Genomic DNA, 242,942 nt, shown 5'->3' with positions numbered 1-242,942 from the left:
AAAGCAGGAAACACCATCAAAGCATTCTTGACATATGCCTGTCAAGCCTCCGCTTAAAGACCTCCAAAGAAGGAGACTCCACCACACTCCTTGACAGCAAATTCCACTGCCAAACAGCTCTTGCTGTCAGGAAGTTCTTCCTAATGTTTAGGTGGAATCTTCTTTCTTGTAGTTTGAATCCGTTGCTCCGTGTCCGCTTCTCTGGAGCAGCAGAAAACAACCTTTCTTCCTCCTCTATATGACATCCTTTTATATATTTGAACCTGGCTATCATATCACCCCTTAACCTTCTCTTCTCCAGGCTAAACATACCCAGCTCCCTAAGCCGTTCCTAAGGCATCGTTTCCAGGCCTTTGACCATTATGGTTGCCCTCTTCTGGACACGTTCCAGCTTGTCAGTATCCTTCTTGAACTGTGGTGCCCAGAACTGGACACAGTACTCCAGGTGAGGTCTGACCAGAGCAGAATACAGTGCTACTATTACTTCCCTTGATCTAGATGCTATACTCCTATTGATGCAGCCCAGAATATGACAAGAGAAACCTGGGAACTCAACAAATCCTTACTCTTTCCACAGTAAATAGAATTCCAGTGTTAGAAACTGGCTGTGGTTATCTCCTCATGGTATGCTAGCTTGGGCTTTTGTCTATCCAAAAGAGCAGAAGACACAAGGCATCCTTCTTTTCCAAATTCTCTGTCGGACCCTTGGCACTGAAGTTCACAAACATGAATCACTGACCAGCAAATTTAGATGTGAACAATGAAAGCTGGAGTCTAACATGCAATGAGAACAATAAGCTCATCTGAAAGAGCTCTGCAGGAACGATGGATTCCTCAGGATTGCTGGGGGCACCAGGGTTTGCTGGGGCAGTTCCTTAAGATTATGGTTTGGCCACAGCTGAGTTGTGACGATACTGGCACATGGGCCGACCAGGGGCCCAACTAATGAATCAACACTTTTGTGCCCCGTTTACAGCAACTCCTCCTTTCATGGACACAGTTAGATGTGGCTACATGTCATTCTAGCTATACAGTACCTCCAGGATCAGAGAAGCTGGCCTCCAAATGCCCGTTGCTAGGGAACAACAGTTGGATGCATGAATGTCAAGTGCATCTGGTTGGCTACTATAGGACAAAGGATGCTGGACCAGACAGGTCACCGGGGGGGGGGGGAGAGGGATTCTTCTTAGGTTCCCCAAATCACCAAATCTCCCCTTTCGAAGCTGATTGATATTTTCATGTGAACTTTCTGATTTAGAGTGTCCAGCTACATTATGGAGAAAGCCCCCTACACAATTGAACAGCATCAACACAGATTCTTGGGACCCAGGTGGCGCTGTGGGTTAAACCACAGAGCCTAGGGCTTGCTGATCAGAAGGTCGGCGGTTCGAATCCCTGTGACGGGGTGAGCTCCCGTTGCTCGGTCCCAGCTGCTGCCAACCTATCAGTTCGAAAGCAGGTCAAAAATGCAAGTAGATCAATAGGAAACGCTACAGCGGGAAGGTAAATGGCGTTTCCATGTGCTGCTCTGGTTTGCCAGAAGCGGCTTTTGTCATGCTGGCCACATGACCTGGAAGCTGTACGTCGGCTCCCTCGGCCAATAATGCGAGATGAGCGCACAACCCCAGAGTCGGTCACGACTGGACCTAATGGTCAGGGGTCCCTTTACCTTTTAACACAGATTCTTACTCCTTCCCAGTGTCCCTGCCTCCCAAAAATTTGCAGCCATCTTACTTTCAGGAGCCCCTGACAACTAGAGTCTCTCTCTCTCTCTTTTTAAGGGTATGATAGTGCCAGCTAGAGAGCGCTCATAATAACCTCTCTCAAAATGTATTTCCACTATCTCATGAAGCTCAAAACACTTTCTGACTTCACAGGCTATCATGGGATACCCTCTTATCTGGGTCAGTGGAGCTCAAAGGCCTGCTGGGCAGATTAAGGGGGGAGGGATGTGATAAATGTCTGCCTCTTGCAGATGGATTTTTTTCTCTTTTTTAAAAAAAAGCATTGGTTGGAAGCTCATCTGCTTACGGAACAGGATTGATCTGGAGCAGAGGCAACTCATAACTCAAGAGCCATCTCATTCCAAAGGGAAGGAACAGAAATTGTGGCTTTTGGAAAAAGAGGGCATGAGGATCAGCGGTGCAAATAGTCCAGACATCTGTTTTGCTAAAGCAAACAAGCAAAGGATCAGACGGAGGACTAGCAAAGGGGAAGCAAGTTACACAAAAAAGCGCTGACTCCAAATAAACAAGGCAGAACGCCACACACAAGCGCCTTCAGCATTTCACTGGGTAGGATCAATAGGATTCGCTCCACCCTAGTCATCTTTTTACTGCTCACACGCAGGTTTTTTATGGTGAAAGTATTGATCTCTTTCATTTCTATAAACTTTTTTTTTAAAGGGGCCAGTCATTTAATTTGGGGACGGTTGATGCCAAACAGCTGGCTTCACTTCAAGGTGCTTAAAACGATTGAAATGGACGCTTTCATAGCAATGAGACAATTTTGTCATAATAGGTACATAGAGAGACGTACTATTAACCACAAAAGGAACAGAAAAGAGATTTTCCTCTTCAAGTTCATCCCAGATGACACCTAATAATATTTCAGTTTGGTATTGCTGGAGGAATTGAGCATTGCAAAGTTGGCGGCAGCAGCAGCAGCAGCAGCCGCCTCCTTCTTTGTCCAGAATGGGATCTGAAAAGGAGAGTTAAGATTCCACAGGAGAAGAATACCACAATTAGTTCCTGAACTAGCAGGAATATAAACTGATTGCTGGCATCCGTCTGTCTCTGGAGACGATGGAGGAATGCGCCTTTGGGAGTGAAGTCAAACTGTTCGAAAGTTGCAGCACTTACTGTGCAGGAGAGACATGTTTTGTTGCAGCTGGTTTGCGAGTCGATGCAGGTTGTGAGTCTGGTGGAACGTGGTTGATCTAAGAGGTGAGACCTCTTGTTCTGAAATTTTCTGCGTAAAAACAAAAGTAACCTCCCCATAATCTCATATCATAAGCAATACTCCTCTTACCAACACCCTTCCCTTAGCAAATCATTTATTTGTTTTTCATTCTCTTATGTATATATATAAAAAATGCTACGCAGTTAACTCTGGTCTGTTTCCCATGGAATTCCATAGAGTTGGTTCCAAAGCTATCTTCAGACACCTTGCTGTCAGGGCTAGGGCAGAGGAGGAATGTTGGAGACCGCCTCCCCATCCTGACCCTTCCAGGGAGGAGGAAGAGGAAGGCAGTATAAATTTACAACAGTGGTTTGTGGGAGGTCACAACTCACGAGGCAGATGAGGGGGAGAGTTGGGAAATAATGGGAGAGGAGGAGGAGGGGGCAGAAGTAGAGCGGCAGCTGGCTGACATGGTGTTATTAGAAAGTATTCCAGATCCTCCATCTCCCAGAACTCAGCAAGCCTTAAAAGTAGGAGAGCAAAGAGCTCAGAGACAGAGGGCATGAAGCAGCAGCCGCAGAAGTGACGAATGAGGAAGTGGGAGTGTGTGTGTGTGTGTGTGTGTGTGTGTGTGTGTAGATTCACTTGGGATAACACCATTATCCAAGAGGCTGGGTCCTATAGCCTCTCTCTGTAAATACTGAAATAAAAGAGGACAGTAAGAAACTTTTTCTTTTCTTTATACAGTGGGACCTCGACTTACAAATTTAATCTGTTCCGAATGCACACTCGTAGGTCGAAAACTTAGTAAGTCGAGTTTCCCACAGGAAAAGCGGTTTCCCATAGGAATGCACTGGAAACGGAAAAATTCATAAGTCGAGGAAACTGCATCTAAAAACTCGTAAGTCGAGGAAACCGCATCTAGCCGCGAACGGGCTTTCCGTTCGGATGTCGAAAAAATCGTAAGCGTGCGGCCACTTTTTCCGCTCGTAAGTAGAAAACGTCGGATGTTGAGGAGCTCGTAAGTCGAGGTCCCACTGTACTTTCCTGGGCAACTAGCTGGGAGCTGCTGACAGCATCCTGAAACTTGCTTACCTCCCCACCCCCAAGTTAAAGCACCACAAAATAATGACAATTATGCCAGGGATAAGCATGTATACATTGTAGTTGATCAGACCTTTATTTGGATCTCATGGTAAGTTTGCAAATAAGGGCTTTTCTGCCCAGCCCAAATCTCAGAATGAATTCCACCTTGCCCAAGACCTTGGAGGAGACATGAGCAACAGAAACATACTTTCCAATTGTCATTTTAGAGGACTGGAATGAGAACAGTTGATTGAAACTCGAAGGGCCCAGATGAGGAGAAGAATTTGAAGGTTCTTTTGGCTGGTCTGTGCCCCAAGGTGTCACTACGGACAGTGAGGCCAACAATGGTGACTGTGGAATGGAAGCAAATATGGCAAAGACTTGTGGGTATACCCCTCAAACGCAAACAAAATGGCAGCCGTTATATTGGTTACCCAGTACCTGAGAACACATTTAGTTTCTAGGCTTATATAACAACACATAACAGCTCACGTATTTTTTCGTTACAGGAAATCATCCTGGAATATTTTTTTTTTTAAAATCACCACAAAACAGAAGAGGAAGCTTATGAGGAAGATGTAACTTCAAACTGTGCTTTTAAGTTCCCCTGGTGTTCCTCAGGAGGTTAATGAGTTGGGTCAACAACGGCAGGTACAATTTCCTGAAAAACAGCTTAGCTGCTGCCACCACTCGGCTTTCCCTATTGGGTGTGCTTCCTCAAATCACAAGGGCCCATGATGAGACCCAACAGGCCCAGCCAGTGCCCCACATGGACTGAGAACATGCACCATCGTTGCAACACACAAGGATTTAATGGTAGGTGTCTTCAGCACGCAAGTCAACATGTAAAGAGTTCCTCAAGATACAAAATAGGAAAATCACTGCAGGGAGATAGCAGCTAGAGAACCATGGGTGGTATTCGATTAAATTTGGTCCATTAATTTAAATGGGACTACTCTGTGCAAAACTCAGCTAAATATCACCCGAAGTTCAGCGAGGGGCATGGCAGATGTTGACATGTTGGAAAGGGTCCAGAGAGGAGCTTCACTAAGGATGTCCTCTACACGTTGGCCCTGCACATTGCTTTTCTCTCATTTTTGTATTTAACGCAATTCTTTCGTACAGGATTCAGAAACCAACCCAGCTAACCCTAAGGGAAAAGGACGACAGATCAGGGTGGTCGATTAATTGAATTCCTGATGCTGGAGACAAACAATGAAGGAGGTCTTCACACCCTGAGCTTCTAGAGTCGACTGGCTGATGGTCAGAGTTAGAAACCAAATGCAGGACCAAAGATGGGTCTTTGGGTCTGACCTAGCAGGACTCCTCTTCTTCCTTCTGTTTTGTTTTTTAAACAAAAACACTTCATTGGGAGTCCACACATGGATTACCAAGGGAGTCTGTTAATGCTTGAAGGCTGTACATGCAACGAACAGCTGCTGGTGTAAGAGGAAAGTGCTGAGAGAATGTGCAAGGAAACCAGTTAGTTCCCCTAGGCACACACAGAAGTTGGTTCATCACTAGTCAATAATAATCTGAGGCACTGGTTGTAGACATGGTCCCATACAGGAGTTACCGGTAGTATCAGTGACTGTATTGTATAATACAAAGGGCAATTGATTATTATTTTTATTGAAGATCCAAGTTCAACCACATTGTCCTGGGGTGGTAGTCAACTGCCTTTTACTCAGAGTAGACTCACTGAACTTAATGGACCCAATGTAGTCACGTTCATTCGTTTCAGTGGGTTGACCCTGAGTAAAACTTAGTTGAAGACCACCCGTGGCCTTCAACTAACTTCCCCAAAACACGCCTGTCCCCTTCCTAGGGAACTTCCATGTCACGTTTTTACACCTCTAAACCAGCAGCCGCTGTCAAGCTCAGCAGACAGGAACAATGCCATGGCACCAGAAAAGCAGTCGGAATTGGCTTGCAATGCCAGCTTGTGAACTTCCTGCATGGACATCACAAAGCATTGCAACCCGCCCCCCCCCCCAAAGAATGCAAATGCTTGGGACATGATTTTTATTCAGAAAGACTCTTTCCTCCGGGTAGCAGAACACACTAAATCATTTGTGTGGAAAATCACAAATGAAGAAGCCTAACAACAGAAATATGGTCAAGCTTCAAGGGCCAGATTGAGAAAACATTGGCAATTTGATACAAGTGCTTGACCAGGACAAAGCGAGATGGTTACTAAATCCATATGGGTTTTGATTTCTTCCTCAAAGCAGGTAGCAATTTCACACAACCACCATCTATGCTGAGATGGCCAGTCTTGGTTTAGCAAATGCGTAGGCGCCGAGTTTCTTGGGTTCTTTTGTGAAGGCTGCCCAGTCCACAAGTCATGGTTGCATCTGGGCTGCCAATGGCAAGGGATTACAAGTGTAAATTGCAAGTGATCACAAGAAGGAAAAGAGGTGAGGAGTTCAAGATCCATGTGTGCTCATAGAACAGCTGGTTTCTTAAGGTACAGTACAACCTGTAGGATTGACAAGGTTCAACATATGAATTACATGGAAGTTCATATATATTCAAAGTCACTCAGTAAGTGTAACAGTCTATCAGGTGGGAGAAAGAGAGGTCAATTGCAGAGTTCCTATCTCTTGATTTAGGGTCTAGAAGGATCTAGACCCTCGGGTTTCCTATGGATGCTACCATTATCTTTCACTACTGAAAGTTTTGTTTCCAAGGGAAACTGGGTGGAAAGCACTTTTATGGATGGAAATTAAGCCATAGCCTGCTCTGCTTTGGCAACCTAGAAAATGAATTGTGCTGAGCTAAGTTCAGTACATTACAGATGCAACAGTCTTAAGCCAGCTACAGTTATGTTGAAAGTAAACAGTATTTTATGACAGCAAAAGGCTTAAGCTGAAAAAGGGACAGCTCTGATTCAAAACACAACATAGTTCAATAGATGGCTCCTTGACACTCTATTGAAGACTTCCAAAATATCTGTGGCCTTTGGGATTTTGGCTTACTCCACCGCCAGTGAGTTATCAGGCTAACCCAAGAGAGATCTGAGGACAATATGGCGCATATGATGGAAGGAAGATGTGAAGCCCAGGGACTGAGCTGGTCAAAGGAAGAAAATGGCATTGGACCAACCTGCTCAGTAACACATTTGGGAAAGCTCTGCTTTACTGAAAGCTTCAGTCCTCCAAAGAGACTTGGAAGTGATTGGTGGTTAATTTTACCATCCTATAAATTACTGCAGTCTTCATTCCTAAACTTGCTACATCATAATCTGCAAAATTTCTCCATGTACCTAAAAACAAAAAGGGCAAGGTAGTCATTTCCCACCCACCCCTGCCCCAAGTATTCTTACTCTCGACCATCGGCACAAATTGCTTCTAATGGTGAAGACAGACATAACGTTTAAACAGTGGTCGCAAGAACTTCCTCGCCAGAAGTCAAACCCTGGATCAAGCAATTAGTCCTGTTTCCAAATAGTTTTTTTTGGGGGGGGATATATTTTATTTAAAATAGCATATGTAAGTGTATCCATCTCTAGGTTCACCTTTTCCCATTTTTCCCCTGTTAAAAACTGGTGAGCATCCCTGTTCCAGGGAGATAAAGCGGGTGGTCAGGTGGTGTTCATGGCGTTACATGCGCTAGCCAATCAGTACTCTGCACAGCTGGCTTTTGCTACAGATGAGGGCAGGTTTTTCAGAGGTCACCCTGGGAAACAATGCATATATTTTGAAATAAAAGCCCCATAAGGATAAAGAGAAAGGAAAAGATGCTTTCACCAAGTGTGATGAGGATGCTACAGGAATTGCCTCACTGTTTTTACAAAGTCACAGCTGTCTTCATCATCAAAAACAAGGGGTTCTTGCAACAAGAGAGTAATCTTTTTTATCTGAGATTATTTTCTTTCCCTCTATTATTGAACATGCATCAAAACAACAGTCTTACTCGTCTTTTTTTGGGGGGGGGGAGGAATTAGTGCAACAAAGAAACGTACGTGCTCTCATTCTACTACTTCTATAAGTAAAGTGTCAAAATAGCCTAACAACATCCAGACAAGTTACCAGACCAACCTCGCAGGAATCGGTGAAGGGATGCAAATCATGAGCTAGACTTATGGTAAAATCCTAGCAAAAGGGAGATCCATGAAACTCATTTTTAACAGATGTGTTCTCAGAAAGTTTCCCCACAGCACGACCAAATCCGTGAGAACGTCTGTGTGGAACGCCGACACCGTAGGATGGAATTGACCATTCAGCTGCATCACTAACACATACAGGATATGCCTACATTCCTATCAGGGAGCAAGGATAATTGTGAACATTTCCAGTGAGTTCGCAGAGATGGAACTTCCCGCCCAACCCATCCCATAAACATCATGCTGTCTGCATACATAATATAATCCAGTATTGTCATGCTAAAGAACACCCCCCCAAAAAAAACCACACCCTAAAATGGAATCCCCAAACCCAGAACTTTTAGTGAAGGTCAGAGAGTTCCCTGATGGGAACACGAAGTTTATGCACAGTGATGAGTATCAGAAGCAGGCTTTCCAGCCTAAAGCGTCCACCAATGACAAGCCATTATTTCAATTCCCCAAGCAAACCAAGATTCGTCATGTTTTATCCCGCTGACGAGACGGGTTGGGCTTTGGCTATTCCTCCAGTTCTCGAGAGCGGTCTTCTTTTGGCAGTGCCATCGCTTCATGCTGTAATTTTTGTTTGAGTTCTCGTGGAGAAAAAGTTCATTTCGGAATCATCTGGCAGGGCAGCAGCTTCAGAGGCTGGCAATGTTTATGAAGAGCTCTCTGCCGAGGCTGTTAAAAACAACAACAACAGACAGGCAGTAAGTAGATGCTTAGCTCAAAGGGAGGCAATTACAACACATCGAGGCTGAAACAAAAGGTCAAGGCTACATTACACAAATCACGCAACTGCTAAAGCAAAGCATGCCCAGGCATATATTTGCTTTATTTTATTTTCCTGCATTTGCATTCCACTTGCCTGGAATCCAAGGCAGTACACACGAGGCACCCAGGAGGTCTCCCATCCAGTCACGGACCAGATGCAGACCTGCTTAGCACCAGCAAGTTGGTACCCTCTCATGCACCTTCAGATAACCACCTGGGACCATTTCCCCCCTGCATCCCACCCTTCCTTCCATAGCACTGTACCCCAAAGTTGGTTGATGGCCACATTTGGCTGGGAAGGAGCCACAACTCGGCCATGGGTCATCTGCCTTGCATGCAGAAGGTCAATCACTGGCATCCCCAGGCGAGGCATTTAGCCAGTTCAACAGAAACCTTTTGACCTAAAAGTCAAAGAGGGAACCCAACTTTGATCAAGTCAAAAGTCAAAGTGCACTTAAAAGTCAAAAAAGTGCACCAGGCAAAAGCAAGCACTTTAAAAAAGACCGTGCCTAGAACCTGGGGAGAAAGCTATTTAACCCTAATTCCTAAACAGGGAACAGATCTATCTTTGCCGTCAAACTACAGACCAATTTCGTTACTGAATAACGATTATAAGCTATTTGCTACCATTTTGGCTGATAGATTAAAGAACATATTGGTAACAATTATTCACGAAGATCAGGTGGGCTTTCTCCCTAAGAGACTAATGCAGAGTAACTTCAGAAATATTATAAACATCTTAGAGTATTTAGACATGAGAATAGACAAGCCAGGAATTTTAATAGCGGTCGACGCGGAAAAAGCGTTCGACAAAATCTCATGGAAATTTATAAGGGCCACCATGGAGCAAATGGATCTGGGGAAGTTCTTTTGTAACGCAATCCAAGCAATATATACTAAACAAAGGACAAGACTATTAGTGAATAATAATATTACAGATCAGTGTGAAATAAATAAAGGAACCAGACAGGGTTGCCCCCTGTCCCCTTTAATTTTTATTTTAGTGATGGAAATCTTAAATAACCACCTCTCTCAGGAATGTCCCACCACCAAAGCAACTGCTTTAGTAATGTGCTAAGTATGCATATTTGGTCTACTAATTAGCAGATTAAAACTTACATGAGTCATCAACTGATCATTGCTTCAATAGGGTGCTAGCCCAATCTTTCTTTGTTTTGTTTTAGTTTTTATTAACTCTGTAGCCATTATGCTTCTTCCCCAAAGAAGATCTGCTCAAGGCCTGTTGCCAGCACAACCTCTGCTTTCAAAGAGATTTGCTGTCCCTGCTGGGTTGGATAAGGACCTGCCGTTCTCCAGCCAGAAGGGAAATACAGGATTGTTTGTGTGAGAGAATGAGTGTGTGAGTGAGAAGGTCAGTAGCAGAGCTTCTGCTCTGTGTACAGAAGTTCCCAAGTTCAACCCCCGCCATCTCCACTTACAGATTGCCTGAAACCCTGGAGAGCTGCTGCCAGTTAGTGTAGGCAATATTGAGCTAGATGGATTGTTGCTGTATGAGAACGTGGGCGTACGAAAGTGTGAACGTGTCCAGCCACATCTATTGGCAGCAGGCCCTTCAGGGGCAAAATGGTTGCCCACCCCTGCCTTATGGTGCAGGCATGAAAGCTGAGGTAAGGACAAAATGTTCAAAAGGTAAAATAAACACCACAAACACATACTAATAAAGCGCTCCTATCCATAGCTCCCTTTTGAGCATTTTATTGCTAACTCTGTTTTCTCCGTGGTTCCTTTTTTTTGTGAAGGACAGCCCCACTTTACCCCCTTGTGTTTATATGGAAGCTTAAAAAGCTCAACTCACGAGTTGTGTACACTTGGATAAGAAGTGAAACTGCGAATTCACAGGATGAATTTTTGCAGGGTTGATCTTTAAGGAAGGCCTAACTCTACCACAGCAAAATCTGGTGATAAATCCCTGATCAAGACAGGATGGAGCGTGGACTACCCCATTTCTTAATGAGACACTGCCCAGGAAAAACTGATTTGGCCAAAGAATATCAAGCATCCCCTTCAATATCCAGATTTTTCATGTCTTATGGAAGGAGTTCTGTCTTAGAATAATCTGCAAAATGTGTGTACAATTTTCAACAGCATATAACAGGCATCCCTAAACTCGGCCCTCCAGATTTTTGGGACTACAACTCCCATCATCCCTAGCTAACAGGACCAGTGGTCAGTGATGATGGGAACTGTAGTCCCAAAACAACTGGAAGGCAGAGTTTGGGGATGCCTGGCATATAAGGATCCCAACTGATGATGAACAAGCAAGTTTAATGCTCCTCCAGAGTGTTCCTGGGATGCCAATATTCTGAGTATTTGGCTTGTTACATCTTGACGCACATTATTATTATTTTACAAAGATCAACAAAGAGGTAAGCTATCAGTGAAGAGGCATGCTATTAATTGGCAGGCATTTTAGATGATGGCCGAAGAGAGGGAAGCTGCCGATTCGTAGCAGCACCTTAAACAGGGACCCTTCACTTTAATCCTGCAAATGTCCCCATGGCCTGCCAAAAATAGAGAGAGAAAAGCCCCCAAACATCTTGTAATTAGACACCTTGCATATAGGTGTTCTACATGTACTCGACTCCTGATAAAAGATCGCTTATAAATAAAATAGATACCCGAAGAGCCACGGCTTGCAGCCAGCAAACAGAGGCTCCACAAGAGAATTACTGTTGCAAGCTAGCGTATTCTTGCCAAGAGGCTACGGATGAGACAGGGCAAGGCAAGGATGGCTCCGGGTTCCAGTAATTTCCCGTGGGTCACATTAAGGTTAAGGCAGCATTTGATTCTGATTTTCACTGAACAGTGGAATGTCAGGGGGAGTTTACTGCTCTAAGCTTCCTGTATTGAGGTCACATTGCCGGCAAATAGAATTTCCAAGCCTGGCCCCCTGTGTACAAATCCGGACATTGCCGCATGTATTTTTTTTTTTATTGCACAGCGTTCTAACAAAGGAATCCACTGATAAGTGGCATCAGCGATGCACCAGTTCAAAGGTGGTTTTGAACAGCTCAACAACTTGATGGGAAAAGCAGTATGAAAACGAAACAACAAAGAGCCTCTGGTTCATTCTGTCCTCCAGGCCAGATCAAGGATGGAGGGGTTTCCGGGGCAGCAATAATCAGGTACAGCGCATATGCAATGCTTTAAATTTCACACGTCAAAATCTCTGCCAAACTAACTGGGAGTTCAATTTAAAAAATCCAAATTCGGCGAACGTATAAATCATGCAAATGGATGAACTTTGCATATGCCTGCTTATTTTCTGTAATTTGATCTGCTCCCAGCCGCCATGGAACTGGGCAAAGAGCAATGCCAGGCCTTGCCCCCTGACCTGCGGAGATCTTATCCAGCCTCCCTTCCGGATTCTGAAATTTCTTCAAGCGCTGGCCACGCACTTTCAAGCATATCTCCACAATAATAAGGGCCATGAAGCTGCTCTACATTAGTTTTAAAAGAAAGTTGAGGTCCTTAGGAACCTGAAATCGATGGCTAATGTCGCATTTGAAGGGCTTTTCTGCACTTCCAAAGAACTGCAACATTTACACAGCCAGGCCTATAGCCAGGAAGTTTTGTATGAGAAGTGACATGGCTCAGTGTTGGAGCATCTGCTTTGCATGCAGAAGGTTCCAGGTTCGATCCTTGGCATCTCTAGGAAGGACTGGGAATGTCCCCTGCCTGAAACCCTGGACAAAAGAGCCAATCACCTGAAATTATGCCTAACCTTTGGTTTTGTCCAGATTTGAAAATGTCGCCTGTTTTCAAACCAAAGCGAGGGAGGGGTAGGGTGGGGTGAGGCTTCTATTATTTTATATAGGGACATGGGGGGGGTAGAGCCTCTTGGAAGGTTTTCCTAATAAGCTTGGCGGGTCGAATCCACTCTACAGTGGTGAGTCCCAGCTCCTGCCAACCTAGCAGTTCAAAAGCACGCCAGTGCAAGTAGATAAATAGGTACCGCTGCGGCGGGAAGGTAAACACTATTTCCATGCGCTCTGGCACTCGTCACGGTCTTCCGTATGCTACTAGCAGTTTAGTCATGCTGGCCACATGACCTGGAAAGCCGTCTGTGGACAAACGCCGGCTCCCTCGGCCTGAAAGCGAGATGAGCACCACAACCCCAGAGTCATCTGTGACTGGACTTCACCGTCCAGGGGTCCTTTACCTTTACCTTATTTTATATAGTGTACATGTGGGGTTTTGTGTCAGCACCAACTGTGTAAGTTCTCTTTCTATTTGTTTATGCTTTGATGGTGTTTCCTGCTTGGCAGGGGGTTGGACTGGATGGCCCTTGTGGTCTCTTCCGACTCTATGATTCTATGATTCTATTACATTTCCTTGGTAGTGAGAGGTATTGAGGAGCAGGGTGTGGTTGGTTGTCTGTGGTTGGCTGCAGTGGGGCTTGTTGGGTCAAGTAAGCCAGATTGATTCGTACGCTGTCGGTGGATTCTTGTTGTTGTCTTGTTGGGCTGTGTATGCAATAAAGGGGAGCCATGCTGGGGTGAAGGCGTCCTCTTCTATTTGTCCCCATGTCAGTTTCAGATTATTGCTTAGCTTTTCTAGTAAGGCTGCTTCCCACACAACTTGATACCATTGGTCCATGTTTACTCCTGACAGGTCTCCCCAGTGTCTGGCTACGAGGCTTCTGGCTGTTGAGAGTAGGTGGGTTTTAAGCTCTGTATAATATGAGTGGTCATTAGGATCTTGGGAGGGGTCTCTGTGGATAGCAAGGGGGGGAGGAAAGGGAAAAAGGGGAGGGAAAGGGGTGGTGGTTTGAGGTGGTTTCTGGGTGCTTCATTTGGCAGTTGTTTTCAATTTGTGGTGTGTAGGTTTAGGTGAGGTTGGTTTGTAGTCTTGTGTTGTGTATTTGGCAGGGCTGTTCTGTGAGCTCCTTTTTGTTTTCTGTTCGGCTCCGGAGGCCTCCGGGCCTCGGAGCTCTGCTGGGATGTTCATGGGGTGCTCCTGGTCCTGGCGGGGTTGAGGCCACGGGGGGGGGGGGTGACTGGGAGCTCTGCGCAACCTCCCTGGTTGTCACCCCTGGTTCCCCCCCCCAACATCATGGCAGTATTGGCAGCACGGGGACCAGCCAGGCAGCGCTGTTCGTGCTGGCAGTCCTCAGGGGCTCTACACAGCTATTTTGCCTTGCCGGAAGGCCGACACTTTTTTTTTTTTTTTGAATGAGTACAATGTCAATTCTTCTTCTTCTTCTTCTTCTTCTTCTTCTTCTTCTTCTTCTTCTTCTTCTTCTTCTTCTTCTTCTTCTTCTTCTTTTAAAAAAAGAGATATCAATATGGATTTTTTTGTTTGTTTGTGAGGCCAGATGATCAAAACATACAGCATGCAATTCTGAAATGAAGCGTTTTGGGGAGAATGGAAGTCCTGGCAGATGCTCTCAGCAGGTAGCCTTGGGTAAAGCCAATTAGTCAGAGGCTATTGCAGCTGCTCTATGAGACTCAACTGGATTGCAGAAAAAACCATTAAAAAATGTACTAATCCAAAATATATTCTAGTAAACGGCACGCACACGTCCTCAGGTAATTAAAGCAACACTCAAAATTCTCATCATCCCTGCTTTAAAACAACAACAACAAACAAACAAACAAACAAACAAACAAACAAACAAACAAACCCCATACAGTGGTATCTCGGTTTATGAACACAATTTGTTCCGGAAGTCTGTTCATAAACTGAAGCGTTCATAAACTGAAGCAAACTTTCCCATTGAAAGTAATGGAAAGTGGATTAATCCGTTCCAGACGGTCCGCGGAGTACTTAAACTGAAGCGTTCATAAACTGAAGCAAACTTTCCCATTGAAACTAATGGAAAGTGGATTAATCCGTTCCTGACGGGTCCGCGGAGTACTCAACCTGAAGCGTACTTAACCTGAAGCATGGGTGTAATTGGTTCTGGAAGTCTGTTCATAAAGTGAAGCGTTCATAAACTGAAGCGAACTTTCCCATTGAAAGTAATGGAAAGTGAATTAATCCCTTCCAGATGGGTCTGTGGCGTTCGTAAACCGAAAATTCGTAAACCGAGGTGTTCATAAACTGAGGTTCCACTGTAACTACAACCTTTTTCTGAGGTGCGTGTGTATGTTTTACAGAGGGACAAACCTTTGGCAGTTTTACACAGATTAGGCAGAAAAGAGTGACAGAAGGAGAGCACACCTCAACCTTTTGTGGAGCTCTGTATTTCTTTGTGAGCTGCTATCCTATTTTCCACAGGGACGCAGGTGGCGCTGTGGGTTAAACTCATCCGGACGCCCAAGTCTCAGAGACCGGCTACCCCTGGGTTAGCATCTAAACCTTGGTCTGTGGGAAAGCAGGCTTTGTGGAGGAGGCGAGCATCTTGAGGGGAGATTGAGAGCAAGCAGGAATTAAGCTTACAGCTAAAGTATAAGAAAGGGATGCAGGTGGCGCAGTGGGTTAAACCACAGAGCCTAGGGTTTGCTGATCAGAAGGTCAGCGGTTCAAATCCCTGCAACAGGGTGAGCTCCCGTTGCTCAGTCCCAGCTCCTGCCAACCTAGCAGTTCGAAAGTACGTCAAAGTGCAAGTAGATAAATAGGGACCGCTCTGGCGGGAAGGTAAACGGCGTTTCCGTGTGCTGCTCTGGTTCGCCAGAAGCGGCTTTGTCATGCTGGCCACACAACCTGGAAGCTGTACACCGGCTCCCTCGGCCAATAATGCGAAATGAGCACGCAATCCTAGAGTCGGTCACGACTGGACCTAATGGTCAGGGGTCCCTTTACCTTTTTATCCTCTTTTACAAACTCCTGGTTTAAGGGCAGAAATCAGTGGAATCACAGATTCAAAATCAGAGGGAGGAATTCATTGTAGCGCTAAGGAGATTGCTCTGTTAGCAGAAACATTTCTGCATACCTGGTGGATAGATCTCCCCTTTCCTCCTGATGCATGCTGTTCTGTGGGTTCACCCGGTCCTCCCCCCTCCAGGGGATGCACAGGGGGAAGAAGCAGGAGATTGTCCATGATTCAAAAGGGGAGGTCTGCAGCTGACAGTTGTCCCCCCCCCCGCTTCATGTATCTTCATTTCCCCACCTAGGAAAACCTCCCCACAGGGACTGTCTGTAGCGCAGACCCTCCAAGTCTCCCTATTTTCCAGGATTTGCAGTACCAGATTTACAAAAGCTGTTCTGGTTTCTGATTTTATCCTGGAATGTCCTGCTTTTCCTTAGGATGTCCCTATTTTCATTGGAGAAATGTTGGAGGGTATAGAGTTATGTGACCACCCACCCACCCCAAACCAAGGAGAAAAGTAACTATATGACCTTTAGAAGACGTATGAAGGCAGCCCTGGATAGGGAAGTTTTTTTAAAAAAAGTTTATGTTTTTTATATACCCCGTTTCCCCTTTTTAAATACGTAGTCATAAAGTAAGCCATGGCAGGGTTTTTAAGCATTTGAGAAATATAAGACATACCCCGAATATAAGCCATCCTTCCACGCCGCGGAAACCAACCCCCACAGGCACCTCCACTCACAGAGTCACTCCATGCGGCCGGCACTGCAGGAGCGCGATCAGCTGTGAAGCGGCGCTCCAAGAGCCTTGCTTAACAGCTGATCGCGCTTCCGCCTTGCTGGCTGCACCCCCACGCTCCGCCTTCTCGTCCACCGTCGTCCCTGCTGCTTCCGTGCTTGCCGCTCATTGCTTCTTCCTTGCCTGGCCCGGCCAAGGAGCTTGGAGCGCCCTGCAGCGGCGGGCTGAGCGCCTGAGCCAGCAGCCTCCGCCTGGCCCAGCCAAGGACGCCTGCTGCCCCGCCACCCGGAACCGCTGGCTGCTGCAGCGCCGAGCACTCAAGAGAGCCCAGCAGTGCCCTGAGCCGTAAAAACCATACCGGTAATTAAAAAAAAAATAAGACATCCCACCGAAAGTAAGCCACCCTGTGTTTTTTGGAGGGAAAAATGTTATAAGACGGTGTCTTAAAAAAGGGGAAACACAGTATGTTGGAAGCTGCCCAGAGTGGCTGGGGCAACCCAGTTAGGTGGACAAGGTATTATTATTATTATTATTATTATTATTATTATTATTATTAAGTAAGATGTCCCTATTTTTATCGAAGAAATATTGGAGGGTATGGTATCAGGTAGTGTGAGAGCAGCTCTGTGTATTCCTGGCCCTACACAGTTCCCATTAAAACAAAGTCTTCCCCCTTTCCTCCAGGAGGAGTAGGAATTCCTCGCACAGATCCCCACTGCAAAGGAATATGGAAGTCTAACTTGCTGGGAGGTCTGCAGAGGCATCAAAGCAACTCTGGAGATCAAAGAGCGTAACTTTCAAGTAAACTGTACATTTGAATATGCACTAACATGGTGGTTCAAGAACTTTGCTGAAGTCAAGGTTTGCTGCAGAGACGACTTGGTTCCTGCCTTCAGATTCTGGAAGTGGAAAAGATCTCAGGGGTACCTGTCAAAAGGCTCAGCGGCAAACCTCTGAAGTCGCAAGGTACACAACACAACCCCCGTGCCGAAACATTTGCCAACATTTTTTAAAAAGGTGACACTGAGTGACAGTGTCTCTTTGAGAGGCTGAACATTAAATTCAGCTCTCAGTTCATTTGCCTTTTGGTGCTTATGAGCCACCAGGAAAGCGGGAGACAGGCTTGCCTTGGTGGTTTATATCGAGGGAGAAGGCCGAGTCTTCTGGGTGAGGTGTTTTAATTCCTCTGCAGCCTTTGGAAAAATTGCTGACTTCGCCTCCACGTGTGTTAAAAGTCCTTTTCTGCACAGCAAATACATTACAGCAAATAGCATTTTCTGGCAGGGAGAATGGGCTGTGCAATCTTTAAGGCAGAACATTACTTTATTACACATGTTAAGGCTTTCACTCAGTTTTAACTTTTATGAGCACGACAAAGAAGGGAGAAGCGGTGTTTAAATGAAGGCTCTCTGCTAGCTTTCCTTTTATTCCCAGTCAACTTGACACCACTCGCAAAATGTCACTGAGATATTTACTTCCAATGTGCCCAATCCCTTTAAGCTGTTCTGGGACTATTACATTGGGGGGGGGGGTGGAATTGTGGAGGGAGGACCCCTGTGGTAGCCCAATACCACTGACATTTCTTAACATATTAGTGGCTTGCTTGGGGCATGAGAGCTTTCTGAAGCCAAACAAAACGTGATGGAAGAAGCCCCTTTCATTTAAAGCTGGGTTTACACAGAACCTTAGAATTGTAGAGTTGGAAGGGACCACAGGAGTCATCTAGTCCAACCCCCTGCAATGCAGGAATCTTTTTTTTGCCAGTGTTCTGTATGTGGTGCTTCTCTTGCACTTAACCTGAAAGCTGCAGTGTGGATGCACACGAAAGCTCATACCAATGACAAACTTAGTTGGTCTCTAAGGTGCTACTGGAAAGAATTTTTAAAATTTGTTTTGACTATGGCAGAACAACACGGCTACCTACCTGTAACTGGAAGCTGCAGTTTAATCAATCAATCAATCAATCAATCAATCAAGCTTTATTACGGTCGTATACCAGCTATTAAAATAAAAATGATTTACAGGGCTATGGGGGTTGTCATTCGGGGTGGATATAAGAGTCTATAAGTTTGAAGGGGCTATGTTTCCAGAGGGCGGGTCCAGCTGGCCTTTCCCCTGGTGCTGCTCAAAGTTCTCAGTTTCGTACCCGAGCGAAGGAACTACTTCCCACAGTCCAAGAAGCTGCAGTTAGTGTAGAATGCTGCAGCCTGATTGCTGACAGGAGTGAGGCCTTGTCACCATAGAACACCTGCGTGCAGAGATCTACACAGGCTGCTGATTTGCTACTGGTCAGGCTTTGAGGTGCTACTATTAGTACAGTGGAACTACAGTGGAACTCACGACCACAATCCGCTCGGAGGCCCGTCCGGAAGTCGAAAGGGGTCGCTGGGAGAGGCGCCGTTGTGTGCAGGCGTGGGTGGCGATCGCCCACTCCTGCACATGCACGGACGGCGATCGCTGCTCCTGCGCAGGCGCGAACGGGAACAAAACCCGGCAGTTACAAAGAGGTTTGACTGTACAGTCGTACCCAGTGGCGTTCCTACCCCAGCTGGTACCGGGGGCGGCACCTGCGTGGCCCTGCGGAATGTGCACATGCGGCATCCTATGCGTACACAGTCTGCACGGGGCGGCTCGCAAGAGGCGTCTTGCTTTGCCCATCTCGGAGGGAGGGAGGGGAGAGCGAGGCAGTGGCCCGTCACCTCCCCGGCCCAGTGAGCTTCGCCCGCGTGCGGAGCTTGCTACGCTGGGGAGAGCGAGGCAGCGGCCCGTCACCTCCCCAGCCCAGCGAGCTCCACCTCTGCGCATGGCCCCGCCCCGCCCCACTGGCCACTGTTGAGTGGCAGATGACAGCCAGCAGTATCGGGGCGGCCTCTCCGTGATGGCGGCCGTGATGGCCATCATTGGTGGAGGTGCGGAGGGGCCAGGGGGCGCTGCCCCCTGCTGAGTGGAGTGCAGGACGGCTCGCCTCCCCGCCCCCCTGTTGCGACACCCCTGGTCGTACCTTGGAAGTCAAACAGAATCCATTCTGGAAGTCCGTTTGAGTTCCAAAACGTTCGGAAACCAAAGCGTGGCTTCTGATTGGTGTTCGAGATCCAAGGTACAACTGTATCGTTATGAGTTTGGGGCAGGGTAGGCTGCATGCTCGAGCCCCCTTCTAATTCCTGGAATAGCCAGGCTAGCTTCCTGGTGAGCTAATGGCCCTCTAAGTATGGCCCATTAAGCTAACAAAGGAAGTGGCTCTGTGCCAGATGGAAAATGCAGACAGCAAAAAGGCACCATAGCCTCCACTGTCCTTCATTCCAAAGGAAGCATGAACCCTCCATAAGCCGGCATGGTTGAGAGATTGGGGTAGCGTGGAACAGCCCTGAACAACTTGGGACCAGTTTACCTATGAGATCGCTATACCCCACATGTGCTCACTTGACTGATTCAGTTGGTGGATTTGGCATTACTACATGTGCCACATATTACAGACCCTCCGAGTGTCCCTATTTCCCAGGGAAAGGCCTTGATTTAGGGAAGCCGTCCCAGTTTCTGATTTGATCCCGGAATGTCCCGCTTTTCCTTAGGATGTCCCTGTTTTCATGGGAGAAATGCTGGAGGCTATGGAGTTGTGCAACTTGCGAGCCAAGGAGAAAAGTAACAATACAACCTTTAGAAGACATCTGAAGGCAGCCCTGTATAGGGAAGGTTTTTAAAAAATAAAAATAAAAATGTTTAATTATGTTTTTATATATGTTAGAAGCTGCCCAGAGTGGCTGGAGCAACCCAGTAAGATGTGTGGGGTATAAATAGTAAAATTATCATTGTGGAATGGGACGTCACTATTTTTCATCAGAGAAATGTTGGGAGGGTATGATATTACTCATTCCACCTTTGTAAGAATTTGATCGTTTAGTGTGACAGCACTTTTGGAACACCAAAAAATCTGTTTTCTTCGATTTAACTTTTGTAAGTTTTAAAGCAGGGTTGTACATATTTCTTGATTTTATGGTTTTATCATTTTGTAAACCGCTTTGAGGTTTGTTTATTTGTTTGTATAAAAAAAGTCGGTGTGGTTCGGGATACCCCAAGAAGGCGAGGAGAGTCAAATTCTCATTTGCCCAATGATAGAACAGCCCACACTAATTGCTACAGCCCTACAGCCTTCACCCCCTGGGTGCTTTCCTTCTTGCTGAGCTCGTTCCCAGTATCAGAGCTCAGCTACAATTAAAAGCATCTGGACGGGAGACTCTGCAGGGAGGTAAACCATAAGCAACGAGTTATGGTTTGGTTACTGTACTGAGATACCTCCGTTGGGGATCCCTAGCCTCACTTTCGGAAGTGTAAGGCACCAGGCAGCTGATGGGGGGGGGAGTCCGAGAAGCCGCCCACCGTGTTAAATTTACCATACTTCCCACAAGCAGGGCTTTTTTTCCGTGTGTGTGTGTGTGTGTGTGTGTGTGAGGGACTCAGTTCCAGCACCTCTCAGGTGGGCGCCATTGCCATTCTAAGGGAACGAGGGAGGTGTTCGTGATGAGCTCCAGCACCACTTCTTCTAGAAAAAATAGGACTACCCCCAAGTGACGCTGCATTGAGGCCTTATTAGGGGAAATTGGGTGGCTAGCAGAAACCTGCTGCTAATTGTGACATGCTGCAGTCTGTTGCCCCACCGTTGGCCAACCAGGCTATAACCCTGCTACCCCTGGGAAGTGGAAACAGAGAGAATGTTAAATCAATGTGTACCACAGAAATCCCTTCAGACTCTCGCCTTTGCATCAGTTGTGACTGTAAGACTTTGGGTAGGAACTAAGAGCTTCCCAGGTGACTTAGAAAAAAACTCTTGGCTGGTTCATGCAACTGTGTAAACTCAGTTTTTACGGCCCTTCTTATCAGACCAATAGGTTCCTGGGCCAATTTGTTGACCTCGCCTTAAGCGGTTGCTTATATGCACATTATACCCACATCCGCATGCTCTGCTTTCTTAATCACAGGGTACGTGGATTTCCTTTCAAGCAAAGCATCTATATAAGCAGATGTGCTTCCTGAACTACATGCATACCATAATAGGCGGATGATACTCTTAAGTATCAATTTGCTATACCACAGAGAGGAGTGGCCCAGAGGTGTCTGTGGCCCAGCCAGCAATGGCCTCTTGCTGGTTGCTGCCCAGCTATGCCAGGCTTCCTCCCCATCATTTTGCATGGTATTCTGAGACATCTGACATCTGTCTGTCAGTTACATTTTGTTCCGTGCTTCTGAGGTGCAAAAAACAAAAACAGCCTGTGCAGGTATTGGCTTACAAATTGCTGCATTGAGATTTGTTCCAACGAAATTTCGTCTCGTTATTTTCTGAGGAGCTTTTTATGTTGCAAAATTGCTTCCCTGCTAATAGAACTTTTTCACAGGAACTTACTATTATACAAAACTTGCTTCTCCAATAAATAATGCAGATTTCTGTTATTTATCTGTTTCACATCCTTTGCTTCTGCAAAAACAAAAAACAAAAAACAAAACAAAACCCACAACCTAATAGCCCCCATCAATTATCAATTTTCCTCATTCATAAACCCAAAGACCCTAGCCTTGTAGCTGACCCAATGAGGTACACTAAAAATGCATGTAGTACTCATACATGAAGCATCTGCCTCTGAGGTGTACAATTGTACAAAATGAGTCGCCCAAAGGTGAAATAAAAGTAGGAAATGCAGGGGTGGATATTTTTGCAGCCAGACTCCCTCAACATTCATCTCTCGCGATTTTTATCTCATCGTCGGAGGCAGACCTTTTACTGGGGAAAATCAACGGGGGACCTGGCGTAAGTCACCCCGACCTCAGGGGGGAATCCTGAGGGCAAAAGCCCACGGCAGAGCAAAGAAGGGGTTTCCTCTGAACACTTCTTAACCTCTGCGGAGGCAAAGGAGAAGCGGAGAACCCCGGCGCTAAAGGGCAGACAGCATTCCCCAGTAGCGACGCCCCAGAAACCCGTCGAGAGAGCGTCGCGCTCTCCAGAAAACAACTGCTAAAAATAGGGCGTCTTTCCCCCGAAAGACCGGACTAATTTGAAATAAAAACCCCGGTTAGAAGCGCAGAGGGGACAAGGGGAAAGACGGGAGCAAACGCAAACGCGGCTTGCAAAACGGAGCAAAAAAAAGCAGAAAGGAAAAGGGGACCGCGCTAAGGCACAGCTACAGCCTGTTTACAAACCTACAAGGGACTTTAATGCCAAAAAGACTCAAAAGGAACGCGTATAAATTAATTAAAGTAGAAAAGAGACCAGATACCTTTAAGGGCTGATTGTAACATCGTCACTCCGCCGGAAATTGTGAAAGACAAAGGCAGGAAGAGGCAGTGAAAAGGAAACTGGAAACAACACGTGGGAGAGGAGCCCAGACAAAGAGGTGCAGCACAACCAAACAGCGACACATGTGGCCAAGAGAAGAATAACAACTCTACAAAGGAAAATAAATAGAGGACAGAGAAACAGAGACCCCTGGCGCCACCTGCAGGATAAGAGAATAACTGCAGGGGAGACCTAAAAACCCACAATAAGGCTTTGAAAAGGTTTTTAAATTGTAATCTAAGTGAATGGACATTTAGACAACCAATTTAAGGGAATTCCCGTGAGAAGCAACAACGTCATACTATACAGTGAAGAAAGCGGAAAATTAAGAACAGATAAATGGGCTCCAGGAAAAATAATACTGCAAGTGGTTCAAACTCAACGCAAAGCCAACTTCGCAGAACATCGATAATAGAAGGAGAAAACAACACAGAAATGAAGGATTTAATAACGATAATGGAAAGAATGGAAAAGAATCTAGGTGACAAGATAACGAACCTGGATGGAAACATAAAAACAATTGATGGGAAGTTGGAAAGTATGGGCGCAAAAATTGAAAAAAATTCCAATTTGATCGTTGAGCTTGCCAGCCAAATGAACCAACAAATGGCTAAACATAAAGAACTAGAAACAACAATGCAAGAAATCCAAACGCAAACTCAGAGACAAGAGGAAGTAACAAAAAAAACCCAACAAGACCAAAGAGAGTTGAAAAGATTTCAAGAGAAAAATAAAGAGGAGATTGACAAATTAAGAAGGATTCAAGAGGAGACATATGATGCCCTGGCGATGCTGGAAATGAAACAAAAGGAGATGACTCTCCGCATAAAAGGGGTGAAGGAGACGCCAAACGAGGAGTTAACAACTAAATTGACGAAGGACATCGCAGCATGGCTGGGGGTCGAGGAAGAAGACCTGGCTCTGGACATTGATAAAGTATATAGACTAAGATCTAATAAACAGAAAACCAAGAGAGGGCCGGGTGATTGTTTAATCTTTTTAAATTCGAGATTGTTAAGGGACAAACTACTACAGAAAGACAGGACTGACCCATTGATAATAGAAGGAGCTTGCGTAGAGATAATGAAAGAGATCCCGACCCGCTTCCTGAAAAAAAGGGACAATTACAAGTTTATGACGTCGGCGTTGAATAAAAGTAATATTAGGTATAAATGGGAATTCCCTGAAGGACTGACATTTACCTACAGAGACAGAAGGCGCACCTTCAGATCGGTGGAGGACACAAAGAGCCTTTGGAGGAAATACTGGGAGGAATTAGGCGGAGATAAACTAACAGACTGAAATAGTTCATAGACCATAGAAAAAGGACCTTTTCTTTTCCTTCTTTCTTCTATCCCCAACCGTTATATGATTTTTGAGAGTTAGCATTCCTGTCTAATTTTTCTTGTTTTGTGTGTATATTTTAATTTTACAGGTCCTTACAGTAAAGGAACAGTAGAGAGTAGTGTGAGAGCTAATTCTAGATAGAAGGGTTGTCCAAATTGAATAAAGTAATGGAGATTAAATGTATCTCATGGAATGTAAATGGAATGAATGGAAAGTATAAAAGGAACAAGATAGAGGGGGTTTTGAAGAAGAGTAAATGGGATGTAATATGCTTACAGGAAACCCATATAGTAAAAAACCATGTAAGAGTCCTAAAGAATAGAAGATTGGGAGTAGACTTCGTTGCGGCCGGGGCTGAAAAAAAGAGAGGTATAGTTTTGTATATTAACCCCACATTGAACCCTCAAGAGCTTTTCCAAGATGAGGAGGGAAGGATACTAGGTGTGGAAATCCAAACGAAAGTGGGAAGAATAATTATAATAGGGATTTATGCCCCCAATAATAGGAAAGATGAATTTTTTAGAAGAGTAGAAGAAAGAATGTGGGATTATATAGGAGAAAATTTGATATTAATGGGAGATATGAACGGGGTAATATCAATAGAGAAGGATAGAACACAAAGAGATAGAAAAGGAGACTCAGGCAAACTACCTTTGTCCTTCTTCCAATTAACTGAGAATTTTGACCTTTACGATACCTGGAGAACTAAAAACCCTACAGTGAAGGATATTACCCATTATTCCGAAGCAAAAAAATCTGGAGGGAGAATAGACTCCATATGGGCAACTAAAGGACTAATGTTACATTTAGAGAAGGCGGAAATACAGAATAGGTCAATATCAGACCATAATCCGGTGACAATTAAAATGAAGTTCCAAAATAAAACAAAAGGAAGGTGGAGATTTAATGATGAAATATGGAGAGATGAACAGAGAGTAATAAGAGCAAAAGAGACCCTGAAAGAGTTTTTTGAAATAAATGAAAAACAGACGAAAGATCAGAAAATGGTATGGGAAGCAAGTAAAGCCTTCATGAGGGGATATGGGATTCAACAAATGGGGAGAATAAAAAGGGAAAAGGGGAAGGACATAATGGGAATAAATAAACAAATAAGAGAGAAGGAGAAAGAGTTGATAGAAAGCCCCAAAAATGAAGATCTGCTGCAACAGATAAAGAGGTTACAAACACACCTATCAGACTTATTGAATACTGAGGTACAAAACAAAATTAAATGGACAAAACAAAGATACTTTGAACATGCAAATAAACCCGGCAGAATGCTAGCCTGGTTGAATAAAGAACAACAAACCAGTAGGATAATAAACAAAATTGTGGATGGAAATAGAGAAATTACGGAATCAAACCAAATTAAAAATTGTTTTATAAACTATTATAAAAAGTTATATAAAGAGGGAGTGAAGGTTGAGAAAGAAATACAAAAATTCCTAGGAAAAAATAAACTACCTGAAATTAGGGAAGCAGAATACCAGCACCTAAATGGAGAAATTCAAGAAGAAGAAATAAGGATAGCGATAAAGAAACTGAAGGAAGGTAAATCACCAGGGCCAGACGGGATTTCGGCTAATTACTATAAAAATTTGGAGGAAGTTATAGTACCAAAACTAAAAATAATCATGAATGAAGCCTTAGAAAAAGGGGAAATACCCGATTCATGGCAAGAGGCGCTGATAACTCTAATACCAAAAAAAGGTGCAGATATGAGCCTAGTAAAGAACTACAGGCCGATATCTTTATTAAATATAGATTACAAGATTTTCACTGGTATTCTGGCAAAGAGGCTGAAAAAACTACTGGAGAGGATAATAGGAAGAGAACAGGCTGGTTTTCTGCCAGGGAGACAAATCAAGGATAATATTAGAACAATTATTGATCTAATGGAGTATTTGGAAATGAATCCTAGTAAAAGAACTGCAATGTTGCTGGTCGACGCAGAAAAAGCGTTCGACAGCGTTTCATGGAGTTTTCTCCATGGAACGTGTGAAAGTTTACAACTAGGTTCAAAGTTCATGAACGGAATTAAAGCAATATATAAAAAACAGAAAGCAAAGTTATTGATAAATAATGAAGTTACGGAAGAATTTAGCATAGAAAGAGGGACCAGGCAGGGGTGTCCCCTTTCACCCCTCCTGTTTATTATGACATTGGAAACTCTACTAAAAATGCTGAAAGAAGATAAGGAAATTGAGGGAATAAAAATGGGAAAATACTCTTATAAAGTTAGAGCTTTCGCCGACGACCTAATTGTAATGACAGAAACACCAGAAAAAGGTATATTAAAAGCATTGGATGACATGAAAAAATTTGGGGAGGTGTCCGGTTTCAAATTAAATAAAGATAAATCAAAAATGATAACTAAAAATATGATTGAAAAAGAAAAGGAAGAATTGGCAAAACTCACAGGAATTAAAATAGAAAGCAAAGTGAACTACTTAGGGATATGGATCACAAATAAGAATTCAAATTTGTTCAAAGACAACTACGTAAAGAAATGGAGAGAAATTAAAAATAGTTTTGAGAAATGGAAATATATGAATCTTTCCATTTGGGGGAAAGTCTCCATGATAAAAATGATAGCTCTACCAAAGATCCTTTTTTTGTTTCAAAATATACCGATAATAATTGGAACTAAATATTTGAAGGATTGGCAGAAAGATCTTGCGGATTTTATATGGCAGGGCAAGAAGGCGAGGATGAAAATGGAGACGCTAACCAGTCCGAAAGAAGCTGGGGGTTTTGCATTACCGGACCTGAAAAGGTACTTCGAAGCGGCTTGTTGGACCTGGTTGAGGGAGTGGTGTATTCTAAAGACAACTGACACTCTGGAGTTGGAAGGGTACAACAAAATTTATGGATGGCATGGCTATATGATGTATGACAAGAGTAAAAACCACAAAGGATTTAAAAATCATACGATCAGGAGAGCATTATTAGAGGTTTGGGAAAGAACAAGAGAAAGAATAATAGGGAGAACACCCTGGTGGCTGTCGCCGCTGGAAGCGAATGCGACACTAAATTGTTATAAAAAAGAAAATTGGCTGACATATAGGGAAATAACTGAAAATGATAATGGAAATATTATACTGAAAAGTTATGGAGAATTGAAAGATAAAGGTGTATCTTGGTTGGAATACTTCCAAATTAAGGCAACATTTGAAAAGGATAAAAGAACTAGGGGATTTGAAAATAAGTCAACACGATTTGAAAAAGAAATCCTGAACAGTAATGAAAAACTACTTTCCAAAATGTATAGGTTATTAGAAGAATCAGAAACAAAATTCGAAGAGAAAAATCAAAATATGCGAAAATGGGAACAAGATATCGGACATGAAATAGATATAGATGATTGGAAGAAATTCTGGAGGAACAATATAAAGTTTACAGCCTGTTACTCTTTAAGAGAGAACTTTATGAAACTCCACCACAGATGGTACTTGGGACCGGACAGGCTAGCAAAGATGAATAAAAATATGAGCAACAAATGTTGGAGGTGCCAAAGCGCAGTCGGTTCCCTGTTCCATATGTGGTGGGCATGTCCGAATGTGCAAAAATATTGGGATATGATTCATACGGAAATTCAAAAGTTAATAAAAACATCTTTTCCAAAAAAAGTAGAATCCTACCTTTTGGGCATCCTGGGTAGTGATGTACCACAAGATAGAACCAATATTTTTCTATATGCGACAACAGCCGCCAGAGTGTTGATTGCTAAATATTGGAAAGGTACCCTTGTACCAACAAAAGGAGAATGGGTAAATAAACTGTGTGAGTATTTGGAGTTGGCGAAACTCACAGATATAATACGACAAAAACCAAAGAACAGGATAAAAAAACAATGGGAATGTCTAAATGATTATTTAAAAAAAACAGACAAGGGGACAAAAACATGGCTATGTTTGGAATAACCCTGTAAGGACAAATATTGTATATAAACTATAACTGTTAGATAAGTACAAAGGTAAGATGTTTATTAAAATATGTTCGACAGGAGAACGAAAATGTAACAAGAAATACTGTGCCGAAAGCGGTGGAAGTATTATGCCCTTGAGATGATTTCTCTCAAGTGGACCTTTAAATAAATCTTTTCTTTCCTTCTTTCTTTTCTTCCTTTTCCTTTGCTCTTACTTTCTTTGCCCACTATCTTTCCCTCTTCTACCTTTACCCTGTCCCGTCCCTGCTTTCTCGGTCTTTTTTCTTTTCTCCATCCTTTGTTCATATGTCTATTTCCTCCTCCCCCCTTGGTCCTATGCCCTTCTCCTCACCCACACCCCACTCCCTTCTCTTTCTCTTTTACCCTTTCTTTCCCTTTTCGATACCTTATAATTTTGATACGTGTAAAATATAACTGAATGTTCTTGGATTGGTTCGAAGATGTTGTGTAATGTTTTAACAAATTCTCAAATAAAATCTTTAAAAAAAAAAAAAAAAAAAGAAGGCTGATCGTCGAAGAATTGATGCTTTTGAATTATGGTGCTGGAGGAGACTCTTGAGAGTCCCATGGACTGCTAGAAGATCAAACCTATCCATTCTTAAGGAAATCAGCCCTGAGTGCTCCCTGGAAGGACAGATCGTGAAGCTGAGGCTCCAATACTTTGGCCACCTCATGAGAAGAGAAGAATCCTTGGAAAAGACCCTGATGTTGGGAAAGATTGAGGGCACTAGGAGAAGGGGACGACAGAGGACAAGATGGTTGGACAGTGTTCTCGAAGCTAGGAACATGAGTTTGACCAAACTGCGGGAGGCAGTGCAAGACAGGAGTGCCTGGCGTGCTATGGTCCATGGGGTCACGAAGAGTCGGACACGACTAAACGACTAAACAACAACAACAATTTATTTAAAATATTTGTAACCCATTTTTCATTACAATGCACTCCGGGGGGCAGCATACAATAATATGAATGGAAAGCCATTCAACACGATCATAAACATTAAAACCGCAAGCAGAGAGCAGCAGTAACAGGAATAATCAAAACCTGGCCAGGCAATCAACCTGCCGTAAAGATCGGATGGGAGAGACGGATTTTCCATGGGTGCCGAAAACTAATCAGCATCAATGCCAATCATATTTCAAGGCGGAGGGTATTTGGGCATCGCTTACAGGGTAAACCCTTTCACTGGAGGCTGCATAACAGATGCCTCTTGAATGCAGAACAACCCCGAGGGCATCAGCTGCAGAGCTCAGCAGGTTGACCGGGAGGTATGGGAACAGAGGATCCATCAAAGGTCCCAAGTTGGGAGAACTACCTGAAAATGATTCACAGGTGGTATTTAACTCCAAGTAGGCTTGCTAAGATATGCAAGACTGAATCAGATAAGTGTTGGAGATGCAAAGAGGTGGAGGGAACGTTCTTTCATATGTGGTGGACTTGTAAAAGGGTTAAAGAGTATTGGGAAATGATCCATAATGAATTGAAAAAAATGTTTAAAAGTATCCCCCCCCACAAACCCAGAGTCCTTTCTGCTGGGGATAATTCAGACTGAAATTCCCTGGTGTCAAAAAAGGTTATTTGTGTATGCTACTACTGCAGCCTGTGTTTAAAGTGATGTCCCAACCAGCTGATGGAATATGCACAACTCACAGACTTAACACATAGAATAAGAGAACAAGAAGAACATACATTTAAACAAGACTGGAAAATGTTTATTGAATATATGGGGGGAAATTGTGTACAGCTGAAAACGATGTCAGCATTAATATGAATTCAACAGTGCAAGCCAGTTTTGATGGATGCAATAATGGAATAATGAATGGTATAGTTTTTGTAAAATATGCAGGGATTTCTGATATGTAAAATGAACCATGGAAAGAGAAGAAGGGAAGTCTTTGATATCTTAAGGATGTAAAATGAGTACCATATTTTAAATTGTAAAACAGAAAACTTAATAAAATTACAGTATATACAAAGGTCCCAAGTTGTACATGAGCTCCACATGATGGCTCTAGATGGCCCTGCGTGTTGCTGATAGTCCCGCAACAGCTTTTTGCCAAGTGGTGCCCTCAATATGCTTTGGACCACAACTTCCACCAGCCCCCGCTGTAGTTGTAGTCCAAAGCATCTCGAGGGCACCAGGTTGGTGAAGGCTGTTCTCCAACAACACAGAAAAGACTAGACTACCACACCTCCTGTGCCTTCACTTTGTCGCTGATGTGTGACCCTGTATAGAAAGCTCATGACTCAAGGCTCTTTTATGCAGCGTGCCAGAATCATAAGCTATTTCATCTTTTCACATTTTGATTAATGTCAATAGGGATTCTTTGCTAGTTTTCTGGGTGAGAGTGAAGTTGACAAATACTGATGCTTACCCAAGGAACTCAGATCCTGACAGGTCTATATATATTTAAAGCTAACACCAGAAATTCAATCAATAAAGAGAGGAAAGTAGATTTAGGTATTAGATCTAGTTGCTTGTACTCTTGTAGATTTGTGGGATTATTAGTTCTTGGCTTCTTGGTCTTAAAACACACATATGTTTATCAACATGTGTATTTTGTCATATGCAGTTTAATGCCGCAAATGAGAATTACTTCAAGGGAAGTAATAGTACCACTGTATTCCGCTCTGGTCAGACCTCCCCTGGAATACTGTGTCCAGTTCTGGGCACGACAGTTCAAGAAGGATACTGACAAGCTGGAACGTGTCCAGAGGAGGGCAACCAAAATGGTCAAAGGCCTGGAAACGATGCCTTATGAGGAACGGCTTAGGGAGCTGGGTATGTTTAGCCTGGAGAAGAGAAGGTTAAGGGGTGATATGATAGCCATGTTCAAATATATAAAAGGATGTCATGTAGAGGAGGGAGAAAGGTTGTTTTCTGCTGCTCCAGAGAAGCGGACACGGAGCAATGGATTCAAACTACCAGAAAGAAGATTCCACCTAAACATTAGGAAGAACTTCCTGACAGTAAGAGCTGTTTGACAGTGGAACTTGCTGCCAAGGAGTGTGGTGGACCTTCTTTGGTACCATATTTTAAAGCGGAGGCTTGACATCCATCTGTCAGGAATGTTTTGATGGTGTTTCCTGCTTGGCAGGGGGTTGGACTGGATGGCCCTTGTGGTCTCTTCCAACTCTATGATTCTGTGATTCTATGAGTGGAACAGCAGCTTAATTTTCAGATGATCTGAACATCTGCAGGAACCCCAGGCCTTTCAGGTTCAGTTGCCTGCAAATGAGTGGCAAACCACCACATTGGTGCATCAGTTGCGCAGCCTTGCCACATTATGCTCCTCTACATGTTATGGGAAGGGGCATAGCTCAGCAGCATCTGCCTTGCATACACGTTTCCATATTCAATCCCCAGCATCTCTCGATAGGGCTGGGTGAGACCCCTGTCTGAAACCGAGCAAGATACAGCAATTCAGTATAATTCAGTATGTTCCTATGTTATGGCAGCCCCTCTGCAGGCAAGGGGTGACATAACTGGGCTCCTGAGCCCCACAGAAAGAATGTAGTCGGGTCAAGGGAGCCGTGGACTCAGAAAAGGTTGAAAACCTCTGTCCTATGCTGAAAAGGTCTCCCTCCCATTTGGCTCAGAAGGTGAGCTTCCAGCTGGGAGGGGGTTCCTTCTCACAGGAATGAGGAGCTGGTAAATTGGGATGTGTGTTAATCTTGTTGGGGTCCATGGAAATGGAGGGCCACTTTTAATTCTGGTTGCTCCTCCCCAGTGTTGTGTATGTGTTTACAGGTAGGTAGCCGTGTTGGTCTGGGTCGAAGTAAAATGAAAAAAATTCCTTCAGTAGCACCTTAAAGACCAACTAAGTTTTTATTTTGGTATGAGCTTTCGTGTGCATGCACACTTCTTCAGATGTGTGTTTGAGAGAGAGAGAGAGAGAGACAGACAGACAGACAGACAGACAGACAGACAGACAGACCCTTGCTTTTTCATGCAAAACCATTTGCAGTCGTTTTCGGTCATCAACAGCTATCAGTCAGTCAATCACCCACTTCCACCACCCTTCTGAGTGATCCCCCCTCCCCTCCCCCTCCCCTCCCCCTCCCCACCCCCTCCCCACCCCTTCTCTACATAAGTGCCTGGGGACTCCTATTTCACTGTATCTGAAGAAGTGTGCATGCACACGAAAGCTCATACCAAAATAAAAACTTAGTTGGTCTTTAAGGTGCTACTGAAGGAATTTTTTCATTTTAGACAGACAGACAGACAGACAGACAAATTCCCACCTTCTGACCCACATATTACCCCATTTATGGATTTCACGTACCGCCAATGCCAGGCCCATTTTCTGGTGATGTGTAAAGGTGTTTTTAATCCTAAACATGGGAGGATTTAAATTTACATTTTAACTTCAACTCGGGAGTTCCTATTTTGGCTAATCACCTTTCTGTGCAAAATAAATGAACCATTCTTATTTATTCCTTCAGATTGAAGGCCACCCCCCTTTAAACCGAGAGTTTAGACATATCATTTGGAAGCGCCATTAATTAATGGGCGATGATGAGTGAGGAAGCATTTCCGAAACACTACTAAATAATTCTTTTCCAGGAAAGAAAGACAGGAAAAAATACAGTTGTGGGTGGCTCATACAGTAGAACCTGGCTAATTTATACTAATGACTGGAATGCTCGTTATTAATTATTGAACTCTGAATGAGTAACAGCAAACAAAGCAAGGGAAACACACCACAAAAGACACTTTGTTCATGTATTTTGACAGCTGCCGTCTGAATTACAATGCAGGATCTACTAATAAGTGTCCTGTAGTCTACTTTGCAGTAGCGGCAATTGAGCGAGATCAAAGCCACGCTACAATTGATATTCGCTCTTTGCTCAAAGGCAGGTAGGCGAGAGTCACTGCTGTGGGAACAAGATGGTCTTATCCAATTTGGATCCTTGATCCACTGCTAAAGAGTTCCACTGGTGTCACATCCTTTGAGCCTTGAAAGATGACACCTCAGTGGGCCTTAAAGGTTCCCCATGGCTCCCCGACTCCCCAAATAGGCCAGGAACTCACACCAGATCTACAGGGTAAGTTATCTTTCTTATATTTAATCCATTTCCCTCTGTGAAAGAAGTCAGCATATATTAAAAGAGGGGTGCAGTCATTATTGCTATAGGACATTAGAAATTACTGAACGGTAGGGTTTGGGTTATTTGGGATAGGAAGGGGAAACATAAGGAATTCCTGGGCTAGCCTATGCCAAAGGACCTGGCCAAGCTAGGGCCATATACAGGGCCATTGAGGGCCATTGGCGAGGCAAGAAAACTGTCCTCCCACCTTGCCCTGACCTGTGCAGAGACAGGAGATTTGGAAGGTTGCCAGGGAAACTGGACTATGATGTCCCAGGAAGAGTTTGGGGCATGTTTCAAGAGGCTTGGAATAACTGAATAAAGGGCAGAATGAAGGGTTTTGGCTGGCTGGCTGAATGCAGGCTGGGAGAGGTGCCTTGGACTCCAGAGCTACACTGCTGATGATGGGAACAAGCCCCTCTTGAGACGAGCATGCTGTAAGATCTGGACTCCCTCCATCTAAATTCAGGCATAAATATGCGAATAAACCACATTTCTTAAAGCCACAACAGCCACCACTGTGTCTTCAATTCTCCAAAGGAGCACAGACCCTGGTTGAGGGCCAGAACCCCTGGAACCCCATGCATGGCTTGGCAGAGGTCAGAGCAGCCTGTAACATTATCTTCCAGTGATGGACCGAACGAGGGGCTATGGGAAGAGTGGCAAGCCTGTTGTCCTTCATTATGTTGTTGGACTCCAACTCCAGTGATCCTCAACCGACGGCCAAGGGACAGAGATAATGGAAGTTGTAGTCTGACAAAACCTAGAGGAGAGCTTTCCAAACCTTCCATGACATACTTTTTTTGCTCATCTTCTAACATTGTGTATGCCATCAAATGCCAACAGTGCCCTTCAGCTCTCTATATTGGACAAACAGGCCAAACCCTACGCCAAAGGATAAATGGACATAAATCTGACATCAGGAATTACAAGACAGAGAAACCAGTAGGAGAACACTTCAATCTCCCAGGACATTCTATACAAGATCTCAAAGTAGCTGTCTTACTACAAAAGAATTTCAGAAATAGACTGGAAAGAGAAGTTGCTGAATTGCAACTAATCACCAAGCTTAAAACCACGGAGAGACCTGGTTTGAACAGAGACGTTGGATTCTTATCTCATTATACACGATAAAGCGATCCTCAGCCACCTCACCCCTTGCTTTTCCATGCAAGTCCATTTGCAGTCATTTGCAGTCGTCAACAGCTATCAGTCTATCACCCATTTCCACCACCCCTCCCCACCCTTTCTCTACATATAAGCGTCTGGGGACTTCTAATTCAGTGTATCTGAAGAAGTGTGCATGCACACGAAAGCTCATACCAAAATAAAAACTTAGTTGGTCTTTAAGGTGCTGCTGGAAGGAATTTTTTTTTATTTTGTTTAGAAAAACAAAGGTTAAACGAACCCCATTCCAGCCCCAGGAGGAGAGCAGGGAGAGTTTGAGCGACATACCTACAACACTGCAGCCAGCACACTGTTGTGTTGCGATACACACAATTTGGAAAGGCCTGATCTAGAAGGCCACGGGTTCCCCATCCCTGAGGACTGGATTACAGTAGCCATGCAACCAGCTTGACAGTGGAGAACTGACCCATGTCCTTGTCCTCTGCAGCATATGATACTGATGCAAGAAGAATGCAACTCGTGTTGGTATAGAGAGCAGAGGAACACATTCAGACAGAGTGACTTGCCATTAATTCCGGCCGCATCATTTCCCCACCTCCCTGCCTTGTTCTCATTTCATAGTCAACAACAGCTGGAGTATTTGGTGGCATGTTTATTTCAGTTTGCTTGTGCCTGATGATAATTTTGTTACTAAGCTTGTGATCTTCTCTTTCAATTATTCTCTCTCTCTCCCCCTCCTTCATATTCTTTCTGATGGTGAGCCCTGCAGGCGCAGCCTTGTTAATTTCATGTTCGTAGAGTGCCTAGGCATCCAAGGTGCTTTATAAAAAGCCTAATGCGAAGCTGGTGCCGTGCCAGTCGGCCTGAAGGGTGCCTGAAGCTCTCCAATCAACGCAGAACAGCTGAGCTGCGTGATCAGAAGAATCGTGTGGTGAAGTTCTTGCTGGACTGGACCTTCCCTAAATCAGTGCCCCCCCTTTTAATGAAAGCAACCCCCTCCCCACAGCATCATGAATGCACCAGCGGGACGGATCAGCAGGCTTTGGGGAACCTCAAAGTTTGCAGGTATGCATTTTTAAATTATTATTATTTTTTACAAAGAACACTCATGGGACGCCTGCCTCCTCCGCTGCAAAAAAAACACCCAGTCCATTGAAGACAAAACATGATCAGTGGTCACATAATGCTAGCTGGCTGAAGGGTGGGTAGGTAGGGAGACAACCATTGGGGAGGAATGTTTTCCTGAAAGAAGGAGCACTCCACTCTGCAACATTTTGTTGCAGACTCAGTGTGTATTAAAGTCAAATCTAAAACTACAGTGATACCTCGGGTCACAAACGCTTCGGGTTACGCGTTTTCAGGTTACGGACCGTGGGAAACCTGGAAGTACCAGAAAGGGTTACTTCCGGGTTTCACTGTTCGCGCATGCGCAGAAGCACTGAAATCGCACTTTGCGCATATGCAGAAGCACCAAATCGCGTCACACACAGTGCTGCAGGTTACGAATGCTGTGGGTTGTGGGCGTGCCTCCGTCCCAGATTACGTCCACAACCCAAGGTTCCACTGTACTTGATTTTGCTTAATGGTGGCTACCGAGTCTGTTATACGTTTTATGTGTCTGATAAGTCTGGATTACCAATGTTTTATGGATTTTTCTCCTCTTTTATGATTTTTATTGTCTAAATTATGTCAATAAAGGCCAAATGAGTATATTAAAACATTTCCCCGCATCCTCTGTCCGTTTTTTTTTTAAAAAATGCTCCTCCTTTATCTGGAAAGTAAAATTATTTGTCATTCATTCTATATTATCTGCATCAGGTAATCTTTTCACTTAATGTTAATCCCCATATTTACAAATGCTAAAAAAACTTCCTCAAACTGTTTGGGATGTTTTGGGGATTTCTAAATAAGAAAGCGTTAAGATTTTTTCTTTCATTTCCCCAAAAGATGGAGATTCAAAAGCAGTAAAAAGACTCCTCCCTGAAGGAGGGAAGCGAGATTTAGCATAGGTGACCAGATATCATCTTTTAGAAACCGGTTTGGACCATGCATTCTTTATTTAACCCCTCCACTCCCAATTCTGGGCACAAGTACTAACAGAAGTTAGGTCAGTTCATAGCTCTAATCCTCTAATTGCTTTGCCTGGGTAAACCTCAGAGACACAGAAGCCATTCCCTTTTCTGAGAAGCTTCTCTCTTTTCCTTCGTGCCTCTGCCAAAACTAAGAAAAAAGGCACGCCTTGCCTCCAAGCATTGTGGAACCTAACCCTTCCTTCCTTCCCATCCCAGAATCATCTCCGAAAAGCCAAAACGAACAAAGCTCAAAGTGCCATGAGGGGGAGAAAAGGAAAAGGGGTGGGAAAACAAAGCAAAATTGGGTTTAAGTAATTCCTGGAGCAGAACCACTTCTAGAATATTAAACACACACACAAAATGTTGGCTCATTTTACAGCACATACGACCGACACTGGATTGAACATTATGTACCCGAAAGCTTAAATAGTTGGTCCTCTCATGATGTTAAGCACTGCAGACTTGCCAGCGCATGTGGTTGCGACCTATTGCACTGTTTTGTGAAACTACAACCTGGAAAAGGAAGGAACGTTTTGGAAAATGTGCTTAGGAACATAGGAAGCTGTGTTATAGGTCAATCAGGCCATTGGTCCAACTAGCTCAATGCTGTCTACACTGACCAGCAGCAACTGTCCAGGATTTCAGAGAAGGGACATTTCCTGCCAGATATTGCACCTGGGAGTTCCTGCATGGCCCTGCCACTGAACTATGGCCCTCTCCCATTGACTAATAGTCTTCCCTTACTCCTTAGAAACATCAGCATTCTTCCAAAGAAGAAGAAGAGTTTGGAGTGCCTGGCGTGCTCTGGTCCATGGGGTCACGAAGAGTCGGACACAACTAAATGACTAAACAACAACAAAGGAGTCTCAAAGTGGCTAACAATCTCCTTTTCCCTTCCTCTCCCACAACAAACACTCTGTGAGGTGAGTGAGGCTGAGAAACTGCAGAGAAGTATGACGAGCCCAAGGTCACCCAGCAGCTGCAGGGAAGCGAACCCGGTTCACCAGATTACGAGTCCACCGCTCTTAACCATTACACCACACTGAATGCCAGCAGCGTTTGTGCAGAGCAAAAGGGTGTGATTTGTGCGATGCATGTATATTTCGATTTCTCTGCAGCTCGGGAGAAGGCGGTGAGATCAGAGCCAGCCCTGGTGGCACGCAGGATGCCTTCCCAGAAGTTCTGAAAATACAATTGCACACAGGTCTAGCCCAAGATGACTTGTTTGCCGAGATGGGAACCGCAAATGATGCCCTCTTACCAAATCAAGTTCATAGTTCCAAAATAGGGTGAAATTATTTTGGCGTGTGAGGCAGAAAAATCCCTTGAGCCCCTCCCTCCTCAGCAGTAAAAATGAGTGCCCAGACACTGAGGTCCAACGCCCGAAGGCCTTCTGGCGGTTCCCTTGCTGCAAGAAGCCAAGTTACAGGGAACCAGGCAGAGGGCCTTCTTGGTAGTGGCACCCGCCCTGTGGAACGCCCTCCCACCAGATGTCAAAGAGGAAAAACATCTACCAGACTTTTAGAAGACATCTGAAGGCAGCCCTGTTCAGGGAAGCTTTTAATGTTTAATAGACTATTGTATTTTAATATTTTGTTGGAAGCCGCCCAGAGTGGCTGGGGAAACCCAGCCAGGTGGCCGGGGTATAAATAATAAATTATTATTATTATACTATTATACATATTATACTATTATACATTGGTCAACCCAGCTCAGCATTGTCTAGATTGGCAGAAGCACTCCAGAGTTCCAGACTTTCCAGGAACCCAGAATGTGCTCTACAGTTGACCGATGTTCCTTCAGCCAAAGAACTGGGATCTGATTCACTGACTGGCCCAAGGACATTGTGATTTCCTGAGTAAACTATGGTTTGGCTTGTCTGTCTCATTAATAAAAGGCAAAGGGACCCCTGACCATTAGGTCCAGTCGTGACTGACTCTGGGGTTGCAGTGCTCATCTCGCGATATTGGCCGAGGGAGCCGGCATACAGCTTCCAGGTCATGTGGCCAGCATGACTAAGCCGCTTCTGGCAAACCAGAGCAGCACACGGAAACACCGTTTACCTTCCCGCTGTAGCGGTTCCTATTTATCTACTTGCACTTTGACGTGCTTTCGAACCGCTAGGTTGGCAGGAGGTTGGGATTGAGCAATGGGAGCTCACCCCGTCGCGGGGATTCAAACCACCGACCTTCTGATCGGCAAGCCCTAGGCTCTGTGGTTTAACCCACAGCGCCGCCCGCGTCCTCATTAATAAACCATAGTTAAAAGCAAACCAGGCTGAATGCAATACTACGTGAGTAGAATTCTACCCACACAACAAGACTTCTCCCTTCTTCTCCTGGTGCGTCTCCAAAATTCAATCTGGAAGGTCACCCAACCCTCTGAAACAGGGTTTGGGTATGTGCGCGTGAGGGGGGGGGGCAGGAGTTCCATCCTGCAAGCAGAAGCTTGCTGCATGAGATGAATATTGGATGCAACGATGGGGGCGGAGATGCTCCTTCAGGTATACTGGACCGAGGCCGGTCAGCCTTGTGCTCAGACACGTACTGGGAGACAATGTAGATCTTTAAAATCCGGTGTTATGTGGTCTCGGTGACCACTCCCAATCACACAGGATCGACCTGCGCCTTCATGGACAGCTGTGAGTCCAAAAGGCCCATCTTGTTCAGCATTTTGTTCTCACAGTGGCCAACCAGATGGCCATGGGAAGCCCACAGCAGCGTTCTCCCCACTTGTGGCTCCCGGGTTACTTCCTCTGACAAGTGGAAGTAGAACTTTCTATGTGAGATGAGCATGTGCAGTTCCAAAGTGCAGAGTTTGTCTGTGTTTTGGCAATTACAGAAAGCAAGAACATACGAAGGTTCTGCTGCCCATGAAAAAGTATCCTAGTTCACACAGTGACCAATCAGATGCCTATTGGTTTATCAAATGCTTTTTCTCCTTTTAAAAAAAAATTCAGTAAAGGATGAACTTCTGCCTCCACCTCTAATTTTATTCTATGAATCCTGAAAGTCCATACTGGTTAGAGCAGGGGTCGGCATATATTTTTTAGCTGTGGGCTGGTCCACTGTCCCTCAGACTTGTGGCAGACCGGGGGGTGGGGGAGCTGGAAGAAGAGGCAGGGGGGGGCAAGTACGATAGTAAGTCCTCCTCCCCACCCCCCAGCCCCAGCGCTCACCTTCCCAGAGGCTGCCGCCACCACTACCACCGCTGCTGCTGCTTCTCCTCATGGGTAGGCAGAGCAAGCTTGTCCGCTCCGCTCTCTGGCCCAGAGGAGCCCCAGGGAAGCGGCGGTGGAGGGAAGATGAGCAGCGCAAAAGGGCTGGCTCTGGAGAGGGGCTGTTTAAAATGGTGCTCAGCCAACTCAGCCCAGCCCCCTTCCTCCTCTAGGCAGGGCGGGGAGAAGCCAGGAGGAGGGAGGGAGGGAGGGAGGGAGGAGGCGCCGCCACGGTGTGTGTGTGTGTGGGGGGGAATGGTATGGTGCGGGGGGGGGGGGATGGCGCAACCCGAACGAACAGAATCCCCACACTGATCCACAGATAGTCCGCGGGCCAGATCCTGAAGGCAATTGGGCCTGATCCGGCTCGCGGGCCTTAGTTTGCCAACCCCTGGGTTAGAGTATGGATTGCAACCTATGGGGTGCTCACAAGCAGCACACATAGTATTCTTAGTTCTCAGCCCACTATTTCTTCATATCCCTGTAGGAGAACCTGGAATTGTGAGGTGCTTGGGCAAGATGGTTATTACAGTGCCAAGGAGCTGGGAAGCAAGTGACTGGCTGAATTTGGGAACAAGGATGTTCTCAGCCCCAGTCCCAATCTCACATTCCTTCAGTCAAGAGTGAATTCAATCTCCCACCTGCAGGGTAGCATAAATGGTAAACTGCTAAGCTTAGGGGAAGAAAAAGTTCCCTGTTCAAAACATGGTTTTCAAACTGTGGGTCATCAAAAGTGTGTGATTTGTTCCAGGGGGAGAGAAAACGTTTGCAATGTTCCTGAGAATTAGCTTCCTGTGGTCGCTTTTCTGTGTAGATTTAACTGGCTTAAACTTCGACCAACTTTGGTCCTGACTGCATGCTCCAAAAAGTTGGAATATGTAAATACATGAACTGGGATACGTAAACCCCAAGAATTCCCATACTGCCATTCCACCCTCCTTCCCCAACTTCGTCCCACTAGTGGAGTCAGAAGTATTTAAACAGAAAGCCTAACTGAACCTTATGTGTTCGGCAACCCTCTGACTGGGCAAGAGCAACGGAAACATCCTGCTAGTCTATTCCATGCTGTGTACCATGGGGTGCTGGTGAAATAACTGCTGATGTGGTGTGGAAAAATAAAGGAAATCAATTTAAAGACTCTTGGATTCTCAAGCCACCCACCCCCAAAGGAGGCTGCCTGTTGAATCTCATTGGCTACAAAGGGCTGGCTCTGTTTATTTATTTATTGCATTAATATCCCACCTTCTCCTCCAAGGAGCTCAAGGTGGCATATATCTCCTCCTGCCATGGGCAGTGGAGTGGTGGAAGGCACCTGCTGGGGAACCCCCACAGGAAGAAGGTTTAGAGCCTGAGGAATGGTGGTGGAGAGAGCATACTGGGAGGAGGAGGAGGTATCAGAAGCAGAAGAGGCAACAGGATTTAGTGAGCGGGAAGAGGTTGTGGCAGAGAGCAGTCCAGACTCAAGAGGCAGGAGAGGAACGGGGCCAGAATACAAAGATAAGGGAGGATCAATGAAAGACAAGACAACAGAGCCTTAGGCTGCTGGGGAAAGAACAGGGAGGAGCCTTAGAGAATGGTAGGAAGGCGGGGAGCTTCAATCCTCGCAACTGCTTAATTGAGAAAAGACCTACTGGGAAGGCTTGTTGTGCCCCCTAGGACTGAGCTGTTTTTGTTTCTTGAATGAAGAGTTGACTTCACTGCAGACCTACGCTTGACCAGTTCCTGATGCCTCCTCCCCATTTTATCCTCACACCAAGCGCACGAGGTAGGTTAGGCTGAGAATAAGTGATTGTCTCAAGATCACCCACTGAGCTTCATGGTTGAGTGGGGATTTGGGCCGTGGTCTCCCAGCACTCTAACCACTACGCCACGCTGTTTGCACCATGGTCTTGCCACCTGCTACCAGCAGCATCCCAAAAGAAGCTCTCCTACAGCAAGGATGGGGAACATGTGGCACTCCAGCTGTTGCTGGCCTACAACTCCCATCAGCGCCAGTCAGCATAGCCAGTGATCAAGAATTCTGGGAGTTGGAGTCCAACAACACCTGTATTGTCCCAAGTTTCCCACCACCCCTGCTATTCAGCCGCGAAGTTCACAGCAATCCTGGGGCAATTGCTCTTTATCTTTTTCTAACCTGGTTCACCAGGTTATGAGAATAAAACGAGAGGGATTATTTATGCCTCCACAAGCTCCTTGCAATTAAAACGTTCTGAAGGACTGCTGACTTCACAGCCCAGCCAGGCTAACAAGAAAAGAAAAGAAAATCTCCAGAGCAACAGGATTTTAGGCAGTGAAATAAAAGTGTAAGATGCACTGTATTCCACCACTTTGTGCCATCAAACTTGGCATGCAGACCCAAATATGTTAGCAGGCTAGGCGATTAAGTCAGCTTTATAGACATGATGTCAAGTTGAATTTGGCTGCATTTAGAAGTACAGCCTCACACCTGGCACACTCCTTTAACCAGCCATATTTGAAAGTGGCTGTAAATCCCCAGTACGGCTATGATTTAAGACTAACGTCTCGTTAGCCTAAATGTTGATGTGACTCTTCCCTTTCGTTCCTTTTACGCTTTCAACTCAGATTATGGTGAATTCTTGCAGACTAGGGTGGGTGGCTGTGACAGATGGGACATTCTCCGGAAAAGCTATCACAATTCTAAAATGTTAGGAGTGTTTCTAAAGAGATTTGCTATAACCCTGAAGTTGTGATCAACTTCCCAGCATAGGTAAGCAGAGATGCTTTGTACCAGCCAGGAGAAAACTTCCTGTTTCCTCCTGAGCTGGGACAAACTTCCTCTGCATGTGACTAGATGTGGGCATGGTCTAATCTGGGCAAGGGGAGCACATCTCCTTCTTTTGTTCCTCTTCTCTATTTTCTTTTCTACGTGTGAGCAGAAGTGACTTACCTGTCTGCAGTCACTTAGGACTAACTCCCTTATGGGATAGTTCCATATGTATATATACTTTTGTAACCTGTCTGCCTTCAGGGATCTAACTGTGAACTGAATGAATATGAGTAAACTACTTTTATATTGACTTTAATAAGATTGTCGTGTCTATTCTTTTAAAGGGGGAATGTTTAAACGCTGCTAAGACATAGAATTTGCTAACAAAAGAAATGGAGGCAGTGAGAGATTTTACTTTCTTGGGTTCCATGATCACTGCAGATGGTGACAGCAGTCACGAAATTAAAAGACGCCTGCTTCATGGGAGAAAAGCAATGACAAACCTAGACAGCATCTTATAAAGCAGAGACACCACCTTGCCAGCAAAGGTCCGTATAGTTAAAGCTATGGTTTTCCCAGTAGTGATGTATGGAAGTGAGAGCTGGACCATAAAGAAGGCTGATCACCGAAGAATTGATGCTTTTGAATTATGGTGCTGGAGGAGACTCTTGAGAGTCCCATGGACTGCAAGAAGATCAAACCTATCCATTCTGAAGGAAATCAGCCCTGAGTGCTCACTGGAAGGACAGATCCTGAAGCTGAGGCTCCAATACTTTGGTCACCTCATGAGAAGAGAAGACTCCCTGGAAAAGACCCTGATGTTGGGAAAGATTGAGGGCACTAGGAGAAGGGGACGGCAGAGGACAAGATGGTTGGACAGTGTTCTTGAAGCTACCAACATGAGTCTGACCAAACTGCGGGAGGCGTGCTCTGGTCCATGGGGTCACAAAGAGTCAGACATGACTAAACTACTAAACAACAACAACAACAACAACAACAACACAAGTTAGGAAGAATACCATTAAACAATATACCCTCTCCTGCCTCCCTGGACATTCCCACAAACTCTTGTTGGCATAGGCAGTGGTGGGGGGCAATGTGAACTGCAGTCCAGCAACATCTGGTTCTCCCTACTATATAGCAGAGGTTTCTCTGAGCTGCCCCCCTGCCCCAAAGAGAGGTTCCTCCTCACAATGCCCCACAGGGGCCTGGGAAACATTCACCTGGGGAGCATTCACCTGGGGAGCTCGTAGCCAGGGCTGCTGCAACAAACAGCTGTGCAAGCCTTTGGGAGGCAGAGATGCAAGAGGGCATTAGAGGAGGGCGGGCAGGAAAGAGGGACAGAGCCCAGTGTTGCCCATGGCACCTCTGACCATCCTTCAAGGCTATTTGGTATGCATTTTGGATGGTTCCGTCTTCACCTGGGTCAGACATAGGGCTCATTTGCCCCCCAGGTGGTGGCTGTCTGCTGGAACTCCATCCTCCTCCAGGCGTTGCACGTGCATAAAAATTGGGAGATTTTCTGCTCCCCTAGATAATCACGAGTTTCCCTTCTTAAAACGCTGTAAAAAAAAGTGAAATCCTCCAATGATGCAATGCTCTAGTTAAAATTACAAAGCACTAACTCTAAAATTAACTTGCTCTGGGATATCTTAAAATAGTAGATTGCTAGTTCTGAGCTTACGGGTGTTCTCAGTTAGCTGCCGCTGATGAAATATAAAAGTGGTTTATTACACATATAATTATATATAAAATCCCTGCCCAGTACTTTTCCTTTCTAGTTCTATGGTAAAAGTCTAAATGCATCCTGGTTGGCATAGACTACTATCAAAGGGCTATTGCATCATAAAACCTGCGCTAAGGAGCAGATTCCCAAAGCCACACAACTCCATTTCCCTCTTCTTGCCTCTCTCCTTCTAGTCCTGACTCTGCTTTGCCCTTTTAAAGCAATTTGCTTCCTGCAAGTACCTGCACATTCTTTGCATGCAAAAGGTCCCCCTGCTTCAATCACTGATGTCTCCATGTAGGGCTGGGGAAGACTTTGGCCAGAAATCCAGGGCAGCTGCAGCCAGTCAGTGTTGACGATGCTGAGCAAGACCGACGAATGGTTTAATTGGATACAGTCATACCTTGGGTTGCGAACGTGATCCGTGCAGGAGGCACGTTCGCAACCCGCAGCGTTCACAACCCACAGCGCCGCGTCTGTGCACGTGCGTGACGCAATTCGTGGGCTTCTGTGCATGACGTCATTTTGCGCTTCTGCGCACGTGCGAGCACCAAAACCCAGAAGTAACCCGAAAACATGCAACCCGCAGTGTTCGCAACCCAAGGTATGACTGTATAAGGCAGCCTTCCTATGTATGTTTCCAGTCTATACGTACTTATTTTGGAAATATATTCATTGAACTCAACCATTTTACATGGGCTTTTTACCTTCACCCAATGGAAGGGGAAATAACCATGCCAATCCCAGGGCTGGCATAATCTCTCTCTCCCCCCCCCCCCCCCCGCTCAGGAGAAATGTCTGGGGGACAAGAGGGTTTGGAAACAGCAGATCAAAAACCTTCTCCTATCTGCCCCAGACATGCCCCCCAGAACAGTTGCTGCACTGGAAAGGCCTCTGACTTCTCAGCCTAGATAGCTCAGTTGGTTAGAGTGTGGTGCTGATGATGCCAAGATTGCAGGTTCAATCCCATACGGGATAGCTGCATATTTCTCAATTGGTGTGAGGGTTGGATTATGAGACAATCCACAGGGTCCCATCCAAGATACAAAGAGTTCCAATAGAAATCTGTTGCACTGTGAAGACACACCTCCTGCCCTGCGTGAAATTGTTGTTGTTGTTGTTTAGCCGTTCAGTCATGTCCAACTTTTTGTGACTCTATGGACCAGAGCACGCCAGGCACTCCTGTCTTCCACTGCCTCCCGCAGTTTGGTCAGACTCATGTTGGTAGCTTCAAGAACACTGTCCAACCACCTCGTCCTCTGTCATCCCCTTCTCCTTGTGCCCCCAATCTTTCCCAATATCAGGGACTTTTCCAGGGAGTCTTCTCTTCTCATGAGGTGGCCAAAGTATTGGAGCCTCAGCTTCAGGATCTGTCCTTCCAGTGAGCACTCAGGGCTGATTTCCTTCAGGATAGATAGGTTTGATCTTCTTCCAACTCTACAATTCTATTATTGTCCCTTTCTTTGAAAGAGGAGAGGAAAACCAGCAGCGTCCAACAGACTGCCTGCCTGCCCTTCCTGGAAGTTTAGGACCACTCCCTTAACCATCCTTTCATAAGCTTTTTTAATTGGCAGAAAGCATTTTTTAAAATTTACTGGGCAATTATTTTTGTAATAGATAGGTTTTTTTTTAATATAAGTACTTAGCAACAACCGCAGGAGGCATCTTAGAAGGGGCATTTCCTCCTCTTCCCTATTCTCACAATGGAGAGAATGGCTGTTCTAATTCGGCACCAGCTATGACACACAATGTACCAGAGGGCGAGGCATTTGAGTCATGGGGGAGGGGGGAAAGTTCAAATGTTGCAAAATCAGTAATTTTTAAAGCATTAACTTGCAATTAAAAATACTTCAACAATCAACAGCCTGCAGCAGCATCATGGGGAAGATTTTTCCAGCCACCCAACACCTTCCTTTGGAAGATTTGCAAGTTGCTGCAGGAGCGATTCTATGAGCAATAGCACGGGAGGGGTAGTTTCTAGGACCAAGGTGAACCGGTCAAAATCCCTTGCTATTTTTGCTATTGCCAGGAGATGTGATGCTTTTAATGTGAATGTTGTTTTATTTATAGCACTGAAATGTTCTTTGCATGTTGTTACATTTGCTATTATGTTATTGGGTTGTTGTTTTTTAAAATCTTATCTTGAAATTGTTCTTGTGGTGGATGATTTTGAGATGTATTTCATTTTTCTTTGTTGTAAGCTGCTTTGAGCGTGATTATTTTTGTGCAAAAGCAACATACAAATCTAAGTATGAATTATTATATGATTTTTTGCTAATCACAAAACAAAACAAAACAGATTAGGTAGCTTTTGGAGACAACATAAACTTTTAAATCCCCTCCCATAAATTATTATAACTTTTAAGAATGTTAGGTAAGGTTTCTATAAATATGAATGATTCACTGAGCAATTCTTCTCCCTGGCTTTTATCCTAGAACACCAGTGCCAGCCTACATGTTATTTTAAAAAAGGAAATTAAAACAGAAATAAAGCAAAGGAACAGCAACTAATTTAAAAAAGTAGTACGTAGTTTTAAAAGGCACTTCTGCTAAGGAACAGCAGGCTAATCAGCACCATGACTTTATGAAACGTTTGATAAGATTTGACAGCCATCAAATACATGGCCATTTGATTGGTCAGTTGACAAATATTTGTCCAGTAAATTGAAAGACGTGCCACCATCTAAAATCAAAGTTAGCATGCTTCTTTTAGTCATATACAAGTTTATGCTGCTTTAAGTAATTAAGGCTGCAGTTCTAGACCCACTTACCTGTAAGTAAGCCTCATTAGACTCAATGAGACCTACTTCTGTGCTTACATGTAGACACATTCTTAGCAGGCATGTATAGGACTGAGACGGCTCTTTCCTGGGCGTCAGCCCTACTGAGCTCTGAGTAACCTATTCTTAAGTGACTTAGTCCAAAAAAGGCATAGGACTGCATTGCAAAACTCATTTGATCCATCACTAAGAGTTCTTTAACTGGATGACCAGAGCCCTAGTCTGGAACTTGTGGATAATGAGTGATGACACACTGGGCAAGTCTTGGTGGGTAGTAGGAAAATCAGGGTGCGAGGTCCTCTGCCCAAGACTACCTTCAGAACTAAGGGGTGTGGAGCCCTTCTTCAGTTGTATTTCCTCCTCATCTTCCCACATCCTGGAGAACCTGTTACAAAACACACCCCACCTAGTACCGTTTTGTAGATATGTCTTCACACGAGCCAGGGGGTGCACAGAGACCACTTGAGAGCATCTCCATTAGGACGGCCAACTTTGGATTTCAAAAAGGCTGGTCTCTCGGTGGGCAGAAATAGCCTGGCAGACTCTTAAAGGGGGGGGGGGACCTACAGCCTCAGAGTTATTGCCAGCGCAGCCTATGCTTGCATCCTAGTGCATGGTGAAGAAGTTATAGAGAGAAGGCAGTTTGAGAGCAACCCCTATACAGTGGTACCTCAGTTTACAAACACCTCGGGTTAAAAACACTTTAGGTTACAGACTCCGCTAACCTGGAAGGAGTACCTCGGGTTAAGAACTTTACCTCAGGGTGAGAACAGAAATCGTGCGGCGGCGGCACGGCGGCCGCAGGAGGCCCCATTAGCTAAAGTAGTACCTCAGGTTAGGAACGGTTTCAGGTTAAGAACGGACCTCCGTGACGAATTATGTTCATAACCAGAGGTACCACTGTACGCAGATGCTGTGGGCAGGGATTTCTTAGGACACCTCTGTCTCCCTTGGCTTTGAGTTGGGGCTGAGATCAGGTACCTTGGCTTCTTAGCACGCGTTCTTGAACTCTGTAACCCATACAAGCGCACTAAGTGGAAAGGCTGTTCCAAATGGCGAACGGCTGCACATGACTGATTCACTGCATGGAAGCTGAGAGTTCCCGGGAACTCGTGCAGTGAGTCACGGCCACCAAGTGTCATGTTCCTTGCCTCGGGGTCCCAGCTTCTGCCTGGTGACTCACCAGTCACCCTTCCTGGTCTGAGGATGTGGTTCTCCCAATGTCCCCAGACCATAGCTGCCAAGTTTTCCCTTTTCTTGCGAGGAAGCCTATTCAGCATAAGGGAAGAACTTGGCAGCTATGCCCCAGACTCTAAGGATGGCTTACAGCTTCTCCTCTCCGCAGCCACGCAGGAAAATAAGACTAGGGATGGGAAAACCTGTCCATTTCAGTTCTTAGAGTTCCCCATTTTCCTAGTCTTAAATTCAGTTCTCCACATTCCCTCAACAATTCACATTAAGTTAAAATAAAAATCCTCATGAAAATTCATTAGCCTTTTAGTGCAAATTTCTCCTAATAAACATGCATTTGTATGCAGTTTTAACTAATATACCCAATTTACCCTAATATAATGCATTTGTGTGTGTTATTTTTGGCAATATATGCATTTTGATGCACTCTTAAATAGGCATTGTTGTACACATTGCCTGCATTGCAAAATCTGGAAAAGTGCGAATTTTGAAGGTTGGCTGTGCTTCAGTTTGCCTTTAAATGCAAAATGAACCGATTTCCTCCCCCATGGGACTGCAGAATCAGTTGTGGGCCCTTTAAGGAGACCCTACAGCTCTCCTAAGGGAGAGATGGCCCTGGTAGCTAAGCAATAAGAAGGCAGTGAAGGGAACAACATTTTGGGGCCCACATCAGGTCCCAAAATGCTTTGGGCTGATACTGTACAGTGGTACCTTCGGTTGCAGACCGGATCCATTCCGGAGCTCCGGTCGGATCCTGAGGTTTCCGTAACCGGAGGTCCTGTTCTGCACATGTGTGTGGCATGATAGAGTGCTTCTGTGCATGCGCACGCAGGGTGAAACCTGGAAAAACACTTCCGGGTTTGTCGCATGCGTATCCCGAAGGATACGTAACCACTGTACTACATTTTTTCTTCCACTACTTGTTCTCTTCTGTTGCACACTCCCTCCCAGCTGATGCCCCCCACTCCCTCTTCATTTCTTATACTTTAAAGGTAAAGGGACCCCTGACCATTAGGTCCAGTCGTGACCAACTCTGGGGTTCTGGCGCTCATCTCGCGTTATTGGCCGAGGGAGCCGGTGTACAGCTTCCAGGTCATGTGGCCAGCATGACAAAGCCGCTTCTGGCAAACCAGAGCAGCACATGGAAACGCCGTTTATCCTTCTCGCTTGGAGCAGTACCTATTTATCTACTTGCACTTTGACATGCTTTTGAACTGCTAGGTTGGCAGGAGCTGGGACCGAGCAACGGGAGCTCACCCCGTCACAAGGATTCCAACCGCTGACCTTCTGATCAGCAAGCCCTAGGCTCAGTGGTTTAACCCACAGCGCCACCTGCGCCCCTTTCTTATACTTTAGCTGTAAGCTTAATTCCTGCTTGCTCTTAATCTCCCCTCAAGATGCTTGTCTCCTCCACAAAGCCTGCTTTCCCACAGACCAAGGTTTAGCTGCTAACCCAGGGGTAGCCGGTCTCTGAGACTTGGGCGTCCGGATGAGTTAAGACCTCAAGTGGTCAAGGGGGATGGTTTCTGCTCAGGCTTTCAGCTGAACGTGCGAGAGCACAAACTGTGCAGGGGCTGCAAATGGCGTCCCTGCGCTTATTTCGTTTCATTTGCCGCCTCGTGTGAAAGCCTCTAGGTGACGATGTACAATAAACCATAAAACAATTAAAATACCCAATTACGTTCAAAATGCAGTACATAATAGGGCCTTGAAAACAAAACAAAAACCCTTAACGAAAATGCATCTTTGCAAACCTCTAAGAACAGGGACCACCGTGCAAGTAATACTAATCACCGTCAGAATTCCTGAGGAACTAAAATAACATGTCTAAAATATTAGAAAAATGGTAAGAAGACAGAGGGAATAAAGTCTTTGCCTGGGGCTTAAAAGACTTCAGGGTAGGTGAAAGGTGAGAGTTGTGTGTGTGTGTGTTTGTTTGTTTAAGAGGAGGGCCATCTCCTATCAGCTCCAGCCCAGTGTGGTGAATGGCAAAAGATGATGGGAGTTATGGTCCAAAGGATTCAGAAGGTTATGAGGTCGAGGAAGACTGATTTAGAGGACTGGTTTTCAACTGATGGGAGATGCAGCTGACCAGAGACTGCAATGAAGCTGCCATATAAATATAGGTTCATATGGTGGGTCAGTCCCACCTTTGAAACTGTTAAATACTATTGGTTTAAAGCAAGGATATGGCCTTGTCCGTCCTAGTCAACAGGATCAATGGTAAGGGACGATGGCAGCTATAGCCCATGTTTTATAGCCCTGCTTTAAGGAAAGCATTCACCAAACAGGACACCCCACACAGAACAGGCTCTCTCTCTTGGTGCCGCCTGCTGTATTTGGAGTGAGGGGCAGGCACTTGGGAGCAGGCCTTCTGAGGTGGGCTTTCACTGGCTTATTATATGTGCCCTTGAACTGTTATAACAGCGGCTCTTGTTTACCTGGAGGGCGAAAGGTGTGAGCCTGGCCACAACCGCCATTACTGGAACCCAGTTGGTTGTGAGGGAAGGTAGGCCTCGGGTTCCAAAAGGTCTCCCCTCCCACCTGCTCTAGAGTGAGATCTCACTTTATACAGGAAACAGTAGGATCCAGCTTTGGCCCACAGACTCCTAGGCTGCATTCCCCCAAGGAATTCTGTGAATTCTGTTACAGATTCTGACAGGAGTCCCCTACTCCCCTCATAGAACTATTTAACTACGAACCCCATACTTCTCCATTGCCCTGATTTAATTGGGACATCCTGTTTTGGGGGCCCGTATTCTTGCATGAGTCACCTGGCCCCTGAGAGATTGCAGCTCCGAAAGATACACATTTTTTTGGGGGGGGGCATGCTCTCGCAAGGGTCATGTGACTCATGCAGGAGCAAGGTCCCAGAAAACGTCCACCCTAGTTTTCCTCTGCGACATGTCAGAGGGCACACAATCCCTTTTCACACAGACTTCAGAAATTGTAGCTCTGTAAGGTGAATAACCCTCAGTACCTTTAACAGAATTTAGTTTTCAGAATTATTTGTTTTCATATCGAAGCATATCATAGGGTTTAAATGAATGGTGGGTATGTGGGCCCAATTGACCATCACCATGGCAACTCTCAAAGTGGATGCAAAAGCCTGTTGGGTATGTGTGTACATGAGGAACTTGCCACCCAGCTCTTCCTGAGGTTCGGGCTTTAATTTCAGAATTCAAAGACTCCACCTCGCAATGAAAAAGAGGCCACTGTATAGAAAACACATCTTAGTATTCTGTACATCTTCTCTCCACTTTTCAAGGGTGGAAGAAACTTTCCCAACAAGTCCTTACCATTATTAGTTATTAGCTGTTTCAATGTCAACTGTTCTTTTCTGCAACGCCAATTAATTTAAGGTCCCTTCTCTTACACTTATTCTCAACGGCCTCTACATTTTTTTCCAGTGTAATCCTTTCTCGCTAAACTAGAAACATACTTAGCGCTGTATAATTCAACTCTTTAAAGTGTCACATTGTACGTCCGCGGTTGACACATTTCCTCCTGGCTCCTGTATTCCGTCTCTCGGTGTCACAAGTCCACAGTGAAACAGTATCCAATTTAGCACCCAATTGAGGCCTGATAGTTATTTAATATTGTTCTTAAAAGAGATTTCAGCCGCTGAATTGTTACATGTACCGGTATATACTGAAGAGCTCCGAGCGCTTTCAAACCCTTCTGATAAGTGATCACGAATTCTATGGGCATGCTTATGTAAGGCTGTGTTTATGCTGCAATTCCACAGCAGCACAGGAAAACACACAAACCATCCTACAGTCGTACCTCGGAAGTCGAACGGAATCTGTTCCGGAAGTCCGTTCGACTTCCAAAACGTTCAGAAACCAAAGTGCGGCTTCTGTTGGGCTGCAGGAAGCTCCTGCAGCCAATCGGAAGCCGTGGAAACCCCGTCAGACATTCAGCTTCCAAAAATAGTTCGCAAACTGGAACACTCACTTCTGGGTTTGCAGCATTCGGGAGCCAAAACATTCAAGAACTAAGCTGTTTGTAAACCAAGGTATGACTGTTTTGGGTTTAGGATTCAGCTGCCTGGAAATCAAAGCTTTCATTTCAGAATTTTTAGAAAGCACCCCCTCCTCTCCCCACAAGACACACTTGAATGTTTGTGGCCACATCTGCTAAAATTCCGGAAGCAGCAGAGGTGGCTCAAGAGAATTTTCAGCGGCTGCAGTTGGGATTCAGCGGCATTCCAACAACTAGAATAAAATTGTTTGAACTGATCTTTAAAACCCTGTAGCATGAATTATGCAAATGCTCTCTACTGGCATAAACATGTACAGGTCACTGAATCCAGGCTTTCTAGATATATTTCTTTTTAATAAACTATGGTGAATATGCAAGGCCCTAGATATATGGAATTGTCCATGCTTTGACTGATTTGATTATGCTACTTTCCACCACATCTTAAAAATCCCTAAAGCAGGGATGGGGAGCCTGGTGTTATTTGGACTCCATCTCCCAACAGACCCAGCCAGCCCTGGCCAATGGTCAGGGCTCATATGAGTTGGAGTCAAACACACATTTTTTTGGGGGGGGTATGGGTTCCCCATATCTGGACTAAAGTATTTGAGGCATCTTAAGTTTAGGGGAAAAGATGGGTGGAGGTTACAGCGCTACGCCCAATTTCATGGGTGCAAACCATACTGAACTGAAGTAAAATTGTGAAGGAATCGCCCTGTTACGGAACCGCCTTATAAAATGATGCACAATGTGAGAACAGCAGATAGAGATACTTTGCTTTTTTTGTGTTAGAACTCGGGGTCACCCAACAACAGATTCAGGGCAGTGAAAATAAGGTACTTAGCAAAGAGTTAATTTATGGTCTCCATTGCCTGAAGATGTGGTGATGGCTGCTCACTTAGATTAGATATGGGGATGAGACAAATTCATGGAGGTCTATTAGGCAGTTACTATGTAAATGCACAGGTATCCAGCCTAGACCCACCCACCCCACTCCACCAGGTGTTGTTGAAATGCAGTTCCCATCAACTCTGTCTATTGGCTGCGCTGGGTCAAGTTGATGGGAGTTGGAGTCCAACAACATCTGAAGGGCACTCTGTTCCATACCCTAGGCTATCTCCAGGTCTGGAAGCAGTGTGCTGCTGTATAACAGTAACAAAGCAAGACCTTTGTGGTCTTCCCAGAAGTATATTGTTGGCCACAGAGGGAAACAGGGTGTTGGACTAGACAGATCAGGGATGGGGAACCTGTGGTTCTCCAGGTATTGCGGGACTCCGACTTGCATCCACCTGAACCAAGCACGGCCAATAGTCAGAGATGATGGGAACTGCAGTCCACTATATTTGAACCACAGGTGGCGCTGTGGGTTAAACCACTGAGCCTAGGGCTTGCTGATCAGAAGGTCGGCGGTTCGAATCCCTGTGACGGGGTGAGCTCCCGTTGCTCGGTCCCAGTTCCTGCCAACCTAGCAGTTCGAAAGCACGTCAAAATGCAAGTAGATAAATAGGAACCGCTACAGCGGGAAGGTAAACGGCGTTTCCATGTGCTGCTCTGGTTTGCCAGAAGCGGCTTTGCCATGCTGGCCACATGACCTGGAAGCTATACGCCGGCTCCCTCGGCCAATAACGCAAGATGAGTGTGCAACTCCAGAGTCGGTCACGACTGGACCTAATGGTCAGGGGTCCCTTTACCTTAATATTTGATCCACAGAGACCTTTTTTGTGATGAAACAGAGGCTTACCGCATATGTGTCCCACGCCTAACAACAGGAACCCTTCCCCATGTGCATAGCCAAATAATGGCAATTAATCAATGCCTGCAGTAGGCCAGGCAAGGGCGTGGCTGCCTTGTTCTTCTATGGCAACATCATTGGGCCCAGCAGGCAGATCTCATTCATGCCAGCTCTCTCTTGCTCCCCTCTCTTGTTTGCTGTGGCAACTGCTGTGGCAAATGCACGCCTGCGGTGATTGATGATTCTCTGCATCTTAGCGGGTAAGATTGCATCAGCAGTACTTGGAAAGTAAATGGCACTGTCAGACTCCATTCCAGGGAAGCGGGAGTACTTGGGCCAAGCGCATTAATGAAAGCAGGCAGAAACATACAAGTACAGAGTACCAGCACAATACCTCACTCACAGCCGCCACTAAGCTCAGCGTGCCCGTACAACGCAGTAGGAGTCATTTCACTGTTAGTGATCGGCTTCCAAGGCTGGCTGTCAACAAGCTAGACCATGGGAACTAACTGGAACAAGACATGACTATGGGAATCACAGAAACACAGAATTTTAGGGTTGAAAGTTACCCACTAGTCCAACTCCCTGCAATGCAGGAATCACAACCATGACAGATGGCCATCCAACCTCTGCTTAAAAACCTCCAAGGAAGAAGAGTCCACAACCTCCTAAGGGAGGCAGTTTCACTGTCAAATAACTCTTACATCAGAAAGATCTTCCTGATGTTTAGTCGGAATCTCTTTTCTTGTAACCAGAAACCACTGTAAGCAGCATGGTGCAGTGGTTAAGAGCGGTAGACTCGTAATCTGGGGAACCGGGTTCGCGTCTCTGCTCCTCCACATGCAGCTGCTGGGTGACCTTGGGCTAGTCACACTTCTCTGAAGTCTCTCAGCCCCACTCACCTCACAGAGTGTTTGTTGTGGGGGAGGAAGGGAAAGGAGAATGTTAGCCGCTTTGAGACTCCTTTGGGTAGTGATAAAGCGGGATATCAAATCGAAACTACTATTCTTCTTCTCCTTCTTCTTCTTCTTCTTCTTCTTCTCCTCCTCCTCCTCCTCCTCCTCCTCCTCCTCCTCCTCCTCCTCCTCCTCCTCCTCCTTGTAACTTGAAGCCATTGGTTTGAGACCTGAATTCCAATAAGGAACCTGGAAAAAAGGAAACTGAGAGGAGATACGTCAGCCATCTTCAAATATCTCAAGGGCTGTCACATGGAAGATGGAGCAAGCTTCTTTTCTCCTGCTCTAAAGGGGTTGGGACCCGAACCAATGGCTTCAAGTTATAAGTAAAGGGGTTCTGACTGAACACCAGGAAGGACTTTCTGACATAAGAGCTGTTCAACAGTGGAACGATCTTCCTCAGGAGGTTGTGGACTCTCCTTCCTTGGAGGTTTTCAAGCAAAGGTTTTGTCATGGATGCTTCCCTGAGATTCTTGCATTGCAGAGGGTTGGACGAGATGACATTGAGGTCCCTTCCAACTCTAAGATTCTATGATTCTATGAAAACTCCAATAAGGTTCTGTTAAGGAGTGTTTGCTTCTTTGTAAAGGTAAGAAGGCCATTTCCACTATATTCTAGCTCAACAGAACACAGATCAATGTGTGATCCCAGTTATTAAAAAGCTAGTCTAAATGTTACAGAATACCAACCGGCAAGTCACTGCCTAGTACAGACCTGTTCTTATCTAAAGCTTCCCCTGTCACCTAATAAAACTGGCAATGGAATTGTTTCATAAAAATATTAGATTGTTGCTTTAAAAAAGAAATCTTCAATGTGATTGAAAACTGGCACAGGCGGGCAGTGGACCCAAAATGGGAAATTAATCTCCAAACCCCGAGGCTATCCAGAATGGAGTTATTGTAAGAACATAATAAGAGGCCGGCTGGATCAGGCCAAAGGCCCATCTAGTCCAACATCTTGTTCTCACAGTAGACAATTAGATGGCTTGTGGGAAGCCTGCAAGCAGGACATGAGTGCTAGAGGGTCCAAAAATGTTGAGGTATCTGTCCAAAAGCAGAAGGATCTAGGGAAGAAACAGACAGGTTGGATATGTGCTCAGCCTGTTCTGGAGAGGGCTGCACTTCCCATAAAGGATCTTCTGGAGTCAGATCCAAAGTTTTGGGGCAATCCATCTTTGTCACCTGAGACATAAGTGGCCTCTCTGGCTTAGATTGCTTTTTACCAGCTAAGGTTGGTGTGCAAGTTTCAGCCTCCCCCCCCCCCAAAAGCACCTTTTGGCACCTGCTTTAATATCTTTCTGATGCTGAGCAAAACCCTTTTTATCTGGCCAGACCTTTACAATTTTACACAGAGCTGTGATTTATAGCATGATTGCTGGGCTTGTTTTCCAACGCCCTGTTCCAAGGATGGGGAACCTTCAGCTCACTCAATGTTGCTGGCCAAGTCGCATCCACCCTTGTCTTTGGCCATGCTGAGGGAGCCATGCAAGGACCAAGGGAATAATAGAATCATAGAATTGTAGACCTGGAAGGGACCCTAAGGATCATCTAGTCCAACCCCCTGCAATGGAGGAATATGCTGTTGTCCTGTATGGGGATCGATTCTATGACCTTGACATTGTCAGCACTACGCTCTAACCAACTGAACTGTCCCATCACAGGTTATCCATCCATGCTGTGCTCTAATGCATCACAGCTTCATTTTTTAAAAATATATATTGATCACTTGATCAAGTGATCTGCTTTCAAGTTCTAACTTCTTTATCTGATGCTTCTTAATTTGTAACTGTACTGTATTTGTGATTTATTTTTATTTTGCACACTGCCCAGAGAACTCTTGTTACTGGAAGGCTGAGACACAGAATAAATAAGCAAAGGATGGGAAATCTCTTAAGCACAGAAGGAAACAGGAAACACCTACTGGAATAGATATTAGCTGGAATTTACACATCGTGCTGTAAAGACGGAAATATTGAAGTTTGTAACTGGACAGTCAGATGATCAGTTACAGCAACAGAGTTGATAGCAAATTAAAAATAAATGAAAAAAGCCAGACATTATCATATATATATTTAAAAAAACTCTATTGGTCATTTAGCATGAATAATAGCTTGCATATGGTTGCTAAAAGTAATGGTACAGTTGCCAAGTCGAGTGGAACAGGGGGAGAGAAAAGTCAGTAATTGAATAAGAAGAGTCGAGTGAGAAGTAATCTGCACCCTGGTTCGTTCTAAAATAGAGTTCATCCTACAGAACAGAAACTCTACACATCATAAATAACAAATGGGAAAGTTTCCTTGGGCTAGCTAAATATCCAGCAGAGTGAATTTTCATTAAAGAGACACAAAAAATAAATGAAACCATCAGTTGTGACACGATCCCCTGGGGGAGAATGTACTTCAGTCATAACCATCCATGTTTTATATCTCATTCTCTACTTATATCTTCTCAATAAAGCCAAGGATTCCAAGCCACGCTGGTGCAAACTGTAGCTACAAGTGGTGGGAATTGACCCACCGTCTGCAAAAATGACTGCATGGATCGTTTACCTAACCTGCACAGTGAAATGAGGCTTATTTACAAGTTTAGCTAACCTTTGGATGTACTGCAATCTGTCATGCACTCCTGACACAATCCATTGGATAAAACCAAAAAAGGTGCTTCAATGGCTAGTAGCTGTTGTTCTGCTTCAGGTGGTGGTGCTGGTAGACAGGTGAGGCATTTGGGATGGGCAAGTCTACGTGAGACTCAAGACTGGCATAGGTTTAGGATGTTGCTTAAGCAACAATTAACTCTAGGTTGAGCCTGTGTGGTTAGTGCCATCCTCAAAGTAGAATCATAGAATTGCAGAGTTGGAAAGGACCGCAAAGGGCATATAGTTCAACCCCCTGCAATGCAGGACTCTTTTCCCCGGCATGGGGCTTGAACCTGCAACCCTGAGGTTAACAGTCTCATGCTGTACCGACTGAGCTCTTATTTTTAAAGGGGCCTTGCTTGTTTCAACAGCTGCAGGCTCCTACTGCTTGGGGGAGATGATGGTTGCAACGGTCGCTTGTGCAAGTAGGAAGGCCAGACACATAGATTTTTCAGCAGGACTGCAATATTATTCTCTTAATTTGTTAGGACAATCCATTGACAAATGTTTAACCGACTAAAAATATACCTGTGATAGAAGGGAATGTCTTTTTCTAAGTCGATGGCTGCTGTTAACACATGGATGCAAGATCTAAAAACAAAGAAAACAACACGCATTGCTTCAGAACATTTAGTTTTACTCAGATGCAAATGTAACTGATGGACAAATAGACGAAAAACATATACATGAAGCCGATTTGTGATTGCTTTTAACCGGGTGGCTGCCAGTGCTATTTTTTAGTTGTGCATCTAGAATCTGAAGATGTAGTGTTTTGGACTGGTGGGTACAATTGCCTGCATTTGACAAAGCAACCAGTTCCCCCCCCCCCAATGCTTCCATTCCTTTCTGCACTTCTTCAAATTTAGCAAAGCCGTTCAACTACCCAACATGCATTTATTACGAGGGACATCTGCAGTCAGATGAATGTATTCATAACAATAACATACAAAAAGGGATATTAGGGGGAACCGCTTGCAAAATTGTGAACAGTGGTGCCTCGCTAGACGAATTTAATTCGTTCCACGGGTCTTTTCTTATAACGAAAAATTCGTCTAGCGAATCCCATAGGAATGCATTGGAATATTTTTGGATTTTTTTTTTGCCCATAGGAACGCATTAATTGAATTTCAATGCATTCCTATGGGAAACTGCGATTCGCTAGACGAATTTTTCATAAAACGAATTCGTCTAGCGAGGCAACCTCCGCTCGAAAAATCCTTTCATTAAGCAAAAATTTCGTTAAGCAGGGCATTCGTTAAGTGAGGCACCACTGTACTGTATATTAATCAAAATGGCATACAAAAAGGTGTCTATTTGGAGAAGTTTGTACTAAAATGCTGACGAGTTTTCATAAAGATTCTATTTATTATTATTATTATTATTATTATTATTATTATTATTATTATTATTATTACAAATGAATGAATGTAGGGGGACTGAATTCCAGAATCAGGAACATGAGAAACTGAAAGAACCAAAATTGGCAGATCTGCCTAGCCCTAATAATTCTTTTTAACCTCACCATCACTGTTACAATCTCAAAATACTAAACAGATCTTTGGCTCCTGATTTCATCCCAGCACTTCAACTGTTTCCTCATAGGTACTCCAACATCATTCTGTAGCATTTCATTTCTGTGATGGTGGATGCAAGTCATGTCTTCTACCCCTCAGACCCTCCCATGCGTTCACTTCCCAAGTATGGAAGGGTTGGCTTTGTTTACTCACTGTCATGGGCAAGACGAGGTGCAAATGCTCAATGGCACCCTCCACTGTGCCCTCACGCCATGGGTCTAGGGCAGGGATCGGCAACCTAAGCCCGGGGGTTGTTTAACCAGCCCATGGACCCCTGCTACCTGCTCAGTTGGCTCCCGTGCGCGGAGCAGAGCGGGGACCGCCTTCTGTGATGCTGGCCGGGCTCCCATTGGCTGCAGGAAGCTCCAGCAGCCAATGGAAAGCTGCGCACACCTCCTCCGCGCTGGAAGAGCACCAGAAACAGTGTTTGCGCTTGCGTTGCGTGTGGACACACACACACTAGGGCCCACCGCGGCGTTTGCGGGACCATGAACCGGCCCAAGCCACAAAAACTTTGCTGACCCCTGTTCTAGGGCCAAGTCATGAAGCTAAGTGACTGGACACTGGATTATAGCTCACACAAGTCAGAATTGTGATGCATTTCACTTTAATTTTTCAAGTAGGTGTTTAAGTAGGAAAGGTTTGTTAAGGAGACATATGTTTGTAAGAGAAGGCAGGAAGATGGATTGGACATAATTTTGTTTTACATTTTAAAGTCTGGAATAATTTATATGCTGTATGGATGGATTTTTTATTAACCTTTCCTACCTGTGCTAAAAGCTTCAGATGAGACTATTTTAAATATCAAATGCTCCATGCTTTCCATTTTTGTGATTCTATTATGCAAATTTCACTCATCTCTTCACTTTGAAACATCACATAAGCTTCAACCAGATTCCCCCCACCCTTAAAAGTCTTAAATAATAATAGAAAATGCAAGCATCTAAGCTTGTGGGAATGAGTTCTGTCCCACTGGATCGCAAGAAGTAAATAAGAGCGAGTAACTCGGTATTTACTTATTTGGGTTTATTTTTAATGTGCATTTATATGCACATCTGTCTCCAGAGCTTTGCAGACCACCTTGAATCCTACTTGATTCCTCCCCCACCCCCAGCTGTTTCAATTATCCCAGCACTACCTGAAGCACAAAACACCAACTGCAGCATTCAAAAGCAATTAATAAGAACATTCGGGCTCTGCTCACGTGTTATTTTATTGGAGGGAAAACTCCGCTTAGTAGGACACATACTTTGTATTGCATGGGGTGGGCTGGGGTGGGCTGGGGTGGGGAAAAGGAATGCAGAAAGCAAACACCCCAAATCTCAGGCCTGGTTTACGGTATATGGGATGCAAGCAGTGGAGAAAGTGTTTACCTGCATAAGTGCTCAGTGCCCCACTGTCACATTCAAACACTTAAGAATGTAAGATGAGCCTATTGGATCTGGCCATTGGCCTATCTGGTCTCACAACCTGTTCTGGTTGGGGTGATCGGATGCCTACGGGAAGCCTGCAAGCTAGACATGAGCACAACAGCACTCTGCCCATGTCAGGAATGAGCCAGCACCAAGTGAAGGTTTGCAGCCAGCTGCAGAAAGCAGCCAGGAACAAAGAGGCTTAGATGATAGTCAGGCAGGGGAGAGCAGACAGCTGAAGACTTCGGCTCTTCCTGACCCTGATGGACAGGCTGATAAAGCAGTAGCTGAGAGCAGGCTAGAACACAGTCAAAGCTCACAGGAGGCACAATTAGGCATGAACAAATTCAGAGACAGCCTCTCAGAATAGGAAGAGGTTGGAGCTGATCCACTAAGTCTGAAGAGTCGGCGAATGGGAGGGCTGCTAGATAGGAAGCAAAACAAGAGACGTAAGGGTCGTAAGTTCAATATCTTCTGTCGACGCCAGAAGGAGTCTTCAGAAGGGTCATCTTGAGTAATGATGCCGGAGGCTTTGTTAGAGCCGTCTGGAGCTATCTGTTTGTTTTCGCAATAAATCCTCCTTTTTAATTACCTATGCTTACTGTGTTATCAAGCGGGGAACCTGGACTCCTGACAGCCCACCAGCAGTTCCCAGAGACCGGTATTCAGAGGCATAATGCATCTGAGAGTAGAAGTAGAATATGGCCATCGTGACTGGTAGCCACTGATAGCCTTGACCACATTGAATTCGTCGAATGCTTTTTTAAAGCCATCTGAGTTAGTAGCTATCACTGCCACCATCACATTCCATGTGCACCATCCCATATATGTGTAGCATTAGTACACCAATAATTAGCTGCCCAGGTAGAGATGCTATTGGCATGTATATGCACATGGTGAAATGCATTCAACCTAGACCCCAGTGGGCAGGAGGGGCAGTGATGGAATCTGTTTTAGGTGCCATTCAGTAGCTGATTAATGTGTGCTGTCCCAATAGCAGTAAACTATGTATTCCAATAGAGAAACAGTGTGGAGTTCTGGAGTTTAGAATAACTACATCTGTCTTTCTGGGCAGGAATAGTTGGGTAATATACTCTTTTTTATATTAAAAAAACTGTTTTAAAGAAAGTATGTATACACTACACTGCAATACGATTAAGCTTTTGATGTATCTCATTCTGCAAACCACCCCACCTTTCAGGAACACATTGTAAGGTATAGTTAAGTGTTTGCCAGCAGAATGGAGCAGATATCCATTCTTTGACCCCGAAATGTATTCTGGAGGTTTGGAGTTTATTTGGGATGAAACAAGGAAATGCAGGAGAAGGGAGGAAAAGGAAGTCCCATCAGGCAACTTGGCTGACAATGGACAACACCCATTGCTTTTAAAGGTGTTTTAAATCTTCTGTTGACTTCTACCACAACATTGTCCAGTGCAATGAACAGAGTCTTGCACTTTCCCACCTCTCATTCTCCTTGATTTGGCAAAAAAAAAAAAAAAACAGCAGAAATTCTAAGCAACTTATTCCCTCTCATCTCATCCTATAACTTATTATGTTATTTAATGAGACCCAGTGTCACCGTTGTATTATGCAAGGGTTTTCTTTGTGGTTTTGCATCAACTAGTAGCGAATTTGCAAACAACCAGTTTAATGATGGAATCCAACTGATCCAAGAATTTCAAAGGGAATTGCTGGCAATTATCAGCTGTGTTCAAAGCATACTTATTTGATCCGCTCATTTTGATTATCAATTAAGAAGATAGTGCCAAGTAGGCAGTCCCTGAGTTTTAATTACTTTGAAATCTGCACAGACTTTTGGCAAATGACTTTTATTCAAGCTTGCACAATACACCTTCTAGCTCTATGATTCATTTAAGTTTGAAACAAAACAAAGCAAGTAAAACCCAATCAAAGCATTTAACTTCCAGTGCTTGCTTCGCCAAGGAACATTGACATTTGGTGTCCTATGATCACAGATCTAGGCATACATCCGCTGTGATTAGGGAGCTGCTTATTAACGCTGCCTTCCTTCCTCCTCCTCCTGTTTTTTAAGAAGGTGTTTTCATCTCTCAGAGTTTATAACTTTCCAAGAGACAACATGATTACGAGGCAGGAAAATGGCTCCAAGCAACTTCCAGAGGAGAGACAGCATGGCGCAACAGTGCGCGGCTTAGCATGGGAAGGATTAAAATGAAGAGAGAGGATTTAGCTTTAATTATTTTAACTCAAAAATAAGATGATTAATTAGGATCAGAAAACAAACAAAATACCATACGGCCAGGACGGTAATTGTTAATGGAGTGGTGAAGGCATTGCCAATTTGGTCTAGTATCTTCATTCTCTCTTCGTCTCACCCCATTAAAAAAATGTTGAAAGAATAATCCTTATTGCCTTGCCTTGCTGCTTCGTGTAAGGAATGCAAGGTAACAAAGGGTATCCTTTTTTGCAACCCCAATAACCCAGTAGAATGGCACTGGAAGGAACAGTCTGAAAGGAGGCTGCCACAGAAAGAGAGCAGATCAAAGTGAATAACCATCCTGGGGTGTCACTCTACTGCTTGCCCAAGGACTTGGAGATAGCTTCCCATGTTGTTATTGAGATATGAAGCTGCCTTAGAGCAGGCATTCCCAAACTTCGGCCCTCCAGATGTTTTGGACTACAATTCCCAGCATCCCCAACCACTGGTCCTGTTAGCTAGGGATCATGGGAGTTGTAGGCCAGAACATCTGGAGGGCCGCAGTTTGGGGAGGCCTGCCTTAGAGCATTGGTCCATCTAGCATAGTACAGTGCACGTTTGACTGGCAGCTGCTTCCCAGGGTCCCTGGAGGAGGATCTTCCATAACCTGCTCTTTGGCCATCAATCTGGAAATGCCTGGAACTTGGGGCTTCTTGCCTGCAAAGGTGAGCTATGGTCCTTTTCCTGCTGTGGCACACAGCTAGGAAAGTGACCTGGGAAGACAGCCACGCAAAATTCATAGCTTACAGTGCTCCTAGCCTGGTCCCTTTGGGATCTGTGGTCCAAAGGAGACTGGATTAGGAAAACCAAGATAGGCTGCAGGATTCATAGTGTGGAGAGGACCGGAAGGTCATCTGTTACTGAAATGATTTGTTGTCTTCAAAAAAGGAAATAACACACCTTAAACAAGCTTACCTGCCTTACAATGAGCTAGATCAGCCTTCCACAACCTGTTGCCTCTTCTAGATATTGCTTCAACTCCCATCATCTGCAGCCAGCCTGGCCAGTGGTCAGGGATGATGAGAGCTGTAGTCCAAAAAACCTGGAGGGCATCAGGTTGGAGAAGTTAGACTCAGGGCAGTATCCAGGAATTTTCATTTTCAGAAATTCTGCTGGGGTGCTATAATTCATGTGCACAGCTCATGCACCACTATAAACACATTGCAATTTACTGCGATAAAATGTGTGTGTGTGTGTGTGTGTGTGTGTGTGTGTGTGTGTACATTTTCTTTTGGTGTTCGTGTGTGATTTGTTGCTTAGAGGCACAACCAACACAGTGTGGCAGAAAATCCCCAGACCAAGGCATTTGACAGCACAAATACAGAAGAGTGTTTTATTCCAGCTTCACACTTTCTGTTTATCAACATGAAGTTCAGTCTATGCAACCCACTGTTTTGGTGATATAGTGCCTATCTGCTCGGTAGCCAGTCAAGGCCAGTCAAGCCATTTTGGCACCTGACCTGAGCCAGGAAAACCAACAAGCACCTCTCTCCCCCCCCTCCCCGGCCATAAAAATACAACAATAAATCAAATAACTCACCATTAGCCCTATGCTGAAAGTTACAAATCAGAGGCATTCACTTCACTCTGTCTGTCATATGGGCCCATGCAGCCAAATTGCATCATATGCCCTTCAACTGTTCTTCCTCATTGCAGGCCGCCCCACAACAACCCCAGCATCCGAGTGGTCAGAGAAAATAATTATAGAGAAGGGAATATAATCCTGAGAAATGCTATGAAGATGGGGGCTGCTGTTCTCCTTAGGGCTGCAATTCTAGACACACTAATTTTGGAGCAAGGTTGCTGCCACAGGTGCGACTGATGTTTACCAACTTGGATGCCTTCAAAAGAGGATTAGATGAATAGGAAAAGGCTTTCTGTGGCTACTAGCCATGATGGCAATGCTCTGCCTCTAGGGCTGTGGGAGGGATTACTGGAGGGATATTGTTTGCTTGTTTGCTTGCTTTTTAATATAGTTTTATTGACTTCCAATAGCATGCACACGAAAGTTCATACCAAAATTAAAACTTAGTTGGTCTTTAAGGTGCTACTGAAGGAATTTTTTTAATTACAAAGAGAGAGAGAGAAAGGGATGCAAAAAACAAAATCCCAGCTCGCCCCCTCCCTGCTACAGGACAGATCAATCTAGCGAAATTTGCCGAAGTCCAACCTAAGATTTGGGCACTTGCCAATATTCAGATTTGGGCACTTGGCAATAGTAGGGACCCAGGTGGTGCTGTGGGTTAAACCACAGAGTCCAGGGCTTGCTGATCAGAAGGTCGGCGGTTTGAATCCCTGGAACGGGGTGAGCTCCCGTTGTTCGGTCCCAGCTCCTGCCCACCTAGCAGTTCGAAAGCACATCAAAGTGCAAGTAGATAAATAGGGACCGCTCCGGCGGGAAGGTAAACGGCGTTTCCGTGTGCTGCTCTGGTTCGCCAGAAGCAGCTTTGTCATGCTGGCCACATGACCCGGAAGCTGTCTGCAGACAAACGCTGGCTCCCTTGGCCTATAGAGCGAGATGAGCGCCGCAACCCCAGAGTCGGACACGACTGGACCTGATGGTCAGGGGCCCCTTTACCTTTACTTTACCAATATTCAGGATCATCAGTAAAGTGTTTTATACAAGGATGCCATATTTCAACAAAATTGTCTACATCACTTGTATTATTTAATGCATTTGTTAATTTTTCTGATACAGTCTGTTTACAACGAGAGTGTGGCGAGATAAACCGGCAAAGGGCCCCCGGACGTTTCACGGTCTATTGACCCAGAGCCTCCCATGCCTTTATACTCATTTGCTGCCACCAACCAGTAACTGTACTGGTACACATATATTGGATCCCAGTCAGGTGAAAGGTAAACCAAACAATTAAGTTTATTTAAGATGATCTCACAAGCAAATAAATTCTTCACAGCTTCTCAGGTACATTTGCTTAAACTTATCCTTTCCTACTGTGACCCAGGTGGCGCTGTGGGTTAAACCACAGAGCCTAGGGCTTGCTGATCAGAAGGTCGGCGGTTTGAATCCCCGCGACGGGGTGAGCTCCCGTTGCTTGGTCCCAGCTCCTGCCAACCTAGCAGTTCGAAAGCACGTCAAAATGCAAGTAAATAGGAACCGCTACAGCGGGAAGGTAAACGGCGTTTCCATGTGCTGCTCTGGTTTGCCAGAAGCGGCTTTGTCATGCTGGCCACATGACCTGGAAGCTGTACGCTGGCTCCCTCGGCCAATAATGCGAGATGAGTGCGCAACCCCAGAGTCAGTCACGACTGGACCTAATGGTCAGGGGTCCCTTTACCTTTACCTATCCTTTCCTACTAGTTCCCCCAACGTCCTCCTGATTCTGAAATTCCCTTCTTAATTCTCTCTCAGACTCAGCACAATATATCCTCCCTGCTTCTGCCTACTGAGCTCCTATTGGATTCTGCCTACTGAGCTCCTATTGGCTCTTCACTCTCCCTTACTAATTAACCCTTGCTGGTCCCCTAGAGGTAAAACGCCACAGAGAGATACACAGATGTTCCAATCCTTTCTAGTTCTGTTCCACTCACTAGTAGGCACGTTGCTACTAAAAGAAAAGTAATTAGTTCTTTATAACAAAGGTCAGATTGCCCTTCTTTAAAAATAGTTAACAATCCCAAACTTGGCGTACATTCCACATGTTGACCCGTGATATAGCTTATTTCTGTAAAAAAACCCTCTATCCGAAGGGCTTTATATGTTCAGATGTCCATGTACTACCCTGTTTCTCATATTTTAAGACATACCCATAAAATAAGCCATAGCAGGATTTTTAAGCATTCAAGGAATATAAGCCATACCCCGAAAATAAGACATAGTGATAGGCGCAGCAGCAATGCCGGCCGCGGCAGGAGGAAAAAAAATAAGACATCCCTTGAAAATAAGCCATAGTGTGTTTTTTTGAGGAAAAAATAAATATAAGACATGTCTTATAATATGAGAAACACGGTACATGTGAAATGTTGTACCTATACTATTGTAGCCGCTGCTGGAGGGATGTGTTGACTAGATTCAGATCCCACCTTGCTCTGGTACCTGATGAATTGTACTTCAGAAAGTGTATGGGTCGAGGGGAACCCTATTCCTGACTTGTGGCTTTGAAGTGCTACCTGACCATCAAAAGAAGCTACTAGTGACATCCCTTTTTTATTATTTTTGCAAGGAGTAGCATTCAGAAACGGAAGCCTCCACCTGCATCTCAAAGTGCAAAGCCTCAACACAGATTTGCCACCTCGGTGAGAAGCAGGAATAAACCAGACTACAGAGCCAAGATATTCCCACGTTAAGGCCACTTCACACTCGGAGACAGAAAACGCTACCATCTCTACCTTGACAAAAAGGCTTTATTGTCTGCCTGAACCACTTAGAAGAATATTGCCTTTTTATCTTGACACTGGGTCCTTGACATTTTATGAAGACTGACAACCCACTCCTTTTGCGTCACCATGCAAATGATGTATCGCCAAGGACAGGTAACAGGCAGGATGGGTGTCGGAAACAAACATTAAATCTAAACCCTGGAGATTAGCGTCAAGGAAGAGAGCAAAAAGGTGTTCTATCTGCATCAAATACAGGAGACGACCTGTGCTGACTGAACTGCACCAAATGCAAGCATTCAACAGCGGTATTTTAGAACATTCAGTTCTGTTTAGATAGTGGAATGCTCTTTCTTCAATCACCAAATAAGAAATACACAAAGACCGTGAAGAAGTATGAAAAAATATGAAATATATTATAACAAAAATATAGCTAACAATAATCACTTAAATGGCTATAGCCTATGGCATACATTCCAAGTATAGTCAACTCTAAAGTGCAAAAGTTCACTTTGAAATCCTATGTAGTGTTTAGGTGATTGTACAATGAACACTCATAGGATATGATGTTTAAAGCAAAGTTCCTCAGTAGTCCCAAAGAGCAGCTTCTGCCCCCTCCTTTCTCATAACATGAAAGCACAACAAAAGACCAGGCAATTCTTGCAATGGGAGGGGTGAAAATGCCAGCGCACCTGACTGGCATTTATTTTATTTATTTATTTCATCAAAACACCGATTGATGGGGGACGGACAAAAAACTCAAAATGGTTTATGAAAGATAAAACCGGGGGGGGGGAGGAATCGAGAAAAATCTACAACCCTCCTTTAAAACACACAGAAGACAAAATACTAAAACAAATTAAATTTACTTGACCCTTACTTCAACACTGATGACAGGGCAACCTCCTTCTTTGTACCTGAGGGAAGCAGGCTAGTTAGGGGACTTGTGAGAACAGTGGCTTATATGCCTATGGTTTCACCTCATTTTGCCTCATGGTAGGCATAAGTAAAGAAGGGAAGAAATTTACATGTTGACGGTCTGGATGCAGGGTGAGAGTTGCAAAACAGAGGATACCAGTTTTGGCAGCAGCCCCAGAGTTGTTGTTTTTCTATTAAGTAGTTCTTGCCGAAAGGTCCTGTTTCCTTTTGTGTTGATGGCTTTTAAAGTAATCAGAAACAAAACTGCGGAACGTAGTCTAGGGTTTCTGGCAGTAACCAGTGTCTGGTTCAGCACCTGAACCCAGCCCTCAGGCTTCAAGTCAAAAGCCACCATTAGCAGCAGCAGAGAAATATGTGTACGAGCACATTGGTGGAGCATGATCTGCCAACACAATGTGAACTGCGTGTCTGTTTGGGGTCCTAAGATCTGGTCCACTGAGGTATGAAATGAAAAATATAAAACAGCACCAAAATAAAGGTTGAGATAGGGGTCAAAGAATAGATTGAATTAATGGAAGTTGTACAGGACAAAGTCAACGTTGGCTCGAGCCAATATGAGCAAATCTTCCATAAGGCTACACGGAGTTGAAGTGCTAAGAAAAACACCTGTGGCTGAGATTACTATTTCTAACCATTCTCACCTGGTTAAAGTCAGCTGACGTGTGCCTAAAAAAGAGGATTTCAGAAACCATTAAGTCCTCAGTGTCACGAAGTGGGGCGGTTTCACTAAGCGGGCATGGATTTCTGTATTCATTAGCCACGAGCCATGGAAAAACAACAATAAAAAAGAAATACTTAACATGAACATATGAACGTCTCAGAAGAGTAATAGAAAGCATGGAAAAGGCGTTTCTGGAGCATTTTCCAGCATCCCAACTTTCTCTACAAACTGATTGTCTGAGTAGTTAAGCATAGGCTGAGATTCTTCAAAGAGAATTCAATCACTATCTTTGCAACATGCACTGCAGTCAGTCAGAGGAGTCTTGGCATCAGTTGCTGCCAGGTAGAGAATTAGTCTAGCCTTGGGAGTAACAGGAGCAATTATTTATTGCTTGCTTCCCATCCAGATCCTATCAATTCTGAACATTCTGAACAACACCGGTGTCTTATTGCTGGTGTCTTATGACCAAACCCTGGTGTTGAAAATGCAGGTTGTGTGAATCCACGCAAAGTTCACCATACACACATCAAATTCACTGTTCAACCCGCTTTCGGCAGATGTGCACCAATGCAGGCTGAGTTGCAAGTCGGGGAGGTGGAGCAACAGGCATGTGCATGATCAGCACATGCAATTTCCTGTTCAAATCAATTCAGCCCACACTCTTGTTACAGAGGATGGCCTGCAGCTCAGTGGCAGAAGATCTGCTTGGCATGCAGAAGGTGCCAAGTTCAATTCCCAGCTTCTCCAAATAGGGCTGGGAGAGACTCCTGGCCTGAAATTCCGGAGAGCCGCTGCCAGTCTGTATAAGGCAGCCTCCTATTTGGTTATAAGAACCAGCCTAAATAGGAGATTAACTCCCAAGGGAAAATCACGTCTGAAATTGTTAGCCATGATTAGAACTCCCTTCCATGCCAAGCGAGAATGTCCAAGCAGGTGTTTCATTCTTCTTTGTTCATGCTATATGCATGGCCTGCTGGGGGTGGGTGGAATGCAAGAATAGGGGAGACACTGGTATTTGTTAAGTGGCCGATGCTTCTCCTCTCCAGAGGAGCAGTGTCTGCTATTCTATAACCTGCCAAGGTCATCACTCAGAGGTGGACTCAAACTGGGAGGCCTTCTGGGAGTTTGACCAGACCATTGCTCTAGTTTCCATGACTGCTGATTGGAAAAGCAATAAATGATTTTTTTATCACAAGCCCAACTTGCTTGTGAGGGACTCTGCCTTGCTCTATCCAGTTCCAACGTGATTGGTTCCTGGATGTTCCTGTCTCCTACAAAAATCCTTCCAGTGAGCTGACTTTCTGTCTGTGCCATGGAGTATAGTAGCTTCACCTACAATGCATTCACCCTTATTTCTTTCCCCTGTGTAGTCATGCAACCATTTCTGCCCCTGCAGAAGTCTTCTGCCATGCTGGCACCAGGTTTTGAGGGGCCCTGTGTCAAGATATCCTGCATGGGTCCCTCTGTCTTATATCTAGCACCAACACCCCCCCTCTGGGCTCAGTCCCTACTGTTGCCTTGAAGCACATGTGAGTGAAGAGGCAGCAGCAGTTATTGCTCCTTCTTCTGGTTCCTGCTATCCACTTGCCCTCTCCTATTTCGCCAGAGGGAGAGACAGCAGGCAGCCAATGGCAAGAAAAGTGCCAACAGGCCAGGGGGCTCTGGTAGACAGCTGCAACTCCCCTACTAAGACATGAACCTCAGCAGGTGCCCGGTAATGCCTACTACTGATGCCAGCCGCACACTCTCGATTTCCTGGGCAACCCTTCTCCACACCCACCTCCACCTGTCTAAGATGCATCCTGGGAATCTACCTTGGCTTCAGTTCTCTGCCTGACAATTTCCCTTTGACCTTCACTCATGTGTCTGACCCTAGAAGCTGGAGATGTTACCTTCTATCCTCTGTGACATGGCTCTGCAAAAGCAGCGCGTAAGGATCTCAGTGGGTTTGGAAACGCCCATTGTTTGCAGCTGAAATAACCCATCATAAAGAATGCTTACACAAAAGCTGTAACTATTTCTGCAACTTATGCAGAGAGTTATGCAAGTTATCCAGCCAGTTATTTAAGCCCGAGACCCGAACCCTAAATTAGATTCAGAGATAGTAAATCTGGAGATGCTTGTGATGGCTACATAATTTGCTGAGAGACAAACAAGTGCTCAAGCTGTGACTTTCTGTGTCCTCTCGTGTCACCATCCCCAGAACAGACTTTCGACTGTGCAAACATAATTCTTTTGGTGTTAGCTGGCCGGGTGAGGGAAAGGAGGCAAGTTCCCAGCCCTCTAATACAAGACACAAATTAATACAAGACCTCTCCAGAGGGTTCGATCTGTGCTAGCAATGAAGACAAAGTTCTTCCTACCATACCACCTGCAGAAAATACACACAACTATTCACAATTAACTTTCCGGCTCACAAAGAAGCCAGCTCCAGAAAACAGTCTCACGTGTTCTTAAATGGGATTACACAATCTGTAATAGGGGCAGACAATGTGGTGACCTCCATTTGTTATTGGAGCACAACTCCTTTCAACTCCAGCTAGCATGGCCAATGGTCTGGGATGATGGGAGTTGTAGTCCATCAACATTTGGAAGATACCATGTTGGCTTTCCCTGCTCTATAACAAAAACTAATATCCTGTATTGACAGCTTAGATTCAACAGCCGTGGTGTTCAAACTGTGTTCCAGGGAACCCCCTCGAAAGTTATCGAAGTCCCTAAGTCAGAAGATCAGTAGTGATGAATGAGTTTCACTGAAGGACAGCTTATCCATACATGACTCGTCTTTCCCCACAACATGCAGACACAAGAAAGTGTTGGGTATGTCCTATGGCACAACTCTCTCCTCAAATGGTGAGGCCAGACAAACCTAAAATTAACAAGGCGTGTGGTAGAACATGTCCCAGAATCCTTTGCAGCATTCCCTCTCTAGACAGAATTCCTTAAGTGGTGAGAGCCACCGCTCTCTAGAAAACTCTCCACAACATCCATAGCTCAGTTATGAGTGAGCCTGCTGTATCCTTGAGATCACAACATACTTGGATATAAATAACTGGTTTATACAGAGAGTTAGACAATTGGTCTATCTTGCCTAACACCTGTAACTCCAAGGCCTCTGGTGCAGATCCTTTAAAAAAAAAGCATGCCCTATACCATTGAATGTTGACCTGTTTAGGACCCTCAAGTGTTATGCTGCTTGCACATGTACTATTGAAGCAAGAGACCCTGCACATAGCAGAGGGGTCTGTGCAATACAGACTGGCATCATATGGGCAAAGTGGCAAAGTGTATGGGTAGCTGAGGAAACTCAAGTTACTTTTGCTAAAAAAAAAAACACCACAGGCTTTGCCGACAAAAAACATACACCCATTTTCAGCCAGAAAGCTATAAACTCTTGAATTTACATTCCAATTGTCTCTGAGGACCAATTCAAATCTTCAGCGTGGTAGGAAATTGGAGCGAATGACTGGAAAATGAGTCCACCTTGACATGTTCCCCTAACATCTCTCATCACACCAGGAGTGTTCAAACACCATAATCCACACTGGAAATTGATGTCATAAAAATCACTTTGTGAGGATTATGCTGTTTCGGTGTATCTCACAATATGCAGTGTGTCAAGGTGAACTCGAGTTTTCACTAGTTCCTCCTTGATGTGTTAAGCTATCCTGGTTAAGCAAGGATGCAATTCCATTCAAGAAGCAGGTGGAAAGCATGGAATCTGTACTTAGAGCATGCAGACATCATTTGCCAGTACACAATGGACTTGTAGGAAGGAAAGGTACTTCCCAGGAGTCAAAAAAATCATGGCCAGGCTTGGTAGCCAACAATTGCTTCTATCAGGTAGTTGGAATGTAGTCAAAATGTGCCTTAGTACATATACAATATGCCTGTCCCTTTCCACCGAGCAACCACAACCTGCTCTGCCCCTTTGCATTGCATTGAGGAGTCTCTTTAGCCTATATGGTCTAAGTCTGAGTCTCTGCACCTCTCTCTCTAGAAATTAAAACATGCCATCTATTTCTAGCAAACGTTTCGTATGTTGGGGGCAGGGGGTTAGATCTCAAGCCTGAGTGATCTATGCTGTGCTCTTACTAGAACTGGGAGATCTGCTAAGCAAAGCAGGGTCCAGATTTTACCATTAAAAAAAGCGGGGGAATACAAGTGAGGAACACAGATGTAAGTTCAAGGCCAGGAAGGAGTATGGGGTGCAGTGGGGGGATGAGTGTTCACAGCCTTGCCCTTTTGCTTTCTACTAGGGATAGTCAGAGCTGCCAACTTTGGTTTCTTGTTTTTCCAATCTTGGTTTCAGCTCTCTACATTTCCTCATCAGTTTATTAAAAAAACCAAGAGTGTGGATTTCTCCTAGTGTACACATTTTCCTATGCAATTTCCCCTAATATTGTGCATTTTCATAGAATCACAGAATTGTAGAGTTGGAAGGGACCACAAGGATCATCTAGTCCAACCCTCTGCAATACAGGAATCTTTTTGCCCACCACCGGACTCGAACCCACAACCCCGAGATTAAAAGTATTGTACTCTAACAACTGAGCTATTTTTTATTTTTTTTTCCACTAACATGTGCATTCTAATGTGTACTGTCCTCTAGTATATGAATTTGTGGAGAACTACACTGCAAAATTTGGAAAAGTGAAAATTTCGATCAACAGCTGTGTGTCAGGAAATGAGAATTAGGAAATTCGCCTCTAAATGTCAACTGAATAGAACTCAAATGCATATGTGGTGGAAATGTCCTGAAATATGTAAGTTCTGGAATAACATTTATGAAGAACTTAAGAAAATGTTAAAATGTACAATCAAAAAAAGACCGGAAATGCTTTTACTAAATATAATACCAGAAGACATTAAAACCCCAAATAGAATACTGTTGATTGGCAAGTTTGAATGAAAGAATATTCGCAGCTAGAAAATTTACTGGAAGAATTAGAGGACAAACGAAACAAAAAATAAAAAAGGAATGGAGGATATTTGATGAGTATATAAAGAATAATGGTATATCCAAAATCCTAAAGGCAGACTAAGGTTGAAACTAAATTGAATTTAAGGGAGGATTATATGTACCGGTAAATGGAATATAAGAATTGTGTGATACAATAAGGTGAACATGCATGGATTATAGAGAGAATAATTGGAAGTCAGTTAAAAGAAGACATAAATGAATGGTTTTCATTCTTCTTAATCCCCCTTTTTCTTGTTTTTGTTTTTTGTGACTATATTTTGGTTGTATGAATAGATCTTCAGAATGTGCTGTTTTTTTGTCTGTAATAGTGTATGTGTATGTTGAGTGTTTATGCTTTTAAAGAGAGAAATTAATAAAATTTATATTAAAAAATAAATAAATGTGAACTGAATAGAATCCTGCCCCCCATTCTTACTTCTCACAATTATCACACTTTCGTGAATGCCTGAAGGAGGCTTATGCATGTATAGTATATACAGATCTCTGCTTGCCTATTTCCAGACATGGTTTCAAGATGTCCTCCGTCAGTTAGCTGATTAAGAATTGGCTAGGAAGCTCCAGGTGGTTAATTGATAAAATATATATACCTCAAAAGACAATTCCTTTAATTACATGCATCTGACATCTCTCTATATATGTTTTATGAGATAATAAATACATTTTCACTAGGTATCCACCGGAGCCATATGGCAGCACACAAGAGAGTTGAACAAATTAGGTATAATGAGGCTCATTAAAATAAGCAAGATCTGCTATTAAAAGGACTTTGGGAACTTGAAAGATAAAGGTTCAGAAGTCTGTGTCATGGAAAGATATGCCCCACATCTCTTTTTCATTCTACTAATGCTCTGCCAAAGCTGTTGACGACCTTGAGCAGCGAGAAAAACAACTCTTAAAACAAACTGGCATCTACAAAAAGCCTTGTATGAATGAACAACTCTAGTCTAGAAACTCTAGTCTAGAAGGCAGGGCAGGAAAGGAAATGCTAACAGGAAAATAGTAGGATGCAGGTCAACATTCTGTCAATTAGTTGTCTCTAATTCCCTCCAATATGTCAATGGACTCATAGGGAGCTGCCCACTTCTGAAGATAGACCAGTGATTGATCTAACTGCAAGGAAGTGCTGCGTACACATTCAGAAATCAATGACTTATGCGCATCTTCAGCCAACAACGCTACAAGATGAAGCACCTCCTTTGATCGCAAAGGAGAAGGAGCCAAGATTGTGCCTTCCAGATGTTGTTGGATTCCAACTCCCATCACCACCAATCAACATGGCCAATGGTGAGGGATGATGGGGGTTGTGGTCTACAGCCTGTGGAGTCCTCCACATTGGCTACCCCTGCAATAAAGGGATTGCCTCCACCTACCCAGCCAGGCTGGCCATTGGCTCTCCTCAACAGGAAGCATTAGAAAAGCCTAGTGTTAAGGCTAGGACTTTTGCTTTGTCAATGATAACCTTTACAGGCTCTTTTTAGCTGCTTAGCTCTGGCTTGACGGCTGCCTATGGAACAGCTTTGACACTAACACAAAAACTGTCAACTTTAGTTGCTCTCAGGCCGACAGCTTACCCAGTTTCATTGCCTGAAGTTTTGTAATGTCAATGACTGATATATCCCAGCTAGACGCTTTACAGCTGGGCCAGTGGACCTTCCTTTTGAAGCACATAGCAAACTAAAATTCACTCTGAAGCTGAAAAAACCCTCTAAATTATTTTGCTTTAGTAAAGCCAAGAAGAAGAAGAAGAAGAAGAAGAAGAAGAAGAAGAAGAAGAAGAAGAAGAAGAAGAAGGAGGAGTTGTTGTAGTTTGGATTTGATATCCCACTTTATCACTACCCGAAGGAGTCTCAAAGCGGCTAACATTCTCCTTTCCCTTCCTCCCCCACAACAAACACTCTGTGAGGTGAGTGGGGCTGAGAGACTTCAGAGAAGTGTGACTAGCCCAAGGTCACCCAGCAGCTGCATGTGGAGGAGCGGAGACGCGAACCCGGTTCCCCAGTTTATGAGTCTACCGCTCTTAACCACTACACCCCACTGGTTAGCCACATTAAATCTGTTACAGCAGAGCCGCAAACAAGGAGCAAACGTGTACCATGGAGTAGGCCTCTGTGGTTTAGCAAAGGGCCACAGCATCTGTTCTGAATACAGGTGGTCCCAGGTTCAATCCCAGGAGAGAAATCTTGGGAGTGCCTCTTTCATTCAGTGCGGACAAATACTGATCTAGATGAACCAATGGTCTGGCATGGTATAAACGCAGCTTCCTGTGATTCTAGGGCCTGTTTCCTCAGACGTGAGCGAGCTCTACTCCATAAACATTTATGCTGCAATGAATCTGCTGGTCTTTAACAAAGCAAACAGAGTCTTGTGGTACCTTCAAAGTCAAATAGATGGGCGATTAAAAAAAAACAAACCCACACTGGATTCTGTGGAGGCAGGCAATGAGGAAGCTCGAAGCGATTTGGTGGCATGACCAAGGTCGTACAGCGCCATTATCCAAACTCATGTTTGCCAGGGGACAGTTCGCTGGGAGTCTCCTCCTCCTCTAGCCTTCTGTGCTTGCTCTGGTGGCTTCCTTCTTAAGAAGATTCGACAGAAGGTAAAATGCTCCCAGGGTGCCTATTCTTTGAAAAGACTTCTCTCTCTCTCTCTTTCTTGCAAAATAAATAAATAAACTGAAACCCAATGGATGCCTCGGAGCTGCAAACAAATGAGGCATGGAGAATTTTGCTAGATTTAAATGTTTGCAGTTCTAAAAGTCTTCCCGGTGCCCTTCTGCTTCTCTTGTGTTACCTGAAGGCTCCTTGCACAGCTATTCTCCCAAGATTTTACACAGCTACATCCACTGAAGACCAATCCCTGGGGAAGCAGTGATGGGGAGTATAAATTGGTCGGTCTCAAAGCAGCAGCGCATTAAATGAATGTAACTAAGCAGCATTTTATTTTGACGCACTTCTTTTCCAAAACTCCCACTTTGCTCCTCTGGTCTTTCCCAAAACCTTGAAGATTTACCCTTGCCCGCACTTTGTTCGCTGCTCGCTGTCACGTTCCACATTCGGCACTTAGCTTCCCCTCTTCACCTTAGGCGCTCTCAACATCCATATTCTTGACTGTTCCAACCCTGCTTGCACTCACATCCACACTCTCTGGGCTGGCCCACACACTTGACAACTCCCGCAGGGATTACTGGCAAGCCGACAGCCCAGATGTTATGAAATGTTGCCTCTCCTCTGGGGCCACAGCATCCAGCTGCAGCAATTTCTGCTGCCGCCGAAGCTGTAAATGAGATTCCACTACGATGCCAACTGCAGTAGCCAAACATACAACCCTTGCGTAGATCCAGAAGTTCGTATAATATTTCTTAGCCTGCAACTGCATGCCCATTTAGAACTAAGTCCCATGGGAAAAAGAGCTTAATTGTGAGCAGACATCCTTCGGGTTGAACTGTTAAGTGCTCTTAATAGGATTGGTATCCAGAATGAAGACAAAGGTCACCCTGCCAGCCATTCCACATCTGTATGGACCCACTGGAGATGGGGGACCTGTGGCCCTCCAGATGTTGTCAATTTCCACCAGCAGTGCCAATGGTCAGGGCTGATGAGAGTTGGAATCCAACTTCTAGAGGACCACAGGTTTGCCATGCCTTCTTGGCTCTCCCATCTTCGCAATCTCTGTTAGGAGGTGACCGTGAACTTCCTGCCTCCTGTTCCGTGATCTGCTACCGAACTCTCAAGTGCTAACGAACCTTGAAAAGTGGAAGCAGAGGCTTCAGAAAGCAACTACCGTGGAAAGAAGACAATATACAAGAGGACTGAGATAATTTAGTTCTGGTCTACTTCTTTTTCAAATAGACCCTTGCCAACACTTGGCTTCTTCAGAAACTGCAACCTCCGTCCTCCTGAAGGCTAGAAGTGAATATAACTTTGGTCAGGTGCAACTTGACTTTTCCAGCTATTGTACCTAGTCATTCAACTGAACAGCCGTGCAATTTTGAACAGGATCTTCCATGCTAGGAAAGGAATAGCAAGAGAAGCAGAAAACCCACTAAGAACAAAGCATTAGGACCAGGAGTTTGATGCTGGAAAGATTACATATCTGCACCGTCCTAGCCTTTTGAGTACAAGTTTGTGTGTGTGTGTGTGTGAGATGTGTGTGTGTGTGTGTGTGTGTGTGTGTGTTAAGGAAGACATTTCTTAACTTTAGAGAGTAGGTGGGATTTTATTTTATTTTAATTTAATTTGTATACCACCCTATACCCATAGATCTCAGGGCGGTTCACAACATAACATCACAATATGAAAAACACGAAATGCATATGGTTGGTTTAGAATAGATAACAGGTCCAGATAGCAGGTCAACTGGTCCAGGCCTGAGAACCACCTCAAACACCCAACCTGCAACATGGAACCCACTTCTGCTTTTGATGGGTACTTAAAAGTACTTATAAAACACACTGCAAATCCTAAAATGGCAACAAAGCTGAATATACATAATGTTACTTTGGGCACCACTGCTACCAATGCTGTTTTGTCCCTGCCTAGTGTCACCGTGCCTGAAATAAATCAGCTCCCCAATTAGGAACATTCTGATTAGAATTTTGAAAAATTGTGAACGGACATATTTAACTACTTGCCTATCATATTTAATGCTTGGTGTACAGTTCAGAGGACAAACAGTTACACTGCAATAATTTCACCCAGGATTTTCAAAGGTTTAAAATGGAGAGAAGCAGGTTCTTAAAACAGGTGTGCATATCTTTTTCTTATCAAGTGCAACAGGTCTGCGTGAACCCCTTCCAGTCAGACTCCTGGGCAGATCCATGGCTTCTCAAAAGCCCTCCCACCCCAAAATATGAGATTGATAGTTAATAGTTGTTTTAATACGATTAAGTGATGGTTTCTTCAGAAGTGGGTCTCTCACTGCAGTCTCATTGGGGCAGGGAGGGAGCAGTAGTGCTGCGATCTGTATGGTGCTACATTTGTTTAGATCAGGAATGGTGAAACCCATTCCAGACGGAAGGCCACATTCCCACATGGCCAGCTTTCAAGGGGCCATGGCATGGCCCACTGCAAAAATACGCAGAGCAGTGGAAGTGCCTTTTACCCGTGCACAGTAAGTAGGTCACATTCCAGTTGTGAAAACACCAGAGGTTTCCACATCGCTACAACACGCATTTCTTCACCCAGGGAAGCCAAAGGCATGACCACAGTTCAAGCACACAGTACAGCACTCAAGAAGAGGGTGGGAGGAGTTGTGGTCAAGCAACCTTCAAATATCTCAAGGGCCGTCACATGGAAGACGGAGCAAGCCAAGGGCTTTGAGTTACAAGAAATGAGATTCCAACTAAACACCAGGAAGAGCTTTCTGATGGTAAGAGCTGTTCCAACAGTGGAAGAGACTCCCTCAGGAGGTTGTGGACTCTCCTTCCTTGCAGGTTTTTAAGTAGAGTTTGGATGGTCATCTGTCATGAATGCTCATCTGAGATTCCTGCCTTGCAGGGGGTTGGACTAGATGAACCTCAGGGTCCCTTCCAACTCTACGATGATTCTATGATTCCTGGGGGCCAAAGAGAGAAGGCTGGGGGGCTGTGTTTTCCCCCTGGGCTGAGATTTCCTACCCCTGCCTTAGATGGAGGTAGATGGATGAGCTGGTTGTAAATTATGTGCTATGCTATCATGGATCCTTTGCAGATGGGACATTTGCTCCATGAGAAAAAGTTGTCTGGGGATTAACTATGTTACTGCTCTGGTTGGTGGAAGATGGCTGAGGGTAAAATGATTACATGGGAAAATGCGAAGGTTGGTTTTTCCTCCCGAGACGTTGATGCACAGCTTCTGATTCAGTGATTTTGTAAACCTGCTAGTGATATTTCAACTGACATGTGGAGTTTTTATTGCATTTTTTTGGATGTGATGAGAGAGATTCGGGGTATTTTGCTCTGCTGCTAATTTACGGTGCTTTACAAGGGAATCTCAACTGCCTTTTTTTGTATCTGCTTTCCATTTTGAATGCTCTGTCCTAAAATTAGCTTCTCCTTTCCAAGAACCCTGTCCACATCCTCAGGTTGCAGAAACCAAACAATATCCACAAAAGTCTGACTAGACAGAGCCCTTCTGACCACCAGTATGGATTCAGTTACAGCTATGGCATCTAGGTTGGAGCAGATGCAAGCAGTTTGTTTTCCTGAAAAAGTACTATGACAGACGATGCCTGTCTTTACAGCAACATAACCTCCACCCCAATGAAAAATGATATCCTCAGAGTCCTTCTCCCTCTAGCTTACTACAAAATCTCATTCTTCCATCTCCTTTGCAGGCTGCATTTGAAATTTCTGACTGTTTCCCCAGCCAGACAGCCATGATGTGTCATAGCTAGTAGCCACCAGCCATAAAAAGCCATTTTTAATATAAAAAAGAGAGGTCTCCCAGCCATTAATGTGCATTGAGGAAACATTTCTAGCTATTAGGTAATCCAAAGACTAGACAAAAGGTCATCCCCTTAATTGATAGCCATTAAACATTATTCGAAGTCCAGGCTAAAAGGATCATTAGTCTGACACAGTATTTGGCATCTTCTTATAACCTTAACTGCATGAGCTGTTGAGTTTAATATACGGTAGTACAGCTATAACAAAGATGATCTAATGGCCAGGAAACTAAAATGACAAGGCGCTACTTTAGGCGCTAGTGAGCAGTTTCCTGAATTGATTGAACTTGTCAGGAATCTGGCAACTGAACCTTACAAGCCTGGAGCCAGGTCAGGTTCATGGAAACGGCAGTAAAAAAATTAAATGGCAGTAAAACTTTGTTTAAAGAAAGGCCAAGGCAATTTGTATTTACACCTTTCCAGAATGCCCACAGCACCTCCCACCAAATGGCAGAAAGTCAATTACCACAATTATCAAGTCTTTTGAAAATCCACTCCCTTATGAGAGCAGAAATGCTTGTCTGAGTTGCAAAGCTGGAGAAGCCACAGCTGATTGTCAGAGTCAGGCCCTGCAAATCAGCTGTTAGCCCTTCACCGCACGACTCACACTCCAAAGTGTGCACTAAGGCATCTTCTGGCCTGTGCACCAGTGCTCCATCTGTGCCTGGCTGTTAACCAGAAGGCTGGTGGTTTGAGCCCACCCACGGCAGTGGGGAGGATTCCTGCATTGCAGGGGGTTGGACTAGATGACCCTTGGTGTCCCTTCCAACTCTACACTTCTGTGATTCTATGACTCTAGAAGCTCTCCAGATGCAGCTTGAGTACATGTCCCATAGCTTTGTTGTAAGGGTGGTTTATTGCTTGCAACTGATGTTGGTAAGCCAAAGAAAGGCCTGACGCCTTTAAGTTTAGACTTAAAAGTTTTATGGTTTTATGACAGAAGACACAATCATATTAGTTTAAGTTAAGGAACGGGGGAGCAAGAGGTCGGAATGCAAACCTGCTCTCCATCACTTGTCATGACAATGAGGGCATCACAAAGGCAGAAGACAAGAGACACCTTCTATTCCCAATGCAATAGGTTTAGTTGCACTAGATTCAGTTGAGGGAAATTATTTATGTGAGTTTCAGCTAGGGGGCCAGTTTCTCTGCCTACCACTGCTCTGTCTCTCTTTCTGTGCCCTGTGCAGCTGCAAACTTCAGGTCACCTATTCCTTCTACATGCAAGGTATCCTGATAGCAGGTAGAGCGCCCGGATCCTCCTGCCAGAGTCCTTAGTGCGAGAACTTCATATGAAACCTCCTTGACATCTTCTACGCATCTCTCTCTGGGAACCTGCACATTACCCACTGCATGGCTGGGAATTCAAGATCTACGAACTCTGTTTTTTACCAGAATCAACCAGGACCAGGTGCAAAGTAGCAGCTGCAGGGGTGCAGAAAGACACAGAGAGTTTAAGAGCAGCACATGCTCAGCCTGGGCATTTTTCAGAATCGGAACCGATAATGCAGTCTTAGCACCCGGAAAGCTGCTCAGTGTCACACAGCCTTGTTGACACGGCAAATCTTATCCCAACTTAGCAGGCAGTAAGCCCTGCTGAACGCAGTGGGGGTTACTTCTGAGTAAACGTGCATAGGATTGCACTATTGGTAGAGGCAGCAGGAGGGAGGCCTTTAGCTGCTCCTATTGTTAAAAAGCAGTGTGACCCTAGTCTACATGCTGCCAGGCTGCTCGCTTTCATTGGCTTGGTTTGGACAGAATGATAAGCCAAACCATTGTTGTTTAGTCGTTTAGTCATGTCCGACTCTTCGTGACCCCATGGACCAGAGCACGCCAGGCACTCCTGTCTTGCACTGCCTCCCGCAGTTTGGTCAGACTCATATTCGTAGCTTCGAGAACACTGTCCAACCATCTCGTCCTCTGTCGTCTCATTCTCCTTGTGCCCTCCATCTTTCCCAACATCAGGGTCTTTTCCAGGGAGTCTTCTCTTCTCATGAGGTGGCCAAAGTATTGGAGCCTCAGCTTCAGGATCTGTCCTTCCAGTGAGCACTCAGGGCTGATTTCCTTCAGAATGGATAAGTTTGATCTTCTTGCAGTCCATGGGACTCTCAAGAGTCTCCTCCAGCACCATAATTCAAAAGCATCAATTCTTCGGCGATCAGCCTTCTTTATGGTCCAGCTCTCACTTCCATACATCACTACTGGGAAAACCATAGCTTTAACTATACGGACTTTTGTAGGCAAGGTGTAGCCAAACCATAGCTTAGTGCAAAATGTGGGTGTTCCTGATCTTGAATAGGAGCCTGCAGCTGCTGCAATCCTTCCCCAGTTCTGCTGCTGCCCTGATGTTCAGGACTAAGCTGAGGTTTCTATTAGTATGTCATTCAAACTCATGTTTGTGGTCTGTCTCACCAGAGATAAACCAAGTGCAGTAACCAACCTTGGTTTGTAGCTGTTGGTCTGCCTAGAGGATGCAAACCAAGAGCCTGGGCTCAGGTGACAGTTTGGGATGCTCATGGATTCACGGAGTTACATGCCAACTATACCACTGTCAGTTTCTCAGCCTTTCTGCTCAATGGGCTTCTCTGCCCAGCTCCTAGCCTGCACCAGACTCAGAATGATTTGAGCTCCCAATATGGTTACCCGCCACCCCTATCTCCACGAGTGGCGCAAGATTCCAAAGGTTCAGGCACTTGTGTTTCCTTTTGGACAATGAGGCACACAGGGACTGCGGTGTCTTTATGATATATGGTTTATTTACAGATATATACAATCTGAAGGGATTACACAGCATTCACACCCCCAAGCAGCCTCCTCTTCCTCCTCTTTGGATTCAAAGAACAGCAAAAAGCTGGCTGTAAGAGAGAGGCAGCCCACACCCTGTTCTGCCTCCCCTGGCTTGCAGCCCCGGGTACCTGAAAGGCTAGCTACGTCACTGATTAAGCCTTGACTTATTCTAACTCTGACTAATTTTAAAAAAATATGGGTGACTCGCACCCACAAGTCCTAGCACACACAACCTATAACAATACATTTCTAGTCAATGCTTAAGTTTCCTTCCAAGTCTGGCTTCTTATACCCCATGCACATTCTAATGGTGCCAAATCTGGGGAAGCGATAATCCGTGAACGAAAAAGGTGGGTGGGTGGGAAAGACCCCTTCAGCTCCTATGCATAGGAACATCCACAGGCTGGAGTACCTCTGCCTTGACGCAGGTGTCTTCTCTGGAAGAGTCAAAACCCGCACACTAAACGAATAAAGATATGTTAAAACAAATAGATGGGTAGAGAACGACACCTGTACTTTCAGGCGGTTATTCCTAAGCGTTGCAAGAACCTCCGGCAAATAAAAAAACCTCATTGCCCTTGCCAAGTTAAGCTTTTACATGTTGGGTAGCATAATTATGTGTTGGGTTTGTCTCCAGCTTTGCATAGTGTTAGTCAGCACACTGGGACACAGTTTATCGGTATTAATTGCAAGTTACAATCTCACATTCAAGAGCTCCAATTGACATAAATAGGAAACAATTGCAAGGGACACAAAATAAAGAGCCAAGCCCGACCCTTCGGATCCTGGCAGCATGTTCAGCTGTTTATGTTTTTAATCTGTGTTCTTTGCCTACAGCACACAAAGGCCTGAACAGTTAAGAACAGAGCACATTACGTTTGCCCCAAGAGAGGATGTCATTGTGGCTGGCTTTTTTCTACAAAGGAGAACCCCCACCCACCCACCCACCCACTGCCTTTGCCCTCTTTTGCTGGGAAACTAATTCAGTTATTTATCTTCTAAACACATCTCCCTTAGATCAGATTAAAATAGCACTGAAAAGAATGTACAAAGTGAACTTCAACTAACCACTTTTAAATGCTGGGACACAAAGCACATTTATTGCACAAATTCTAAAGCTCATATCTTCTGAAGCCTCAAGAATCTAATGTACCATCTAATGCACCGATTCCAGATCTACAGAGGCAGGTGGCAGAGCAAACTATACCACCTGCAGCCAGGAAATACCATTTTAAATGCCGCCGCTGCCGCCTCCATAAGAAACTCCCCGCAAAGCCAGAATCTGTCTCCCTAGTCTGCAAAGTTTCCAACATGCAGCTGGAGAGAAACAACTTGCCCTGGTTTGCTAACTTTCTACCTGCAGGGAGATTTTTATGTTTTAAAAAGTGGCATCTCTCCAGATGGCAGGCTGAAGAAGGAGGAGGAAAGACAGTAAGAAGAGAGGTTGGATGCAGAAGAAAGAGCGAGCCATGTTGTCAGGAACCTAGGGAACCAGCTGTGGCAGGGCACTGAAATTGATGCACAGGACTCTTAAGAGAATATCATGGCCAGTACACATGAGAGTCATTTTCATACGGTGTACGTAACAGCTACAGTAATTAAAACAAGCACACCAGGTGTTGCAACCACTGAGTGCTCTTTGCACAAGCTTGTGGTTTTTAATTATTGTGGTTTTTAATTCTGTGGGAGACATCTACTAATGGAAGAAGAAGAGGAGAGTGATTCTCATCCTTTCTGCACCTCTCAGAGCACCCTAAAAATCTGTCCAGGATTTGACGAAGAATTCAAGCAAGGACTCAGAAATAGCCATGGGGCTCTGACCAGCAATTACAAACTCATTAATGTGTTTTCGCGGAGAGCCTTTTTGAAATGCAGGGCCAAGGGTGCAAAAAAAGTACATCAAAGGCGCACCTGTTTCCGATGACAAGGGTTTCCCCTCCCTTCCACCTGAGTTGCTCCTGCTCTTTAACACTGCAAAAAACCATTTCACAGCAACATAGCAAAACAATAGCAAATACAACAACAGACAGAAAACCCATATTTCAATATTGTAATTTTAACAAGATTACTTAAACAGCATGCATCGTCCACTGGCGGAAATAGCAAGGGAGCTTCACAGTTCCAAAGTGGCATAGTTTTAACATGAAGAAAATAGAAAGCGGGGAGGAATAAGGGAAATGTGGCAGGGGGAAAATGGTAGTTTGATAGTAGGGAGGATCTGTGTATATACCTTGCACACAGGAATTTTGCAATGCATCGAACATCCTTTAGAGATGTGGACCCTAACTAACATTTAAAAACCAGAGACCCCCCAATCTTCTACTATGTTGACCAATGAAAAGAAACCAAGGTAAAACGCCAGATAAAAGAAAAAAGCAACAGCAGAAGAACTTCTGGAGACATCTGGCTAGCCTGTGTGAGAATCAGGCCCCATTAACTATGAACCCCCAAATTTGGGATCCCCTCCAAACCTTTTGGGTGTTAACTACGAAGCCCATGTTTGATGTGTCAATTATTCAGTTTGTGGGATGCTGCAAAACAAATGCAAAACTTTGGCACAGGTTTGGAGGGGATCCCAAATTTGGGGTTTCATAGTTAATTATCCTTGAGTATCAGGTAGACTCTGGTCACTTCTTAATACAATTTAACATTCTCTTCTTGCAGAGAACCATAACAGGAGCAGTTTGCTTTGACCGGCCATTGCTTCTATCATGCAAATCTTTTGGTTAGAGAACAAACACCATTGTGGATTTTTTCCCCACCCTTGGCAGATATATATATATATGTGTGTGTGTGTGTACCCAAAACAAATTGAACTGTTTCATTAGCCAGAAATATCTCAGATAGAGACAGCCATAAAAATAGATTGGTTTTATAGCAACCAGCACAGACAGAGAAAATTACGCTACATAGCGAGGGTTCACGAGGGATCTGTGGCAAATCACCTACTTTTTCATCACAGGAAAGGTGAGATTACTCCAAGGCAAATGCTAGGTGGGCTGCTGCAAGCAGCTGGAATGACTCACATTATTGCTACCTTGGCTGTGCGCTGCTGCACAGCTAATCCCCAACCCTTCATAAGGCAGCCGGCGTATCGCACAGAGGGGGTAAAGGAAACAGGAAATAGAAAACAAGACAGAAGTAAATCCACACACTAATTGTTTCCCAGCAGAGAAATATCTCTTGAGTGCCGAGGAAAGAATTACCACAGAGATCTCAGAATATGTTTACCTTTATTTATATGGAAGGGAAGACGTACAAGGTTTCCAATCAGATGGGGATGAATCACACCACTCCCCGCCAGCCTTTCTTGTGACCGGGCGTTACCGGCGATGAGAAAGACTTATGAATGTGCCCCTTCCTTGCTTTTGCTGATTCCGTACACATTGCAGTCACTCTGTAACTGCAAGGGGGAGCGGGCAGGCCCCTATGGGCTTAAGCCGACCACCTAGAGGAGAGCCAGTGTGGTGTAGTGGTTAAGAGCGGTAGACTCGTAATCTGGGGAACCGGGTTCGCGTCTCTGCTCCTCCCCATGCAACTGCTGGGTGACCTTGGGCTAGTCACACTTCTCTGAAGTCTCTCAGCCCCACTCACCTCACAGAGTGTCTGTTGTGGGGGAGGAAGGGAAAGGAGAATGTTAGCCGCTTTGAGACTCCTTCGGGTAGTGATAAAGCGGGAAATCAAATCCAAACTCCTCCTCCTCCTCTTCTTCTTCTTCTTCTTCTTCTTCTTCTTCTTCTTCTTCTTCTTCTTCTTCGTCTTCTTCTTCGTCTTCTTCTTCGTCTTCTTCTTCTCCTCCTCCTCCTCCTCCTCCTCCTCTGAAGGAAGCAGCACTTCCACTGCAGCAAAATAACCTTTCCACCCTCCCAATGCTGCATTGGGTTCATTTCCTGTATCAATTGTTGACATCTCCTCAAGGGGATCCTGCCACATACCTTAATCACTCTCTTTCGCAGTGATCTCCATACCCTCCAACATTCCTTGGATGAAAATAAGGAGATTTCTCCCTCCCCTCCGACTGACCCTCTTCGGAACCCCACCCTATTTTTTGGTCCCGCACTCACAGAAGAAGGGCAAGTTCCACCACCACCACCAACAATGGGACACAGCACACTCGCCCTCCAGTTTCCTGAGAAAACCCCTTGATCCTGATTTTATTTTATTCTTTGGTTGTCAGGCTTCGGGGAATTGGCTTCCTCCCTTGTGGCAGCAAATAATAATAAGCTCAAACAAAAGGAACGTAAGATTCTTTAATAATCCCAGCGACAGACAAAAGATTGTGTCTTGCTAGAAGGCTCACCCCCCTCCGTCCCTATTAATCTACGCCACTCCTATGTCTTGTAACCTGAGTTTGTACCCTCTGAGCTTTCTGTTCTGAGACTTTCTGAGCTCTTCTCGACCTTGGGGAGGGCGGTGGAGGAATGCTCTCCAACGACTGCGAATCTGTAAACCCTCTCTCCCCCCAGTGTTTCTTCTTCTAGCTGTCCCCCATCCAGTATTTCCCAGCTTCTGCTTTCTGAACTATGCCCCTCTGCAAACCACTGTTCCAAATTTATGCTGTCCTCCTGTTCCTGGGAAGATTCAGGATCAGGGGGAGGGGGTGGCTCCCACCATTCCTCCTCAGTGCAGCCCTCCTCAGCACGGTCCCTGACATTGGTAGATTTACAAAAAGAAAAACACACACCAATAAATAAATTTTACAAAGGGACAAAATTAGATGTGGATGCATGAAGCATTTTTTAAATAATGTATGTATGTCTGGTGCCGGGTTTGATTCTATAACGTTTTGGGGGGATTCTGTAGTAATGTAAATGAGCTACCTTAAATGAGTTTAGCTCTTCAGGGCTCGATAAATTGCATCCTAGGGTACACTAAAGAGATTTGCTAAAGCACTCTCAGAACCACAATCTTATCATCTCTGAGAAATCCTGGAGAACTGGTGAGGTCCCACAGGACAGGAGGCAGACAAATGTTGTCCCAATCTTCAAAGGGGAGGGAGAGGAAGATCTGGAAAACTGCAGATTGATTAGTCTGATTCTGATACCAAGGAAGATACGAGAACGTATCCGCCAGGAATTAATTTGTAAATATCTTGAAAACAATGAGGTGATTAGCTGGAGCAAGCATTGAATAAAGCCTGCCAGACTAACCTTATCTTTCTCTCTCTCTCTCTTTTATCAAGTTACTGCTTTAGTAGATTGCAGGAATAATTTATCTTGAGTTCAGCAAAGCGGTTGATAAAATTCTCCATTGCATTTTGTTTGGGAAATGGTTAACTGTGTCTTAGGTTATAATGTGTTCAAGAGCGTTCAAAGCTGGTTGGAAACCCGAGCTCAAGGAGCTCTTGTCAAAAACTTCTCATTAAACCAGGGTGGGGAATTCTGGTCTCATGTTTCGCTGCAAAACGCTGCAAAAGTGTTGACAAACTTTGCCATCGCTTTGGAATGAATCAGACCATGTTGGCTTTTGGGGTGATATCTATGACCCTCGGTTTGAGTATCAATTACTCAGTTTGGGGGAGTGCCGCAAAACACAGTTTTCACTGCAAAAAAGACTTAATGAAGCTGATCCCCGGGTAAAGGTAAAGGTACCCCTGACCGTTCGGTCCAGTCGCGGACAACTCGGGTTGCAGCACTCATCTCGCTTTACTGGCCAAGGGAGCCGGCGTACAGCCTCCGGGTCATGTGGCCAGCATGACAAAGCAACTTCTGGTGAACCAGAGCAGTGCACGGAAACGCCGTTTACCTTCCCGCCGCAGCTGTACCTATTTATCTACATGTACATTGACGTGCTTTTGAACTGCTAGGTTGGCAGGAGCTGGGACCGAGCAACGGGAGCTCACCCTGTCGCGGGGATTTGAGCTGCCAACCTTCCGATCAGGAAGCCCTAGGCTCAGTGGTTTAGACCACAGCACCACCCGTGTCCTTGATTCCTGGGTAAGGTAAAGGGAGCCCTGACCATTAGGTCCAGTCGTGACCGACTCTGGGGTTGCGCGCTCATCTCGCATTATTGGCCAAGGGAGCTGGCGTATAGCTTCCAGGTCATGTGGCCAGCATGACAAAGCCGCTTCTGGCAAACCAGAGCAGCACATGGAAACGCTGTTTACCTTCCCGCTGTAGCGGTTCCTATTTATCTACTTGCATTTTGATGTGCTTTCGAACTGCTAGGTTGGCAGGAGCTGGGACCAAGCAACGGGAGCTCACCCTGTCACAGGGATTCGAACTGCCGACCTTCTGATCAGCAAGCCCTAGGCTCAGTGGTTTAACCACAGCGCCACCTGTGATCCCCGGGTAGGTTACAACAATTTAAAATTAAATATTAAAAAAACCAGTTAAATTACAGCAACAGGTTCTGAGAACAAATATCTCACGCATCAAACGCCATGGACGGCAAATGCATCTTCAGCATATGGCGGAAACTGTATCATCAACTTGCCAGATGCACCTCTGAGGGGAAGGAATTCCGCAACCTAGAAACTGCCATAGAGAATGACCTCTCTTCAAGGCAACCACCACCCCAAGCTTCCGAGGGTGAAGATACCTCCAAGAGGGTTCCTTCTGCTGCTCTTAATACCCAAGGACTTCTCCAGGGAAGGAGGCAGTCTCTCAAACATTTGGGGTCTGAATCAAGCCTTTAAAACCAGCTGGCAACCATTAGGGGAGTTTCTTGATAGCGAGAGCAATTCAACAGTAGAAAAAATAATAATCAGGTAGGTGGCGGCCTCTCCCACATTGAAAGACTTCGAGCAGAAGCTGGAAAGCTATCAATTGAGGAGGTTCAACTTCCAGCTGTATTGAGCCGGGGGTATCATACTCTGCAGCTCACGGGGTGACCCTGAGCCAGTCACCATCCCTTAGCCCTAACCTGCCTCACAGGGTTGTCGTGGGGATAAAATGGGGAGGAGGAAAACCATGTACACCAGCTTGAGATCCTTGGAAGATAAAGGTGTTATAGGAATGTAACAAATAATAAAATATTCTGCTGGAGAAAATCAGGACGAGTGTCATTTGGTGCTCCGGTGCTCCTGTGCGAGTCAGGTGGCTCCTGCGAGAATGCGGCACTGAAAGACACGGCTGACTCGCATGAGACTGTGGCACCACTGCAAGCCCCAGTGCCGGCTGCAAGCTCAACCTCCTCCCCAAGCTCAGTGGTGGCAGTGCTGGAGAAATGGGACATTCTGGGATCCAATCAGAAGCCAGTATGGCTTCTGTAATTCCAGGATGTCCTGGGAAAATCGGAACAATTGCAGGGTATGGGATATGGGCTAAGTGACTCAACAGGCCCCCTCCAACTCCCATTATTCTAGGAGGGAACAACTATAATGTGCTCATACTGAAGAACTGGCAATATTAACCAAGTGTGACATTTCATAGCATCACCGATGACATTTAAGGAATGATATATGAAATTAACAGAGGTGACAGGGAATGGGAGAGATACCAAAGTTCTTAGAGCTACATTTTGCAGTTATGTTCGTAATGGATTGTGAAATCAGAATATTACAGAAGAAAAATGTATTTATTTGTGTGTTGTTGTTGTTTTTAAAAGAGTGTTCATCATGAAGTTATTTTTTTGAGTCAGTGAGAAATCAGCTCTGGCTCTTTCGCCCCAAAGCTGACAACTCTGAGGTATTATCAGAAGGATTACAGTGAAACGTTAGGAAGAGAAGCCATTCCCTCAAGGCTGGCTGTCCCTTTTTGTGAATTCCTCCAAATTCTACCCGAAGCTGCACATTACCACATTGGCTTGATTTCTCCCCTGCCTCAGTCGCATTCACTGCACTAAAATAAAAATAAAAATAATTTTATTTCATTTTTAAAGAAATGTCTGTAAACCAATTTTCAACTAAACATTACAAAAAACAAAGCCTGTGCCAGTATCGGTAAACGAATCATAAAAATTAATTGTCTTGCAATGAGAAGAAAGGACTCTGTTAAGGAACCGAGTGGGGCTCCAAGCCGTGAGGACTCTGCATGCCCTAAAGCACCACAGAAAACATTATTACTCCAGAAGCTGTGAAGGCTGGCTTGCGAGGGGAAACGCTCACATTATCACATTCATAATTCATTAAGAGACTATTACAAACGCTCCCCCCCAAAAAAAACCTCCCGAAGAAGAACTAAACAGCAACATCAAACCACAGCCTGCCAAATGATGCTTGCCTTACAAATGCAACCAACTGTGCCAAGTGCTAAATTTGCTCACCCTGCCTGATCCTGCTCAAGCAGAGACAGGGAAGCTTTGTTCCTCCAGATGTTCCTGGACCACAGCTCCCAGCAAGCCCCAGCAAGCATGGGCAATGGCTAGGAATGCTGGGAGTTGTAGTTCAGCCACATCTGGAGGACCAAAGGTTCCCCACCCAGAACTAAATAGACACACAATGCAGCTCTGGATGCCATTTGTCCGCAGTGCATTGCTTTCAACGAAGTGCACATGTGAACGTGTGTCTGCATCCTGGTGTAACAAGCTGTGTACTTGTTGTGTGTAAACATCCCTGAGGGATAGCTCAAGTTAGTAGAGCATGAGACACTGAATCTCAGGGTTGTGGGTTCGAGCCCCTTGTTGAGCAAAAGATTCCTGCATTGCATGAGGTTGGACTAGATCAGGCGTTGGCAAGGTTATCCGGCCATAGGCCGGATCATTCCCACAGACGTTGTCTGTGGGCCGGACAGGTGCAGAGCGACGCCAGAAATGGCGTCTGCGCATGCCCACAGCGCCGGAAATCGCTTCTGCGGCTGTGCAGATGTCAGAAATCTCACCTGCGCAGAAGCAATTTTGGCATCTGGGCATGTGCAGATGCGTTTTCCGGCGTCTACACAGGCGCAGGTGTCATTTCTGGCACCGCTCGGCAAGCCCCGCGCTGCGCCGGTTTAGCGCAGCGTGCAGGGGACTCGCTGAGTGGGCAGCTCGGTTCACGGGTGGCCCATGGGCCAGATAAATGGCCTTCGTGGGCCGCATCCAGCCCATGGACCAGAGGTTGCCAACCTCTGGACTAGATGATCCTTATGCTCCCTTCAAACTCTACTATATTATGATATTTTAAAAGGAGGACTGAAGTTGGATCAAGGTGATCAGATTTAAAGAAAAAATCTGATCACCTTGGGGTGGGTGGGTGGGAGGGAGGGAGGGAGGGAAGGAAAGAAGGAAGGAAGGAAGGAAGGAAGGAAGGAAGGAAGGAAGGAAGGAAGGAAGGAAGGAAGGGGTACCTAGAGAGGTACGTTTCATTCCAATCCCAAAACCCAAATGTGCCCAAACAGTACACCGGCCTGGCAAACATTAGCTTGCTACATTCATGCTTACATATGTTTTCATGGACACTTCAACAAATGTAATGGGTTGGATTCAGCAATAGAGGAATAGAACTCTGCTCGCCCAATAACTCTTTCCTGCTTCCACCCCAAATTCACTCCCAAGAGACTTCTTACATTAAGGGTGGCCAAAAAAAAAGGCCATCCCATAAAATAAGTCAAAATTTCTGAGCACTCGGGGATCTTGATAAAGCAGGATCCTTGATCACACAAGATACAATCAACTGCAAGTCAAAGCCACCTGCAATTATTCTCTGCTCGACTCATGGAAGGCCAGTGACACAGCAGACAAGGGGGCAGGGATTTCACAAAGACCCCTGTGTCCAGCCCACAGATACAACAGTTGCATGTTCAGGCAAGCCCAAGGTAGATTTGTAATCATGTTGAAATTGACTCTTAATGGCTAACTAGCGAATAAGTGAGCCAAAACAAACTCCCCCGGCAGTTGAGCCAAGCACAGAACTTCCTTCATGTCAGAGGGGATATTTGGCGAGATGGCACATGCCCTACTCTTCACACATATTCCAGATCCCTCCTAGTCAAAGGGAAGGCCAAACAGCCTCTTTCAGCTTGCTGGAAGGTCCCAAACGCTGAGCTCTGCCCTGTGCATTTATCCCACAAAGAAAAGTGTTTGGGGTGTGTGTGTGTGTGTGTGTGTGTGTGTGTGTGTGTGTGTGTAGAGCTCTTGTCCTGTGGACTTAAATGGGAGAGAATGTCATTCTGGTCAACAATGTGCATCCTGAAATGTTATGCATTTCCTTTACTGGGCAAAGGAAGATATAAGACTTCCTGCTTAAAGGAAGGACAATAAACAAGACGTGGTTCTCAGAATGGGTGTTCTAGAACGGCGCATGTGCCTATTACAGCCGCAGAACATCCTTCCAACCTTGGAACAATAAACACCCATATGCACGATCCCGGCTCAGCTCTTAAGCTGTCAGCTGGATGTGACCACACAACAGGAAGCAAATCTTTTCGTTTCTTCTTCTCCTCCCCCTCCTCCCCCCTGCCTACTATTTATGCCTTTTAAAAAACAAAAACAGCAACATACCGCCACCGCTTTTGCTGCGCTTTGTAGGTAACATGGACAATTGCCTAACTGATTTGTAACAAAGCTTGTGGCACAGACTGGATGAGACGAGGCTGCTAAAATTAGTGCCTTGGAGTGGTCAGAGTCACAGGAAATGGGACACAAAACCTAAGTAGGCCAAACCGATGTTTATTCCACTACGCTATGCTCTCTTATGAAAAAGAATTAGGAAGACATCTGGATCTGGTTTGCGTTCCAAGGGAAGATGCTGGACTCTGGAGATGTGATTGTGTCTGTCTGTCACAGACTGGCTGGAAAATGTCAGGTCCTAAGGCTCTGAGCTGGGTGCATAGTATACTTTGGGTATCTGCATTATGAGGGTGAAATGGCGAGGTCAGGCAACTGGTTTCCAGTACAGGTCAAATCATATTTTGAAAAGGAGAAAGAAGATTTTAAATGCTGAGCCAAAATGGCTATCCCAGGCATAGGCAAACTCCGGCCCTCCAGATGTTTGGGACTACAAATCCCATCACCCCTGACCACTGATCCTGTTAGCTAGGGGTGATGGGAATTGTAGTCCCAAACATCTGGAGGGCTGGAGTTTGCCTGTGCTTGGGCTATCCTTTCTCCCTGCCCCAATGCAATTTTCCAGGTCATGAAAGGGAGGAGACTGGTTAGTTTCAGTGACCACATTTCCACAAAACAACCCGTCCTCCAAGAGGGCTCTATAGAATGATTCTATGCCACGATGTAGAGTGCTCTGGAGAAACCAAAATGGCAGGCATGAGCCAGGAAAAGGAATGGCGATATTTTCTTCCCACCTCCAAAATTCACCCCTACCTTCAAAAAGCAGGTAAACCACCTTCATCCCACCTCCTTTCCCCTGAAACAGCTGCTCTTTCTATATTTAAAAAATTAAGAACTTTCAGACTAACCCTAATTTTAACCCAAATGAACAGGGTTTACATGATTTAAATTTTATCCCTTTCAATATCCTGGGAGACAGCTCAAGTCCACTGGGTCAGTTTCACGGCTGGCTTGAAATGGATAGTCTTATTACGATGAGTTACAAGGAATGAAACAGTGGGATGGTTGTGATATAGCTGTGATTTGCCAGGAACTTTTAAGGAATTAAAAATGGGTTAAGCGTTCTGACTGGTTTGGGATGAACAATTACCATCATCATCATCAACAACAACAAAAAGAGCGGAGGAAATCGAAAGAGGTTAGGAGAGCAAAACAAAACTTAAGTGTTCTGCTTGCTTCGACCAATCACGTCTGTGCTCGGAGTGAGGTTTGTAAAGTTATTATGTCAACGGACCATTCATAATTTAATTTCAAATACTGGCTGAGCTGCATGCTTGGGTTGAGGGAGAGAGATCAGGTGTGGTCGAAGGATGCAGATTAGCCTGCCAAGGACAAACACCACCATCTAGTGGCATGTTTGGTACCACAAGGGGCAACATCAATCTTCTAAACCTCCCATTCACAGTTTCCTTACTACTAGAAAGGCCATTGGGATCAATAGTAGGTTTAGGGGACGCTTTAAATATTCCTTAATCCTGGGCTCCAGCTGCAGAAGTATCTAAAAGAAAGCCCATGTTGTGTCAAACATATTGTACAAGGTGAAGCACAGTTAAATGTATTTCACCATTACACCATGCTGCCACAATGATCTCAACTATCGACCTTGATTGACTCTACCCTTGGTTTGTTACCTGCTGCATCTTCAGAGTAGCTTCCTTTGATGCCTTGTGTGGTGAATCTGTGGTTTTCCGATGTTGCTGGACTACAACTCCCATGATTCCTGACCACTGCCCCTGCTGGCTGGGGCTAATGGAAGTTGGAGTCCAAAATCATCTGGATAGCTACAGATTAGCTACTTCTGCCTTCACCCATGGAACGTTTATGCCCCATCAAAAGTTGCTGTCTGTTCTTCCAGCCTAGGAATTGATTTTTCTAACGTTATTCTGTAAAGGGCCATGTCAACTGAGTAATAATAACAACAACAGCAAGTCTATGAATGGATAATGGTTAAACAGGTAATAAACATTATGTGTTCTGGGTCCAAGAGAATGCTAACCTTCTGCAAGAATACTCACAACATTTACCCAGAGGGCAGTTAGTTCAGTAATTACGTACTCTGGCTTGAACATCAAAAGCAAATGTTTCAACAGCCATTCACAAATAAACCAAATGGCAAACCTGCTACCCGATCAAGTTGATGCAAATGTAGCTTCCCAAAGAGGAGATGAAAAGACAATGGGCAACTACTGAATTTGATTTGGAAGGAATTTATTGGTGACTGGCATTTTGGAGCTCCTTCTAAGAACTAATTGTGTTGTTTGGACACTCATAAATTTCACCCAAAGGCTATGGTTATTAAGACCCACCAAGAACAGGACTTCCGGTTTGCCGCCATTGCCGATCGGCGGGGATCGTCTCGGTCTCCGAGACCCCCTCCGCCACCAAGAAGGGGGAGAGTCGCGCGAGCGCCGCGACCACCCGTAGAACCCCAGATTGAGCGTTCTGGGGGCTTGGATTTCCCAGCTGTGCCCCATTTAGTCACGATTCGCTGCCCGGAAAGCCCCCATGCCGGGGGCGCCGAGAGCAGAGGGAACGTGACGGAGCCTTGGGTCCAGTGCTACTTGGATGGCGGAAAGCTCCGATCCGACGACAAGGGAGCGGCAGATACCTTCAAAAATAGAATTCGACCGTGAGTAAAAGAACAAGATTTGATTTGAAAAAATTAAATTTGGACACGGGAGGGGAGTTTAAATTACAAGGGAACGGAGGTCGCTCCCCCCCACACCGATATTTCAAGCAACAGCTAACTAGCCTGCAGCCGTGCTTTTGAAACGACAAGAACTCTCTTAAGAAAGTTAATTTGAGCCCTTCCCTTAGGCGGCAGAGCCAAGGGAAGAGAGGATTTTAATCTGGGATTTCTGCAAGGGACGTCGTGAGGCTAAACAATTCCCCCCCCCTGGACCCTGGGAGCAAGACTCTGGAAGCCATTACCAGCGGAGCCGGGAGGAAACAAGGGGAAAGATTGTAGCCTTAAAATAGCCTTTATGTATCAATATTGGTGAACTTTGGAGGTATGGTTACAACGTAGTGTGATTTTGAGACAACTTTGAGAATTAAGAAGCCTTGAACTCTGGATGCTAAAAAAAGAGAGAGCCTTTATTTTGGATAAAATAAATAAAAGACAATAGCAACACCCTGGGAACTAACGTACATGCCTCGTGGTGTAATACGAGAAGACAAAGAACTCAGCTAGACAAAACAACCGACATGCAGTCAGAAGAGATCACTGTGCAACAGATTTTGGATTTTATCCAAGAAATGACTCAGGAACTGTGTAATCCCAATAGGATTTTACAGCCCCAAGTGGGGATTTTACAGCCCCAAGTGGAAAATCTACAACCACAAGCGCAGGAGGAAGAACAGGACTGTAAGGAAAATTTTCAAGAAGAAGAAAAAAAGGAGCAGTCGGATGAAGAGCAACCAGTGAGAGTGGCAGAGAAGGATTTTTGTTGGATTCAAGACTCTCCAGATGGAGACGAAGTCTGGGGTTCTGGCCTGTCAGTGAGAGAGGGAGGCCAGACCTCAGTTAGAGACAATCAAATTGTGGTTGAAAAAGATGACTGGGACTGGTTTGGTGTCTCTCTAGTGAGAGAGGAGGGACACAATCCAGTCAGAAGTCTCATGATAATGGGGGACAAGGAAAATGAAGATATGGGAGGGAGACAGGCTGAGCATTTAAAGCAACAAAAGGGGAAAAGTGGAGAATGGTCTGGAATGGAGTGGCTCAGGGAGGGTGTGGGGTAAAAATGTATTTTTTGTGAAGTTTTATTTAAAGGACGGCTTATGAAGTTTAAGAATTGGAAAGGATTAAGGTTCAAGGTCTAAGGATTACGGATCTGGGGGTGGCTCTGAGGGAACTGCTACCCAGGAGAGGAAGGGGGGAAGAATTAAGAAGTATTGTAAAACTTTATAAAGAGGGAGGATTTGGGAATATGATATATTTCTTAGAGAGAAACTAGAGGCTAAAGGATGTAATTAGAAGAAGTTAAGAGGGTTACCAAAGTTTGAACAAATAATAGTAGTGATGTAAGATTAAGAATTGGAATTGTTTAATTATTCGTGAGTATCGTAAAAGCTGTATAAGAGAGAGAGAGAAAAAAGAGTCGGGCAGGGGGGACGGGGAAGTCGATGATAAGATGTTAATAAGATTATGTGATGTTTTTATATTTTCTTTTTTCTTTTTTTTACTTTTTTTATCGTTTTTGTACCTTTTTTTCCCTTGTTTTTCTTTTTTAATGTATCTTTTATAAAATCAATAAAAATATTATTAAAAAAAAAAAAAGACCCACCAAGAACAATGGGACTTAAGTAAATCAAGACTAACTTAAGGCCAACTGATTTCAAAGGGAATTGTGGGTGACGAGCCTGCTCTGGAACAGGGCCATACTTAGATGCTCCAAGAAGCATCTGGCTCAGCCAGTGGCGTAGCATAGGGGCAGTTTCCCAAGTGCAAAATGGTTAGGGGCATAAAATTTCAACACTCGGTGTTGAAATACAGCTGTGCACTTCTGTTGAAAACGGCTTCTCCATGTGAACCACGAAGTGATCTCTCCAGACAATGGAAGGACTCTTCTTATATCTGTGGCTGTGATCTCCTGAGTGACGTGGACACCGTTAAGCAGTTGAATGTGCATGCGTACTTCGTCCATTTTGCTTCCATCCATCCACCCCTCTGCACGGCCCCGGGCACTGGCAACCCATGCTATGCAAATAGGTTCAGATGTGGGGAAGCTTAGGCCCTAAATGTAGTCCCCCAAGCCTCTCCAGAGGCCACATTCCATTCCCAGCCACACCCTCTCCAGGCTCTGCTTAACACCTCCTATATGTGTTTTTGCCTGACTGGAATGTGCCCTTGAACTCTGATCATGGTTCTTGCATCCCTGGATGGAGGCTAGAGTATGTGTAGAAATGAGTGCATTGTATAAAGGTAGAAGCTACACCTGCTGCCCTGCCCATTTTTGCCTCTCGCCTCACCCAACATTGCCATGTGGTCCTGGAAGGTTGCCGAGAATGGAATGTGGTACCCTAGATCCTAAGTCAGGATACTTTTTGAGTAAAACACCCCTATCTCGTAGCTTTTTCTTGAAACTTTCCAGGGCAGGAGATTCTACATCTGTCCAGTGTGCACTTAGTATGTAAGCCTGGAAGCCCATATTAAGGCATCACTCTGGATATGAAATAAATCCATTTTGAAATAAATCCATTTTGCAGCAAACTTAAGAGAAAACCATCTGAATAATCAAATGGCACAATGCATTTTTGCAGATTTCGCCTTGGAAGGACGACAAATGTTTAAAAAATGGCTCAAAGGACTCTCACACATAGACGGGCTATGCCAATGAAATGTCAAAAGTGAAATCTGACCACAGTGTTCTTCAAAGGAACAATTTTCCACGTATGCAGCCGCGAGACTATAAACATTACCGGATTGTCCATAAAATCTATTTGGAAGAATTGAAGTGCTAGCAAGCTGGCAATAGCTCCATCCTGCCAGACACCTAGGGTATATTTCTTTCTTTCTTTCTTTCTTTCTTTCTTTCTTTCTTTCTTTCTTTCTTGTTTATTGGTTTTTCATGCATCCTCCAATAAGTCCACCAGTATATTTCCCATTTGTGTCGATTGTTTTAGCCAACCCTCCTTTGTACTTTACCAGAAAATCAAGGATTGCACCCTGACCACCTTTTGTGCCCTTTTCAGGAAACATTGACTGCCTGCCTCTTTCCTTCTGCTGGTGTTTCTAATGGAGCTTGAAATTAACATGACTTTCTGTTTAGCTTCTAATTTGTGCACCAACAGCATTGATGTTGTCAGTGGAGAGCTGCAAAGAACCGCTTGTTTACTCCCAGCAGCAGGAAGACAGAAGAGCATATGGTGTTAGATGTTCTTCACATGCATGCCAGTTATTAGATACGTCATCACTCAAGTCAGCCTGCACTCCATGGCTCACACCTGAATGTGTGAACAGCCTTCATTGAGACATACTGTGCTTGAGAGGATATCAGGGGATAAGAAACTTGCATGGCTTGGCTCCTTTCTGTGAACGATCTCAGATCCCATAACCACCTAGAATCATAAAAATGTAGAGTTGGAAGGGACCTTGAGGGTCATCCAGTCCAACCGCCGGAATCTCAACTAAAGCATCCATGACAGATGGCCATGCAACCTCTGCTTAAAAACCTCCAAGGAAGGAAGGTCCATAACCTCCTCAGGGAGACAATTCTAACAGCTCTTGCTGTCAGAAGGTTCCTTCTGATGCTGAGTTGGAATCTCCCATCTTGAATGCACCATTGCACCTATGTGCAAATGGTGGCATTGGCTGAATGGATTTGCAAACCGCATGAGCAGCTGGGAGGTGGGGACAAATGGTCCTTTTTCCCATTGTAGGGAGGAGCTGACTGACTCTTGGTCCATTCTAATGAGGATTCTGTGAATGGTAAACTTGAATTTCCCTTTTAACCGAATGTTCAGGAAACACAGTATAGCTGACAACACACAGCATGATACCACACTCTGCTAGCCTCTACCTGAGGCACTGTGTTGAAAAGGATAGTTGATCAACCATTAATTGTTCTGATGAGAACATCCTGGGTAACAAACAACGTTGCATTGCCACTGTGGTGCAGCTATTTGACTGGAGGATGCTCACTAATGTGTTTATCAGATGTCATTGATCAACCTGCTATGTCTACAAGTATAATTGACCTCTGGCATTCCCCTGCAGCCCCCCTTTCTCAGTAAACCTAGGAACTTAGCCAGTCTTTGAGGAACTACGGTGCCCCAAGAGGCCTCCAATAAGGATTATCTAACTGCACCTAGAATTATGTACACTTCCTACTAACCTCCCCTCCCCATCAAATTCAGCACCCAATTCCAATTCTGCATCAGGAAAACTTGAATTTTGCATGCTGCGTAACTTATGCAAATTTGCAGAATATCTGAATTTGCACTGTGTATCTGGCCATATTTGTTCATTTGCTCATCAATCATGGCAAGGGGTGAAGAGCTACCCAGGAAGCCCTGTATCCCCAACCCTGGTAATCATTTCGAGACACCATCCAGCTTTAGGAATTTCAGCAGGCATTGCCCCCACACTTCCAAGCATATGTTTTCAGCTATAAGGGTGAGAGACTTACCTTTTCAAAAGCAAAACTTGGGCAAAATCCAAAGAACTGTTAGTGGAAGAAAACTAGCTGCTAGCACTGTTCCACAAATGAGCTTGGAAAGAAATTCACACAATGCTAAAACTTTTGCCCTGCTCACGTAAGGGGTGTGTACAACTGGATGGAGATTTTTTGGCTTTCTGTACTGCAAGGTGCAAAACAGCTCTCCCAAAAGCTGGAGGCACTTTCTTCACCTAGAAAGGCCATTTAGGACCCACCCCAATCACAGGAAGCTCAACTCTTCGCCCACTGCCATATCTGGTACCTTTCCTGCACTCCCATGGAATAGCAGGACACAGAAACCTCACATTCGAATAATTTGATGGCTATAGCAGGCACTTGGCTATAGCTTTGCATTTGGTTGACAAAGGCATTGTGAGGTGTTGAGATGCAGCTGGCAATGAGAAGGGTGTGTGGGTTGTCCTCTGCTTGCCACTCCTCAGTCTGCTGCCCGAAGCAACACAGGCCCCTTAAAACAGAGCTTTCCAAACTGTGCGTTGTGACACATTAGTGTGTTGGCTGCAGTGTGTAGGTGTATCCCGCAAACGCTCCCCGCGCTTCTCCCGGGGATGGAAAGTGGTTAGTTTAACCACCGGTTGGCTATCAATTACTGTGTCGTGAAATAATGCACATCTAAAATGTGTGTCAACAACTTAAAGGGTTTGCAAAGCTCTGCCTTAAAGGGTCAGGGCACTGGCAAACAATTGCCCCTGCAAAGCAGCTTGACAACAAAACCCTGTTGCTGACCAGGGAACTAGATGCTTCAGCCATCCTGGCAATCTTGGACATGTTTAGAGACCCCTCAACTATGTTTTTGTAAGGCTGACACATAGAATACAGGATCATAGGGACCCAAAGGGTCAACTGGTCCAAACCCCTGCAATGCAGGAATCTCAACTAAAGCATCCATGACGGATAGTCATCCAATCTCTGCTTAGAAACCTCCAAGGAAGGAGTGTCTGCAACCTCCCAAGGGAGTCCGCCCCACTGTCAAACAGCTCTTACTGTCAGAAAGGTATTCCTGAAGCTTAGTCGGAATCTCCTTTGAAGTCATTGGTTCGGGTCCTATCCGGAGCAGGGGTAAACAAGCGTGCTCTGTCTTCCATGTGACAGCCCTTAAGATATCTGAAGGTGGCTATCATAGCTCTTCTCGGTCTCTTCTTTTCCAGACTGCACTCAACTCCCTCAACTGTTCCTCACAAAGCTTGGTTATCAGACCCCTGATTATCTTGGTTGCCCTCCTCTGCACACTTTCCAGCTTGTCAATATCCTTCTTAAATTGCGGCGCCATAACTGGACACAGTATTCCAGGTGTTATCTGACGAAGTAGAATGGGGCTATGAATTCCCTTGATACTTCTGTTGATGCAGCCCAGAATAGCACGAGGGACTGGTGCATGTCTTTCTCCACACAAATCCCACACCTGTGGCTTACTGCCCCCTATGCTCATGCTGGCAGTGAGCACATTGCGCTAATTACATGTAGCGACATTGTGGAAATGAGACGGCAGCCTTTCCCTTTCATGATGTTTTCCCACTTTAGACAAGCTGCCCACCCACTGGTGGTGCAATAAGCAAGCAAGTATTTACCAGGGCAGAGTTCAGGCCGCAAGAGTCTCACAAGAGAGTGCCATACTCAGAGCTATTCTGATCGCAGCAATTGTCTTTCTGACTCATGCATTTGTCTGTTTTCATTTCAATTTCTGTCAAAGACTAAGGTCCTGAAATTTTAATGCTGCATAATTATATATTCTGCAAATTAAAGCAGCATGGCATGCCGACTGGGAACAGCATGTTTCACACTTCATTATGTCTGCTGCAGCTCAGCTAGTATTAAGGGCTGATTCCTCACCACCCCCCGTCTATATTTTTCATTTACGGTGGGGTGTGAGCACCTCAACTGGCTCTCAGCGGTGGAGGAGTCTGTGGGGCAGGGCAACTGCGCGCCCTGCCAGCCTCCCCAACAGAAGATGAGGCCAAAGGCACTCCACCACAAAGCAAGGGACTCATTTAAGGCACCCAAGCTGAGTGGCAGCTTTGGGAAGCCCCACTCTGGCAGGGGGCACAGGTAGCAGCTGTCGCAAATGGTGGTCGAGGCTGCTCTAGTCATTTCCATTTGCTCACCTAGTTTTATATTGCACAACAGCTTGTTTTCTTTCCGTCTGCCTCCTCCGATATAAAGAGTTCCAAGAGAAATCTGTTGCACTGTGAAGACACACCTCCTGCCCTGCGTGAAATTGTTGTTGTTGTTGTTTAGTCGTGTCCGACTCTTCGTGACCCCATGGACCATAGCACGCCAGGCACTCCTGTCTTGCACTGCCTCCCGCAGTTTGGTCAAACTCATGTTCGTAGCTTCGAGAACACTGTCCAACCACCTCATCCTCTGTCGTCCCCTTCTCCTTGTGCCCTCCATCTTCCCCAACATCAGGGTCTTTTCCAGGGAGTCTTCTCTTCTCATGAGGTGGCCAAAGTATTGGAGCCTCAGCTTCACGATCTGTCCTTCCAGTGAGCACTCAGGGCTGATTTCCTTCAGAATGGATAGGTTTGATCTTCTTGCAGTCCATGGGACTCTCAAGAGTCTCCTCCAGCACCATAATTCAAAAGCGTCAATTCTTTGGCGATCAGCCTTCTTTATGGTCCAGCTCTCACTTCCATACATCACTACTGGGAAAACCATAGCTTTAACTATATGGACCTTTGTCGGAAAGGTGATGTATCTGCTTTTTAAGATGATGTCTAGGTTTGTCATTGCTTTTCTCCCAAGAAGCAGGCGTCTTTTAATTTCGTGACTGCTGTCACCATCTGCAGTGATCAAGGAGCCCAAGAAAGTAAAATCACTCACTGCCTCCATTTCTTCCCCTTCTATTTGCCAGGAGGAGATGGGACCAGTGGCCACGATCTTGGGTTTTTTGATGTTGAGCTTCAGACCATATTTTGTGCTCTCCTCTTTCACCCTCATTAAAAGGTTCTTTAATTCCTCCTCACTTTCTGCCATCAAGGTTGTGTCATCTGCATATCTGAGGTTGTTGATATTTCTTCCGGCAATCTTAATTCCGGTTTGGGATTCATCTAGTCCAGCCTTTCGCATGATGAATTCTGCATATAAGTTAAATAAGCAGGGAGACAATATACAACCTTGTCGTACTCCTTTCCCAATTTTGAACCAATCAGTTGTTCCATATCCAGTTCTAACTGTAGCTTCTTGTCCCACATAGAGATTTCTCAGGAGACAGATGAGGTGCTCAGGCACTCCCATTTCTTTAAGAACTTGCCATAGTTTGCTGTGGTCGACACAGTCAAAGGCTTTTGCATAGTCAATGAAGCAGAAGTAGACGTTTTTCTGGAACTCTCTAGCTTTCTCCATAATCCAGCGCATGTTTGCTATTTGGTCTCTGGTTCCTCTGCCCCTTCGAAATCCAGCTTGCACTTCTGGAAGTTCTCGGTCCACATACTGCCTAAGCCTGCCTTGTAGAATTTTAAGCATAACCTTGCTAGCGTGTGAAATGAGCGCAATTGTGCGGTAGTTGGAGCATTCTTTGGCACTGCCCTTCTTTGGAATTGGGATGTAGACTGATCTTCTCCAATCCTCTGGCCATTGCTGAGTTTTCCAAACTTGCTGGCATATTGGGTGTAGCACCTTAACAGCGCCATCTTTTAAAATTTTAAATAGTTCAGCTGGAATATCATCACTTCCACTGGCCTTGTTATTAGCAGTGCTTTCTAAGGCCCATTTGACTTCACTCTCCAAGATGTCTGGCTCAAGGTCAGCAACCACAATACCTGGGGTGTATCTTTCTGGTATAATTCCTCTGTGTATTCTTGCCACCTCTTCTTGATGTCTTCTGCTTCTGTTAGGTCCTTACCACTTTTGTCCTTTATTATGGTAATCTTTGTACAAAATGTTCCTTTCATATCTCCAATTTTCTTGAACAGATCTCTGGTTTTCCCCATTCTATTGTTTTCCTCTATTTCTTTGCATTGCTCGTTTAAGGAGGCCCTCTTGTCTCTCCTTGCTATTTTTTGGAAATCTGCATTCAGTTTCCTGTATCTTTCCCTATCTCCCACACATTTTGCTTGCCTCCTCTCCCCCGCTATTTGTAAGGCCTTGTTGGACAGCCATTTTGCTTTCTTGTATTTCCTTTTCCTTGGGATGGTTTTCGTTGCTGCCTCCTGTATAATGTTACGAGCCTCCATCCATAGTTCTTCAGGCACTCTGTCCTCTGTTCAGGCACTCTGCGTGAAATACCCCTAACTAAAGCTCCACTGACAATTGCCGGTTGAGCTTATTCTATATCCAAGGAAGTGAAGTGGCTGATCAGCAGGTGTCCTAACCTAAACCTTGGCTTGAAGCAAGTTTGGGGTTAATTTCTGGGGATGTCACTATACAGTGATAATAATATTTGAATTTACTTATTTTGGTGTTTCTAACTTTAAATATTTATAGATTCGTTTTAAACATGCCCAGCATGCCTTTCCAACTGTCCAGTCTAGTCTTCAAGGAAGCTTGAAACATCAAAACCAACAATAGCACTGGCGTTGCACAAAGACCCTGTTGGCGCAAGGACTTCTTCTTTTTTTCCTAAGTGCCCCATGCACCCTCCAATCTACTCCAAGAGTTCCCCCTGAGCCCCAGAACAGATTTGGAGAGCTGAGGGTGTGGGGAGAAGAGAGGGCAAGGTGGTCCTGTCGCACAGGTGGAAGTTTTTGCACAAATGGGATGACTTATTGGGATATATGTTTTGGGCTAAAACTGGAATCCTCTCTAAATACGCCTGAGATTGCCAAGACAAATAAGGACAGCTTAGTCCCTAAAGGATAACCATGGTTAAAAGACCTAGACAGTCAGTTTGCAGTCCTGACACCCAGGACCAAAGAGCCGCCCTACTTCCCAGACACTTTGTGAACCGTTGTTTGGTCATAGTTATGCTTAGGGAAGCTCAAATCTGCAAATCATTTGTTTCGCAGTTTGGGGAAGGCTCACTGTAGCGTTCCATCTCATTGCATTTAATCCCTCTCTAATAGCTAGCATCTATTGCTGTGCAATAGATGCTCCGCACAGCAGCATGATAGGCAAAGACCCAGGAGAACAACTCCAGGCACAGCATGGATGCTGCAGAGGTTTCCCCAGGACCCATGTAATGCATACACCTTTAAACACCATCTCCAGATAATAAGGTCAATAAAATCCAATCTAATACAGATGCAATGTTTAAAACATTAGTACAAGCAGCTCTGCGCTGCTCTAATAGCTTTCAGCTCGGCGTGTCTCACAACATTAGGGAACCTGAACCCTCCCAGCAGCCTTGTGACAGTAGGGATCATCTATCATTGCAGCAAGGGGGTGGGTGGGTGGGGGGTGAGAGCTTAAGCTATTTCCCAGATTCATAGCTATCCAAGCAATCTGCCAGAATCATTGATACAAGGTTAACTATACAATCATTCTTCTGTATAGGTACTTTACTTGAAAACACACTTTTCCTCTCTTGGAAACTTTGCTGTCATCCTCCTTTGATGCAGACAAGATGCATTATGGTGTCATACTTGGCTCCTGTTGGGTGCAAGGCAAGAATGGAGGAGGAGACAGGGAGAGGCAGTCCATTGTCAACCAGAGCAGAGCCTCCAAGTTTCTCAGACCAAGTTAATAAACCTGACCTGGAAGAGCCAAGGGTGTCACTATGGCTGGTCTAAAAACCAGTGGGGCTTTTACTGCATTTAGCTCTGACATCCCTGAAGGAACCTTTGGCTCTTGAGATGTTGTCAGACTCCAGCTCCCATAAGCTCTGGCCCAAGGCCAGGGATGATGGGACCCGAAGTCCAGCAACATCTAGAGCAGTGTTTCCCAACCTTGTGCCTCCAGCTGTTTTCGGACTACAATTCCCATCATTCCTGACCACTGGTCTTGCCAGCTAGGGATGATGGGAGTTGTAGTCCCAAAACATCTGGAGGCACAAGGTTGGGAAACACTGATCTAGAGGACACCAGCTTTATCTCAAGTCCTGAGAGATGACAAACTTCGAAAGGATTATAAGTCTGCCCATTTTAAATATTAATTTTGAGAAACAAGTTTATTCACCAGATACTCTTAAAGTTATCTGTACTTCTTACATTGCACACCATTGTCCTTATCTGGTCACTCCATCCAGTCAAGCAAAAACTACACTGCCAACTAAAACGGTGACAGAGAAGGAGAGCTCTGAGTGGAAGCAGCTGCCTTGTTTACTTAGCAAAAGCTCAGTAAAAAGCATGTGCTAATTTGATATTCATTGCCGGGGGGGGGACCCCAGAGAACATTGTTCCAGTTAGGGTACAGACATTAAGAAAATGTGCATTTCATGCAAGTCAAATTACATGCTTGCTACAAGATTCCATTTATGATGGAACTGTGGAGCTTAATTTGTCTCATGCAGGGAAAGAAAGGTCAAAGTGGTTTTATTTGTCCCGCTCTCCCCAACCAAGAAGGAAGCTTTCCCATTAATTTAATAACATGTGCTTCTTGCTGGCTTCCCTTCTCCAGAATTTCACCTTGGGAGCAAGTTTGCTTTAAGATGGGGGGTAGACAAATTACAATAAACTAAGAATACTCAGGGCAGATTCGAGAACGAAGAATTGAACAGCACCCACTTCCACCAGCAAAGAATCTCTTCAGCTTCCTATTTCCACCTTATTTTCAGTGGACTTGCTGGTTTAAATCTTTGTGGACTCACTGGTCCAAATTTGCAGGCTTGAGCAAGTAACACTCTATGAGTGTAGCTCAGCTTCAAATACTTCAAAGCACTCCACCCTGAGCACATGTGAGGGAGGACCTGCTGGAACCAATGTGTGGCCCCCCCAGGTGGTAAATCACTGAACTGCAGGTAGCAGCCCAACTGGCTGACCATGGGAGTCCTTCTAGGCAGAAAGGACTTGGTATGCTCTGTTGCATTCCTGCTTTCATTGGGCGGGGCTTCTAGCTTGCTCCTCCACTCTCCTGGTTTCCTCCTTAGGTTCAGTGTGGTGTAGTGGTTAAGAGCGGTAGACTTGTAATCTGGGGAACCGGGTTCGCGTCTCCGCTCCTCCACATGCAGCTGCTGGGTGACCTTGGGCCAGTCACACTTCTTTGAAGTCTCTCAGCCTCACTCACCTCACAGAGTGTTTGTTGTGGGGGAGGAAGGGAAAGGAGAATGTTAGCCGCTTTGAGACTCCTTCGGGTAGTGATAAAGTGGGATATCAAATCCAAACTCTTCTTCTTCTTCTTCTTCATTTAAACATTTGAGGATTCTTATTTTAGAGAAAAAAATCAGCAAGAGGGGACATAAAATATTAATAGAAATGGAGGCTCAAGAAGATCAGATAAAAGAGGTGTGGGAAAAGGTATAAATATATTATTATTATTATTATTATTATTATTATTATTATTATATAACAGGGCAAATAGATAGTCACAGCTGGGGGAAATTATGGGAGAAACGTCCGTCAAAAATGCTATCTATAAAAATAAAAGAAAATTATTATAAATTGCTTTGGAGATGGTATTTAACATCAGTCGGATTAAATCAAATAAACAAGGAATATTTGGTGTTATGTTGGAGGGGATGCCAGGAAACAGGGAATTATGTCCACATGTGGAAGTGGTGTAAATATGTACAATTTTTTTTGCAAAAGGTGTGTAAGGAGATAGCAGAAACCACTGGGTTAAAGCTGACTGGAAGTGCAGAGGTAGCACTATTATCAATTTACAATGGGGTGGGAGGGTCGCAGGCTATGAAGGACTTGCTCACAAATTTACTGACAGCTGCACGCATTATTATAGCTAGGAAGTGGAAGTGGCAAGCTGAATATAAAATGGAAGAATGGTATAAAGTGGTGTGGGATATAGCTATTAATGATAAATTAACATGTGCCACTAAGCTAAGGCGGGGAATATGCAGAATGAATTATTTTGAGGAGATATGGAGGGTGTTTGTAGAATTTGTACTGTTAAAATGGAAAAGGGTCATACCATCGCAAGAGGTGTTGAAATTTTGGGAGGTTGGATACCGTAGTTACAATGGAATGGTCTCAGTGGTGGGGTGCACATTTTTATTCTTATTTATTTATGATTATTACTTTGTCAAAATATTTATGATTTACTTTGTTAAAGAAAAAAGATGACAGCAAAAAAAGAAAAAAGAAGAGCTATTATTGGGTGAATTATGGCAGCAACATAAAACCATGGCTTATTCATCAAAAAAGAAAAAGAAAAAAAGAGGGGACATAATAGAGCATCGTGTGGAGAAAGTAGACAAAGAAATTTTCCCCTCCCTTTCTCAAAATACTAGCGCTCGGAGCAATCTAATGAGTAGCAAAACAATCACCCCCACCCCCAAATCCTCCATATACTTATTTATTTACTCAATATACAGGCAAAACTCAGAAAATTAGAATATCGTCAAAAAGTGCATTTATTTCAGTAATGAAACTTATTATTTTTTATTTTCCTTTTAATTTTTACAAATGCTTTCTTTTGGAAATCCCACAGTAATGAAACAAATAGTTACAATAATGCAAAAATAAACATCGCTATGGCATTTCATTATTTACATTCCATTTATAATTGACCTGCCTAATTTCAAATAATTACAATTACAACAAATAAAGGCTTGACATAGGGTATCTTGCTTTGCATGTCATGCATCTATCTCATATATTGGTTTAAATAAATGCACTTTTCGACGATATTCTAATTTTTCGAGTTTCACCTGTATATCCCTACCCTTACTCCCAAAAGAGCCCAGGGTGGCAAAAACAAGAGATAAAATAATAGATCACCTTAAGATCATAGAATCATAGAATCGTAGAGTTGGAAGAGACCGCAAGGGCCATCCAGTCCAACCCCCTGCCGAGCAGGAAACACCATCAAAGCATTCTTGACATATGCCTGTCAAGCCTCTGCTTAAAGACCTCCAAAGAAGGAGACTCCACCACACTCCTTGGTAGCAAATTCCACTGCCGAACAGCTCTTACTGTCAGGAAGTTCTTCCTAATGTTTAGGTGGAATCTTTTTTCTTGTAGTTTGAATCCATTGCTCCGTGTCCGCTTCTCTGGAGCAGCAGAAAACAACCTTTCTCCCTCCTCTATATGGCATCCTTTTATATATTTGAACATGGCTATCATATCACCCCTTAACCTTCTCTTCTCCAGGCAAAACATACCCAGCTCCCTAAGCCGTTCCTCAATATATGTGCAGACTGGGAAAGAACTAAACTTAAAAGGCTTCTTGGAAGAGGAAGGCCTTCAGTGGGTGCCAAAAAGACAAGAGAGGCAGCACCTACAGCATTTAATCTTCAAGGGGTGGGAATTGCAAAGGATAGGTGCTACGGCGCTAAAGGCCCAATTCCTAACAGGACCCGTGGTCAGGGATGATGGGAATTGTAGTCCCAAAACAGCTGGAGGGCCAAGTTTGGCCATCACTGTCCTAATAGGATGGCATCTGCAGGAGACCCTCACCTGCAGAACACAGTGATCAACTAGCTATTGTAAGAGGTAGTTGTCCCAAGAGGTATCCTGGTCCCAAGCTGTGTTGGGCTTTAGTAACTCCATCAAGCCTAGGGGAACTTACTGGTTAGATTTGCTCAGGAGTGGCTAGGTTGAAAATGGAAGGAGGGCTATTCTGCATTACTTAATCCAGAACATTTTTGGCTCTGCCTGCCATCAGCATGTGGCCTCTTACAGGTGCCCCCTGAGGGAATGCTGGTCCTCAGCAGAAAGAAAGACTGCCCTTCCTCAAAAGGATTATCATCTGGCCAATCCAGAGCCTTAATCCTTTCTGCCAACTGCATACAGTACTAGTTTCTCAGATTGGCAGACGGCGAATGTAGCAAGCAAATGTCATATGCCAGGGCTGGCTATTGGTCCCTCTGGCCCAGAACTGCCTAGTCTGATTGGCAGTGGTTCCCTAGGGTCTCCGTCAGAAGGTTCTCAGCCCCCAATCGCTTGCTACCTGATCCATGTCAACTGGAGATGTCATGGACTTCCTCTAGGACATGCAAAGCAAATGATGTTCTCTGCCACTCAGTGATGCCGTGAAGGCTTTGGAGTTCTATAAAATACTGGGCCTACCTTTGGGACAATAATGCCAACAGAGCAGTACCTGTTCTGCTACACTTCAGGCTTCAACTTCACTGACCTCAAGGTTGAGGGACCCCAAACTGGAGGGGACACCCTCCCCTCTAGGCCCTTGGCTCTGGGTCCAGACAGAAACAGCCTCAAGGCTGTCCCCCGATACCCACTCTGACAATGACAATAAAGCAGCCCGTCCCTTAACTCCGGCAAAAAAAGGGAAGAGCGCAGGAAGGTTTGCAGGCCTGGCCCATCAAAACAAATAACTGCGTTCATGGACAGCTTCGATCGACCGTCAGCTGATGAAACATGCTGTACAATGAGACGTCTGCTATTAATGCGGCGTGGCTCTCTGGCTGTAGGGAAGCATGAGGATACAGCTGCTGAAGACTGATGTGAAATTAAAGAGGGAATGAAATGTGTGATCTTATTTAATCACACCTGGTGCTTCAATTTTTCAATAACAGCACCCTGCTAGACTGTGTCAAATCACTTTTGCAAAGGGGGGGGGGTTGCGGGAATTGATGGCAAAATGAATTAACTGTTTCGCCGTCCTCAACGTTGATGGCGAACAAATGCAAAGCAACAGCTTGGTGCAGAAAGGACTGCTTCTGACTTCAGGCTTGCGCTAGGCTAGCCATGCCTTGCAACATTTTAAAGATCTGACTGCTGTGAGGGGCTCGTTCCCATAATGAGGAGCCGCAGGTTATCGCCCCTAGGGAGGACGTCACTGCTGAGAAGGCTCTCTGCCGGGTTCCCTGTAACTAATATTATTAGTTCTGTGTTACTTATGGTTCTAGGTAATTGGGAGAAAAGGCTTGCTTAAAAAGAAGGAGATCTGATTACAACCCATGCTTAGGAAGTTGTTGTAACGGATTAGCCGTGGATGGAAGATTGATTACACCCTGGATTAGAAAGAGTTAATCCACCTCCAGTTTAACTGACAGCGCATCTTTAGGAGGCGGATGTGCCTGGTTTAAAAAGGAGGGAATAACCATTTTCACAGTCGGAAGAGGAAGAGGGGGAGTGTGGGGACGAAGAGGGAAGAAGGGTGTGGGGCCAGGATAGTGGTGGTTTAGGTTAGGCTTAGGATAACTTGAAGTTAAAGTCGGACAGAGTTAATGTATAACTGTAACTAAGCTTGTAAACTTATGCATTGTTAAGAAAAGAAAAACCTATGTTCTCAAGAAAACAAAATTCATCTCCTTTTTGTGCCAAAGAGTATCGTCTTGGTTATTCCAGCAGCGTATTAAAACTCACAGAGGTGGAGACTCAGAAAAGGGCAAAACTTACCTACCGTAAGGAAAAGGGGATTGTTTGTGTCCTAGAGTCACACAGGAAGGGCAGTATGGTGAAAACCTAGAGTGCCACAAGTTTGCCAGGGTGATATGGCAGACTGATACAGTGGGGATCTGAGCTGAGGGAGTCCCTGTTTTGTAGGCAAGAGGTTGTTCATTCAAATAGCCCTGAGTGTTTGTGAGATCAGGCCACGAAACCCCAGAATTGAGGGGTTTATTTTAAGGCGTAAGGAATTGAGTGGGGGTTGCTTTACCCCTGTACCCTTTCGTCTCATAATCTATTGGCAACATTGGCGAGGGGGTTCGTCACAGTTGTCACAAAGACTGGCCCGTTTCCTTCAATACTCATAGGGCAGCAGTGTGCAAAAATGCAGAGCTGAGGGAAAGAAAACATGCCACAATACTGATGATGATAATAAGTTGTGTTCAGCCAAGTCCTACTCACTGTCGATCCACTGAAATTCATTGGCTTAAGTTAGTAATGTCCATTAGCTTCAATAGGTCACTTTGAGTAGGACTAGTCTTGAATATAGGGAAGACTTACTGAATTTCATGGACACAAGTTACGTCATGTCCATTAATTTCAATGAGTCTACTCTGAGTAGATCATCCAATACAGCCCCCTGTGTTGTGACTTGGGCGTTTTTTGTTTTGTTTTTACAGACATTGTGTTTTTACTTCTTAGGTGTTTGGGTTTATATTAAATGCCAAATATAATTTGTTTCTGGAGGCCTCGTGCTGTGCAATTACCCATGTCTCATTGGTTAGGCAGACACTGTATCTCAAATGGTCTGCCCCACATACTAATAAATCACTTTCTGTAATAGACAGCAAGGTGCTTTCTCTAATGGGGGTGGGGGAGTGGGATGGTAATTGTGGTCAAATGATTCATATAGATATATATATTTCCCTGAAAAAGAGGAGGGGGGAAATGTATGGCTTTCAGCTCTTATGTGTGGCATTGTTTAAGAAGCTGTAAGGTAATTAAATTAACGTTAACTCATCTTTGTATAAAAGAAACAGACAGGAAAGCAGAAGACTGAGGGGAGGGAGAAACCTGATAGGGTCTGTACATTTCCCTATCACCATCATAATGGCATTAGAATACAAAATCAGCACAAACCATTTTTCTTCTCTTAGAGACTCTGGGACTTGAACGGAAAACCTCACAGACTGTTGCTGGGACCAAAGGAGCCAAAGGGAGTATTTGTGCTCCGTTATAAGATCCTTCTCCAAGTACGAAAGGGAAAAGAGATTTGCAAGGACCAGGAGACACAAAGCCTCTGAATTAGCAAGGAAACTAGCAACCTTTGCTTTGAGCTTTTGCCTAGTGTAAGATGTCTTGAACTAGGGCCCAGCTGCCTTAGCCTCTGCACTTCTTATTCTGGCCTGATATTATTGCTGCTCTGCAATGCCCACCCAATCCTCGAATATTAACAGCACCTCAGCTCAGCTAGATCAGGTAATCTGGAGAGCTAGTAGAGTCCAGGATGACCATAGACAACTTGTCTTGGAGGTGCTTCCTCCATTCAAGCAATGTGTCAAGGGAAACTGCTGCTCTGGAGATGTCCTGTTGCCCCTCCCTCAGCTATGCACCTCCCTCTGACGCTTGCCATCAGCATGACATTGGCTTGGGATCTAACTGTGCTTTTTGGGGGGGGGGGGTCTCACTGCTGTAGGGCTGTTTGAATGATGTTTTATAGTGACTTCTGAATTGTTCTATTACAGTATTTTATTCTATTTTTACTGTAAAGAGCCTCGGGAATTTGCCTGAGAAGCGGCTTAAGAATGACTAAACTAAACAAAAACGCGACACTCCATACATATCAGCAATTTCCACACTTAACAGCTGGTCACTGCTACGCAGGCAAGCCAATTAGATAATAAGGCTTTGCCTTGCAAGGCATACGAAGGGGAAGGGGGAAGGAATCGGGTGTGTTTAATCAAAAGGAAAGAAACAGAAAAGAAAGAACTGCATTCAAAAACCAGAAAGGTCACCATACGGAAAATGATGTGATTTGAAGGTCACATTTGCATGCTGCATTTTACATCAGTGCAACTGTCGAGAGCTGCATCGAAATTCGAAAAAAAAAATCTTGCGACTTTTGTGTCTTGCCTACGTTGCAAGCAGAATTGTCGCCTGGCCAAACTTTTTCTAGTCCAACCTGTAAAACCATGTTTAGTCAGGGCCTAACGAGATATTTGCCTCCTGCTCCTTTCCTTCTGGCAATGGCAATTGGCAAGAGTGTAGGAACGCTGCATGCAAGAGCAAACTGGAGAACAACGAAGCACTTGCAGAGAGAGGCGGTCCTCAAAATGTGCTGGACTCAGTGGATTCATGGTTTCAAATCAGCGGTGGAGAACCCATAGACCTCTTTTGGTGGACTCCAACTCTCATCAGCCCCAGCCAGCATGGCCAATGGTTATGGATGATAGGAGCTGTAGTCCATTGGCATTGAGAGGGCCGTGGGTTCTCCACTCTTCCATTAAACGGAGCCCAGAAGGTAGCAGGAGCCAGTGTGATTCCCACAGAACTGAAGCTGTTTTACCAAGCAACTTTCAAACTTTATTTTTACATCTGCACCGCAACTTTCCCTAAAGGAGATCAAAGTGTCTCTCCTCCCAATTTTATCCACACAACAACTCTACTATGTCATACATTTTGGGGTTATATATTGAAGACCCTGCGGTCTCTGGATGAAGAGCAACATAGAAATGTTAATGATGATAACAACAACAACAACAACAACAACAGGATGAGAGAATGTGACTACCCCAATGAGCTTCATGGATAACTGGGGATTTGAACCCTGTCCTCCTAGGTCCTAGTCTAACCACTGCACCACATTGGTTCTCAAGTGCCTGGATAGCTCAGTTGGTTAGAGCGTGGTGCTGATAACACTAAGGCTGCAGGTTCAATCTCCTTATGGGGCAGCTGCATATTCCTGTATTGCAGGGATTGGACTAGATGATCCTCTGGGTCCCTTCCAACTCTACAATTCTATAAATGTTGCTGCGTATTTGGGGAAACCTTGGTAAACTAAATATTCTTCATCACAAAAGAGAAGGAAGGTTTAAACAGGGCCAGTGTTAAACAGGTTGCAAACTTTCTAGGCTTGCAAGGAGGATGAGGATACATAGTGCCCAGAAAGCAGGGAACAACAGACACCAACAAAAATCTTGAGCAAGTTACAGTTTCGTTGAAAACTAAAGCAACATACAAATCTGCTACAAACAACTAAGACTGAAGTAACATGATAGCAAGGCCTAATTCTCCGTAACCGTGAGTTGATGTTGAATTAAGAGTTATTGGCTTTAGTTTGATAGCGGTTAACAATTCTCCGGCTTCGTTCCTACGTTCCTATGCATAATTACATAGGAGTAAATCCCATTGAGCTCCATGGGCACTGATTGTGAATTTGATTGTGCAATTAATGTTTTAAGAACATACACTTGGAGTGATGTTTCGAGGCCTTAGTGGAACCGTGAGAAAGCAGGGAATGTTTTATATGCATCTGGCTTGGAATGGCATCAGCAGCTCAGCCCTGGTGGAAACAGAAGCATTTGTACGTATACTACCTCGGACGGCATAAATAACCTCCCTTCCATCTGGTAATCCTGCTTGCTTAAAATTAAAAGGCGGGTCTCCTCTGTTATTTCTGGAGCATTCATTGCATGAATGTAGTATGAATCGATATCATATATGCTCTTGCGCCTGCAATATTTGGCATCGATTGGGAGGTATAGAAAGTCTCTCTGTGTGTCTGCGTATGGTTATAATCCTGTCAGTTTGTTAACTTTAGTGGAATACAAATTAAAAACATAAATATAAGCCTCAAACACAATAGCCCTTTAACTGTTTTTGTTTTGTTTTGCTAACTTGCAAAAAAACAACAACAACATTGATTTTACATAGAACTTTTAATATTCTAGGTAAATGGTTTAGAGGTTATGCATGAAGTGGTGTATAACACCTGTCAAACAAACAAACAAACAATGATACTGGATCAATTTCTCAGAAATCTATGCAGACAAGCCACCCGTGGATGCTCAGAAGACTCTGGAGCTACCCATGGAACATCATCAGAAAAGAGATATTTTACCCCTTTTGCAAACCTACCATTTCACGGCTTTGTAATTTTAAACAGTTTCCAACACTTCACGGCCACTAGCCTTTTATTGGTTGCAGCATGTAAAGATCTTGTTTTGACTCCAGTTGCTGTGCTACTTAATACCTGGAGTCCACTTGCATTGAATCTTGGCTTTTCTGCCTGTCAGAGGCGTACAATAGGTCAGAAACATGTAATTATGCATTTTAGGGGGGTTGTTTTCCAAAACGAAATTGGCCCACTCTAAACTGCGGTATCATTTCTTCTTTGGACACCCTTTGTATTTTTCAGGAGGATAGGGTCATAGTTTCTCCACAAGGAAACCCGGACACTGATGAAATATAATGATGCTATAAAAAGAGCCTTGAGATGGGGACAGGCCATATAGCTCAGTGGAACAGCACAGGTTCTTCATACAGAAGGCCAAAAGTTCGATCCCTGGCAACTCTTTGTAAACTGCTTTGAGGTATTTTCTAGTGGTGTTAAAAATTTAAATAAATAACACCCAGTATCGGAAGTGACCCAGGCGGCTGTGGAAAGGCAGTGACTGCTTAAAAGCAGCAGAGCACCCTTAGGCAAAGCTCAGATTTGCTTCCCTCCACACTTGCTTTCCTTGAAAACTAGGAAATAACAACCACCACCACCACCACCACAACAGAATAAAACTTCAAACATTAAAAACTTCCCAAAACATGGCTGCCTTCAGATGTCTTCTAAAAGTCGGAGAGTTGTTTATTTCCTTGACATCTGATGGGAGGGGGTTCCACAGGGAGGGTGCCACTACTGAGAAGACCCTCTGCCTGGTTCCCTGTAACCTCACTTCTTGCAGTGAGGGAACTGCCAGTAAGCCCTTGGCACTGGACCTCCGTCTCCGACCTGAACGATGGGGGTGGAGACGCTCCTTCAGGTATACTTGGCCAAGGCCATTTAGGGCTTTCAAGGTCAGCACCAACACTTTGAATTAACTGTGCTCGGAAACGTACTGGGAGCCAATGTAGGTCTTTCAGGACCGGTGTGATATGGTCTCGGGGGCTGCTCCCTGTCTGTCACCAGTTTAGCTGCTGCATTCTGGATTAGTTGTAGTTTCTGGGTCACCATCAACGGTAGCCCCACATAGAGCATAATACTCGTGGCTGCCCTGACAAGTTTCAAGTTAGCTCGAAGATGAAATTCTTGGATTACCCTTCTCTGCTCACAGGATCAGGAAAATAAGTATCTCCCATGCTGTACCAGCTCATGCAAGGACGCTACTTATAAGAGCAGTTCTTTCTGTGTGTGGGAGAGCAGGTGCAAGAACATCTGCCCAGCTCTAAAGAATAAGACACCCACTTTTTTTTGGGGGGGGGGGGAAATAACATGATGTTGCTTCCTGCTTGGAAAAGCACTTTCTATATATGATATGTGTGTTTGTGTGTGTGTGTGTGTGTGTGTGTGATGCTATGCAGTTATTGCAGGATAATTATAGGTAAAGGTTATTTTAAAAAGCCCAATTGATTTTAGCAAGAGCAATGTCCTCCAGACTGGTCAGTGTTTATTTTCTAGGGAGCTCAGACTTACCCTAACTTCCACTTGACAGTGAGTGTGCATACACAAAAAGCTGGATAAAAGCGTAAACAGTAAATTAAAGATATGATTAAAAAAATTAAATGGTTCCTGCAGAAAGCATCAATGGCAAGTGCTTATTAACTTACATATTACAATGTGCTGGCATGGGAACCTCAAACCGGCTGCTGAACAGGCTTTCTAAAGAGATAATATCTGGGTTTCAGTAGTCAGACCCTCAGGTTTAATTACTGTTTGGGTTTAAAACTTTGAGTTTTTCCTGAAGCTTTGTGTAGAATACCTGACTTTCGATGCACTAATTGATGGTGTGGTGCCCGAGCATACATTGGTATTCAAAGAGGGTTCTAATCTGGCTGATCTATTTGTTGATGTTAAGAATTCGCTTTCACTTTCCTGAATAGTTATGTCAATACAGTATTCATTTTAGTAACTTTTGGCCAATAGGCTGGGGGAGGCTGACATTAGCATTCAAAAATGTGGTCACCCAACCTGTAGCCTATTCTAGCACCTTATTTTGCTTCATGTTTGCACCAAGCTTATCCACAGTCTGAACAGGGCTATGCACCCTCAGATGACTTCTCTGCATGAAACCAAGCAGTCAGTGTAGTCTTAATTCAGTGCTATTTTTCCAGAAAAAGGTGCCAGAACTCACCACGAATGCCTCCCTTGTTTTCTTATAATGGCAATGGCACCGACCTGAGAGGTGCTGGAACTCAGTTCTGATGAGTTCCCACTGGGGGAAAAGAAAAGCCCTGGTCTTATTCATAACGAATATTTACAATTTTAATAATCGTAGGCAGGCCCTTGATTGAAGAATTGATGCTTTTGAATTATGGTGCTGGAGGAGACTCTTGAGAGTCCCATGGACTGCAAGAAGATCAAAACTATCCATTCTGAAGGAAATCAGCCCTGAGTGCTCACTGGAAGGACAGATCGTGAAGCTGAGGCTCCAATACTTTGGCCACCTCATGAGGAAAGAAGAATCCTTGGAAAAGACCCTGATGTTGGGAAAGATTGAGGGCACTAGGAGAAGGGGACGACAGAGGACAAGATGGTTGGACAGTGTTCTCGAAGCTACGAACATGAGTTTGACCAAACTGCGGGAGGCAGTGGAAGACAGGAGTGCCTGGCGTGCTATGGTCCATGGGGTCACAAAGAGTCGGACACGACTAAATGACTAAACAACAACAACAACAACAACAACAACAGCAACAACAAGGCAGGCCCTTATTTTTATAAAAGGATGGGGGGAATCCGTACACTATCAGAAAAACAAAAACAAAGGACTGCTGAAAATTTGACCCCATTTGGCAATCCCATCCAACATGGCAGAAAGGACATTGAACATACCTGCCCACGTACAGATCAGTCTTAGCCACTCTTATTAACGAAGACGAAAAGTTGCTGCAGAACACAAACTTTGAGTACTACAGTGACAATTCAATAGAGAGGAGGAATGCCAGCAGACAATGAAGAATACTCGAGGAATACTAAACGCAAATGGTAGCAAAAAATACAATAGCAAGTAAGGAGAAAGGAAAGGAGAAAGGAAATCAATGCGGAAGAGACCTACTGCAAAAGAATAAATATTTCAGCAGCCGCAGGAGCTCGTTATCTTAATTGGGTGGGGGTACAAGGGTTGCAATCCTAAATCTCCTTTCTAAAGAGACCCTGGGATTTGGCTTCTGACTAAACAAGTATAGCAGGCTTGGAGGACCTGTGACCCACAGGATGTGGCTTGACTCCAACTCCCATCAACCCCAGCCAGCACGGGCAATGGCCAGGGATGATGGGAACTGTAGTTCAAGCAATAGCAGGAAGGTCACAAGGTACAGCATCCCTGGATCACACACGGTTCCTTGCTCACATTGCATATACCTATCGGTTAACCGATGCCCCTGCCTATTCTAAAAGTGATGACGGCAACATTTAAGCTCAGAATCCCTACGTCACAGATTGATTTAATCGAGGTGTAGTGGAAGTAGGGGAAAAGCTACATTAAGGCAAGTTGCAGAATAAAAACGGCATCGCCACAGAGCTTGGTTCTATGTATTAAGTTCACGTTGATGCCCAGGGCAAAGAAGCAGGTGCAAGTAAGTACACAAGCTTTCATTATATGTAAGGATCTAAATCACTAAATTTCTACTGTTGCTCGTTAAGGTGAGATGCAAAGAAAAGTGTTGTTGTTGCTCTCATTGTTTTCTTTAAAAGGTTTTCCGGTGCAGGATATGTGTGATTTGTCAGCTGAAAGCAAAACCCAAGCATATACTGAAGACGACAGCTGTGGGTCCAGCTGCAGAGAGGGGTGCAGTTTCCTTGCACTTTTTACATGCAAAAGTGGCTGCTAAAATCCAGCCACTATCCAACAGCAGACAGCCTAGTCCACGAATCCACATAGGCACTTTTATCTCTCTCCTGGTCTATGGATGTTTGATACCTGGATTCCCCTGTGAAGAGGTAGGGGAGGGGGCACAGCCAAGACCGTCCCCCACTGATCATGTATCTGGTGGGGGGAGCGAGGGAAGCACCTCCACCCCCAATGTACGTAGCACCCAGTGCCGGATTTACGTATAAGCTAAACAAGCTATAGCTTAGGGCCCCACTCTCTTGGGGGCCCCCATAAAATTTAAAGGCAAAAAACCTGGATGTACATTTCCAAAATACAGTATAGGATAAAAACCAAATAAAATAAAACCTACATACAGCAGCAGTGTTTTGTGCTGTGTAGGCTCCTATGATGTAAATAATGGGCCCCGCCTGCTAGCCTGCTCCCTAAAATATCATTTAATAATTATTTCACTGTTAATATACTTCAGGCTTCCTCAACCTAGGCCTTCCAGATGTTTTTGGCCTACAACTCCCATGATCCTTAGCTAGCAGGACCAGTGGTCAGGGATGATGAGAACTGTAGTCTTAAAACATCTGGAGGGCCGAGGTTGAGGAAGCCTGATATACTTCTTCTTAATTGTATTTCACTATTAATATACTTCTTCTTAATTGTATTTCAGTTCAACAATTACTTTGATAAAATACATATTTTGTTATATGCAAATGGCTTTAGATACCTATTAGGTCCATAAATTACCATATAGCATATATTCAACACAAAAAACAGCGGCAATTTGTTGTTGACAAAGGACAGCTGGACATATAAAGGGCCCCATTACCTTCAGTAGCTTAGGGCCTCATCAAACCTAAATCTGGCCATGGTAGCAACCATGGCCTGTGCTTTTGACTGACATGTGAAGGAGCTTGACACATATCTTGGTGTATGCATGTGGAACTTCAGTGGCTGGGCAGTGTTCACCGGGGGCCAGGGCTGGCCAGAACAGCCCCCTTCATGCATTCTTCCACGCATGTGCGCAGTCTGAGCCCTACAACTGACCATCTGGTGTAGCTCATCGCTAGCTCACACCAAGTTAGCAGCCCCTCTTTTAACCATGGTTAGCAGTAACATCAGTGAAAAGGCAGCGCTTCATTGTGGGTAATACGGGTAATGGAAGGGAGGGGGGACAATTTGAATGCAGGAGGGGAAAGTTTTCTATGTTTTTAGTGGTTTTTATTTTTATCCAGTGCTTTTTTCTGGGGGGACGGGGACGGGACGCAGGGGTACCCATACCCCTAAACATTTTGTGAATCTAACGGGAGAAGAAACTAAAACATTTAAAAATGTTAGTTTCTTCTCTAGCATCAGTTCTGTTGAATAGCACAGTGAATCGTCAGTTCCGTTGCTATCCCCCAATGGCGGCCTCATTTCCCGTCACGGTGTTTCCTGAGTCTCAGACGGAGGCGAGCGTTTAATGTGTGAAGCAGTGTGGAATGTGGATGTGTGGTGTTTTACTGATGAAAGTCGGGAAGATGTTAGCGCACACGACCTCATGCCCATATGGAAGTTACTGTGAGTTGTCAGCTGTGTGATGTGAGGTAATGCATGTTCTTTATACTTTTGTCCATTTACTGTATGTATTTTCCTCGATTTGAACTATAAAATGGTGATTTTCTTCGAGTCAAAATTAGAGTACCCCTAAACATGTTTTTAAAAGAAAAAGACACACTGTTTTTATCTGTAAGCCTCCTTGAGGTCAGGGGGGGAAAGCGGGGTATAAATAAATATACAACAACAACAAGAACAACAACAATTTATGTAGGCATTAATTGCAAGCAACTTTGGGAGCCAATCTTGGCTGTATATCTGTGGGGATAGGTGGACACACACACACACACAAAACATATATTCACAAATAAATAACCAATCAGCCAGGTTTACAGACGCTGGGAGCCTCTTTCCAGGGAGTTTCTCCTGTGAGAGAACATTAAAATGTGTAACGTGGCCCCAGTTTTGAAGGTGGGAGTGCCTGCCAGCTTTCTCTCCAACCCCATTAAAAAGAAAACCCCAAACGCAACGCCAACCAAGCCGCAGCATTACAGGTTTTATCCCACGGCCATATAAACTGGATTTCTGCCAAGTACACAGATGAATCCAATTTAAGCATCTAGCACTGTATGTACAATCCCATATGGTGGGGAGACAGCACATAAAGAGCTGTCATTTAATATCTCTCATGCTACAAAAGCCAAGCGACACAAGAAGAAAATCAACAACTCATAAGCTCTTAGAGGAGGGGGACAAAAGGAAAGGAAAGGGATGCATTCCTCCCCCCACCTAAAAAGAAAAAAGAAAAGACCCCACCCTGTAGCTACTGAAGGGTATACTTGACCGGACCTTAAAAAGAACAGGATTATAACTGGCTTCAGAAAGGTATTAAGCAGAATCAGGGAGGCATTGCTTTCCTATATAGTACAAAATAAAAGTTCATGAGCCTTATTTCCCAATTAATCTTCCCTTCACGTCTAAGAGCTAGTCACACAAGCTGAGGTGGCAGACTCTGGTGGGAGGTTTTCCAGTTGTACCAGTTCAAACTGCAAGTAGCAACTGTGGCGTAGTTTTGAAATGTTTCCCCTGATTTAAACACACACACACAGAGACACACACACACACCACTTGCATGGGGTGAACATAAGACGCGCCCTTCCCCTTACACATCTACCTTATACATGGCTTATGTACCTCAGTGTTGCTTCCTCTGACTGGCAGGGGCTCTTTCAGGTATCAGGCAGGCAGTGGCATAGCGTGGGTTGCCAGTGCCTGGGGCCGCAGGGAACGGTGGGAGAGAAGGGAAGTGGACGGAGTACGCGTGCACATTCAACTGCCTAGTGGTGTCTGCGTCACCCAGGAGATCACAGCCACAGAGATACGAAAAGTCGCTCCGTTGTCTGGAGAGGTCACTTCCAGGTTCGCATGGAGAAGCCGTTTTCAACAGAGCCCAGCAATGGAAGAGCGAAGCTGTATTGTGGCGGCAACGGGTGTTGGAATTTTGCACCGCTAACAATTTTGCGCCCTGGGCAACCGCCCCTCCTGAAGGCAGGAATCTCTCCCAGACATACCTGGAGATGTTGGAGATTGAACCTGGGGCCCCTTTGCCCACGAAACACGAACTTCACAGCACTTCCTTCGTCCTGGATATTACTGAAGAGCACTAGCAAAGTAGGAAAGAACAAAAGTTGCCTTGTGCAGACCCACTGGCCCATCTAGCTCAGTGTTGTCTACTGTGGATGGCAGTGGCTCTCCAAGATTTCAAACAGGGGTCTTTGCCAGTGCAACCTGGAAGTGGCTGGCGATTAAATCTGGGGCCCTTCTACATGCCAAGATTGTGCTCTAGCACTTCAGAGGCAGCCCCTTCCTGCAGGACTGCAGCACTCGCTGGGTTTGACAAACCCCTCTCCTTCATGTGCTAGTTTACTCGCAAGGAGTACTTTACAGAAGTGAGCATTCGATAATGTCGCACGCACACAAGTGCAGTATTTATTGATGCACTTCAGAATCCCACCACCTCGTTCTGCTTAATGTATCGAAGGATTCCTGTGGAGCCTCGCACTCCCAGGACTGAGGCGGCAATCCAATCTCATAACCATCCGCAGCTTTGTAAAGTGCCACTGGAGGTTCTGCAACAATTTGCACTGAGCAGGTGCATAAAAATCTAATTAGCTGCCTCCTATGGTTCTCTCACTGGAGGAGAAAGCAGCCGTGTTAAACCTTGCAATACTTAGTCCTTCAGAAATGTAGGTACAAGTGGTTGATATTCTCTTAAAGGAGTTTCAAACCTTCTTCAAAAAAAGAGGAGGAGGAGGGAAAGGGAAAAAAAAGTGCCATTTACACTTAGGTGTTTCACAATGAGTTTTATTCCCCAAATGTAGGCAACTGAGGACAGGATACAGTGGTGCCTCGACTTACGAATTTAATCCGTTCCGAAGGCACCTTCATAGGTCGAAAAATTCGTAAGTTGAAAAGCGCCATTGGAAACGCGATTTCCCATAGGAATGCATTGGAAATGGAAAAATTTGTAAGTCGAAGCAACCCCATCTAAAAATTCATAAGTCGAAAAAACCCTATCTAAAACCGCCGCGGTTTCCATTTGGATGTCGAAAAATTCGGTTGTTGAGTCGTTCGTAAGTCGAGGTACCACTGTATTGGTATTTTAATGGAGGATGAGCTATTCCGCAGAAAGTTCACGAAAGTTTGCCCAGCCTTTTTCAGTGATAGAACTGCTGTTAATGAAGGATTTCAACGATGACTTCTGCAACTTTCTCTCTCTCTCTTTTAAATGTGTTATCTCTATATGGCAGTTTTGGGCAATGTTCCATATGAGAAACGTCTCAGGTTTTGTTGTTGCTGTTTAAACACACACTCAGCCTGACTTTGTATATGTGAGCCCAGAGAAGAGAAGGAAGCGAGAGAATATGTTCCTAAGCCTGGGAAGTTGCTCCCAGTATTAAAGTGGTTCTCAACCTGGGGCAGGTAGGGATTTTGGAGGTAGAAGGAGAGAGAAACACTTCCAGGGTTATTTTTAAAGAGCACAGACACATCCAGGCACACACCCCATCATTCTGCTATTTTCTTGAATTTCTCAAGCCCTCTATGTAAAACTAAGGAACTGTTAGTTGCTGAAGCTGGGGAGGATGTTTGTATGTGTGTGTGTGTGTGTGTGTAGGGAGAATATTTTAAGAAGATAAACAGTTATGCAAAAGCGTTTCCCCACTTTTTTGCCACTGGTTTATTTCAGGAAGATAATTGGCTGCAAGTAAAAATGTTGCCAGCTCCCCTGAAATTTCCTTAGAGAGGAAGAGAGAGAGATAATTCAGGAAGATATGGGCAGCAAGTTAATGAAAGGATGCCCCCCCTGGCTCTCCTGAACATTCCCCAAGTCGCCCCAGGGTGCCATGGCCACACTGGTTGAAAACCAAGGCATTATCCAGATAATTCACAGTCTCTCCTTCTCCATGGCCAACAGGGCTCTCCTAGCCTTTGTATCTGGCCCTCGGGACTCTCCCTAGGCCAAAGTTTAGGACTAGAGAAAGAGACAGAAGCGCGGCGGGGGGGGGGGATATGATAAAGGGAAGGAGAAAACCCCAGCTCTTTAAGACGACAGGGGTTCCTATTGTCTGGCGTCAAAACAACTCACCTGCCAATCACAGCACTGACTACGCTCACTGGATAAAAGCATGGAAAGGTGGGAGAAGCCAATGTGACTCATCTCATAGAAATCACACAGAGGGTACCTGCACATTTTGTTTCACAACTTTATTTATAGGAAAGCTAGAAACATACTTTAAGAAAGAAATCTGAGTCTGGGGCCACTACTGGCTGCCCGCCCAATACATCAGTACTTCCTGTACCCATCTCTTGTCAGCCTTGCTCCCAATTTTTCGTCAACAGAATACCTTACCTGATAACCGAAGTGCTATTGGCACCAACCACATCAATCGGTCCCTAATCACATCCTCTGCCACTCTTAAAAATCAAGCCAGCCCAAGCTTTGTGTTGCTATGTCCATGTGGAGCTGCCGCGAACATGCGCCAAAAAGGTTTGTTTGTATTTTCCGTGTTTTCCTTCTCTACTCACATTCTGCAGAAGTCTCAGGTTACGTCCTTTTAAAAATTAATGTTGCTCCATTCAAATAAAAGTGCATTGCTAATGGCTTTTATGCTTCATCTGACAGAACACCCTTCATTTGTTCATTTACACGCCGGCAGTCAACAGTGTTATGAAAGACCTTTTATTGCCGAGATGTGTGAAGATCTACAGCATCTCATGGAAGGAAAAGATTTGTTGTTGTTCTTTTTTTTTTTTAATTTGACATGATCATAAAGCACAGAACCCATACTGGCCTTTTTATTATGGATCCAGCAATAATTAATAATTTCAACAATATCGGCTTCTCCTTCAGATCAATAGTGAGGAATTTTTCCCGTCAGAGTTTGCATTGATGTAACTGAAATTGATTTACTATGAATACATATATTGACAGGTTTTTAACTGTGACCTTCAGGGTAATATATTACTGTGGGCTTTGCAGTTAAAAAGTTCCTTCATTTATACAGAAAAGAGTTCAGAGAGAGAGAGAGAGAGAGAGAGAGAGAGAGAGAGAGAGAGAGAGAGAGAGAGAGAGAGAGAGAGTTCAGAGAGAGAGAGAGAGAAACCCACCTCTCTGAAGTTTACTGTTTAATAAAACGGCTGTAAAATATTTACACTCATACCTAAGAACAGAAATGGATCTGAAAATTTGCCCTTTTGGTTAATAATAATAATAATAATAATAATAATAATAATAATAATAATAATAATAATAATTTATTATTTATACCCCGCCCATCTGGCTGGGCTTCCCCTGTCACTCTGGACGGCTTCCAACAAACATTAAAATACATCGAATATCACAGATTAAAAACTTCCCTAAACAGAGCTGCCTTTAGGTATTTTCTAAATGTCAGGTAGTTGTTTATCTCTCTGACCTCTGATGGGAGGGTGTTCCACAGGGCGGGGGCCACTACCAAGAAGGCCCTCTGCCTGGTTCCCTGTAGCTTTGCTTCTCGCAGTGAGGGAACCGCCAGAAGGCCCTCGGTGCTGGACCTCAGTGTCTGGGCAGAACGATGGGGGTGGAGATGCTCCTTCAGGTATACTGGGCCAAGGCCGTTTAGGGCTTTAAAGGTCAGCACCAACACTTTGAATTGTGCTCGGAAACGTACACAAAACCTTCTCAATGAAATTTCATTCAAAACGCTTATTATTTCTGCATTTGTGCTTTGCCAGTGTATGAATATATAGATGTAGACAGAGAGGTGTTAGTCCAGGTAAAACCAGCAAGGTCATAGCATGGTGTTAAGCCACATGCTTTTGCATCCAGAAGGCTCCCTGGTTCAATCCTGAGCACCTGCAGTTAAAAGAACGTCATGGGCTGCAAAGGGTCTCTGCTTCATCATTACCAATTGGAGCAGAAAGTACCAGGTTATTTCATTGATTTTTTTTTCATTTAGCTGCCCTTCAGTAGAACTTTCTCAGTGCATTAAAATAATACAATGAATGCAGAAAAATCACTTAAACCAAGAAAGCTGATGGGGGGATGGTAAGCAAATAATAATAATAACAGTGCAGTAAAATTCAGCAAAATGGATAAAATTGCGTCACTTATCAGCTCATACTACGTGCTGGAATGTGTGGGCATTTAGAAATGATTTTGGTTCATGCTGGAATGACTTAAATGGAAAGCCCGGACTTTGAAGTCATCTTATTTTACTTGTTATTTTGTAGTATATTTACTGTTTTTAATTAGCTTTTTGTAATTTTGGATTATGCGGAATGCTTTATCTGAGTGGATGTAGCAACCGAGTAATTTCGCTGTTCCCGCAAGGGGACAATGACAATAAAGATATCTTATCTTATCTTATCTTATCACCTGACCTGGCACCTGGCGAGGAAAGTGGGTTGCAGCAACTGAGAAGAAGACCCTCTTCTGCATCAGTTGTGTAGTGTTTGAGGGACTAATTATTATCTGAATAAGCAACAGCCGATTCCTCTGTGCTAGTTCTTCAGAGCATTTTGATCTCTTCATTCCATTCCCCCCCCATTGGGTCTGAGCCAGAGACTTGCATTTCACAAAGCTCCTGGCCTGTCTCCAGACTTCAGAAGTGTCAAGGCTAACACACTTCCAACATATACAGTCATGAACGCATGAAGCATGAAAGAGGGGATAAGCAACTCCAAATGGGCAGGGGCATGAGGAAGGCAAGCACCAAGGAGCTGCAAGTGGCAGCAGCTCCCAGCACATGATGCTGTGGAAGGTGGACCAAGACTCATAACAAAAGCAGAATCCTCCTGCTTCAGCCCACCACCATCAGGGCTCCTGGGTGCTTCACGCGAGTAAGAGGCTCCAAACTCTGTAGGTGGTTTTTTACAGAGTTTTATTATATAGCATATGTACAACACAGAGCTAAAAGTCCATGACTATTCAGTCTGAGTCAGAATCCGGAAGTGCTGCTCGGCGGGACTTTCTCCAGCAACGTATCGTTGGCGCCCTAAATCTCCTCCTCTGTTCCCGGCGCTTTTCTCCCCTGCGTAACTGGGGTGTGTGTGTGAAGGGACAACATTCCCCTCCCCTCCTGAGCTGCTCAGTTGCTTTTCCCCAGAAACCTCTCCTTCTGCGACGTTGCGCTCTGACACTCCCGACCCCTCCTGTGGCTGGTCTGAGTCAGCAGCATCCCTCTCCTCCTTCACCATCTCACTGGGCTCTTCCCTGCTCGGGAGCCCTGGCACCGCTGGACTGGGCTCTCTGCTGACCCCTAGTCCCGTGACAGCCCCCAAGGCATGAATGAGCATGCGCACACACATGGACAACCCTGTTTTGGCTTTCCTCCCGAATGAGGAATGTTAGGAACATCCAACTCTCCGCCCTCTAAACTTTGCTTTGGTAAGTCAGCCACAAATCACACTTTCAGCTTGGCGGGACCTCTCCAAATATTGAGGAGGAGCCGGTTGTGGTCTATGCGGTGAAATCGCTAGGGAAGCAGACCCTAGGAGGACTGAAAACAGTGTGGCTGAGACTACAGAGGCCCCAAGGTGGGAAGAAGAGACCTAGGGAAGAGGAATGGCAGGTGAGAAGAACCAGCTACATCTCTCATGTTGGTCTCTCACCATAGCACTGATGGGGGTCGTTTCGGGGTGGGTGGCAAGTGCAGCAGGTTTGGCTCAGGTGTCCTCTTTCCAAAATGTAGCAGCAGAGGCAGCAGCATCGGTGGTGGAGGGGTCGTCATAGAGGGGAGAGAAAGCAGGCATGGCATGGCAGCCGAGCACACACAGCAGTGCAGGAGCTGCCCACTAAGGGTGGAATCCCACTGGCGGAGCAGCACACAGCAGAATCCAATTCTTCTGTTCTGTACAGTATGGTGGCAGTTTAAACCACTGAGCCTTTGGGGCTTGCTGATCAGAAGGTTGGCGGTTCGAATTCCCGTGATGGAGTGAGCTCCCGTTGCTGTCCCAGCTCCTGCCAACCTAGCAGTTCAAAAGCATACCAGTGTCAGCTCTCTTTCTCAAGCTCTGGGTGGAAGACCTTTCATTGCCTACAGACAGCCACCCAATCTTAAACAACTCCTCACCCACAATAATACAACCACCAGACTTAACATGGAAACTGGTACCACAGCCTGCAATAAACCCAGATGCCAACTTTGCTTCCACATACACCCGGACAACATCATTACTGGCCCCAACAACATCCAACATACCATCTCAGGACTATTTAATTGCTCGTCCTCTAACCTTGTGTATGCCATCAAATGCCAACAGTGCCCTTCAGCTCTCTATATTGGACAAACAGGCCAAACCCTACGCCAAAGGATAAATGGACATAAATCTAACATCAGGAATTACAAGACAGAGAAACCAGTAGGAGAACACTTCAATCTCCCAGGACATTCTATACAAGATCTCAAAGTAGCTGTCTTACTACAAAAGAATTTCAGAAATAGACTGGAAAGAGAAATTGCTGAATTGCAACTTATCACCAAGCTTAAAACCATGGAGAGTCCTGGTTTGAACAGAGACGTTGGATTCTTATCTCACTATACATGATAAAGCGATCTCCAGCCATCTCACCCCTTGCTTTTTCATGCAAGACCATTTGCAGTCGTTTACAGTCAACAGCTATCAGTCAGTCAATCACCCATTTCCACCACCCTCCCTTTCTCTACATTCAATCAATCAATGGGGACTTCTATTTCAGTGTATCTGAAGAAGTGTGGATGCACACGAAAGCTCATACCAAAATAAAAAACTTAGTTGGTCTTTAAGGTGCTGCTGGAAGGAATTTTTTATCCGAGTGGTATGTTTTGAAACACAGGGTTTTGGAGGTTTTACCTGGCGGAGGTGTGACATCTGTCTTAGCAAACTTTCCTATAGCCTTCGGACATTCGCATGTGATGCTGTGCAAAATTTCACCTCAATTGGTCAAGCGGTTTTGGTGAAAAGTGGAAACACACCCACATACCCAGTTTACAGTTATATATATATAGATAGATAGATTAAGCTACCTTGACATATAGCGGCTGCAAGAGCAAGGATGACAAAATAGAGAGGAAATCTAAAGCTGTTCGTTGATGTCTTTAGCCAACTATTAAACCATTCATCACTAGCATATTAATTATTATTATTTTCATAATTATTATTGCTGTTTTGCCCTGCCTTTCTAATACACAAACATGACTTACAACGAAGCTGCAGGATCTAGCAACGCTTTAAAGCTCTTTAAACTGCTTAGCTTCTGATGGAACTTACCAAATGTTCCATTAATGCAACCTAATGGCACCTGCCTTTCATTTCGTCTTGGCAATTGCATTATCAAGTGAATAAACTCACACAACAAGCGCCACCCAAAGCCTCCTTAAGAGGATACAAGGAAGGAATGCATGAAAAATACGCAACCCAAATATTCTCCGGCTCTGAGCAACAGCAGCAGACCCCACAACAAGGCGAGCTCTGTTTCCGCAACACACACCAGCCCACACATGAAGCTGATGTGCCTGAGCTAAGGGACACACCAGCCAATCTAGCCCCGAGCTCCGCTAGCAATGAATATCCAAAAATAGTTTCATGTGATCATCGGGGCACTGCACAAAACAGGCTTCTTCCTCCTATGAATCAGGATTAGGGAAGTATGATAATGATTCCTCCTCCACCCTCTACCACCCGCCCGCCCCCTTCCAGCAGCTCTTCCAGAGAGACAATTTGCAGATATTCTTCTCAAAATAGTTCAACAAACTCTCAGAATTTCTTGCAGACAAGCTCAGAGAGGTGTGGCGGTCAGGCCTGCGCCCTTCCAAGCATGGTGAGGAGGAAACCACAGTTCAAGAAGGATACTGACAAGCTGGAACGTGTCCAGAGGAGGGCAACCAAAATGGTCAAAGGCCTGGAAACAATGCCTTATGAGGAACGGCTTAGGGAGCTGGGCATGTTTAGCCTGGAGAAGAGAAGGTTAAGGAGTGATATGATAGCCATGTTCAAATATATAAAAGGATGTCGTATAGAAGAGGGTGAAAGGTTGTTTTCTGCTGCTCCAGAGAAGCGGACACGGAGCAATGGATTCAAGCTACAAGAAAGAAGATTCCACCTAAACATTAGGAAGAACTTCCTGATAGTAAGAGCTGTTCGGCAGTGGAATTTGCTGCCAAGGAGTATGGTGGAGTCTCCTTCTTTGGAGGTCTTTAAGCGGAGGCTTGACAGCCATCTGTCAGGAATGCTTTGATGGTGTTTCCTGCTTGGCAGGGGGTTGGACTGGATGGCCCTTGTGGTCTCTTCCAACTCTATGATTCTATGAAATGAGGTGGAGGTCGTGAACTAGTATTATTTTTTCCTGAAGAAAACTGGCCTAGTCATGGAACCTTTGCTTACAAGAATTAATCCTCGCAAAACTAACAGAACGAAGTCCCAATGTGGCTCACGGCTTTTTGTGGGCAGAAAGAAGAAGACGACCCAAAGGCAGCAATCAGTAAGGCCAGAATGAGATTTAGCAAATGAAGGGATGTGGGTTGCCCCAAGGAGTGCTGTTAGGTACATTCTGATGTGGACCACCCCTCCAAAAAAATGGGATTTACAACTTCCATCATCCCTCACCATTGGCCATACTTGTTGCGGCTAATGGGAGCTGTGGTTCAAAACATCTAGGGGGCACCAGGAAGATTTTGTTTGAGGAAAGGGTAGGCATATTTCAATTCCTAAGTGTGCGAGCTACTCTTGATGTTGCTTCAACAGGCTGCCAAATATAGTCATCCAATGTTCTGCAAAAACTGTGTGTAATAATAATAATAATAATAATAATAATAATAATAATAATAATAATACAACATATGGTTGCTTCCTCCCCCACCACACACACAAAGGTACCATCCAGAGAATGGAATGCAACAAGCTTGAGTGTTTAAGAGCGACACCTCGAATCCCTTTGGAATGACACATGGATGTCTTTCAGCTACCAACTTCAGAGGAGCGACACCACAAATTAAATTGACTTGGACAGTTAAGAGTAAGAGCCCTGGAGGGGCCTCCCCTGACAGGCCTACCATACCTCTTAGTCAAGCAATCCTCTGGGGTGTTCACCCCCAGGGTTATATCCAGAACTATTGGCAGCACTACCGTGAACTACTGACCCCAATCTAAGTCTTGTGAGCGATTCATAGCCTTGGCTGGCATAGCATTAACTTCGCTGAGCGGGCTTACATTAAGAATTGGATCCCCGAGGGCCAGCTACCTGAAAGGGATTCTCATAATTTGTCAGAGTGAGTTTCCATCAATGAATCCACCAACCATTTAAGGTCCGTTTTTCTCCTTTTCTCCATTAAAATGCTCCCTCCTTCCGCCCACAACCTGCCACTTCATCCTTGGTTGTTGATAGGAAGAAGAGAGGGTGTACTGCCTGGCAAAATATACTTTCGATTGGCCTTGCAGATGATGATGATGATAATAACAGAAGGCAAAGGAGAAGATGAGCTCATGTATGCTATGTTATAGGGTAGCTGTACCCTAGAGTCTGGAAAGCTATGAATGAATATCCAGAGTAAATTGTTACTTGTTACATATGTTTTGCTTAACCTGGTATGGCATATATGGACTGAAATTTGGAATGTGTCATTTCCACTAAGATATTGGTTTTCATGCACACTTCCCCCTAACGTATGCATTTGTTTCGTGAGAGAACTGAATGGCGAAATTTGGAGAAGTGTGAATTTCAAAGAATGGCAGTGTTTCGGTTCGAAAAGTCCAAATCTGAGATCCGCCTTGAAATGCAACCTGAATCTAATTCGCATCCTGCATGAGAGTTCCAAACAAAACCCAGGAGTTTTGAGGCACTGCGATGTGGATTCCGTAATGATACAGTGGTACCTCGACTTATGAACGACCCGACAACCGAATTTTTCGACTTACGAATGGGGGTAATGGCCGCGCGCTTACGAATGTCTTGACATCAAAAAAAAAAACGTGTCGGTTTTAGATAGGTATTTTTCGACTTATGAATTTTTAGATAGGGTTGCTTCGACTTACAAATTTTTCCATTTTCAATGCATTCCTATGGGAAATCACGTTTCCAATGGCGTTTTTCGACTTATGAATTTTTCGACTTACGGAGGTGCCTTTGGAATGGATTAAATTCGTAAGTCGAGGCACCACTGTACTCAGAAAATGCTGTCTTCCAGGCAGAAAGAGGAACGCTCTTGAGAATGGGCAAAGTCAGCAGTCGAGACAACACAGGTAATACAAAGCCAATATTTTCCAGCAAGTAGGAGGAGGTGTAAAGTCTTACTCCAGTTGAGACGCAGGAGGAGAGAGACTGGGAGACATATGGCAGCGTTTGTGCCTCTTTTAGCAGCTGTTGTCGCTTCCCCATTTGAAAAATTGCAAGTTGAAAATAACGGGCTACAAACGGCATGTGTTCCACAGATATTTCTTTTTAAAACCTGCTGGTAAGGATCTGTAATAGCCATTCAAAAATGGCAGAACCTGATTATATCTCTAGCCGGTACATTGTATGCTTTAGGTCCCAGTTGCCTGAATAATTCTCACTGAAAAAGGGAACCAGAAATGTCAGGCAACATGTTCAGTGTCCAAAGCGCATGCTTCTGTCTTTACCAGCTGCTGTGGTACCAAGATGCTACATGGGCACAAACTTCCCAGTTCCTTCAGCCATGTGACTGAAGATAATTTACTAGTCAGACACCTCCTCGCCATACAGCTAGGAGCGTTTTCTTTGTGACATGTTTGGCGAGCCTCAGTTAGTGTAGAATAATTTACAGTGGGATCACATGATGATGATGATGATATATTATTTATGCCCTGCCCATCTGGCTGGGTTTCCCCAGCCACTCTGTGCGGCTCCCAACAGAATAGAGTGGTACCTCTAGATACTAACTTAATTCGTTCCGGAGGTCTGTTCTTAACCTGAAACTGTTCTTAACTAAAGGCATGTTTTCGCTAATGGGGCATCTTGCTTCAGCTGTGCTGCCAGCACACGATTTCCGTTCTCATCCTGGGACAAAGTTCTCAACTCGAGGTAACTCTTCCAGGTTAGAGGAGTTTGTAACCTGAAGCGTTTGTAACCTGAGGCGTTTGTAACTTGAGGTACCACTGCAAAGCACGATAAAACTTCAAACATTAAAAACAGGGCTGCCTTCAGATGTCTTCTAAAAGTCAGATAGTTATTTATTCCCTTGACATCTGATGGGAGGGCGTTCCACAGGGCGGGTGCCTGGTTCCCTGTAACCTCACTTCTCACAGTGAGGCCTTCAGAAGGCCCTCAGAGCTGGACCTCAGTGTCTGGGCTGAACAATGGGTGTGGAGACGCTCCTTCAGGTATACTGGGCCGAGGCCGTTTAGGGCTTTAAAGGTCAGCACCAACACTCTGAATTGTGCTCAGAAATGTACTGGGAGCCAATGTAGGTCTTTCAGGACTGGTGTTATATGGTCCTGGAAGCCACTCCCAGTCACCAGTCTAGCTGTCACATTCTGGATTAGTTGTAGTTTCCGGATAACCTTCAAAGGTAGCCCCACGTAGAGCGCATTGCAGTAGTCCAAGCTGCTACACTTCACTCCAAACAGCCATTAGAAACAGCAGGCCCCGATTCTCCTTCCTCTTTTACTCATGCAAAGACCCAGAATAGTTAGACGTATCACGGGAGAAGAGGGCAGAATTCAGTATTGCACTTAACGCAGTACTGTTGCTGAAATCATCATTGCATGGTACATTTCTTGGGTTCTGCCAGTGGCAGCCAATGGTACAGAAATCAGGTGGGGAAAACAAGCTATACTGATGAGCGCAAGCAGGTGTACCCTCCCAGTAAGGCCAATGTGCTTTCAGACATTGGTGGCGGGCTTAGCATCACAGCTACTAGCACGCTGATGGACAATGCGTGTGGGTCATGCTTTGAAAATGTGAAGAAAGGAATTTCTCTTATCATAACGGACAGGCAACTCCTAATATGCATATTGCTCTATTCTTGTTTACCTTTCGGTGGTCGCTCTGGCCCCATGACGCCTCTCCTTGTAACAGTTTGTGCAGGAGAACATCAAAGCAATCTCGAGTATGCTCTCATGCAACTGTTCCCCCGCTCCCCTCCTGTGGTCTTTTGCGTTCCCTACCTTGCGTGAGCAGCTGGAGGTTCCGGACTTCCTCGCGCACCTTGAGCTGGAGGACCTGCTGCAGAATGTGCTGCCGCAAGCTCTCCTGAGCAATCCCCATCCGCTCGAGCTTTTTGTCTGTCAGCCTGAGCAGCGCACGGCCTGTATCCAAAAAAAAGAAGAGAGAGAGAGATTACCCAAGGATTTCCATTTAATGAATAAAAATTCGACATGCTGTAAATGTCCTTATTCTAGCAGATAAAAACCCGCCTGCCTTGCTAATATCCCTCCCCTGTGAAACAATCTGATTCACAACAGGGCAGGCGCTGGGGTGAAACAGAAAGGTGCGTGTTGGCTCAGCAAGTTAATTAGCTTCCACTCCGGAGATCCGGGTTCAGAGCCGGGCTAGTGTACAGTCACCAGAAATGGGGGGGGGGGAAATCTTGCCTTAGATCCAATGCATACACTGGTAGAAGACTCTCTAGCCTATGGAGGTAAAAGGGGAGCCACAAGGAAAAGACTGCAGTTTAAGGGTGGAGGAGTGCATGCTTTGAATGCAGAAGGTCTCAGCTTCCAGCCCTGAGGAGGGGCGAGAAACCTGTTACCCTAAGCCCAATTTCTTGCAGTAGGAGGGAGTCCAGAGTGGGGGGGGGGATAAAAGTGGGGTCGGGGAAGGCTGAAATGGATCGAGGGAGGGAGGGGCAGGAGGGAAGGCCTGTGCAAGTGGATAGGGTCATATTTCAGGCAGGAGTGACCTTTGCCCCGTCCCCAGAGAAGGGGGCACCAGAAAGAGAGGTGGGGGGGGGAGAAGGGGTGGCAGAGGGAGAGGGAGAGACACAGAGAGAAAAGGCAGGCGAGAGACCATTGGGGACGGCCCCCATCACATTTGGGTCTGGCCCCCCACCCACCTCACATATGGCATCAAGTGTAGGATGGGTAGCTATGGCTTCTGCAAAATGGCCTGGTGGGCCAAGCAGAGAGAGGGCCAGCAGCCCGGGAAGAAGAGATGCTATGAGATCATGCATCTTTAGTTTCTCTATGGCAAGACGCAGCCTAAAGTGGCTCTAAGACTTGAACGCAAAATTACTAATGTGGATTAGAATCCTTTCCTACACCTATCAGAACATATTAGAAGGGGAACCCATCCTTTCACTAACCTGATTGTAAGTGTGACAGGGCAGATGAGAATGATGTAAAGGTGTAACTAACCACACTGAAGGTTAGTTACTCGTTTTTGTTTGTTTGCTTGTTTGTTTTGTCTGTTTGTTTGTTTAACTTCTGGACCCGTTGCCAGACATTGATATGCATAAAAGCCAGAAATTTGGCCTGATTGTGAGATATAGCTTTTTAAAGGGTGAAGTTGGGGTTTGTTTGTTTTTTTTAAAAAAAGGGGAACAACATTTCCACAGCTGCCTCCAGATGTTGAGAATTCTGCAGTATGGATTCAGGTGCATTTTGGAACTTTAGGTTAGCTTAGTTAAGGTGGATCAAAGAGCTCTGTCGCCTTAGCGCAAGAATTCCACTTTTATAAACACACACACACACAGAGAGAGAGAGAGAGAGAGAGAGAGCGCTATTTGGAAAGTGGTGAAGACCTGCGTTGAAAAATGTGGAGCAAATGACTAACAGAGAAGAGTGAAAACTCCCTGCAAGCAAAACAGGATGGATGCAAAAACAAATGCTCATTGTACTAGAACAGCCCCACAATCATGAAAGGGTGATGCTCAATAAAATACTGAATAAAATCTAACCTATGTTTAAGAACTGTGCAAGCAAGTCAGGAGGACTGTTCAATAAAATAGGTCATCTTCCCTGTGGCTGCATCCCTTACCCCTCCTCAGAGACCAGAACTTTTGAGAATAGCAACCCTGAATACCCTCTTTAGATCAGGGATGGGGAACTTGTGGCTTTTCAGATAGTTCACAGAATCGTAAAATCATAGAGCTGGAAGGGAGTCACCTAGTCCTACCCCCCTGCAATGCAGGAATCTCAACTAAAGCACCCATGACAGAATGTATCCAACCTCTGCTTAAAAACCTTCAAGGAAGGAGAGTCCACAACCCCCCCCCCCCAGGGAATCAGTTCCACTGTCGAACAGCTCTTACTGTCAGAAAGCTCTTCCTGATATTTAGTCGGAATCTCCTTTCTTGTAACTTGAAGCCATTGGTCCAAGTCTGCCCTGCCCTCTGGAGCAGGAGAAAACAAGCTTGCTCATCTTCCATCTTGGGTCACCCTCCTCTGCACACGCTCCAGCTTGGCAATATCCTTCTTAAATTGTGCTGCCCAGAACTGGACGCAGTATTTCAGGTGCGGTTTCACCAAAGCAGAATAGAGCAGTACTATGACCTCCCTTGACCTGGACATTATACTTCTGTTGATGCAGCCTGGAATAGCATTCGCCTTTTTTTTTTTGCTGCTGCATCGCACTGTTGATTCACGCTAAGCTTGTGGCCCACAAGCTTCAGCAATTTACTGTTCTGATGGAAAATGTACTAGTCCTTTACAAGCCTTGGGTATAAATGAGTGTCAAGTTTGTGGTTGTTTGACTTCAGTTCGTATAAGCCCCAGCCAGTACAGCAATGGTGAGTTCTGTCGTCTAATAACATCCTCATGATGAGTGCAATGCTAAACCCTACCCAAGCATGTAATGGGCTGGCTAACTATTCATTTTAAACCCATTATTCTTCTGGGTAGGGGTGGTGGGGGGTGGGCAAGGTTGCAGGCAAGCCATCTGACACTGTCAAGAAAATTCTGGGTGGAGAAGGGGAAGAGTTAACATGAAATTGTACATCATGATTACTGGAAGCAGTTCAGTAAGTAATTTACTGTTCTGATGGGAAATGTATCGATCCTTTACAAGTCTTGGGTATAAAAGACTGTTAAGACAGCCCTGTTTTTCAGATGAACATATTCAGGAGGACCCGAGCAGTTTAATACGAGGAAATAGTCAGAACTTGAATTCCCAACTGAAGTATAAATTCAGGCACAAATCATATTAGGCTGTTTTGCAAATGTACTGCCGAACGGGAGACAACCGTTTTTAGTGCTCTCAGGAAGGACGGAGCAGACCCGCAAAGCAAATTAAGCACAAATCTAAAACTTTAGCAAGCAGACCCATAAATCTGCATTACTTGCTCTGTGCAGATTCACAAACATTATTTCCCAGATGCTCTCTAACTCTTCCCTAAATACATCCACACACATATGCTATTTGTGTCTCAACAAACCTTCGAAAAGCTTTATCCCAGTCTTGGATCCGAATTGATTTTATGCATGTGTTGCTGTTTAAAACTGTTTTTATTATCATAGTTTTTTAAAATGGTTTTTCTTATAGGGCATCGTTGTTTTTAACTGTTTTTATACAGGCGACGACCGAATTGAGCGGGGGTTATGCTCCTGACCCCCCCAGGCACGTCAACAGAGCACACATAAGCGCACTCTACCCTGACATGCCCCCTGTTCCATCCCCTTTTCCAGCCACTTCCAGGTTGCCGCGATGCGCACATGCGCAGTCAAGCATCCATTGGACACACATAAATCGGTCACTGCCTGTACATGAAACTCATGTAATTGTTTTATATGTGTTATTATGTAAATATCTTCAAGATGCCTCGTGGGAAAGCAATTCGTAAATGAAATAAATAATGCAATATAACATAGTCTGGTATGTAATGTGTAACGGTCAAGGATCATTCCCAAGTGCTTTTTCTATACTCTTCCCCCAGCCTTCCCCTTTCCTGGCCGATCCTTCCTTCAAGTTTCACACACAGCTTGATTGAACAGTGCTAGTGCATTTATGGGATGCTCGTCAAATAAAGAGCCTGCAAAACCTCTTCTGTTTGAAATGGCTGGAGTGGAGCTGTCAGCATATTAGATTGTATCTGGCAGCAGCTGGATACACTGTCCATGTTAATGTGATGTTACGCTGAAAGCTAGACACCAATGCAACAGATAACCCCATTTATTTCGTGGAATCATAGAATTGTAGGGTTGGAATGGACCCTGAGAGTCATCTAGTCCAACCCCCTGCAATGCAAAAAACAACAACTCAACTACAGCATCTATAACAGATGGCCATCCAACCTCTGCTTAAAAACCTCCAGTGAAGGGGGAACCATTTATGTATTTTAGGTAGAGAAAGCTAGGAACTTGCATGCCTCCCAGTATTGTTAGGTCTCAACTCAACCAGAGATGTCTGGGTATAGGGCAGTATATAAATTCAATGAATGAATGAATGAACTCTCCATCAATGCCAGCCAGCATGGTCAAGGATGAGGAATGACAGGGAGTCCTAGTCTAGCACATCTGGAAGGCTACAGCTTCCTTCAGTCCTGTTTTTGATTTAAAAAATCTACCGTCCAAACTCATATTGTAGCAAGAGTTCTCTAATCTTCAATTACGGTGATCCTAAATCGCAGTAATAGCTATAACCTGGAGGAATGGGCAATTGGCACTGCCATGCTCCTTTGTGACCAGTCACCTATGCAGTTGCATGGGGCAGGAGCAACAGACTGCTGAGCAACTCCAAAAGGGGTGTGCCACCCCCCCCCCCAGGAGAAAAAGCACCTGATGTTATCTGGTCCAGATTGCTAGGTATCTCCAGTGTATATGGGAAGGGGCTGTTTTAACACGACCCTCGAATAAAGTGGCAATTATAGCATCCAAGGCCTGGGGCAGTATTTGCCAACCTGGATCCAGCCTATCAATTTTCACTGTACATTGGGAAATGATTTTTATTCAAGTCACATTGGCCAACAAGCCCACTTTTATTCATTGATTTTTACTACTGTTTGTTCTGAAATTGGTTTGTTGGTTCTGTTTTGCCTCTGTCTGCCATATAAACTTTGTCTCACTTGCTCGAGTCTTCCGCTTTGCCCATTGGCCATGCTGGCACCCTCTTGGCCCTGGTGGTAAATTTCTAACTGAGCTTTGTTAGCCAAGCCTTCTAGAGACACCTGACCACCTTTATTTCCCCTATCAAGTTCCTTTTAACCAGTCTCCTCAAATGTTACTGTGTTGTGTTGTTATTTAGTTGTTTAGTCGTGTCCGACTCTTCGTGACCCCATGGACCAGAACACGCCAGGCACTCCTGTCTTCAAGTGCTTCCCGCAGTTTGGTCAGACTCATATTCGTAGCTTTGAGAACACTGTCCAACCATCTCGTCCTCTGTCGTCCTCTTCTCCTTGTGCCCTCCACCTTTCCCAAAATCAGGGTCTTTTCCAGGGAGTCTTCTCTTCTCATGAGGTGGCCAAAGTATTGGAGCCTCAGCTTCAGGACCTGTACTTCCAGTGAGCACTCAGGGCTGATTTCCTTCAGAATGGATAGGTTTGATCTTCTTGCAGTCCATGGGACTGTGTTGTACTTTCCTGGAATTTCCCTGTCCTTCCTGTAGAATTTGCACCCAGAGATAACAGTGCCCCGCTGGTTCTCTGCATTCCACTAGGTTTCTAATTTTCTATTTTCTAATTTTCCATTAGATTTATGCTCTCTTCAAAGGCCAAGTACTCCAGCTTGCCCTTCTTGACTTGGAGACCTCCAGCAATGGCATACAGATGCCTAAATAAGATCTCTCCAAATGTCTCTGGCATGTGTGTTTTACAGTACAACACTCTGCGGATTACTTAAAATTATTATTTCAGTACAACACTTTGGCCTCTTTGCACTGCTGTTTTCTGCTCCATCTCATTCTAGCTATCACCGCTTAGGGATGCTTTATCCCGAACCAGATGCTCCTCAGTTTCCCCCTGAAATTAGCTTTCATGCGACTCTGGCACCTTTTTTAAAAAATAAAATAAAAAATAAACCTCAATAGTCTGGTTCCATCCTGGTTCAAGTGAAGCCACTGCCTTTTTGTACAGAGCCCACCTGTCCCAAAATGTGCCTCTGCATTTATCACACATCCTGCTTGTCTTGCAAAGTGCTGTGAATGGAATGGGCAGCTTTTCAGAGAATGGTACCTTGAAGCTCCTGGCTTCATTTTGCTTCCAAGACCGCACGGCGATATTTCCTCGTGTCACTAAAATGCACAACTCCTCAGCACCATCTACTAGTCTAGCTAGATGATGCATGGCTACCTTTGCACCATGCAGTCAAGTCACCTGGTGGTCTGCACCCTCATTAAAATCCAGGTATCTATGTCCCTAATGATCAAATTATCCACTACAAGGAAGCTTCTGTCCTACAGAGGAGAATCTTCAACCTAAAAGGGCATTTGTTTGTTGCCCGAGGAACGGGTTTCTTCTAATGGATGCTTTCCATCTTCCTCAGAGTGACGACCTCCTTCCTCAAGACTCTCAGCATCCATGACAGTGGAAAAGCTGTTAGGCTGAGAGTGGGACACAATTATTGTGTCCCCAAATGTGTCCGACTCTCTCAGCTTCTTAGCCTCAAGGGAACAAACTTGTTCCTTGTGCGCCAGGAGCTCATTCCACCAAGAACACACAGGTGTCAGAAAGCACACAGTAGTATATGTGACATTCTGGAGAGTCCCCACACACCGCTGCTGCCTTTCCACTCACTCACCTGTTATTGTTGCTTAGTGTGGCAATTTTCTTTGGAGTTTGGGGTTGTTTGCATCAGAAGAAGGCAGCGGAATCTGGCATGGCCTCTTTCCCCCCACTGCTGAACTCAACATAGCTGCCTAACCTCACTTGTTATCATGACACTTTGTTACTGGGATTGAAGTGCTTCCAACAGCTGGGACTCGCTCTCGTTTGCAAAATTTAATGTTCAAGAAGCGGTGTGGCCAGCAGGACAAATGCCCAAGGTCCCACATGGCAGAATGACTACAAGGGCTCCCAAATAGGGCTGGAGGACTACATTTTAAATTCTGTATAGCAATACCTACTGTCATCTAAAGAATATGATTCTATTATACAGGTAGGTAAAAAGGTAAGGTAAAGGACCCCTGGACTATGGGGTTGCAGCGCTCATCTTGCTTTCAGGCCGAGGGAGCCGGCATTCGTCCACAGACAGCTTTCCGGGTCATGTGGCCAGCATGACTAAACCGCTTCTGGCTCAACAGAAGACTGTAACGGAAACCAGAGCGCACGAGAATGCCGTTTACCTTCCCGACACAGCGGTACCTATTTACAGTACACACAGAGCCTAGGGCTTGCCAATCAGAAGGTAGGCGGTTCGAATTCCGGTGACGGGGTGAGCTCCCGTTGCTCGGTCCCTGCTCCTGCCAACCTAGCAGTTCAAAAGCACGTCAAAGTGCAAGTAGATAAATAGGGACCGCTACAGCGGGAAGGTAAATGGAGTTTCTGTGTGCTGCTCTGGTTCGCCAGAAGCGGCTTTGTCATGCTGGCCACATGACCCGGAAGCTGTACGCTGGCTCCCTCGGCCAATAATGCGAGATGAGCGCCGCAACCCCAGAGTCAGTCACAACAGGACCTAATGGTCAGGGGTCCCTTTATCTTTAACTTGCACTTGACATGCTTTCGAACTGCTAGGTTGGCAGGAGCTGGGACAAGCAATGGGAGCTCACCCCGTCACAGGGATTCGAACCGCCGATCTTCTGATTGGCAAGCCCAAGAGGCTCAATGATTCAGACCACAGTGCCACCCACAAGCCATTATACAGATAAGACCACAGCATGTTTGGCTGTTAACCAGAAGGCTGGTGGTCTGAGCCCACCCAGGGACGGCAGTGGGCCGGATTCCTGCATTGCAGGGGGTTGGGCTAGATGACCCTTGGGGTCCCTTCGAACTCTACAATTCTAGGAGGTGTGAGAGAGTGGAGTTAAGACCATTGCATCCAGAATCTAAAATAACCTGGCTGCACCACCGTCAGGCAGCAGAACCTCAGAAAGCAATTTCTCCACAGGTCCTGCGTTTTCTTTTTTAATTTACTAAACAGAATTAAAAATACTAAATTGAGGTTTCCCGTTAATATTCATGAGGTTAAATAATTGATACTAACAGAAACGGAAAATTAAAAGCAGCATTACTATAGGTGAAGGAGAAATGAAATCCGCTCCACAGAGGATCAGCCCCCACCACATACAGCTTCCCTGATCCCATCAAATTTACTCCTTCACCTTCTCAAGCACAGGTGACTTGGAAAGCCGCACTGCCATTATCTTAACAACGGGGGGCTCCTTGATGGCCCCTCAGACAGGACTGTCACCCCCATTTAGCACTATCAACCACACTGTAGGCCTATCGTGAGTCAACAAGCAAGAAAAACTTCCACATGCTAGTTAAATGTAAGTATGGTAAGCTAACTCATCTATTCATACTTCATTTGCATAAATATGGAAGATGCCAGGCCGCAGCTGGTAAATAGGGCTTCAATCAGCCTGTGAATTTTATTAAAAAAATATAAACGGCTTATTAAGTTTTCACAATTGTAATTACGAAGCCTTCTGTAAAGTTTCGACTCTGCATCAACAAAATAGCTTCCTGTCCTATTCTCTGTTCACAAACACACATCAATCTACCCTAAGGCAGTTAGGTATTCTTAGGGGTGTTCAGAGTTATTTCTTAATTGCACATTGTTAATCCCGTATTATGTATAAACAATTTAAGGCAGCCTGTCAATGGTAATGAAATTAGAAAAAAATAATTAAATGGGCTTTTTTTGTGTATGGTGAACTTGCCAAATGGTTTGTGAAATTTGAAAGGAAGAAAAAAGAGAGGCAAGCCACAAATATGCAAAAACCCAATAATAATATGATGCAGAAGGTAGTTTATCCCAATGTATTCCGAGCCAGAAATACTCTATTTTGGTACTTACAATAAAACTGAAACACACACACACACCAAAAGTGACTTCTTTTTCATAAAAACCAATTATTCATGATACCTTAATTTGCTAAAATTTGTCATTAACAGAATGAAATAAGGGTACCTTTTAACACTCTGCAGGATCAAACAAATCTAAAACCACTGTGATTTAAACACTTAATGGGCTCTCTGAGGAAACACGAGCTCCCCAACCCGACTCAAGCCTTTTGCTTCAGATTCAAAATGCTGTGATCCCTGCATTGCAGGGGGTTGGACTAGATGACCCTTGGGGTCCCTCCCAACTCTACAATTCTATGATTCGGTGAGTCTATGACACGCACCACAGGGTTAAATTCGGTTACCTCCCCGAGGCACAAGGCTTGGATCAAAGATCTGGGCTGCCCAGATACCCTTCTCTTGGCCTCACGGATGTGGTCCAAAGGAAAGCAGAGCAATATGTTTGGCACCAGCTTAGCTGCAGGAGTTGCCGGAAGGAGGCATACAAGGCTCCCTCCAACTGTCCTTAGGGACTCCACTCCGGATTTGAGTAGGGTTTCTCCTGAGCCTTTTCTTCTTCTGAATATATCCCACAAGGCAGCAGAAGTTTAGAATCAGTGTTTTCCTTCTCCTAGATAGGCTACCTTCCCAGGTTGGTAAGCCCCACCTGCCCAAGAGCTTGGGGAATAACACTAAAACTAACTGAATGTCCCTGTGGTCTACAATAGGAGTCTACAGTTGGCAGCCTGGGGGCCAAATCCATTCCTCTCCGAGAAACACCTGCTCATTACCAACCGAGGAGCATGTGATCATTTGGAGAGGAGGGCATGATAGAACTTTGGCTCATTGCTCTTCATCTCTTCTTCTTCTTCTACCTCCTCCTCCTCAGTACGCTCAGGAGGTCTAGAAAATATGTGTCCTTTCTAAGGACACATATTCAAAATCACTTAACACTGACTAATTGCTCATTAGCACTGTTTTATCCAGCCTTTGGGGACATACAGTTCATGAATTATCAGCTTCCCCCACTCTCTTCTTCATTCAAGCCTGTGTGTGTGAAGTTAAGTATTAGGGCGGGGCAGTTATTTTACTCTAGAAAAGGCTGCTTAGAAACAACTAAGTAGAGGGCACTGCATACCAAGAGCACATGTGTTTATGCAGCCTTGTTCTACTCCAGGCATGTCCAACAGGTAGATCGTGATCTACCAGTAGATCACTGGACGTCTGTGGTAGATCACTGGTAGATCATCGGCTCCCCCCAAAGAAGGCGCCCCTAAAAAAAGCTCAACATTTTACCTTCTCTCTGAAAAAACTCAACAACTTTGACCCGAACTCCCCCCAAAATGGGCCTTCCTCCTTCTTAAAAAAAGCTCAACAACTAACATTGACCTGAACCCTCAAAAAAGGAATAGATCACTGCCAGTTTTTTATTCTGTGAGTAGATCACAGTCTCTTGGGAGCTGGCCACCCCTGTTCTACTCAATGGGGTAAGCACTCCCAGGTAAGCACATTGGATGTTCTGCCCGGACACTGAGGTCCAGCACCGAGGGCCTTCTGGCGGTTCCCTCGTTGCGAGAAGCCAAGTTGCAGGGAACTAGGCAGAGGGCCTTCTCGGTGGTGGCGCCTGCCCTGTGGAACGCCCTCCCAACAGATGTCAAAGAGGAAAACAACTACCAGACTTTTAGAAGACATCTGAAGGCAGCCCTGTTTTAATGTTTAATAGATCAGCGTTTCTCAACCGCTGTGTGCCGCGAGACGCTGGCTGGTGTGCCGCGACGTGCCGCGACGAGAAGGGCGATTTGCATTGTCACGTGCCTGGCGGCCGCCAATAAACAACACTGACCCACCGGAAAGCAATATTTCTCCTCCTCTTTCCCAAAGCTCAGTGCAAACGAGCCTGGCGGCCGCCAATACACAACACTGACCCGCCGGAAAGCAATATTTGGCAAGTGTTTCTTACAGTCATAATTATAATATAGGGCAGCACAGAGTTAATTTTTTTAACTTTTTTAATGGTGGTGTGCCTCGTGATTTTTTTCACAGAACAAGTGTGCCGTGGCCCAAAAAAGGTTGAGAAACACTGTAATAGATCACTGTGTTTTATTTTTCTGTTGGAAGCCGCCCAGAGTGGCTGGTCTTGTCCCAGCCAGATGAGCGGGGTATAAATAATAAAATATTATTATTATTATTATTATTATTATTATTATTATTATTATTATTATTATTATCTTAAGCACACTTAATCAGGGAGCAAGCCCCACTGAACAGAATGAAACTTACTTCCAACAAAGCATCCACAGCCTTTAAGTATGCCCTCCGAATTCTGTTTGGAACCTAATTTCATGTAGCTACAAAACAGGTTCCAGTTGTAAATTTATGAGATATGCCCAGAGCGCCATTCAGGAAAAGTTTTGGTTGACTGCTCCACATGGGCATAGCCAGGATTTTTGTTAAGGGGCAAGGCAGGCTTTTGTTGGGGGGGGGGTAAATTCAATTAGTTAAGTATTTTTTATTGATTTAGGGGCAGCATATGCCCATGCTGCTCCATAACCCACCTGCATATTACATTTGTGCATCATGCAAGAAATAAAAACTTTAAGGACTCCATTTCATACTGACTTCCTAGGATCACACATTATTGTTCTGCCGGTGAAACGTGATCCATGCGGGAGGCACGTTCGCAATCCGCAGCGCCGCGTCTGCGCATGCGCGGGTCGGAATCCAGTGCTTCTGCGCATGCGCTGAAACCCGGAAGTAACCCATTTGGGTACTTCCGGGTTCGCGCGGTGAAGATACAACATGAAGCGTCTGTAACCCGAGGTATGACTGTATCATGATTGCAAATATTAAACCCAGCACTCTCCAGTGCTGCTGAACTACAGCTTCCATCCTCCCTGATTGAGCTTGCTGACTGGGCTGATGGGGTCCATTGCACATGGACCACATCCATTGAGGGCAGTATAAACTCAGCTAGATGGGCCAACGGTTCGACTCAATGCAAGGCAGCCTCCTTTGTTCCTGTGCAAGGGCGTACCCACCATGGGGCAAGTTAGGGCAGCTGCCCTACTCTAGAAGCAGGGCTGGTGGGCAGAGGCGGAGCACAGCCCGGCGGAGCGCGAGTTCGCCATTCCCGCCGCGCCGCACCCTCCCTCCAGCTCCCCGGCGTGCCCTCAGGTAAGGCCAAGCGCGGCAGGGAACCAGGGAGCGTGGCGCGGTGGGCGGGAACGCCGAATTCGCACTCCGCTGGGCTGGGCTCCGCCTCCGCCCACCAGCCCTGCTTCTAGGGAGGGGCACAGCCCGACGGAGCGCAAGTTCGCCGTTCCCGCCCGCCGCGCTGCGCCCTCCCTCCAGCTCCCCGTCGCACCCTCTGGCAAGGCCAAGCGCGGCGGGGAACCAGAGAGCGCGGCGCGGCGGGTGGGAACGCTGAACTCGCGCTCCGCTGGGCTGGGCTCCGCCTCCGCCCACCAGCCCTGCTTCTAGGGAGGGGCACAGCCCGGCGAGTTCGCCGTTCCCGCCCACTTTGTGGCCCCTCCCCTTCCGTGCCTTGGCCCCTCCCCTTGCCCCCCCTAGTTTTGATCCTGGGTACGCCCATGTTCCTGTGTACGATTTTTATACACGTAAGTTGTATCGGTTGCTTGGATGCCCTTCAAGAAGAGAATCTTAGAACTGCAGAGTTGGAAGGGACCACGGATCTTTTGGTCAATATGGGGCTCAGAACCCCCGCTCCCCACAACTCTGAGATTAAAAGTCTCATGCTATACCGACTGAGCAAGGCTCCAGGGCCAGAATAACGATGGAAAGGATGTGGCTGGGATTCCAAACCTCTAAATTCAAGCTCATAGAATCACAGAGTCGGAAAGTACCCCATAATGTCATCTACACCAACCCCCTGCAATGTAGGAATCTCAACTGAAGTATTCATGAAAATCTTCAGATCAGTAAAAGCTTTTACCATATAAGAACCATGAAAGAAATAGAAATTTCACCGGCAGAACATATATAAAAGTCAGATTGAGAGGGCTAAAATTGGGAGTTGCTGTTCTGTTCTAATTGGTCTTTTTCCTCCCAAACCCAGTGCTGCTGCTGCTGCTGTTGTTTTTAACAAAGTTTATTTGCATGAACATAGCTGAGGCCCAACACGGAGTTCCAGTAATAAGCACAAAATGGATCTTTTGTTCGTTTTACCATGTAAGGAAAACAGCCAATAAAGATTTCAAAGGAAAATGGTGGCCCCATTGATTTTCAAAATCCTCCTTCAGGGTCATAGGGAAAACCTGCCTTAAAGGGTGATCTTGAAAACAAGGGGTCTCTTTTTACGCTGTCTCAAGCCAGCCATGTGCCTTCCAAAGAAGTCAGTGGATGTTTTTCAAAAAACAACAACAACAGCTCCAAATATATGATCACTGTCGACGTGTCACAACAACTGGCATCGAGTCCAAGGCAGAGGAATGTGCCTTTTGGTCAAATCACCATCTGAGGTGTAATCCTGGAATTCTCAAACATTGCAGTCTTGCTGCGTAAACACCTGCTTAAGAACATTTACGATTTTAATTAAGTTATTTAAAGGAGTGTTTGTACACTTTGTACCAGACACAGGTCGACAGTCATCGCACCTCTCTTCTTAATGCACATTAATCCTTCTGGTATCAACTCATGATCTCTCACTTTCTTGTTGAGTTTTTTTTAAAAAAACTTTCTTTAATGAAAATTCAGGCATTTCATTGTAATGGAGCCAGCGATTCTTAAATGGGGACATCCAAGAGAGAGATCTATTAATCAGGGAGTAAACAGGGGTTAAGGCAGCCTCATTTCTCCTCTTGAAATAACTTACGACAACCAGCAGAGGAAAATTGTTGCATACTGGTTATCCCATGTATAAAATATCCCATGGGCATTAAAAATTAGGATACAGCAAAGAGGAAGGCACCTGCTGGATGAGGCCGCTGGTTCATCTAGTCTGATGTTCCCCTGGACAAATTTCTGAAGAATGCAATATGCGGCAACTTTTTTTCTTAGCGGGAAATTGGGTTGAAGTTAAACGCTTTTGCCTAGCTCCTACAGGTGTATAATGAAGGCCCCAGGCAAGCCTCCCTGGGGAGAGCATTCCACAAACAGGGAGCCACTGCAACACGTTGTCATGTTGAAACCCTCCGGCATAGCTGCCAAGTCTCCCGCTGAAAAATGCGGGATCAGCAGCGGCGCGGCACCGGAGGTCGCTTCTACGCATGGGCAGAGTGGCACCGGAAGTCATTTCTACACATGTCATGCGTAGAAGCGACTTCCGGTGCCGCTCTGCCCGATTTCCGGTGCCCAGACATGGGCAGAGCGGCACACGAAATGGAGCCTCCCTGGCAGGTAGGAAATCCAGGGGATTTCCGGGATTTTTTTCTATTTGGCATAACAGCGGGAAATGGATTAAAATCTGGGGGTTTCCCGCGAAAAACGGGAGACTTGGCAGCTATGCCCTCTGGACCTCTTGTGGAGTAGGCACACGAAAAAAAGGCCTCAGATGATGATTGCAGAGTCCGGGTCAGTTCATACGGAGATAGCAACTAAGATCGGGGAGAATCAAACTCTCAAATAAATGCCAATCAAGCTGAACTGAAAAATCGACACACGTTTTGTTTTATGGACAGGCACCGATGAGCTTCCAGAAATCGCCAACTCATGAGAACCCTTTGCACGTTACTTGCATGACGAGGGCAAAGGTGGTGGCAAGGTCTGTGGCGTCATGCGTTTAGCTCCGCCCCGGTGCCACATCGACTGTTTGCACTGTTGGCATGATCATCTTCACTTCTACACTTCATACAGATGTTTTGTGCCCAGTGCAGAACTTGGGGACAGGGTTAAATGTGCAGCTCCACATCCCCTAACACCACACTTATGAGCAATGAATGAAGAGGGCTATATTTCACACGGGAACTGGGAATCATAAATGCATCCACTTCTGGAGCGCAATTTTTATGTCCTACTTTGTGCACTTTGAGAAACGCATTTGTTTACAGTGTTCTTTTATTTATTTAAACTATTTCTGGGCCCACATTGCTGGACAGCGGCCACTGAAGGCAGTTTGAACACTAAAAGTTTACTGAATATCAATTTAAGGCTTCAAATGTTGAAATCATCTCAGAAATGGATCAGGATTATGGAAGCTGATTCTCTCACCCCTATCAAAACTCCAGCAGCCAAATTCTAGACCAGCTAGCAAGTCCAAGCTACTTTTAAAGGCAGCCCCAAGTAGAGAACATTGCAGTAGTCAAGGTTGGACATGACCAGAGATGGTTGCGAACTTGGCAAACTGTAGCGAATTAAAAGGTTGAGCCATACAGTAAATTAACTCAAACTCCTTAGCATCCTTTAATACTACTTTCAACTGCTAAGACTTGGTTCTACAGGAAGAATGAAAATGCGATGAACAGAAAGGGATGGATTATTAACCTCAACTTTTTTGCTTAGTCAATTCTTCAACCCGTATAGCAACATGGGGTAGTTTTCGATCACTACAAACATCTTCCTAGAGAGGAAAATTGCATTGGCAGAATTGAATTTACCTCCAGCGAAACTTCAGATACCCGACCTTTGGGAATTTGATCCGATCTAAGATCAACAACTATAGATGCTTTGCGTACTCAAACTCAGAGAAACACTGTTGGGTCTCAATAAATACAAAATAAAACACCGCTTTAGCAACTAAATATTTCATGGCAGAAAATACAAAGGTAAGGCTGCTATCACTTTGCTACTGGGGTTTAGGGGTGTTTGACCAGTAAACTCAGCCTCCAGTTAGGAATTGCTCCTTTTGAGCACTGCCCTGCCTTGGTAAGCAGACTGATTTAATCCCTCTTCAGCTTCTGAGTTTGCTCTGTGGGTCCTGCCTCCCAGCAGCCCCTATAAAAGGAAGGAGGAAGAGGCTGCTGGCAGGAGCATTTCAGACTAGGATCTTGGAGACCAGGGCCGATGCGTCCATTAAGGCAAACTCGGCAGCTGCCTAGGGCGCCAAAATGAAGGGGGCGCTGGCCAGCCTGCCCGCCACCCGCCACCGTCCGCTGCCCGCTGGTGCTGCCCGCTGGTGCTGCCCGCTGGTGCACCGTCCACTGCGCCTGTCACTGTTGAGCGGCTTCAGGCCGCTATCCCGAGGCGCACGCGTGTCTCCGGAGAGCGGCCTGAAGCCGCTCAGCAAAAGCTGAGAAAAGGAGGCAACACGCATTTTGACTTTAGTTTGCTCAGCAAAAGCTGACAGGCGCCGTGGAGGCGGCCCCAGGCTCGCGCTCCCCGCATGAAGCTCCGGAGGCGCGCGGGGAGCGCGAGCCTGGGGCCACCTCGCCGCACCTCTCAGCTGTTTTTTATTTTATTTTTTATTTTTTTATTAATGGGGGGTGGGGCGCCAGAAGGTGATCTCGCCTAGGGAGCAAAAAACCCTAGCACCGACCCTGGTTCATAGAATCATAGAATTGTAGAGTTGGAAGGAACCAATCCAGGAGTCTTTCACCCAACATTGGGCTTGGATCCATAACCCTGAGATCAAGAGTCTCATGCTCTACCGACTGAGCTATATGGTTGTTGTCAAGATAACAAAAGGAAGGTAGAAATCGTGTATGCCACTTCGAGCTCCTTGGAGGAAACACAGAAAACAAATAGAATGAATGAATGAATGAATGAATGAATGAATGAATGAATGGAGCATTCCACGCCTTGCTCTGCTTCTACCATCTCTGAACCTGTATATATCTTCTTTATCCCACCTAGCCTATTAGCCAGTGCTTGAATTACGGGGCTGGAGGCAGGGGGGAAGAGGGCCCCTACATTAAAGGGTTGTCACCCCTTAATGAAAGCTCCCATCCTATCAAATCATAGCCTCTATGGTGTTCTAAACACAGTAGCTGAGATGGCTGGGCTTTCTCAGTAAATCTGAGCATCGCTTGCCCATAGAGTGCCCGCTTACACTGTTCCCACCCTGGCTTGCCCCTACAGAATCTGCCTGCAGGTGGAATGACTGTGGGATGGTGCCCTTCTACATTTCTCCCACCTCTTTTATTTTGCATGTTATTTTATTGTCCAGTTTCCCCTGGCCTTGTCCTAAGTCCCTGATTCCTGATGCCCATTTGACTTTAGAGACGGCTGCTGCTCTCTCACCAGTGTCTCAGCCTTACTGAGCTGGTTGGTGCTCCACTAAGCAACAACCATGCTGGGATCTGCCCACGCCGACATTGCTGGGTCAGCCCTGAGCCCTGGGGCAGATCCAAGAAATAGCTGTGTGAATCCAGACCTGCAAGCGCTGCCACCCACACCCTGGTACCTCTGGCAACTGCTGGGGAATTAATTGCATTTTACTGTCTTGAGGAAAGTCCTTCAGCGCCTGTTTAAAGCACCATCTCGTTCCTCTCCCATGCAAGAGGCCTTAACTACGGGTTTGAACAGATAAGCCAGCTCAGATTGGAAAGTTTTACATAACCCTTCTGAGAAATTTCCAAGGTATAAAACGCTATTTGTGCACTAGAGAGTTTTTTCTTTCTTTCTGTAAAAGGAAAAAGGGCAATTTAACTGCATTTTGCTTTTTGCTAGATGGGTGATTGTACCGTTCCAGCACACTGCCTAACAATTTCTGCAAGTCAGCAGTAGAAAACCAAGCAGTAATAAGTAATAGAAGTTGCTTAGCGGAGACATTACATAATGCATACACAAATATTTTTCTCTAGAGAGAGGCAGTTTTGTTCTAGATGGGATATGTGGAGCTTATGTAGGTGCTATAAGGAGCACATAGAATTATAGAGTCAGAAGGGACACCAAGGGTCATCTAGCCCAACCCCTTACAATGCAGGAATCTCAGCTAAAGCATCCATGACAGGTGGCCATCCAACCTCTGCTTGAAAGCCACCAACGAAGGAGAGCCCACAAACTCCTGGGAAAGTCCGTTACTGCTTGGGAAACACCTAAGTGTGGGGGGAAACTAAAGCACACACTTCTTGTGCTTTAAATGTTCCATTACACAGACATTTTCATTGGAATACTTGTAAAAAAATTATAGACAATACTTCCCTTGCATTGCTTAAATTTAACAAGGGCGGGGAATAATGAAAAGTGCTGACACACATTTTAGTGACCCAAAGAACTTGGCATGATGTGCTGACTCACTGCTTCTTGCGAAATCTAATTTCATAGTTTTAACCAGGCGCTGTGTGAAGAAGCACTTCAGATTTTTCTATACTCAATCTCCCACTATTCTCCTGGACTGAATGGCCCTAAGCATAATGAGAAAGTGCGAAAAACTGAGTGTCGCCACCCCACCCCACCTCCCAAGGGAGTCAACTAAGCCAGTGTGTGGCGTAATGGTTATTGGGTTGGGCTATGACCTGGGAGAGCAAGGTTAGAATCCCCACTCAGCCACGAAGCTCACTGGCTGACCTTGGGCCAGTCGCCATCTCTTAGCCTAACCTACCTCGCAGGGTTGTTGTAAGGGTGATATGGGGGGGGGAGGCAGGAGAACCACGTACAGCCCCTTGAGCCCCTTGGAAGATAATAGAATAAACAAAATAAGCTAGGCACAACCAGACGAAGGCAAGGTTCAGCCTCCTTGACCACGGCCATCTGCCATGGATGCTTTAGCTGTGATTCCTGCATTGCAGGGGGTGGGACTAGATGACTCTTGGAGTCCCTTCCAGCTCTATGATTCTGCGTTCTCCCTTCCTTCTTACCAGGGCCGGCCCTACGGCAAGGCTGGGTGGCACAGGGCGCCAGGGGACAGCCGTGCTGGGAAACGGGGCGGGGGGGGGCGCGCTGGAGGGATTTTCGCACCACGGCGCCAGGGCGCCAGATATGCTTAAGACGGCCCTGCTCCTTACATCCTTCCCACTTGTGCAATGTTTCAGCCCCTGTCCTGAACAGAACTCACCAAAAGGAAAGACATGTTTCACAGGGAGGAGTTACTGTTGGAAAATATAGTTTTTTACCTGTACAGAAGGAAGGGGGAAAACCTGTGGCCCTCAATGCTACAGGACTCTACTTATCATAATAACTTATTAAATTCGTACACCGCCCTTTATCTGCAGATCCCAGGTCGGTTCACAACATAAAATTGCAATATAAACACCACAAAATACATAGCAGAAATAAGAACAACAACAAACCAGCAATTCCCGCCCCCTCCACAAACTGGTAACCCCCTCTCCCATCAATGTAGGTCTTTGGGGCAGATGGGGCTCATCAACTTCTCTACTGCAGGTCATTGTTGTTGTTTAGTCGTTTAGTCGTGTCCGACTCTTCATGACCCCACGGACCATAGCACGCCAGGCACTCCTGTCTTACACTGCCTCCCACAGTTTGGTCAAACTCATGTTCGTAGCTTCGATAACACTGTCCAACCATCTCATCCTCTGTCGTCCCCTTCTCCTTGTGCCCTCCATCTTTCCCAACATCAGGGTCTTTTCCAAGGATTCTTCTCTTCTCATGAGGTGGCCAAAGTATTGGAGCCTCAGCTTCACGATCTGTCCTTCCAGGAAGCACTCAGGGCTGATTTCCTTAAGAATGGATAGGTTTGATCTTCTAGCAGTCCATGGGACTCTCAAGAGTCTCCTCCAGCACCATAGACTCTATAGACTGCAGGTCATAGGCCGAAATAAATATACTACTGCAAACCCTTACATTACCTCTCGAAAGCACTTTTTTCCTGCCCATCCTTCCCAGCGAAGAACTGATTCTCTTTGCCAATGAAAATATGTATTCTTCGCTTCTCCGGGAGTATTTCAGGACTTGCTTTTTGTTTTGTTGGATTTCTCTCATAGATTGGTAGTTGTCAGGGACACATCAGTTATAGTACCCGAGCATTTGCTGGTTGTGGATTTTTGGATGTCAGGAACATAGCTGTCAAGTTCTCCCTTTTTTAAAGGGAAATTCCCTTACGCTGAATAGGCTTCCTCGTGAGAAAAGGGAAAACTTGACAGCTATGGCCGGGAAAGGTAAAGCACGAGGAAGACAGACGGAAACTGAATCCTGTCTCTTCCTTGAAGATTTCATGTGGGGGGGGGATAAAACTTCTCCACACCCCCAGACCCCTGATCTCCCCTACAGCTGAGCCTTTAGGTCAGGCACCCCCAAACTGCGGCCCTCCAGATGTTTTGGCCTACAACTCCCATGATCCCTAGCTAACAGGACCAGTGGTTGGGGAAGATGGGAATTGTAGTCCAAAACATCTGGAGGGCCGAAGTCTGGGGATGCCTGCTTTAGGTGTTTTGGTTTTCATATCTAAAGATGCCCTTTCCAGAAGGTAAAACTTTAAGTCAAAAAAAAAGTAGGCAGTTGATGCAAAAAAAAAAAAAAAAAAAAAGTTGAAGTTGTTCGGGCTGTTCTTGTTTATTTTATCATTTTTACTTTTCAAAAAAATATAGAGTGCTTAACATCCTAAATATTACTACATGATATACAAAAGATAGCTGCTTGTTGGTTCCTGCTTTGCTTCGTGTGAGTTTTCTCGCCTTGAAGAGGTAACTTTTTAAGGAAATCTCTAAACCTGAGTGCCCAAATGGGGAACCCGTGACTCTCCACATTTGGTTGGACTCCAGCAGGTCACATCAACCACAGCCAGCATGGCCAAAGGCCTTGCCATTGTCAGCATCTGTCTGTCTCGAGAGACAATGGAGTGCGCCTCCAGGGGTGAAGGGTGCTTTTCCAAACCCTAATTGGAGATGCTGGGAGTTGAACCTGGGAGCTCCTCCATCCAACTGAGTTAAAGTCCATAATAATAATAACAATAACAATAATAATAATAATAATAATAATAATAATAATAATAATAATTTATTACTTATACCCCGCCCATCTGACTGGGCCACCCCAGCCACTCTGGGCGGCTTCCAACAGAATATTAAAAACACAATAAAACATCAAACATTAAAAACTTCCCTAAACTGGGCTGCCTTCAGGTGTCTTCTAAAAGTCAGGTAGTTGTTTATTTCCTTGACATCTGGTAGGAGTGGGTTCCACAGGGCGGGTGCCACTACCAAGAAGGCCCTCTGCCTGATTCCCTGTAACCTGCAGTGAGGGAACCGCCAGAAGGCCCTCAAAGCTGGACCTCCAATATAGGAACATAGGAAGCTGGATTCTACTGGTTTACAAAGCAACTGGAGGAGAAGGAGAGGACAGAGGGTGAAGGAAGAGCTGTGCGTGGCAGGGAGCCCCCTTCCATCCTCTGGACCCTCTGGGAAACTCAACAAACCTGTTGCACCCAAAACTGGGTATGCAGAGTGCAACTGAACGGGACGCAGTTATGGGCAGCCAGAGGAAGGACCATCTGCTTTTGGCCTGACCATAAAATGCAAGTCTGGAGTAAAAGACTAGGGCAGGGTTTCCCAAACTTGGGTCTCCAGCTGTTTTTGGACTACAGTTCCCATCATCCCTGGCCACTGGTCCTGTTAGCTAGGGTGATGGCAGTTGTAGTCCACCAACAGATGGAAACCCAAGTTTGGGGAACTCTGGACTAGGGTGATGTTTGCCTTTTCCAGGAACTCTTCTCCTTGTGAGACTTTTGTAGGTCAGCTGAGAGTTTGTTTGGACCCTGGGGGAGAGCCGAGAGGTTGATAGGGAAAGTGTGTTGGAAGGAAAATGAACTGTTATTGATTTATATATATTAGTAACTTTGTATGAATGTAGGGTTTTTATATGCAACTGTGTGTTTTTGTAATATTTCATTTGTCTGTTGCTGCTTCTGGGTTTTTTCGTGTATTCCTTAGATATATTTTTAATATATTACGTGGTATAGAAATTAAATAATCAAAAATCAATGCTTAACCAGTGAGCTATGGCTCTTCCCTGAAGCACCACTGAGCTATCTGCTTGCCCCAGCAGAACTTAAAAACCGGGAAAGTGTGCTCATCCTATTTGGTTATACGTTCTTGTTAAAACTCCGAGAAATCACACCTTTGGTCAAGCAGCTTTTAGCCCTCCTGATGGCAGGAAAGCTTGAAAAGAGTTGTGACAAAATATTCCAGTGTGTTGCGCTCAGTGCCCTTGATGAGGTCTTGTCTTTTCCAAACGAGCGGCTGCATTTGCAGAGCCTGCCTTTCAGCTAGCAAGGGAAAGGATTCATTTAACTGCATGGAGGGGTTTCTGCTTTTGCTAGAGCAGTGGTTCCCAACAGGTGGTCCGGGGACCCCCAGGGGTCCGCGAGCTATGCCAGAGGGGTCCGCAAGATGCTATTAGAATAAAAAATATATTAAATTTATTTCGTATGATAACAGATTTTTTTGTTTTGCATGAGCAGAGTCTAGCGCAAAACTAGAATTAGATAGAGGCAGTAGTTCTGCTGTATGCCGTTAGGTGGCGCTTTACAAACACTACTGTTTTGCAAAGAGGCAGCGCGCACATTCTAAACGCTCACCTCCCCAAGATGCTTTGCGCGCGTCGGCTTCATTTGTGCGCTACTGCGCAGGTACCCTGTCTTCTCCATTCCTCTCCCTCCCCCCTAGTGCGCGCTGCCTCTTTGCAAAACAGTAGTGTTTGTAAACAAAGTGTTGTTTTTCGTGGAAGCTACAGTTCGCGTAGTTAAAAATGGACCGTTGGTTAAAAAGTGGTTCGTTAAAACGACAAAGGCCTACAGATGAAGAGGAAGATAATGCATTTGATGTTCAAGCAAGTAAGTCAATTAATGGGGGTCCTTGTCACAATAGCGGCTCGATGAGGGGTCCTCGAGAAAATTTTGTTGGGAACCCCTGTGCTAGATCATAGTGAATTCCCCATCTGCAATACTTCCTTCTCTTGTTACATTTCAATGAGCTGTTTAAAAGCTACAACTTTCCCACAACAAAGAGGGGATAATTGATGATTAACCGAGAAAACAGTCTGCCTTCTCCAACTGAAATCCTGTTTTCCTTTTTCCTTTTTTGTGCACAATAAAAACGCACAATTTTTAAATCAGCCAGAGAATTGTGTGAATGCATGTTTTAAATATGCATATATAAATATTAGGGGTGGGGTGGGGCAAGGGGGTGGGGGTAGCCTGAGTAGCAGGGAGGACAAGTTTAACTTTTCCACTCCCTGCCAGAAACTTTTAGACCCAGAGCAGTGTTTTCTAGCCAAATAAATTACAAGTTAAGAATAAATTGGGGGGGGGGGTAGAGGCGGGAACTGGAAGTGACCAAAAATCTGAGCACGCACGCTTAACTACAATGGCAAAGGTAATAAAATGTGTCTCTTGGTTGGAACACAAAACGTTGTTTTTTTATAGTTGTGCTGTTAAAAAAAGCATCTGCTGTATCAAATTATAGCTCTCCTGAATAATTTCAATCCATTCTCACAGGCAGGATCCCATTACAGTCACACAAAAATTGGAAACGGCGTAGTAATCTGTGCACAAGCTCCCCCTTGAGGAACGGAAAATTACCGCATGTCTTCAAAAGCATCATTCTGGGAAGCCCATTGCGACCGAGGCGCAGGGGAAACAAACATTTATTCAATGGGTAGGCAAAATAAGGCCCAGGGGCTGGATCCGGCCCAATCACCTTCTAAATCCGGCCCATGGAAGGTCCAGGAATCAGCATGTTTTTACATGAGTCCAATGTGTCCTTTTATTTAAAACGCATCTCTGGTTTACTTGTGGGGCCTGCCTGGTGTTTTTACATGAGTAGAATGTGTGCACGAGGGTCATTAAACCCAGTCCCTTGCAAATGCAGGAATCTGGGATGAACGATGGGGTGGAGAGGCTCCTTCAGGTAGGCTTTCACTTGACAAGGATATTAAATTCCTTTTTCTTCCTCCTGCAATATCGTCACGCAATACTTTTGCACAACTTGAAATAACACGAGAGGGCAAAAAAATAAAACTAGCAAAGACAGGTTAAGCACAAGTTCCATTTCACTGTTGTTTTTATATCGGTTCCCCCCTTGAGTACCTGCAAGGTCTTATAGCAACACCAGGGCCACAGGCAGATCTAACCAAGCCAAGGGTGGTTTAAACTCAGGGCAGCTAACTTGCAGTGATCTGGATTCCCAAGCAATTCTTTATCTGCCACTGACACACACACCCCTCCCAATTTGTGCCATGGTGGCAAACAGCAAAGGAAATTTGCTGTATTTCTGGGGTGGTCAAAGACCAGTATCCAGCTGGGGACGTATATGGAGTCCTCCCTGGTTATTTGATTGATTGTCTGATGAGCAGAGAGGGGGAAATAAGTTGCACTGATCAGCTGGTGTGTCCTGTATGTGCAGCATGCAACACACTTCTGGGACCAGCAGCCGTGTGACACCGGAAGTTGTGTCAACGTAACTTCCGGTGTCGCTTTGCCCTTCTATGGGCAACAAAATGGCCGCCACCGGCTTCAAAAGTAGCTTCTACGCATGACCGGAATAGCGTCGACGCGACTTCCGGTATCGGCGGCGGCCATTTTTGGTGCCCATAGATGGGCGGGTTGGCACCAGAAGTTGTGTCGACACACTTCCGGTCATGCGTAGAAGCTACTTTTGAAGCCGGCAGCAGCCATTTTTGGTGCCCATAGAAGGGCAAATCAGAAGAGAGAAAAAATGGCCCCTGGCAGGAGAAAATAACAGAGAAAAACGGGAGACGAAGTGATACGGGGGACCACCAGGAAAAGGTAAGTAAAAACGTGGGTTTCCCGGGGAAAACGGGGTACTTGGCAGCTACGGCCTGGTGCCGGAGAGGATGGGTGGCTGGGAGGAAAGCAAGCCAGAACTTTCCCCTCTGGCTTTGATTTTAATCTGAGCTGAATTTAGATTTTCCATGTCTCCCTCTTCTTTGAAGAGAGAGCAACGCGCTCTCAAAGCTCATATCCTGACCTCCAGACACGTCAGGCTTCGTCGGCAGCATTTATATAGAAAGGGCTTTGTTCTTCCACTGGGCTCCTCCTATGAAGCCATGCTTCTTGTATTCTAAAGTCTCATTGGAGCAGAATCGGTTTGTTTCGCTTATGCCCTTTCAGCCTTAAGCCAGGCCCCTAAGGTGGGCATGTGTCAAAAAAGATATAGATTAAAAACCACAATCCTTTATCACGGCAAGGCTCGCTCACTGCATATTTTCTGCGGATTGCTCCTTTGGATAACATAGCTGGAAAACACTGCCGATTCCCTCCCGGCCTCCCCACCGCTCAGCACCGGGTGAAACAGTTAAACACAAGTTTTATCGGACGTCGCCCCCTCGCAAAACAACAAGCAATACACACTCAAGTGAAATAGGTCTTTATATTTCATACTTTACCAGTTATGTCATGCTGTTTGAATGACTCACTGTAGATTTGATACTGATTAGGGCAGTGTTTCTTCAGCCACTTGCATACATCCTGCTGGGTCCACAGCGCCACCGGCTTGGTCAGTTTCACAATATTAGACTGGAAAGGCAGAACAAGGGAAAAGGCCATTTAGAGTAGACGTCTTGTCCTGCTTGGGGCATTTATTCTGTGCCTCCAGAGCAGTTTACCTGGTGCCTCCAATATGTTTTGGACTAAGACTTCCATCCTCCCCAGCCAGCAGAACAGAACACCTGGAGGGCACCAGGTTGGCTAAGGCTGCTCCAGACTCTGTGCAGAGAAGTCAACAAAACAAGGGATCTCGCCCTGGCACTTTCCCATATGGCTGGCAATTAATAAATCAACGCTTACAAGTACAGTTATCAGAGACATCTCAAGAGTTTAATGACAGGTGTGAAAATAATACCAGAGGTAATTTAGGTAACAATCGGGATAATCACTGAATATGCCGTCCCATCTCAATTAATGCTCTTTAAGATGAAAAGCAATTGTGATGTATGTCTTCACCCCACCTGTCGGTCCTCCAATGGATCTTGGAAATGCAGCCTATCTTATTATAGAATAATATAGACATAGCATCATAGAACTGCAGAGTTGGAAGGGACCCCGAGAGTCATCTAGTCCAACCCCCTGCAATGCAGGGATCTCAAGCATGACAGCTTAAAAATCTCCAAGAAAGGAGAGTCTACCACCTCCTGAGGGAGACTGTTCCACGGTAGAAGAACAGCTCTTGTCACTCTGATACCAAGAGGTCACTGAGAAAGGTCTGAGAAAGATGTCTTGATATTAGGGCAGCCATTAGTGCTTTGACTTTCCTAATGAGGCAAGAAACAACAATGGATCTGCATTGTTGTTAGGGTTGTCATATGATTAAATAAATCCTAGCTGATCAACGGATTCAGTTGATTTAGAACAGGCATCCCCAAACTCAGCCCTCCAGATGTTTTGGGACTACAACTCCCATCATCCATAGCTAACAGGACCAGTGGTCAGGGATGATGGGAGTCGTAGTCCCAAAACATCTGGAGGGCCGAGTTTGGGGATGCCTGATTTACAACATAAATAGAATCATAGAATTGTTGGCAAGGACCCAACAATTGTTGGTCATCTGGCCCAACTCCCTGTAATGCAGAAATCTCAACTAAAGCAAGCCATGACAGGTGGCCATATTCTAACCTCTGCCTAAAAACTTCCAAGGAGGGGAACCATTCTAGTGTTGAACAGCTCTTACTGTCAGAAAGTCCTTCCAGATGTTTAGTCGGAATCTCCTTTCTTGTAACTTGAAGCCATTGGGTTGAGTCTTGCCCTCCAGAGCAGGAGAAAACAAGCTTGCTCATCTTCCATATGCCCTTGAAAAATTTGAAGATGCCTATCATATCTCCCCACAGTCTCCTCTTCTCCAGGCTAAACAACCGTTACTCATAAGGCTAGGTTTCCAGGCCCCGTATCTTGATCACCCTACTCCGCACACATTCCAGCTTATCAATACTCTTCTTAATAATTCACATATGCAACAGCAATTTTGAAGGGGGGGGGAAGCACTCTTTCCTTATAAATCCGGAACACAGAACCTATGAACAGCAGAATGCAGAATTCAGAACCAGGACAGCATTCACCAACCTGACACCATCCAGATATTGTTGGACTAGAATTCCCTTCATCACTGACTAGTGGCCATGCTGGTTGGAGCATTGGTGTAACTTCTGGGGGGCACCAGGTCGGTGAAGGATGAACTCCTAAATGGCTTGTTTCCCCCTCAACTGTTTTATTTTGTTCCTCAGAGTACATTACATAAACAAGAAAAATGAAATTCTCATACACATAAGATATACAGGGAAGAGGAAGATAAAGCATAATTTTTTTTTAAAAAAAAACCAACATAATTTTCTCAATTTATGGAAAGTACTTTAGCTGCAACTGATTTTCACTCATTTCCTTTCTCGTTTTGCAGGAAAATTGTCTGGGAGTTACGAGTTTGTGTTTACACTTTATAACTTCAACTGGTTGTTGTCAAATCATCATCTTACAATCAGTCTCTTTTGTATGTCTTACTTTGTTTTTCAATATATATTCCATCCTTCAGCATTTCAACTCCTAGTGCGGCTAACCAAACAGCATTAAACAAAAATGACAAAACTGATCAAAACCGATCAAATTAAAACATGTTGAAAGCAGCAGCACAAAAGCAATTCACAAGATATTTGGGAAGGCCTGGGAAAGAAGATATTTGCCTGGCATTGAAGAGACGCGAGGTTATGCATCTGGCAAGCTTCCTTGGGGAAAGGTTTCCAAGAAACGGGGAAAATCAAGAAGACTATCTCTCTGGATGCCATCTGCTTAACCTCAGAAGACAAGGATTCCCAGAAGGACCTCAAAAGATTATCTCGGTTTTGTTTGTATGGGAGAAGGCAGCTCTTCACATCCCCAGATCTTCTTCTACTACTTCTACTATGAAAGGACTACAGGCATTTTCTGTTTATGCGATTCTATTTGCGCACAACTGCACATGTGTGCGGTACTGGGTACCCAGAAGTGGTACCCAGGAATCACCTGGGTCAACTGAGCCCCACCATCCTTGCGGGAGCTAGAGAAGTGTTGGAGCAGGCCCAGCTGACGTTCATGGGGAAGGAGCAAAGTTCTGGCTCTCATGAGCTGGAAGGACAGCATACCTCTGTTGACCAGTCTAGCTGACACACGCAAGGAAGCATAGTGGAGTTTCTTTCCTGTGCACATTGGCTGTGCGGGTTCTGGCCGCCCTTCCGGCTCACGTGAGCCAGAGAACGGCGGGGCTTGGTTGAGGAGGACTCTCTAGGGTGCTCCCCATTTTACACAATTTCACGTATGCGCACAGAAGCCTGGAATGGAACCCCCGCATAAATGGGGAGTCATCTGCACTAACCCTGATTCTACTTCCCATGTTGGACGCAGTATGCTTCTGAAAGACAGTCTCTGGAAAATGCAGGAAGGAGAATGCTGTTCCACGCAGATCCTGCTCTCTGGCTTCCCTGAGTGATCGGGGTCGATCACTGTCTCCCTTCCGATCGATTGCAGGAAAAAGCATTGGGTTTAAAGTCTCTACCCCCCTCCATTCTTGCTCTGCCCGTCTGTTACGTGAAATGGGCAATTGTTAGCGCTAGCAAAGTTGCCTGTATTGCTGTTTTAACTTGGTACAGGCTGCATTGGTTTTGCGCGTTTTATAGACTCCCCTCCCTTAAAAAAAGCTCAACAACTTTGGCTTCCTCTCCCACTCCAATGACAATGGGTAGATGACTGTCAGTTGTTTTATACTGGGAGTAGATCGCGGTCTCTAGGGAGCTGGACATGCCTGCCATAGGCAATTGGGCGGGCCACTGTGAGAGAAAGATTTTGGACTAGAAGGGCCTCTGGTCTGATCCAGAAGTGCCATCCTTATGTTCTTAGGTCACCAGGTCATATTGCTTTGCAGGTAATCCTTTGCACTTTGGAAAATGAAGCAGCAGCCAGTGCAGTTGTTTTAAACCTTATCATTATTATTTAATGAAAAGTGATTTAAATTGGAAGAGTGGCCAAACAAACAATAAGGGAGCCCTGGCAAAGTACTAACAACATATTCATGAGCACACTTGCCTAGCAGGGCTAGATTATTGTATTCTGTAGATTAAATGCCAATGAGCGCTCCTGCTGCAAGAATGTAATTATCACTGTTGAGGGCAGCCTGGGCTCCTCCCATTTGCTGGACCTCCAAAAACCTACAGCAAGGCGATGCATCCAGCAGCTAAAGGAACAATCTTCTCATTTTTAAACTGAGCACAGGCACACGGGCAGGGCACAAACTGGGGGCTCAGCACGCCATTTCAGAAACCGTCTCTTTGCAGAACGCAACCGCATCTTCCTGTGGATCGGCGACAAGTAATATATGCTTACTGTCACGTCAAACAGTAGGAAGTGGGCAGTAACAATACATCCCTGAGGTTTGTGAAAAGCAGAGGAATTCAATCAGACAGAAAGCCAGATTTTGGAATTCTATAATCAGTGTCAATCTGATTTTTTTTTGATTTTTTTTTTTTGGTGGTGTGTACAATAGCAGCAAGGCATGAAGATGCCTGCTGGATCAGACCAACAGCTCTAGTCCTGCATCCTGCTTCCCACAGTAGTCAAGATGAGAGTATAAGGGAATTCCTGCTGGACCAGACATCCAGTACAGTACTGTGTTCACATGCTGGGCTATGGGAAACAGAGGCGTAGGTAGCTGCTTGGGTGCTGGGTGCGGCCCACGTGTCCTGCAGCCAAGGGTGCAGTGAGCCACTCATGGGGGTGGGGCGCGCTGCGTGGAGCCTCTCCGCCACCTCCCCCTCAGCTGTAGGGCAGCTGAGGGAGAGGCGGAGGGCAGGCGCAAGCCCCATGCTGTCATTTCAGGCAGCACAGAGCCTGCAGGTGGCCAAGCCACCACGTCACTCCCAGGAGAGACGCATGGCTGGGGCACACTGAAGGCCCTGCGGTAAGGGCTGGTTCCCGCGGTATGGCGTCCAGGGCCAGCCACGTTTTGTTACGTTTCTTGACTGAACTAAAAAGTTTCGTGAGCCCTTTAAAAACAACAACAACAACAACAACACTCCTATTTTTGTCATTTTGTCACCCCCTCTCAGTAATGACACCCAGGGCGGCCTACACACCCCGAACTCCCCTTCCTCTGCCACTGATGGGAAACCCACAAGCAGGACAGGATTGCAACAGCAATTTCCCACCAGAATTTATAATTTATACCCATCGTAACCAGCAGCCATTGTGCGAGCCTTATTCTCCATGACTTTGTCTAATCCGCCTTCACTACGTCTTGTCAAAGCAATCTTATTTAACAATGTGTGTGAGAGAAAATGTGCCATTTTCTCTGTCCTGCCTATCCCATGAATCTGGGTGCTAGTCTTATGCTGTGGGACTGCAAGTCCCCGTCATTCTTGACTATTTGCCACACTTCTTCTGAGGGCCATTCTCACTTTTCACAGAGCATTTAAATGGTAGCATAAACCACATTTACCTGTACCTGCTCAGGACTCAACTTGGGTCCCCTTGCCTTGCTGAAATTAGGCTCGAATTAAAAGCTCAATTGTAGCCAACTTGATTTATGCATTAAAAAACACTTAATTTTTTCTAATCTCTACGTGGTATGCACTAAAAGGTAAAGGTAAAGGACCCCTAGACAGTTAAGTCTAGTCAAAGTTTACTATGGGGTGCGGCACTCATCTCGCTTTTCAGGCCAAGGGAGCCAGCGTTTGTCCACAGACAGCTTTCCAGGTCATGCGGCCTGCATGACTAAACCGCTTCTGGCACAACAGAACACTGTGACGGAAGCCAGAGCGCATGGAAACAGCATTTATCTTCCCACTGCAGCGGTACCTATTTATCTACTTGCACTGGTGTGCTTTCAAACTGCTAGGTTAGCAGGAACTGGGACAGAGCAAAGGGAGCTCACCCCATCACGGGGATTCGAACCACCGACCTTCTGATGGGCAAGCCCAAGAGGCTCAGTGGTTTAGACCACAGCGCCACCCACATCCCTGCATGCACTATGTACAGTATTAAAACAATATCCATCAAAACAACAGGCTGTGGCATGTGCTTGGTTGTGGTTAGAGACAGGAAGGCCTAGGAAAAAACCAGAAAAATTGGGCAAAAAACAGGTTTTTTCCAAACAAAATAACCGGCTTTGGGAAAAATGGGGGGGGACCTGTCCCCCCCATTTTTCGGTCCCCCCCCCAGGCTTTCCCATCTCTAGTTGTGGTGCACGCCTGCAGTGCCCATGACAGTTTTTCCATTTTGCCAATGTGCCCAAGGCCTCCCAAACTCCTGGAGTTTGCACTGCTGTTAGTTCGTGTGGACTGGCAGCACAAAGGGGCGTTCTGATCTCGCAGAGCTTGCGGTTGACCGGTGCTCTGCTATAACCACCACCCTAAGAGGGACATCACCCTTGCCGTAAGTCCAGAAGTCGAGTAGCACACATAAACTGACCTCCCCACCCTGGCATATTAAGGCATCAAATGCAAGAGAATCAAGCACAGGGGCTATTAATGTTTTAAAACACAACCCATTAGCAACCTTTTACAAGAAGAGAGGGCTAAGACGCCGTATCTTAAGCGTAAATATGTTTCTAGTGCTAAATTACTGCCAAAGTGTCAAGACTATGTCTAAGCAGCCACTTATGGGACTGAAGGACTCTTTAAACCCCTGTCTAGGGAAAGGTTTAGGCTGCTCAGCGCTCCTCCTCCTCAAGGACATGTGTCTTCTTCTTTCTCTCTCTTTTTTTAAAAGAAACATCGATTCACTCCCTCTTAGGGGAATCTTGTCTGCTTAAGTTAAAAATAGCTGCCATTTTAAAAGCACCTGCATGTCTGTTTTTTAAGTAGACAGGGAACAGAGAAAATGGCCTGTTTAAGATACCAGGCCTAAAGTGCATTTTACGTTAGATGAACACAAGGGATTGGAGGCAGGTGCTTAACCCCCATTCCCCCCCGTCCCCCAACTTAAAAGGGGCATCAGCTCTTGTACAGCCAAACAGGCCATGCAGCAAATAGCGAACAAAGGTATCAACAGATCCAAGAGGAAACCCAACCAGTAGCTGCCCCTGGAGACCCCTTGGCTGCCGCTGTTTCAACTCTGCACTAGGAAAGGTGTCGGTCCTGGCGATACTTGTTTATTGATACTGTTTAATACAGCAAAAATCTCTAAGCGGTTTAAATAAAATCACTATGAATGCGAACAACACTAAAAAAAAAGTTGCAAAAGCCAAACAAAGTGCAACTGCAGCTCACAAATAAAACGGATCAGTGAGCAAAGCAAATAATAATGATTTGATGATGTCCGACTCCAGGAAAGCTTGGGAAAGCATATAGGCATTATCTATTAATTCCCTAGCCACTCTGGGTGGCTCCCAAAAGAATATTAATAATAATAAAGCGATAAAATATCAAACATTAAAAACTTCCCAGAACAGGGCTGCCTTCAGAGGTCTCCTAAAAGTCAGGTAGTAGTTTATTTCCTTGGCACCTGATGGGAGGGCATTCCACAGGGCAGGTGCCACTACCAAGAAGGCCCTCTGCCTGGTTCCCTGTAACTTCACTTATCGCAGTGAGGGAACCGCCAGAAGGCCCTCGGAGCTGGACTTGGAATGGTTTGCTTGCGTTGAAGTCCAGGGGCACCCAGAACATGGCAGGTGTGTGGGGGGTGTAAGATACAACTACAGTGGAACCTCGGTTTATGAACACCTCAGTTTACGAATTTTCAGTTTACGAATGCCGCGGACCCATCTGGAATGGATTAATTCACTTTCCATTACTTTCAATGGGAAAGTTCGCTTCAGTTTACGAACGCTTCAGTTTATGAACAGACTTCCGGAACCAATTGTGTTCATTAACCGAGGTACCACTGTAATCATAATGCACAGTAAAAAATCATCAGTACAATAGCATGTGCCACTGATTTCTGATAATGCCTCTTGAATGGAGGATGTAGAAACTAGCCTGCTGTACAAAAGTAAAATTTGCATTATTTGCTCCACCCACTTTGGCCTCTGGCACCGCCCTCCATTGTCACATGGCTCTCAGAAAACTCCCCAGAAGCAAATGTGGCCCTCAGGCTAAAACAAGCTTCCCACTTTATTTATTTATTTTGTTTAGTCGTTTAGTCGTGTCCGACTCTTCATGACCCCGTGGACCAGAGCACGCCAGGCACTCCAGTCTTCTACTGCCTCCCGCAGTTTGGTCAGACTCATGTTGGTGGCTTCGAGAACACTGTCCAACCATCTCGTCCTCTGTCATCCCTTTCTCCTTGTGCCCTCAATCTTTCCCAACAGCAGGGTCTTTTCCAGGGAGTCTTCTCTTCTCATGAGGTGGCCAAAGTATTGGAGCCTCAGCTTCACGATCTGTCCTTCCAGTGAGCACTCAGGGCTGATTTCCTTCAGAATGGATAGGTGTGATCTTCTTGCAGTCCATGGGACTCTCAAGAGTCTCCTCCAGCACCATAATTCAAAATCATCAATCTTTCGGCAACCAGCCTTCTTTATGGTCCAGCTCTCACTTCCATACATACTTCCTTTGATAGGTACTATATAGTATGTGAAGGCTCTGAAAACTATGTAGACAATACTTGAAAGTGTATGGCAAACTACATATAAACGAAAGGATAAGGGAGGTGGAATTTACTTGCAAAGGAACTGCATAAAAGAAGTATTTCTGATTCTGAAAAGCTGCCTCCCACAAAGGATAAATCCCATCCCATCTATGAGACTCTCCCCCACCCTGCTTTTCGCAGGGTCAAGGTTGCAGGGTAGAAGTCACAAAATACCACGTTTATTTGGGGGCTGGCCTACAAAGCTACACACCACATTGAATGCAAACTTATTATTTATGAAAAGCCACTGTAAGCACCAGTCCTTTCACTTCAGAATTATTATTATTATTTTTAAAGATGGAATCGAAACAACTCCCCAAATCAATTTCTTTTGGTATTAAGTTTGAACTGCAACAGCAGGGACTTCCTGTGGACTCTCCTAACGATAAAATTGACCACTCCGACGGCAAAACAAGAAAAGGGGTGGGGGAGTTAAATCAGCAGATTTAATATGTGACATTTAATTTCATGCTCTGTTTGTTCCATTGTGCAAAGCAAAGAGCATTCTATCACAGGCTCGAAAATAATAATAATAATAATAATAATAATAATAATAATAATATCAAAATGTTAGGCCGTGCATTATTCAACTGCATATTTCAGGGATGGTGACATTAGCACTCAAGTCCCGCAAAAGCCCTTAATAACCAGGGAAAGTTTAAACAGTGACTTTACAAGGTATCTCGGCTGCTTTACAAGTGCTGCCTACAAAGCTTGCAATTCCAAGGTCAATGTATTCACCGGCACTTCCACATCTTTATTTACTGTCATTTCCCCTCTTTACCCAAGATGTCTGTACTTCAGAATGGCAAAGATTTCTTGAAGCAGAATGCGGGGACGGCAAACACTGGTGTGTTTTACATTCTGCAAGTCTGTTTTCTCAAAGAGGTTTGTCAACAGACAAATCCGAGCAACCAGCAAGGCAAATCTGGAGCCTGGGCATGTGCACAGATTGCAAATCGACAAGAGCGTCAGGCAGCCCATTCTAAAAAGGGAGTTCAGGCAGCCTTAGAGAGAGAAAGTAAAGCACAGCCTGGCTTTTCCCAGCTTGCAGGTAAGGGGCTAGAAACCCCTCGTGATAAACAAGCAAGCAAAAGGCATCCCTTTGCACTTGCATCTTGCCCTGCATTGTGACTTGCAGTTTAGTTTTACAGATCATAGTTTAGCAATTATTTATTGTAATTGTTAGGAGTGAATTTCTGTTTCATTATTATTTGCTGACGTTTCGAAAGTTAATTTTAATGTGCTAGATTAGAATCATAGAATAGAATAGAATCATAGAGTTGGAAGAGACCACAAGGGCCATCCAGTCCAACCCCCTGTCGAGCAGGAAACACCATCAAAGCATTCTTTGCATATGGCTGTCAAGCCTCTGCTTAAAGACCTCCAAAGAAGGAGACTCCACCACACTTCTTGGCAGCAAATTCCACTGTTGAACAGCTCTTACTGTCAGGAAGTTCTTCCTAATGTTTAGGTGGAATCTTCTTTCTTGTAGTTTGAATCCATTGCTCCATGTCCGCTTCTCTGGAGCAGCAGAAAACAACCTTTCACCCTCCTCTATATGACATCCTTTTATATATTTGAACATGGCTATCATATCACCCCTTAACCTTCTCTTCTCCAGGCTAAACATACCCAGCTCCCTAAGCCGTTCCTCATAAGGCATTGTTTCCAGGCCTTTGACCATTTTGGTTGCCCTCCTATGGACACATTCCAGCTTGTCAGTATCCTTCTTGAACTGTGGTGCCCAGAACTGGACACAGTACTCCAGGTGAGGTCTGACCAGAGCAGAATACAGTGGTACTATTATATTGCTGAACATTATTTGATATACTGTAAGCAGTTCCATTTTAAAGTTATGTTTTATTATGGTTTTCCATATCGGATCAGATTATTACAAGGTGTGTGTTTTTTGTTGCATATTTTGTTGCTGCAAACTGCCTTGTGCGTACTAAGGTGGTATACAAATGAAAAGTGAAACAAATGAGATTTCCAATGTTGTCCTCACAACAATTTTGCAAGGTAGGTTAGGCTGAGATGTACTGACTGGCACAATATCACCACGTGGCTCAGCAGGGACTTGCAAGGAATGTAGTCAACCTTCCAGTGTTTATTATGTACTAGTGACAAAGAGAGAGAGAGAGAGAGAGAGAGAGAGAGAGAGAGAGAGAGAGAGAGAGAGAGAGAGAGAGAGAGAGAGAGAGAAGAGTTCCCTATACTTTCAGCGTCAAAGTACATGCTTGGCATATAACCTTCTCCTCTTAGGTACAAATTCAGGAAACATATGGGTACCTATTCGCAGAAAGAAAAGATGCGCTGTTGGTATCAAACAGGGAAGGGACATAAAGCTCAGGTGATTACAAAGATCTGTGTGTATGATACCACACACCTGGATTCATTCTTACCAATCTTAAGATGCAATCTGTTGCTGCAGACCAGGCACTAGGAGTCTTTTCCCTTAGAGTTTAATTAAACGCTTCTAATGATTGCTAGACCAGCTTTGCCTTGACAATTTATAAAATCCTATGGGAAAGGGGAGAAAGTCTGGGGATTCAGTAAATAAGGGGAGGCATCAGGACACCATGTACTGTACACACTTTTGCCAGAGTTCCTGATGCAATCCAAGTGACTTGGAAGTTAAGTATCAAGGAAAGTATTTTAAAAAATCTGCAATATATATTATTGATATATATTTATTTATGCTTTGTGTTGTTTATTCATTTATTTATTTATTTTTAAAAAACTGTATATCACTTTTCCATGATGGCAGAAGATGCATGACGGGACAACAGCAATCAACCTAAAACACAAGAACATAACATGAGGAGCAGGGGGGAAAGAAGCAACTATCTGACTTTTAGAAGACATGTGAAGGCAGCCTTGTTTAGGGGAGTTTTTAATGTTTGATGTTCTATTGTGCTTTCAATATTATGTTGGGAGCCGCCCAGAGTAGCTGAGGAAACCCAGCCAGATAGGTGGGGTATTAATAATAATAATAATAATAATAATAATAATAATAATAATAATAATAATATGTTGTTGTTGTTGTTGTTGTTGTTGTTGCCAGAAACCTCAGAGAACCAGGCCAAAGACTTTTGCCAGGCCAAAGACTTTCTCAAATCAATCAATCAATCAATGTCTATCTAACTGCAGGATCAAGTCTCCAGATATCGCTGGATTGCATCAGTCCCAGTCCCAGCATGGACAATGGTTATGAATGATGAAATGTGCAGCCCATTAACATTTGAAGGGCCACAGGTTTCCTGTTATAGCCTTAAAGCTACCAATCGGCACTTTGAACTGAGCCAAAATGAAGTTTGCATACAAGAGGATTCGAACGCTCTCAGGACCCAGCCCATGTATATCAACCCAAATACTATCTCATAACATGACCACAGCAAACCACGATGGAAATTCAAAAGGTTTAAGTCAATCTCCCATCTCCTGGGAACCTATCAAAAGCCTACGTTTTCCAAGAGGTGACAAGTCTCTGATCCCAGAAGTGTAGGATGCACTCGGAATAGGTGCCCCTTATTTCCTCTATGGCAAAACAACAGTCCTACTGCAGTAGCTATGATTTCTCCCAAATGAATGTGAGAATGAAAGGAAAGTGCAGGAAAGCTGTTATAAATAACTCTGTGCTCTGAAAAGGGAAAGAGGGGGGGATTCACCAGGGTAAATCAAACCGAGCTGAATTCTTTTACATCTGTAAATTATGCAAATGTGTGTGTTTGCTTGTTTTGCATAATATATTCTGCCAGAGGCAAGGAATTGGCATGGCACTGAAGCCCCACCCGGGACCATCAAAAAGCCTAAAGTTCTCATCTGGATTTAGAGATTCCACCAGGCACTGTTTTAAAATGTTCTTTGCAACAATAAATCAGGGGTATGGGGAATTTGGGCTGAGGACTTCATGACATCAGTGGAAGGTGGTTGGAACTGCATTTCAGTAGTGGATGAGACCAGAACCACACACAAAACCACACATCGTTAACACAGACACACACACAATGACTCTCTCTCTCTCTCTCTCTCTCTCTCTCTCTCACACACACACACCTATTTACCATGGAAACAGAGGCTTGAATTAAATTCTAAGCAACTCCCACTCATTTCACCGAATATATTCACTATAGACTTGTTTTTACACAAAAGTTGTTATTTTTTTAATTCCCCAACGCCCTCTATTAGTCCTGACACTGCAAAAGAATTTTTTTAAAAAGTCACCAATCCCAGCAGAAGAGAGCAAAAAACATTGATATGCAATTTGACGGCACACTCTGGCTTCTGCCTCTATGAAACCTCAAACTTTAAAATGCAGTTGCATCCTGAAAACTGCATGAAAGACCATTGGCATATTTGCAAGGAACACAAGTATGCCTCTCTGCTGAGCCACTGCCCTCCTCTGCTTTCATCTTCTTGCAGAGAAAGGAGATGCCACCACACATTTGAAGGCAGCCCTGTTTAGGGATGCTTTTAATGTTTAATCAATTATTTTATTTCATTTTTCTGTTGGAAGCCGCCCAGAGTGGTTGGGGAAACCCAGCCAGATGGGCGGGGTATAAATAAATTATTATTATTATTATTATTATTATTATTATTATGCACAACATCAAAGCCCTTTCCCCCCTCAGCTGGGATGACTGGAAAGCAGCTAGGCCTTTCCCAGCACACACAAGAGCACCCCGTATGTCAATACAGTTTATTTTTCCACAATGAGAGTGCCAGCATTGGCTAGAGTGTCAGACTTGGCAGGAACCCAGGTTCGAATCCTAACTCCACCGTGAAGTTCACTGGGTGGCACTGGGCCAGCTACCATCTCTCTGCCTAGCCTTCCTCACACGGCTGTTGTGGGGATTGAACGAGAACAAAGAGAGAGTGGAAGCACAAACCCTGCATGCTGCTGTGAGCTCCATAAAGAGTGGAATCAACAGGTAACAAACCATCAAACATGCTCTCAAAATATGCTCCAGTCTGTGACCAAGATCCTGGAGGATTAGCACAGTGTAAAATACAGGACATCTTCAGGCACTGGTGGCCAACTCCCAAGAGACTGAGATCTACTCACAGAGTTAAAGACTGGCAGTGATCTACCCCCTTTGGGGGGTTCAGGTCAAAGTTGTTGACTTTTTTTAGGGAGGAGGAAGCCCCGTTTTTGAGGGGTGCAGGGCAAAAAGGTTGAGCTTCTTGGGGGGGGGGTCCAGTGATCTACCAGTGATCTACCACAGACGTCCAGTGATGGTCATTTCCTGCTTGGCAGGGGGTTGGACTGGATGGCCCTTGTGGTCTCTTCCAACTCTATGATTCTATGATCTATTGGTAGATCACGATCTTTCTGTCGGACGTGCCTGCTGTAGAGCAAGCACTGCTGGACATATGGCAATCAGGACCATGGACAGTTCATTGGGCAGCCAATGAATCAATGTTTCAGGGCCAACTAGATGTTCACTCAATAACGGGCTTGCAAACCTGGGGGTCTCCAGATGTTTCCTAGGCGGTCAGCACAGCCAATGATTAGGGATGATGGGACTTGGAGTCCAACAACAGCTGCAGAGTCACAAGTTCGTCATCTCAGGCTTAACATATAGCATGAAGCTATCTTGTTTCCCTTAAATCATTACAGATGTGGGGGAGCCCAATTCTTATTGGGAATGCAGCATGTGGGGAGGGGTGGCTTATTTATTCACACACCCACCCATGATAGAAATAGAGATATCACACACAGAGAGAGACCGGGCTGCACCCCCACCCTGGCATGCTAGGAGCTTTTTTATAAGATTTCTAGTTGCACATAGGTGTGTGTGAGAGAGAGAGCAATCAGGGTAGTGAAGACATAAGTTCCCCAGTAAGAATCAGACTCCCCCATACCTGCAATTATTTAAGGGAAAACAAGGCATGTCGCTACAAGCTTACACATCTAAATGAATGTCTAGTTTGGGCCTGTAGCTCTAAGGCAGTGTTTCCCAACCTTGTGACTCCAGCTGTTTTTGGACTACAACTCCCATCATCCCTAGCTAGCAAGACCAGTGGTCAGGAATGATGGGAATTGTAGTCACAAAACATCTGGAGGCACAAAGTTGGGAAACACTGCTCTAAGGTACAAACTACATGTTAATAATAATAATAATAATAATAATAATAATAATAATAATAATAATAATATAATATTTATACCCCACCCATCTGGCTGGGTTTCCCCAGCCACCCCACAGGGACAGTTTTACATGGCAACTGCTGCAGCTGGAGATCTGGATCAGAACTTCCCTTCCAAAGCTAGCTGCAACCATTTTGTGTGTGTGTGTGTGTGTGAGAGAGAGAGAGAGAGAGAGAGAGAATTCTGTTGGGACCATGACAAGAGAGGGAAGGGTTTCTCGCTCTCACAATCTGGATTCCATCCCCCACCGCACTGTTTGTTGATTTAAACTCTACTTACATTATCCCTAGCTCAGGGATAGTTGATGTGGGACCCTCCAGGTGTTGTCGGACTACAACTCCCATCAGTTCCAGCCAACGTGGCCAAGGACCAGGGATGATGGGCTTCATTGCAGCACCATCTGGAAAGAATCAGGTGGGCTACCCCTGTCCTGTCTGTTAAGTTCAAACTCTGTTTCAGGGACTGAGTCCATTGCTAGGGCTTACGTACTTCAACTGTCTGGCTCCTCCTTGTCCACACTGTAGTTTGGCTTGAAGATCAAGGCCTGGGTCATGACTTCTATACAGAAGCTGGGTGTTTTTTTAAAGGATACTGGATTCAGTACCCAGTGCTAGACTATTTGCTATTTCACTGATTGCATAGAATATGCAAAAAGCCCCTTTTGGAGAAAATTGCTACGGTTGCTTTCTTGAGTCAAAGAGGTGCTGCTGTTGCCGCTGCTGTACTGTTAAAAGGAAACTGGAGAGAGAATGGGCATGCTGGATTCTGAAGGACACAAAATCTGATTTTCTACATCAGTAAATTGACAATAAGAGCAAAAAGGAAAATTAATCAACCACTTTTGCACTTGCTTTTGTTGATCACCAGGAGTCCTCAGACCCTCTTTTGAGATAAGCAAATCTAGATGGCAAAGCTTGTCATGTAATTCTTTGCTCGCTTAATTGGATTACTTCAGATTCAATTCTGCAAATCAATGGCCAAGACGCAAGTGCTGCAGACAGAACGACAACAACCCGCTATTCCACTCGGAGCTCAATTTGGCGACTGCATTCTCCACACGCTTCAAAAATGCACATGCTCCAAGAAATGCCCGAAATAAGTTAGGCACTGCAGAAAATGGTGTGTAGACTAATAGCCAAATATCACAAAAAAGGCTTTGAAGGTGCATTTGTAAAAAGAGCACTGCACATACAGATGTTTAAATCTTACAGAGGATCATCAATTAGACCAAAATTAATCTCATTACTGCTTCTCACACACACTCCTTTACTGTACGTACTGCGATTTGGCGAGCAAAACACATGCAATTTTGCTAGCCAACTGCAAAAAGTTAACTAGAGAATCAAGGATTACTGCTTCAAACAAGGGGTTCTTTTTCATGGAAAACTCACTACATACACAATTTTGTTAGTACGAAATGAAACAGGTACAGACAAAGAACAAACCAGATAATGAATAACCTATTTATCAAGCTACAGCAGAAGTAAAAAAATATATAGTCTTTCTCTTAGAAATCTGACTCCCCCATAATGTTAGGGAATGTCAACAGCTTTAAAGGGGATTAGACAAATTCATGAAAGGTAGATTCATCAGCAGGTCTGAAGTTCCAGGTTCAGAGGACACAAAGCACTGCATTCCAGTTTTTGGGTACAACAACAGGAAAGGACTCCAGCCCTCATGCTGTGCCTGTGACCTTCTGATAAGTATCTGATTGGCAGCTGGGGGAAACAGGATCCTAGTCTAGTTGGGCACCTGATTTGATTCAGCAGAGCTCTTGTAATACTTTCAAGTTTAAATGTTGGCAATCCAAGGTATTTACAGTCTTCTGAGGGACAGAAGACTTGAGTTTTCATTGCTTTCTAATTATTTAGCAATCAACCTCCACGATAGACAATCCTGAATATACTTGATAGAATATCTTCACAGGATCCAAATGTTGCTTCTTTTAATCAGGCATTTGTTCTTGAAATACTTACTGGGGGGGGCATTTTGCACCCTTCTTTAGCTAGGCCTTCAAATGTCTTATTGACCTTGCTGCCCACATGACAGCTGAATTCGCATTCAAGGCCTTTTAAGAACTGTTGGGTTAGCGCTCTCTCTGCATTAACCTTCTTTAAACTTCCTACTGTTAACGAGCACCTTTTAAGCCCCATGAGTCTGTGGTGTGTGTCCTGGTGAAATGCCTGCTCTACTTCTGAGCCTAACTCAAGGCTACTACACAAGGGAATGGTTTGTACCTTTCGTGGGCACCTGGGTAAGCAAAAATGAAAAAGGTGTCTGCTATTACGTCAGGTGGGGCCTGTGTGCTCAGAGCACTTACACTTTAAAAAGGTAAAGGACGTCTGACAGTTAAGACGAGTCGTGAACGACTCTGGGGTTGCGCGCTCATCTCGCTTTACTGGCCAAGGGAGCTGGCGTACAGCTTTCGGGTCATGTGACCAGCATGACTAAGCCGCTACTGGCAAAACCAGAGCAGCGCATGGAAACGCTGTTTACCTTCCCGCCGGAGTGGTACCTATTTATCCACTTGCACATTGACGTGCCTTCGAACTGCTAGGTTGGCAGGAGCTGGGACTGAACAACAGGAGCTCACCCCGTCGTGGGGATTCGAACCGCCAACCTTCCAATCGGCAAGCCCTAGGCTCAGTGGTTTAGACCACAGCGCCACCCGCATCCCACTTACACTTTGGAGGAATGCAATTAACATGCTGAAAGGTTCTGCAGCATTACTCAGTGTGCATCGCAAGCAGTGTTTTATTTCCCCCAGAGAGTAAATGGCAGCTATTAATATATAGGATAGCAAAAGGTACATATGAGCACACCAAAAGTTATGTGGGTTGGAGCTGAGCAGAGGCCTTTCTCATCAATGCTGCCAGGGGTGTAGCCAGGATCAAAACTAGGGGGGGGCAAGCCATGGTCGTTCAGGGGCAGGGCCAAGGCACGAGAGGGGAGGGGCCACGAAGTGGGAATGTGGGTGGGGCTACAGGCCAGCGGGCCTGATGATATCGTGGCAGTGGCGGAGGCAGCGGCCGCCTTGTGCTTCTGGGGCTGGCAGCGTTGGCGGCTACCCTGCTTGGCTGGAGAGGATGGGAGGGTCGGGCAGGTGAGAGGGGGTGGCAGGGCGGGCGAGGGCGAAGCAAGGCATGGCCGCAGCCACGACGGCTCCAAGGTGTTGCTGCATATCAGCATAATATTTCAACCATGGTTCAAGCCCCACCTTAGGAAAAAATTCCTGCATTGCAGGGGGTTGGACTAGATGACCCTTGTGGTCCCTTCCGACTACAATTCTATGATTCTATTGATATATTACCATAGCGTATGCATCATTCTGCTTTCTTGAATTGTCCAACTCCTAGGCATAGCAGCCAACTCCTAGAGGCCTAGGTGCCTCCCCCCCCCAAATTACTGGTAAATACCATATTTGAAAGAGTCATCCCCCCATGTTTATGGGCTTTCTATGTGGGGCTTATCTGCCCCCCGTATTTTATTAAGGATGGAAGAGGGAGGGAAGGAAGGAAGGAAGAAAGAAATAGAGAGAGGGATAACTCATATTTGTGGGTGCCTCTGGGTGACGCTGTGATGCTGGAACTCTGCATGTACAGGAGCCTTGTAAGCAGCTTTCTCTCTGCTTGATTTACAGCAGGCACGTCCAACAGGTAGATTGTGATCTACCAGTAGATCACTGGATGTCTGTGGTAGATCACTGGTAGGTCACTGGCACCCCTAAAAAAAGCTCACCCAAAATTTTCCTCCTCCCTAAAAAAAGTTGAACTATGACCTGAAGCCCTAAACAAAAATGGGCCTCCCTCCCTCCTAAAAGAAGCTCAACAAGTTAGACCTAAACCCCCCAAAACAGGGCTTTCCTTCCTTAAAAAAACTCAACAGCTTTGACCTGAACCCCCCCAAAAGGGGGTAGATCACCCCCAGTTTTAAACTCTGTGAGTAGATCAGAGTCTCTTGGGAGGTGGGCCCCCCTAATTTACAGTATACAGATGCAGGAGGAGGGGCAGACTGGAACACCACTGCTTTTTATAAACATCACTGTGTCTGTCAAAGCCCCCCTTTCTTATTCACTTCCTTTTAGCCTTGCAGAGCCACCTTAGTCAAATTGAATCCTCTGAGTCTGCACCCTCATTAAATCGCCAATAGAACTCTTAATGCTCCTGAATGCTCATTAACAACTCCCACTTAAGAACAATAGGGTGAAATGGTCAGCTATCGAATCTTGCCTGGGGATATATGCTCCATTGTCTTAACTGCTTAACTACTGGTAGCCACTTTGCTTTATTTATTTGATGTGTTTTTGTTACAGCTGTGTCTCCCCCCCCCCCCCAGCAAGCGGAGACTTAGCTGCTCTTGCTAAAGCAAAGCCCTTTCCACTTCAGTTTTTGGAGGGGAAAAGTGCTGGTTATGGTCTGTAAAATACATTAATTTTTTGCTTCTAGGGGGGGCAGCTGCCCCCTCCTGCCCCCACTTGCCTACGCCCATGAATGCTGCCCTAGTTATTATAATGCCTCCCCAAGCAGGTTTGGTTGGCACCAATCTATCGTTTTTCATTTCAGGATTTTAAATGGGTGATTGCTGGCTGATGTGTTTATTGTCATCTGTGCCTGCCCTTATTACAATTTGTTAAAAGACGGTTTTCTCTTGCTCCATCCTTCTAATTTTCCTATCATGTTTTATTGCATATTTTTGTGAACTGCTTTGGATATAAAGAAATCTCTTAAACAAACTAACTAACTAACACCATGCAAGCAAACATCTGACCCTACAGTGAGGCTTCCCCTCTTCTTTTCCCCGCTGCAGCCCCGTCCCCAAATCTGCTTCAAAGCATCCCCCCAACCTTCCAGGGCAGAGGTTGGGGAGCACATGGGGAAACAGAAAAAGGGAAAGTCCTGTTATACAAGCAGCTGGTGGGAAAACACAATTGGATCCCACTGCCATGAATGTAGCCCAAGATTGAGTGGGGGCTGATGACCAGTGAACAAGGTACCAGTTTTCAATAAAAAAAAAATTTCATCTAGTCAACCATCTAGTCAACATTCACACATGCTTTGCAGAGATGCTCTTTACTAGAAGACCAGTAATCCAGTGTTTGGAGCAGCGCAATGGTTCCTTGGGATGCTGGAGGAGTTTTCACCCAAAACAGTCTTAAACCCAAAACTCTTACAGCTTTCCTGCCTCTTAGTTGTTCAGTCCGCCAGACCTCTTTCTCTGTTTACTCTGCCCAAAGTTGCATGACAGGCAAGCTGATATCATTATTACAGGGCTCTCCAGACCTGACTATGCAGCCTCGGTCAATTCATGCCTTGTTATTTCATAACATCCAAGGAAGGTAGCTCACCTCTTGGTTTCTCACAGGCAGTGTCCTGTTTATCTGAGATAACTCTGCTCCTACTGCTGAAAGCTATTGATGGCTACTGATGGCGATCATCCATTCAAACATTCAGTTGTTCATTCAGCTTATGATTGATCACATTAAAAATGGTAATTTGTAATATACTTGAGTATATTCACAGCATCTTCAGAGGCCAATTCTGCAAAATAATATCTGACTAATTATGATGCCATCAGCAACCTAGTCTCTCTCTTCCACTGGAAGTCCCCAGAAATTGAGGATAAAGCCATAGCTCTGCCCTGGACTCTGCTTTTGGGCCACATGGGGATGGGATGGGGTGTTGGGAGCAGGAAAAGATAGACAGGCAGATGTCTAGCAAAGCCCCCTACAGCCAAGTTACCCAACGAATCCAGGGCTTCCCAGTTCTTTTCATTCTAGAGATAACGTTGGCTTCAACCAAGCAGTGGTAGCAACATGGCTTGTTGAAATGTATTAAATGAAGAGATTGCATAAATTTCAATAGCCAAGTATTTACACACAAAAATCAGAGAATTGGAAAGCAAAATGCAAATATGCCTTCTAGTCTGGGGCTTTAAATTATGACTGACAGTGAGTGGCACTCTTTATTTAGAAAGGGCACGAGTCCAAACAGGAGTAAAATGATCCTAGAATAGCAGTCTTCAGGCCACAAATTGGAGCATCAGAACCATGGTTAGCTCCATACCGGAAGTATTCAACCTATTCAGATCTCCTATTTCTAAGACAAAATTCTCAGAATGAAAAATGTAAGAATGTTAGAAGAGCCTGCCAAACGCCCATCTAGTCCAGCGGCCAACTGGATGCCTGTTGGTAGGTCATAAGCAGGATCTGAGCGCAACAGCACTCTTCCTTCCTACAGTTTCCAGGAAATGGTACTCAGAAGCAAACCGCCTCCAACAGTGGAGGTAGAAAATGTCATTCAGGTGTCAACATTATCATAGGTGTGGCAGGGAACTCTCATCAGGCCTGTCAGCATGGCCAATAGTCAGTTCAACAACATCCCTGAAATAATATTTATGGTTGAGCTCAGTTCCCTCTAAATATCTGCTGTTCATTGACTTTAGATAAAAGATGCACCTCAAATAAAATCTGCCGCAATGCCTTATACCTGGTGAAAGGCTTGTTCCCTCATCATTTTTAGCATTAGCATTAATAAGTCAATCAATTCAGCAGTAGCTTAGCACAGAAATCAAGACACACGAAAAGACAATGGGATACTCCAGAATCTGAAAAGAAGAGAATCAGAATTAAGGTGACAGCTCTGCATTTCAGGGATAATAGATACATTTCGAGGCGGGTAGAAATAAATACAAGGCATTTCATACCGTCAGCTTAAATGCACTTTGCACTCATTAGTACAAATTCCTGTTGCAAGAATAGAACGTCACTATTTTCAAGCTTTGGAGATTGAATATTAAGCGACAAGTCCACTTGCCTCTTAAAAGTAGTTCACATTTGTAGTTTGAATAATCAAAGGCTGTCAGTCACTCAACTCATGTGAATAATGAATACAGACATCTAAACATTGTTTTAGTATTTTTCAGTATTCAAACTCAATTGAAAAAGCATTAGACACCCAACTGTCAAATACCATGATTTCCACAAAGCTTAGCCTTGCTTTTTTTTCTTGGTTCGACTAAGATGGATCTTGAATTATTTTTTATTGGCATGCTTTGCCCCTTAAGTTTCTTTGAAGGACACCCGAGTTGTTTTGCCTGAAAACATGACGTGCCAAATATGCATTTGTAGAGTCATTTAAGCATACTTCTTCTGGAACCTTATCTGACTCAGGTCCTAGACCAACACTCTAACCAGTACACCACACTGGTTGGTTCAGAACATAGTTGCCAAGCTTTTAGTTGGTGCTAACAAAATAAAATGTTATGTTGCAAGGATGGGGAACCTAGTGCCCCTTTAACTGTTGCTGGCCTACAACTATCATCATCCTTGACCACTGGCTATGCTGTTTAGGGCTGATGGGAGATGGAGTCCAGCAACAGCTGGTAGGCCACAGCTTGCCCACTTATGACTAAAGACCAATTACACCCCTGCCTTAGAGGAAGAAAGAATCTATGCTCAGTGGCCGCTAGTTAAATAGGAAGTATTTATTCTGGTCTGCCCTCTGGGGGGGTCTCCTGGGCAGCTTACAGAATGTATAAAACATAATAAAGCATCGAACATTTAAAACTTTCTGACACAGGGCTGCCTTCAGATGTCTTGTATTTATCTCCTTGACATCTGAAGGGAGGGTGTTCCACTACCAAGAAGACCCTCTGCCTGGTTCCCTGCAACTTTGCTTCTCATAGTGAGGGAACCAGCAGAAGACCCTCGGAGGAGGACCTCAGTGTCTGGGCTAAGCGATGTGAGTGGAGACGTTCCTTCAGATAGTATACAGGGCCGAGGCCATTTAGGGCTTTAAAGGTCAGCACCAGCACTTTGAATTGTGCTCAGAAACACATTGGGAGCCAATGAAGATCCTTTAGGATCCTTTATATGGTCCTGGTGGCCACTACCGGTCACCAGTCTAGCTGCCACATTCTGGATTAGTTGTAGTTTCTGAGTCATGTTCAAAGGTAGCCCCGCAATAGAGCGGGAGTCCTGAGCAGGTCAGCACAGCTTCAGTGAAGTTAACTCTTTATTAAACACGGTCAACTCAGGAGTCCAGGCCTAGTGAGCACAGCAATTCATCCCAGTAGATCTTGCCCCTCTGAGGCAGTTATGTGGACTACCCCACAGTTCCCTAAGTCTTCTCCTCCCCCAGGTTATTCCCAAGCAATCTGAGACAACGTCGCCATGACTGCCTTCGGCCATCCAGATGTTTTGGACTACAATTCCCATCATCCCTGACCACTTGTCCTATTAGCTAGTGTCAGAGGCTCACAGCTAGGGATCATGGGAGTTGTAGGCCAAAACATCTGGAGGGCCGCAGGTTGGGGGTGCCTGGTCTTTGCTCTACCCTCTTCATACATTTTCTGGTGCTGGGAGACCAGAGGGGAGGGGAGCTGGTCACAGAAGGAGGCTTCTTCAGCAGCCTGCCTCATCTCTGTCTCCTGGCCCCTCTCTTCTCCTGCCTCTGATTCTGGACTGCTCTCTGCCACAGCCTCTTCCTGCTCACTAAACCCTGTTACCCAGCTGCTGCTGAAACCGCCTCCTCCCAGTCTGTTCCCTCTCCCCCCTCTGCACACTCATCGTTGTCCCACCACCACACCCCGGGCTCTGAGCCTTCCTCCCTTGGGGGTTCCACAACTGGTGCCTGCCACCACTCCTTTGCGCCCAGGATGGGAGCGTGAAGAACGGGTGCAGGAGGAGGGAGAGATAGGTCAAGCTGGTGGAGAGTCAAGGGCTTCCCCACTTCCTCCTCCTGCCCCCAACTCACCTGCTCCACTGTCTCGCAGGACCAGAAGAGGAGTGAAGTGGGAAGAGCAGAAGGTAACACAGAGACACATTCCTCGAGGGTGGGGAAGATACATAAGCTGAGATCAGGGGGCGGGCCTCTCTGCCTCGTCAGGAGCACACCTAGGAGTAGATGAGAGAAGCAGGACTAATGGACATGCCTTTCCCTAACTTTTAAGGGTACTTTTGACAATAAAGAGTTGGTTCCTCCCTCTCCATCAGCTCCTGGCTTGTGCATTGCCCCCACAAATTTATTTATTTACTGCATTTATACCACACTTTTCAGCTACAAGGAGCTCAAGGTGGAGTGCATTGTTTTCCCCCTTCTTTATCCCCTCAACAACACTGTGAGGTAGGTTAGGCTGCGAAGCAGCAACTGGCCCAGTGAGCCTCATGGTTGCATGGGGAGTTGAACCCTGGTCTCACAGATCCTAGGCTGGCACTCTAACCGCTAGACCACACTGGCTTTCATAATCTGCCCGATCAAGCTGGCTTCTCCTCCTCTTTGTCAGAGCCCTCGCTGCTGCGCCAGCTCTCAAGATCCCTGCTCCTTGGGTGTGCGCATATATTGTGTGCTCCCTTCTCCCTACTCAATGGCAGGGGAGACGGTGGCATTAAGCTGCCCTAAAAACATGACTGATGCATCACTACAGGAGATAATGCAGGAGCAGCCTGCCATCTGTGCCCTGCCACCCAACGCAATCATACAAATAATCCTAATTATCTGGGTGGAACAGTCCGAGCTAGGAGCCAGAGGGCAGCAGCTAAACCTGTCGCTGTGACTTTTTCTGCGAGTAGCACCATTGCCGCCCCTGATCCGAATCGCCCTCCGTCTGAAGCCCGCTCCTATCAAACAGTCACAAGGCTGCAATTTAGGCAAATTGAAAGCACGGCGACAAAGAGCTGCCGATTACACGCTGAGCGTAAAAGGGAAAAGTGGAGTTTTCCAAATGGGGACGCTAATACAAAGAGCTAATTGCTGTTGCTTCAAAAAAAGAAGAGAGAAATAAATAAAACAAAGCCACCAGAAAATGGGTCACAAGGGAGGCGGGCTGCCTTGAAACTGACTGATGTTTGTGGCAGCATCAGAATTCCACACCACATCAAGCTCAAAAGTTGCTGGAACCTTTGGAGGCCTTTGAAGTGGCAGCTGTACACAGAGAGTCAGTACCTATTATTTGGACTCCCTACTGAATACTTTGAGTAAGAGAAGCTGCTGAAAGACTTTAACCGGAGCAGCGTGAAGGCGGCCTGTTTGCAGATCGATCCGCTAAGGCAATCTCCAGCACCTTGAGCGGCTCAGACCTCATTTTAACAAGAACAAGTTTCCAGCTCTCATGAGGCTAGATTTTTTTGTTGTCGTGGGTTTTTTTAAAAAGCTAGTTTTGAGTAGAAAATGCAACACAAACACACACACACAGATGGAGAGCTGCCATCCCACAGCGCTTGTCCCATGCCCCTATTGTTCTCTCACCATATGCTGAATGAAAAAAAAAATTATGAAAAGAAAGACGAGGAAAGAAAAGGAGAAGGGAGGATTGTTTGACATAATGGCTGGACAAAATTGTCCAACACTGTCCTGATCTTATGGCTTAACTCTTATGGCTACTGATAGGACGGCATATTTTCATATTCACTGTCCTTGTGCAGATTTTCCGTTGGGTTTAGGAATGGAGTCCTAATACCGCTTGTGTCACAGGTATGAGAGAGAAAGATGCATCCATAGCAGTGAACAGAGGAGAAATGACCACCCGGAGGAGTGCAGAAAGAAGAAATGCTATGGTACTTCTGCAGCAGCACAACAGTCTTCTGCATCGGTCTCCATAGCCACAGTAGTCGCTGCAACCTTCCAACCCAATGTCTCACACCCAAAGTCACTCTCTTCCTTTGTTTCCTGAAACAGATGGGTTCCAACCACCGTGTGTGTGTGTGTGTGTGTGTGTGTGTGCATGCCACAAACACATTAGAAGACGTGGCTGAGGGGACTTATGGCGGAAGCTTATAATTCTGTTAAAGGACACTCAAAAGAAGCAGGACGACAAATGCTCATGCTCTTCACTGAGAAGACAGGGAGATCTAGCTCAGATCCAGCTTGAATAGCGCACACCCCTGAAAACGTGGATCAGGGGTGGGCCTCCTGGGCAGACCATACATCTTTTTCTCCATCAAAAGATGTATGGGCAGACCATACATCTTTTTCTCCATCAAAAGATGCACCCAGCAAGTTAAGTAAAGCCCAGGAAAAACATTTCATTCATTCATTCATATACCACAAATATGTCAGAATGGCTTCTAAGAGCCTTACAACTATACAGTAAGGATACTGATCCAGATACACATCTGCATGCACACCAATGACGCATCTGTTTTGGTGTGTTGGATGTTCCCATCCTGGAATGAGGCGAAGTCATCAGTTCAGCATCCTAAGCCCTTAAGGCTGTGAATTTAGGCATGAAACCAAACAGGCAATGTCTGGGGGGGATTTCAGAATCAGAGAGGAAGAGGAAAATCTCCAGTGGTCAACAGGGAAGGTTTAGGGGCAGCAAGGAAGGTTTAGGGGCCAAGTTTAGCTACCTGCTTTTAATCAGGAATAGCAGAAACAGGATCTACACAGGTTGCAAAAGTTGGAGAGACAAAAACTGGTGCAGAAGATTCATTGCCCTGCTTTCAGTTTTTTTAAAATCAAGAAAGTAGATTGAACCAGATCCTGCCCTTAGCAATACTGTACAGCCAGGTCAAAAAGCCAAATTAGCTGGTACCACCGGGACACTGCAAAGAACCGGAGAGAAAATTGGGCTAAATCTGGTCCATGTGCAAGAGGAATCCCAGTCTGGGCTGCAAGCTTTTATTCATTTATTCAATGGCTGTATACCCTTGCCTTTCAGAAAAACCTTTCTTGCAACGTACCTCACAACAACATGTAAACAAGATACAAAACAGCATAATTGAAAAGCAAACTCCCCGAAAAACACATAATCTACTAACAACAGCAACCAGCAATCTATCACTGAAGCTGTGGTCAGTCCAGGGAAACCATAAAAATCACAAAACAAAGCACCAGCAGCAGCATAACAGCAGCCCGATTAAAACCCTTTAAAATTACGGGAAGCTTATCAAATCCTCAAGCAAATATGTGGGTGTTTCATTGCCTTGGACTTAGTACTCTACTTGAGAAATGAACCAGGGTATTCAATCAGCTAGCTCAGTGATTAATTTGGCCCCTCCATAATGGACATAGAATTCCCTGCCATTGTGTTAGCTCCATCAGTCATTTCCTTAATGTTATTTGATGTCTTCTTTTTTGGTAAATAATTATATGGCAGGGGAGACATTTAAAAAGGCCTCAAAACATGTAACAAACGACGTTACAGGCATTTTTCTTTCTTCTCTTAAATGTGCAGAATGCAAACTACTAAAAGCAGCTTGTCAACAAAGAGAACATCAGATCTCAACGATTTTTTTTTAAAAAAAAGGTTTTTTCCCCTACATTTTTGTTGAGTACCGGAAGTTTGTCTCTGGCTCAGATATTATAATAGTGATGCATTTGCTTTTTAAAAGGGAAATGTAATTCTATCTCTAATGGTCAACCCGAAAGAAACTCAATATTGTCACAATTCACTCTACAATGATGGGGGCGGGGAAAAACTCTTTGGGATAAGAGGAAGAATCTAACTTCCACACAGAATTTTTAATACAGTACTGAAATGACCATAAGCAGGTCATCGAACGTCAGGAACAGCTGTACATACAGATACTTGGGACTGACTCTCTATCGGGGGTATACTGCACTGTTTTTATCATAAGACTTTAAATAAAGGGAGACCCCAGTTAAAGAAACCAGGTTTCTGTGATGGAAAATCTGAAGGAGAAAGGGGAAATGCAATCTATTCTCTGTAGCGGATCATGTGAAAACCTACTGGTCTGGAAGATGCACCCTAATTGTGAAAAACCCATTTGAATTAGCCTATTGATTGCTCATTTGTTAGCTGGCCAGCATCAAATATGTTTTGAGACTGGCTGTGTACCAGCAGGACGGATATCACTCTGGATCATTCCGATAAAAAGAGGGAAAGGTTCCGTTGCAGTTGCTTTGCTTTCTATGGACATTAACCCCCTGCACCTCCAAAAGCAAACTTAAACCAAAGAAAGGAAAAGAAATACAGTACAGCTTTCAGCACCTACAGGAATATAAAGGTAAAGGAACCCCTGACCGTTAGGTGCAGCAGGGGATGACTCAGGGGTTGCGGTGGTCATCTCGCTTTACTGGCCGAGGGAGCCGGCGTACAGCTTCCGGGTGATGTGGCCAGCATGACTAAGCCGCTTTCTGGTGAACCAGAGCAGCGCATGGAAATACCGTTTACCTTCCCACCGGAGCGGTACCTATCTATCTACTTGCACTTCATGCTTTCGAACTGCTAGGTTGGCAGGAGCAGGGACCGAGCATCAGGAGCTCACCCCATTGTGGGGATTCGAACCGCCGACCTGATCGGCAAGCCCTGATCGGCAAGTGCTACCCGCGTTGGGGGAACATAGTAAGTTGCTATTTGCACCAGGTGAAATTGTCCAGCTAGCTGGCCATTGACTGGCATGATCCAATTCTCCAAAGTCTTAGATGTTTTTTGCATCACCTGCCAGCTGATTTTTTTAGCTGGAGATGTCGAGGTTTGAACCCGGGACCTTCTGTACAGAAAGCCAATGCTCTGCCACTGAGCAGTGGTGCATCTCTAAGCACCTTTTCCGGGACAGCTGGGCTGTCCAAGATCCCTTTTGCTAGTCGAAGATTCCATCAACGGTGTCTCTGGAAATTTTTACACATCACTTGGGAAGACAGGCGAACTAATGTCAGTACAGTGGTACCTCAGTTTAAGTACACAATTGGTTCCGGAAGTCTGTACTTAACCTGAAATGTACTTAACCTGAAGCAAACTTTCCCATTGAGAGGAATGGAAAGTGGATTAATCCGTTCCAGACGGGTCCACGGAGTACTCAACCTGAAGCGTACTTAACCCGAAGTATGAGTGTAATTGGTTCTGGAAGTCCGTACTTAACCTGAAGCATACTTAACCTGAAGTGAACTTTCCCATTGAAAGTAATGGAAAGTGGATTAATCTGTTCCAGACAGGTCCACGGACTACTTAAACTGAAAGTACTCAAACCGAAGCGTACTTAAACCGAGGTATGACTCTATACTGAAGAAACAGTGTTGAAGCAATGATTCTTCAACATCAACTTCGTCGGACTGGTCATGTTGTGCGGATGCCTGATTATCATCTTCCAAAGCAACTACTCTATTCTGAACTTAAAAATGGAAAGCGTATTGCTGGTGGTCAACAAAAGAGGGTTAAAGACTGTCTCAAGGCAAATCTTTAAAAAACGTAGTATAAACACTGACAACTGGGAAACATTGGCCTGCGAGTGCTCCAGCTGGAGAACAGCCTTTACTAAAGGTGTCATGGGCTTTGAAGACACTTGAACTCAGGACGAAAGGGAGAAACACACTAAGAGGAAGGCACGCTTGGCAAATCCACACCGTGATCAACTCTCGCCAGGAAACCTATGTCCCCATTGTGGAAGGACGAGTGGATCCAGAATTGTCCTCCACAGTCACTTACGGACTCATTGTTAAAACTGTGTTTATGGAAGACAATCTTACTCAGCTACGAGTGATCGCCAAAGCAAGAAAGAAGATTGAACTTGAAACATTCTGCATAGAGGTACGCCCACTTACCACTTACTACGGACCCTCCTCCTGAATATAAATGTGCAATTTTGCCAAGCCTACCTTAGATGATTCTGGCTCCCCGCGCTGTCTCTTGGGCGTTCCTTTTGACTCGAGCAACTTGGAAGAGCTCTCCTTCTTATGGGAGGACGAGTCCACTCTCTCGCCTTCAAGTTGCAGGTTAATTCCTTCCGTGTGGACGGAGAGGTCAATACCGTTTGGATTTAGACTGCAATGGATAGCTGGAAGAAGGAATTGCAATGAGTCTGGAGTGTAGGAAAGGACATGAAAGGTTTTCAACATCACACGAGGAAACGAAAGCCGGGCCATGCATCCTTTTCATCTATGAGATGCAGGCTATTTATTTATTTCATAAAACGTATACACTATTCAACTGTAGAAGAACCCTCAAAGAGGTTCACAAAAAGAAAATAATACAATCATCAAAATAAAACTTACAGCAATAGTTTGAAACATACAGGAAGTTCAAACAACAATAGACTACAACAGATTAAAACTCATCACAGCTTTCTAAGCGTGTGGGTAGGCATGTCCTAAACAAGAAATGCTTTATAGCAGCCACTCAAAAAATACAGTGAAGGCAACTGCTTGATATCAATAGGCAGGGAGTCCCAAAGATTAGGAGCTGACACACAAAACAACTGGAGCAGGTATCTGGTATACCTGGAGCAGGTATCATATATGGCACCTGTTAATAGGGGCAATTCCACCGATCAAAGCAGACAAGTGGGCACATAAGGGGTAAATTGATCTCAAGTTGTTAAGGGCTTTGTATGTTGTTGTTGTTGTTTAGTCGTTTAGTCATGTCCGACTCTTCGTGACCCCATGGACCAGAGCATGCCAGGCACTCCTGTCTTCCACTTCCTCCCACAGTTTGGTCAGCTACGAGAACACTGTCCAACCATCTCGTCCTCTATTGTCCCCTTCTCCTTGTGCCCTCAATCTTTCCCAGCATCAGGGTCTTTTCCAGGGAGTCTTCTCTTCTCATGAGGTGGCCAAAGTATTGGAGCCTCAGCTTCACGATTTGTCCTTCCAGTGAGCACTCAGGGCTGATTTCCTTCAGAATGGATAGGTTTGATCTTCTTGCAGCCCATTGGACTCTCAAGAGTCTCCTCCAACACCATAATTCAAAAGCATCAATCCTTCGGCAATTATCCTTCTTTATGGTCCAGCTCTCACTTCCATACATCACTACTGGGAAAACCATAGCTTTAACTATATGGACCTTTGTCGGCAAGGTGATGTCTCTGCTTTTTAAGATGCTGTCTAGGTTATGGTTTTGTATACTAATAGCAATACCTTGGTTCTCAAATGCCTTGGTACTCAAACAACTTGGAACCCAAACACTGCAAACCTGGAAGTAAGTGTTCTGGTTTGTGAACTTTTTTTGGAAGCTGAACGTGCTCTGTTTTGAGCGCCACACTTCCTTTTTGAGTATTACGCTAAGGTCTGTCTGTTTTTGTTACCGGTATTTATTTTGCGTTTTTGTTTTTGTGGCATGGAACCCAGTTCAGCTATTGATTGATTGACTGAGTGATTGATTGTGTGACAGCAGTACATTGTTTATAGCTTTCATTTTATGGATCAAATGGTCTCCTTAGATAGTAAAATTCATGTTAAATTGCTGTTTTAGGGGTTGTTGTTTTTAAAGTCTGGAATGGCTTAATCCATTTTGCATTACTTTCTATGGGAAAGCACACCTCGGTTTTGGAACACTTTGGTTTTGGAACGGGCTTCCGGAACGGATTAAGTTTGACAACCAAGGTACCACTGTAGCTTGAACTTGGCCCAAGAGCAGATCAGCAACCAGTGCAGATCGCCAAGCACAGGAGTTGTATGCTGACAAGACTATGCAACTTGTTGCAAGAGACAACAAGACAGTTCACACTTTACACTGAACACAAGCTGACTCTACACACCTACTTGCATTTGTGTGAAAGACTGGACTCCTATTGAGTACAGTGTACATGCAGTCTAATGTTACACACAAATGGCTGTACCTACAGGTGTCCTGTTCAACTAGCTGTATTGCAGAGATTGCACACTTGTTGAATGTGACATGTGAGACCCCTGAAGCATTTGCAGTTGCTCTGCCTTAACCCCGTTTCTTCATCCTTTAGTCATTTACAGGATTTACGGCATGTACTGCGAACGAATGTATTTCTTGACATAAGCCAATTAGATGCGGTGTCATTAGACGACGGCGGATCCAGCAGGAGGATTTCTTCTGTACAATCGGAGTAATGTTATTCATAGTCTGCAAATTGAAAAGTTATGATACATCTAACTTCTTTATTCAGGGAAACAAGGGGGAAGAAAGGCTTACATAGGAATGGCACTCTATAGCAGAATGGATTAACCAGCAAAGAGCTCTTTTAAAGCCTGCACTGAGTTAAATGAGCTGCACTCTCAGCCTGCACTTTGGTAGGATTATTCTATTAACCAAATTTATTTATCCAGTTCCATACACTAAGCCTTTTTCAAATGACAGTTCTCGGTTTCTTAAACAATTACCGGAGGGTGGGGGGTGGGGACACAGTTTCTGCACCGAGTTAAAATTGATTGGAATTCAAACCAGTCCACATTATCCAATGTAACATTTGCGAGATGTATTCTAAAGAATCCTATAAATGGTGAAAGGATGAAAATCCGTGAGTGAAATCTTTGAAATATATATATATATATATAAAAGACCCCACCCACATTCCAGCCTGGCAAAAGAATTTGAGGAGGGGGTGGAGCAGGGGCAGAAGAAGGGGGTGGAGGTGGGCCACCCCAAGTGTCACCACTGAAGCGGGTGGCACTCACTGTGGGGCCTGCAGCGTGCCTGAGCCACGCTTCTCTCCTGGGAGTGACGTGGTGGCTTGGGCGCCTGCAGGCTCCGTGCTGCCCCAAACGGTCCACCCGCAGCCGACTCCCCCTCAGCGGTAGGGCAGCTGAGTGGGAGGAAGCAGGCAGACTCCTCGGAGGCCCCATGGAGCGTCCTACCCCAGCTCGTCCCACCCCACGGGTGGCTGGCCCCGCCCCTGGGTGCAGGGCACACGTACCGCCCCATGCGCCCGATCGGCATGCTCCATCGCTGGGGTGGAGGAGAGTCGGTGAAGGATCTGACCTTGGAAAAGAAATGATGTATGGTCAGTAGAGTCCCAAGGACTAAACAGAGAGGCCTGGGGAGTGCAATTGCCCCCATGGGCCTGAGGTTTTCCCACCCGCTAGGTGGCGCTGTGGGCTAAACCACTGAGCCTAGGGCTTGCTGATCAGAAGGTTGGCGGTTCGAATCCCTGTGACGGGGTGAGCTCCCGTTGCTTGGTCCCAGCTCCTGTCAACCTAGCAGTTCAAAAGCACATCAAAATGCAAGTAGATAAATAGGAACCGCTACAGCGGGAAGGTAAACGGCGTTTCCATGTGCTGCTCTGGTTTGCCAGAAGCGGCTTTGTCATGCTGGCCACATGACCTGGAAGCTATACGCCGGCTCCGTCGGCCAATAATGCGAGATGAGCGCGCAACCCCAGAGTCGGTCACGACTGGACCTAATGATCAGGGGTCCCTTTACCTTTACCTATGTGCACACTCACAAAAAAGAGTAAAAGGATATCCCTACATTGCAAAACAGAAGCAATGTTTTAGCACTGACAGGTACCAGAACGCAGGGGCAGCCTCCCTGGTTCGTAGGGGGTATTTTGGAGCATGCCCACTGCTGCTTCCTTCCTATCATTCCAAGCACCTATACTTGAATGTGCCTGGCTGCCGTTACCCTCCTCCTCCAAACGAAGCCTCCCAATATGTGGAATTGGATTGATATTCTTTTATAGCAGATAGCCAGCCTTAAGCCACACACGGCCGCCCCTGGAGGAATCCCTGCCTGAGAGAAAAGCCTACGAAAGCATTCTCGGCAGGCCTCCGGGGTGCGCGCTGCGACCTCAGAGGACAACCCAAAATAGAGATTTCCAAACCAAACTAATTGGTCAGTCAAGCAGGGGGCAGATGGATCCGCAACAGCCGCAGGTGACATTCAACTCCTGCATTTCCAAAAGTCACTAGCCAAGCAATTCGCAATTTCCCCAGAGGGACGAAGGTTATACAGTAATTTAAATCGAGCCGGGGTGTTTGTCACATCCCTAATAAAAGAAGAATTGATACAAATGATCCTTCCAGTTATATCCTAGATATATAATTGAAAGTCTGGGAGGGTTTGTGGGGGACTATTCAATGGAAAACTACTCAGGTTTTAAATCAATGTTAGCCAGATTTGGGGCCGCCTGATCCAAAGTGGAGCTGAAATACTTGGATTTAAGTGGATTAGTCCTATTGAAATCAATAGGGCTAAATCAACCCTAATCCAAATAATTCCATTTAAAACTATTGTAGAGCAAAACTGTATGTGTGTCCAATATTTTGAAGAATTCTTCCCCCGCTTTCTTCTGCTGGCACTGGAAAAATGAAGATGCAACAGACTCCATCTTCCCCCATAATCTCTCTGCCTACAAGCGTGAGAAGAATTCTGTGTCCCCTTTTTTTGCTTGTCCACCAGAGCCAAATAGCATGGAACCCCCTAGATCAGAAGATCAGCAACTGGAAGCCTAAGGGCCGAATCTGCTCTTACCCCACTTGCGAACTCAGAGGCAAGATGGCACATGAGAAAAAAGAGGTCACTGTAGCCATCCCATTTTATGCTCAGTATACTTTGGGCCAAGGGAGACTCTACATCCTGACCCACTTCTTCAAAGTGGTCTGCCAAGTGACTAGGTGCAAGAAAAAGAGGTTGTGGCTTTAGTGCATGACTTTTGCTGTAATGGTGATGTTTAGCTTATTTTTTTTTTGTTGTTGCTGCTTTGTCAATGGTGTTTTATAGATTGCTTTACTGATGACTTGTTAATTATTTTGTATGATTTATGCCAGGCATCCCCAAACTTCAGCCCTCCAGATGTTTTAGACTACAATTCCCATCTTCCCCAACCACTGGTCCTGTTAGCTAGGGATCATGGGAGTTGTAGGCCAAAACATCTGGAGGGCCGCAGTTTGGGGATGCCTGATTTATGCTGTACTTGCGATTCTATTTTATATTACAGTGGTACCTCGGTTTAAGTACACAATTGATTCCGGAAGTCTGTACTTAACCTGAAGCGTACTTTCCCATTGAAAGTAATGGAAAGTGGATTAATCCGTTCCAGACGGGTCCGCGGAGGACTTAAACTGAAAGTACTCAAACCGAAACGAAATTTCCCATTGAAAGTAATGGAAAGTGGATTAATCCGTTCCAGACGGGTCCGCGGAGTACTCAACCTGAAGCGTCCTTAACCCGAAGTATGAGTGTAATTGGTTCCGGAAGTCCATGGAGTTCCGGAAGACTCCAGGGAGTTACTTTCACTAGGTACCCTACAGATCATTTGATTATTTATTATTATTTCCAAACTGCCCTATATCCAGTTTAGATCCACAGGCAGGTATACAAATACTGTTTCACAGTTTCCTTGAGAACGTGCTTCTCCAAATTTGTTTACCATTGCAAACCTTCCGCTATGTAGCAGAGAAAATATAATTGCAAACATTTTAACAAAGATATATTTTTTTTAAAGCTTTCTGCTATTGGTTCTGACCTATTTATTTCACTTTGACTGGAAGGAAGCAAGCAGTTAAAGGAACACTGTTGAAACTCCAAGCTCTATAAATAGTGTTTCCTTGGCAGCTGTCTCAATGGGCTCATATTTAAAGACGGTCTGTATACTTCTCCTTAACCGCCTCCCAAATTATCCTTGTTAGAATGTAAAATAAGAAAAGCAAACACCTTACACCACACTAAGTCAAGACAATGTTTCTCCTATAACCATGAGAGATGACAAGCTTGACCTTTTACTGTGCTGGCAGCAATTAGTATATCATCCCCATACACTACATATTGTCCAATCCAGAGTTTCCCAACCTGTTAACACCTAGGGCACCGTGTTTTCCTGCTTCCTTAAAGTTAGAGGCACAGTTCACCTGACAAACACACGGTAAGTATCCTCCTTGCGGCTGCAAGATAGCCCACCTAAAACTGCTCTCAGCATCCCGCTCGCCCCTTCATCCAGGAATGGTGACGCTCCTGGAAGTCCTCCCTCTCCCAGCACATATGAACTCTCGTATGAGCAGCACTAAAGATTCCTGGTGCATTGGCGAACCCTGCCGGATAATCCTGTGGCCCCACAGGGGCTAGGGGACTACAACTCCCACCAACCATGGCCAACAAGGCCAACGGTTAGGCATTACGGGACCTGGAATGCAAAAATTCCTCTGTTAAGGCCACAGGTTCCCCAGCCCCACACTTCAGTCTTCTGGGCTTAATGCAGGGAAGTGGTAGCAGAGCATAGCTGCCAAGTCTCCCGTTTTTCACGGGGAAACCCTGTATTTTAAACCGTTTCCCGCTGGCAGCCCGGATTTCCTACCTGCCAGGGAGGCTCCATTTTGGGCCCAGGCGCTGCCCGATTTCCGGTGCCCATACATGGGTAGCACGGCACCGGAAGTTGCTTCTTCGCATGTCCGGACATGCGTAGAAGCAACTTCCGGTGCTGTGCCGCTGCTGATCCCACATTTTTTTAGCGGGAGACTTGGCAGCTATGTAGCAGAGGTGGATTTAGCCCAGCTTCGGGAAGAGGGTGGAAGGACTCTAGGAAGCTGTCAGAGCCTCACACCTCCTTCCCAAAGCCTTGCACCACCCTTACCCAGCTTTGGGAAGGCACAGTGAGGGCTGGAGGGGGTGTCAAATGTTGGCTTTGCACAGGGTGCCATATTACCAAGGTCCACCCCTGTTGGTAGCATGGGGCAATCTTGCTCCCAAAGGCACAGAACATTCAATGGACCAAACTTGGTGGCTTGATCTTAAGAGACACGCTTCCACACTTCTCAGTTTGAGAAGTACTGTACTACAAGCCTCAAACATTCTGCTTCCCAACTGCAAGGCCCTCTTTCAGTTTTCCCCACCCTAGTGCCCTCCAGATGTGTTAAATTACAACTCCTTGGTTATTGGCTAATGGCTATGCTTTCTAGGGCTGATGGGCTCTGGAGTAAAAAAACAAAGCTGGAGGGCACCAGGCTTTGAAAGCTTGCCCAACTTGAATGACAAGGGTGGTTCTTTTTCATGCAGCTTGAAATATTTCCTGTTGCTATTTGGAGCAGACAGTTTAAGAAACCAGAAAGGTTTCAAGAATACACACCACAAGGTGCAGCCCCTGGATTAAACTCCTCTTCCTTGAGCAGAAAGAATGGGGAAGTAGCCAAAGAAAACAGAGAACAGAGAAGCTAAAATGCAAATATTTCTATGCTACAAACACAAATTCATAGTGTTGTCCACAAAGGTGTGTTTGTGGCTGAATGGACTGCAGATTAATTGGTCGTTTAAATGTGTGAATCCAACCCCACTAGACAACAATTTCTTATCAGCTCAAGCAACAATAATTTCCTAAAGAATTCAACAACAAAGCATCAAGTATTGGCCCAATTAGGACAATCAATAAACCAGCCAAGATATTTACAAGCATTTGGGCATGCACACAGCCTGTTAGTCCTCCTGTCACACAAGCTGAAAACAAACCAATATGTCTTTCATTAGCCATTGTTTCCCACTCTATCCAAACCAGAAAAAATCCTGTCACCGACACCAGCCTCAGAGCAAGTCATGAGATTAAGCCAACTTCAAGCCATGGGTCACCATCCTGGCTTGTTTGCAAGATGGAAATAATCTTTTCCCATCTTGAAATGGTGATTAAGTAGGGTTGCCATACGTCCGAATTTTCCCACTGCAGTCGGCAGCAGTGTCCGGGCAGAAATCGGGAAAAGGTCCAGGAAAATCTGGATGTATGGCAGCCTAAATTGGCAGTGCCATTTTTTGCCCATAAAAATAGCTCAACATTTTCACTGTTTGAAATATGCTAACCCTAGATTAAGGCTTCCTTTTGGCTCATGGGGAGAGAGATGCCAAACAGCTAAGAGCATGGACAACCCAAGGCACATTCCTCTCTACTTATAAAGAATACACTTATTTGTCCCATTGAACTAAACGGGGCTTAGTTCTGAACAGGCATGCAGGGGATACACATACAAAGCCTGGGATTAGCCCCAGGCTTTAATTGAAAATGTAATTTACTACCATGTACAAGTTAAGATCTTTCTTTTCACATGGCCTTTTGGTTGACTTACATTTATTTCTCTTGCTTTAGTTTATTCCCTTTTTATAGCTGGTTGTTTTCTTCTTCTTCTTTTTTTTAAAAAAGTACTGTTCTTAACTTGGGATTGAGTTCTATCTTGGCGGTCTCATGTGGAACTGAGAGGTAAGATTTAAAAAATAAAAATAAATAAACCCCCGTCTACAGAAATTAGAATATTTATTGTCTCACAGGACAGTGTAATCCTATTTATGTAATCCCATTTATGTTTACTCAGAGTAAATCCCATTGCATTCAGTAAGGCTTACTCCCAGGTAAGTACGCAGCCCTAACTAGGTTTGAAATAAAAACTGCAGACTTTATTTTTCCCCACAGCGGAAGAGATAAGCCACTCTTTTGAAGGTGAAAACTCCTGATCTCTTCAGCAGTGGAAACATGCCTATCCCATTCAGATGTGTCCACCAATGGGACCTCCTTTCCTGTTGCAGCGCCAAAGTGGTAGAACAAGCTGGCTGGAGGTGTACCCAATTTGGTTTTACAGAGAGAGAAAAGACATAAAGTCTACCATTTTAGACTGGCTTTCAAAAAGCATTTTCCCTCCAGAAACAACTTAGAACTAGTTCACTTTTTTTACACATGCATATGTTTTGCAGAATATTGCTCTTATTGTCTTTTTTCTTTTTTTGCTCACCTTCAATTTTAATTCTATGGCTTATATGTTCACAGGCTGGGATTCTACAGTTCAGCATGTCCAAAGGGCCTTTGGGCTTGTATTTTTCAAACAGTGCCCCTTGTTGCTTTTGAAACCGAGGAGACTTTGAAAACAAGATTGCAAAGATATGGCATAAGATTTACAAAACCTAACAGGCATGGGTAAACCATTAGGTGTACATAAAGTATTTGGTTGAGTCTCAGTGACAACAATTTTTGTAATGTTTTTAACTGATTGCATCATTTTGCACCCTTTATATTGTTAAAGGGACCCAGGTGGCGCTGTGGGTTAAACCACAGTGTCTAGCGCTTGCTGATCAGAAGGTCGGCGGTTCGAATCCCTGCAATGGGGTGAGCTCCCGTTGCTCGGTCCTAGCTCCTGCCAACCTAGCAGTTCGAAAGCACATCAAAGTGCAAGTAGATAAATAGGGACCGCTACAGCGGGAAGGTAAACGGCGTTTCCGTGTGCTACTCTGCTTCGCCAGAAGCAGCTTTGTCATGCTGGCCACATGACCTGGAGGCTGTACGCCGGCTCCCTCGGCCAATAATGCGAGATGAGCACGCAACCCCAGAGTCGGTCATGACTGGACCTGTCCCACAAAATCAATCACAATATGTGGCACATGCACACAACATTTGAATGGCAATGCCCATCAACTTTTGGGCGGGCGGCCCCCTCAAATGTTTTACTAGGGGAGCCAAAGGGATCTTGGCCCCTAGGAGTTGGTTCCCATGTCACCAAACAACCACCAATAATTTTTTGAGGCCCCCTGGGTCCTCGTTTGAAAAACATGGCTCGAACCTACTTCACAGGTTTCAAACCCTCTTACCAAAGCAGCTCCCTTCTCTGTTTGACATTACAGAAAGGAGATGTCTAATTTCCAAGGCCCCCATGAACAAATTGTTGTTCAGGTGCATCTCATCTGATGCAGCTGTGTGGAAATCCTGGAGACTGGGCCTTTTCGGATCTCTAAAACCGAACGGGCCCTCTGCGCATGTTCAGCGGCGCTATTTAATTGCCACATATCCCCAAATCAGCCGTAAAATCTGAACCTTAGCGCCCTTTTAAGTGCTCAAGTGCTTACACAAAGACCAACTTTGTGAAGCTGGGTAATGGGAATAAGATTTGTAAGAGTGCTGTACTTGAAGATGTTGAAAAGCACCACGTGTCGTATATTTTTTCTTTGAAGTGGTATCTAAGGACATCAGAAAACCATTGCTTTGAGGGCAGAGGGGCAGCTACAGAGATATAGGGCTTCAACTAATGCAATTAATTATTATTATTATTATTATTTTGGTGGGGAAGCGTGCAGCAGGATAGAAGGGGTTTTCTATCAGAAACTACCTTTTTTACAGCAAGGCTGCTGTTTCTGATAGACCCCCTATCTATCCTGTGCTGCATACTTCCCTCCCCCAAATAATAATTAATAATAATAATAATAGCAGCTTTCAGAGAGGGGTCGGGCAAGGATGGGCAACGGGAAGCAGCGCTGCGGCTCCGCTCAGGTGGGATGCTTCCACAGGCAACCTTCCTGGCATGCATGAGAAGGGGCGGCGGCGGTGACCCTTATTTCGGGCAGGCGGTGACCCACCCCCTTCCGCTTGCAAAAGCGCCCATTCCTGTTGCCCAGCCCACCGCGAGCATTTGGAGCATTTTGCAAAGGTGGGCTCCTTCCCCCGCGGATGCCTCCCCCCCCGCTTCCTAGCCCAGCTGGGGCTTCGCCTCCTCCAGGTGAGCGCTAAGGAAAAGAAATGGAGGTGGGTGCAAGGGAGGGCGGTGCATCAGGAAGCAGGAGCGGCCGCCCCTGGCTTTGCAAAAGGGAAAGGCAGGAGGAGTGCAGCCCTTACCTTCCACAGCCATTCTCTCAGAGCTTTCTTAGGGCATGCATAGTTCGCCTGCCAAGGAATGCTTCTCCTCCTCCTCCTCCCCACCCCTTCTTCCTCCCTTTCTCTTTCCTTCCCCTCCACTGTTTTCTCTTTTTTGCTCGTCTGCAACCAAAAGAACAACCTGCAGCAAGAAAGGGTTAGCCCCGTTCCCGGTGCAGGCTGGGAAATGTAGTCTTTTGCCCGCCGGTCGGGTGAGGCCACAACGCCCTCATCTGCTCGCTGCAAAGGCGGCTTTGCTGTGCATGCAAATGCCCAGGGCACGCGAAGCGAAGCGGGAGCGCCGGGTTGGGAAGGGTCCCGCGGCTGCAGCCCATGCCTTCGGCGCTCTGAAAGCTTGGGGGGGCTGAAAACTACAAATCCCGGCACGCCACGCTGCAAGGTTTTTCAGGGCGACCTGGCGTGGGGCTGTTTGATTGAGGACTTCCTCGTCAAATTGGAGGAGGAGACAGGTAGAGGAGGCAAAGCGTGTCGGGCGCAGGAGGGGAAAGGCGGCTAACTAGGGCAAGAAATATCTTGCCAGGCTGAAGGAGCATCTGTCGCTTCTGTGTGGCTTCACTTCACTGCAGCTGCTAGAATGCAAAACGATTAAAAAAAAAAATCACCACCCCAAAACCAACACACACACACACACACACACACACACACACACACACACACACACACACACACACAGAGGACTCTTAGTTTTATCAAATATCATTGGAAGAGGGAATTATTATTGTTAACAGCAATGTCTCCTGGTGTATGGAGACAGACAGACAGGCCATTTATCCACAGCAGTGGCTAGAGGAGGAAGGAACGCAGAGAGAAGAAAAGCCATGGTGCACCTGTAGCTGCAAAACCAGACACCTTCATCTGCCCCACCTGCAATAAAACATGTCTCTCCCATATCTACAGCCCCAGCAGGCACTGTAACTCTCCAACAGTTTGACTTCACCTTCCATTGTCTCCCAAGACAGATGGATGCCTAGTAGTAGTAGTAGTAGTAGTAGTAGTAGTAGTAGTATACCGCCCTATACTCACCGTTATCAGTGCAGTTCACAACATAAAACCCCAATATAAAAAGACAAAATATATTTTAAAAATGAAATAATATTAAACATATATTATGTGTTGCTTTACTCTAGCCTTTCGTGAAATTAAATGAACCGCCTTTGTTGTGTCTCAAATATCAAGCTATGTGGAATGTGGTGTTCTTTGGAATAGAGGCTTTTATTGTGCAGCACTAAATGAGTGAATGGATAACGTGTTGAGTCAAAACAGCCTTCCCCTTTCACACGCACCCACCCACCTCTCAAAGTAGCCCTGCAGAATTCTAACCAGGAAAATGTAGAAATCTTCTAGTGTGTATTTTATAAAACCGTCACAATTATTTGTTTTTATTTATTTGCTTTTTACCCTGCTTTTTGCTAGACTTCTCAAAGTGGCTTGCAGAGGGTGGGAAAAGAAAAAAACACTTGTGTGGCTGCTTTTGTCCATCTGCAAGCCAAATGTTCAAGTTTTAATACATGCTTAATTTCTGGCTACCACTCTTTAAATATAAAAATCTGCCATTGACTTGCCGACTTGCCAAAGCTGTGTCAGGAGGTGGAAGTGGCTCAGAACAAAAGAGACCTCTAGCAAGGAAGGCTTAGCTGCGCATAGTCCGGCTCACAAACATAGTGGTGGCTGGTGCTGACAGACTGGGAGGGTAGAAAGCAGGGAGGCTAACAGTAGATGGCGCCAGAGGCAACGAGAGGCAGAGCCAACTACTTCAGGCTTTGTTCCCATCCTACGCCTCCCTCCTGAGTTCTACAAGGGCAACTCTGAGGCCAGAGCTGGCCCAGCCATTAGACAGTGTGAGATCACTGCCTCAGACGGCAGAACCCCCCCCAACCGATGGCACTCCCAAGAGTGAATGAATGAATTGATTAATACGGTCGCAGACCAGCATCAACACGCACAATATCACAGATCGTAAAACATATCAAAAATACAAAGGACAGTATGAATATAACAAGGATTTAAACATAAAAATTAAAATTAATTATTAGCGTACTCCCTGTAGTTAACATTTAGGGGTTTGATCATTATGGGATGCCACTTGCTTCCTGCGATTGATTGCACACAAATTTGGTTACATTTAATGTAGTCTCGGGATTCTTGTCCTCTACCAGGAGTTTTAAACTATGGTGTTTGGATTCTTTCATGGACTTTTGCAAAACAGGTGTAATAAAAGTCAAACGTATATCCTCATAAAAACGACAACATAGTAGTAGTACATGTGAAGAAGTTTCTACTTCCATCGAGCCACAAGGGCAGACCCGTGCTGTATATGGTTTACCCTAAAATCTGCCGGCAGAAGGGAGAACATTAAATCTAACGAGGGTAAAAGACCGTCTGTATTTGGGTATCTGAAGTCCTGACAGGTAGTTAGCTGGAGAGAAACCTCTCCCATAGTCCCTTATTGCTGAATGTTTGATCATTTCGCTCATGTGGCATTGTAATTCTACGTCCCAGATACGCTGGCGAATTATACTCCTAACTTTCTCAAAGCCTGCTGCTATCAGGGTCTGCTGTGGGGTCCACAAGCCTTTCAGCTTTTCAAGCAATGTAGCTTTCCATTTAGATTGGTAGGTGTCTAATAAGGTTAAGGGTGCCAACCCAACCGGGAAGAAAATTTTTACACTCCCAAGAGTATGCTGCCTCTTCCAGTGGCCCCGACTTTGGGCAAGATCACATCCATTTGGACTACAACTCCCACAATCCCTGACCACCAGCCATTCTGGGGTACTTGTCTTAGGGATGCAGGCTTTGTCTCTCTGGGGTCTGATGTGTGGTAACTACTGCCTGGCAGTAGTGTCTTTTACTGGCCTCTAAAGTAAAAAGTCCAGTCGGATTAGACTATGAGGTGCAGCACTCATCTCTGTTTTCAGGCCAACGGAGCCAGTGTTTGTCCGCAGACAACTTTCCGGGTCATGTGGCTAGCATGACCAAACCTGCTTTGTTGCACAGAGTACTGTGATGAGTGCCAGAGCACATGGAAGCGCACAGAAGCACCGCAGCAGTATCTATTTATCTACTTGCGCTGAAATGCTTTTGAACTACTAGGCTGGCCTCTACAAATGCTCTGCTCCTATATTTGTAAATAGAGCAAATATTCCGGACCCCAGATCTCCAGTGCTCTCTCACCCAAAGGAAACCAAACCCTGGCCTCACTGTTCTTGGAACCTCTTGCTCCTCAAGGAAATGGGGAACGCACAACAATAGCACTGTGCCAAAATGCTTCTGAGAAACAATGCAGGAATCCCATATAAAAACCATGCCTTTGTTTGCATATATCCTGGAAAGTACTGAGAAAAGGTGCAACCCACCTTTTCTTTCCAGCCGCTTCCTACTGGCTTCATTTCTGCAATTATTATCTCATCACCCGCTGCTTGGAAGTAAACAGGGTTGTTGAACTTGCCTACTGCCCTTTGTAATGCAGATGCTTCGGATAGATTGCAAATCCCCTAGGGCAGGAAACAAGTTTTTTTCCATGTGCTCTTTAAACCACCAGGTGCACCTGCAATCTATTAGCCATATTAATTGCAGTGGGCCGGAGATGTTCCCATTCTACAATCTCATCAAAACATAGAAATAATAACAACCTTGGGCACTTGTTCAAGCACAGCTCCTGTACGTTCCGTTGTAAACAAACGGGCAGAAATCTTGGAGTTATCAAGATGATTTCTACGCTGCTTTAGTTATCCACATACAAACTGAGTTTAGCAGAAGGGAAACGTCGCTAAGTATTGCTGCTGTCATAACGCCTAAAGGGAATTGGTTTAATGGCACTGGTCACCATGTTGCAATCGTGCCCCTAAAGAAGCCAAAGGCATCGTGCAATTCAGCTGACCTCACTTCGTTGCATCACTTCTGACCAAGTGCACGCAACCTTTTCCAACTCCCCACCACACACCAGCAGTGAGGTTTCTCTCCATGGCATCACAGCATCTTAACTAAGGAGACATCACTTCCTGCCATACAACATATTTCCACCAGTCACTTGTTGGTACAGCATCTTTCTTATTCACCTGCTTTCCAAAGGGACATCTGCTTCCTTTGCAAGCAAGATCGGAGTTAACACGAAATACAGTCATACCTCGGTTTAAGTACGCCTCGGTTTGAGTACTTTCAGTTTGAGTACTCCGCGGACCTGTCTGGAACGGATTAATCCACTTTCCATTACTTTCAATGGGAAAGTTCGCTTCAGGTTAAGTACGCTTCAGGTTAAGTATGGACTTCCGGAACCAATTACACTCATACTTCGGGTTAAGTACGCTTCAGGTTGAGTACTCCGCGGACCCATCTGGAACAGATTAATCCACTTTCCATTACTTTCAATGGGAAAGTTCGCTTCAGGTTAAGTACAGTGGTACCTCGACTTACGAACAACTCGACAACCGAATTTTTCGACTTACGAATGGGGGTAATGGCCGCGTGCTTACGAATGTCTCGACATCCGGAAAAAACCACGGCGGTTTTAGATAGGGATTTTTCGATTTACGAATTTTTAGATAGGGTTGCTTTGACTTACGAATTTTTAGATAGGGTTGCTTTGACTTACGAATTTTTCCATTTTCAATGCATTCCTATGGGAAATCGCGTTTCCAATGGTGTTTTTCGACTTATGAATTTTTTGACTTATGAAGGTGCCTTCGGTACGGATTAAATTCGTAAATTGAGGCACCACTGTATGCTTCAGGTTAAGTACAGACTTCCGTCAAACAATTGTGTTTGTAAACCGAGGTACCACTGTATACCTAAAACTCCTTCCCCCACACCGGTGTTGTGTCAGTCATTTTACTTGCTTTTATTTGGAAGTCTTCTTTGAAAGTTATGCTCTGTTTATAGCTTGTAATTCTGTTTTTATTCATGTGTGGCTGTTTAAAAACCAGCTAAATAAAGTGAATTAATTCTGCTTAACATTTGCATTCCAGTGGCTTTCTAGAGCATCTGTTACCCTACTGTCTTGAAAATTCCTGGGATCCCCAAAGCTATTAAACATTTTCCCCATCAGGGCTCAACCACTGTATTTAAGATTTGGTAATTAGTCTCCAGCGTCATATGTGTTCAAAACTTCACAGTTCATTTCCCAGCGTGTGCAACGCAGAGAGAAGATTGGACATTCCCTGATACAATTGAAATTTTGCATCTAATTTACGCTTCCTCCAACAGGCAGAGCGATACATATGCTGTCCCACATTTAGCTTAGTTTTCCAGGCATGCAGATCTAAAAATTGCATTGGGAATACACAGTTGCACCTCTCATAATGAGAACTGAACTTTCGGAGTAGAAATAATTTTAATTATATTTGCCCTTTTCCTCCAGAGGATCGTATTGTCCTGTTTTGTTGTTTTTCTTTTTCTTTTTCTAAAAAACAAATTCCATTTATTTTATACCATGCAGTTGGAAGAAAAGGTGGCTAGCTTGCTAAACCCCGCATTGTTTTTCTTTAAACACCCAATAACCAACATAGAACCGCCCCAGTGCTGCATAAGAACGTGACGACCCACAACTACTTTTGTGATGTTTGGTTTAGTGTTGTCCCTTCTGAATTTATTTTCATTCATTCTTCATCAATTAATGGGGGCGGGAAGCTTGTATTCAAAAATTCAAGCCAGTAGGGTATATTAGTTAGGGGGCTGGATTAAGACCTGGGAGAACAGGGGGGTCAGATCCCTACACAGCCATGAAGGTCACTGGGCAAGACGAAGGGCTGACCATATTGCGAAACCAAGGAGCATGGGTAGGCAAACTAAGGCCCAGGGGCTGGATCCGGCCCAATCGCCTTCTAAATCCGGCCCGCGGACGGTTCAGGAATCAGCGTGTTTTTACATGAGTAGAATGTGTGCTTTTATTTAAAATGCATCTCTGGGTTATTTGTGGGGCATAGGAATTCGTTCATTTCCCCCCCAAAAAATATAGTCTGCCCCCCCCAGAAGGCAGGGGCGTACCCAGGATCAAAACTGGGGGGGGCAAGAGAGGGGGAGAGTGGGGGAAGGAAGGAAGGAAGGAAGGAAGGGGTGGGGGGGAGAGAGAAGGAAGGGAAGGAAGGAAGGAAGGGGTGAGAGAGAGAGAGAGAGAGAAGGGAGGGAGGGGGAGAGAGAGGACAAGGAAGAAAGAAAGAGGGGGGAAGGAAGGATGGAGCTCCCGTCCACACACACACACCCAGCTCAGGCTGCTCCTCTCCCCTCCCACGTTCCTGTCGCTGGCTGCAGCTGCAGAGGGGGCGGAAACAGCCTGATTTCCATAACCCGCAGCGACTTTCCCCCTTCAGTTTTCGGAGGAAAAAAGTGCGGGTTATGGTCCGTAAAATACGGCAATAGGGTTTTTTTTGTTTCTAGGGGGGCAGCTGCCCCCCCACCCCGCTCTGGGTACGCCCATGCCAGAAGGTCTGAGGGACAGTGGACCGGCCCCCTGGTGAAAAAGTTTGCTGACCCCTGCCAAGGAGTGTGTAAAAGAAAACATCATGACCCCAACTATAGGTGATTGTGAGGTACTCTAGCAGTGTAAAAGAGTGCATATGTTCATGCTTTAATAAAATCAGAAGAACCATATTAAAGCTCACCCAGAAGTTGCTATTTCAGGTTCGGAGCTCATCATCGTTGATCCTACTAATGTGGGTTCTGTGCTCTCCCTTGCCCAGAGCCCTTAATTAATCAGGCTCTTGAAGCACCTGAGGACAAATTACATTCTGGCCGAACAGAAGATCTGTTCAAGGACATAAAAGGCCCATTCATTGAAGCAATTTCCCCCTATAACGGTTAATGGGGAGGTGGAAAGGAAAGGATCTTGAAATATAAATGGATTGTCATTTTACCTTAATTAAGAAAAAATGAAAAATAATTGTGTATTCTATTTCTACTCAGGTCACCTTGTCAGGAGTTTAATGTACAATTAAAGGGAGGTCAGTCGATTTCAAGAATACTGATTTCATGGTCCCAAAGTTAAGCCATCTGCGATTGTGAGGCCCTGATATAATTTCAGCAAGCCTTTTTAATTCTCTCTTTGTTCATTTGTCTATGACTTTTCCTCTCTGGTTTGCATCTTTAAACTGCCGCTCTTTCCCCCCTCTCCTGTGCCACTTCTTTAGTTATATATCCGTTCCCTTTTTTAAATCTACTTTTGCTCCTACATCAGGACAGCTTGTTCCTATAATATTTCATTACCTGGATAGTGTTCAGAAAAGGAGTGCAGCACATCGTTGGACAGAAAAGCACTCAAATACCTCAAAGTTGGGAGCTCTAACTAACTTGGGGTTATTTTGGTATGAGCTTTCGTGTGCATGCACACTTCGTCAGATACACTGAAACAGAATCCACCAGACCCTTATGTATATTCAGAGGGTGGGGGGTGGGGGTGATGGGAATGGGTGATGGGCTGATGGGAGTGGTAAACCTGTAGATGGCTGTTAACGACTGCTGATGACTGCAATAGGTCCTGGGGGGGGAGCAAGGGCTGAGGCGCTAAAGAAAGCTTGATCATGCACAATGAGATAAGAATCCAATGTCTTTATTCATCCCAGGTGGCTCCATGGTTTTAAGCTTGGTAATGAATTCCAATTCAGCAACTTCTCTTTCCAGTCTGTTCCTGATTTTTTTCTGTAATAAAACAGCTGCTTTGAGATCTTGTATAGAATGTCCTGGGAGAGCGAAGTGTTCTCCTACTGGTTTCTCTGTCTTGTGGTTCCTGATGTCCATTTATCCTTTGGCGTAGGGTTTGGCCTGTTTGTCCAATATAGAGAGCTGAAGGGCACTGTTGGCATTTGATGGTACATAAAAACTTAGTTAGTCTTTAAGGTGCTACTGAAGGAATTTTTTTATTTTGCTTCGACTCAGACCAACACGGCTACCTACCTGTAATTGGGGTTGTGTGTGTTGATGATGGAACACACAGTTTGCATGCAAAAAGCCCCAGATTCAATCTGCAGCGGGGCTGGAAAAGACCTTGGCAGAAACCCCGATTAACTGTTGCTAGTCTGCAGTCAGGATGTGCAAAGCAGCCAATGGACATGTCTACCACCTGATTCTACAGCAAGGATGAGCAACCAGTGGCCTTGAACTTAATTTTTTTGAACGTTGGCCTTATTTTCAAAACTCTCTGCAAGTAGTCAGTTCAGACCGCTACTCAAAGCAACCTGTCCTTCTCCCAGCAGCCTCCTAGGTGGGGTGGAAGAAGGAGGGTGGGCAGGGAGGGAAGAGAGAGAAAGAAAGAAGGAGCCACAGAAAGAGAGAGAAAGAGAGAGAAAGGGCAGCTCTGCACACTCTCTACTGTAGCTTCAGCTCCAGTAGGTTGTGTTGGTTGGCATCTCTGTCTCCGGAGAGAATGGAAAGGTGAGTCTTTGGGGATGACTGGTGACTGGGAGTGGCTGCCGAGACCATATAACACCTGTCCTGAAATAATATTTTTTAATACCCTGCCCATCTGGCTGGGTTTCCCCAGCCACTCTGGGCGGCTTCCAACCAAATATTAAAAACAGTACAGCATCAAAATAAAAAAATTCCTTCAGTAGCACCTTAAAGACCAACTAAGTTTATATTTTGGTATGAGCTTTCGTGTGCATGCACACTTCTTTGCACACGAAAGCTCATACCAAAATATAAACTTAGTTGGTCTTTAAGGTGCTACTGAAGGAATTTTTTTATTTTGCTTCGACTCAGACCAACACGGCTACCTACCTGTAACTAGTACAGCATCAAACATTAAAGACTTCCCTAAACAGAGCCGCCTTCAGTTGTCTTCTAAAAGTAAAATAGTTGCTTATTGCCTTGACATCTGCTGGGAGGGCGTTCCACAGGGCGGGTGCCACTACCGAGAAGGCCCTCTGTCTGGTAGCCTAAGAAAGGCCTACATTGGCTCCCAGTATGTTTCCGAGCACAATTCAAAGTGTTGGTGCTGACCTTTAAAGCCCTAAATGGCCCAGTATACCTGGAGGTGTGTCTCCAAACCCATCATTCAGCCCAGAGTCCCAGACACTGAGGTCCAGCTTTGATCGCCTTCTGGCAGTTCCCTCATGGCAAGAAGTGAGGTTACAGGGAACCAGGCAGAGGGCCTTCTTGGTAGTGGCACCCACCTTGTGGAATGCCCTCCCATCAGATGTCAAGGAAGTAAACCACCATCTGACTTATAGAAGACATTTGAAGGCAGCCCGGTTTAGGGAAGTTTTCAATGTTTGATTTTTTATTGTGTTGGAAGCTGTCCATAGTGGCTGGGGTGGCCCAGCCAGATGGGCGGGGTATAAATAATAAATTATTCTTATTCTTATTCTTATTCTTATTGTTTGTTGTTGTTGTTGTTTAGTCGTTTAGTCGTGTCTGACTCTTCGTGACCCCATGGACCATAGCACGCCAGGCACTCCTGTCTTGCACTGCCTCCCGCAGTTTGGTCAAACTCATGTTCGTAGCTTCGAGAACACTGTCCAACCATCTTGTCCTCTGTCGTCCCCTTCTCCTAGTGCCCTCAATCTTTCCCAACGTCAGGGTCTTTTCCAAGGATTCTTCTCTTCTCATGAGGTGGCCAAAGTATTGGAGCCTCAGCTTCACGATCTGTCCTTCCAGGGAGCACTCAGGGCTGATTTCCTTAAGAATGGATAGGTTTGATCTTCTAGCAGTCCATGGGACTCTCAAGAGTCTCCTCCAGCACCATAATTCAAAAGCATCAATTCTTCGGCGATCAGCCTTCTTTATGGTCCAGCTCTCACTTCCATACATCACTACTGGGAAAACCATAGCTTTAACTATACGGACCTTTGTCGGCAAGGTGATGTCTCTGCTTTTTAAGATGCTGTCTAGGTTTGTCATTGCTTTTCTCCCAAGAAGCAGGCGTCTTTTAATTTCGTGACTGCTGTCACCATCTGCAGTGATCAAGGAGCCCAAGAAGGTGAAATCTCTCACTGCCTCTATTTCTTCCCCTTCTATTTGCCAGGAGGTGATGGGACCAGTGGCCATGATCTTGGTTTTTTTGATGTTGAGCTTCAGACCATATTTTGCGCTCTCCTCTTTCACCCTCATTAAAAGGTTCTTTAATTCCTCCTTGCTTTCTGCCATCAAGGTTGTGTCATCTGCATATCTGAGGTTGTTGATATTTCTTCCGGCAATCTTAATTCCGGCTTGGGATTCATCTAGTCCAGCCTTTCGCATGATGAATTCTGCATGTAAGTTAAATAAGCGATGCTGCTTTAAATGCATAGTGTGGATGTAGTGATATATTGGGGACTTATTGTTTAGCCCCCAATATATCACTACATCCACACTATGCATTTAAAGCAGCATCGTACCACTTTAAGCAGTCATAGCTTAAATAATAATAATAAATAAATAATAATGGGAGCTGTTGTTAAGGGTGCGGAGAGTTTCTCAGTTCCTTCCATTTGCTGCAGTCTTCCTTTGCTGTGATCTGGGTCTGCGGGCTTCTCATAAGTGTCTAGTTGGTAAGAATGCTAGATTGAATAGTCCTGATCCATAAGGGTTCATCATATGTAAAACCGCAATTCATAATTTGAATGTTTGTAAGGAGAAGTGGTATCTGGTCCCCTTTTCTTCCCTGCCCCCACCCCAAAAAGCCTGTGCAAATTGTCCCCAAATAAATATAAAGAACAGAGGACATGATCCACCCAAAGTGAGCTTCTTTTAGAGTTGATTTATTTCAATGGGAGATAAGTATCTTATTTCATTAACTGTCGCACTGAAATCAATGAGAATTGACTGCGCTTGCATTTGATTGGATCGTGAAACTGAAGTCAGGAAAATGTCCAGTCGCATTATATTATATTTTGCTTTCCTCTTCCTAGAGTTGCCATATTTCAAAAAAGTGAACATCTGGACACAAAAGTTGTTGAGCTTTTTCTGCCCAAAGTTTTGCAGAATCTCTCTCTCAACGTTTTAAAGCTATTTTTAAGGAAATTCATCAAAATGAACACTTCTGACATGTATTGCCACATGTCTGGATTTTCCTGGACATTTCAGCAAATTCTGCCCGGACCCTGTTTGCGACGGCCAAATCCCGGCTACGTCTGGGAAATTCCAGACGTACAGCAACCCTACTGCTTCCTAGAACACGGAGCTCAGCTGAAACCTGAAGCTTCTTCCAGTCCCCCCCACCCACCCCTGAACATTTTTCTTCTTCTTTCTTTCTTTTTTATAGCAATCCTGAAAAATGTTTCCCCCTGTGGGGTAATTCTTCAACATCTCTTCAAAATCATTTACATTGCCCTCACTTGCATTCACTGTGCATTGCAGTAGGACCACTGCGTAGCCCAGGCATAGGCAAACTCGGCCCTCCAGATGTTTTGGGACTACAACTCCCATCATCCCATCATCCCTGACCACTGGTCCTGTTAGCTAGGGATGATGGGAATGTAGTCCCAAAACATCTGGAGGGCCGGATTTGCCTATGCCTGGCGTAGCCAAATCTGATTGCCTACGTAGCCGTATGGCTATTTACAAAGTGATCTCGTTCCCTGCAGGATCCCCAGTGAATCCAGGAAGGAAGAAGAAGAAGCAAGCAGGGAAATCAAAGGTGCTGAACATGGGTCTTTTAAAATAAAAAATAAAAATAAAACCTGAATATTCAAACAATATTAGTGGATTTCAAGGTGGGAGAATCTACCTGGCTGTGATTTGTATCCCATAATCCAAAGGAAGGAATATTTACTGCAGCTCTCATTTTCTGCTTTGAAAAAAGACAATTTTAAGTATCCTGTACAGCTCCCAGTATACAGGGAAATACTTGCTTCCTGAAGGAAAAGGCAAAAAGAAAAAAAAAAGAAAAAGTTAATGTACTGCCCTTATCAGAACTGGACCCATGTGCACAGTGATAGAATTTCCATCTGCCAGACCCCACAGGCTACAAGAGACAAGATGCTGCTTCCAGAGGAGGCAGGAGCTCCTGCAAAAGAACATTATGGAAATAGTTGGCAGGCTGTGCGTGAGCCAGAGAGAATGACATTCCTAATGGAATTGAGGGGAAATTAGCACACAGCGCCAGTCTGGATTTGGTTGGTTGAGTTATGCAAGGCAAAGAGGCTCTGCAAAGGACTCAGTGCTCATTTTGATTTCTGGTTAACCAGTTCTCAGAGGGCGATTGCAAAGTTCAGGGTATACTTTCCGGACCAGTGGTTCTCAAACCTTCCCCCCCCCACTTGAAAATGGTTGGGGGTCTTTGAGGACCACTTACTTTCAACCCCACCCTGTGAGCCATCAGCATCGTGTTCAAAACTAACATCGTATTATGGAAATCGCAAGCCCTAGGCCAGATCTTTAGAACGACCACTTTAACTAATAAATGCTTAGGGGGGAATTAGTGCACTGCCCCGGTGGAATACAGGCCACTCTCAACTTAGGCAAGAATTATGTTTCAGGCATGAGGCCAAAATTGCATATAGTCAAAACACATTGGGTTCAATGGTTTGTGAGATTTCCTGGACATCAACAACCATTCCACCCCCTTTATATTTTATTTTTTGCCAAGTGTGTACAGCTGGGTGCAAGTTAAATGTGAGCAAGATCCTTAGGCTATAGCTTGTTGGCCTGTTTGATAAATCCAGTCCAATCCTGCCTCTGATCTCCAGTATCCAAAGGTGGCTACTCTTCAACAGAGAAAGACGGAAAAGCCCAAAGGGCTATTCCAGGCTAGAGAACAAACTTCTAGTCAGAATAGGGTGGGGAAGAAATCAAGTTGCCCCAAAAGTCTTAAACTATTCAAGCAAGTGTATTGTGACATTGGATTTCAGTGGTGTAAAGAATAAATGGGTACCAAACAGCAAAATGCTTCCCCGGTTTTTATTTACCTCCTACAGTCTGAGTCTTGTTGGCCAGGATTGGTCAATGAGAGAAATGTCCCAAAATTTCTCTTACCAATGGTCAATGGCTAATCTGTTCACCTCCTTCCATGTAATTAAAAGTCTCACAGGAATTTATCAACTCTTCAAAAAGGCAGAGCTTTGTTCTCGTCCATAAAAATGGAAAATAAACAAAGTTCAGGTGCCCTTTCTGCAGTAACATGTACAATTAAACTGGGTCAAAACAAAATAAAAAATCCTTCCAGTAGCACCTTAGAGACCAACTACTGTAAGTTTGTCATAGGTATGAGCTTTCGTGTGCATGCACACTTCTTCAGATACACTGAAACAGAAGTCACCAGAAGTCTGTTTCAGTGTATCTGAAGAAGTGTGCATGCACACGAAAGCTCATACCTATGACAAACTTAGTTGGTCTCTAAGGTGCTACTGGAAGGATTTTTTTTATTTTGTTTTGACTGCGTCAGACCAACACGGCTACCTACCTGTAATTAAACTGGGTTCACTCAACAGAGAGACCCAAAAGGCTTCTGCCACTGGGTAGAGGTACCACAATGTGTCTCAGGAGTCGTATCCCCACCAACATCGTTGAGAACCCTGTCCTGTAATCCTAAAGAGGCATGCTTGAATTCCTAAATTGGGGGCTTATTTTCTTAGTTCTATATTTTGCACTGGTTCCTTTGGGTTGTCTCCAGGGCTAGTCCTACTCAGAGTAAACCTACTGAAATGAATGAGCATGACTAACTTGGGTCTATTGATTTCACTGGGTCTGTTATTAACTGGAGACAGCCCTATTCATTTATACTGGCAAGCAATATTTATAGCTGATATAACTACTCTTCCAGGATGACAATAGCATTTATACTTGATGTCATTTTTATTTGCCTTTCCTACAGTTCATCTTACTTGCCAGGGGAATGATTCTATTGTCGACTTTACAGATAGCTTTTGAAAGGCTCACCCGGCCCGGCTTTTAGGTGCTCGAGCCATTTCCGTAACAAATATTCTGCCGTTGCTGATGAAAAGCTTGCTGCTGGTTTTCTCTTGCTTGGGTCTTTGAATCATAAAAATTAGTGACCTTGATATTAGCTTACAGCTTTGCAAAGGCAACGGCGATGTGTACCAACGCACTAACAGTAATAAAGCAATAATAATGCTGGCAAGCAGCAGTAATCCTGTAGATTTAAAGGTATCCATTATGTTCTCAACAGCAATTCAATGGTGCCTATCACAACCCTAGTCTTTTAATGGTGGATAGTTTGCATGCCAACATTGAGGCACAATGGGACTGTGAAATACTGATGGGGGTGTATTTGTGCTACATTCTCAAAGGGCAGTTTTTGTCCCAGCAGTGACGCACTTCTCTTCTGTGTTTTCAGGATCCAACTTATTCCTGTGAATGTAACTGTTTTTAATACTGAATTTTAAATTGTTGTAACCCCACTCTGGGACCTGCTGGTGAAGATCAGGTAATAAATTTATAATGCCACAACAATCACAAAATGATGATACTGCCCACACGCTGACCGTGTACCCAGGAGTGGTCAAATCCTGCTCAGATTGGTTCACCCACAGCTGTAGAGTCACTTATCTGCTATGACATTTGCATTCAGGCAGCAGCTGAAAGCCTTACTTGTTTCCACAAAGCAGAATTGGCTTTACCAGCAGAACTCCTTGCAGGCGGCTCTATTATTCACTTATTAAATTTATTCATTACATTTGGGGGGGGGGGGTTATGTGAAACTTGTAACAAGTCTAAAATACAAAGATACCAAAACCCAGGTGTCTTTGACCTTCTTCAGACCCAGGGTCCACTTTTAACCTAAATTTGGAGACCAATTTCTTAATCTTTCACCATATATTTGCAGGGTGGCAACGCTCCTGTTGCATCCCACTTTGGATCACACTGAGACCCAACAGGGAGCCCCGACCCGTCGGTTGAAAACCAGACCCATAAACTAATGATAAATCAATCACAATTCTTAAAGCGTTTATCAATAGAGAACAAGGGAAACACCGCCGTGTGTTGCACTTTGCAGCTTCTGGTTTTGTTTAGAGTGTGGGATGTTCACAATCACTGTGAGCATCCTTGGACTCTTGTGAGAGGGAAAGGTGGCTGAAAGAACGAACAAATAAACAATATTGCAATACTCTACAACTGAAGTTAGGTAGTTCCTCTCAAAGGAGTACCTTTCACACAGTTTGTGCTGCAGGTAGGTAATCAAGTTTGGGGTAGCCTGGTGGCGTGCATGTATATTACGAATGGTCCTTTAGTTCTTGCAGACCCCCAAAAGCCCGTCAGAAGAAGTCAACTTGCAGGTGACATGGCTGAAGACCATGGCTGAACTTTTTCCAGGACTAAAGTAAATGGGTGACTTTGTAGCAAGGATTTGAAACAAACAAACAAACTACAGTTGGACAAGGGTACTGACAGAGCCTGAAGACGTTCATTCTTCGAGTGATCTATGTCTGAGCATTTCCAGGCGATTCACTCAAGCCTGCCCATTTCGAGAGAATCAGACAAAGCCGGTGTGCATTCTCCTGTCAAGCACACTCTCCGGGCTGATGTGTAATAGCCACTTGTTCCACCAAGGTTACTTCAAAGGTGTCTGCTTTGATTTCAAATTGAGCTCATCTCCCTTCAAGCTAGAGACGTGGAAATCAATAGGCTTCTCGCGCTGAATATCGCAGGGCAAGTGAGTGGCGTAAACACTCTGCTTGCTCTGGCAGCAGGCTCTTGTATGGTTAGGCTCTCATGCTGCCAGACAGATGACACCTGTCTTTATCCTAGAGTCTGACACACCCAGGGACACCCGCTGCCCTTAGGAGCTGTCCAACAGCTACTCAGCCCTGCTCTATGTATGAGGGATGCTTATGAAATAAACCCCCAACTGAATTTCTCTCCATATTCCAGGGCTCCAAATTTGCTGTTGGTCTTGTTTGCAGCAGTGTCCTGCCCTCCAATTTCCTGAAACTTCCATTTTCTGTGCCTTGGAATTTCTTGATCGTTTGGGTAGGGAGCTTCCTTTATTGTGAAGTAGTTATGGTTCGTCCCGTCCCCCCCAATAAGCATTTCTTCAGCACTTTTCAGGTGGCTGAATCTCCAAGTTGGGGGGGGGGGAGCCCCATGGAAGGAGTTACTTAGGAGTCCAGCTGCCATGTCCCTGAGATTGGTGTGTTCACTGATTTTGTTTTTAAGAGATGTCCTTCCTTCAACCTTTCGGCACTGATCTCTCTCCCAGTAAAATGACTCCACAATGAGTAGTGGCCAGGTGGAAAGTAGGCAGCTCCCCCACCTTCCAGTGCCTAGCCAAGGACATTACAGGGTTTTCTGGGAGCACCACACTTGGGAAGGTTGCAGAGGACGGACTGCTAGAAAGACGATTTGTAGCATGGATAAGAAAGGACTCACAAAACATCACATTAAAAGTAAGGTAAGCATGACAAAAGGGATGTGGGTGGCACTGTGGGTTAAACCACAGAGCCTAGGGCTTGCCGATCAGAAGGTCGGTGGTTCAAATCCCCGCGACGGGGTGAGCTCCCATTGCTCTGTCCCAGCTCCTGCCAACCTAGCAGTTCGAAAGCCCGTCAAAAGAGCAAGTAGATAAATAGGTACCGCTCCGGCAGGAAGGTAAACGGTGTTTCCATGTGCTGCTCTGGTTCGCCAGAAGCGGCTTAGTCATGCTGCCCACCTGACCAGGAAGCTGTATGCTGGCTCCCTCGGCCAGTAAAGTGAGATGAGCACCGCAACCCCAGAGTCATCTGCGACTGGACCTAATGGTCAGCGGACCCTTTATCCTTTACCTTTAAGCATGACAAAAAACCCACTGCTCACCCCTGAGAATTTCACTCAAATGTTCTCTCTACCCATCCATGAGAATTTTTGAATTTTCTTTTCTCATTAACTGATGCAGAATAGTCAAGGGGATGGGGAAAACATGGGATACAGTTTGAGCACTGTACTAGTTTTCAGAGATATCCCAGCACTTTAGGAAAGAAATGGGCTTTTCTTCCATTTTGATTTATCAGCTTTAAAAGAAGAAGAAGAAAGAATGCCGAGAAACCACCATCTGGTTTTTCACATGTGTTTGTCATGGCCATTATTTCCCCTTTCACCTGCTCTCATTATATTTAAACGATTGAGAAAAAAAAAAGAACGAAACTACTATTGTATTATAACTGAAATTACATAGAAAAATGCAAAGGTATTAAAGAGAGCATAGATATCAACTATATAAAAGGAAAATATGCAAGAATGAGTTGAATACACCACAGGAGAGCACAAAGTATTTTGGGTGAAAGGAACTGTATGGTATTATGGTATTGGGGGGCTGGGGGGGTTGTTATTCCAGAAGTTAATTTAGAAAGGTCCATCTTTCTACAGTTGGGCAGCAATGCTAATGAATGACAGTTGCTGGAAACCACGGCGGGGGGGTGGGGGCAGGGGCAAGAGCACTCTTGCGGTCAAATCCTGCATCTGGTTGTTGGCCACCGTGAAAACAGAATGCTAGATTAGAGGGGCTATTGGCCTGATCCAGCAGGTTCCTCTTACCTCCTGATATATCTGTCTTCTTGTTGTTTGTTTGATGTTCATCTCCATTTTTTGGACTTTGCAAAAGGTCACTGCCCTGATGAGGTTTGCGGCAATTTCCCTCCTCCCATTCCTTCCTGTCTCTCCTCTCAAGGACCCCTCTCTTGTGCACCTTGACTGAGCACAGTGCAGAAAGGAATATTTATGTGCTTGTCTGAAAACGTACTCATCTGTTTGCAAACGACATAGTTCACGGATGATTATTTGTGCGCATCAGGAAGCAAGGGGTAGAAAGAACGGTTTGCTGAAGAAAATGGTTCCTAAATTCATATTAGAAATTTTCCATGTTAAATTGGAAGGTAGGTGGTGCAAAACACTGGGGCCATGTAGCAAGTGTGGAATTGAACCAAGGGTATTGGCTAATCTACTGCATGTATGGACATCCCCTCAACCACTGAATAGATGTTTGGGGAAGCTCTGAGTTTGAACCAGACATATCTATTTTGTATATATAATTTTTATTAAATTTTGTTTTACAATTTAGAATACTCACTTAAACATTCTTAAAATATCAATGAATTCCTTTCTTCTCCTTCCATGGTTCTTTATGCATATCATAAATCCCTGCATATTTTACATAAACTAAACCATTCAGTATTCCATTATTGCATCCATCAAAACTTATTTACACTGTTGAATTTATCTTAATGCTGACAACGTTTTCAAGTGTACACTATTTCCCCACATATATTCAATGAACATTTTCCAATCTTCTCTAAATGTATTTTCTTCTTGTTCTCTTATTCTATATGTTAAGTCTGCAAGCTGCGCATAGTCCATCAGTTTAAGTTGCCATTTTGCTTTAGTTGAGACCTCGCTCATTTTCCATTTTTGGGCTAACGAAACATGGGCCGCAGTAGTGGCATACATAAATAACCTTTTTTGACACCTGGAAATTCCAGTCTGAATTATCCCCAACAGAAAGGACTCTGGTTGTTTTTGGAAAGTACTTAAAAGATATTTTTTTCCAATTCATTATGGATCATTTCCCAATACTCTATTTTGTCTCTCTGATGCCATTTAAAATGTAATGCATCTTGAACGCATCAAGATCAGGGGTGTTGAATCCGTGCCCTTCCAGATATTGCTGGACTCCAACTCCCATCTTACCTAATCATTGGCTATGCTGTGATAGGAAATGATGGGAGTTGGAATCCCCCAACATCTGGAAGGTCACAGCTTCCTCATCCCCGTGCTTAAATGGGTGTCACACAGTTACCAGCAAGTTATTGAAATTTATAGAGTTACTAGTTATTTATACCAAAGATTTCACTATGAGTGTTTCAGCTTGTAAGACTGAGGCACTGCCATGTAGTTTTTGTGCTATTACCATGATTTTTATCTTTGAGCAAGCCTTCGAAGGAACCAGGATGTCCTTAGCATTCCTGACCGAACATTCTAATGTATTTTGTTTCCGCAGCACTACGTTTGTTTTCTGCTAGTGTTTGTTCATGTCTAATCAAGCAAGAAGTTAACCTTGAATGCAAACACCAACACACACACACACACACCCCTACCTATAAACTAAAAGCTATAACTGATCTGATCCCCCACCCCTTGAAGGTCATGGAATGTAAACAGAATGGAACAATACCACTGGCAAATAACATTATGTATTGTTATAGACAGTGCTTTCCCCCCTTAAAATATGTTTAGGGGTACTCTCATTTTCCCACTCCTGTCTTCCACTGCCTCCCGCAGATTGGTCAGACTCGTGTTCCTAGCTTCGAGAACACTGTCCAACCATTTTGTCCTCTGTCGTCCCCTTCTCCTTGTACCCTCAATCTTTCCCAACATCAGGGTCTTTTCCAGGGAGTCTTCTCTTCTCATGAGGTGGCCAAAGTATTGGAGCCTCGGCTTCACGATCTGTCCTTCCAGTGAGCACTCAGGGCTGATTTCCTTGCGCCCTCCATCTTTCCCAACATCAGGGTCTTTTCCAGGGAGTCTTCTCTTCTCATGAGGTGGCCAAAATATTGGAGCCTCAGCTTCAGGATCTGTCCTTCCAGTGAGCACTCAGGGTTGATTTCCTTCAGAATGGATAGGTTTGATCTTCTTGCAGTCCATGGGACTCTCAAGAGTCTCCTCCAGCACCATATAATAATGGCACATCATAATGGCAGACATATCAAGGAAAGGGGGGGGGGTAATCTTATAATGATAACCATTATTATATTAATGTAAACCCTATGGACTATTTTTATCTTTTTCTTGGTGTATTTGTGAAGCTGATAAAGTTCCACCACCCTCCAGCAAATGGGTCTTTGTGTTTTGTTGCCCTTGCTTATCGTAACCTGTGTGTTAGCTTCTCAGTGAAGGCTAAGCCTTGTATGCCACGATGGTAAAGCAGCTCCTTTAAACCCTTTCCAGAAGTTGGTGATGCCCATGTGTGCTGCCACCAAAAGAAATCCGATTAATGATTTTTGTCAGTCAAGTCTTGGTTTTCATTTGTTCAATGGCACCAGCTCTTTCAATCACTCCTTGCCAGACTTGGTTTCCAGATCCTGCACTTTACCTTTGCATATAGGGTTATAGGGACAGATTTTGCTTATTGGTTAAGTAATAATGGACTGAGTGTGCAACAGACTGTGCTAACTTCATGTCAAGCATTTGCTGTGTGCTCGGTGTTCAGCAGAAGGATTTTATTATCTATGTCAGTGGAGTGTCTGCTCTTAACGATACTAAACTTTTTGACTTCAGTATTTTTGAAGCAGTAAATCCCACAGGTTAATTATCCATTTTCCCTGACAGAATATTTTTGAAATATTCTAAGGAAGAAGCTGTCTTTCAAAGTCGTTGCCAGAGGTGGTTGACCTGCAGCGTAAGAGGTGGCTTGCAAAGCAATTTTATTTCTTTTTGGAGCACACTGTAAAATTCAGGCTATGCATAGTTTAGCATTGGCTAACTGATGGATTTATTTTATCGTATGAGTCACTTCACTTTGGTGTGGACTCAACCCACATATCAGCCTCACTTGTGGATGTGTTGGTGGCACCTGGTATTAATAGTCATATACGTGTGTGTGTTTGTTACTATATAATAAAATTGTAAGGATGTTGTCATGCAATGTGGTCAGGCGTAATGGGAGAGAAGAGGGGTTTGGGGGAGAGATATAAATGGAGGGGGAGGGGGTTGGTGAGGTATAAAGAGATTGAGAAAGGGATTTGGCCAGGTGGGATGGGGAAGAGGGATTGGCAAAAGGATGGGAGTTTGGCAGCAGGTTACAGATAGGTAGGGTTGGTGAGCAATGCAAGCAGGGGCACAGGCCTCACCAAAACCTATAGTAGTTTTGAGCAGTGGTGAAGAACTAGATCTGACCAGTGGGCCAAGTTTGATAGGTCAGCAGAGCTGCCCACCTGCCAGGCACTCGGCAACACAATGACACCAGGTGACCTTTTTTGCCCATACAAATCTTGCAAAGCACTCTGCAAGATAGCGGTCGCAAAAGTGCCCCTCAAGTCAGCACTTTGCCAGTGGCTTAGCAGGATTTCTTGCCTGGTCTTGAAATGCCACTTTTAAAAGTTTCAAACACCAACCAATCAATACGGTAAGTCGTCGTCCCCCGTCCCCCACGCCAGAATGATTTTTCAACATCAATTTTGTTGGACTGGTCATTATCATCTTCCAAAGCAATTACTTTATTCCCGAACTTAAAAATGGAAAGCGTAATGCTGGTCATCAATAAAAGAGGTTTAAAGACTCTCTCAAGGCAAATCTTAAAAATGTAGTATAAACACAGACAACTGGGAAACACTTGCCTGCGAGCGCTCCAATTGGAGAACAGCCTTTATCATGGGCTTCTCAGAAAGAAAGGGAGAAACACGCTAAGAGGAAGGCACATTTGGCAAACCCTCACCATGATCAACTCCCTCCCAGAAACCCATGTCCCCACTGTGGAAGACGTGTGGATCCAGAATTGGTCTCTACAGTCACTTACGGACTCACTGTTAAAACCGTGTTCATGGAAGACAATCTTACTCGGCTATGAGTGATTGCCAAAGAAGAAGAAGAATGATACCTAAAGTCCTCACCTGAGATGCTCATTTAACCTGTCCTACTGGTGGGGCCACTTCTGAGTCAAAGGCTCATATCAGTTGTTGAACTATTAAAGAAAACCAAGTAATTTAGACTCATTTAGACTAATTTAGACTCAAGCAGCCAGGAGCTCCTTTTAAGTTTAAAATAAATAAAAAAGTAAAAGTTGGCTGTCCATTCGTTTCATGCAATACAAGCACCTACATGGTCTGTGGCAGAAATAAATGGAAATTGTGTGACAGATTGCTATTCAAAGCTATAATTAAATAATCTGCCAACATGGAAGGGGAGGAAAAAATGCTTGGATAAATTTTTATTAAAATCTGCCTGCAAGCCATCAGAGGTGGGGGCCTTTCCTGATTACATTTTTAGACTGGCCATCTGGACTTCCCCAGGAGATGCTTTCTGAGAATATTTTGAGAGAATATGTTATGTGACTCTTCTCTTCTCTTTCCAGCCCTTGCTCATCAAATGTGGAAGGTGCAGGAAGGAATGAGAGGTCAGGCAGTGGAGATGTGCTTTCGGGGAACCTGAAAGGGGAGAGGCTATTAAAACCTTGCTACTGGGCAAGAGGAAGAAATTTAATGAACCCTCAACTTCTAATGGCATTCAGCCCCATCCCTAGTAAACTGTTTCAAAACAGAGACCACCTCTTTCCTGTCACTCATTTTTTAAAGCCACATATGTCCGAATCTACTCTATATGTACATTTAAAGCACATTCAATGCACATTTAAAGCACATGACCTCCCACAAAGATTCCTGGGAACTGTAGTTTGTTACGGCTGCTGGAAATGAAGGACTGTGGCGGCCCAGCTCGCCTTTCCCGCTCCTCCCCTCCGCCCCCCTTTTATTTATTCCCCTCTGTGAAGGGGAAACTGCCGTTCCCATGACTCTTTGGGGGTTTGTGTTGTTGTTAAAGTTGTCTGTTGCTGCTTCAGTTTTCTGTCCACTGCTTACAGATCATTTTAATAAATTAAACGGTATAGAAATTAATCACAACCATCACCACCCTCATCAAAATCAGGTGCATTAAATAGGCTTTAAATGCACATCATGGCTCTGTACATGTTCACCTCTGTAAACAAATGCTTCCTTAATTTTAAACAGCAGCAGAGAGAAAAATGGAGGTTGTGCAAATTTTCATAAGTTCCTTAAATTATTGGCAAAGTCACCATGGTTTGTTACACTGGGGCAGTGGTGCCAACTTGAATAAAGTATTGGAGGGGGGCAGGTAAGCCCTGCCCTGCAGAATCGATCACACTGATAATATTCGTAGGCAGTGTCTGATCTTCTCGGCTGTTTTGTCCAAAGTGGAAATAATAGCATTGTTGGAGCAGTGAGCTCTCTACTGGCCCCGGCCCCTGGAGAATACTCAAAACTGCCACCCTCTGGGTGCATTTATACTCTTTGAAACAACTAACTCTACTTGGGGCCCTGCAGTCCTTCAATACTGGGCTCTTGTTTTGGGATATGTAAATCATGAATGCAATGCAGCAGAAAGCGCCTTTTGCTAGGAGATTAATGCTCTGGATGAGATGCAACACAGTCAGAAGTTCATTACCGATGAAAAAGTGATCGAAAGTATTAGGAGGAATAAAGAAGATGGCGTGCTAATTTATGGATCAGTACGCCTGTTCACGGATTTGTTGGCAATATAGACTGTCAGGCTTGGGAGTCTCTTTAAATTTTAACGTTTAATTACCAATATGTGCTTCTATTCTGGCTGTCAACCAATTAAAAGGTTTTTCATAGATTGACTCTGGCTTTTTAAAGCGATTGCTCAATCCGTTCCATTTGCATACACTTGGATGTTGATAAAGCTCGGCACAGATAGTTTTGCAAACTTCCTAGAAGAAGGTGGGGGAGCGCGCGGGGGGGCACACTGCATTTCACAAAAAAGGTTTGCTCACTGTGAAATACAGTGGTACCTCGGTTTAAGTACACAATTGGTTCTGGAAGTCTGTACTTAACCTGAAGCGTACTTAACCTGAAGCGAACTTTCCCATTGAAAGTAATGGAAAGTGGATTAATCCGTTCCAGACGGGTCCGTGGTGTACTCAATCAGAAGCATACTTAACCCGAAGTATGAGTGTAATTGGTTCTGGAAGTCCGTACTTACCCTGAAGTGTACTTAACCTGAAGTAAACTTTCCCATTGAAAGTAATGGAAAGTGGATTAATCCGTTCCAGACGGGTCTGCGGAGTACTTAAACTGAAAGTACTCAAACCGAAGCATACTTAAACCGAGGTATGACTGTACTTTCCAATGATAATTCAAGTGGGGAGTGGGGAGAGGGATGCTCTCTTATTCTTAGCTACGTGACAATTTGGATTTGCAATGCCAACAGTGCAAACCTTTCTCATGCCTACTCAGAAGTCCTACTGGTCACACTCCCGCTACAGCTCTACACCCTGCCCAGGGATTTTTGCAATGTGTCTTTGAACTCTGATAGTGCCTCTCTCTTGCCTGGATATAGGATGCAGAGACATGTCTGTAGAAACCACTTGACTTTTTGCGTGGGTGGACTCTATCCCACTGTGCAAAGGAACGAATCACACATGCTGCTCTACCCACATTTATGTTAGGGGCTGGACCGAGGAGGAACCTTCCCAAGAACAGGAGGACAGAGCGTGTTTTCCTTCACGGAGAGCACGTGTTGCGGTGGGGTCTGGCAAGACACCCCTCTGTTGCTGGATGGGATCATTTAGATGGCCATGACTGTGATTGGGTTCTTCTGGGTTGTTGGGGAGATTCTGATGTTGCCAGTTTTTTGATGGACGGCCCAGAGGCTATACATTCTCTGCACACAGTGTTGGGCTTCCTCTTTTCGCTGTGTGCATCGGATCACCCGCCCACCCTCCCTGTAATTAGGGCTTTTGTGTTTGACCTGGCTATGCCTGTCATAGGGTCATCTGTTTTGGGGGCAGGGGCCTGGTAGGAATTTCTCCATTTGTTTTTTATTAAATTTTCCGAATAAACAAAGAACAACAACCACAAAAAAACTGATTACATTTCATCTTAAATTCCCCCATCTCAGCCTTTCACTCCGCCAAGCTGTGACTTTCCTCCCTCCCGCCATTCGGCTTTATTTCTCACTCCTGTCACGCAGTTCCTTTTTATAAACATGGATAAGTTCACTTCGTAGGATTTATTTCAGTCCTGCAAGTGTCTTTAAGCTTCTACAATTCTTCTCCATATACACGGGCGTACCCAGCATGGGGCAGGGGGGCAGCTGGCCCCCCAGAAGCAAAATATAATAATTAAATCGTCCTGCTTCACGGTGGCTGCAGCTGAGCGGGAGACGCGTCAGGGTCCCGCAAGAAGAGCCCGAAGTGGCTCAGCAAGGCACAGCGGCGTCGCTAGCCTTCTGGCTGCCCGGAGCAGCAAATCAGAAGGCACCCCGCCAGGGGGTGGGGCGTCCGTCGCATGCAAAAAGGCTAGTGACGCCGCTGGGAGAAAGGGACCCGCGCGAAGGGAAAGGAGGAGCAATGGAGACAGGGAAGCAGCTTCCTCCTCCTCTCCGTTTCTCCCTCCCCTCCTTGAGCTCCAGCGTGAGGGCAGTGTGGGAGCTGCGTCCCTAACCAGCCTGGCCCCAGTGGCACTGCCACTTACTGCTCTTGCCGGCCGCGGCCCGATGGCGTGCCCAACTCCGCTGGCCCCAACTCCGAGGGCTGCACATGGGCCGCTCCTGGCGGCTGCAACAATAGCCCACAGTGGCGCAGCGCCTCAGCAGCTCCCGGGTTGGAATGCCCTCAGAGCGTGCAGCAGACGCCGCCACCGTTTCTGCTTGGGCTGGAGCGGCAGCAGGAGCTGTGGAAAGGGGAGGGGGCTTCACAGCAGGAGGCAGAGAAGGCGGAGGGGCTCTAAGCTACAGAGCCAGGCCTTGCCCCCAGGGAGGGACAGAGGGAAAGGAGGGCGGACCTCAGCTCGCGCCCCCGCCGGGTCTGTGGGAAGCGGAGGCAACTCGAGCGCACAGCTTCTCGGCTTCTCAGCCAGCCCTCCTTCTCCCCCTCCCTCTCCTCTCCCCTCCCTCTCCTCTCCTCCTCCCCCTACTCAGGTGGGGCAGCCGTCGGTGGAGGTGGCGAGGGGGCGCCGCGCTGCCCCCCACAAAGTGGAGCCCGCCCCCCGCCCCTATTGCAACGCCCCTGGCCGCACACACACACACTCTCCCCTAGGGCGGCGCCCAGGATGAAACTTCTTCCCGGAGTCAGTTTCACCTGGGCTCCGTAGCCCCGCCCATGTTCTCACTTTTTAAATCTTTTGATAATACATAATTCACTTGGTGATATTGCAACCCCTCCTTTATTTCCTCATATGGTTTTAATTTCCAGCCTTTATCTGATTTCATCAAAATCTCTTCATTTGTGGCCCTCCTCCCTTCCATATTCATTTTCTTAACCGTTAGAACCTCTACAGGTGATATCCACCATGGGGTCTTCCTTTCCAACAGCATTTTATTCCTTTCCCAAACTTCATATAATGATCTTCTTATCACATGATTTGTAAAACCTTTATGTACTTTTGTCTTTTCATACCAGAGGTAAGCATGCCAACCAAACCTGTTGTAGCCTTCTAAATCTAATAAATCTGTATTTTTCAATATTATCCACTCTCTTAACCATAATATGCCTCATAATATATCTTCAAATCTGGCACGGAGAATCCACCTCTTTCCTTCTTATCCACCAGTAGTTTAAATTTTATTCTTGGTTTCTTCCCCTGCCAGATAAATCTAGATAAATTTTTCTGCCATTCTTTGAATTGTCCTGTCCCTTTAATTTGAAATAAGAATAACATCTTGGGTAACACATTCATCTTAATTGCAGCAATTCTACCATAGAACGACAACTTCAATCTATTCCATACTTCCAAATCTTTCTTTACCTCTTTCCACACCGATTCATAATTGTCATTAAACAAATTAATATTCTTTGCTGTTAACCATATTCCTAAATATTTTGCTTTCTTGGCCACCACTATTCCATATTTTTGCTGTAATTCTTATTTTTCCTTTGTCCCCATGCTTTTAACTACCATTTTTGTTTTAAATCTATTTAATTTAAATCCCGCCAACTGTCCAAATCTCTCGATTTCCTGTAAAGCTTCTGCAACACTTTTGTTGGGTTCTTCTAAAGTCAATACCAAATCATCTGCAAAGGCCTTTAACTTAAATTCTTTTGCACCCAGTCTTATACCTTTAATCATTAAAACTTCTCTCAATCTATTTAATAGTACTTCCAGGACCATGATGAATAACAATGATGAAAGCGGACAACCTTGTCTAGTGCCTTTTGTAATATCAAAATTTTCTGTCAAAACATTATTCACAATCAATTTTGCTTTTTGTTCGGAGTATATTGCCTCTATACCCTTCATGAAAGATCCTCCTACTCCCATCATTTCCAGATTCTTCTTCATAAACTGCCAAGAAATGTTGTCAAAAGCTTTTTCTGCATCTATAAACATTAGCACCGCAGGTTTATTGATCCTGGTCTCCAAATATAATATTATATTAATAATATGTCTCACATTATCTTTTAATTGTCGACCAGGAAGGAACCCTGCTTGATCTTTATGAATTATCTCATCAAGAATCTCTTTCAACCGTTTCGCCATTATATCAGCAAAAAGCTTTACTGACTTCCGTGGGTGGGCAGATGTCCGGGCAGGGACAGATAGTTGGAACCAATGCCTGAGCAACCACTCACATTTTATATTTTAATAAAGTTGTGGCCAAAATTATGCCAAAAACCTTAAACTTAAATTTCTGTCTGAAGTGTGTTTTATTTGAGGGTGGCTTGGGGACCTCGACACACAATATAGAATCACAACAGCCATAGTTCAGAGGCTGCAGAGGGGAGAAGCTGGAAAATATCGGAAGAGGAACAGCAGGAAGAAGCAGCACCACCAGGGGAGAGACAGCTGACAGACTCAGTGTCTTTGGAAAACATTCCTGACCCTTCCCACTCTCCCAGGACACGGTGGGCATTGAAAGTAGTAGAACAGAAAGCTCAGAGGCAGAAAGCACAGATGCAGGGGTGATGTAGAATAGAAGAGATGGAGTGGGTGGAACTCAGAGCATCGCCATTATTATAAGAGAGACCCCATTCCTTCGCCTCTCTCTGTGAATATTGAATAAATGACTTGGTAAGACCTCTCCCCCCACCTAATTTTTGCCTCTGGCCCTACCTAAGCTCTCTCCTCAGGAGGTTGGCTATAAGCAGTGCCTTTTTTATGGGGGTACTCAAGGGTACCCAGTACCAGCACATATTTTTCCTTAGAAGAAAAGCACTGGGCTGAAGACAAAGGAGCGTGGTGCTTGGGCCAAAGTGAACACAAACAAGCCTCACCGAGCTTTACCCCAAATTTCAATGTTAGCTAGAAACAATAAGTTCTCCTCTCCTTCGTCTCTTCCAAATCAGTCAGCTGCTATTTCTCATGCATGCACATAAACACTCCTCTCAGATGGAAAAGGAAGGTCATCACCTGCCCCAAGTCCAGTTGGGTATCCCATTCAAAAGCACAGAGAGGCCCCCAGCTCTCAAGAGACCAGCTCCAAACTATTCTATTCATATCAGCTGCTGATGGAACACCAGTGGGACATTTTAGCCTATTAACTAGCAATCAGGGATGCTTTCTTTGCATTCTGAACTGCAGAGCCAGAATTGAGCAGGGGGTGTTGATAAAAGACCTCGAGGCCCCTTCCAGCTCTGAAATATTTTGTCCTGCATCCAACAGTTTGGAAATCTTATTTTCTGAATTCTCGGAGAATTCTCATTATCTGAATTCACCATGTGTCTCTCGTTTGGCTGTCTGAAAAAAGCACTTAAAAAATAAATGGCATCTAATGGTTTAGATGACCCACAGGCCATTTAGATAGATGAGGTTATTCAGTGTGTCACAAAGATGATTACCATCACAGTTGGTGCTAATTAGCACCTTTGGTCCAAGCCCCAGAACCCTACCTCCACTTCAGATTTATTGCATCTAGATTTTTATCTAGCTCAGTTCCATGAGCCTGGAGCAAGAAGCAATAGCATGGAAACAAACTATTGCTTAATTTCCAAATGCTGGGATTTAAGCCTTCCTGGTAGGTAGACTTAGCCTTGGTAGCTATAAGATGCCAGGGGTCCAACAACAACAGGAGTCAGGAATGTAAAGTGTGGGTTGTTTAAAACTCTTCGTAATATTGTGTTTTAATGTTGTAAACCACCTTTAGGGTGAAGGGTGGGTAAATACTACTACTACTACTAGTATCTTGATTGTGTTTTCAGTAGTGGTGCATTAAGGATGGGGAAAATGTAGATCTGGATCTACTGGATCTCTGGGTTATTTGTAGCAGATTGGCCAGGGTTTCTGACTCCCGGTTGTCTAATAATTCCTGCATTGCACAGAGTTGATCTACATGACTCTTCCAACTCTTCTACGGTTCTTTGAATCTCTACGCCCCAAGGTGATGTGCAAAATAGAATAAAAATAGCTTTAAAATAGTTACGAAAATAGCAGAAGATGAGGTTAAACAATACAAGATGGCCACCTATGGAAGAGACTGGTTCATCCAGCTGGGGAAAGTTGTGTAGTAATAATTTGTCAGTTTTCTAACAACCCTTTTTGAAATCTTGATCCCTTTTCTTTTCTTTTTTTAAGAAACTTTATTGTTTAAAAAGAAATTTATACACATATAGCATCGATATATAGAATGATTTCCGATTCAACAGATACATAACAAAAACAAAAATTACAAAAATAATGTGTAAGTAATATATAATCAAACACAAAAATCTTGATCCCTTTTCTATGGTATGGATCCCTTTTCTAAGCGCTTCGTTGCCACATGCTGGTGATGGTCATGTTTTCAACATTGCAAAGGAGTCCCTGCAGATTTCCCCCATGAAGAATCAAGTAAGTCTCTTCAGTGACTGAGTTCTGGGGCACAGTGGAAACACTATCTGTGCTGCTTGCCTAGGTTTATGGCTGAGATGCTGCTGTGTTTTTCAATCAATAAACTCTCTGCTTATCTGATTCTTGGGCCTTGTACACATCCTGATTGCAACCTATGACATACCCCACACACAGAACTAATAACTTGTTGAAGGTCAGCCTTACCCACAGCAAGACTCAGCAAGGCTGTCTGGGACACAATAAGAAATATGATGGGTACTTTCCCCTCCCTTCGGCAGCAGTCATTCGATCATATCTAAAAAATTTTTTACAAAGTTTTCCACCCCACCCCCACCCCAAAAGTGCAGTGAACGATATTGATTTTCCAGTCTAAATTTGTTTAAATGTCAATAGTTTGCTAACCTGTGGCTCTGTGGAAATGCAACTCACCAAAAGCTATTTTTGTCTACCCGTTTTATCTCCAAATGGCACGCCAAGAGGGAAGTAAACTTAAGAAATCAGGTATCTAAAATTGGTCGCCAAGGCCAAAGTTGAAAACCAGTTCCCTCCTCCTCCTCCTCTTCCCCCTCCTGCTTGCTCGATGGCTTAAATAAGGATCAGAGAACCAACAGGTAGAAAGCTTTTAAAAATGAGCACTCACACTTTACATTGTGGGTGCCCTTTGCGGAATCACGCACGGTGCTACAATTCCCAGGGAACTTACTGGCAAACAGGGACTCGCCTGCCTCTCAGTTTTAATTTTTGGAGGTCCTTGCCCAGCCTCAATAATCAAGTTTCATTGCTGGGAGGTGGGGCCAGTCCCATATATATACGGGGGTGGACCCGACAATATCCAGGCTTAGGAGATTCACCTTCCCTTCCCTCCCTTAGTTTAATGTTTCCTTGTTTGCAGGTTAACTTTTTCTTCCTCTTTAGTGGGCGCTGTTATGGTCTATGGCTGGTTGCTGTTGAAGGACCGGGAAGAAATTTTCCTGCATTGGCAGGTTTTGTCTTCCCTATAGCAATTCATCACAACTTTGGCGGTTTATGGCCTTGGGTGGAATCATTTAGTCCCCCCCCCTAATATGGTGTGTGTTTGTGTGTGTGTGTGTGGTGGTGACTCACTCCCCTGCGGCGGCGATTCCAGGTAACCCTCTTAAAGGGGTTATATATATGGGTGTCACTGGCCATACACTGAAAGGCCGTCAGTGAACTACCCTGTGTGCGGGGATATGGGCTTGGCTGCCTGCTACATCTACGTCTCGCAGAACACCCCCATATCCCATTTACTCTGATGAGCCCCAGTTCCCCCCAGCTGGGGGGCTGGGAGGGATACACGCCCAAGGCCTAAGCCAAGGTCTTCCTACATTCGGAAGTTTAATAAAGTTGTGGACTAATTTTAATTCCATATAATGTTGTCAGAGTCTTTATTCCTTCCTTATGATCCCTGGGGGGCTGGATCTGTCGCCGCCTGGTCACACAATGGAAACTACAGTTGGTTCAAAATAGAGTCACAGGATATTACCTGGGATGGGCCATTTTGATCATACCATGCCAGTGCTTTAAGAACTTCCAGTTCGTTTCCAGTCCATTTCCAATTTGCAGTGCTGGTTCTAACCTATAAAGCCCGAAATGACTTAGGAACAGGCACCTGAAATATCACCTCCTCCCACATATGCCTACCTGAATTGAGACAGGTGGCTACCAAGAAGAGGCCCTTTATGGTTCACCCAGGATTTTAAAAACTGGGTTGTAAATGTAGCCCCCAACCTGCACTACAATTCCTATCATCCGTGACTATTTGCCATGTTGACTGGGGATGATGGGAATCGGAGTCCAACAACATTTGGAAGCCACCAGTCTGGGAGAAGACAACAATAAACAATGAAATGTGTCTCAAGGTGCGAACAATCTGGGATTGGGTGCAATGGGAATTTTTTTATCATATTGAGGGAACCTATCAAATTCACATGACAATTGTTGTTACTTTCATTGTTTGAAAGGTCCAACACAGATATTAAATCTAGGGAACTACTTGCCTTTTAAATCACAGCAGTTTTACTTGCAAAACACTGGAGGACTTAGGCACAAAGCATCGGAACAGTTACGTGAGGAAACTAGGCCAATGTTCAAAAATTAACAGGAAAGGGCAAGAAAAAAAGGGAGGCTTAATGCTAGATGCTACAACTTTTATGAATTTTACAAATTGGTCAGCAAGGGAATCTCCTTCTCCAGCTTGTCTCCAACTCTGATTTCTATGAGGCATAAATGTAACATTCCAGCCAGCCATGCCCTTTGAAGGATACTCCATTCCATCTCCCCCACCTCTTGATTTTCCTTCCCACAACTATGCAACCATCAGGCAATATTCAGTGGCCACTGAACATACCCCGGTGTCCATTGGGTTGGGTCTTTTCGATGGGAGAGGGGGTCCCCCTTTAAGTCCCCCCCAAACTTTTTTCATACTTCTGTGAACCTTGACACCCCCCCACCCCAACAAATTATCAGCTGGTAGCCTGATAACCTCCGTCTTGCACATGGATATTGCTGCATTTGCTACATAACAACCCATGCTTGCGAAATGTGTTTGCTATTAATATACAGTATAGGATAGCAACAGTAGGGGTTGACCAGCAGATGGCAGGAAAACTGCATATTCCTGTTGTCTTGTTTGGCAAAGCTAAGCACAGTCTGTCCTGGGATAATGATAAACCATTCACCGAACATATGATGGCAGAATATACCTTTGTTTAAACTTAGCTCTGCTCCAATTAGTTGCAAAGGAGCGTGGGTCTGATGTTTCAAGCAAAGGGGGAACATGGCTGAGAAGAGGTGCAGCATTCTGTTACTCACTCCTTGCCTCCCCTGCCAGATTGGAATTCTCCTAGCCAGACTCTCTTCTGATTGTTGTTGTTGTTGTTTAGTTGTTTAGTCGTGTCCAACTCTTCGTGATCCCATGGACCAGAGCACACCAGGCACTCCTGTCTTACACTGCCTCATGGATTTTGGTCAAATTCATGTTGGTAGCTTCGAGAACACTATCCAACCATCTCGTCCTCTGTTGTCCCCTTCTCCTTGTGCCCTCCATCTTTCCCAACATCAGGGTCTTTTCCAGGGAGTCTTCTCTTCTCATGAGGTGGCCAAAGTATTGGAGCCTCCGCTTCAGGATCTGTCCTTCCAGTGAGCACTCAGGGCTGATTTCCTCCAGAATGGATAGGTTTGATCTTCTTGCAGTCCATGGGACTCTCAAGAGTCTCCTCCAGCACCATAATTTAAAAGCACCAATTCTTCGGTGGTCAGCCTTCTTTATGGTCCAGCTCTTCTGGTACCCTAGAGAAAAGTCGCACTTGGATAGGCACTGGGTGGAGCTCAACACCCTTTTTGCCTGTGTTTCCTTTTTCCAGTCTCCACCCAAATCTTTCTTTGCAGATTGTTTAAATTTATACGTATCTACCTCAATAATCAGGTTCTCTCCAGCTACAGCTGGTTCACCAGCTAGAACTGTCCTTGAACCAGGATAACCTGGCTACAGCAATCTATGCTCTGGTAACCTCTCGGTTAGACTACTGCCATGTGCTTTTGAGTAAATAGGAACAAAAAGTGCATAAAAGGGAATAATAATAATATACCTTCCCACTATAATTCTATACATACTTACCTAATACAATAGTTTATAAATGAAATGACCGTTCTAATACATATACAATTATTTATAACCTTCTATATATTTTTTTATAAATGTTTTCCAAATATCATAATATTTGTCCATATACAGTCTAGGTCTATAAGCTATCCGTTTGTATGTTGCAAGAGTTGCCATATCTTCTATCCATTGCTTAAAGGGGGACCATAGATTTATCTTCCCAGTGGATCAATATCCATCTTTTATCTGTAGTGAGGGCATGAAGAATCCATTTACGTTGACCAGTTGTCAAATTCCATGTAGTAGGTAGATAATTTAAAATAATATGATCCCTTGACAATGCATTATTCTTCAATATTATGATAAAAAATACTTGATGTTCCAGTGGCATTTGATGCCGTAAGGATGCACATGGATCTCTTTAACCAGATCCGGTGGATGGAGAGGAAAGTGATAGGCGTCTGGTGTTGGCAAGGACGACAGCTCCACCAACTCATGAAACACACTCATTAAAATCCAAGGGGTGGAGGAGATCCGGCAGATTTTATAAACATCAACAACTCTAACCGCTTTCCGATCACAAACAGTTTCTTCAGGTTGTTACAACAAACCGGAAAAACAGATATCATAGAACACACCACATCTCGGTGGTTAAAAATGCCACGTGGGCCTTGATTATACAGTTCGAGGCAAAGTAAGGCTGAGATTATCATCTTGTACAAAAGGGCAACATGCATGAGGGCAGGGCCCATCGTTTCGTTATGAAAGGGCCCATTTGATCTAGGAAGTGGTGTGGGCTTGGCTGCTTTCAGATGGGTTTGGAAATGTCCTTGTTATGTAAGCCTGAAATAAGATCGGATGACACAGCCCAAGAACGCAGTTGCTTTCAGAGATTTATCACAAGCACCCAGGCCTTATGAAGAAGGGTATACCGGTACGCCAAATGCAGAACATTGCAGCAGCATAAGTGCTTGGAAAAGTTGGGGTATATCCAGCTAGGTTTTGCACAGAGCTGACCCATTGAAATCACCTAAGTTAGGCATGTTCATTAATTTAAGGTTACCAGATGTCCCTGTTTCCCGGGGACAGTCCCCGGATTTACAAATCAGTCCCCATACAAAATCCATTGAAGTTGAAAAGTGTCCCTGGATTCATTGAAAAAAAATCTGCTAACCTTACATTAATTTCAATGGGTCTACCCTGAATTGGGTTAAGCACTGGAGGCAACTCATTGTTTTGCAGCAATGGCACACCCTGCAACATTTCTGTGATGAAAATAGGGATGTCCCACTCTATAATCATAGTTTTGCTATTTATACCCCACACATCTTACTGGGTTGCCCCAGCCACTCTGGGCAGCTTCCAACACATATAAAAACATAATCAAACATTAAACATTAAAAAACAACCACTTCCCTTTACAGGATTGCCTTCTGATGGCTCAGGGGTCGAATAACTCCATACCCTCCAACATTTTTCCAATGAAAATAGGGACATCCTAAGGAAAAATGGGACATTCCAGGATCAAATCAGAAACCAGGAGGGCTTCTCTAAATCAGGGACATCCCTGGAAAATAGGGACACTTGGAGGGTCAGCAACTGTCAGACTCCAGATTCAGTTTATTGCACATAATTTCTCAGACACTTTTGGGGGTTGCAATGTTTCATAAATTAATTTAGGGTTAGAACAAGAACAAGAACAACAACAACAACAACAACAACAAAAGCCATAATAACAAACTTCAGGGTCAGACCCCATGATGTCCAGCAGTGAGTATCGCAGTGGAGATTTTTTCAGCCGCGGTCCTGCAAGGCCAAACTTGGTACAGTATTCACGCCATCACCACTACATACATACATACATACATACATACATACATACATACATACATACATGAAAAAACCCCAGCATAACTAAAACGTAACAAATGTAGCCATAAACTATAAATAAAACATTTTTAAAAATGCACAACCAAACTGAACGATTTCCACATAAATCACAAGATATGGAATAAAGTTATGGAAAACCACCAGCAGCAGCGCTCCTAAATCTTGGGCTCCCCAGACCACGATTCTGTTCAGCAGCTTCAGCTTTTGTAGCTGGAGTCAGTCAAGGCCCCAACCTCCCAGTCCAGATGGGGAAAGGCCTATGAGGCAAGAAAAAGGTATTCCAGGATTCACAGCCAAGATGGTGTTTTCTGGTGCTTTGAGGTGCAGATGCAAGGGAAGCCATTTCATTCCTTTTTCTGCTTTGTGATAGAAATAGAGACACAGCAGCTTTGCCCAACAAGGTGCCTTCAAGATGTATTGGACTTCTATCAGCTCTAGCTAATCTCTGCTGGCTGAGGCTGATGGAACACAGAAACGTAGAAAACTCTCTTATAATGAGTGAGACCATCAATTCATCTAGCTCTGTTCAGACAGCTCTTACTGGCAGCAGCATTCCAGGGTTTTAAGGTAGGAGTCCTCACTGGCCTTACAAGGAGATGTTGGGGACTGAACTTGGGATCTTCTACAAAGCCCAGCTCTACCGCTGAGCCTCCCCTCCCCCTCCCCCTTCTGTGCTTTTTGCAATCCAAAACATCTGGAGGGCACCTGGTTGGGGAAGATAAGGCAGGAATGGAAGAGATGTCCTAAGTTAGTCATTTAGGGAATTCATGAGCAATGTGGAGCCATTCCTCAGTGCCTTGACAATGACACAATGACAGCTCCGCATTAAGTGAGGAAATGGCTCACCTGGGGTGGAGGGTTGTGACGGCTCCCCGTATGAGAAAGCCTAATTGTGCTTCCTGCTGATTTGACTGGGATAACAAACACAGCTCTGGAGTGTGCTGTTTGTCTAGGAGAGCGATCTTTTCCTCGTTGCCTCGCCGCCCCTCGGGTCCTTGAACTGAAATTCTCACAAAATGCTTTCAAGTGGCTATTAGTGCTTGGAATAACCAAAGAACATTGCTATGTTGGTATCCTTTTGGTTAGCATGACTGTGCCGTTACCCTTTTGTCTCCCGGAAAAGCAATTGTGGATGGGATGGGGGGGAAAGGAACACTTGGGCTGTTCTCTGTTCTCTTTCCTGAGAACATTGCATGTGACTCATACAAAGATGAAGGGGCTGCCAGGGTCCCCACATCTACCAGGCTTTTCTCTTTTTTTGGTGCTGATTTGCACATGTCTTTGGAATGAAGACTTGGATTTTTTAAAAAAAAAATACAATAACTGACCTTTTATACAGACTCCAGAGCATTGTATGGTGGAAGAAAACAGAGAACAACATAACCAACAGAGCTACCTAGCTGCTTTTCAGAGTGGGAACTGATAGGGTGGCGAAAGGGGAGCCAACAGTTGGTGGCGCTAGAGCCAACGGTGCTCCATTTGCCCTAAAGACATAGCTGCCAAGTTTTCGCTTTTCTCGCGAGGAAGCCTATTCAGCATAAGGGAAAATCCCTGTAAAAAAGGGATAACTTGGCAGCTATGCCTAAAGACCACCCACCCTTCTGCTCTGGCCCTCTGTAAAATGAGAACAAGGTTGGTCCATTTCCAGAGAGTTGTTGTGAAGATGAATGAGACAACTGCTCATGGGAAGCTGGTGGTAACGTATCTCATAGAATGCTTTCTCCCACATGAAATTGCCCGTCTTCAGAGCCCCATCTTGAGGAGCTGTTTCCCCCCCCCACACCTTTAAAGGCTGAGTGGGTGGATACTGGAGAAAGGTGAGATGCAAATGAAGTTACAAACAGATACCTCTCCTAGGGAGGCAATCCTAAGGAGAGATCCAGCAGGATGAGCAGCTTATTATGCAGCAGATCTCTGGCTCCACTGCCTGATTCTGGGATCAGGCGGGCTCATACTATGTCAAGCCCCCAACCTTGGCTCAGCTGAGGACACACCGACTGAATTTGCTGATCAAAGCCCAGCCAGGGTTCAGCTGATTGAGCCAAGTCTCCCCCAAAGGGGACATTCTGCAGTTGTGGCAGGACTCTTGCTAGGAGTGCTTTCTAAACTTAATTTCTACAACACACCAGATATGTAAATTGCTTTGCATTGTTTGTTACTTACATATTCACTGATGTGCAATTACTGCTGTGCTGGCAGGTGCCACATTGCTTTGCTATTTTTCCTAGTGTAGTTTTGTTGACTTCAGCAAGTTGTTTGTTGCTAGAGGCAGCCTGTATGCGCTAAGGCTGCAAGCCTAACCCCATCTACTCACAAGTAAGTACCTGGTAAGTGATAGTTAGGAGTTTAGCCTTAAACTGCTTCCTACTGTGAATTTTAAAAACCAATGAATTGCATTATTCATTAATGGCCTTTTGGTATGGAAAGAAGTGATCTCTTTTGTTACCTGTGGACTTTAGCTGTGCCCCAAAAGTCCAAGCATCATTGTCAAAGTGGAGAGAAATACCTCAGTTTCAGAACATTAGAAAAGCCTGCTGGATCAGGCCAATGGCCCACCTAGTCCGACATCCTGTTCTCCCCTCTTGTGGTTTCCAGCAACTGGTATTCAGAAGCACTGCTGCCTCAGAGGAGGCCATACCTGCCAAGTTCCTCTCTGAAAAATAAGGGACCGGACCGAAATTAGCATACCGGAAGTAGCGCGGTGGCCATTTTGGAACTGGGCGGAGCATGCTCAGAAGTCGCACTGCAGCCATTTTGGAACTGGGCAGAGCAGCATCAAAAGTCGCTTCTGAGCATGCTCCGCCCAGTTCCAAAATGGCCGCCGCACCAGAATAAATCGGGGGAAAACAAAAAAATCCGTTTTTTCGGCTGGGGACAGCCAGAAAAACGGGGGTTTCCCGGGGGAAACGGGAGACTTGGCAGCTATGGAGGAGGCAGAGCATAGTAGCCATTGATAGTCCTCTCCTCCATGTATTTGTCTAATCCTCTTTTGAAGCCATTCAAGTTGGTGACCATGATTGCCTTCTGTGGGAGGAAGTTCTATAGTTTTAACTATGGGCTGCTTGAAGAGCTACTTACTTTCATCTTCTATCTGCGCTCATAGCCTAAATCTTTGTTTTAAAATGTTGCCCAGCTTCCAGCCAAACCCCAATATTTGAAGCATACATCAGTGTGAGCATTATGTTTCAGCGGAAACATGCACACGACCATTTTCTGAATAAAATATGCATTTATGGGGGAAGATGTTGCAATAAAAAGGGACATATATGTGGCGGGAAAGTATTGCAAATGAGTGAAGGAGTAATTTATACAATCTATGGTGCAAAGATTGTATAAATTACTCCTTCACTCATTATACAATCTATGATGCAAAAGGGACACGGGTGGCACTGTGGGTTAAACCACAGAGCCTAGGACTTTGCCGATCAGAAGGTCGGCGGTTTGAATCCTCATGACGGGGTGAGCTCCCATTGCTCAGTCCCAACCTCCTGCCAACCTAGCAGTTCAAAAGCACCTCAAAGTGCAAGTAGATAAATAGGTACCACTACAGTGGGAAGGTAAATGGCGTTTCCGTGTGCTGCTCTGGTTCGACAGAAGCGGCTTAGTCATGCTGGCCACATGACCTGAAAGCTATACGCCGGCTCCCTCGGCCAATAATGCGAGATGAGCACCGCAACCCCAGAGTCGGTCACGACTGGACCTAATGGTCCTAGGTCCCTTTACCTTTATGGTGCAAAAAGCAAAATATCAACAGGGATCAACTGTCCCCCTGTGGTGCCTGAGTGATGGAAAGGAGATAGGATGAAAATATGAAATCAACCTAGCAAGATAGGCTGCAATCCTAATCTCTAATTACGCTGTGAATTTCCTTAGCCCTCTCAGCAACAAGCACGGATAAGCAGCAAGGAAAGATGACAGAGCAATGCACTCCACTAGCAGTACTGCGGTGTGTGACTGCCATAATGTCTAGCCTTGCCCTTGCAGTGTTGTGTTTTATAGATGTATCCAAGCACTTTAAGCAACCATCAGAGATCTCCTTCTAGGGATAATATGGGGATTTTTCCCTCTCTCTTTCTTAACGCCCGTGAAATTCAGAGCAAACGCAAAACAAACACGCACGGCCTTTCCAAACCTCAGGCCATTTACTTTGGCCACCAATACACCCACAGAAAGAGGGCTTTTCGATTTATATATTTGTACTTTCCTTACTTAGTATTGATTCTAAATAAAGAGGAAACCATGCTTGACGGGAAGCCTATGAGTAAGGGCCTGCGAATTAAAGAGTTTGTTTTATCTGCCCACTTTCCTTTTACCGTTGCCAAAATAAAGACGACATCCCAGCCCCAAGCCTCTTTGTAGTAGTGAGAGGGACAGTGTCCTAGATAGAACAAGTATTTAACAGAAGTTGACTTTTCTGAAAGACTTCTTGACATGCAAGCCCTTATCCCTACACCTGAGGCTTGGTAGGGAAAAGGGGAGAAGGACGAAAAACCTGAAGTCACACTTGGAAAGTGTCCCTAAGAGAAATTGCGAGGCCAAAGAAGAGGAAGGTCACAACTCATTGAGCAGCTAGTGGGAAATCCGTTGGAACCGCAGAGCTCATTAAGCCCAACTCTTGAAAACAATACAACAGGCACACAGGAAGTGAGGGGAAGGCGGCCAGAGTTATTCATTCTTCTGGAATCTCTGTGGCGCCGTGCAAGAGGCGAGGGTGCTTTTGGGGTCTCCACGAGTTCTGCTGATGCCTAAAGGGCCTGTTTTGGTGGACAGTCAAAACGTAGAGCTTTCGCAGTGAGATCATGATCCAGGAGCAATTGCCCAGAGGAGGCAGTTTTGAGGTCTGGTCTCTCTTTGTGGGCCACAGACGTATGACCACAGCACTTTGGTACGATTGAAGTGGTTCGAGGAAAGGGCTGTGCAATTGTGTGCAGACTGAAGCAGCCACAAGGCGTAGTAATGGGCACCAACTTGGATGGTTTTAAACGGGGGATTAGGAAACTTCTTGGATGAAGGGCTATTAATCACGGTGGCTATATTAACTCTGCTTTCAGAGGCAATACACCTCCTAATACCAGCTCCTGGGGAACAACAGTGAGAGAGTGCTGTCCACTGAACTTGTTGGACTCATGTCCTGCTTGTGGGCTTCTCCTAAGCATCCGATTGGCTACTGTAGGGCTTTATTTCAGCTGGAACTTACAGGAACTCAGTTCTGGCACATTTCAGGTGGGCACCATTGCCATTATAAGAGAACAAGGGAGGCGTGGTGAGTTCCAGCACACTTTCCCTGGACAGATGAAGTATGGATTTTGAAGGACAGCTGCTTTTCAGTTTGCAGATTGGCCAAGGAAGTGCAAATTAGGTACCGGTAGTGTGAGGGACAAGAGATACCGGCAGGTCCCTCCCATTCTGCACACCAGCTCATCGCCCAGCGCCAGTAGCAGCGGGGAAGGGGAAAGCTCAAGCGGTGACTCAGGAAGAGGGGTCCGAGGCTCAGGCAAGGTAGCGGAGCCCATGCCCAGCGGGAGACGGGAAGTGGGAGGCAGGGGGGGGGAAGGCCCATCCCACCAACCCCAGAATTGCGCCGGAAACGGCGGGGGCGGAGATTCAGTATCCCGAGACTATTTTGCTGGAAGAAAACGCGCAGACATCCATTCGGAGGTTCTGACTCGTAACTGACAACATGTACCTAGCATTGCTCTGCACTGTAAATACTCAGCGCCAATAAAATCATGAAAAGGCAACAAGTGGAAGAGTCGTTACTCTAGAGTAGCCGCTAACGCCCCTGTGATAGGTAGGTTCACAGATTTGCCCCCTTTCCCTTCCTTTTTTGATATGCACTGCAGCCATGCCAGAACTATCTCAAGCTACATCAAGTCCTTTGTGTAACCCATACATATACATATACATATAATCTGCATCCAATATGCATGCTGTTGTGTGCAATCCAAATGTGAAGCCACACAGAGCAAGCTAAAGTACAGATGGGACAAAGTATTGCTTTCTGGGAGCAGACCTCAGGAAGCCTTCCCCCAAATTTGTGCCCTCCAGATATTTTAGACTACAGGGGCACAGGTGGATGGGATTTATAGTCCAGAACATCTAGAGGACACCAGGCTGGGGGAAATTGCATCGAGGGGGTTTGTTGCAGAGCATTTGCAACTCTGCAAACAGAACCGATGGATCTGTGTGCGGCTGCACTGCGTGGTGAAATTTTGAACAGCAGTTGGCGGCATCTCAGTGAAGAGGACCCTCAGACTGACTCTGCCCACCCTGGCTGTCCATGAGGTCCTCTTACATGTGTCCTCTTTTCCCAGGACATGTCCTCTTTTCAGGGGTAAGATTTCTGCCCGGATGCATTTTTTTAATTTGTCAAAATGTCTCTGGCTATACTTTCTGGATGGGACATACTAGACATAATAAAGGTAAAGGACCCCTGGACAGTTAAGTCCAGTCAAAGGCGACTATGGCGTGTGGTGCTCTCATCTCACTTTCAGGCTGAGGGAGCTGGTGTTTGTCCACAAACACTTTTCCGGATCATGTGGCCAGCATGACTAAACCGCTTCTGGTGCATGGAGAACCGTGACGGAAGCCAGAGCGCATAGAAATGCTGTTCACCTTCCCGCTGCAGCGGTACCTATTTATCTACTTGTGCTGGTGTGCTTTCGAACTGCTAGGTTGGCAGGAGCTGGGGCAGAGCAATGGGAGCTCACCCCGTCGCGGGGATTTGAACCGCCAACCTTCTGATTGGCAAGCCCAAGAGGCTCAGTGGTTTAGACCACAGCCCCATCTGTGTCCCTTACATACTGTAGACATAACTGGTGGCTGAAGACTTGCTTTCCTCTTCTCTTCTCCAATATTCTCTCTTTAGCAATATATCACAGTTTCTACAGCCTACATATAAAAAAATTCCTTCCAGCAGCACCTTAGAAACCAACTAAGTTTGTCACTGGTATGAGCTTTCGTGTGCATGCTCACTTCTTCGGATACACTGAAACAGAAGTCACCAGACGCTTATATATAGTGAGAGGGTGGGGAGGGGTATTACCCAGAAGGGTGGTGGGAATGGGTGATTGACTGACTGATCGTGTTTCTGAAGAAGGGTGCATGCACACGAAAGCTCATACCAATGACAAACTTTAGTTGGTCTCTAAGGTGCTGCTGGAAGGAATTTTTTTAAATTTTGTTTTGACTATGTCAGACCAACACGGCTACCTACCTGTAACCAGCCTACATATAGTAGAGGTATTTAAAATGAGAGTCGTCATAGCATCCTCTTTTTTGCTCTTCAATATATGGCAGGAAGGAGTATAGAGGGCTTCTTGTTCAAGGTGAGCCTTTCCTGAATAGTAATGTCTTCCTGAGCTCTGGTGTGCTTGTTGCTTCCTTGTTGTCCTTTGTTCCCGACGTTTGGTTTGCTCCTTGACCCTGTCTACTACTTGGCTTTGTAGTTCTAACTTGCTCTCCGAGCCTCCAAGTCTCAGACTCCAAGGCTCAGAGGGTATCAAGGACGGTGGTGGAGGTGGGGAGTTAATGCACTTGTCTCCGCTCTGCCACAGCGCATGAGGGATTTGAATGCCTGAGCTTGACTTGCGTCGTCACTGTATGAACTTGGCGCAAAGACCTTAAGAGGGTGCTGTTTGTTAATTTAAAAATTGCATCAAGTATGTAAGTACATACACTTGTTCCTGAAAATTGCACCAGTATATAAGGGATGTGTCTCCTCCACTTGAATCACCAGGGAGTTGGTGACTCGAGCCGTGAGGGGCATACACATGCAATTGGTTATTCTATCCATTATTCTATGCAGCATTGGGGTCGGGGAATAATCATTTTAATTTAAAAATCACAGATTGTCACCAATTATATAAGGCACCCACATTTGGTCAATGGATAAGTTTAAACCAATATTTTTGTTTTGTCTGTGAGATGCTATAAGAACATCAAACCAGCTCCCAGATGCAGGTTACACCATATAATTAGGTGCTCTAGATAAACATTACTGTAGCAGCTGGAACAGAACGAACTTTTAAGGGACATCATGTTGATCCATTGGTAGGAATATAATTTTGACTTCAGCCAAGTAACGACGACTTGATGATAGCTTTACTCTCTTGTTTTAGTAAACAAAATTATATGCTTAGGAAATAAGTGAGATTTTTTAAAGTGGGTTACTCAACTATACAGCTGCGTATTCCAGTTTGGCAAAAGTATGGCGAGGAGGAAGGAAAGGCAGGAGGGATGCACAAGGTAATAATTTTAATTTAATAATTCTGTTTGCTTTCACCTGGGGTGGGGAGCCTGTGGGCCTCAAGATGTCAGTGGAATCCCATCAGCCCAAGAAAACTGGAAAGGCCAAAGGTAGTTCAAAAAAAACCCGAAAGGGCCAAAGGTTAGCCAGCCTTGGCTTACACCAATAAGGACCTGCTTGGTCTTTGTTATGTACTGAGCTGAATCATAGAACAATAGGACCCAGATCAGCAGTCTGATTGGTCCGCAGGAGCCACCCAATCCAACTCCAGGTGGAAGTGAATCCGCAACCTGATTGGCCTGCAGGAGCAGCCAATCAGGCGGCTGGCGGAAGTGAATCCGCAACCTGATTGGCCTGCAGGAGCAGCCAATCAGGCTGCTGGCAGAAGTCAATCCACAAACTGACCCACAGGTGTAGCCCTGAAGTAGCCAATCAGGCAAAGCCCATTGTGTAAATAATGTATATAAGCAGATGGTTTTGGGAAAAGGGCATTCTTCTCTTCTTTCCTTGATGACTACGAGCTGAATAAAGAGCATGAAATTCACTCTCGACTCCGAGTATATTTCAGTCTTGTTATTCATTTGCTAAATTCATATCCAGATGATTACCTG

The 242,942-nt window shown here is 45.0% G+C and overlaps 1 protein-coding gene across 4 annotated transcripts; it reads right to left on the bottom strand.

The window, feature by feature from the left end:
- Nucleotides 1-257: 257 nt before the first annotated feature.
- Nucleotides 258-199,335, bottom strand: SAMD12 (sterile alpha motif domain containing 12). Of its 4 annotated transcripts, XM_035124405.2 has the most exons (6): nucleotides 199,185-199,335; nucleotides 188,530-188,708; nucleotides 159,633-159,762; nucleotides 134,731-134,871; nucleotides 57,760-57,822; nucleotides 259-8,773 (listed from the first exon to the last, which is right to left on the bottom strand). In XM_035124405.2, the coding sequence occupies exons 1-5, from the start codon at nucleotides 199,195-199,197 to the stop codon at nucleotides 57,803-57,805; spliced, it is 483 nt and encodes a 160-aa protein (XP_034980296.1). In that variant the 5' UTR covers nucleotides 199,198-199,335; the 3' UTR covers nucleotides 259-8,773; nucleotides 57,760-57,802. The 4 variants fall into 4 exon arrangements, with proteins under 4 accessions (XP_034980295.1, XP_034980296.1, XP_060133634.1 ...); XM_035124404.2 differs by lacking the exon at nucleotides 57,760-57,822 and having other exon boundaries at nucleotides 258-8,773; XM_060277651.1 differs by lacking the exons at nucleotides 259-8,773; nucleotides 57,760-57,822 and adding an exon at nucleotides 61,715-63,497.
- Nucleotides 199,336-242,942: the final 43,607 nt, after the last annotated feature.

This window comes from Zootoca vivipara, chromosome 8 (genome assembly GCF_963506605.1).
Source record: "Zootoca vivipara chromosome 8, rZooViv1.1, whole genome shotgun sequence".
NCBI lineage: Eukaryota > Metazoa > Chordata > Lepidosauria > Squamata > Lacertidae > Zootoca > Zootoca vivipara.
Note: the sequence above shows the minus strand (reverse complement) of the source record. Positions and strands in the feature narration are given on the sequence as shown.

What these genes read in the sequence shown, in the direction of transcription:
- SAMD12 (XM_060277651.1), bottom strand. An exon ending in GGGAGCCAGAATCATCTAAG is followed by an intron (nt 159,763 to 188,529) that starts GTAGGCTTGGCA and finishes CTGCCTTTCCAG; the next exon opens with TCTAATATTGTGAAACTGAC. An exon ending in CCTCCAGCTGCTCACGCAAG is followed by an intron (nt 63,498 to 134,730) that starts GTAGGGAACGCA and finishes GATGCCCTCCAG; the next exon opens with GTTTTTTGGACTACAGCTCT.